This window comes from Boleophthalmus pectinirostris, unplaced genomic scaffold (assembly GCF_026225935.1).
Source record: "Boleophthalmus pectinirostris isolate CB_2022bp ecotype Guang Dong unplaced genomic scaffold, ASM2622593v1 HiC_scaffold_8, whole genome shotgun sequence".
NCBI lineage: Eukaryota > Metazoa > Chordata > Actinopteri > Gobiiformes > Gobiidae > Boleophthalmus > Boleophthalmus pectinirostris.
The window spans coordinates 13,797,695-14,027,698 of NW_026571515.1; the positions used below are offsets into that span (position 1 = coordinate 13,797,695).

At 39.6% G+C, this 230,004-nt stretch overlaps 6 protein-coding genes and 1 long non-coding RNA gene across 7 annotated transcripts; 2 read left to right on the top strand and 5 right to left on the bottom strand.

Moving 5' to 3' along the window:
- The first annotated feature begins 64,095 nt into the window (after nt 1–64,095).
- LOC129412272 (uncharacterized) lies at nt 64,096–65,379 on the top strand. The gene is made up of 3 exons (XR_008633642.1): nt 64,096–64,149; nt 64,949–65,097; nt 65,295–65,379. It is a non-coding gene; the product is annotated as an uncharacterized LOC129412272 (long non-coding RNA).
- A 37,668-nt stretch (nt 65,380–103,047) lies between these two features.
- On the bottom strand, nt 103,048–114,822 carry LOC110174710 (microtubule-associated protein RP/EB family member 1-like). Its single transcript, XM_055165803.1, has 7 exons — nt 114,645–114,822; nt 111,968–112,098; nt 110,849–110,994; nt 110,278–110,476; nt 109,310–109,413; nt 107,897–108,046; nt 103,048–105,395 (listed from the first exon to the last, which is right to left on the bottom strand). Exons 2-7 carry the CDS (start codon nt 112,086–112,088, stop codon nt 105,336–105,338), a joined length of 780 nt encoding a protein of 259 aa, XP_055021778.1. The 5' UTR covers nt 112,089–112,098; nt 114,645–114,822; the 3' UTR covers nt 103,048–105,335.
- A 1,090-nt stretch (nt 114,823–115,912) lies between these two features.
- Nucleotides 115,913–124,839, bottom strand: LOC110174736 (microtubule-associated protein RP/EB family member 1-like). The gene is made up of 7 exons (XM_055165888.1): nt 124,719–124,839; nt 123,675–123,820; nt 122,584–122,722; nt 122,188–122,285; nt 120,562–120,711; nt 117,767–117,819; nt 115,913–116,030 (listed from the first exon to the last, which is right to left on the bottom strand). Exons 1-7 carry the CDS (start codon nt 124,837–124,839, stop codon nt 115,913–115,915), a joined length of 825 nt encoding a protein of 274 aa, XP_055021863.1.
- Nucleotides 124,840–132,490: 7,651 nt separating this feature from the next.
- Nucleotides 132,491–160,044, bottom strand: LOC110174735 (DNA (cytosine-5)-methyltransferase 3B-like). Its single transcript, XM_055166356.1, has 24 exons — nt 159,888–160,044; nt 158,705–158,832; nt 155,965–157,797; nt 154,864–155,031; nt 153,122–153,217; nt 151,352–151,547; nt 149,831–149,881; nt 149,607–149,734; nt 149,009–149,146; nt 147,987–148,094; nt 147,768–147,903; nt 145,778–146,116; nt 144,216–144,260; nt 144,062–144,141; nt 143,320–143,432; nt 142,332–142,509; nt 141,177–141,261; nt 139,243–139,388; nt 137,771–137,861; nt 136,216–136,364; nt 135,494–135,579; nt 135,239–135,308; nt 134,997–135,118; nt 132,491–133,549 (listed from the first exon to the last, which is right to left on the bottom strand). The coding sequence occupies exons 3-24, from the start codon at nt 157,234–157,236 to the stop codon at nt 133,315–133,317; spliced, it is 4,032 nt and encodes a 1,343-aa protein (XP_055022331.1). The 5' UTR covers nt 157,237–157,797; nt 158,705–158,832; nt 159,888–160,044; the 3' UTR covers nt 132,491–133,314.
- A 5,838-nt stretch (nt 160,045–165,882) lies between these two features.
- selenok (selenoprotein K) lies at nt 165,883–170,745 on the top strand. Its single transcript, XM_020940843.2, has 5 exons — nt 165,883–165,959; nt 167,095–167,185; nt 168,021–168,095; nt 168,811–168,906; nt 169,542–170,745. Exons 1-4 carry the CDS (start codon nt 165,941–165,943, stop codon nt 168,899–168,901), a joined length of 276 nt encoding a protein of 91 aa, XP_020796502.1. The 5' UTR covers nt 165,883–165,940; the 3' UTR covers nt 168,902–168,906; nt 169,542–170,745.
- Nucleotides 170,746–171,204: 459 nt separating this feature from the next.
- On the bottom strand, nt 171,205–198,512 carry actr8 (actin related protein 8). Its single transcript, XM_055165786.1, has 13 exons — nt 198,239–198,512; nt 195,615–195,785; nt 194,946–195,056; nt 192,362–192,466; nt 190,101–190,274; nt 187,979–188,072; nt 184,667–184,799; nt 183,802–183,955; nt 183,174–183,269; nt 181,937–182,077; nt 179,490–179,793; nt 176,678–176,841; nt 171,205–171,897 (listed from the first exon to the last, which is right to left on the bottom strand). The coding sequence occupies exons 1-13, from the start codon at nt 198,371–198,373 to the stop codon at nt 171,754–171,756; spliced, it is 1,926 nt and encodes a 641-aa protein (XP_055021761.1). The 5' UTR covers nt 198,374–198,512; the 3' UTR covers nt 171,205–171,753.
- Nucleotides 198,513–199,263: 751 nt separating this feature from the next.
- LOC110174707 (uncharacterized) lies at nt 199,264–229,070 on the bottom strand. Its single transcript, XM_020940808.2, has 12 exons — nt 228,940–229,070; nt 228,780–228,854; nt 226,274–226,298; nt 226,071–226,187; nt 224,573–224,688; nt 223,906–224,041; nt 213,978–213,998; nt 213,860–213,889; nt 213,676–213,789; nt 211,434–211,705; nt 200,938–201,274; nt 199,264–199,894 (listed from the first exon to the last, which is right to left on the bottom strand). The coding sequence occupies exons 1-12, from the start codon at nt 229,054–229,056 to the stop codon at nt 199,830–199,832; spliced, it is 1,425 nt and encodes a 474-aa protein (XP_020796467.2). The 5' UTR covers nt 229,057–229,070; the 3' UTR covers nt 199,264–199,829.
- Between the last annotated feature and the right edge of the window lie 934 nt (nt 229,071–230,004).

Below are 230,004 nucleotides of genomic sequence, written 5' to 3' on the forward strand. Positions count from 1 at the left end.
TCACTGCATTCTTCACTACACTGAATGGAGTAGCCCACATAGTTTTGTGTGTGGCTTGGAGTTTTGTCCTTGGTGGACCAGTTTCTGTCTTTGTAGGTGTGTTTGTAGTTTTGAAATAGGCTGAGATTTCATGTTGTCTGAAAATCTTTTGTCATTTTTCATAAACACAAGTCCTGTAAGGAATAGTTACACCCTTTCTCCTCCGTTCTGATTCTCTGTTGTTCTGTTTTTTTGCTCTCTTTGTGCTGTTGAATGTCCAGGAGAAAGGATCTTACTATTCCTTACATGAAATCCCAGTCTATTTCAAACCTACAGACACTTTAAGACAGAAACTGGTCCACCCAGAGGACAGAACCCAGAGCCACAAACAAAGCAATGTTTTCTACTCCATTCAGTCTAGTGAAGACTCCAGTGAGCGTAACGTTGGAGAAAGAAAACAGCCACTTCATAAGAGAATGTACCAGAGACTCCAGTCTGCCCTTCAGCTCCATTTAAAACCATCACTTCTTTGAGGACATTGAGGTACAGAAAATAAATGATTCAAGAGGGAAGTCAAAGAGGCTATTTTTATTAGGAAAGACAATTCGTCTTTGAAGAAAAATGGAGGGCTGAGACATCATCTCTCTCCTATTTACAACAACATCCTCACACCTAAATGGGTGAAAACACCCATGAGGTGCCTGGATGATGATTCATCTGCTGATTGCAGATATAATGCTAATATAATAAAACTCTGGCACAGTTCACACTTAGTGCAGTTCAATAGACCTAACCAGTAAACAGAAACTAAACAAGTAGATGTGTCCGTTTCAGAATAGTTTCACCTATTATACATTTATTCAATTAAAGGTGTTAGTGATGTTAAAAACCTTGCCTCTCCAAGGATCTGACCCATAACTTGGCCTGGTGATATTACAAACTTCTCTCCATGTAGCTCTACTTCTCTATATATCTTTATAATCTCCAGTGCTTCCAATATTTACTTGCCTTTATTTAATAAGTGGCATGACCATTGCTGACTTCCTTCGAGTCAAGACACACACCATCCATGGGCCACAGACTGGATATCAATACAGTGACTCTTTGGAATGAAGTTAAATTTATCTGAGGTTTGACTGTGCCATCTTCTCTTTAGTTGCATTTATTTTCGTGAATATAAATTGGTCAAATTCATTAATTGTTCATATTTGAGGTTATGGTTTCTACTAGGGGTGTCAAATTATCGCGTTAATTGCGATTAATTAATTACGGTCATATTTGGCGCGTTATATTTTTTAATCGCGTTAATCTCATTTTTAATCTCTAACTTTACTGTTTCTGTACGCGTGTTGCCTTATTATAAATCTGTTTTTATGTGTTGTTGGGACAAATAACACATCGCTTCCGCAAACAATTGTGATTTTCTTTCTCGTTCTCGCCGCATCTGCGATAAACCTGCACACGTCTGAAAACATCACGACACAAACACAGAACAGACTCACCTTCACCTTCAACACTGTCAGAACACTCATATTCCACTGAGTCGTGTCCTTCAGTCCCACAGAAGCTGAACCGCATCAGCGACACAAGAGCATTTTTATTTTTATTTTTCTCGCTTAGTTTATGCAAATTAGCCATGCGGTTTTTAAGTTTCGTTTCTGTGAGACTTGCGCAAATCAGCATTAAACACATTATAATTTCAAACGAGCTGATGTGGCTCTAGAGTGTTCATGGTTCATATGTAATAATAATAATGTAATAATGAATTTAAATGAAAATACCTCAAGTTGAAGGCTTTTCTCAGCATTTTTTAGGTGAGATTAAAAAGAGATTAATTAGATTAATGAATTACAGATCATAATTAATTAATCTCTCAATTTTTTTAATCGCCTGACAGCACTAGTTTCTACACACCACTGATTTAAAGCAATAGTATGTAACTTGAAAGTGGCTCATCTTTGGCATGATTCCATGTAAATAGAAAGTTACAACCATACTCAGGAACATTTCAGGACTCATATTTTTCTATGTATTTTAATGTAATAAAAAAAATCTATAATGGAATTTAAAAAACATGTTTTGTTTTAGATACTGTTGGTAGTGTAATTTTACTGTTGAAATTAAATGAAGTCTTACCTCTAAAGCACGCAAAAGGGAAACTGTTCATACAGTTAGAATCCATCCACACACCATTAATAATTAATACACAGTGATTGTTGATTGATCCGTAGTTGTTGGGTTCACCAGATTTCCAGATCTGGTATCCTCCAGGGTTGGTGGTCCCAGTAGCAGACCATCTCCAGGAGTTAGAATCATTAGCCATAAACTCTCTCCATGAAACAGGGCCATCGAACAGTCCAAGCCAGACTTCCAAGGTGTAAGTTGGGGGTATCTCCAGTTTTGTCAAATCCTCCCTTGATTCAATAGTGACCAGATCTGTGTAGTGTTGTCTACAATATCTCTGAGCTTTATACCAGTTCAGCCTCATGTTGATAAAAGTGTATTCCATAAAAACCTCATGGAAGCTAAAGACCATCCTAAATGCTGAAGATTATAAAAATGTGAATAAAGTCATACACTGGAAATGTCAAAATATATGTTGTTTCTCACCATAGCACAACAAAAACATGAAGAAATGAAACTGCATTTTTACACTTAAACCTGTGAGAACCTGCAAAGAGACAGTACTCATCATAATTCAGGCACTTTTTGTTTCAAATTATTTCAGTATTCACAATAAGGCCAGAATAAAATGAAAATGATACTGAAAACAGCCTCTTAGATCCACAGTTGAGTTCAAACTTGTCCGTGTGACTTACACAGATTTGTTATAGTCACAAGATATTCAAATTCACTGTAAACAAAATAGTTGCTGTGGATGTGTTAAATCCCCGTGTCATTTGTTCATTTGTTTTTCAATATGAAACCAAATTAAGAACTATTTTCTTCATTATTTGTTTCCGAAATCAAAATAAAAAAATGGTTTTCGATTTTGTGTTTAAATGAATAATGGAAAAAATGGATAATGGACGTTTCCCTTTTCCGTGACTTAAACTGCACTTGTCTTAAAGAAATATTTATATGACAAGTGTATCTGTAGCTATAGCTCACACTTAAATGTACTGATGACAGGACAGGAGCAGTTTCCAGTTCTGCATCTGATACATGTATGGAGTAAGAAACCTTTCATAGAATAGAAATCTGTGCATGTTTGGCTGGAGTTGAGCATGAAATAAATATTTGTAAATTCTCAAATGAGTTCAGTTGTACATAAAATGTTTTGTGTGTATTTTATCCATCAGAATATGAATTGAAAAGTTACGACATCAAGAATTACAATCACAAAATAAAAATTTACGAATACGAAAGCAGAGACGTGACGTTACTGTCAAAAATACGTCATCACTTCACAGGCATTATTCATCGAGCAGAAGAAACATCCATCGAGATGCCAGACTTTTGGCGCTGCATACGGACTAAACCAGGACTAACTCAGGTCTGAACCAGGACTAAAACAAAACTAAAACAGGACTAAACCAGGACTAAAACAAAACTAAAACAGGACTAAACCAGGACTGATCCCAGGACTGAACCAGGAGGTCTAAACCAGGACTGAACTAAGAGTAAGGTGTAGACGTGCATCCCACATAAGCCAAACCACAGGGACATCTGATCAAATAAATAACAAATGAGGTGTTACATGTGATGACACCACGTATTTTAAGTGTTTTTCCACCATGAGGGTGTTTGTATGTATTGCACTTAGTCATATAACCACATTGGACACAATTAGCACATATATAATTCCCTTCTGGAATGTCATCCAGGAAGGTGTGTAAACTAACCTCGGTGGTTCCTTATAGATAGACTTAAGTGCAGGGTCTGAACTAATCACATGCCAATGTTTTTTCAAAATGTTTTGTAATTCAAAACCGATCGATGAGTATGTTTTTTTTATGTTTACAGTAGTCTATATATATTTTTTACAGTACCATCTATCATACTGTCATATTACAGTAGTTTACTGCACCATTTAATTATTTCCCTGATTCGTTTGCCAATTACAGTAGGCTACTGTAACTGTACCGTATGATACAGTTCATATTACAGTAAAGTACAGTGAATCCTTTATAGTGTAATGTACAGACCTAACTTCAACTGCCATTATGAGTAGTTTCACGTTTTTACTGTAGAGTGATATTATTTGGATGTATGTAACTGTGATTGAGTCTGAAGAACACAACCACTGCTGACACATCAGAAACGTTCATCCTGGAAAGTGGCACCAAACAAGGGTGCCCTCTGTCTCATCTTTTGTTTGGTTTGATCATCAGGCCACTGGCTGAATCCATCATCAGTCCTTAAGCAAGGCTTGTCACCAGCATTGACTAGTATGTATGTACTAGTATGAATGTGGGATGTGTGTGAGTGTTGCTGGTGGTCAGAGGGGCCAATAGCCTCGCTTCCATCAATCCACCCCAGGGCAGCTGCGGCTACAACAGAAGGTTACCACCACGGAGTGTGGAGGTAATAAATAATGCACTGTAAAGTGTCTTTGAGGGTCCAGAAAGCACTATATAAATCTGAAGCATAATTTTAATTATTGGTTCATAAAGATGTCTGGTTACTCTATGAACCTTTTTCCAGTGGTCGTCTTTTGTCATTTCAACATCTAACTGAACACTACAAAATAAACAGATGTTTTTCACACTTTTACAGATTGCAAAAGCGACTGGCTGGTCAGGCCAGCCAACAAATACTCATAACAACACTGCACTTAGTGCTCAGATCGGCCAGAGTTTAAAAGAGGCACAAACTGCAGGTTGATTAACAACAGATTTTATCAGGTTACAAATTTCCTTAACACTCCTAGGCTAATAAAACTTTTTGCGTCATCAAATGTCCCTGAATATCCATTCAAAACTCTAAATTTTAGTAATCTAATTTGATTTGCATTTTAATTTCCTACCCTGGCCAAGATTAGTTCTCACGTTACCTTGCAGTTAAGCAATGGTTCAAACCAGCATTGTGGTTTGGGTGTAGGCAAAGGAAAGGCGTTAGGGCTTAATTTGATCCGGCGTTTTCCAAATCATGTTCCGGTTTTCAGAATTTACAGCCGCCACAGATCAAGTAAATGTAGGTGTTTTGGTCAAGTGATCAGTGAGTGAAGGAGACAAAAGGAAGCAGATTCACAAGTGGAGACCCTCCTCTCCATAATAAGTCATCTCTTTGCTGTTTTATACTACACACCTTTTTGATAAAACTGACTGACACTGTGGTTTACTCCCTTATGTGGACAGAAGACTGGTCTGCGGGCACCTCACAGTTTTCCTCTGTACTGGTCCTGACAAAGTCAGACATGGGGGCGGGGCTAGACCATGTAGCCAATATTGTTAATTTTATTTATATTACAATCATGGAATAAAAGTGTTTACTATCAAAAACCTCTGTGGAGTGATTTTATTATTTTAAGTGTAGGCTACTTACTTCTTCTACTTACACCAAAATGAACACTATTCACTTAAATGTGAGCCAAGACACCAGAGAGAGTGAGGAAGTCTGAACAGACAACACAGTGACTAACTCTAGAGGAGCTGTAAAACTACATGGATACATAATACAATACATAAACAAATAGTCACAAAACAGAGCCTCTAAACAGAGGAAATGGTTTGGTATTTGTTCAGAACTGGGAAGTAGGAGCGAGAGTGACTTTGCTATCATTCCTTTAGACTTGCAAATTTCATTCACTAATCAAAAAACATGGATGTGCTTCTCAAATAGACCTAAGGAACAATGAGGTATTTTACATAATGGTTGGCCGCCCTCAGTGATGCTGGACAATTACAGAGGTTTTACCACATGGAGCTGGAGATTGATTTTCTCTCAGACAAACTTTCATCGTAGCCACGACTGATGGTGTGAACCATCACAAAGTTCCTCACGTCGTGAAGTGTGGCAGCCAACAATCTTATAAGATGAAAAAATCACCAGGCAGTGTGATTGTATCATTACATTAGACCAGGGGTGTCAAACATACGGCCCGAGGGCCGGATCTGGCCCTCCAAGACTTTTAATCTGGCCCTCGACTGATTTTCTAATAAAATATTTTAATTATATTTTCTATTAAAATATTGGTAATTTTCTGCGGTGCTTAGCAGAGCAGCATCTCCAGTGTCTCTGTACGTGGCCCCTCCCACCAGAGCAGCACAAATGAAGACTTGTCTCTTTCCAAACGCTCTTAAAGGACGATCGTTTTGACTGTTTGACCCTCATCAGCAAAATGTGAAAAATGAGAAAAGTGGATGCCGAGTGCAGGATTTTCAAAAACAAAAAAAAAAGACTTATTTGCATACAAATTATTGATAAAACATTGTGAAATTGAAATTGCATTTTTCTTAAAGTTTTGGGTTGTTCATAATATTATAATATTTTGTAAATGAAAGAGTTCATCAATTAAAAAAGATTTCTGTAACAGATTTGCGTTTCTCTGCACAAATATTTGAACTTATTGCTATTTTTGGGGTTTATATGCCATGAGTTTTCTGATCCGGCCCCTTTGGGATCAAAGTAGGTTGGATACGGCTCCCGGACCAAAATGAGTTTGACACTGCATTAGACCTTTGACCGTAGTCACAATATTAGGTCCGGTATTTATGAATTTTCCTTTTGGATGTAATCAATTTAGGCATATTGGATGTAGCTCCTATATGAGAGACATTCAGTGGCTCAGAGGCACAGGCAAAGACAAAGGCACAGGATACACATGCACAAAACTACAAATTAAACACAGATTTACATCAGGGATTTGTTTAGAGACTGAATGGCTCATACAGAAGACACTGTTTTTGAATCTAACTGGATTTCACAGACCAGTGGCACCTCCCAGAGACCATGAATGTTATCAGGTGTGTTCCCAGGTGACACTTGTTGAATGGTGCATGTGTGATACAGTGTCTAAGAAGGTTATGCATATGACTATATGAATATGTCTGTATATGACAAATCACTACATTTGTAGTTACAGCAGAGAGTGGCAAAACTTCTTCTAATTGTATTAGTTAATATTTTAATTATCCGATATACTCTTCATGAACACAAAACTTCTTAAAGATTGGAACATTCTAAAAGTTTAGAACCATCCTCTAACTTTCCTTCTTTCTTAGGTGGAACCTTCCATTTGAGATTCAAATTAGTGAGTCCCTTGTCCTGTAGAATTCTTTCAAGCTATAAACATAAATTAATATAAATAAAACAATTCAACTTATGACCATTTGTCAAAAAGCAAGAGTTTTTGTTTTATTTACCTGTATTATTGTCTGCGCAGAATAGTTTGAATCTGAAAGGTCGACATCCGACTGAAGTTTCAGACTGAATTGGTAGTTCTTTAAAGCTGTAATTGAAAGGGAAAAAAAAGATTCAGGCCAAAATGAAAATGAAATGAAATGGTGTCCAGAATTACTAAGTGAATCAAATATGTTTATTTACGTCACCTTTTCCACAGACAAACAGATGTTTCTCTGAACAGAGCACGTCATCCCACTTATGAGCATCATTCTCCAAAACACAGTGCTGCTGTCTTTGATAATTATTAGGTTGACCAGTGAGCCAGTTTGTGAATTGGCTCTTGCTGCCATCAGACCACCTCCAGGGCTTTCTGTACAGACCAAAAAAGGTCCATATGTTTGGTGCAAGAACAGACGCTGCTGCAGAGTTTTCAGTGTCATCTTCGATCATGGCCAGGTCTGTGTGGTGCTGTCTGCAGTAGCTCTGAGCGTCCTTCCAGGTCATAGTGGTAGAAGAATAGAAGTACTCTTTGGGGCCAGCTGATGAACCTGTGAAAACATAAATGGCAAAACAAAATAATAGCAGAAAAAGATGAACTGATTTAGCCTACGTTTTATATGAAACTGTACACATAGCGCGTAGGGCACCAAGTGCTTGCAGGGGCACCATGTGAATCCTTGGGTGCAGCACACGCACTGGGTCGTTCGTCATGGGCGTACCATATAATTTATCTTATTTTTTCAAGATCCAATTGAGGCTGCTTAGGACTTCTGCCATGAATTTGTTAGAAGTCATGTTTGTTTTGAACATGCATTTCTCTGACTGTCTAATCAGTCTGTCAATCACAGATCGATCAAGCACCTGTCTAAACTTTTACATAAGGCATCAACACATATCTAACTGCACATATACTGTATCTACAGCTGCTTCTGCAATGCTGGCCTCTGTATCATCTCACATTTAAACAGCTCACACTGAACAGTTTTATACTTCTTATATGCTCATTTTTGATTTAATTAAATACTCTTTAAATCTATACAAAAGTTGGCAAGCGAGAGACGATGCTTTGCATTGCAATAACAATCCATGGTGTGGTTCTATCCAGCAAATGGCACTGGCCTTAGCTATGTAGATTTCACAAATTATTCAATATTTTATGCAAAATACCTATACCATCTGGAACAACTAATGTTATATATAAAAATGTGTGTCTTTTGAACCGCAGCTGCCTGTGTATGGGCTGTGGGGTTAAGGATGTCATGTTTTACGCTCAGCTGGAAAAGATCAGTTATACAACCAAAGGCTCAGTTCAAAAGTTTTACAAAATTCAGAATCCTTTTTCTTTCTTACTTTGAAACCATGGAAGTGAAATTGCATAAAATATTGCAAAGAAGTGCATTTCATGTTTCTATTAACAGATTTTTTATTTTAATTTTTTTCATTTTTTTGAACATTATTTAAGAAATATCTTTTGAATAAATATTTGTTTCAGTATTTGTTGTCAAACAAATATTGAAACAAATATATAGTGTCACCTTTCGGTTCCTTTGCTTGAAACGTACATGTGAATATTCCAATAAATACTCTGCACTGGTTTACTGGTTTAACTACAGCGCAGGAGCTCACAATGCGCTCTGCACGAACAAACAGCAGGTATGTTTTAAATTAACATAGTTCTAACTTGATTTAAGGGTAGATTTTTTTTTGCATTATATTAGCCATTAATCTACATTTTCAAAAATACAGGCACAAAAAAAAAGAACCACTCAGGAATCGGTAATGAAAAGCAGTTATCGTTAAGATACTGGTATTGAAAAAAATCTAAGGGCAACCAGTAAAACTGAGCTGCTAGAAAAGTTATTTAAGTACTACCCACTCCTGCCAGTGACATGAGTATTCACTCACTCACTGAAAAACATATACCCTGTGTGAAGTAATTCAATTTAACTACTTCCTCTCCATTATGGTAAATATTTAAAAGTGCCCTACATATTGGGATATTGAATCTCCAAATTTAGTTTATTTTTGTTGTAATGTACTGTTCAGAAGTCTAAAAGATCAATTTAAAATGTCTTACCTGTGAAACAAACAAATGGACTCAGATTCTCACAAGGAGTATCACCCCAGAATCCATTATATCACACCACAAAAGTTTGTTCCTTCATTGTAGTCCGGCTCACCACGGCTCCATTTCTGGTATCCTCCAGGGCTGGTCTTCCCAGTGGAAGACCATCTCCAGGAGTTTGAGTCATTACCCATCACACCTTTCCATGACGCAGGGTCATCGAACAGTCCAATCCAGGCAGACCCAGTGAATGAACTGGGTCTTTGAAAACTGTTGATGTCGTCCATGTTTCTGAATGTGGCCAGGTCAGTGTAGTGCTCTCTGCAGTACTGCTGAGCCTCAAACCAGGTCATCAGCAAGTTAATGGCATGGTACTCGTACATCACATGGTGGAAGGACGAGGCCGTTTTTAAACCTGCGAACACATAAGAAAAAAGATGACTACATTTGTAAAGACATCTATTTTGTAGGAAACCTTTTCCCTTACCACAGAGCAGGAATATGAGAATCAAGGTGTCCATTTCAGTCTCCAGACAAAAGAAGGAAATTAAATAATAAATCAGAAACTGCAGATCAGAATCTCAAATATGTTTAAGGTGTCCTCTTAAGTGAATCTGTCTGAAGTAAAAACCTGTGAGTACTACTGAAACGTAGTTCAAATATATTTAAAACACAAAATTTGACTAGTCAAATGTTATTGGTGCATTTAAAACTGATTTACACATGATGTTATGAAAAGTCATCAACTCTTTTTAATGCTGTTACATTGTGAAGCTTGCTGGTTTATTCTTGCGGTTGAATCTTTTTGCATTATGCCCACCTGGTCAGCAGGTCAACTCGTTGAACATTCATATACTGTGCAGACTATGAATATAAATGTATAAAAAAAGAGTATAAAATGTCCAGTAGGTGGCGCCTCTTAGCTATAAAATTCTCTTACATGTCTTCTGGCCTGTGCACTTTGATTTCCGTTTCTTTTGTGCTGCTGCAGGTAGCTTTCATTATACCTTCATTATATTTCTTCTGTCCACTAATGTTCATGTTATTACACAGTTAAACTGTGTTTTGGCGAGTGGATGCTCTTGAAAGCTGAGAGCAAATGTGTCATAGTCCAGCTGTGGGTCACCTGAAAGATCCTACCTGTAAACAGAGCAACAGTTTGATTTTGTCCATTAAGATAATTAAACCTATTATTTAGGCAAGGCAAGGCAAGGCAAGTTTATTTGTATAGCACAATTCGTACACAAAGTAATTCAAAGTGCTTTACAGAATAAGAAATACATTAAAATCATAATAAAAACTAATCAAAACATAAATAATCATGAAGATTAAAATTTAAAAAAGAGAGACATAAATTGGAGAGAAGAGTGCGGAATGAAAACCTTTTAGGCACTATCTTGGCTCTCCCTGATTCTTTGTCACTGAGCATCTCTGTACTGACTGACTGGATATAATGTAGAATTTGCAATTAGCAACGACGACACCAAATGTCTGCAATTGTACAATAACAACCTGGGATATGGTAAAATAGATGTGTAATTAACTGTTTCATTTTAAACACTAAATAAAGAGTTAATCCAATCTTAAATAAATCTTGTTATTTGTAATCTGCCTCCACTTCCTGATTGTACTTGCCTGGATGCCTTAACTTTGGGCAGTGTGAAAACAGCCTAAATCATCCATCCATTTTCTTCCGCATATCCAGGGCCGGATCACAGTCTAAGCAGGGACTCCCAGACTTCCTTCACCCCAGACACATCCTCCAGCTCCTCCGGGGGAACCCCGAGTCGTTCCCAGGTCAGCCAAGAGACATAGGCTGTGTCCCAATTCAAAGGGCTGTAGCCTCCGAAGGCTGTGAAGGCTGGGTCCTTCGTCGGCCGCGAAGGCTGCAGCCCTTGAACTGGCCTCCGCGGACCGCCAAGCCATTGCGGAAATGGGACAGGTGTAGCCCTCGGAGCCGCTCCCCAGCAACCGAGGGACGCTGCTAGCGCTAATGCTAATGCTAACACACTCCGCGCAGATTACGCACACGGATCAGTAAAAAGAATACGCACAGGTGATCAAACTGTCGGATTTTGTGACCAAATTATTTTAATAATTCGCATCCAAATCTTATGGCCAAAAACAAAAATGTATGTTTAACTTTTGCAAAACGAAACGGCTATATTTAAGGGATACATCTTAAATAGACTAAATTATCTTAAAGTTTAAAAAAACTGTGATGAGATATGCATTACTAAATATCATTATTAAGGATTTTTATATTGACCAGGGATTACATTTATACAGTCAGTTTGTAAAGAAAGAAAGACATCTCTCCTGAGAAAAGCTGGTTTATTAAACAATCCAAGGAACTTCTGGAAATACTTTATCATAATATGAATAGTCAAACATTAAACCCATTACACACACTCTGCATTAACAGGTTAGTACAAACAGCTGTATGTCAGTAAATCTCATTGTGTTCCCTCTTTGCTGAAGCAAGTAACAATCAAAAATTAACATTCTTATAGTACATGTAATTAGTTACTATCAAAAGAGACACCAAATAAACGGCACATTTCACCATAAATCAAATGTCAGTACAGACTGAAAAACATTCAGAAAAACTTATGAGCAGATGTTTTCATTTCTGTCTCACACACTTGTTCAGATCATATGAGACTCTGGACCTTCTCCTCAGAGACTCTGGACATGGACAGTGGAGACATGGACAGTGGAGACATGGACATTGGAGACATGGACAGTGGAGACATGGACAGTGGAGACATGGACAGTGGAGACATGGACATTGGAGACATGGACATTGGAGACATGGACATTGGAGACATGGACAGTGGAGACATGGACAGTGGAGACATGGACAGTGGACTTGGACCACTCAGTCTGATGTATCTCTTGTCTTCTGGAGGAGGAAGAGCAGAATGGGCGTTGCGTCTGATTGATTCAAAGTTTTGTCCTGCAGATTGAAAACCTGTAATGACACGCACATTAAGAACACTACAAAACTATTAGAGGAAAATAAGTTTCACAGAGCATGCAGCCCCAAAGAACACCTGGACTCCCCCCGCACTATTTACATTTATTATTACTTATTTATACGCAAGGGAGTGAGAAAAACAATTCTTTATGTTTTTCGTATGAAGAATTGACAATAAACGTTTTTTAACGTTGAACTTAAACTTTGATGTACATTCAGATTCAAAGGCAGTTTATATCTGAAACAGCTAAATGAATAGAGGAATCCCACACATTTGAGAAATGCATATTTTCACAATTTAAATCATAATTTCAACATGAGCATGATTCATTTGCAGCTCTTATTATTAGTAGAATTTTCAATGTAACATGCCACATACCTAATCGTTGGCAGGAGTCTGGGTCAGCACCTCCAGCTCAGTGTTGGCTTTACTTTGGCATCTGCATTTGACCCATTTTATGAATCACAAGCATCTTGTCAGCCAACAGTTCTGTGGCCCCTGCAGTGTGCCGTGTCCTCATACAGGAGGCTGCAGATGAGAAAAGAAAATTCATGTAAAACAGATTTCTCATTGTTATAACATTAGATGTGACAGACCTAACAGACACAGTCAGGTCGTATCTACACCAGTGTCTGCACAAATCTGTTAAATGAGCCTCATGTCCATCATAAATCTGACCTGTCCAGGCAGGATTATTTACTTTTCACTTTACAAACGTAAAACGCATATAATGTATTCCCTGAATGAAATGCACACGTTGGAGGCTTATATTATGTGATTTACTAGTAAATATGAGCTTTGATAGAGTCAAACTGAGTCTTTTCAGTTGAATATATGAAATAATGTGTGTTTTCATCTTAACTCCGAGCTACACTGACCAACTGTTTACATGTTTACACTGTCCGTGAAAATGTGGAGTTTTCTCCTCGTAGCTTCTTTAAATCACTCTGTGGGCTTCTTTTCCCCTAACAGTAAAAATATGATGAGTGTTTGATGGAAATGTGTCCAAATATGAAAGTTTGAGCGGACTTTTCATCGCATTAGCTGCACATCACTAGGCAAACTTTAGCTCAAAACTCCACGGTTCACGCAGTTAAAACAAACTTATTTGACAGTTTTGTGGGAGTTATGGTCGTATTTTACATTTACAGTCGTGTTAGTAATAATTTCCTAAAGTTAAAAATGTTACTCACATGTTTTTCTCCAGACGGGCTTTTTGCTTCGTGTTTTCGCTCCGTGTTTTCGAACATCTGACTGCCGACGCGCGGTGCATGTAGGGATACTGAAGGCTGCGAAGGATACTCGGATGTGACCTCCATTCGCGGCCCCATCTCCATGGAAACGAGGCCGGTTTTAGGGCTGCATTTAAAGGCTGCATGACATAAAAATGAAATGGGACAGGCCTTGTTTCACCGAAAGTGACGAATGCAGCCTTAAAACCAGCCTTCGGAGGCTGCAGCCCTCGAATTCGGACACAGCCATCGTCCCTCCAGCGTGTCCTGGGTCTTCCCCAGGGCCTCCTCCCAGTGGGACATGCCCAGAACACCTCCCGAGGGAGGCACCCAGGAGACATCTGGATGCCTGAGCCACCTCAACTGGCTCCTCTCGACGTGGAGGAGCAGCGGCTCTACTCCGAGCTCCTCCCGTGTGACTTAGCTACTCACCCAATCTCTCAGGGAGCGCCCAGCCACCCTGTGGAGGAAACTCATTTCGAGCGCTTGTATCCGCAATCCTTATCCTTTTGGTCATTACCCAGAGCTCATGACCATAGGTGAGAGTAGGAACAAAGACTGACCTGTAAATCACCACAACGGTTTGATACAGCAACCGTATCACTGCAGACGCTGCACCGATCCACCTGTCAATCTCACACTCTGTCCTCCCCTCACTCGTGAACAAGACCCCGAAATACTTGATCTCCTCCACTAGAGGCAGGGACTCCCCACCCACCCGGAGAGGACAAGCCACCTTTTTCCATCGAGAACCATGGCCTTGGACTTCGAAGGGCTGATCCTCATCCCAGCTGCTTCACACTCGGCTGCAAACCGCCCCAGTGCACATTGCAGGTCCTGGCTTGATAAAGTCAACAGGACAACATCGTCGGCAAACAGCAGAGATGAGATCCTGTGGTCCCCAAACTGGCCTGGCCCCTGACTGCGCCTAGAAATTCTGTCCATAAACACAATGAACAGAACCGGTGAAAAAGGGCAGCCCTGGCGGAGTCCAACATGCACCGGGAACAGGTCTGACTTACTGCCGACAATGTGAACACAGCTCCTGCTCTGGTCATACAGGGACCGGACAGCCCTTAGCAAAGGGTCCCGGACCCCATACTCCCAGAGCACGGTCCTGCCTTCTCCAGATCCACAGCACAGCACATGTGGACTACATGGCAAACTCCCATGAAACCTCGAGCACCTGATGGAGAGTGTAGAGCTGGTCCAGTGTTCCATGGCCAGGACGAAAACCGCACTCCTTCTCCTGGATCCGAGGTTCGACTATCGGCCGGATTCTCCTCTCCATAGACCTTACCAGGGAGGCTGAAGAGTGTGATTCCCCTGTAGTTGGAACACACCCTCCTGTTCCCCTTCTTATACAGAGGGACCACCACCCCAGTTTGCCAGTCCAGAGGTACTGTCCCCTACTGCCACACGATGTTGAAGAGGTGTATCAGCCAAGACCCACAACATCCAGAGACTTAAGATACTCAGGACTGATCTCATCCACCCCCGGAGCCTTTCCACCAAGGAGCTTGCCAACCACCTCAGTGACTTCAGCCAGGGTGATGGACGAGTCCGCCTCTGAGTCCCCAGCCTCAGCTTCCCCCTCGGAAGACATTACGGTGGGATTGAGGAGATCCTCAAAGTACTCCTGCCACCGTCGGACAACGTTCCCAGTCGAGGTCAACAGCTCTCCCCTCACACTGTAAACAGTGTGGTGAAGAACTGCTTCCCCTTCCTGAGGCGCCGGACGGTTTGCCAGAATCTCTTTGAGGCCGTCCGATAGTTCTCCTCTGTGGCCTCCCCAAGCTCCTCCCAGCTCCGAGTTTTTGCTATTGCGACCGCACAGGCTGCAACACACTTGGCCCGTTGGTACCCGTCAGCTGCCTCAAGAGTCCCACGAGCCAACAAGGCCCGACAGGACTCCTTCTTCAGTCTGACGGCATCCCTTACTTCCGGTGTCCACCACCTGGTTCTATGTCCCCAGCCTCCCCCGGAATCTTTGAGAAGCCCTCCCGGAGGTGCGAGTTGAAAGTCCCTCTGACAGAGGGCTCCGCCAGTCATTACCAACAGACCTTCAAGACACACTTGGGCCTGCGAGGTCTTTCCAGCTTCCTCCTCCGCCAGCAGATCCAACTCACAACCAGGTGGTGATCAGCTGACAACTCTGCCTCTCACCTGAGTGGGGGAGTGAACAATATTTGTAGCCTAAACCAGGCTATGAATATTTATAGACATGATTGCTTTCAGCTGCCACATTCATCAAGTTCACATCTGGTCACGACTGAAACAGGCAGGTACATACCACTCAGGAAACTCACCTGCCCTTAATTTTTTATTAATTTTTTTTTAATTAAACTTGTTTGTTTGTTTGTTTGTTTGTTTTAAAGCCCAGAGAATAAAAGGTGCAGACGGTTCAGAGACGGTCTAAAAGTCTGGAGAAGTTTTGCATAACGAGACATCATGAACAACACAATTGTGCTGAATAGTTTGATGTATAAACTTAAATAAGCATACATTCAGGAAGTGACAGTCAGCAGTGAGTTCATCTGAAGAACAATCTTTTATTAATGACAACAGTACAAGTTTGTGCATTTGTTTCATAAACAGCAAGAAAATGCTCACATCCTCTGTCAGAGAATACACATCAACAAAATTAATGAAACAGGTTACATGAGGGATTTATTTACAGTCTGTATGGCCATAGGGAAGAAACTATTTTGTATCTGACTGACTCGGACGTCTCCCAGAGCACATGGAAGTCTTAAAAATTACACCTTAGTAACATTTTGAAGGTTTAGAAACATCCTTTTTCACCACAGCTGTTTTCTGAGGTGGACTCTTCCATCTGATGTTCAAATCTGTTAGTCCTTTGTGCTTAAGTGCTGCGAAAAGCTATAAAAACAAATGAAATAAAAATAATGAAAGAAAATATTGATATTAAATAACAACATTTTGTCAAAAAAGCAATAGAAAACAAGAACAATCAGAGAGAGCAACCTGGTCCCCATGATGCATCGGTGGGGTCAGTTCATCACCACAGAAGCAGCTTATGAGGAGCCCAGCCCATATTACATGATCATTATACCCACAATGCAATGTGTGTATCTGTACAGGCCCGTGAACATTTGTGTGATATTGTCTGTGTTTACTAGCGTGTAACGAAAATGTTATTTTTCATGAGTTCCATATATGTTAGTTCTGTGATTGTAGATCAGTGTGTTGTGTACTACCAGAAAAAGAAAAAATGGAAATTATTTTTGTTCCAATTAGAATTTTAACAGCATACACTGAAAGAGAAAGGAACTGTTATAATTTCCATTTCTAATTGATATAATCAAAACTGAATATTGAGAAGAAAGACTTTATTCTGAGATTTTGAGACCACTCCCGTTGCTCTAGCTCGATCCTACGCGGAGTTATGACCAAAAACTCCAGGATCATGGGGGACCCCTCGCACCCGTCCCACCGCCTGTTTGTTCCTCTGCCCTCTGAGAAGCGACTGAGGAGCATTAAAGCCAGAACATCTCGGCTGAAGTTCAGCTTTTTTCCTGAGGCTGTGAGACTTCTGAACAGTGCACATTGACATCCTGCTTGGGCTGCCTCTCTATCCTGCCATATTTTATGTTGTACTTGTCTATTGGAACTACTAAATGTTGTTGTTTTGATGTATTTACTTTTTAATATTCCTTATTTATTATTGTTTTTATCTCACTCTAGATCACTGAGCCTCGGGGAGCACATTTCGTTCTCATGTCTGTTTCTCTCGCATGCTTGAATGACAAATAAAGAACCTTGAACCTTGAACCTTGAAAAACACATATTTGACCTTGGTTACCTTGACCTTCAAGTAATCTTGACCGATTTCAACCTGTAACATCCACTGTGCCCCGGTTATGTGTGTGCCAACTTGTGTGATGATTGCATGACTATTTTAGCCCACAGATGGTTCCGAAATTGTTGAAATTGCCGATCTTTTATGATGGCGTGACCTTTCATTTGACCCGTGTGACCTCAAATGACCTTGGATTGTCACCAAACTTTTTTTTTTGCAGGATTGGGCACAGGCACTTGACCCACGTGCCAAATTTGGTGACAATTGGTCCATAAATGGCAGAATTAATGGCGGACACACAGATACACAGAGTGAATACAAAACCTGGTCAACCCTTCGGGGACCTGGTAATAAAAGCGTCTTTAGTTTACCTTTGTTGTTGTCTGCGTAGAAAAGGTTGGATCTGAAAGGTCTACCTCCGACTCAAGTTTTAGACTCAATTGGTGTGTCTCAGTCTTAAAAGCTGTAATTAGAAGAAAAAAACAGTTCAGAGTGATATGAAAGTTGGATAAATGTTCAAAACCAAATATATTAAGTCACCTTTTGCGCAGACAAATGGACGCATGTCTGAACAGGCAATGTCATTCCACAAATGATTGTCATCCTCCAAAACACAGTGTTGATCGAGATTGTTTGGTTGTTTAGGGCCCCAGTTTGTGAATCGGCTCTCGCTTCCGTCGGACCACCTCCAGGGCTTTCTGTACAAACCAAACCAGGCCCACTGGTTTGGTACAAGAACAGACGCCGCTGCAGAGTTTTCTGTCTCATCTTCGATCATGGCCAGGTCTGTGTGGTGCTGTCTGCAGTAGCTCTGAGCGTCCTCCCAGGTCATAGTGGTAGAAATATAGATGTACTGTTTGGGACCTAGAGTAGAATCTGTGAAAACATGGATCGAGGTGAAGCAATAGCAGAAAAAGACCAAGAAGTTTAGATGGGAAGCCAGTCAGTCCTTCTTTGTTTCTGAAGTAATTTCTCCAAATGCTTTTTTTTTTTTTTTAATCAAACTGTTTATTCGTAGCATGAACAAAATCCATAATGTCTTCCACCTCAGTTTAGGTCTTCATGAATGTATTCACCACAAGTCTGCAGTGTGTTTTCTTAACTCTTAAGATTGTTTTGATAAAGACGTATGCATTTCTCTAACCTACCAATCTGTCAATCATCGTGACTACAGGACAGTGGACCCAGCTCCTGATAATAAGCCTCTATAATGTGTTGAAAAGCTCGTTGTTGTGGCTGGCCAGGCCACCACTTTTGCAATGTAAAAGAACACCAGACAGAAATGCAAATTACGCCATTGCAGCAATAGTCATACATTTCTACTCTAAGCAATTACAGAAACGCCAAAGGTTAACCTTGTCTAAATGCATATGTCCACATTGGTGTTAAAATACACTACTGGTCAAAAGTTTTAGAACATCCTAATTTTTCCAGTTATTTACTGCAGTTTAAGTTGTGGAAGTCCAGTGAAGAGCTTAAAATGGTACAAAGGTAAAAACTGAACAGCCAGAGGTTAAAAAAGATAAGAGAACAAAACACCAGTCCAAGCTCTGCCAAAACTACCTCAGGAAAAAACAACAAGATGGCAAAGCTTAAAAACATGGAGTGTTCAGCACAGTGTCCAGATTTAAACCCCATCGAGCTGGTTTGGGATGAACTGGACAGAGTGAAGCAACCTACAAGTGCCACACATTTATGGAAACTTCTGCGATAGACTTGGGAAGAACTTTCTGAACAATATTTGATTTCTTTTGTAAAAAAAAAAAAAAAAAAAAAAAGAGCCATGAGTGTGTTCAGCTGTTATATCTGCCAAAGGTGGACACTTTCATGAACCAAAAGTTTAGAATACATTTTGGTCATCAGTAAACAGTAAAAAACTGGAAAAAGTGTGGTGTTCTAAAACTTTTGACCAGTAGAGTATATCAAGACTATTTAAAAAAAAACATGTGGGCCTCTTATAGATGTGGATTCCAAGAAAAAAATTAAGAAATTCAATAAAACTATATATTGTGATGTTGGTAAATTAAAATGAGCCTGTGTAAATTAGAGTAATGAAAAAAGAGATGATGGAATGGGTGTTTCTCCAGATTCTTTTTACTTTTCTTGCAATTTACTGCAGAGTCTGAAAATATCAATCTAAAATGTCTCACCTGTGAAACAAACAAATGGAAAGCGATCCCCACAAACAACATCACCCCAAAGTCCATTATATAACGCTCCACAATCTTCTCCCCCTCGATAGTAGTCCGGCTGACCAGTTTTCCAGTTCTGGTATCCTCCAGGGCTGGTGGTCCCAGTGGAAGACCATCTCCAGGAGTTTGAGTCATTACCCATCACACCTTTCCATGAAGCAGGGTCATCGAACAGTCCGATCCAGGCAAGCCCAGTGAAAGAACTGGGCCTTTGAAAACTTTTGATCTCATCCATGTTTCTGAATGTGGCCAGGTCAGTGTAGTGCTCTCTGCAGTACTGTTGAGCCTCAAACCAGGACATCGGCAAGTCAATGAGATGATACTCATAGATCACATCGTGGAAGGACAATACCATATTTAAACCTAAGAGCACATAAAAAATGATGGGAAAAGATCACTACATTCATTTGTAGGAAACCTTTCTCCCTTACCATTGAGCAGGAGTATGAGAACTGAGGTGTCCATGTCAGTCTCCTGGTAAAAAAAAAAAAAACTGAAATGAAATAATAATGATCAGAAACTGCAGATCAGAAACTCAAATATGTTTAAGCTCTCCTGTCAAGCAAGTCATCTGTCCTGAGCAAATAATACCTGTAATGTAGTCCGGATACATTCAAAACTCTACATTTGACTAATCAAATTTGATTGGTGACTTTGAAACTGATTTCCACATGACGTGCATGTTGTTTAATATCTTTGCATTGTGACCAACCACAGGTCAACTGTTTGAGCCTCCATGTTCTCCAAAATATGAATAATTTCCACTGTGCACATGATGAGCCTGTCTGTAGGAGAAGACAGGAGAGTAAGTATATTAAAGTTTTAAATATTGGCTCTGTCTGTTTGGTATGAATTCCAAAATTATAATAATATAAAAATACAATTATCAATGCTGCAAATACAGTTTTGTGAACTGGTGCAGAGGGATGGAGCATGGGACAGGGTGGTCATTCCAGGGTGTAATTGTGTAATAAGATCTTCCTTTTTGTGATTCTTTATGTTCAGAAGCAGTCATTTCTGTACTTCTGTGTTTCAGGTGGAATTGAAAGGGTTGTGTTTGAGGCCATTGATAGTTATTACTAATGTTAGACAATGTCATTATTAAACACTAGACAGAAAGCTGAAGTCTTAGTTTCACTTAGACACCAGGATCATCTAAGTGGGCCATGTACAGGCTGAGGAAGCCTCAGTTTTGCACCGTAGAGCCAAAGGTGCCTTTTCCTCCTTAAGATGAACCAGTCAACAGTGGACGGTGGGACTCTGAATAACATAGATGGACACTTTGCACATAGTCATTCATATGGGATAGCTCTCTCAATTGCATCCACAAATGTGGCGTCGTGCAAGGTGTTTCCGGCGTCACTGATTAGTAATATTATCGGGGCTTTCTGTGGGTAGCTGTAAGCGGCGCCTGTAAGTAGCTGGAGTTATAATGTTTTCTGATAGTGATTGCTGTTAATTTAGTCCTAATTTTGTTTAGTCTGGTTTATATTAACCGGGTTAAAGTTGTTGTACGGAGTGGGCGGTGGCTGCTCTGATGGCGCTCCAAGCTTTCAAGTTTTCCAAGTTTTCCATTTACAGTTTTCAAAACAAAAAGCTATCTCCCTGGAAAAGATATATCTCTGGATTTTTCATTTTATTTTATTGGAGCATAGGTTCCAGGAGAGAGAAGAGTCAGCGATGAGTGCTACATGTTTAGAATCTGCTATTGATACATTTCAAATCCAAATCCACTTTATTTATATATCACATTCAAAGTGCTGCACAAAGGCAATAAAAAGAAACAATAAAACATATAGTCATAAAAAATGTGATCATCCTAATCCTAAAAAAATAAAACCAATAAAAATCTAAACCATACAATAGCAATAAATAAGGAAAATAAATAAAAGACACAGCAGAAACGTTCTCATAAACACAAACACAAAACTACATGTTAAAAACAGATTTACATCAAGGCATGAAAACGGGTCAGGGGTGATAAATGTGAGAAGGGTGCACGGGGGGCGACGTGGCCTCTGGTGTGTGTGGTGGGGGCTCTGTTCCCGCGTTGCTGTTTTGTTGTTGTTGTTGTTTTTTTTCTTGATGTGCATGCTCTGGTCAGGCAGCACGAGCTAAGGGAACTGCTTGCCCTTCGTGTTAATATCAGAGTCATTCTATATAAAGTCCCTGCCCTCGGCGTCCATATTGGAGACGCCTTCGGGTTAATAAGACCAGGCCCGATCTAAATGAACACCAATTCACCAGTAAATGCACTCTCCAATAACTGACAGCCATGAAAACCGCATGGTTGAAGTCACAACAAAAGCTTAATTATAATGGCTTGAAAGGTTGGCTGCTTTGTATAAAAATTAAGCTTTAAAAGGCACTTTTAAAGCTTGACTGGTACATACATTTTGGCATATGATTGTTTTTTGGCACCGAAACAGGCAGGATATTTGCTGATTCTCTCCATATTGCTGTGTCACTGTACATTTCAATGAACGATTTCTCAAGTGCTCTTTCTCCTCGTATTAGAAAGCCCGACTTTCTTAGGTGGAACCTTCCATTTGAGATTCAAATCGGTGAGTCCCTTGTCCTGTAGAATTGCTGCAAGCTATAAACATAAATTAATATAAACAAAATAATTCAACTTTTAACCATTTATCAAAAAGCAAGACAAAATATTTATTTACCTTTATTATTGTCTGCACAGAATAGGTTGGATCTGAAAGGTCGACATTCGACTTAAGTTTCAGACTGAAGTGGTGTGTCTTAGTCTTTGGAATGTAGTGTTCTGAAAGTTAAAATATATTTCTGTTATTGAATTCATTAGTTAATTCATAAGACAAAATTCATATTTAATTTAGATCGCTAAAAATTATTTCATTTGATATAAATACTAGGGTCACAATATTATTGCTTGGCAGATATTATGGGTTGATATGGGCACTTATGAGACATGCACGACTATAGTCCATGTGGGCATGTTAGACTCTCTATATTATGTTCATTTAATCCGATTTACAGACAGATGAATGTCCTAATCTGTGGCGCCGCATCAACGTTTACCAGATGAGTAATTTGTCTGTGTGTTGCTGTATTGCAAATGAACACACCCTTAGACTCACGTGCTCTTTTTTACACCAGTGTGCAATGCTGAGGCACTGCTTTAAACGCTCTTGTGTCTGATCCACGATACTGACTATAAATAAAAGTAAATTTCAGAGCAGGTTAGACCAGCCACAAAACTGCTGTCAACATGCTGGATTAGATTCTTTTTACGAACAATAGTTTTAAAAAGACACTTATTCATGAAGACTTGTGATCTGAGAGGTGCCTGTGTGGTGAGTGTTGAAAATGTGTTTTGAAGCTACATTTTATTCTTTGTCATTGGTTAGCGCTCAGCTGCTGTAGCTCCCACACGTAAACACATAAACAGCCTGTTTTCTTACACTGGCCTAATGTAAAGTGACTATATTGTCTGTACATGTTACTGGACACGTATTGATGTGTAAATGAGCTGTGAATAGAGGTGTAAATGGTCTGTATTTACGCATATGAGGAATTTCAGCAAAGCACATGCATTTACGATAACTTTACTTAGGCTACTTTGTTTACAGGCTAGAATGTCATGCAAAAATGCAATTAAGCCAACCTCCTGTGTTTAAATTTGACTGCAAAGAGGCAAAATAACAGTAAATTTAGTCTAAATAAACCTAATTTAAACTCTAATAGAGTAAAATCTAAGTTTTAGAATCACTTGAAGATTTACAGTAAGTTTTTGCATAATTAAATATATTGGCTGTTATCAGCTATCAGCCCTAATAAATACACATTTCATTGATAATATTTTTATTTTAGCATTTCATTATACTTATGTAATAACGGGGTCATGGTACTTTAAGAACGTGAGACACAAGGGCGTATGGGAAAAGGGCGCTGATTTGTTATTGCATGTGAAGAGGCAGAAAATGAAAAATGCTTGATCTAAATAAACCAAAATCTAAAATTAAAAGTTGGCCAAAGTTAAAATGAACATGAGTCTTGACGTTCTTTTGGGGGTGCAATAAAAGCTGTAACTGAACAGGGAAAAAATTATTCAAGCCAAAAGGAATGTTGGATAAGTGTCTAGAATTAATACTTTCTTAATTAAATGTATTTATTTATATCACCTTTTGCACAAACGAATGGATGGTTCTCTGAACAGGGCCAATCATTCCACCTGTGAGCATAATTCTCCAAAACACAGTGTTGTTTTCTGTTACTATTGTTGGGTTGAGTAATGAGCCAGTTTGTGAATCGGCTCTCGGTGCCATCGGACCACCTCCAGGGCTTTCTGTACAGACCAAACCAGGCCCACTGGTTTGGTTCAAGAACAGACGCCGCTGCAGAGTTTTCCTTCTCATCTTCAATCATGGCCAGGTCTGTGTGGTGCTGTCTGCAGTAGCTCTGAGCGTCCTCCCAGGTCTTAGCGGTAGAAATAAATGTGTACTGTTTGGAGCCAATTGATGAACCTGTGAAAACATGGTTCAAGACAATTTGATCAATTTAGCTGTTAAGCAAGCCCATCCTAGTCAGGCTGGCACCACCTAATGCCTCCACTCAATTTCATTTCTTTCCAGTGACTAGGTCAGGAATCGGAATACACTAGATGGTTCGTAAAAACCCCAGAAGTGCAAGTCCGGGCACCAGCCAATCAGTGAAGAGTCATATATTCTGTTTTGGGAACAATTCGAGATCGAGGATTTAAAGAAGGATATTAAACTCTACAGGATGAAATCCTCTGCTTTAAAACAACATGCCATTTGGCCTGACATTGTTTGTGCTAACAATTAAATTTAGGTTCTCTACCTACCACTCATGTCACATATGCCACAAGCATGGTATAATTTCTTTGCACATTGCAAAAATGACTTGAGTAAATGAAACTACTACTCCCCACCTCTGCCAGTGACATGAGCATTCACTCACTTATTGAAAAATCTACTGCAATTTACTGCACAGTCTGAAAATATCAATCTAAAATGTCTCACCTGTGAAACAAATAAATGGAAGGAGAGTCTCAGAAGCCTCATCAGCCCAAAGTCCATTATATAATGCTCCACAAGACTCTTTTCCGTTATAGTTGTCTGGCTGATCAGTTTTCCAGTTCTGGTATCCTCCAGGGCTGGTGGTCCCAGTGGAAGACCATCTCCAGGAGTTTGAGTCATTACTCATCACACCTTTCCATGAAGCAGGGTCGTCGAACAGTCCGATCCAGACAAAGTCAGTGAAAGAACTGGGTCTTTGAAAACTTTTGATGTCTTCCATATTTCTAAATGTGGCCAGGTCAGTGTAGTGCTCTCTGCAGTACTGTTGAGCCTCAGACCAGGTCATCGTCACGTTAATGGCATGGTACTCAAAGATCACATCATGGTCTACATGGAAGGACAATGCCATATTTAAACCTAAGAGCACATACAGAATGAAGCAAAAGATCACTACATTTGTAAAGACATCTATGTTGTAGGAAACCTTTTCCCCTTACCACAGAGCAGGAATATGAGAATCAAGGTGTCCATTTCAGTCTCCTGGAAAACAAAGAAATGAAATAATAATCAGATACTGCAGATCAGAAAGTCAAATCTGTTTAAGCTCTCCTTTGTGCTTTAAGCTCTCTTAAGTGAATCTGTTTCCTGTAAATCCTGTGGTTACTGCCCAGAACATAGAAGTGACATATTCAAAATGGTAAATTTGACTAATCAAATTTAATTGGTGACTTTGAAACTGATTTAAACATGAGGTTCTGAAAGTCATAAACCTCCTCCCTGGCCAACAAGTCAACTGTCTGAACATTTGAACATTCATATACTAGTACTGGAGACTCTGAGCCTGTTTGTAGGTGAAGCAGCAGGAGTTTTGCAGTATAAAATTATGACTGGGCACTCCACGGCCGTCTCGGTGTGTCAAAGCATGATCCTGTTAGATCTCAAAAGCTAAGCAGGGCTGGGCCTGGTTAGTACTTGGATGGGAGACCACTGGGAAAATCAGGTGCCACAGGGGGGTGTGAGTTGCTAAAACTGTTGTTGTGTCCTTAGGCAAGACACTTCTCTCACATTGCTTAGTGTGAAAGTGCTGTGGTGGTGGTCAGAGGATAGTGCAGATTGGCAGCTGTACTTCTGTCAGTCTGCCCCAGGGCAGCTATGGCTACAGTAGTAGCTTACCACCAACGAGTGTGGAGTGAATTAATAATGATCTGTGACGCCACAGGTGTGTGAAAAGTGTTACAGAAAAAAAAAAAATTACTTACATTAAGGGCTATGAACCAGGAGCTTTTTGATCCAATTCCAAGCATGTGTAGTTTTACTATGGACTGCATTCATATCACTCATGCTCCGCTCCAGAGTGCGAGTGGAGCTGCTCTGAGGCCTCCTGTTCAAGCACTCTCTCACAGTAACATTTACTGCGCTCCAGAGTGCAGCTGTTGGGTTCACATTGGCCTCATTTCGTATGATTCACACTAAACGGCAACTCCGACACCTCACTCACTCTGTCAGATGAGTGGCATGATCGCAGCCGACCAGTGCTTGGAACTGGGTAAAAAAGCGTTCTGATCAGATATATTTATATAAATGGGCAATGCAGACCTGCTGTTTGACACATTTGTCTGATGAGGCAGTTTGGGTCATCTTCAGCAAGATACATTTCCTTCTAACTCTGTCACAGGTGAGTCTGTCTGGGCAGGTGAGCCTGGGTCTGTCTCTGTGTCGTTCAAAAAGCTTTTTCTGATACAAGTATGCATATGCGTACATGTTAATGGAGCTCTGCTTGCGATGTTGTACATGTTACATGTATTTTTTTCTTTTTAAAACACATTCAGGTGTGTATGATTCGTGCCCTGTTCATTCTGGAGCATCATTTGTGTAGTTCTGTTGCGCAGCTATAAAACTGTAATCATAACATGTCTGCACACAGGACCATGTTCCTTTCTCTCATCTCACTGTTTTCATTTGGTGTTAACTGTATCATGTCTTAAGTCGTCCTCTTTGTGCAGGTAACACATGCAAATACAAAAGTCCTGTGCCCTCGTTTGTTAATCAGAACTACAGAACTTGCTTTAGGTGAGGCTGTGATGGGACACGACCCACCTGCACTCGCTTTACTTCTCTTTGAGTTATCCAAGCGGGTTGAGACATGCATCACTAATAGGCATGCACTCTGGGAGTCAGCAATGAGTTTATCAGATTTTGAATCTTTTATTAATGACTGCACAAGTTGGTGGAGTTGTTTCCTATACAGCAGAAAAATGCTCACATCCTCTGTGTCAGTTACAGCACAAAAGAGGAAAAAATGCATACAAACAAAACAAGAGGTAAATGAAACTGAGACAACAGTTTTGTATCTGACTGACAGGGACGTATCCCAGAACACATGGATGTGAACCTGTGGCAGGTAGGTTGTGCACAGTCGAGGTGAAACTTCTTGCTTGCTGTGTGATACAGTACGTATGTAGCGGTAATACAGTGTCTTGTGAGCTTAGACATATGACGTGACTAATTTCGATTTACAGCAGATATGTACATGCACACAAACAGAACATTTGGAACCCTGGAGATCTTTTGTAATTGTAACACATTAGTTGTAACATTTTGAAGGTTTAGAAACGTCCTTTTCTACCACAGCTGTTTTCAGAGGTGGACCTTTCCATCTAATGTTGAAATCAGTTAGTCCCTTGTCCTTTAAAACTGTGACAAGCTATAAAAACAAATGAGATAAAAATCTATTAAAATAATTGATCAAAAATAACCATTTGTCAAAACAGAATAGAAAATAAAAGTGTCTTTAGTTTACCTTTGTTGTTGTCTGCGTAGAAAAGGTTGGATCTGAAAGGTCTACCTCCGACTCAAGTTTTAGACTGAACTGGTGTGTCTCAGTCTTAAAAGCTGTAATTTGAAAAAAACAAAAAAACTATTCAGAGCGATATAAAAGTTGGAAAAATGTTCAAAACCAAATATCTTAAGTCACCTTTTGCACAGACAAATAGATGATTCTCTGAACAGGGCAGTTCATTCCACAAATGATTGTTATCCTCCAAAACACAGTGTTGCTGCCCTGCATAATTGTTGGGTTGACCAGGGAGCCAGTTTGTGAATCAGCTCTCGCTGCCATCGGACCACCTTCAGGGCTTTCTGTACAAACCAAACCAGGCCCATTGGTCTGGTGCAAGAACAGATGCCGCTGCAGAGTTTCCTGTCTCATCTTTGAGTAGAATCTGTGAAAACATGGATCGAGGTGAAGCAGAAGTTTAGATGGGAAGCCAGTCAGCCCTTCTTTGTTTCTGTATGATTGTAGGAGTAATTTCAACAAGTAATTTCTCCAAATGCTTTTTTTTGTTTGTTGTTGTAATAATTACTGCTTTTTTTGTAGCATGTATTTAAATGACATAATTCAGAACAAAATCTATAATATTGTCCACCTCAGTTTAGTTCTTCATCCATGTATTCGCCAGAAGTCTGCAATGTGTTTTCCTAACTCCTAAAACTTGTTTTGGCAAAGACGTATGCATTTCTCTAATCAACCAATCTGTTAATCATCGTGACTACAGGACAGTGGACCCAACTCCTGATTACAGGCCTTTGTAAAATGTTGAAAACCTTGTTGTTGTGGCTGGCCACACTATCACTTTTGCAGTGTGAAAGAACACAAGACGTAATTGGAGATTACCCCTTTGCCGCAATGGTCATACATTTCTACTTTAATCAATAACAAATACTGAAGATCACATATTGTGCTTGAACCCACTATAGTTAAAATCTTTGACACAAGTGGATCATTATGTTATAATTTCCACATTTTCACTTGTAATAGTCTGCAGACTACCGCTTTAGAAAAATGCGGTGACAGGAGCTGATGTCAACATAAATGTCATCTCAACAGAGTCAGTGTTATGGATCTGTTGGGGCGGTGTTTATATAGTTCACACTACACACACCACAGTGAGCCGCCCTCTGCAGACAAGGCCTCTGGGGTTGTATCTAAATAAAACATAAACGTTCTCTGTATGAAGTGGAGATGTGGATTTACATACTCCTCACACTAAAGGAAAGCAGCGAGAGGTTTGCATGTGCGACACACAGCCTGTTTCTCGAGTCTCCATAAGAATCAACGTAAACAGACCGTGTGAGTCCAGCAGAGCAATTACCGTAGCACTCAAATGAACTGATACGCCCGCTTTGCCTCATATGTACCTCTGGGATGATTTAATAAAATGATATGTGCTCAAAAGAAACACAGAAACTGCATTTAAAACCAAATATTTGGTTTATTAAGGCTGGGCTGCACGTCCACATGTTGGCATATCGCCACCAATAGATCCTTAAGGACAGCTGCACGTCACACTAGTGAACAGATGATTTTTGTACATTTGTACCAAAATGACCACATGACGCTGACGAATCCTGCACTTTGATTGAGAAAATAAAATTGCAGAGCAAAGATAGTACAGAGCAGTGGGCGAGTACTGGTGGCGGTGAAAACGGGTTTGACGTTACATTTACATCTGTATCTAAGTGCATGTTCCATGTGGTTTTAAAATGAGTCAAAATGGAAAAAGATATTGGAATGGGTGTATCTCCATATTCTATTTACTTTTCTTGCAATTATACTCCACAGTCTGAAAATATCAATCTAAAATGTCTCACCTGTGAAACAAACAAATGGAAGGCGAGCCCCACAAGCACCATCACCCCAAAGTCCATTATATAACACTCCACAATCTTCCACTGCTTGGCTGTAGTCCGGCTGACCAGTTTTCCAGTTCTGGTATTCTCCAGGGCTGATGGTCCCAGTGGAAGACCATCTCCAGGAGTTTGAGTCGTCACCCATCACACCTTTCCATGAAGCAGGGTCATCGAACAGTCCAATAAAAGCAAGTCCAGTGAAAGAACTGGGCCTTTGAAAACTGTTGATGTCATCCATGTTTTTGAATGTGGTCAGGTCAGTGTAGTGCTCAGACCAGGTCATCAGCAAGTCAATGACATGGTACTCGTAGATCACATCGTGGAAGGACAATACCATATTTAAACCTAAGAGCACATACAAAATTAAGGAAAAAAGATCACTACATTTGTTTGTAGGAATCCTTTCTCCCTTACCATAGAGCAGGAATATGAGAATTGAGGTGTCCATTTCAGTCTCCCAATAAAACACAGAAATGAAATAATAATGATCAGAAACTGCAGATCAGAAACTCAAATATGTTTAAGCTCTCCTGTCAAGCAAGTCATCTGTCCTGAGCAAGTAAAACATGTGGTTAATAACCTGAAATGTAGTCCAGATACATTCAAATCTCTACATTTGCTTAATCAAATTTGATTGATGTCATCTACCCTTTTTAATGCTGTAGTGTACACTCAGACAAGAAAATATGATGTGGTATACAGCTAAATTTGCTGGTAGTTCTTGCTGTTTAATTTCTTTGCATTGTGGTCACCCAGGCCAACCACAGGTCAAATGTCTGAGTTCTCCAAAGTATAAATAATTTACACTGTGCAGATGATGAGCCTGTTTGTAGGAGAATTCATTCATCATTGCATTGATATAGCACCTTTCAAGACACCTAAACACTTTACACTCTGCACTCAGTGGTGGCAAGCTACTATTGCAGCCACAGCTGCCTAGGGGCAGACTGACAGAAGCAAAGCTGCCAATTTGCACCATCGGCCCCTTCAGTCACCACCAACACTCACACAGACTCCACGTTCTTACTAGGCAATGACTTGCCTAAGAACAGAATGACAGTTTTTGCCACTGGCGCCCCCCTGTGGCCCCTGGAATTCCCAGTCGCCTCCCATCTAAGTCCTACCAGGCCTGGCCTGCTCAAATTCTGAGACCTGACGAGGTCAGGCTTTGACAAGCCAGAAAGAAGAAAATAGAAGAGAAAGTATGTGAAAGTTTGAAACATTAGCTGTATTTATTTGTTATAGATTCCAAAATTATAAAAAATATAAAAAATATATTGATGCTGCAAAAACATTTTTGTTACCTTTTCCAGACATCTCAGATCTGTGGAGTGCAGACGTTTTGTGAGCTGGTGCAGAGAAATAAATTAAAACAAATCAAATCAAATTTATTTGTATAGCACATTTAAAACAGTGAAAACTTACCAAAGGGCTGAACAACATTTACAGTTGAATAAAACTTACAATAAGCAAAACAAACAGAATTATAATAAATAAATTCATAAAAATACCAAAGTGCAATGCCAGTCTCTTCCTAACTCTGTACAAATGTACAAAGAAAAGGTGCATTTTGAGCAAGGATTTAAAGAGCTCTAGTGACTGTGCAGTTCTAATGTGGCTAACATGGCAAATGTGGCTAATATGGCAAATAATATGACAAAGTGTTCCACAGCCATGGACCGACCACAGAGAAGGCCCTAACTCCTCCCTGTAGGCGGTTGAGCTGAGCCTGGTCAATGCAGCATACAAAGAGTTACAGTAATAAACAAATGCATGAATGGCCTTTTCAAAATGCAGACATGGAATGTACGATTTGATTTTGCTTAAAACCCTTAACTGATAAAAACTTGATTTAAGAACAAAGCTTTGCTTTTCAAATTTAAAATTACAATAAAAAAATAACATCAAGATTTGTAGAAAGTCTTTACATAGGAGCTAAGAGGACCTATAGCACTGTCACAGTTCATCCGCAGATCAGAAGGACCAAAAACACAGATTTCTGCCTTCTGCTTATTTAAACTTAGAAAGTCTGACTGCATCCATTCCCAAACCTTCACCAGCAATCCACCAGTGGTTGTTCAGAGCAGCTGGTCTGATGTGGCAGGTAGATTTGCACATCATCAGCATAGCAATGATAAGTAATATTCTGCCTCTCAAAGACTAATCCCAAAGGAAACATATAAAAGCCAAATAAAACAGGGCCTAATATACTTCCTTGGGACACACCACACCACAGAAGTGAACTGCCCTGACTGAACAGAGAAGGTCCTGTCTGGACTGGAACCATTTCAGTGTGGTGCCCCTGATGCCCACTTGTTCTAGACAAGCTTAGAGGATGACATGGTCCATGGTTCAAAAGCTGCAGTTAAATACAAAAGCACTAATGCAGAAGCTTGGCCATCATGAGAGATTAAAAGCAAATCATTAGAAACCTTTAAAAGGGTTGTTTCTGTGCTGTGCTTGGAGTTAAAACCTGACTTTAGCTTCTCATTGATACTGTGCTCATCGAGGTGTGACTGCAACTAGTTTAAAACAACTTTCTCTAAAATTTTGAAATAAAGGAAATTTGACATCAGAGAGAGATCAAGGTTGCTTTTCTTTAGAACGGGCTGCACCACTGCTTCCTTATGAGCATTTGGGACATGGCCTGACATTAAAGATGAATTTACAAGTTCAACTACCCTGGACCAAAATGAATTAAAAATCTCTTTAAAAAGACGAGATGGATTGGGGATCATTATAGAGGTCAATACAATTAGGCACAAGAACAGAGAACAGCCTTATTGAGAATATTTTGTCAATGAAAAATGACAGAAAATCATTACACAGTTTAGATGAAGAGGAGAGTCACAGGGGTTCTATCAGATAGCTCAACATATTGAACGAAACCTGTGGTTTGTGACTATTAGCTGAAACAATATCAGACAAAAACTGATTTGTCCATTGGACTGCTCTTTGTTCAGTCTGCAGACTGTCTTTTAGAATGTCCAAAGAGATTTGCAAATTATTTTTTTTCCAACATCTTTCTGCGCATCTGCATCGCCTCAGAGCACGAGTTGATTCATTGAGCCAAGGTTCTGTCATTTTACTGTAGACAGGAAACAGTTGCAGTCTCTGCGATCGAAGATTTTAAGTCTCAAGATTCATCTTGTCCCACCAATCTTCTCTTATCGACTCTACACAATTCACATAGGTCACCACTTTTGGCTTCAAAATGCTGAAAGGTGAGAGATTTTTATGCCTGAGCTTTAAAATCACATACGAAGACACACATTTGGGTCACGACACGCCAGGGAGAACTAAATTGTAGTCTAAATCAGGCGAATTCTCCTGTAGTGTGTAATTGTGGTTATATTTCACTTTAAGAACATTTATGAAGTGCTATAGTGCTAAAGATGGTATATTGCAGTTTAAATATTAGAGAGATATGTTACAGTCTAGTATCAAATATAATGAACTTCACTACCTAATATGTGGGTAACGGCTTACACATGATCATAAACATGTAAACAAAAGCAGGGAAATTATGAACACAGATATTTGCTGAAAACTGAGGGAGGATATTGTGCTTAACTGTGAATTTCTTTTAGTGCAAACATTTGTAGAAAAAATATAAGACAACTGAGCTGACTGATGGTTGCCCAAAGCTTATGCTGTTATCACAGACACTGGATAAAAACAGGGCATTTGTGTTGTTTCTGCAATCTACAAGCTCTTGACACGCTACATTTTGTAAGGAACAGAAACTACCCTGCAGCATTTGAAAGCAGAATCATTGCAAATCTAAAGATCTTTGTAAGAACTTAGAACAAACATGTCAGATGACAATGAATGCTTGAATCATGAAAATGTGTCTAGGTGTCGACTTTCTGAGGTGGAACTGTCCAGTTGACATTGAAATCGGTGAGTCCCTTGCCTTGGTCCCGTAGTATTGAGGCAATCTGAAAGAAAAGAACACAAAAAATAATTTCATAAACTAGATACAGTGCTGTGGTTGAAGCCCTTGTGTGTAACTGTGCATAGGGATAATATCCAGTGTCAGGGTCAGGGACTTTAAACAGCTAAATCTAGCATGATTCATCAGCTGGTTTCACTTCGTGGAAACCGTCTGACCTCACAGCATTAGGATTTGTTCGCTCGACGGTAGGCGGGTACTTTTTTTTATTTAACCAATCGCCGCTATTTGGTCATGATGTATGTAATGCGCCAAATCCCGTAGGAAGAAGGGCAATAACGTCTTTCCCCTTGATAAAATTCACCAAACATTCTCTTTGTTCTGGCTTTAAATTATCGATCTCTGGAATCATTGCCAACACAGAATGTCTGTCTTCATCTACATCCATCTTGAAGCTTTGTTTACTGTTGTGCTGTTCCACAAAAGGGACCCAGACAGACGCTTGAGTTTGACGTCATGGCTTCACAGCTCTTCGCTGATTGGCCGGTGCGTGGTCTACATCTTCCGTCTAGTGTATTCTGATTCCTGAACTAGTCACTGTAGAGAAATGAAATTGAGCGAAGGCACTAGGTAGTGAGACTGAAAAAAGTATGAAACAGAAACAAAAGTAGATAGCAGTTAAATTGTTAATTAGAGCCTTGCACTCCCGCAGGACCCGACGCAAAACAATGCGGCTCGGGACACATTTTGAAAGCTCATTGTGGGTGCAGGTGGGAGCAGGACTGTGCAATGCGGGAGCGGTGATAAACTGCAGTCTCACAAACTAAATATGAGTGTAAAGTAAAATATACACTATTAATGAATGCCTGTCATACATCATTTGTGCTGGATATTTATTTGACATTGATAAAAACATTTTAAACCTAAAGCTTAAACTTGCAGACGTGGTCTAATCTCGTGCACATTTTAGACAATTCCTTTCTGATTCTCTGTGTTTGGTAGAGTTTAAGAAAGCGAACATCTCCAATCTGCAGGACTTGTGGCGGGAGCGGGAAAGAAAATTACAATTCTTTATGGTAGGGCTGGGTATCACTTACCATCCACCCGCCCGCCGGTGGGCGATTTTCCAATAAAAAATGTTCACTCTGTATATTCACCTTCATTATTGTTTTCACTACTGGCATGCCATACATCGTTTGAAAGCTTAATTTATCAATAAAACAACCATATCATTCATTTTATGCCGTACAACGAGCCCAAAACGCTATAACTTAAAAATTCACATCATAAACAAAGAATAAGATACGCATTTCTTACATTTGAGCCGGTTCTGTCGGTCCAAAACGCGTTCAATCCATGAAAAGTTGTACTAAATAAGTCCGTAATAATCCACAGAAAAAGAATATCAAGTTGTTTTTCCAAAAAATAATTCCATGTGGGGAAATAATCCAGAAAACCGTCGTCCATATGAGTGGATGAATCCGTGAATGAAAATATTATGTCTCTTCTTCGCCTCTTCTCCTGCTCTGGCTTTTTTTTCCCTTGGCGCTCTTGGGTACGCTTGTTTTCCTCACACTCTTAGCTTCAAAATGAGACCCTCCCCGCTGTTGTCGGTGGCGGGGTTTAGGTGGGGCAAGCCGCTGAAGAAGCTAACGCACTCACGTACTTCCTGGCTTTACGCACGCGTTATCAGTTTGTTTACGGGAAATCTCTTCAGTCATTGGATCTTCCAGAAAGTGATTGACATATTGTTTTAGCCTATCACCAGAGCTTTCAAACGGTGGGTGGGACATCCAGATTGTATTGGAAACGGACCCTGTGTTTATACGCGCAGCCGAGAGGGACCATGAGTGAGACACAGAGAGCAGTGTGGGAGTGCAGAACTGCCAGTTGGAAGACAATTTTGGCTACTTTTAGTTTTTTTTCTTGAGAAAACATGCCTAAAGCTCAGAAGAATTAGTATTATAATAATAACAATTATTATTATTATTATTATTATTTTGGCACAAATTTGGCAATCTTGTGCCGAATTGTCATTTTGTTTACACAAAGGCTCACAGCATCAAAACCCTTTGTCCTAGAGATCTGAAATTCTACACAGTTGTTGCCAACAACTTGAACAATGAGTGTAGTGAGTCACAAATGCCTAGCATGAAGTATGCCCAAGCTAAGGCCTTTATTTTTTTCAATTGTTTTTTCGAAGCAAAAAAATACAATTTTTAATTGACTGTACTGTAGGTTAGGCAGCACTCACAGTCTTCATGTACATATCTACAGAAACTAGAAGGCCTAAGCTTTAAAATGGTGCCTCAGACAAGCATGTGGGTTCTAAGGTTTTCTTTTAATAAGCTATGGCATTTGGGTATGTCTTAACATTGCGCACACACCAAAATGAGGCGGGTGGTAACAGGTTAAGAAGTTGACGATATGATACATACCTCGATACACAGGCCACAATACAATACATGTCTCGATACAGTGCACCAACTGCTGCTTATTTGTAAATTCTGCAGAGTAAAGTGTACAATAGAGGGAGCTAGTTTCATTTAAATGTGCGCCGTGTAACTTTTCTGGTGGAAGGTCCGTCAAATGCTTCTTTCCGTGGAACTCCTATTGCTTTATTTGGAATGTTTCACAGTATGGCATTAAAACCTTTCTATCTTCATGGAGACCAAACCAGACCAAGTTACAGGTCAGATCTGTGGAGAGGAGACCCCGCTCACACTCAGAATGCGTGTTTTTTCAGCTATAAATTCAATAAATGTAGGTAGAGCTGTTTAATGTCATACTGTGGAACAGTCCAGGCAAAGTGATGACATATCCATAGAAACAAGAAGGTGACGGACCGTCCACCAGATTATTAATGTTATTTTAATGAATAGTTAAAAAATATAAGAGTTAAAGATGTGAAAAGTATTAGCAACCCTGCAAACATAAATTTAACCTGTTACCATCCACCTACAGTATTTTGGCGTGTGCACAATAGCACTACATACCCAAGTGCCATAGCTTATTAAAAGAAAACCTTAGAACCCACATACTTGTGTGAGGCACCATTTTAAAGCTTAGGCCTTCTAGTTTCTGTAGATATGCATATGAAGACTGTGAGTGCTGCCTAACCTACAGTACAGTCAATTAAAAATTGTATTTTTTTTGCTTCGAAAAAACAATTGAAAAAAATAAAGGCCTTAGCTTGGGCATACTTCATGCTAGGCATTTGTGACTCACTACACTCATTGTTCAAGTTGTTGGCAACAACTGTGTAGAATTTCAGATCTCTAGGACAAAGGGTTTTGATGCTGTGAGCCTTTGTGTAAACAAAATGACAATTCGGCACAAGATTGCCAAATTTGTGCCAAAATAATAATAATAATATAATAATAATAATAATTGTTATTATTATAATACTAATTCTTCTGAGCTTTAGGCATGTTTTCTCAAGAAAAAAACCTAAAAGTAGCCAAAATTGTCCTCCAAGTGGCAGATCTGCCCAATATGGCCCCTCCCGAACCGCTTCTTGTGTCCCTCTCTGTGGCGCCTGTAAACACCGTGCCTGTTTCAAAGACTACTGCATGTCCCACCCACCGTTTGAAAGCTCTGGTAATAGGCTAAAACAATATGTCAATCACTTTCTGGAAGATCCAATGACTGAAGAGATTTCCTGTAAACAAACTGATGACGCGTGCGTAAAGTCAGGAAGTATATGGGTGCGTTAGCTTCTTCAGCGGCTTGTCCCAGCTAAACCATGGCACCGACAACAGCGGGGAGGGTCTCATTTTGAAGCTAAGAGTGTGAGGAAAACAAGCGTACCCAAGAGCGCCAAGAGAAATGGAACTCAGAGAGGGGAAAGGCTCGGAAAGGCAACATGTCTTTTCATTCACGCTTTCATCCATTCATACGGACGACGATTTTCTGGATTATTTACCCACATGGAATTATTTTATGGAAAAAACAACTTGATATTCTTTTTCTGTGGATTATTATGGACTTATTGAGTACAACTTTTCATGGATTGAACGTGTTTTGGACCGACAGAACCGGCTCAAAGATAAGAAACGCGTATCTTATTCTTTGATTATTATGTGAATTTTTAAGTTATCGTGTTTTGGGCTCGTTGTACGGCATAAAATGAATGATATGGTTGTTTTATTGAGAAATTAAGCTTTCAAACGATGTATGGCATGCCAGTAGTGAAAACAATAATGAAGGTGAATATACAGAGTGAAAATTTTTTAATGGAAAATCGCCCGCCGGCGGGCGGGTGGATGGTAAGTGGTTTTTAAATTAAACAAAGGCGAACAATGAAAAGTAATGTACCTTTTTTGTTATCTGCAGAGAATAGGTTGGATCTGAAAGGTCTACGTCCGACTGAAGTTTTAGTTTAATTCGGGTCTTGGTCGTAAAAACTGTAATTGACAGAAAAAGGTTTAGACTTAGAGCAAAGTTGGATATGTTAAACACAAAATGTACATTTAAGTCACCTTTTGCGCAGACAAACACATGCTTGTCTGAACAGGGCATATCATTCCACGTATGAGCGTCACTCTCCAAAACACAGTGTTGCTGTTCTAGAATATTGTTGGGTTGACCATTGAGCCAGTTTGTGAATCGGTTCTTGTTGCCATCAGACCACCTCCAGGGCTTTCTGTACAGACCAAACCAGGCCTTTTGGTCTGGTTCAAGAACAGACGCCACTGCAGAGTTTTTTGTCTCATCTTCGATCGTGGCCAGGTCTGTGTGGTGCTGTCTGCAGAAGCTCTGAGCGTCCTCCCAGGTCATAGTGGTAGAAATAAATGTGTACTCTTTGGGACCATTTGATGAACCTGTGAAAATTAAAAGGTCCTATATTACTCAAAATGGATTTTTGTGAGCCTAACGCTCCCTGTCAGTGATCCATGTTAGAATGTTGGTACCTCCTCAAAAACAGACCAGTCTAAACAGCTGTGTTTTGAGTTTGAACTTTTTAAATCAGGTTGTATGTATTTATGTATTTATTATTATTTTATTTTTTTTATTTTTTTTTATTCATTCATATTTACTTATTTTTGAGTGATTGCACTGAAATATACTGTTTTCAATATAAAAACTAGATTAAAACTTGACATAATTTTGCACCCCACAGCTCATGTCTCACGACCCTGCAGAGGTCCAGAGTCTCACTTCGCAAACCACTGCTCAGAACAATCCAGTAAGTCAAGCTGGGCCTTGACTTATCTCAAAGAATCAAGATCCTGCATACTGCAAGTAAATGCATTATGATTTAAGGTCTTTAAAATGTGGTTAAAAACATTGTTAAAAATAGAGACATGGACATTGTCAATTGTTGCTGATAAGATGATTATTGCTGATTTGTTCAGATGGAAAGCAACTCTTTAGATATATATAGGTAAAGGTAGATAAATATGATGGTGGTGTATTAACTGTACTTGTACTGTGTATGAGAGGAAATAAATGAATGAGTGTCACTCAAAATTCCTATTGCTTTTTGACACACTGAATGACTATTTAAAATTTCTCACCTGTGAAACAAACAAATGGAAGGAGCCTGTCACAAACAACATCACTCCAAAGTCCGTTCTGTAACATTCCACAAGACTCTTTTCCGTTATAGTTGTCTGGCTGACCAGTTTTCCAGTTCTGGTATCCTCCAGGGCTGGTGTTCCCAGTGGAAGACCATCTCCAGGAGTTTGAGTCATTACCCATCACACCTTTCCATGACGCAGGGTCATCGAACAGTCCAATCCAGGCAACCCCAGTGAATGAACTGGGTCTTTGAAAACTGTTGATGTCGTCCATGTTTCTGAATGTGGCCAGGTCAGTGTAGTGCTCTCTGCAGTACTGCTGAGCCTCAGACCAGGACATCAGCAAGTTTATGGCATGGTACTCGTACATCACATTGTCGAAGGATAATGCCGTATTTAAACCTAAGAACACATAAGACAGAGAGTTAAAAAGAAGAAAAAACTTACACACTTATTCTACATAAGATACATTTCTCACCACAGAGTAGAAATATGTGAATCAGGTTATCCATCTATTTCTCCTGGGAAAATATAATATTCTTGAGAGAAAATCAGAAAATGAAATGGTTCATTGCTCATAGTCTGTTGATCTGTCTCGCATCTGTGAAATCCCAGAAACCTTAAACAACAGAGGCACAATGAAAAAACGCCGCACATTTGACTAATCAAATCCCTGTCAGTGATCCTACTGTGCAAACTGGGGTATTGGTTGTCAACACCTGTTTGTGCTCTTTTTTTTAATATTTGCATTTTAGGTTTTACCTGTTATAGGCTGGTTGAGGTTAAAGAGTAGTGAATTCAAGAGCGACTTGTTTGGGCCAGTGTGAATCCAACAACTCTTCTCTTCTAATGTTAATGTTATGATGATTACTTATGTTTTGATTTGTTTGTATTGTGATTTTAATGCCTTTCTCATTCTGTAAACTATTTTGAATTGCTAAAATGGTGCTATAGAAATGATCTTGCCTTCTGGACCTGAGTGAACACAGTAGAAGCACCTTGGATCACACACTTTAAAGGGCCAATAATTCACTATTTTCTGAGGCATATTGTAATGTTGTTTCCACCTCAAAAACAAACCTGGAGTTGTGTTTTTTTCATTCACGCATGGTAAGACACAAACCGTGCATATTTAGGCTGAGCCCTCAAATTGTTCCAACTTCTGATGTTATGTGGAAATACAGGAAGTGCTCCACCTTCACTGGAATCATTTCAATGAAAATGAATGAATGAAAAAAACACAACTCCAAGTCTGTTTATGAGGAGACAACAACTTTATAGCACGTTTAAAAGCTCACAAGAGTCAGTTTTGTGTATTGTAAAATCTTTAATGTGTAAATGTGCGGTGCATTGCTGATCTGCGTCTGATGAGCCAGTTTGGATCATCTTATAATCAGCGACACTCCTGCCTCCGTTTGCGCAGGTGAGCCTGGGTCAGTCGCTCCCTGTGTGTCATTCAAAAAGTCTTTTCTCCTTCTCAACCAGTACACATAATCCCCATGTGTTTAGCCGCCGGTGAAAGAAAACTGCTGAGAAGAAGTCCCAACGGCATCGGATTGGTCAATTGCGAGGACAAATTTCCCTATGAGGACAATAAAATACCTTTCTTATGCAACACTCATTTGTTTATTTATTTAGTACTAGTAATAAATCACTGGAACATATCACCCCTGTTCAGTCCAAGCTTATTCAAATATTCTGTATTTGAATGGCTGCATTAACAATTCAAAACAGTTGTATGAAATTCAAGGGTTTCTAACTACACAAATCAGAATATACAAAGCTGGGTGCCTAAAGCTGAGTGCCGATATGAGGACAGTGCAGACAGGAAGCAGTCAGTCACCTTACTTGGCTGGTTGAGTCGTTTTGCATAGGTCTGTTTAAGATCACTGATGCCCAAAACAACACTGCACTGCCAAAACCTCAACAGCTAAATGGAGCATCTACAAGTGAGTTAACGAGGTGGCTCGGGCGTCTGTTGCGGATGCCTCCCTCGAGAGGTGTTCCGGGCGTGTCCCACTGGGAGGAGGCCCCCGGGGAAGACCCAGGACACGCTGGAGGGACCATGTCTCTCGGCTGGCCTGGGAACGCCTCGGGGTTACCCTGAAGGAGCTGGAGGACGTGTCTGGGGTGAAGGAAGTCTGGGAGTCCCTGCTTAGACTGCTGCCCCCGCGACCCGGCCCCGGATAAGCGGCAGAAAATGGATGGATGGAAACTGCTGGGCTTCACATGAAATCACATGTTTTTTATGCCACATTGAGTCTTCTTCAGGGCACAATTTAATTTATTATTATTATTTAGTTTTATTTATTTATTTAATTCATTATTATTTTATTTATTCAAGTTTTTTTTTTTTTTTTTTTTTGGTAAATGGACAGGTGGTCATGTTTTGGTTTTTGTTTTTTGTTTTCAATAAAGTAGCAAAATGATTTTCACAGTTGGTTGTTCTGCAAAGCCCTGGACGTGATCTGATGGCAGCACCAGCAGTTTTACCTGAACTGGATTCTCGGGCAACCCAACAACACTGGAGCCCAGTATTGTGTTTCTGAAAATAATGCTCATGAATGGAATGATTATCCATGTTCCAATGAGAATCCACTTATCTGTCGCAGAGGTGAAAAATATCTCTATATACACTAAGAGGCATTAAAAACGCAACTGTCAAATTTTTCGATATTATTTCTCAATTTAATAATGAATTTGGTGTTACAAATTTGAATGATATTGAACATGAAAGGGCAAAACCAACAGTAGAAAAGATAATCGAAAAAACAAAAGAAAAATTCAGCCACAGATAACAAATGTCAATATCTTGTGTGTCCGCCATTTGCATCCAATGCACTCGTCGTGGCATAGAAGTGATAAGCACGTTGATTTCGGACATCGGAATCGCGTCCCACTCTTCCAAGAGAGCAGTACGAAGATCTGCGACAGCTGCTGGAAGTGGGATACGACGGCGCACACAGCGATCCAGATTGTCCCAGAGGTGTTCTATCGGATTCATACCCGGAGAATAAGGCGGCCAGTCCATAACCTGCACATTGTTTTCAGCCAGACACTCCTGACGGATGCGTGCAATATGTGGACACATCTGAGCATACCAATGGCCTGCTCTCTCTCGTTTGCTGCTAAGCGTGGCATGATGACCGTGTGTGACATCTTTCATTTTTCTTCCGGGTTTTAAAAGCCTTCACCAGCTGAGCTCAAATCATCGAAAGAACTCATCGAAAGTTTTCAAACAATGTCCTTACGACTCACACACTGAAAAGTAGGGACTGGCACCTTCTGGCACGTTATTTTGTTCTTTGGGCTGAAAGGTGTGGCTCCATTGTTTCAAAACCCACGACTGTTCATAAACAAAACAGTTTTCGTGTACAAAGTTTTTTATTCAAAATAATTTGGCATTTAACTTTGTCGCGTTTTTAATGCCTCTTAGTGTACTTGCACATGCATTCAGTCTGATGCATCTAATGTTTCACTCCTACTGAAGCTGTTAATGGGAAAAGACGATCCATGACGATGAAACTCCAGAGTGAGACAGACCTGTCACATCCCGCTCTTCTTAGTCAACTCCTAGAAGAGAATTCAACACATTTCAGTTACAGCGATACCTTGACTCTAGTGAAGATATGCACATCTGATTCTGCTTTTAGATCGAAGAGGAACTGCTGAAGATGAGATTATCTGACCTGAAGTTGAGACAACACATGGTGAACATCCACTGCTAGTCAATTTGCAGTAATTATTTTCTATTATCTTGATATTGTCATGTATTTGATGTCTTCTGTAGATGTATAAGATGAAGAAAGCTGTAAACATAAAGAGAAGATGAACACTGAATGAGTGTGTGTTCTAATTTTTCACACGTTTATCATTTTATAGTAGCATTTACTTCCAACAAAAACAATTCACCTTCTTTTGAGTTTTTAGCACATACCTTAGTGAAAGTCTGGATTTCTCTGTCATTTCAAATATTTGCTCCTCCCTCCACTTCCTGTTTCCTATTTATTTATCTCTTCACTTATAAAACGTATTTAAGGGACACAATAATTTGATTTTAATGTATTAGGATAATGGATCAGGTCCTGTGTTGTTTTTAAGTTTGTAAGAAAGGATGAGGTTGGGCTGGTTTGCTAATTTGTTTATGCAAATCACAGTGTCAACGAAGGAATGACGTACTGTACAACTTAGTACATTTCTTCTTAGAATTAGGGGTATTTCTTTATGAAGTCAGCTAATGGTGCACAGTGTAACTTTTCTGGAGAGGGTCTGCAACCTGTTTGTCTCCATAGAGATGTTAATGCTTTGGTGTAAATTGTCCATAATGTGGGTTTAAACTAATCTGTGTACTTCACTGCTCAAAAATATCTTTAAAAAAAAACATTCTTTCTTACTGTGAGTGGGGTCGCCTCTCCTCAAATCTGACCTGTAATTTGGTTTGTGAGTCTCCATGGCGATTCATAGGTTTATGGTTTGACTGTGGAACATTCTAAGCACATTTACATGGAGACAAGCAGGTGAATGACCCTCCACTACACAAGTTATCACCTTTAAACTTATGGAATATTGTATTTGTGTTCATAGAATAACCGTTTAGCACAAGTTAAGCAGAGTGCTGTAATATCATAAGTCCCTGTGATGGTTAAATATCATATTTTCGTGGTGTTTGAAGCATCAGTTGTATCCCACTGAAAACCAGTCATGAAAAATGCTTCTCTTTTTTACTTTTTTGGGCAACACTGTATGTGATAATAAAATAAAAATTAAAAAAATTGTGTCTGTGCTCTGTATTCCCACAAGGGGCAAGGGGAACTCTATCACAAAAGTTAATTAGTTTTGCTTTAGATTGTGGATATGTGTTTAAAATATTAGTGCATATATTGTTGAGTATAAAGAAGTAGTTTCATATTAGCATGGTGGCTGTTACAGCACCCGGCCTCGCCCTCACCGTTTGTTTCACCGCTTGTGCCGTCCGAATTTGCATGTGCTGTGTGGCACCTGCAGCTGATTGGTGCCATCACCTCAACCAATAAAAGTCCCATGTGCCTGTTCCTCCTGACAGATGGATTTCAGTGTCAGCTCACCGCCCTCTGCATTAGATGTGTTTCTTGTTTCTACGTGTGTAATTTGTGTTTGAGGGACACTAAAGTCATTAGGGACTTAACTTTGTATTGCCAGTTCAGCTCGGCCTTTGGGCATTTGTATTTTCTTTGATTTAGCCTTATCCATTTAAAATATTGTTTAGTTGTATTGAGAATTCTGATTTATTAATTTTATGTAAAACCTTCACCTCACCCTAACCCTTCATTTACTTTATAAAAGCCTCTTACTTTACATCACATCTTGTTTGTGTTACTTTCCTTTGTCTCAAGCACTCAAGCACTGGTTTGTAACACAACTAACAATTCAAAGCTATAAAAGAGAAACTGTTGGATCACTCGGGTCTGCTGCTTGTGAAGGGCTTATGATTGTCAATGTGTTTATTCTAATCCTCTTAGTGTTCTTACGAACAGTTGTTGTCACAATTAAACCATCGGAACATATTACCCTTGCAATCCAAGCACATGCAAATGTATTTGAATATGCACATTAGCATTTTAAACCAGCTGTCTGAGCGAAAGGAGTTCAAAGGCTCAAAGGTATGGTCTTGAAAGGAGCAAACGGCCCTTTGTAAATTTCACTAAGAATCTCATTGTAAGACAGAGCTCTTCAAATATTTTGGTGAATTATCAATAAATAACGTTTCCATGTAATATTCAAATACATATAATCTCAATTATAAAATATAAATACAAAATAAATCACTTGTGCAGACTTATAAAATGTATAACAAATAAAAAGATTGTGCAGTGTGCAATTTGCCTTAATCTAAACTAAATGTGTCCGTAAACCAGGTTTCACTGTGGCGTCGTGCTACCACACAGTGATCTACACGTATCACTTCATTAATGTGCCTATGACCTGGACTGATGCTCAGCAGTACTGCAGACAACAGCACTACACTGACCTGGCCACCATCCATGACTCAGAGGACCTGGACAAACTAATCAGACCCAGCACCTACACTGGAGCAGCCTAGATCAGACTGTTCGATGGCCCTTCTTCATGGAAAAGAGTCCTGGCTAATGACTCCAACTCGTGGAGATGGTCTGCTACAGGTGTCACCAGCACTAGTCAGTACCAGAACTGGTACGGCACTGATGAACCCGACTACATCGGTGGAACTGAAGAGTGTTTGCACATTTATGCTGGGTGGTGGATAGATTCGCCTTGTTTAAATCTCCTTCCATTTGTTTGTTTCACAGGTGAGACTTTTCTTGCCTGTTCATGACCGGGTAATTTTTCAAGCAGAAACTTGACGAAAAGAAATAAATGGACTTGGGACTTTTTAGTCTACACTGACCCTATTATGACCCTGACCCTACCCCGAATATTATTACACTCATGATGCAGACAAAAAACAGACAGTGGCAGGAGAAGATAATAAATTGATCCAATATGCCTTATTAAGCTGCGTTCAGACCGTGGTGTCGAAAAATGCATTGGATGTCTCTATTTGGAGCCTTTGTACTTGAGTTCAGATGCCCCCAATGTCGTGGAAAAACACCTCACGTGTGTCCTGGGCATCAGTTGCACTCTGCAAGTGCCTTGTTTTCCCGGTCTCTTTGTGAATGATGACAGAACAGGCTGAGAGAGCTTCTTTAGTGCATTTATTACATAATAAGAAATACCAGATTTGCACCACGCTAAAGCCTGAAGACACACCAAAGAAACACAGGACGCTCTACATCCACATAGACTTTGCTGTAAACTCGACACCCTGACACAGTGGTCTTTTACCTGTGGTCCTGAGACCACAGTTTTTCCATCGCGTTCACATGGCATGCCCTCCATATGGGAGTTTCAAGGGTTTTTCTGAGCAAATACACATGTTTTTTTAATGCAAACAAACATGTAAATAAGTGATGTGGTGTTCATACTTTGATGTTGGGTCAGTGAATTAGTCGCAACTCCTGTTTATGAAGTCTGTCAGAGAACATGCAAATCTGGCTTAGAAGTGTTTTAGTATCTTCTCAAAATGTAAATTACAAACATTTTATAAGAAAACAGTGATTGTTGTTGTGTTTTAGGTTTAACTGAACCAGGTTTTAAGAACTACACTTTTGTTTCCACCTCCATGACCTGGGAGGACGCTCAGAGCTACTGCAGACACCACCACACAGACCTGGCCATGATCGAAGTTGAGACTGAAAACTCTGCAGTGACCTCCATCATATCAAGTCATAGAACTTGGTTTGGCATGTACAGAAAGCCCTGGAGGTGGTCTGATGGCACCACCAGCAATTTTACACACTGGTCCGTCGGTCGACCCACCAACACTGGACTAAATCGGCACTGTGTTTATGAAAATATGTATCACGAATGGGCCGATTATCCATGTACCTACCAGTTTCCATTTTTCTGTCACAGAGGTGAGGATTTATCTGTATAATGCACATAATTTATTCTGATGAATCTAATGTTTCACTCCTACTGAAGCTGTTAATGAGAAAAGACAACTCATGAAGATGAAACTCCAGAGTGAGGCAGACCTGTCACATCCTGATGTTTGGAGTCAACTGCTAGACAAGGTAATTCAACACATTTCAGATAGAGAGATAGACACATCTGATTCTGCTTTTAGATCGAAGAGAAACTGCTGAAGACAGGATTATCTGACCTGAAGGTTAAGTGGAAGAATCCACCGGAATGAATGTTTATGAAATTGTGCAGCTTGTTTGAATTAATGAGGATATTTGATTATTTATCTTGTAATAGTTTTAATCTGACTATTGAGGAAAAGCTCAGATTGGAGTTTGTTTTTGTTTTTTTATTTCTTATTTATGTGTGGTACTGATTAGTCTATGAAGCACTACCAGTGGTGCACTGACTATTGCAAAACTAGTGAACAGAATGTATTTAACGTTTCTGCTCAGCGTAGTTCCACCCTTTTGTGCATAAAAATGTAGTTTAAAATATCATTCATAAAAAAATTGGTATATTCAAGATATAATCATTTGAAATCAATGGCTGCCAATCCCTTCTCATAAGATTTTACCTTTAGACTTCCTTCCACATTCTCAGTGCAGTTTAACAGGAGGACTGGTCAGGTAAAGTCTGTAGATCTGTGTCAGGGCAGTTTCAAGAGAGGAAGAGGCAAAAGTGTCTTTCCTCTGTGTCCTGCAGCATCACAGCAGCCTCCAGGGGGAGCAAGGTTACTTTGCGCTGATGTTTCAATTGCTGATGAATTGGTTCATTTTCTTCAAGGACACTGCTCAAAAATTTTAAAGGAACACATCAGATCTTAAAGTGAAAAAAAAAAAATCTGATGGATATCTATACAAATATGGACAGGGTAATGTCTTAGGAACAAAAGGATGCACTTCTTTTAATGGGAATGAAGAACAGGAGCACTAGAGCGGCAACAATGAGACAAACCCTAAATCAGGACTGGTTTTACATGTGGAAGTCATTTAAAGTTTCTCCCTCCTGGTCTTATTTGGCTGCTTTTTCATTAGTGCTGCTTTGGCTAGAGTGATTATCACTACTGGGAAGATGAGGCCATTTCTTAACCCTACAGAAAAACTGCACAGATTGTCCAACTTCTCCAGGATGATACATCCGGTTTCCCAGCACAATGTTCAGAACATGGAGATTTCAGGAGACAGGCAGTTACTCTAGGAGAGCTGTAGACGGTCCTCAACCCTTCAGCAGGACCTCATATCTGCTCCTTTGTGCAAAGAGGAACAGGTTGAACACTGCCCATGTCCTACAGAATGATCTCCAGCAGGCCACTGATATGTCTCTGCTCAAACAATCACAGACTTCTTGAGGGCGGCTTGAGTGGGCTCTGTGCTCACCGCCCAGCACCGTGGAGCTTCGTTGGCATTTGCTAGTCAACACCAGAATTGGTAAGTCCACCACTGGTGCCCTGTGCACCAGTGGATAGATGAGAGCAGGTTCACCCTGACCACCTGTGATAGACGTGAAAGTGTCTGGAGAAGATGAGAACACTGTGCTGCCTGCAACATGGTTCAGCATGAGTGGGTCAGTGATGGTCTGGGGAGGCAGATCCATGGCCTCTGCTGGCTAGAAAACATCAGTCTGACTGAGACTAGGTATCAGGATTAAATCCATTGTCAGACTCTACACTGGTGCAGTAGGCCCTGGGCTCCTCCTGATGTGGCAAGAGTCTGCAGGCAGTATCTGGAGGATAAAGGGATTGATACAAATGAATGCCCTTCACCTGACTTAAACCCAGTAGAACATCTTTGGGACATTATGTTTCAATTCATCAGATGCTGCCAGGTTGCTCCTCTGACTCCACAGGAGCTCAGTGATGTCCTTACACTGATCTGGACAAAAACCAACAGTCCCTTATTTGTGACCTTTGAACTGCACATGCTGCACTTCTTACTTAAATTTGGTTTAAATCCTATAATATTATGTTAAAAACTGTGGCTGTGTCTGAATGTCCACACCGCCTCTGCTTAGGGCTCTATTTATGGATCATGACATGCTCAAAAAAAAAAAGAAATGTTTCTAAAAGCACTGACTGTGTGAGCAGGGCAGCCACAAAAGCAGAAACCTTTCTGTTGCAATGGGAATGTAAGAAAGAAGAAAGAGCCTTTTCTGATTGATTATGTGGAGAACTCAAGTCTACACGCCAGTCTGGCATTAATTTAACATGCAAAATTGACTTTGTTGAGATTTTAACCATGTCATAACGTTCCCTCATTAAAAACATTCCTGGAGTTGTATTTTGCTTCAGTCAAGCTCATTATAGAGACTGTTTATAAGATGTTCATAACATGTTAGAGGTTTATAACATGTTGTTTTATGGTTCAGAAACCACAAAATGTTCCAGCATCCAGTAATTAACACAACATTGCCCATAACCACATTTCAACTGTCAACTGTGTTGACATGGCTCTATTAACTCTGTTTATAATATCTTGTTATTCATTTGTTATTGTCTGAGTCATTGTAATGCATCTGCATATTATTCACACAGTCAAAGCTATTTCCAAGGTTACAGTCTGACTCTACTTGATTGATTTGATTTGATTTGAATGTCTGTGAGGTGGTGCTCAGAGCAGCAAACCTACATCGACCATTTGATTTTGATGCCGACTGAAATCATCACTTAGAGTTAGAGGTAAGATCTTAAGACCGAGCCCAAGCCCGACCCGACCTCGGGTCGGGTCTAAAATGTCAATCATTACTTCGTGGGTCGGGCTCGGGCTTCATATATATGATAAAATGTATGCTACGATGTGTGGATACTAAACTAAGGAATACTTGTTATAAAATAAATAATATGGATAAAACAGAGAAGTAATGTAATGTAATTGCTATTAACTACTAAACAGGATCCGCAGAGCCAGAGCTCTGCGCACGTGAACGCCCCCTCTTAATTTAATAATCTTCCCCTCCGCAAGTCTGCATCTATTTTGACCTGGTGTCCCCAATATGGAGGAGCAAGAAGTTAAACTAAAGGCAGGAGAACTGAAAAGACAAACACGCACCGGTAAGAGTGAGGTGTGGAAAAGCTTCAAATTGATTGTTGAAAATGCTACAGAAACTTGCGTTGGCTTCGCTGACTTCTTCTTATACGAGAGCAAAAAGACTTCGACGCTGAGCACTGCTCCTCCTCCCGAGTCTCACAAATAAAATATGACATTTCGTTTGCTTCGGGCTCGGGCCTGCATAAGTTAATTGGTCAGGTAATACCCGCGGGCCGGGTCGGGTCGGGCTGGATTTTTTAGGCAATCTATTAGTTCTTTGAATTTGTGATATGACTACAAGTCCTACTTTATGGTCAAATACTATAGTAAGAGAAAACTTTATTCTAAATCTTACTTCTTCTTACTTCTTACTTATCTGTATACAGGTATACAACAATATTTGTTAAAAATCTATATTATGTGTGTTAATGCTAATGTATCTATATATAATATTTACTCAAGTTCATGATTATGTGATATTCAGATTGTATACTGACTAATGTAGTGTAATAAAAGTTATGTATTAAATATATGTATACTCATTTCGCACAGCCCTGAAAATACAGTTCACCTTCGTTCTAGGACACTTCAATAGTGACCGTGTCCTGGGGCCACCAGCACCAGTCAGTACCACAGCTGGGCATTGGGTGAACCACATCAGTTCAGTTGAAGAATGTTTGTTCATGAAGTCTGGGCTGTGGATAGACGGCAACTGTGTAGTTCGACTTCCATTTGTTTATTTCAAAGATGAGTCTTTTTTTGTTTATTAGACCCTTCGCAACCTTTAGGATCTTACACTGTGACTGGCTTGTAATTGAAATATGCATATGGCTGCAGCCCGGCGTTGTGTCTGGGAAAGTAATGCTCATGAATGGGTAGATGATCCATGTGGTTGCAAGTTTTGATTTTTCTGTCACAGAGGTGAGGATTTATCTGTGTAATGGAACATAAATTTATTCTGATGCACAATGTTTCGCTCCTACTGAAGCTGTTAATGAGAAAAGATAACTCATGACGATGAAGCTCCAGAGTGAGGCAGACCTGTCACATCTATCACAGGCTATCTATGAAGTATTAGCAATGGACCAGTGACTATTGTAAAAGTAGAGAACAGAGTGCATTTAACTCAACTCGCCACAATCCAGCTGTCCCCTTCTGTTTATTCCCTCAAAATATTTCCTCTGGAAGATCATCTGCCATATTTGCTGCCACATATGGTGAAAAAACCTGCAGCATCTCAAATGTCCACAGCCAGGTCCTCAACAGGCTCCTTAGCTAGACTCTTGCACGGTCTCCATGGATACATTAAAATTAACCGTTTCATTTCACACAATCCAGCAGAGCCGTACTTGTGTCCTTTGAACTGCACATGCTGTAATTCTTAGTTGGTTAAAATCCCATGATATGATGTTAAAAACTGAGCAAAAAAAAAAAGTTCCAAAAACACTGAGTGTGTGAGCCAAGTAGTCAAAAAATGCTGCACATATCGATCTGGCATAAACGTAAAATGCAAAATGAACTGTTAAGAGTTTTTGCTTCAGTCAATCTAATTTCAAAAAACATTTATAAACTCATAGAAACAACTCAGTTTGAATTTCCACCAAACTGAACTGCCCTGATACAGCCAGGTGTTTCTGAATATGAACCTCTGTCTGCAGGGGTGGAGTTTAAAGTGTGGACATGTGTAAGACCAATCACACTGGTCCTTATAGTACATCCTCCTCCTCCCTCACGCTCCCCTTTAGCCCTCCAGGTACTTCACAGTTTAGCAGTAACGTTAGAATGTCATTGTAGTGCATCTCTATATCCATACAGTAATGGATTAAGAATAAGTCATTGTGTGCTTTTATTCATTTCTTTGTTTTTATCCATGAGGCAAAATAAAAATATCACTTAACCACTAGCCCTTCAAAACAACCTCAGTAAGCTTTTTTTTTTTTTTTTTTCACATCAGTTGATCTCTGATGTTTCTGACGTATATGCCTGTCAAAGTCAATGGCAAGGTTATGATTTGACTCTATTTGTGTCTATTTGAATATCTGAGATTCTCAGAGCAAGAAACCTACATCAAACTCAGTTTGATGTTGATGCTGATGAAATAATCACCTAGAGTATCTTCTGAAGAACATCCTCATAAATAATTTTGTCCTTTGATTTTTGATAGGCATCTGATATGATTGTGATTTTCCTGCTCTACGGTAAGATTTTCATAATATTTTTAGTATCTTCTAGTCAATATCCATAGGCTATTGGAATTATAACAGTGTTTTGTAAACCAGGTTTCACTGTGGCTTCATGCTACCACACAGTGACCTACACGTATCACTTCATTGATGTGGCTATGTCCTGGACTGATGCTCAGCAGTACTGCAGAGAACACTACACTGACCTGGCCACCATCCATAACTCAGAGGACCTGGACAAACTAATCAGACCCAGCACATACACTGGAGCAGCCTGGATCGGACTGTTCGACGACAGAGCTTCATGGAAAAGAGTCCTGGCTAATGACTCCAACTCGTGGAGATGGTCTGCTACAGGCGCCACCAGCACCAGTCAGTACCAGAACTGGTACGGCACTGATGAACCCAACTACATCGGTGGAATTGAAGAATGTATGTTCATTAATTCTGGGCTGTGGTTAGATGGCCACTGTGCAGCTCGTCTTCCATTTGTTTGTTTCACAGGTGAGACTTTTCTTGTACATTAGACCCTACACAACCTTTAGGATCTTACACTGTGACTGGTTTGTAATTGAAATATGCATATATTAATTATATTTTTGAGCAGAAAGTAAATGTTTTACATATAAAAATTAACAGCATTATATCTCTTAAGTCTTTGTATCTGAGCCCTGAAGCTGGGTCCAATATATACTTCGAGGTGTTTGAATGTCCAGTGAGTGAAAAAGTTAGTTCAGGGGTGTCAAACTCAAATTCACAGAGGCCAAAATTAAAAACTGGGATTAAGTCATGGACCAAACTAAATATAATCTGCATGTTTTCTCTTCTTTCAAAATATGTAATGTTAAACCTTTTCTTATTAAAATAAATGTTTAATAATAGTTTTGCTTAAACATTAAATCCAGAACAAACATCATATAAAATAATAAAAAAAAATTAAATAAATAATGTATTCTATATCTGTAGCAGGGGAGCAGCTCTAATACATATTTGATATGATCTCGCAGGCCAAAAATAAATATATCTCGGGCTAAATTTGGCCCCTGGGCCTGAGTTTGACATGTCTGAGTTATTGCATTAAAAATTTCCCACAATGAACCTTGAAAGGTAGTCAGTATTGATGGACACTAGACTAAATAGACCACAATGCATTGTGAGAGTCAAGAAAAACAACAGCATACAGCGACAAGTGTTTAACTGGATACAACATGACTGAATGAAAGCAGATAGAAGCTCTGGTTTATGGCTCTGTTGATCCACGATTATGAATAAAACACTCTTAAATAAACCATTATGGTTTTAGCAGTGCTGATGTCAGCTGCTTTAGCTCCCACTGTTAAAAGATCAATCATTATTTATGACAAAAATCAAGCTTTACTGTTTAGTGGACATTTTTTCACCCAGACAGCAATCATGTGACCTGAAACAAGTGAGCTGCATGTCCAAATCACTCTGTGAATGTCTAGATGTGTATAATGAGTGCAGGACTATATAGTGAATGAGGGGTTAGGGACTCGGGAGAACATTCAGACACAGCCTTTGTGTTGGGCCAGTGACACTTTAACACACTTTTGAGAACTATACTATTTGCTCCTTGGGTTTTATCAAATTCATAATTCAAATTCAAATTATAAAAGTTTATTGTCAATTCTTCATACAAACATATGAAGAATCGAAATTGTGATTGTCACTCCCAAACGTTTAAATAAATGGAGGGGAGATGCAGAAGTCTCTCACTGATAATAAATTGATCAATATGCCCCATCAGTCAGTTTCAAACAGCAGCTCTGCATAACCTCATCATACAAATATATGTGGCGTAAGAACTTTCCCTACAGGATGTGTAGAGCTGCCTGAGGTCTGGCACTTTCACACCACACTCACCTGCTCCAGAGCGAGCAAACATGAGGAGAAGCATCATGTATGTACTTGACGTTAGTGAACTAGTCACAACTCTCATTTAAAGTCTCTCATTTAAGTTTGTCTAAGGGCCTGTTTACACGAGAACTCTTGCGGGTAAAAATGACAAAATATTTTATCGAAAGCGCCTTTCGTTTAAACTGTGACTGTGTTTTTGGGGCTTAAAAACGCAAAAATTTGAAACCATACTCCAGAGTGGAAAAGTTGAATACGCTCCGCTGTAGCGTTTCCATTTACACTGCCCAAGATGCAAAACTCTGGTCAGATCTGCTCACGTCGTGTACGCATTTACGTCACATACATCACCATGAAGGGTCACCACCGAGCCGTCTGGCATGCATACCCAATCGAATTTCACACCCTTTTGCATCACCGTATGCACTCAGATTTCATCCCGAAAACACTTGTCTAAACGCAGAATAAAAAGTGAAGATGCGATGCCACTTTTGCGTCTTCTGTTCAGACCGTCATCATATAAACATAGCCTGAGAACATGCAAATCTGGCTTAAAAGTATTTTAGTATCTTTAACACAGAATATTGAACCATGAGGCCCATTGTATTTTTATTTATTTTATTTTTTTTAGGCTTAACAAAACCGGGGTTTAAGAACTACACTTTTGTTTCCACATACATGAGCTGGAAGGACGCTCAGAGCTACTGCAGACAGCACCACACAGACCTGGCCATGATTGAAGATGAGACTGAAAACGCTGCAGTGACCTCCATCATAGCAGGTTATAGTTCTTGGTTTGGCATGTACAGAAAGCCCTGGAGGTGGTCCGATGGCAGCACCAGCAATTTTACAAACTGGTATGTCAATCGGCCCAACAACTTCGGACTAGACCAGCAATGTGTTTATGAAAATAGGAATCATGAATGGAATGATTATCCATGTTCCACCACGAATCCATTTTTCTGCCACAGAGGTGAGTTAAATTTATTTTTATATTTGCACACGATGCATCTAATGTTTCACTCGTACTGAAGCTCTTACAGGGAAAAGACGATTCATGACGATGAGATTCCAGAGTGAGGCAGACCTGTCACATCCTGATGTTTGGAGTCAACTTCTAGACAAGGTAATTCAACACATTTTAGATACAGAGATAGACTGATTCTAGTTGAAGATATGCACATCTGATTCTGCTTTTAGATCGAAGAGGAACTGCTGAAGATGGGATTATCCGACCTGAAGGTTAAGTGGAAGAATTCACCAAAATGAATGTATGCCGGCTTGTTCACAAACACGAGAGACACAAGTTTGTTTTTTTACTTGATGGTATCACAGTTCACACCATAGAACTAAAAACACACAATAGACCATGAGATTTAGCTCACATTATAAACACAAAGCAAATTAATACATAAATATACATACCACTTTGGCTTGCAAGTAAACAAATCAGCGTACGAAACTTTTAATATTAACTTTTGCGATTGGTATCAGTCGGTGTTGTCGGGTCCGACTTCACGTTAATGTAAAATTTAACCGGAATAGGCGAGATTCAGCTGACGTCATTGTTATTAAAAGCCCGCGTTGCATGCTGGGAAATATTTTGGTCAGAGGCAAGAAACACGGTAGCGGTCAAACACAGTGTGTAACCTCGCGTATTTATCCCCGATAATGGTAAATTCCTGCTGCATTATCGGATGCACAAATAGAAGCACGGAAGAAGGAAAATGTCTTTTTTGTATTCCGAGTGAAAAGAACCACTAATGGCGAATTAAATGGCTTCCAAACATCCACAGAGCAAACGTAGAAGATCCTAGCAAACTCCAACAAGTTCAACAACACATCAAGACTCTTGGAGGCTTTCATCTGTTCTGCTGTGAATGGCCCAGGAGTTTCCACCAAGTCATTGTGGATATCGCCAAATTGAATATTTGTCCAGGTAGTTGGTGATTCCGACCAGAAATGTGGTTTTGTCCACCTTTTGTAGGGGTTGAAAAGGGTGATTTGGCTCCATCGATGCTTATGACCAATTTCTGGTCAAATCGTCTTCGGTCCTCTGCCGTTATAGTGGATAAATAACCAGGATCAATACCCTTTACGTGCTTTCTCGCTCCGTCCGTCATGCTGAATTAGTGTTTCTTGCCGCCGACCAAAATAATTCCCAGCATGCAACACGCGCTTTTGTCAACAATGAAACTCGCCTATAGGAAGTTTTTTTGTTTTGTTTTGTTTTTTACCTTTACCTTCACTAAATTAAACTAAAAATTAATAATATTGCACAAAATAAAATTATATTGCTCATAAATAACAATAACAACAAATCTAAATACACTTGTTCCACCAATGGGCACAACAAATTAACTGCCACATATTGTCAACTGTTACAGAATGTTTATGGATTTGTGTCACATCACTTTGTTTTAAATGAATCAGGATATTTTCTTATTTGTCTTGTAACATTTTTAAGATAATTTAGTCTGGAAAAGCTCCAATTAGAGTTTTTTTTTTTTTCTTCTTATTTTTGGCACTGATTATCTTATGAAGTACTAGCAATGGATCAGTGACTATTGTTAAAACAAAAACAGATTGGACAAAAGTGAGTGAAGACATTTTGCCCCTCATCTAAGCGGCTTCCTCAGTTCTGGGCAGATTGCTGTTGGGATACTGCCTTATATATGTCTGAAGGGAGGAGCTACACTGAAACTAAAGCAATATTTGTTAGTAATGTTTTGATTATATAAACACTCAACTTAACAATGACCATTTGGGCTAACTCACCAGGAGCCCTGGAGCCAACAAACATTGTTCTGGGGGTCATTTTTGGTCTCTGGGCCATAGTTTGGACACCTGTTAACTGATTGTTTTCCCATAACAGTTCCTCATCTTTGATTATGAACATGTTGTTGTAAACATCATTTAAAAGTAAAAATGTGTTCAAACTACAATAATCTAATTTCATCTTTTCCATCAGTGGTAACACAGAGCCCACCTGTCTTTGGCTATGTTCAAACTGCAGCCTGAAGTGACCCAAATCCGATTTTCTGGCCCCTATGTGACCTGTATCTGATCTTTTAGGCTACGTTCAGACAGCAGGGCTTAACGCTCAGTTCCGATTTTTTTGTGAAATCCGATGTTTTTGCGAGGTTGTTCACATTTCCAATTAAATGTGACTTGTATGTGATCCCGTGTGAACGTTAAACGGCCCGAAAGTGTCCCGCATGTGCACTGGAGACATGACGACATCAACCGCAGCGAGCGTGCTCTGTGTTTACAGAAGTTGTCCAAACATGGATGCGAGCATTGAGCACCTGGAGATTTTAAAGTTCCTCTCGTACCGGAGCCAGAACATGAACAACTTACTTGTTTTAAGGAGGAGATTGAGAAGGACGAGGACGAGGTTTTTGGCCGTGGTGTTTTGTGGGGCAGCAGCAGCGACGTCCGTTGAAAGGAACGTGCGGATGTGGAGACGTAGCCAAGAGTGGTGAGTGGTGATGTGCTTCACTTCAGTGACACGGAGTTCATTAACAATTTTCGCCTACTTCAGCGCAGAATAGTGACATTTGTGGCTTGTTGATAACGTGTAGGTCGAATGAATGCGCTTTGGCCGTTCACACTGAAGTCGCATATCAAAAGATCGGATATGTATCGGTTTCAGGGCCACATATCCAAGTGGCCTGGGTCGCATTTGAAAAAATCTGATCTGTGTCATTCAGACTGTCATTAAAAGATCGGATACAGGTCACATAGAGGCCAAAAAATCGGATTTGGGTCACTTCAGGCTGCAGTCTGAACGCAGCCTTAGTGACAGCTTGAACGACACAGATCTGATTTTTTTCAAATGTGACCCAGGCCACTTGGATATGTGCTCCTAAAACCGATACATATCCGATCTTTTGACCTACAACTTTAGTCTGAACGGTCAGGTCACATTCATCCCACCTACACGTCACAAATGTACAAAAACGTTCTTCTCGTCATATGGAAATTGTGTTTGAGCTCAATATCAGTGAAGCAGTGAAGCACACGGCAATCCCACCACTCTACGACTCCGCACCTACATGTTCCTTTTTATGAACGTTTCTGCCACTGCCCCACAAAACTCCACGGCCAAAAACTTCGTCCTTCAACTTTTCAATCTTCTCCTTAAAACAAATAAGCTGTACACGCTCTGGCTCTGGTACGACAGCAACTTTAAAATCTCCAGGTGCTCAATGCTGTGTCCATGTTTAGGCGACTTCCGTAAACACTGAGCACGCTCTCTGGTGTGACGTTGTCATGTCCTCCAATGCACATGTGGGACACTTTTGGGGCGTTTAAAGTTCACACTGGAGATCACATACACGTCACATTTGATTGGAAATGTGAACAACCTCGCAAAAAAATCAGATTTTACAAAAAAAATCCAAATTGAGCATTAAGCCCTGCAGTCTGAACGTAGGCTTTTTTTTTCTCATTTAAGGATGTTTAAGACCCTCATTTACAAAAGAACCCGCCACATGTAGTTCTGCAGTACTTATAACCTGAAACTGCTCTATCTCTGTTTTACTGTTAGTCTTGTTCTGGATTGTTCTAACCTTCTGTTTGTAACACATGGTGTTTTCTGTAAATTTAATAAAATGATGCTATTTGCAGTTGTTGTTAGTGTATATACCTGCCCAGCTGACGGCCCTGTCCCCATAGACTGTAAATACAAATGGACAAAGAAAATCCTTTAGCCAATGTGTCCTAAACAGGAAGTGAGCATGGGCGCGCTTCTGGCTCCATCAACTTCCAATTGATTTTACATTGAAAAATGATCACCACTCTCTTTATAACTGCTGCTGTGAGCCTCGTCATTTTTCTTCTTGTGAGTGAGTTCACCTCTCTACAGATCTGACATGTAACTAGGCTCTAGGGAAGGAGTCCCCAATTCCCGGGCCAGGAACCAGTACCAGGCCATGGGTCGTTTGGTACTGATCCGCAAGAGCGCAAACTCTCCCTCCCATACACCGCGTGGACCGTGCCTCATGGGCTGCATCTCTAAACCAGAACTAAAACCAGAACTAAACCAGAACTAAAACCAGAACTAAAACCAGAACTAAACCAGAACCAAACCAAAACTAAAACCAGGACTAAACTAGGACTAAATCAGGATTTAGGGTATTTTGCCAATATAGAGAATGTAATACATGAAGATCAGAGCAAGTACCAATGTGTGAACGTGTCGCTCCATAGTGAGTCAACCCTCTGTTCCCCGGGCTCAGATGACCTGGAGCGTGGAGTGATGTTAGGTAACTCGGCCTGAGAAGCGCTTTCCCCAGGAAGAACCAAGTGCGTGGAGGACGGGCCGCTCAGAATAAGATATAACGAACCAAACTGGATTCACGCTTCTGTCCAGATGCTTTGCACCACCTCAGAACCAGTCACAGTCCTCGAGTACAGAGGACCGGAGCAGCCCATCTGGACCTGTAGTCCACAGCACATTCTCACTTTCCCTGCATGGATCCAGTGTGAAGAGAACGGCATGGCCCCTCGGACCCAGTCCACTGTGCACTGGTCTTGCTCGCCCCCGTCTGGAACCAGGACATGGAGGATGGAGCCTCTGGACCATCTGACAAACGCGCTCAGGGGACGGCACAAGACCAAGGACCAGACCCCCAGGTCCGTCTTGAGGGGCTGCATGCTACGGTGAGTGCTCCCAGGGAACATCAGTACCTTTCACAATTGTACCGATCCGCAAAATACTGTTGGACATAAAACCAGTCCGTGGTGCAAAAAAATGTTGGGGACCACTGCTAGGACATCACTCGCTGTCTCCATACACTGGAAAAAAAACAATATCACAATATCTAGATAAGTTAAAAAGACTTAAATTAAGGACATTTAACTTTATTTGATTAGATCCAACTTGACAAGTAAAATGATCTACCAGTGGAATAAGTGTGTTCGTCTTAATTCAAGGAACATTAGATTTTGTTTCTTATTTTAAGTGCAAAAAGTTGTTGTTTTTCTTATTTTAAGTGTTGCAAGATGTATTTTTATATTTTAAGTACAAAAGGTCTAGTTCCATTTTCACATTTTACTTGTGACATGAAATTTACTCAAATCAAATCAAACTTTCTTAATTCAAGTCATCTTAACTGTGTTAATTGTTGTGTAATGTATTATCCTCAAATGACCGGACAGTGGGGAAACACCAAGGTCTGTGTTATTTCAGATGAGCAAACATTCAAATATTCTTGGATGCTTGATTTCCAATCCAAATGACCTGCAGCCTGACTTTCAAATAGACCTGCATAAAAAGGGGAATTTTTATATCAGCACAGACCAACAAACTATATCCTGTAGATTTACATTTTGACGTATTATTATTGCCATACTGCACACACAACTTTGCATTTGAGAGATCCAAATTTCCACTTTTACACCCCAAGAAACAATTTAAACCACTGCTTCTCAATAATTTTTTGTCACGCCTCCCAGACCAGGACTGAGACTGGGACTGAGACCGGTTTAGTCCTGGTTTAGTCCTGGTTCAGTCACGAATCGCATACCCCCACTTAGAAAATCCCCACTACACCACTGGTAATTAATAACAGTAATACATAGTAGCTACAGATGCAGTTTGCTGCTTTGGCTGGTTCCCTTTTGACTCTCAAATCAACGGGTCTGAATCCGATGATGTTGTCGTTCGCTGCTAAAGGCCCTGGTGACACCAACTCAAAATCTGACTGGCTGAAGCAACAGTTTCATGCACATTCATTTTGTGTTTGAGGGCCTGCAAGAACAGATTGTGAAGGCCTCAGGGACACTTCTTTGACTCTGACTCTGCCTGGCAACATATGATGGCTGAAATGGGATTGGTTAAATGCTTTAATATGAAAATACATGTCTGGAAGCAGCACAAGCATTGGAAAACCTCTGAAAGGAAGTGGACAGATCATTTGGAATTATTTAATAATAATATAATTAACATCAGTCTGTGATTCAGATATTTTTTTAGGCCAACAGAGAAGGCCTTGCAGACCCTGACTGCACACAGACACAGTCCAAGAAAGAGGCAGCACAGAGGCGTAAAGGCAGATACAGCCTGAAATCATCTGCAGACAGGTGAAAGGAAAAAATATGTTTTTTCAATTATGTTTTTCAATGAAATATTTCTCAAAGTCAAAGTAACGGCGAAGACCAAAATGAAACATCCCCCACACCCAGGTAAATTAAATAAATAAAGTGCAGGACTGGTGTCAGCAGAACCACGTCCTCATCAACATAGAGAAGACCAAGGAGACTGCACTCTCCTGCCCCCTCACCACTGAACATCCTGGGAAAGAACACTGAGCGAGTGGAAATACCTGGGTGTTTATCTTGTCCAGTGCAGTTTGTTGATGAACAGACACAGATGCTCTGAACAGAAAGGACGAGCTCCACCTCCTGAGCACCGTCTACAGTTCTGGTGCTGTTATCCTCCTGTATTCAACTGCACTGTATTCAAAACAATATTTACTTCAGAGGTTATATCTGTGTGATCAGCCCAAAGTTGATCCAGTAGTTGGGTTATAGCACCACCTACTGGCCAATGCTGGAGTTCAGATGACACCACAACATCATATTGGTCAACAATATTTACAGTTGGTAAATTGCTGTTAAAATTCATTTTTGTGTAATACACTAAGCTACAGCACCAACTGTGGCAAAAAGTGTTTCTATGATTAACTGAGGCAGGTTAATAAACACACACACAGTTTATTTGTACAGAGTTTTAAAATGAAGAGTTCTTTTTATTATGATTATTAATCCACTCCATGATGATAGCTCATTTCTTTATGTTGTTGTTACACTTTCATTTGCTCACACAAAAGGACTTTCCGCAGTCTCACTGCAGGAGGTCGAGTTGGACTCACCTGAATCACAGACAGGAGAACATCCATCCTGTGTGCTAACAGCCTCTCTACAGTGCAGTGCTGACAAACTACTGGGAGTGAGAATCCGAACAGAGGCCAGCGCTTCTGAAACCTGCTCACTACTGCAACCTGGTGGTGTAATCACTATTTCAGTTTTGCATTATTTTTTCTTCTTATAAATTCTTGATGCATTTCTATATTTTTATTTTTACTTGTACATGGAGCAGGAACAGAAGCAACTTGGATAATTAAGTAGATGTAACTTGCCCAACAGTGATCATAAACATGCAAACTAAAGTAGGAAAATGATGAACACAGATATTTGCAGAAAACTGAGGGAGGATATTGTGCTTAACTGTGATTTTTTTTTAGTGCAAACATTTGTTTAAAAAAAAAAAAGAGACAATTGAGTTGGCTGATGGTTGCACAAAGCTTATGCTGTTATCACAGACGCTGGATATAAACAGGACATTTATGTTGTTTTTGCAATCTACAAGCTCTTGACACGCTACATCTTCTTAGGAATGCAAACTACCCTGCAGCATTTGAAAGCAGAATCATTGCAAATCTAAAGATCTTTGTAAGAACTTAGAACAAACATTTGAGATGACAATAATTCCTCAAATCACTAAAATGTGTCTAGGGCTACGTTCAGACTGCAGGGCTTAATGTTTAATAATTTTTTTGTGAAATCCGATGTTTTTTGCGAGGTTGTTCACATTTCCAACATTTCCATTTTAAATGCACCTTGTATGTGATCTCCAGTGTGAACAGTAAACGTGTTCCGCATGTGCAATGGAGGACACGATGACGTCAACCACAGCGAGCGTGCTCTGTGTTTACAGAAGTTGTCCAAACATGGATGCGAGCATTGAGCACCTGGAGATTTTAAAGTTCCTCTCGTACCGGAGCCAGAACATGAACAACTTATTTGTTTTAAAGAGGAGATTGAGAAGGAGAAGGACGAGGTTTTTGGCCGTGGTGTTTTGTGGGACAGTGGCAGCAACGTCTGTTGAAAGGAACGTGCGAAGACGTAGCCAAGAGTGGTGAGTGGTGATGTGCTTCGCTTCAGAGACACGGAGTTCATTAACAATTTTTACCTACTTCAGTGCAGAATAGTGATGTTTGTGTCGTGTTGATAACGTGTAGGTCTAATGAATGCATTTTGGCTGTTCAGTCTGAAGTCGCATGTCAACAGATCGGATATATATCGGACATCATATATCGGATACATATTAGGACCACATATCGAAGTGGCCTGGGTCGCATTTGAAAAAATCTGATCTGTGTTGTTCAGACTGTCATTAAAAGATCAGATACAGGTCACATAGGGGCCAAAAAATTGGATTTGGGTCACTTCAGGCTGCAGTCTAGGTGTCAACTTTCTGAGGTGGAACTGTCCATTTGACACTGAAATCGGTGAGTCCCTTGCCTTTGTCCCGCAGTATTAAGGCAATCTGAAAGAAAAGAGTACAACAAAATAATTTCATGAACTGGATACAGTGCAATGGCTGAAGCTCTTGAGTGTAACTGTGCATAGTGATAATATCCAGTGTCACTGTCGGGGACTTGAACCAGCTAAACCACCAACACAAAAAAATGTTACAGCCTTTAAAAATAGTGAAACAGAAAGAACGAGTAGATAGGAGTTAAATTAAAAGTGTATGTAAAAGGCACCGACTGCTGGTTAGTGTGCAAAACCAGCCATATGCTAAACAAAGGCGAACAATGAAAAGTAACATACCTTTTTTGTTATCTGCTTAGAATAGGTTGGATCTGAAAGGTCTACATCCGACTGAAGTTTTAGTTTAATTAGTTTAGTCTTGGTCTTAAAAGCTGTAATTGACAGAAAAAGGTTCAGCAAAGTTGAATAGAAGTTAAACACAAAATGTACATTTGATTCACCATATGCACAGACAAATGGCTGCATCGATGAACAGGATGCGTCATTCCATCTGTGAGTGTCATCCTCCCAAACGCAGTGCTGATCTCTTAGATAATTATTAGGTTGATTAGGGAGCCAGTTTGTGAATCGGTTCTTGTTGCCATCAGACCACCTCCAGGGCTTTCTGTACAGACCAAACCAGGCCCATTGGTCTGGTACAAGAACAGACACCACTGCAGAGTTTTCCGTCTCATCTTCGATCATGGCCAGGTCTGTGTGGTGCTGTCTGCAGTAGCTCTGAGCGTCCTCCCAGGTCATAGTGGTAGAAATAAATGTGTACTGTTTGGGGCCACTTGATGAACCTGTGAAAATTAAACGGTCCTATATTACACAAAATGGATTTTTGTGAGCTTTAAGCCATGTTGAAATGTTGTTACCTCCTCAAAAACAGACCTGGACTTTTGTTTTGTTTTATGCATATCTTTGAGTAATCCAGCATTATTAAGCTGTGTTCAGACGTCTCTATTTGGATGCCTTTGCATTGGAGTTCAGATGCCTCTGATGCGCAATTTGGACGCCGTGGACAAAAGGGAGAAAAATACTTGACACGTGTCCATTGCCCTGGAAACAAATTCCCGATCCCAATCTTTTCCGGAAACGATGGCAGACCAGGCTGAGAGTACGGTGGCCGACGGGGGCCAAACGCACTGCAATAGCTCAATGCGTCTCATTTAGAGTAAACAACTTCAAGTACAGAAACGATGCAAATTCACAGGGTCAAACACAAGTTTAAACGAGGTACAAACAAAAAAGTGGTGCAAATGAAAAAGAAAACGCGCTGCAAGAAACAAAGACCATCATCATCAAATGCACTGCAAATAGAGAAACAACGCAAAGCGCGAAACGGTGAAAACCAAGAAAACACCTGCAAAAGAAAAACGCTGCATAAAGAGTCGCCACAACGGAAGTGCTCCAAACCTGCTCAGTGTAACAGCTCAATGGAGAGACACACCGGCTGGACAGAGAGAAAGGATCTGCCTTTGAGTGAGACAGAAAACAGCTGACTGACGATAAACTACAGCGGGGACTAATGATTGTTACGGTAATGTGGCTTTTATTTGATTATATTCACCTACTGTGTTACGGTCATAACCCACAAAACTGTCAAATAAGTTTGTTTTTAACTGTGTGAACCTCGGAGCTTTGAGCTAAAACTTTACCTACTAATTTGGAGCTAAAGCGATGAAAAGTCCACTCAAACTTTCATATTTGAACAGAAAGTGTCGTTGTCCTGGAAATAAGTGCCATTTCTGGATCTTTGCCTGGAACGATGGACCAGGCTGAGAGAAACTTTAGTGCAACGGTTTTCAATAGTTGAGGCTCGCCTCCCTGGGAAGCACCAAAGAGCCACTGGGAAGGCGCGACACATGCAGATTAAGGTTCGGACTAGACCAGGACTGATCCCAGGACCGAACTAGGACTAAACCAGAACTGAATCAGGACTGAGTGTGGGTGACCGCGGGCGAAAGGACTGGCGCAGAGGTCTGTGCCCCATGGCGCTAAAGTAGCTGTCGCCTGATCGTGCCTTTGCGGACACCTCCGTGGTCTCGCGGTTTCTCTCTCTCGCTCTCAAATCCAAGATTAGTTCTGGTCTAGTCCTGGGCTAGTCCGGGCCTTCACAGTCAATAATTAGTGAAATATTTTTGGCAAATAATAATATCAGAGGTAGTTGACATATTCTGAAGGGATCCTTGATTGGTGACTGTAAGATGTTTTTTTGACTATTACTTAAACACAATACATCCAAGCAAGTACAGTAGTAAACTACTACTAACAGAGAAAACTGTAAAGAGAAAACTGTTTAGAAATGTTTTATATTAATTTTCTTTTCTCATTTGCAGACTCCTGTATGAGGACACAACACACTGCTGGGGCCACAGAACTGTTGGCTGATGAGACACTCATGATTCATGAAATGGGTCAAATGCAGATGACAAAGTAAGGCCACACTGCACTGGAGGTGCTGAACCAGACTCCTGCCACAGATTAGGTATGGTGCATGTTGCATTGAAAACTCCAGTATTAATAAGGGCTGCAAATGAATCATGCTCATGTTGAGATCATGATTTAAAGAGTAAAAATACTTATATTAATATTTAGCTGTTTCAATTTAGATATTTTCCATTTTCCTGTAATCATTTTGTAGTTTTTGTAATGTGTGTGTCATTACTGGTTTTCACTTTGGAGGACCTGACTTTGAACCTATCAGACATAAGGCCCATTCTGCTCTTCCTCCTCCAGAAGACAAGAGATACATCAGACTGAGTGGCCCAAGTACAATGGTTCATGTCTTCACTGTCCATGTCCACACAGGAGGTCTTCCAGACTGCAGCACATCTGTAGGGCCTCTGGTTGCATCAGGCCTCCCTCCTGCTGTCTCTAATGTGTGTTATTAGTGATGTGTCCTTAAAGTTTAGGTTTAACTTCTAATTTCTTGCAGAAGTAAAACAGTAAAATGGTGGTTTCTTTTCATCTTAGCTGAGGAGCACCTAAACAACTTCATCACTGAGGCAGTGTACCATGATAAATGTGGCCTTATATGATATTACCAAGTGTGTGAGACTAAACTGAAAACATATCATTTACTCATAAGTTTATCTGAATGTTTTTCGTCTATACTGACATTTGTTTCATGGTGAAATGTGTCTTTATTTGGTGTCTCTTTTGGTAGTAACTGATTACGTGCACTATAAGAATTTACTATTGTACTGCAGTTATGCAGTGATATTGGAGGTTTCTAGGACTGTATACCTGTACTGGGACACTTCATCCAGAACAGTACTCCGATTAGAGAGTAGAAACAAACACAGGAATGTATTTTTTTGAGCTTTAATGTCTTGTCTTCAATCTTTTCAGCTGATTGATTGATTTTGTCTGGTTCTCTCTATCATAGACACAGACTTTGATTGGTTAAGGGAAATGACCTGAAGCCAGAGCAGTCTAGTAGTCTAGTCTGCAGTAACAGTGTCACTTTGCAAAGATAATTTGTCCATTTTGAACTGTCACCTGGTTCTGTAAAAAGGTAACAATTTGAGAGTACACTGACATACAGTTGTTTGTACAAACCTATTACTGCACTGTGTGTGTAATGGGTTTAATGTCTGACTATTCAAATTATGACAAACTATTTCCAGAAGTTCCTATGATTGTTTAATAAATCATCTTTTCTCAAAGGAGAGATGTCTTTTTTTAAATAAACTGACGTAAATGCATTCCCGGTATAAATGTAATCCCTTATCAATAGAAACATACTTCATAATGCATATCCCATCACAGTTTTTGAAACTTTAAGGTCATTTAGTCTATTTTAGATGTATCCCAGAAATAAAACCGTTTTGTTTTTGCAAAAGTTAAACATAAGTTTTCGCTTTCAGCCATAAGATTTGGATGAGAATTATTAGAATAACTTGGTCTCCTACAGTTTGAGTACCCATGCGATTTTTGTACGTAATTTGTGTGGTGCCTGTTGTTAGCATTAGTGTTAGCATCTAATAAAATAACTACACCTGTCTCATTTCGGCACGGCCTTTGCGGTCCGCGGACACTGCTACTGAGCGCCCACTGCAGGTTTGGACCACTTCCGTTGTGGCGACTCTTTATGCAGCGTTTTTCTTTTGCAGGTGTTTTCTTGGTTTTCATTGTTTCGCACTTTGCATCGTTTCTCTATTTGCAGCGCATTTGATGATGATGCATTTGTCTTTGTTTCTTGCAGCGCGTTTTTTTTATTTGCACCACTTTTTTTGTTTGTACCTCGTTTAAACTTGTTTTTGACCCTGTGAATTTGCATCGTTTCTGTACTTGAAGTTGTTTACTCTAAATGAGACGCATTGAGCTGTTGCAGTGCATTTGTGCATTTAAGTGTTTGGTTCACCAAAACATGGAGAAGGGCCGTTTATTCCACTCATTATTGTCCACAATATTATACATTTGAAACTCGTGTACGAGCGCGGCCACGTTACTGGTGTAGTGCAGGGTCTCCAGCAGTCCACACCGCGACCACAGACTTCTATAAAACACAGTCTGTGACCAACACAGAGAACAAAATAATGACCCAACCTGAGAGAAAACGCATCCCTTGGACGCAGCAGGAGCCAGGCTTTGATTTAATGAACGCAACTTTAACACTTTTACTTTAGTCTTTACGCACTGAGCAGCAGAGTGACCCAAGTCTGCACACAACACGAAGTCTACGGTCCGAACCTGACCCGAACCCAAAATCTTCCCTACATTTTTGTGTTATGGGGAACTCTTGCACATGAGAGCTGCTCTCTAACAGTATGAAGAACAGAATAATGCCCGTGCCCGTCCCGACCCAGACCTACACTCACAGGTTCAGCAGTTTGGATGTTTCGTGTGGACTTTAATTATCACCGCTTGCACGTATGTACGTGTAATATATATATATATATATATATATATATATATATATATATATATATATATATATATATATATATATATATATATATATATATATATATATATATGTACAGGGCCAGTCCACACATACATCATAGGCAGACTTAAAAATATAGCGATAAAACTCTTGAAACTGCAAGAAAACACATCAGCTTTACTGCAAAGATGTGCTGCCTAAATATTATGAAATATTATTAAATGAACAGATGAGTCGTTGTTGTCACATTTAGTTTTGTATTTATCTATTAAACCTTGTTGTCTTTGACGTCTTTGTCGTGACTGCGTGGTGCTGCGTGGAGCATCCCCCTCCCTCTGTCCCGTGTGTCTCGGTCAAACCCACTGATTATCGGCTCATGTTTAGGGAAATCTCATTCACGAGTCACTTTACATGCTCTTTTATGGTGAGGTGGAGGTGTGGAGAGGGCGTGACGTGACGTGGGTTTACGTGCGCAAATTGTAGTTGCAGGTGGGATTTATAAAGCAAAGATTGCGTGGTTTGGTGCGTGTGGTGGGTTTTCTAAATATGGAGTTTGCGTGGCGCACACCTCTCATGGCTACTAGGCGTACGCACTAAGTTACGACAACTCCTACGCAGTTTTTTATAAATGAGGCCCCCAGTCTAGTCCTGGTCTAGTCCTTGTCTAGTCCTGGTCCGGTCCTGGTGTAGTCCTGGCGATCGGTTCGGTGATTGCGGCGTATATTTATACTCTGCTAATGTTTGTGGCTCCCGCCCTGGTTCTCGGGTCTTTCTCCTTCTTCTGGATAATAATGTTGCTGCGTCTCTGGATACTCGTCTCTGATTGGTTGAAAAATTCCGCATTTTCAACTTTTGACGCTCACGACATTCTGACTCGACGCTTTAGACTCGCACCACGCTGGCGCCACCAAGATCCGCTGCAAAAACACAGAACGCCCAAGACGAGTGTCTATATAGACTTTGCATATAAACTGGACGCCTTGATGCCGCAGTCTGAATGGACCTTTAGTCTGTCTACAGTCCATCTCCAAATCCTCTGCTCCACCTTGTGATGTCACGAAGCGGTTGTTTTCAAATTAAAACCTACTTTTATGTTTTTGTTCAGTTGACTGGTAATTCCAGAGCTGAAATTGTCCAAGCGATTCTAGTGAAGGTGTAATTGAGTTGAGACAAGAATGTATTTGAACGCCTTTTCTACCTTTAAGGCACTCAAAGCATTTACATCACTCACCCATTAACACACACATTCACACAGCAGTGTTCGCAGATACTGGAGGCAAGAGGAGTTAAGTGCTCAAGAACACAAAGGCAATACTAATTTAAGGAACTACAATCACAGCGTCAACCTGTGGATCAGTTGATGTGATCACAATACTGATGATGTTTTTTGTCACGAGGGAGATCTGAACTGAACTGAACTTCGGATCAGAGGACAAACACGACCGATGGAGCTATTGCTGCAAATTTTCACTTAAAGTCAACAATTCTGTACTTTAAAATGCAGTATGTCCATATTGGCAGAGGTGACATTGTGAAAAATATACATTTGTTTTCCAACGATTTTAGGCTACCATGTGATGTTAAATTTGTGATATCTTTGGTCCATGTCTCACAAGTTTGTTGCAAGGCCACAGTGGATGACAATAGAAATTTTTCAGTTTATCTAATCCCTAGCCAGGTTGGTGCCACCTAGTGCCTCCGCTCAATTTCTTTTCTCTCCAGCAACTAGGCGAGGAATTGTAATACACTAGACGGTTTGCAAGAACACCAGAAGTTGTAGATCGCACACCAGCCAATCAGAGAAGAGCTGTGAAGCCATGACGTCAAACTCAAGCGTCTGTCTGGGTCCCTTTTGTGGAACAGCACAACAGTAAACAAAGCGTTGAGATGGATGTAGACGAAGACAGACGTTCTGTGTTGACAACAATTCCTGAGATTGAGGATTTAAAGGCGAAACAAAGAGAATGTTTGGTGAATTTTATCATGGCGATAGATGTTATTGACCTTCTTCCTATGGGATTTGGTGCATTACATACGTCACGACCAAATAGTAGTGATTGGTTAAATAAAAAACAAAAACCCAGCTATCATCAAGCAAACAAATCAGAATGCTGCGAGGTCGGACGGTTTCCACAAAGTGAAACCGGCTGATGAATCAGGCTATCTAATCCCTGGTTAGAATCATGCAACTGAATCGGAACCCTAACTGCAGAATAAAATTGATTTCTGTATTAATTTCAACCTGAATGACTTTTTAAATCAGGTTAATTTAAATAGTTTTTTGAGTGATTGTACTAAAATATACAGTTTTCAATATAAAGTCCATTGTCTCACAACTCTTCAGGGGGCAAACTGCTCAAAACAGTGGAATAAGTCAAGCTGGGCTTGACTTATGTATGTATATGTATAGGTAGGTATATAGGCAGATATATATGATGGTGGTGTATTAACTGTACTTATAAATATGTAAGTAAATAAATTAATGAGTGTTATTCAAAATTCCAATTGCTTTTTGGCACACTGAATGATGTAAATTGTCTCACCTGTGAAACAAACAGATGGCCAGAGACTCTCACAAGGACCATCACCCCAAAGTCCATTATACATCACGCCACAAAAGTTTGTCCCTTCATTGTGGTCCGGCTCACCAGCTTTCCAGTTCTGGTATCCTCCAGGGCTGGTGTTCCCAGTGGAAGACCATCTCCAGGAGTTAGAGTCATTACCCATCACACCTTTCCATGAGGCAGGGTCATCGACAGTCCAATCCAGGCATCCCCAGTGAATGAACTGGGTCTTTGAAAACGGTTGATGTCGTCCATGTTTCTGAATGTGGCCAGGTCAGTGTAGTGCTCTCTGCAGTACTGTTGAGCCTCAGACCAGGTCATCGGCAAGTTTATGGCATGGTACTCGTAGATCACATTGTGGAAGGATAATGCTGTTTTTAAACCTAAGAACACATAAGACAGAGAGTTAAAAAGAAGAAAAAAACTTAACACTTATTCTATGTAGGAGACATTTCTCACCACAGAGCAGGAATATGTGAATCAGGTTATCCATCTATTTCTCCAGGGAAAATATAATATTCTTGAGAGAAAATCAGAAAATGAAATGGTTCATTGCCCGTAGTCTGTTGATCTGTCTCGCATCTGTGAAATCCCAGAGACCTCAGACAAAAGAGGCACATTTAAAAAACACCGTATATTTGACTAATCAAATCACATCATGCAAACTGGGGTATTGGTTGTTTACACCTTGTAGCCGCACATAGTTTGGCCGTTGCCAGCCAACGTAGGGGCGTAGGACTGGCAGGTACGTCCCCCTCTCTGCTGTCATTTCTGTATTACCAAATTACTCTTAGTATTTATACGCAGGGCACAGGGGTATTGGTAAGTTGCTGCTCAATACAGAAGAGTTTGTGATTGTGATTTTAATGTCTTTCTCATTCTGTAAAGCACTTGGAATTACTTTGTACAAATGGTGCTATAGAAATGATCTTGTCTTCTGGACATGAGTGAAAGCAATAGAAGCACCTTGGATCACAGACTTTAAAGGGCCCATAATACACTATTTTCTGATGAATATTGTAATGTTGTTTCCACCTCAAAAACAGACCTGAAGTTGTGTTTTGTTTCATTCACACATGGTAACACACAAACCGTGCATATTTAGGCTGGTAATACAGGTAGTGCTCCACTGTGTTTTTAAGATCAATACACTTTCACTAGAATAATTTGAATAATTTAATCTCTGGAATAGCTCATCTCTACTGAACAAAAGGTAAAAGGAGCTGTTAACATGAAGCAAATCCTTTAGCCAACGTGTCCTAAACAGGAAGTGAGCATGGGCGCGCTTCTGGCTCCATCAACTTCCAATTGATTTTACATTGAAAAATGATCACCACTCTCTTTATAACTGCTGCTGTGAGCCTCGTCATTTTTCTTCTTGTGAGTGAGTTCACCTCTCTACAGATCTGACATGTAACTAGGCTCTAGGGAAGGAGTCCCCAATTCCCGGCCAGGAACCAGTACCAGGCCATGGGTCGTTTGGTACTGATCCGCAAGAGCGCAAACTCTCCCTCCCATACACCGCGTGTGGACCGTGCCTCATGGGCTGCATCTCTAAACCAGAACTAAAACCAGAACTAAACCAGAACTAAAACCAGAAATAAAACCAGAACTAAACCAGAACCAAACCAAAACTAAAACCAGGACTAAACTAGGACTAAATCAGGATTTAGGGTATTTTTGCCAATATAGAGAATGTAATACATGAAGATCAGAGCAAGTACCAATGTGTGAACGTGTCGCTCCATAGTGAGTCAACCCTCTGTTCCCCGGGCTCAGATGACCTGGAGCGTGGAGTGATGTTAGGTAACTCGGCCTGAGAAGCGCTTTCCCCAGGAAGAACCAAGTGCGTGGAGGACGGGCCGCTCAGAATAAGATATAACGAACCAAACTGGATTCACGCTTCTGTCCAGATGCTTTGCACCACCTCAGAACCAGTCACAGTCCTCGAGTACAGAGGACCGGAGCAGCCCATCTGGACCTGTAGTCCACAGCACATTCTCACTTTCCCTGCATGGATCCAGTGTGAAGAGAACGGCATGGCCCCTCGGACCCAGTCCACTGTGCACTGGTCTTGCTCGCCCCCGTCTGGAACCAGGACATGGAGGATGGAGCCTCTGGACCATCTGACAAACGCGCTCAGGGGACGGCACAAGACCAAGGACCAGACCCCCAGGTCCGTCTTGAGGGGCTGCATGCTACGGTGAGTGCTCCCAGGGAACATCAGTACCTTTCACAATTGTACCGATCCGCAAAATACTGTTGGACATAAAACCAGTCCGTGGTGCAAAAAAATGTTGGGGACCACTGCTAGGACATCACTCGCTGTCTCCATACACTGGAAAAAAAACAAATATCACAATATCTAGATAAGTTAAAAAGACTTAAATTAAGGACATTTAACTTTATTTGATTAGATCCAACTTGACAAGTAAAATGATCTACCAGTGGAATAAGTGTGTTCGTCTTAATTCAAGGAACATTAGATTTTGTTTCTTATTTTAAGTGCAAAAAGTTGTTGTTTTTCTTATTTTAAGTGTTGCAAGATGTATTTTTATATTTTAAGTACAAAAGGTCTAGTTCCATTTTCACATTTTACTTGTGACGTGAAATTTACTCAAATCAAATCAAACTTTCTTAATTCAAGTCATCTTAACTGTGTTAATTGTTGTGTAATGTATTATCCTCAAATGACCGGACAGTGGGGAAACACCAAGGTCTGTGTTATTTCAGATGAGCAAACATTCAAATATTCTTGGATGCTTGATTTCCAATCCAAATGACCTGCAGCCTGACTTTCAAATAGACCTGCATAAAAAAGGGGAATTTTTATATCAGCACAGACCAACAAACTATATCCTGTAGATTTACATTTTGACGTATTATTATTGCCATACTGCACACACAACTTTGCATTTGAGAGATCCAAATTTCCACTTTTACACCCCAAGAAACAATTTAAACCACTGCTTCTCAATAATTTTTTGTCACGCCTCCCAGACCAGGACTGAGACTGGGACTGAGACCGGTTTAGTCCTGGTTTAGTCCTGGTTCAGTCACGAATCGCATACCCCCACTTAGAAAATCCCCACTACACCACTGGTAATTAATAACAGTAATACATAGTAGCTACAGATGCAGTTTGCTGCTTTGGCTGGTTCCCTTTTGACTCTCAAATCAACGGGTCTGAATCCGATGATGTTGTCGTTCGCTGCTAAAGGCCCTGGTGACACCAACTCAAAATCTGACTGGCTGAAGCAACAGTTTCATGCACATTCATTTTGTGTTTGAGGGCCTGCAAGAACAGATTGTGAAGGCCTCAGGGACACTTCTTTGACTCTGACTCTGCCTGGCAACATATGATGGCTGAAATGGGATTGGTTAAATGCTTTAATATGAAAATACATGTCTGGAAGCAGCACAAGCATTGGAAAACCTCTGAAAGGAAGTGGACAGATCATTTGGAATTATTTAATAATAATATAATTAACATCAGTCTGTGATTCAGATATTTTTTTAGGCCAACAGAGAAGGCCTTGCAGACCCTGACTGCACACAGACACAGTCCAAGAAAGAGGCAGCACAGAGGCGTAAAGGCAGATACAGCCTGAAATCATCTGCAGACAGGTGAAAGGAAAAAATATGTTTTTCAATTATGTTTTTCAATGAAATATTTCTCAAAGTCAAAGTAACGGCGAAGACCAAAATGAAACATCCCCCACACCCAGGTAAATTAAATAAATAAAGTGCAGGACTGGTGTCAGCAGAACCACGTCCTCATCAACATAGAGAAGACCAAGGAGACTGCACTCTCCTGCCCCCTCACCACTGAACATCCTGGGAAAGAACACTGAGCGAGTGGAAATACCTGGGTGTTTATCTTGTCCAGTGCAGTTTGTTGATGAACAGACACAGATGCTCTGAACAGCTCCACCTCCTGAGCACCGTCTACAGTTCTGGTGCTGTTATCCTCCTGTATTCAACTGCACTGTATTCAAAACAATATTTACTTCAGAGGTTATATCTGTGTGATCAGCCCAAAGTTGATCCAGTAGTTGGGTTATAGCACCACCTACTGGCCAGTGCTTGATTTCAGATGACACCACAACATCATATTGGTCAACAATATTTACAGTTGGTAAATTGCTGTTAAAATTCATTTTTGTGTAATACACTAAGCTACAGCACCAACTGTGGCAAAAAGTGTTTCTATGATTAACTGAGGCAGGTTAATAAACACACACAGTTTATTTGTACAGAGTTTTATAATGAAGAGTTCTTTTTATTATGATTATTAATCCACTCCATGATGATAGCTCATTTCTTTATGTTGTTGTTACACTTTCATTTGCTCACACAAAAGGACTTTCCGCAGTCTCACTGCAGGAGGTCGAGTTGGACTCACCTGAATCACAGACAGGAGAACATCCATCCTGTGTGCTAACAGCCTCTCTACAGTGCAGTGCTGACAAACTACTGGGAGTGAGAATCCGAACAGAGGCCAGCGCTTCTGAAACCTGCTCACTACTGCAACCTGGTGGTGTAATCACTATTTCAGCTTTGCATTATTTTTTCTTCTTATAAATTCTTGATGTATTTCTATATTTTTATTTTTACTTGTACATGGAGCAGGAACAGAAGCAACTTGGATAATTAAGTAGATGTAACTTGCCCAACAGTGATCATAAACATGCAAACTAAAGTAGGAAAATGATGAACACAGATATTTGCAGAAAACTGAGGGAGGATATTGTGCTTAACTGTGATTTTTTTTAGTGCAAACATTTGTTTAAAAAAAAAAAAAAGAGACAATTGAGTTGGCTGATGGTTGCACAAAGCTTATGCTGTTATCACAGACGCTGGATATAAACAGGACATTTATGTTGTTTTTGCAATCTACAAGCTCTTGACACGCTACATCTTCTTAGGAATGCAAACTACCCTGCAGCATTTGAAAGCAGCATCATTGCAAATCTAAAGATCTTTGTAAGAACTTAGAACAAACATTTGAGATGACAAAAATTCCTCAAATCACTAAAATGTGTCTAGGGCTACGTTCAGACTGCAGGGCTTAATGTTTAATAATTTTTTTGTGAAATCCGATGTTTTTTGCGAGGTTGTTCACATTTCCAACATTTCCATTTTAAATGCACCTTGTATGTGATCTCCAGTGTGAACAGTAAACGTGTTCCGCATGTGCAATGGAGGACACGATGACGTCAACCACAGCGAGCGTGCTCTGTGTTTACAGAAGTTGTCCAAACATGGATGCGAGCATTGAGCACCTGGAGATTTTAAAGTTCCTCTCGTACCGGAGCCAGAACATGAACAACTTACTTGTTTTAAGGAGGAGATTGAGAAGGAGAAGGACAAGGTTTTTGGCCGTGGTGTTTTGTGGGGCAGCAGCAGCGACGTCCGTTGAAAGGAACGTGTGGATGTGGAGACGTAGCCAAGAGTGGTGAGTGGTGATGTGCTTCACTTCAGTGACATGGAGTTCATTAACAATTTTCGCCTACTTCAGCGCAGAATAGTGACATTTGTGGCTTGTTGATAACGTGTAGGTCGAATGAATGCGCTTTGGCCGTTCACACTGAAGTCGCATATCAAAAGATCGGATATGTATCGGTTTCAGGGCCACATATCCAAGTGGCCTGGGTCGCATTTGAAAAAATCTGATCTGTGTTGTTCAGACTGTCATTAAAAGATCGGATACAGGTCACATAAAGGCCAAAAAATCGAATTTGGGTCACTTCAGGCTGCAGTCTGAACGCAGCCTTAGTGACAGCTTGAACGACACAGATCTGATTTTTTTCAAATGTGACCCAGGCCACTTGGATATGTGCTCCTAAAACCGATACATATCCGATCTTTTGACCTACAACTTTAGTCTGAACGGCCAGGTCACATTCATCCCACCTACACGTCACAAATGTACAAAAACGTTCTTCTCGTCATATGGAAATTGTGTTTGAGCTCAATATCAGTGAAGCAGTGAAGCACACGGCAATCCCACCACTCTACGACTCCGCACCTACATGTTCCTTTTTATGAACGTTTCTGCCACTGCCCCACGAAACTCCACGGCCAAAAACTTCGTCCTTCAACTTTTCAATCTTCTCTTTAAAATCTCCAGTGTGAACAGTAAACGTGTTCCGCATGTGCAATGGAGGACACGATGACGTCAACCACAGCGAGCGTGCTCTGTGTTTACAGAAGTTGTCCAAACATGGACACGAGCATTGAGCAACTGGTGATTTTAAAGTTCCTCTCGTACCGGAGCCAGAACATGAACAACTTATTTGTTTTAAAGAGGAGATTGAGAAGGAGAAGGACAAGGTTTTTGGCCGTGGTGTTTTGTGGGACAGTGGCAGCAACGTCTGTTGAAAGGAACGTGCGAAGACGTAGCCAAGAGTGGTGAGTGGTGATGTGCTTCCCTTCAGAGACACGGAGTTCATTAACAATTTTTACCTACTTCAGTGCAGAATAGTGATGTTTGTGTCGTGTTGATAACGTGTAGGTCTAATGAATGCATTTTGGCTGTTCAGTCTGAAGTCGCATGTCAACAGATCGGATATATATCGGACATCATATATCGGATACATATTAGGACCACATATCGAAGTGGCCTGGGTCACATTTGAAAAAATCTGATCTGTGTTGTTCAGACTGTCATTAAAAGATCAGATACAGGTCACATAGGGGCCAAAAAATTGGATTTGGGTCACTTCAGGCTGCAGTCTAGGTGTCAACTTTCTGAGGTGGAACTGTTAATTTGACACTGAAATCGGTGAGTCCCTTGCCTTTGTCCCACAGTATTAAGGCAATCTGAAAGAAAAGAGTACAACAAAATAATTTCATGAACTGGATACAGTGCAATGGCTGAAGCTCTTGAGTGTAACTGTGCATAGTGATAATATCCAGTGTCACTGTCGGGGACTTGAACCAGCTAAACCACCAACACAAAAAAATGTTACAGCCTTTAAAAATAGTGAAACAGAAAGAACGAGTAGATAGGAGTTAAATTAAAAGTGTATGTAAGAGGCACCGACTGCTGGTTAGTGTGCAAAACCAGCCATATGCTAAACAAAGGCGAACAATGAAAAGTAACATACCTTTTTTGTTATCTGCTTAGAATAGGTTGGATCTGAAAGGTCTACATCCGACTGAAGTTTTAGTTTAATTAGTTTAGTCTTGGTCTTAAAAGCTGTAATTGACAGAAAAAGGTTCAGCAAAGTTGAATAGAAGTTAAACACAAAATGTACATTTGATTCACCATATGCACAGACAAATGGCTGTGTCAATGAACAGGATGCGTCATTCCATCTGTGAGTGTCATCCTCCCAAACGCAGTGCTGATCTCTTAGATAATTATTAGGATTATTAGGGAGCCAGTTTGTGAATCGGTTCTCCTTGCCATCAGACCACCTCCAGGGCTTTCTGTACAGACCAAACCAGGCCCATTGGTCTGGTACAAGAACAGACACCACTGCAGAGTTTTCCGTCTCATCTTCGATCGTGGCCAGGTCTGTGTGGTGCTGTCTGCAGTAGCTCTGAGCGTCCTCCCAGGTCATAGTGGTAGAAATAAATGTGTACTGTTCGGGGCCACTTGATGAACCTGTGAAAATTAAACGGTCCTATATTACACAAAATTGATTTTTGTGAACTTTAAGGCATGTTAAAATGTTATCTCCTCAAAAACAGACCTGGACTTTTGTTTTGTTCCAGGCACGTTTGAGTAATCCAGCATTATTAAACTGCGTTCAGACCGCAGCGTCAAAAAACACTGGACACCTCTATTTGGACACCTTTGCATTGGAGTTCAGATGCCTCTGATGCACAGCTCCGTGGATGAACGGGAGAAAAAATACTTGTTGCACGTCCATTGCCCTGGAAACAAGTGCTCGGTCCTGGTCTTTTCCCAAAATGATGTCAGACCAGACTGTGTATTTATAAAACCATGAGTGGAAGCCATCAGCTTGGCGACTGCAGCATATATATATATTTATACTGCGCTAATGACACTCTGACACTGATTTAGTCTTGCTTTAGTCCTGCTTTAGTCCTGGTCTAGTCCCGGTTTAGTCCTGGTCCGGTCCTGGTGTAGTCCTGGCGATCAGTTCAGTGATTGCAGCGTATATGTTTATACTCTGCTAATGTTTGTGGCTCCCGCCCTGGTTCTCGGGTCTTTCTCCTTCTTCTGGATAATAATGTTGCTGCGTCTCTGAATACTCGTCCCTGATTGATTGAAAAGTTTCACATTTTCAGCTTCTGACGGCGATGCACTGGACATTCTGACATCGACACCAGATTTGCACACGAAAATACGCCACAAAAATGCAGGACGCCCCAGAAGCACGTCCACATAAACTTTGCATATAAACTGGACGCCTTGATGTCGCGGTCTGAACGGGTCTTTAGTCTGTCTCCAGTCACTCTCCAAATCCACTACTCCACCCTGTGATGGCATGAAGCGGTTGTTTTCAAATTAAAACCTACTTTTATGTTTTTGTTCAGGCAATTCCAGGGCTGAAATTATCCAAGCGATTCTAGTGAAGGTGTATGAAGTAGAGCTCTTCCTGTATTACCACATGACATCACAAGGTGGGACACAGTATCTTTGAGTTGAGAGAAGAATGCATTTTAAATACGCAGGATTTGTGTGAATGAAACAAAACACAACTCCTTTTCTACCTTTAAGGCACTCAAAGCATTTACATCACTCACCCATTAACACACACATTCACACAGCAGTGTTCGCCGACACTGGAGGCAAGAGGAGTTAAGTGCTCAAGAACACAAAGGCAATACTAATTTAAGGAACTACAATCACAGCGTCAACCTGTGGATCAGTTGATGTGATCACAATACTGATGATGTTTTTTGTCACGAGCGAGATCTGAACTGAACTGAACTTCGGATCAGAGGACAAACACGACCAACAGAGCTACTGCTGCAAATTTTCATTACATTTTCTTTACAAAGCAGATGAAAAGCAACTCTTTAGATATATATAGGTATAGATATGTATAGGTATAAGTAGGTATATAGGCAGATATATATGGTGGTGGTGTATTAACTTTACTTATAAATATGTAAGTAAATAAATGAATGAGTGTTATTCAAAATTCCAGTTGATTTTTGGAACACTGAATGATGTAAAATGTCTCACCTGTGAAACAAACAAATGGACGGAGACTCTCACAAGGACCATCACCCCAAAGTCCATTATATATCACGCCACAAAAGTTTGTCCCTTCATTGTGGTCCGGCTCACCAGTTTTCCAGTTCTGGTATCCTCCAGGGCTGGTGTTCCCAGTGGAAGACCATCTCCAGGAGTTTGAGTCATTACCCATCACACCTTTCCATGAAGCAGGATCATCGAACAGTCCAATCCAGGCATCCCCAGTGAATGAACTGGGTCTTTGAAAACTGTTGATGTCGTTCCATGTTTCTGAATGTGGCCAGGTCAGTGTAGTGCTCTCTGCAGTACTGCTGAGCCTCAGACCAGGTCATTGGCAAGTTTATGGCATGGTACTCGTAGATCACATCGTGGAAGGATAATGCTGTTTTTAAACCTAAGAACACATAAGACAGAGAGTTAAAAAGAAGAAAAAACTTAACACTTATTCTATGTAGGAGACATTTCTCACCACAGAGCAGGAATATGTGAATCAGGTTATCCATCTATTTCTCCTGGGAAAATATAATATTCTTGAAGAAAATCAGAAAATGAAATGGTTCATTGCTCGTAGTCTGTTGATCTGTCTCACATCTGTGAAATCCCAGAAACCTCAGACAAAAGAGGCACATTTAAAAAACACCGTATATTTGACTAATCAAATCACATCATGCAAACTGGGGTATTGGTTGTTTACACCTTGTAGCTGCACATAGTTTGGCCGTTGCCAGCCAACGTAGGGGCGTAGGACTGGCAGGTACGTCCCCCTCTCTGCTGTCATTTCTGTATTACCAAATTACTCTTAGTATTTATACGCAGGGCACAGGGGTATTGGTAAGTTGCTGCTCAATACAGAAGAGTTTGTGATTGTGATTTTAATGTCTTTCTCATTCTGTAAAGCACTTGGAATTACTTTGTACAAATGGTGCTATAGAAATGATCTTGTCTTCTGGACATGAGTGAAAGCAATAGAAGCACCTTGGATCACAGACTTTAAAGGGCCCATAATACACTATTTTCTGATGAATATTGTAATGTTGTTTCCACCTCAAAAACAGACCTGAAGTTGTGTTTTGTTTCATTCACACATGGTAACACACAAACCGTGCATATTTAGGCTGGTAATACAGGTAGGTACACTGTGTTTTTAAGATCAATACACTTTCACTAGAATAATTTGAATAATTTAATCTCTGGAATAGCTCATCTCTACTGAACAAAAGGTAAAAGGAGCTGTTAACATGAAAATAACAAAAGCCTCGGGCCTCTTCTATGAGGACAGTGAGGTACAGATTTTAGCCAAAGAAAAGACTTGGTTAATGAAGCTATTTTTGTTAAGAAAGAGAATCGCTCCATAAACAGAAATGAAGGACTCAAACATGATCTTTCTATTTACAACTCCATCCTAAACCTAAATCAACAATAAACACATAATCCTCATGGTGTGTTCAGCTATCGGTGAAACACAAATTTCCCTATAGGGACAATAAAGTACCTTTCTTTCTTTCTTTTTTATGTAACACTTTTATTTATATATTTATTTTTTATTTATTAATTTGTTTATTAAGTTCTTAGTACTACTAAGAGGTCACTGTAACAACACTCATGTTCAGTCCAAGCTCATTCAAACATGTTGTATTAGAATGGCTGTATTAGCAATTCAAAACAGTTGTAAGGCAAGGCAAGTTTATTTGTATAGCACAATTCGTACACAAAGAAATTCAAAGTGCTTTAAAGAATAAGAAATACATTAAAATCATTATAAAAACAAATCAAAACATAAATAATCATGAAGATTAAAATTAAAAAAGAGAGACATAAATTGGAGAGAAGAGTGCGGAATGAAAACCTTTCAGTTATATGCACAGTTAAACAGAAATGTTTTGAGCCTGGATTTAAACAGCGTCACAGAAGAGTCTGTCTCACATGTTCAGGAAGACTGTTCCAGGTTTTAGCTGCATGAACCTGAAACGCTGACTCCCCTTGTTTAGTCCTGACTCTGGGCACCAGCAGGAGGCCAGTCCCTGAGGTCCTCAGAGTGCGAGATGGTTCATATGACACTAACATGTCACAGATGAACTTTGGTGCTCGGCCAGCCTTCCGGCACTCCCTTTTCTGTGCTCTGACTGAGTCATCATTCCTCCACGGAGCTTTTTGCCTATCTTTAACCACTTTAACCTTTATCGGGGCGATGGCATCCAGAACATTCAAAACACTCAAAGTCACAGAGTTCAACACATCATCAACATTAGAACATGAGGCAATTTCAAAATTTATCATTTCCGTGAACAGTGCACCTGTGTTATCATTTATGTGTCTCCTTCGAACAACTGTAGGAGCAGCCGGTGGTTTGGGAATAACAGACAGGTCAAAGAAGACACAGACATGATCAGACAGAGCAACATCAACCACATTGACATTTGAAATATTTACACCCTTTGTAATGAGCAGGTCCAGAGTGTGTCCTCTGTTGTGAGTGGGCTCACTGACATGCTGAGTCAGACCAAAAGTTTCAAGGACAACACTAAGCTCTTTGGCATTTTTGTCACACACATTATCCACATGTACATTAAAATCACCTGTAATGACTAAACCATCAAAGTCTGTGCATACAACTGAAAGCATCTCAGTAAAATCATCAATAAAACTTTGACAGTGCTGAGGAGGTTTGTATATGACTATGTAGAGTATGGATGGTGATTGTTTTAGCTCCATTTTGAAGGAAACATACTCAAATGATGAAAACACCCCAAATGACAACCTGTGTGTAACCAAATGATCTCTAAAAAATGCACACACTCCTCCACCCTTTTTATTTGCTCATGTTTCAGATTCAAATTTGAAGTTGGGAGGGGTTGATTCCACTAGCACTGCATGACCTGTGTTTTTGTCAAGCCATGTTTCAGTTAAAAACATAAAGTCAAGATTAAAAGAAGAAATAAAATCATGAATTAGAAATGATTTGTTACATAAAGATCTGACATTGAGCACAGCAAGTTTCTGATTAGTTTCAGTAGGACTGGATGTTATCTTCTTACAGGGAATGTGAACTAAATTTCTCTGATTAGACAGTCTAACTGTCCTTCTTTTAATCTGTCTACGTGTTGTAACTGGAGCTATAGCTCCATCGCAGGGCCCCAGCCTGATATTACCTTTATCATGACTGTATGTCCTGGGACAGCAGAGGCCCTGTGCGTCCTAGCTCTTGGTGATAACAGCTCTGGGGAAAGGCGGGGGAGGGCGAGCAGGGGAGAGTTTGGGTGAGTGACCAGGTGAGGGACCAGGTGAGGGACCAGGTGAGGGCCGAGGAGGTGGCCGAGGAGGTGGAATAGAGGGAGGTTTGGGTGAGGGACCAGGTAAGGACCGAGGAGGTGGAGTAGGGGGAGGTTTGGGTGAGGGGAGAGCTGAGAGAGTCTCTGGTGGTGAAATAGGCACAGTTTTGTATGAAGTTCACAGTGTTCTAACTACACAAATCAGAATATACAAAGCTGAGTCCCTAATCAAAGTTTCTACCAAAGTTCTCTTAAATCTTTCAAATGTCTGTATCTGAGCCCTGAAGCTCGGTGCATGGTCCATTATTTACTTCGAGGTGTCCGAATGTCCAGTGAGTGAAAAAGTCAATGCGTTAAAAAATTCCCACAATGAACCTTGAAAAATAGTGGGCATTGATGGTCAATGGTCAATATAGACCACAATTCATTGTGAGAGTCAGGAAAACAACGGTGTACAGCGACAAGTGTTTAACTGGACACAATACAACTTAAAGAAAGCAGGTAGAAGCTCTGGTTTATGGCTCTGTTGATCCACGATTATGAACAAAACACTCTTAAATAAACCATTATGGTTTTAGCAGTGCTAGTATCGGCAGCTTTAGCTCCCACTGTTAAAAGATCAATCATTATGTATGACAAAAATCAAGTTTTACTGTTTAGTGGACATTTTTTCATCCGGATAGAAATCACATGACCTGAAAGAAGTGAGCTTCGTGCCCGAATCACTCTGTGAATGAGTGTACGATATAGTGCACAAAAGAGTGCAGGACTATGTAGTGGATGAGGGGTTAGGGCAGGGATGGGCAAACTACGGCCCTGGGGCCATATGCGGCCCTTTAAACCTTTTAATCCAGCCCGCCGAACTTGAATAAATAATAATAATAAACCTTGTTAATGTTTTATTTTTCCTGCATTTCCGGCGTTTCCCAGTAGACGGCGCACTATATATACATTGAGGTGCGGCGGCTTCTGTTGGCCGCAATGCTTTATGGGAAAGTATTGACAGGAATCATTTTCAGGCGGTGTATTCGGACCATGATTGAGGTAGAAGTGTTCAAGATATAAGACTGCACTAATTCTAATCCAAATGTGTACAAAGCAAACATCAGTGTTACATTATATCATCCTGACAAACACAATTACAGAGTAAAAATTCTGCAACTAGTCCATGTGATGGTCTCATGTGTATAATGTATTATCTTCTGATATGTGAAGTAGTTAGACAGGTGTGAACACCTGTGATATATGTTACCTGAAGGGCTGTGTGAGTTAGTGCCATGGATCTATTAAAATAACTGGTTACAGTATTGCTGCTTGAAGCTGCCTCCAGTTGACATAGTGTACTCTGGAACTTCAGCAGAAAAAATCCCATGGGCCGAGACAAGATTTTTCTCATAGAGACAATGTGATCACAAACTGCTCGTGTTCGTCGACAGGGACCTACAGCTTTCAAAAATATCGGATTTGTTGGCGATTTTTACCTATTTTTAGATCATAAACTTTTTCTCACTCAAAATCCTTCAGTTGTCTTAAAAAAAACACTTTATATTCGTCAGCTCCTGCTGCGCTCTAGCTCCTGTCGCTCTGATTGGTCAAAACGATCACGTGATACACGAGCCCGCGCTCCGTGTGTGTGGTCGCGTGCATTCGCGTGTGCCCGTGGGAGAAAAGAGCACTACTGCGCATGCTCGGCCGGCCCACATCCACCAGAAGTACCTAGCTATGCTAGGCTAATCTGGGATCATGCGCCATTGAGCTCAGCACATTGACTTGAATGGGCGACCATTTTGGAACCTGGGGGCTTGGCTAGTGCCCGGTGACCTTATGCAGCCATTCAAATTGACCCACAGAACTTGACCAAATTATAATAAATAAACCTTACTGCTGTTTTATCTTTCTTGCATTTCCGGTGTTTCCCGGTAGATGGCGCACTATATATACATTGAGGTGTGGCGTCTTTTGTTGGCCGCAATGCTTTATGGGAAAGTATTGACAGGAGTCATTTCGGGCGGTGTATTCGGACCATGAATGAGGTAGAAGTGTTCAAGACATAAGGCTGCACTGTTTCCACTTTAAATCTGTGTAAATCAAAGCTATAAAATTCATATATACTGTATTAGAAAGTCTTAAGAGTTTGGTTAGTCTGTGCGTTAACATGGTCTATGTGTTGTCTATGCACTTTATCTAAGTGCTCGGGACACATGTTTGCCTTTGGTGTGCAGTGGGGCAGACCTCATTTCACTTTTCATGAGTTCTGGAACTTACATGTCTAAAAGTTGCAGCGCGTAGTGCGGAATACGTCCTACATGAGAGTAATTACGAGTGCAATGGAGCCGGGCTCTGAACACATCATGTTCCGTCTTCTGTCCGGCCCTTCAGTCAAATTTTAGAACCCTATGTGGCCCCCGAGCCAAAAAGTTTGCCCACCCCTGGGTTAGGGACTAGGGTGGACATTCAGATTTTTGAGAACTAAACTATTTGCTCCTTGGGCTTTATGTGTGAAACATTCCTTCAGACACATTTCCTACAAAGAGTATTGGCATTCACTTGACTTTAAACACACATACATTTAGCTGTTTTAGATTATCATTACACTCATAATGCAAACAAAAAGCAGACAGTGGCAGGAGAAGTCTTTCGCTGATAATAAATTGATCAATATGCCTTGTCAGTCAAACGTTTCAGACAGCAGCTCTGCATAATCTATTCATACAAATATACATACCATAAGAACTTTCACTACAGAAGGCGTAGGGCGGTCTGAGGTCTGCCACTTTCACACCACACTCACCTGCTCCAGAGTGAACATGAGACGGCATGATGTAAGTACTGAGGTTGGATTAATGAACTAGTCCCAACTCTCTTTTAAAGTTCATTTAAGTTTGTCTGAGACCATGCAAATCTGGCTTAGAAGTATTTTAGTATCTTCAAGAGAAAACACTGATGCATGAGGCCCATTATATTCTTTTAGGTGTAACTGAACCGGGTCTTAAGAACTACATTTTTGTTTCCACATACATGAGCTGGGAGGACGCTCAGAGCTACTGCAGACAGACAGCACCACACAGACCTGGCCATGATTGAAGACGAGACTGAAAACTCTGCAGTGGTATGTAAATATTATCCTCAAATGACCAGACAGTGAGGAAATGCCAAGGTAGGAACGAGCAAACAAATATACTCAGATACTTGATTTCCATTCCAAATGACCTGTAGCCTGCCTTTCAAATAGACCAGCATAAAAAGGAGAATTTTTATATCAACACAGACCAACAAACTATATCCTGTAGATTTCCATTTTGACGTATTATTATTGTCATGTTACACGCACTGCTTTACATTTGAGAGATCCAAATTTCCACTTTTACATCCCAAGAAACAATGTAAACCAGGGCTTCTCAATTATTTTCTGTCACTTTGTCACTGTACAAGTGAAAAGATAAAGTTTTGGGCAGTCTTTGCTTTATATCAGAGAAGCTGTGGACAGAGTCAGCACAGGAGGAGTAAAGGCAGATACAGCACAAAATCATCTGCATACAGGTGAAAGGAAAACATGTTTTTCAGTTATGGACCCCAAACACCCACACGTAATAGTAATAATAATAATAATAATAGTACATAAGACTTGTATAATGCTTTTCAAGATACTCAAAGATGCTTTACATTCCTATTCCAGACTTTAGAAATGTATCAGACTAAAGCAAAAAACTCTTCATTGTAAACCCAACTCATAATTTTATCATAAGGAAAGCAAAACACATCAGGGTTAGAAGGCTGTACAAGAGGAAATGAAATATTTCTCAAAGTCAAAGTAACGGCGAAGACCAAAATGAAACATCCACCACATGCAGGTAAATTAAATAAATAAAGTGCAGGACTGGTGTCAGCAGAACCACATCCTCATCAATGTGGAGAAGCCCAAGGAGACTGCACTCTCCTGCCCCCTCACCACTGAACATCCAGGGAAAGAACACTGAGCGAGTGGAAATACCTGGGTGTTTATCATGTCCAGTGCAGTTTGTTGATGAACAGACACAGATACTCTGAACAGAAAGGAAGAAAACAGCTCTATTTCCTGAGCACCGTCTACAGTTCTGGTGCTGTTATCCTCCTGTATTCAACTGCACTGTATTCAAAACAATATTTACTTCAGAAGTTATATCTGTGTGATCAGCCCAAAGCTGATCCAGTAGTTGGGTTATAGCACCACCTACTGGCCAGTGCTTGATTTCAGATGACATCACAACATCATGGGTCAACAATATTTACAGTTGGTTGATTGGTAAAAATATATGTTGTTAAAATAAATTTTTGTGTAACAAAGTAACAGCACCAACTGTGGCAAAACAAGGGCAAAAAAGTGTTTCTATGATTAACTGAGACAGGTTAATAAACACACAATTTATTTGTACAGAGTTTTATAATGAAGAGTTCTTTTTATTATGATTATTAATCCACTCCATGATGATAGCTCATTTCTTTATGTTGTTGTTACACTTGCAGTTGCGCAAACAAAAGGACTTTCCACAGTCTCACTGCAGGAGGTCGAGCTGGACTCATCTGGAATCACAGACAGGAGAACATCCATCCTGTGTGCTAACAGCCTCTCTACAGTGCAGTGCTGACAAACTACTGGGAGTGACCCTGCATTCGCTTTTCCTTCTGAATCGGTTTCCCGAGGAAGTTGCTTAGTGACACGTGTGACATGCCCCTTTTCCTGGGACTCGGACCTCAGCGATGAAAAAATAGACCAAGCAAGGGTTCCGAGTCAGAATCCAAGATGGCTACGCCCACTGTGACATGTAAATATGAAGTGTTTTCATTGTGTTTGACACTTTGAGGTTTAAATGACAATTTCAGTCACTCGTATCACTGCAATACCTCATCACGTCCGTATCACTGCCTGTGAGTCTGGTAGTCGGTGTTGTGGTGAGGCCAATATTGAACATATACTTGATTTAACGGGTGTTAACGTCCCTAAGGCTGTAACGGAAGGGAAATCATAACATAACATTAAGTGCAAATTTCAAAACTTAACTCAATTAAAGTGTCAGCATTTTCATAAAATGAAGGAATAGTCATAATCAAACGCGAAATATAATAATATGCTTCAAACTCGAACGTGACATCAAATCCGAGGTCTACGTGGGCGTTGGAAGGATAATCGAAAGTAAAGTTAGTATCCAAACAGAGGTCAGCGTTTCTGAAATCTGCTCACTACTGAAACCTGGTGATGTAATCACTATTTCAGCTTTGCACTATTTTTCTTCTTACAGCTTCTTATTGTATTTCTATATTTTTATTTTTACTTGTACATGGAGCAGGAGCTGAGAAATTTTGAATACTTAAGTAGATGAGTCTCTTTTCACATTTTGTTTTGATGTTAGCTGTGATATTTCAAGTCTCTTGTGTCACTTTTATGCAGTACATTTCTGATGCATTAATCTCTTCTGTAGGTAACTCACTCCTTCTGACCGGACTGTGCATTAGTCACAAACCTTTTGACCCAAGCAGTTGTTCTTAACACAGTTTTTAGTTTACTGTACTTCTCAAGTATTCAGATTGGTTCAGCTTGTTCAGTGCTGGTGAGTTGTAAAACAGTCTGACACTCAGACTCAGATTTGCCTAATATGTGGGTAACAGCTTACACATGATCATAAGCAGTGTTGGGAGTAACGTGTTATGAAAGTAACAAATTAATGTAATGCATCACTTTTTACTGTAACACAGTAATGTGGCATTACAGGGACATTTTTTAAAAATATTTTACTCGGTATAAATGTGAGTAACGCGTGTAACAATGCTTTTTTAACCTGGACTGAAGTGGTGGGTTTTTCGTTTTTCTTCATGCAAATTCGCTAATATCACTGCGATATCAGCAGCGGTGAAACGCCATCGTTACGGTTCCGAATGTCAGGACGAGCCCGGAGGTGTGACCATGTAGACCATCAGGTGACCGCGGGCGAAAGGATCGATGCAGAGCTCCATGCTCCATGGGGCTAAACGCAGCTGATGTCCATCACTCTTTGTGGACGCCCTACTCCACGAGCTCAGGGTTCTCTCAGGAGTGGTCCTAGATTCCAAGTCCTAGTCCAAGATTAGTCCTTGTTTGGTCCTGGTTTAGTCCTGGTATAGACCTGGTTTAGACTTGGTTTAGACCTGGTTTAGTCCTGGTTCAGTCCTGGTTTAGTCCTAGTTCAGTCCTCAGTGCAGTCCTGGTTTAGATCTGATTCAGTCCTCCTGGTTTAGTCCTGGTTTAGTACCGGTAAATTTTAAATGCAGTAATATTGTAATGTAACAAATTACTTTGAAATGAGAGTAACAAGTCATAAATAAGGCATTGCAGTTTTAAAGTAACTTGCCCAACAGTGATCATAAACATGCAAACTAAAGTAGGAAAATTATGAACACAGATATTTGCTGAAAACTGAGGGAGGATATTGTGCTTAACTGTGATTTTATTTTAGTGCAAACATTTGTTGAAAGAATATAAGACAATTGAGCTGGCTGATGGTTGCACAAAGCTTATGCTGTTATCACAGACGCTGGATATAAACAGGACATTTGTGTTGTTTCTGCAATCTACAAGCTGTTCACACGCTACATCTTGTAAGGAATGCAAACTACCCTGCAGCATTTGAAAGCAGCATCATTGCAAATCTAAAGATCTTTGTAAGAACTTAGAACAAACATTTGAGATGACAATAATTCCTCAAATCACTAAAATGTGTCTAGGTGTCGACTTTCTGAGGTGGAACTGTCCAGTTGACATTGAAATCGGTGAATCCCTTTCCTGTGTCCCGTAGTATTAAGGCAATCTGAAAGAAAAGAATACAACAAAATAATTTCATAAACTGGATACAGTGCAGTGACTGAAGCTCTTGAGTGTAACTGTGCATAGTGATAATATCCAGTGTCAGGGTCGGGGACTTGAACCAGCTAAACCACTAACACAAAAAATTGTTACAGCCTTTAAAACAGTGAAACAGAACAACAGGTACTGTATTTTTCGGACTATAAGTCGCACTTTTTTCATGGTTTGGTTGTTTCCTGCCACTCATACTCCGGTGCAACTTATATATTAAAATTTTCAGACTGATAGCCGCAAGAGGCTCTAGTCTAGAAAAAGTCATTGTCCTGCAGCAAGCTGTGAAATATGCAGTAGAAAATAGTAATTGAGCAGCAGAAAGAAAGTTTGGAGTGAGCAAGAAACTTTTGAGGGACTGGCAGAAAGCGGGGATGGAAAACACAGCTTCACAGCAACCGGGAGGATGCACCATGAAACTTTCCTGGAAGTCATTGGATGACAAAGCCTGGACTTCAGTAACAACCAAAGTTGCGCAGAGTTGCTCAGAAGTGACACGGAGGATGAAGAATTCAATGGATTCAATGGATTTAGTGATTTTGAGTGACATGGAGAGTTTGGTAAACTTATGTTTTGTTGTTTTTGCTATAGTTATCTTAGTAATTGTTAATATGTTCAGCCTGTTGTTTTCTGTTCTATTGTTTTTACTAGAACTTGCCTTTCAAGATAAAATGTTGGTTCCTGGTCTCTTGATTTTATAAAATAAATTGCCCCCAAAAAGTGCAACTGATAATCTTATAAGTGACTTATATATGTTTTTTTCTTCTTCATTACACATTTTTTGGCTGGTGCGACTTATACTCTGGAGCGACTTAGTCCGAAAAATATGGTAAATAGGAGTTAAACTGTGAATTAAATGTGTATGTAAGAGGCACCAACTGCTGGTTACTTGTAAATACTGCAGAGTGAAGTGTGCATAATCAGCCATATGCTAAATGTAAATCTAAACAAAGGCGAACAATGAAAAATAATATACCTTTTCAGTTATCTGCATAGAATAGGTTGGATCTGAAAGGTCTACGTCCGACTGAAGTTTTAGTTTAATTAGATTAGTCTTGGTCTTAAAAGCTGTAATTGACAGAAAAAAGGTTTAGCAGAAAGTTGAACAGAAGTCAAACACAAAATGTACATTTGATTCACCATATGCACAGACAAATGGCTGCATCGATGAACAGGATGCGTCATTCCATTTGTGAGTGTCATCCTCCCAAACGCAGTGCTGCTGATTTAGATAATTATCAGGTCTACGAGGGAGCCAGTTTGTGAATCGGTTCTTGTTGCCATCAGACCACCTCCAGGGCTTTCTGTACAGACCAAACCAGGCCCATTGGTCTGGTACAAGAACAGACGCCACTGCAGAGTTTTCCGTCTCATCTTCGATCGTGGCCAGGTCTGTGTGGTGCTGTCTGCAGTAGCTCTGAGCGTCCTCCCAGGTCATAGTGGTAGAAATAAATGTGTACTGTTTGGGGCCACTTGATGAACCTGTGAAAATTAAACGGTCCTATATTACACAAAATGGATTTTTGTGAACTTTAAGCCATGTTAAAATGTTGTTATCTCCTCAAAAACAGACCTGGACTTTTGTTTTGTTCCAGGCACGTTTGAGTAATCCAGCATTATTAAACTGCGTTCAGACCGCAGCGTCAAAAAACACTGGACACCTCTATTTGGACACCTTTGCATTGGAGTTCAGATGCCTCTGATGCACAGCTCCGTGGATGAACGGGAGAAAAATACTTGTTGCACGTCCATTGCCCTGGAAACAAGTGCTCGGTCCTGGTCTTTTCCCAAAATGATGTCAGACCAGACTGTGTATTTATAAAACCATGAGTGGAAGCCATCAGCTTGGCGACTGCAGCATATATATATATTTATACTGCGCTAATGACACTCTGACACTGGTTTAGTCTTGCTTTAGTCCTGCTTTAGTCCTGGTCTAGTCCCGGTTTAGTCCTGGTCTAGTCCTGGTTTAGTCCTGGTCCGGTCCTGGTGTAGTCCTGGCGATCAGTTCAGTGATTGCGGTGTATATGTTTATACTCTGCTAATGTTTGTGGCTCCCGCCCTGGTTCTCGGGTCTTTCTCCTTCTTCTGGATAATAATGTTGCTGCGTCTCTGAATACTCGTCCCTGTTTGATTGAAAAGTTTCACATTTTCAGCTTCTGACGGCGATGCACTGGACATTCTGACATCGACACCAGATTTGCACACGAAAATACGCCACAAAAACGCAGGACGCCCCAGAAGCACGTCCACATAAACTTTGCATATAAACTGGACGCCTTGATGTCGCGGTCTGAACGGGTCTTTAGTCTGTCTCCAGTCAATCTCCAAATCCACTACTCCACCCTGTGATGGCATGAAGCGGTTGTTTTCAAATTAAAACCTACTTTTATGTTTTTGTTCAGGCAATTCCAGGGCTGAAATTATCCAAGCGATTCTAGTGAAGGTGTATGAAGTAGAGTTCTTCCTGTATTACCACATGACATCACAAGGTGGGACACAGTATCTTTGAGTTGAGAGAAGAATGCATTTTAAATACGCAGGATTTGTGTGAATGAAACAAAACACAACTCCTTTTCTACCTTTAAGGCACTCAAAGCATTTACATCACTCACCCATTAACACACACATTCACACAGCAGTGTTCGCAGACACTGGAGGCAAGAGGAGTTAAGTGCTCAAGAACACAAAGGCAATACTAATTTAAGGAACTACAATCACAGCGTCAACCTGTGGATCAGTTGATGTGATCACAATACTGATGATGTTTTTTGTCACGAGCGAGATCTGAACTGAACTGAACTTCAGATCAGAGGACAAACACGACCAACAGAGCTACTGCTGCAAATTTTCATTACATTTTCATTACAAAGCAGATGAAAAGCAACTCTTTAGATATATATAGGTATAGATATGTATAGGTATAAGTAGGTATATAGGCAGATATATATGGTGGTGGTGTATTAACTTTACTTATAAATATGTAAGTAAATAAATGAATGAGTGTTATTCAAAATTCCAGTTGATTTTTGGCACACTGAATGATGTAAAATGTCTCACCTGTGAAACAAACAAATGGACGGAGACTCTCACAAGGACCATCACCCCAAAGTCCATTATATATCACGCCACAAAAGTTTGTTCCTTCATTGTGGTCCGGCTCACCATCTTTCCAGTTCTGGTATCCTCCAGGGCTGGTGTTCCCAGTGGAAGACCATCTCCAGGAGTTTGAGTCATTACCCATCACACCTTTCCATGAAGCAGGATCATCGAACAGTCCAATCCAGACAAACCCACTGAAAGAACTGGGTCTTTGAAAACTGTTGATGTCGTCCATGTTTCTGAATGTGGCCAGGTCAGTGTAGTGCTCTCTGCAGTACTGCTGAGCCTCAGACCAGGTCATTGGCAAGTTTATGGCATGGTACTCGTACATCACATCGTGGAAGGATAATGCTGTTTTTAAACCTAAGAACACATAAGACAGAGAGTTAAAAAGAAGAAAAAACTTAACACTTATTCTATGTAGGAGACATTTCTCACCACAGAGCAGGAATATGTGAATCAGGTTATCCATCTATTTCTCCAGGGAAAATATAATATTCTTGAAGAAAATCAGAAAATGAAATGGTTCATTGCTCGTAGTCTGTTGATCTGTCTCGCATCTGTGAAATCCCAGAGACCTCAGACAAAAGAGGCACATTCAAAAAAATGTATTAAATTAATTTGACTAATCAAATCACATCATGCAAACTGGGGTATTGGTTGTCTACGTTTTAAGTTACCTTAAGATTTATTATTTGTGTGTGTGTGTATGTGTGTGCGTGTGTGTGTGTGTGTGTGTGTGTGTGGTGTGTGTGTGTATGTGTGTGCGTGTGTGTGTGGTTCGTGGTTACTGCCCGCACCGGGTGCCTGCCCTAGGCATATGTTATCATTTTGTTGACTGTATCTGGTTTTAATCATGGTCTGAACACATACGTATATATTTTTGTAATAAATATTGTAATTTTTTTTTTTTTTTATGTCTCAGTTCCTCATTTTGTCCACCATCTGCAGTTCTAACCTGTGTTTTTAAGTAGTCCCTTAGGGTTACAACCTGTTTGTGTTCTTTGTTTAATATTTGCCTTTTAGGTTTTACCTGTTATAGGTTGGTTGAGGTTAAAAAGTATTGAATTCAAGAGCGACGTGTTTGGGCCAGTGTGAACCCAACAGCAGCACTCTTCTCTTCTAATGTTAATGTTATGATGATTACTTATGTTTTGATTTGTGTGTATTGTGATTTTAATGTCTTTCTCATGCTGTAAAGCGCTTGGAATTACTTTGTACAAATGGTGCTATAGAAATGATCTTGTCTTCTGGACATGAGTGAACGCAGTAGAAGCACCTTGGATCACAGACTTTAAAGGGCCCATAATACACTATTTTCTGATGAATATTGTAATGTTGTTTCCACCTCAAAAACAGACCTGAAGTTGTGTTTTGTTTCATTCACACATGGTAACACACAAACCGTGCATATTTAGGCTGGTAATACAGGTAGGTACACTGTGTTTTTAAACTCCAAACACTTTCACTAGAATAATTTGAATAATTTAATCTCTGGAATAGCTCATCTCTACTGAACAAAAGGTAAAAGGAGCTGTTAACATGAAAATAACAAAAGCCTCGGGCCACTTCTACGAGGACAGTGTGGTACAGATCTTAGCCAGAAAAAAGAACTGGTTTGAGAGAAGAGTTTAAAAAAAAAACTACTTTTGTTAAGAAAAACAATACTTCCTTAAACAGAAATGAAGGACTTAGACATCATCTTTCTATTTACAATCTATTTACTATTTACTATTTATTTACTAATCTATTTCCATCCTCAAACCTAAATCAACAATAAACCAACTACAATAACAATTGGGAATCCATGTATCATTCTTTCATTCATTTTTCAAAATAAGACTAAAAATAAGAAAACAAAAGAAACAACTATTTTCTTCATTATTTGTCTCCAAAACCAAAATGAAAAAACAGATAACAATTTGTTTTTGTTTTTTTTTTTTTTTTGTTTTTTTTTTTCAGTTTTTGATTTTGTGTTTAAATGAATAATGGAAAAAACAGATAACGGCCGTTTCCCGTTTCCGTGACTTAAACTGCGAACTGAACCAGGACTAAACCAGGTCTAAAACAGGACTAAAACAGGATTAAACCAGGTCTAAAACAGGACTGAAACCAGTTTAAACCAGGACTAAACCAGTCTCAGTCCTGGTCTTAGTCCTGGTCTCACACTACATTACTGCCTGGTAATGTAGTCAAGATGTGACAATATCTGTTGACGGTATCACAATTAGCCAAGTTGTTCAAACTAAGTTTTTAGGGGTGATTGTTGATCAAAAACGAACCTGGAAATATCATACCCAACATGTTTGTAGAAAAATTATGAAATCCATTGGTATTTTGAGTGAAGTTGGCTCCTGTATAAATGCTTCATGCATGATGACTTTATATTATGGTAAATGGTAAATGGTCACATTTTTCTATCGCGCTTTTCCACCTTCAAGGCACTCAAAGCACTTTAAGCACTCAAAGTGCTTTTATAGTTTAATCTTTCCTTAGATCATTTATTGTAACATGGTTTGGGGTTCTACATGTAGGACATATCTCATCAAGATTTTATTAATACAAAAGACATTTTTAATGTCTTTTGCCTCCTTGAACCGTCACCTTATCGTGGTGGAGGGGTTTGAGTGCCCGAATGATCCCGGGAGCTATGTTGTCGGGGGCTTCATGCCCCTGGTAGGGTCACCCAAGGCAAACAGGTCCGGGGGGACGGGTCAGACGAAGAACGGTTCAGAAGCCCCTTATGATGAGTGCAACACAGAGGCCAGTTACGTCGCCCGGATTGGCGTCACCAAGGCCTCACCCTGGAGCCAGGCCTGGGGTGGGTGCTCGTCAGCGAGCGCCTGGTGGCCGGGCCTTCCCCCACGGGGCCCGGCCGGGCTTAGCCCGAAGGAGCGACGTGGGGCCGTCCTCACGTGGGCCCACCACCCGCGGGAGGAGCCATATGGGGCCGGTGCAGAGAGATCTGGGCGGCAGTCGACGGCGGGGGCCTCAACGACCGGATCTTCCGGACATGGAGACTAGCTCTGGGGACATGGAATGTCACCTCGCTGGGGGGGAAGGAGCCTGAGCTTGTGCGGGAGGTTGAGCGTTACCGACTAGATATAGTCGGCCTCACCTCCACGCACAGTTTGGGCTCTGGAACCCAACTCCTTGAGAGGGGCTGGACTCTCCATTTCTCTGGCGTTGGCCGCGGGGAGCGGCGGCGGGCTGGTGTGGGCCTGCTCATTGCCCCACAGCTCAGCCGCTGTGTGTTTGGAGTTCACCCCGGTGAACGAGAGGGTCGTGTCCCTGCGCCTTCGGGTCGGGGACAGGTCTCTCACTGTGGTGTCGGCCTACGGGCCGAACAGCAGTGCTGAGTACCCGGCCTTCTTGGAGTCCTTGGGAGGGGTACTAGACAGTGCACCGACCGGGGACTCCGTTGTTCTCCTAGGGGACTTCAACGCCCACGTGGGCAACGACAGTGACACTTGGAGAGGGGTGATTGGGAGGAACGGCCTCCCCGATCTGAACCCGAGCGGTGTTCTGTTATTGGACTTCTGTGCTAGTCACGGTTTGTCCATAACAAACACCATGTTCGAGCACAAGGGTGTCCATAAGTGCACGTGGCACCAGGACACCCTAGGCCGGAGGTCGATGATCGACTTTGTAGTCGTGTCATCTGATCTCCGGCCGCGTGTCTTGGACACTCGGGTGAAGAGAGGGGCTGAGCTGTCAACTGATCACCACCTGGTTGTGAGTTGGGTTCGCTGGCGGAGGAGGAAGCCGGAAAGACCTGGTAGGCCCAAGCGTGTAGTGAGGGTCTGTTGGGAACGTCTGGCGGAGCCCTCTGTCAGAGGGACTTTCAACTCGCACCTCCGGGAGGACTTCTCCCGGATTCCGGGGGAGGCTGGAGATATGGAGTCCGAGTGGGCTTCATTCTCGGCCTCTATTGTCGATGCGGCTGCTCGGAGCTGTGGGCGTAAGGTCTGTGGTGCCTGTCGCGGCGGCAATCCCCGAACCCGGTGGTGGACACCGGAAGTAAGGGATGCCGTCAAGCTGAAGAAGGAGTCCTATCGGGCCTTGCTGGCTCGGGGGACTCCTGAAGCAGCTGACGGGTACCGGCGGGCCAAGCGTGCTGCAGCCCGTGCTGTTGCGGAGGCAAAAACTCGGAGCTGGGAGGAGTTCGGGGAGGCCATGGAGAAGGACTATCGTACGGCCTCAAAGAGATTCTGGCAAACCGTCCGGCGCCTCAGGAGGGGGAAGAAGTTCTTCGCCAACACTGTTTACAGTGCGGGGGGAGAGCTGCTGACCTCGACTGGGGACGTTGTCCGGCGGTGGAAGGAATACTTTGAGGATCTCCTCAATCCCACCATCACGTCTTCCGAGGAGGAGGCCGAGGCTGGGGACTCGGAGGCGGACTCATCCATCACCCTGGCTGAAGTCACTGAGGTGGTTGGAAAGCTCCTTGGTGGCAAGGCTCCGGGATTGGATGAGATCCGTCCTGAGTACCTTAAGTCTCTGGATGTTGTGGGGCTGTCTTGGCTGACACGCCTCTTCAACATCGCGTGGCGGTCGGGGACAGTACCTCTGGACTGGCAAACCGGGGTGGTGGTCCCTCTGTATAAGAAGGGGGACCGGAGGGTGTGTTCCAACTATAGGGGGATCACACTCCTCAGCCTTCCCGGTAAGGTCTATGCCAGGGTACTGGAGAGGAGAATCCGGCCGATAGTCGAACCTCAGGATCCAGGAGGAGCAGTGTGGTTTTCGTCCTGGCCGTGGAACACTGGACCAGCTCTACACTCTCCATAGGGTGCTCGAGGGTTCATGGGAGTTTGCCCAACCAGTCCACATGTGTTTTTGTGGATCTGGAGAAGGCATTTGACTGTGTCCCTCGTGGTGTCCTGTGGGGGGTGCTCTGGGAGTATGGGGTCCGGGGCCCTTTGCTAAGGGCTGTCCGGTCCCTGTATGACCGGAGCAGGAGCTGTGTTCGCATTGCCGGCAGTAAGTCAGACCTGTTCCCGGTGCATGTTGGACTCCGCCAGGGCTGCCCTTTGTCACCGGTTCTGTTCATTGTATTTATGGACAGAATTTCTAGGCAGTAAAGAAATCAAAAGCCTAGTCTCTCTGATGTGTGAAGAATCCCTCAGTCATCCAGGTAGAATCCATGGCGAGTAGAAAATTCAGTTTGTCGACTGGACAAAAGTTAGTTTGGTTGAAGATGTTTTGCAGCTCATCCAAGCTGCTTCTTCAGTTCTCGTCAGAATGTTGGTGGACACTTCCTTATATCTGCAGGGAGGAGCTAACTACACTGAAACTAATACACACACACTTGTTTACAGTTTCTGTTTGTTAGTTATGTCTATTGACCTGTACAGGGTGTGGGGTCTAATTAGCATAACAATTCATGGCCATAATTATGGCGTTTGCAAACAAATTTTTCGAGCCATTTTCTGCTGTTAGGACATCCAACAACCACACAATTACGATGTCCGAATCCCAAAACTAAAATATGACAATATCTGAACCAGAAACAAAAGCGATATGGTTCAAAAGACTAGAAAAGATCAACTTTGTCAATAGACTCATCCCACTGTAAAATCAAACATGACGGTTTGATGCTCAGTTTTTCAGAAAATCCTTCCCAGTATGCATTGCGGAATGACCAGAAGTCCGAGATTCTTGATGTGTCTATGTAACTGGTTCAGGAAGTTGTTCGTGGATTTGGCGTGTGATTCAAAACATAAGGGCCAAAGAAACGCAACAGATTCCCCCTCAGATTTTATGGTTTTGGGTTATTACGAGTTTGGTACATTCTATTTGAGATTCTTTTTTTGCGATGGAGCCAGCAAGAAAAATAATATTTTCTCCTGTTTGGGACCATTTTGAGCTGATATCTCCTAATAAAGTATATAGTAATAATGACGTCATTAAATAAACAATATTACTAAATACCTAAATTTGACAACACAGTGTTTCCCCTGGTTTAATATATTTCTTGTAAAAAAAAATTTTAAAATCAGGTGAAGTGTCTACTTTTTCTTTTAACCCGACCATTAAATCATGAACACAGACTCCATGTTAATAAATTCACAATTTATGTTGAAATCACAGACATTCAAATATTTAATCGTTCATTTGTTCAGTATAAATCTTTCCATCAGAACCACGATGATCATGTTGATTGTTCTATTATTAATCTGCCTGTTATACATTTTTTGGCCACTTGATGGCGCAGTGGAGCAAATGAAGCACCTTGAAGCTTCGGCTCACGAGTCGAGCAAATAGATGGAAGGCTTCAGTGTTTCATGGGGCTTCATCTCGACATCACTATTCATAACCAGTACAATATCCGTTCAATATATGTTCATTTGTGTCTCTGTTACTGTTAGAGTGGTTCATGGATGGACTGGGCTCCCTGATGGTGACCACCTGTAGTGACATGTACGTCGGACACCAGCGAAACACAAACACAAAACTGTATAAAAAGTTTTGGAATCCGGAAAAAACATCTGAGGCCTTCAAATTTCAACTACAGTACTTTAAAAACCATCTCAAGTGTGTAATGTACGGGTGAACAATGTGTTTTTAAATGTACTTAAAGTGTAAAAAATAAAAATATTTTGCGCATATTCTGAGATCTTCAAATGTAGTGATTTTTATAAAGATTTGTGCTGAATTTTGTTTTAATTGCAGTTTTTTTATTTGTATATTTTTGTGTGTATTTTTGAACGTCTTTTTTATTTGTGTCTCTATTTTTTAGTGATACTTTCTATTGATTTATGATGCAAGCGTTTTTATTACAACTGTGAAAACGTAAACGCCTCATATTACGTGAAATTGATTCTTCTGAGTTTTTAGCCGTGTTATAATGTTGTTACCTCATAAAAAACTTACCTGGAGTTGTGTTTTGTTTCATTCACACATGTTTGACTAATCCTGCATTATTAGTCTGTCTGCATCTCTAAATCTCAAAATGCAGTTTCATCTTATGATGTCATGAAGTGGTAGTTTTCAGGTTAACAGTGTGTCTTTTAGCTTTTGTTTTGTGTAGATTGGCAATTCCAGAACTGAAATCATCCAAATTATTCTAGTGAGGGTGTATGGAGTTTAAAAACACAGTGGAACACTTCCTGTATTACCTCAGTTCAGCCAGTGAGATAAAACCCCTCCAGATTTTTTTTAGAAGTTGTAGTAGACATATAGAGCTACATTTTTTTCTACTGGTGTCACTGAAGTCGGGCGTGTCCCTTATTGTCAATTTCAAGGTCAAAATACAAGTCAAAAGGTCATTCATCTCAAAAGTACTCAAATGCAAAAATGTGACTTTTTTATTTGGGTTCCTTATGATTTCTCCTTTCCAGGGACACCATCATTTTTGATATCGGACCAGTAGTTGATGAGTAAATGCAATTTGAAATTCAGCGACCACACAAAAAAGTGAAAAAATGAAATTGCAGTATCTCGGAAACCGTTGCTCCAATCATGCAAAAATTTGAGATCTTGGTTTTCTTCGCTATGATTTACCCATACACCAATTTTCTTTGCAGTTGGACAATGTGAGGTTTCAAATTGCATTTTTTGGAGGTGAATTGAGGTGATGACTGATCAAAAGTTTGAGAGAAAACTATTGAAAGTGAGCTCAATATTTTGTGTGTTTAAAAAAATGACAATGAATCACACAAAAGTGAAAACAAAGACAGTAACAGCTTACTGAGATGAATTAGGAGCTGCTTCTCACATACACAGACAGTAAAAAATCAATAAAGGGTTGCCACTCTTTCTGAAATGATTAACAAATATCTATATATACACCAGTACACTGAGAGTTAAGTAAATACGCTGTGTCCCCACAGAATAAACAATAGTCTTTATAATTCCTGGTAAAGCTCAGGTGACACGTTCCCAGGCTCAGAGCCTCATGTCCTGTTCTCGTGTCCTGTTCCTGCAGGAGGCAGTTGGAGGTTTGGCTGAAGCCAGACGAGAATTTAAGGACAAACGACTGTAAACAGCTGCATGTTTCACAGAAAAACACTTATTTTACACACAGGGCAAGACAAGTTTATTTGTATAGCACAATTCATACACAAAGTAATTCAAAGTGCTTTACACAATAAGAAATACATAAAAAATCACAATACAAGAAAATCAAAACATAAATAATCATCATAAAATAACAAATGAGAAAGACATTAAATGAGAGAGAAGAGTGCGGAATGAAAACCTTTCAGTCACATGGAGCTAAATAGAACCATCTTGAGCCTGGATTTAAACAGTCAAACTAGAGTCTGTCTCACATGTTCAGGAAGACTGTTCCAGGTTTTAGCTGCATGAACCTGAAACTCTGACTCCTTGTGTTTGGTCCTGACTCTGGGCACCAGCAGGAGGCCGGTCCCTGAGCTCCTCAGAGTGCAGATGGTTCGTGTGGCACTAACATGTCACAGATGGACTTTGGTGCTCAGCCGTGGAGAGACTTGTACAACCAGAGCCACTTTAAAGTCTCTGAGCCACAGACCTGAGCACAGGACGTATGTGCTCGTACTTATTAGTTCGATTAAGGACCCAATCTGCAGCGTTCTGGATGTTCTGCAGCGTCTCACAGCTCGTCTGGAGAGGCCAGTGAGCAGACAATTACAGTCTAATCTGCTGGGGACAAACGCATGGATAAGTCTCTTCAAATCTGCTTTAGACAGTAAACCTTTGATTTTTGCGATGTTTTTTAGATGGTAAAAAGCTGCAGATGTTATTGATTTGATGTGGCTGTTAAAGTTCAAGTCTGAGCCCGTTGTTAAGGCCCAGTTATAGTTCTGCTTCGACTCATCACACTCTGCCGCCATCATTTTTGATTTATGGATCTGCGTCGAGGTCTATTCACTGCCACAACACTAGGAGGTGGTCAGAGGGGCTGATGGCGCAGATTGGCAGCATTGCTTCTGTTCATCTGACCTAGGGCAGCTGTGGCTACGATAGTAGGTTACCACCACTGGGTATGGAGTGAATAAATAATGCTCTGAAAAGAGTTGTTGAGTGTTCAGAAAAGCATTATATTAAACTTATACATTAGTATTATTGAGTTTTAGAGATGTAGACCAGTGTTTCCCAAAGATTGGGTCGCAAGAGATTTTTTTGGGGGTCGCCTTGTCATGATCTTATGTAGGTTTGCAATATACAGTTATGACACATGAGACATAATTATTGTATTGACTATTTTGGTCCAGTGTTGCTGGTTCAATTGAATGTTGAAAAGAAAATGAATTTGGGTTACATTTAATGTCCAAATAGGCGACTTATGGATCCTTTTATTGCTGGTTCAATTACTTTTCCTCACAGTTTAAAACTTGAGTAATACTAATTACTAATTATGATCACTCAGTCAACAACAAAATATCCTCATTAATGTTCAATAATGGTCAAATCCACCTTTATTTTCTGATGTACATATAATGTCTATTGACTTGGGTTGTGAAGGTTTGTGACTTTAAAATATTGGTCCCCAGGAAAAAAGTTTGGGAAACACTGATGTAGACAGAGTAATAATAACTAAATAATAATTATTATTTATCAGTTCCATTAATTTCCGGTTTATAGTACATTTAACTTGACCTGACTTAAGTGCTTCACATGGCCGGTAACAATAATAAAGGCAATATATGACAATACAAAGGAATAATGAATTATATAATAGGTTGACAAACGTGTTAACAAAAGAAGCAACATTACTGCAGGTGCTTGGACTTTGGCGCCATCTGCTGGACAATTATAGTACTAATGGGTTTTGTTCCACATGTGAAAAGTTTAATAAAGCAGCGTCCTAAAAGTGGCGCTTAAATCGACGAAAGTTTAAGGTATGCAACAAGATTTTGACAAAATCTACAGCGGAGGATTGTTTTATATTATATTCCAAATCTTATTAAAGTTTTGGCTCAGAAAATGCGGTGAAATTACAATCTTTAGGCATATTCAGGTCACTCAGACTCTAAAGATACTAAAAATATACAGAGGGGATTTCGGTATTTAATATGACAACAAAAAGAAGCTAGAAATTTAAACCTGGTCTTTTCAAATTTGTTTTGAATGTCCCAAAAAGTGTCAATTTTGGCCAATTTTAAACATAAAAACATAAGCATGAAACATTAGACGATCAAAAAGTTGTAATACATTTTTTTCCTTACATTTTGTGAGTGAATTACAAGTTTCAAACTCATGTCTCAAAATTTAAGATATTTTTCTATCGCCTACTGTGTCTGTGTCTCAGTTTTACTCTATTTTCTGTTGTTTCCTTGTCACAAACAGACCTGGAGTTGCGTTTGGTTTCATTTACACATATTTAAAACACAAACCCTGCACATTTAGACTGAGTTCTTTCTACCACCTTGTGATGTCATGTGGTAATACAGCAAGTAAATTTTACGTAATATAAGAGCTTTCAGGGTTTAAAGTGTTATGATGAAGTTATGATGTAAATAATTAACTGAAAAAATGTAGAATTGTAATGTTTTCTTTTTCTAAGTTAACTAAAGCCACCTGCAATTTTATATCAAATGTGTAAATTTTGGTAATACATATTTAAAAAGAAAATGACACTTGTCCAAATACTTGTTTATTTTAACATATTTTAAAGTTACAATACAAACATTTGCCCAAAATATCAAAGTATATAGAATAAAAAGAGAAAACAGGTTATGAATAAGGCCATTGCAGAAGAGCTGTGTACACCTGAACATATTTTACTGCTAAAAGTCCATAACATTTTTTAATAGAGAAACTTTCAAATTGTTCAAAAGGCAGTAAACAGCTGAGAATGGGACATCAGTATTAGGTTTGAACAAGGCAAAGATCACAGTGTACCGCAGAGCTCGGTTCATTGGCGAGTATTAAGGACCACTGGTGTAGACAGTGCAAACGCCTTAAAAGAAGAATCACCCACCTCAGACTAAAGCTTTCATTTTCAATTTCACTTAAGTGCGAGTTTGACGAAAATCAGGCAGTGAATACACTGCTAAAAAACGACAACTACCATCAGTGTGTGAATCAGACTTGTAACTACCAGTATGTAAATATTCTGTTCTGTTGAGGTCTGCTAACTGTTTGTCTCCACGGAGGTGTAATTTCTTTAGAATGTTCCACAGTATGGCATTAAACTAGGGATGAACCGATCCAGCTTTTTCTGTTCCGTCAACGATGACGATATTTCATTTAGACGCAAACTGTTTATGGTAAACAAAACTAAAAAGATCCAAATGTTGTTTTGTTGTTTTTGCTTTAACAGGAGCAAACAGGTGAACAAACGTTACACCAATTTTATCTTTTGTTTTATTTGTTTTGTTAAGTTCTAACTTTTTGTAAGTTTTAACTTGCACAGTTTTAAATGGACAAAGTACATCAGGTTGCAACCTCTAGTCCTCCGGTCTTGTGGTCAGGGCCTCTTGATGGTCCCAAAAACCCGATTTAAAACTCGGGGGGACGTGTGCTTTCAGGTTGTGGCCCTAAAATTATGTAACCTCCTGCCCCCTGGCCCTCTGTGACGCCGTCTGTAGCTCTCCACCCCGTTATAAGTAGCTCACTAAAGGATTTCTGAATTGCATATTATACTGAATAACTCAAATTTTATTAATTATTACCACTGCACTAATAAATGGATAACGGTTTAATGTTTTAAAGGCATCTAACTGTACAACATCTAATGCTTTCCCTCTTATATCCACTTAATTTCTAGCAATCACTAAAAATTTGCAGCTCTCCGGCATTTTCGTTTTCTAAAATTAACTCAAAGCATGTAAAAGGTTGGAGATCCTTGCTATAGACTCTTTTAAAAAGCTGCTCAAGACACTTGCTTTTTAGTCAAGTTGTGTAATTCCTCCGTTCTTGTAAATGTTGTTTTGGTTTGTTACATTGCACTGTAAAGCACTGTGTGATTTATTTACTTTTTTATTTGTGAAAGATACTATATAATTATTAAAGGCTTGCTTTTGTAACTACAGTTTTGTAAAAATACAAGTTTAATGTTATGAGACGTTTTTGGCCAGTCAACCGTTGTATTACACCAATTTATACACCAGAATCCACCAAAATGTTCAATATCAGGCCCGATATCTGATACCAGTTTTGCATCGGTGCATCCCCACTTTAAACCCATCCATTTTGCATTTATTCATTGCTTTTTATTGCAAAAAACAGTATTTGATTCTTACCATGAGCAGCCTCGCCGCTCTACAGTCCCAACTTATACCCTTGACCTGCTAGATAAGATTAATGACACACTGTGGAACATTCTAGTCACTCTCCATGGAGACGGTGGTAGGTCCTCCCTCAGACAGAAAAGTATATGGAAATCAAATACTGAGGTACAGTTTTTCGCATTCAAAAATGGCATAAACGCAGCTTGAATATGAATGAAATTGTTGCCAAGTCTTAAATAATTAAAACCGATTCCAACTGACTGCTGGTATAAAATTACACGAACCAGATTTCATCAGGGAATGAATGGGATGCCAGCAGCTGCAGCTTTTCCAAAACATGAACTTCTGCTGAGAAACAATTTGACTTTTTTTTTTCTTTTTTTTTCTCTTGGGACAAATCCAGTCAGTCACACACGCACACGCACACACACAGAATTAAACGCATTACCACACCGGAGTCCGCCACCCCGTCCACAGTGTTTGCGATTGAAAAAAAATAATAATCAAAAACAGACTTGTATTGTACGATTGTAAAAGGAGAATGTAACTCCAAATGAAGGCAGGTGAGTGAAGTATGTCAGGCGGACGTTTTGGGGCCGCTAGTCGGGAGTGGATTTTTGAATTGCGTTGGGACAGTCTTTACTTAAGAGAACTTGAGGTGAGAGTAAAAAAACTGATACCGGGTTTTTACAATTAAAACTCCTCCGGCTCTGGCTCTTCCTGATCGTCGGCTCCAGGTATGACGAAACCCTCCTGGACACAGAAAGATAAACATTAATATATTTATAATGTAGCATTGCAAATCAGAAGTTGTTACTTTTACAGTTTTTCATGTTTTTAAGACAGTTTGGCCTTTGACACTTTGAAATGTTGGCATTATTTATTTTGATCTTATACTGTTTATCGTTTTGTCATTTTAGTCGTGTGTTTTAATATTAGCACTCTGAAATTGGCTGTGTGTTAAATAAAGTTGCACATTTAAATTATACTGGCTGGACAGATATAGCATTACCATATTTTTCAGACTATAAGTCACACTTTTCATGGTTTGGGTGCTTCCTGTGACTTATACTCTGGTGCGACTTATATATTAAAATATATTAAAAATCACACTGACAGCCACGAGAGGGCGCTCTAGTCTTGTGTGTCAGTTAGAGATGCGCGGATGGGCTATTTTTTCATCCGCAACCGCGACACAAAACTCATCATCCGCCCGCTGTCCATTTTGCACCGAAGGTTTTCAAAACCGCACCCGCCCGCCATCCGCCGATTGATTTTAGATTTTAGAACAATCATACAGCAAACAAACTAAGCAGCCTCGATAAAAATTCAAACTCTATAGCTCATTCATTCCAAAATTCGCTCAGCGTGTATGTTCGCATTCTTAATTGTCCGTAACAACCCCAAACTTACCTGGTTTTCTTGCGCAGCTAATTAATTGACAACGTTTTCCGACTAGACTATTTTTGAAGCTTCTTGCCTTCGTGTTGGATGTTGTTACATTCTGAACATTCTGCCATTGCCCGATTATATTTCAAAGTCATCGCCTCACTCCATCGGTCTTTCTTTAAGTTTTAAATACCCCGAGTGGCAGTCTACGCTATAATGTCTGCGTGTTTTAAAATATATCTGATATCGAAACAACAAAAAAAAGCATAACTAAATAAATATGTCCCTATAGCCACTTATGTGTTGGCAAACAGCTGAAATAAATTAGAAATAATAAAATAAACTGCATATAATATGTGCCTCGTAAACCTTAGGCATCAATAACCCGACACAACCTGAACCTTCAGAACATAAAAACGAGGTCAAATAGGCTAATTAAGGATATGACGTACACTTCATACTACAAGCATAGACAATGAGACTCGTCTTTTCAGATGTAGGTAACAATACTAACAAGAACTTTTTTTTTTTTTTTTTTAGTAGTTAAACCGCCACCCGCCCGAATTTAATTAAAATATAATTTTTCGTCACCTCATCCGCCCGACCCGCGGATTAACCGCGGATACCGCGGTTGCAACCGCAATCCGCGCATCTCTAGTGTCAGTATCTGCTGCTAATGTTCCTCCTGTACCACTGTCACTTGGCTCTACTGCGCATGTCTCCTGAAAGAGAGAAACAGCCTCTGTCCTGTCTGCATCATTCCAGTCGATCGCACCATTTCTTCTGTACCACTGAAAATTTAACACTTACCATTTTTTGCGGGCTATTAGACACGCTCTTAAGCCTCTAACCCTATCAAATAACGGCCGCGCACCACAATCCAGAGCACCCTATACACAAATCCACTCGGGTGTCCCAGCACAACTTCAGTAAACTACAAAGCTGCACCACCCACAGAACACGCAAACACACATGGAGCACAGCGACCGCACAGCGAAAAACACCCACAGCCACACTCATCACTCCACGCCGACGAGGAACGGAACAGAAGAACGAACTGAAAAAGCGAGTGCAATGTGCCACTTCTAGACACAACTGAGTCACCACGAACACGCCGACAATCCAGCGGTCCCAGACAGCACCCTCCCTACACTCCACAACTGAACAAAGCCCAGAGTCACCATGAACACGCCATACAAAGTCCCACCAACCCATCCAACAGTTGTGTTTCCTTTAAAGTCCGGTGCGGTTTATTTGTGAAAAAAGTTAGAAAATAGACCATATAATGACAGTGCTTCTTATAATCCAGAGCGCCCTATAGTGCAGAAAATACAGTAAATAACTTCAGTGACAACCGAAACCATCCTGTCAGGATTCAGAAAGGCCGGAATAATTCTAAGTGGAACTGATGCTGAGTCTGACGACAGCTACACAGAAGAGGAAGCGGGGCTCCGTTTACCTCTGGAGGTCGCAGAGCTGTGTTTCTATTCTAGCTTTTTGGAACTGTAAGATGTAACTCACAAACACGTGACCCTTTTTTGTCCAATCCAAATGTGAACATTTGGGAAAAAAATTTCACAAGATCATTTTTCTGTGTGCATAATATTGTGGCACAAGATCGTGTTACATCCTAATTATTTATTTCAAATTATGTCAAAATCTCATCTTGCCTCGTTCTCACAGACCCAGTCTCACGGTGCATCTCGTCTTGTGAAAATTGTGTCTCGTCCCATCCCTGTGCTCTTGTATGATCAGTTTAGATTCTCCAAAAAGAAGTTTACTCTTTGTTTTGAACACTGCTCCACACACACTTTCTATTGTATGTCCACGTGTGAATCTAGGCTATTGTTTAACAGTGCACTTACGTCTGTGGCGTAGAGGATTTCGACGATCTGCCTCAGCGTGGGGTCGTCCTCTCCCTGCTCCTGACACAGCATCTCGATGCTCCTCAGTTTATTAAAGTAAAAGTCTCTCTCCTTCTCCATGTCGGCGATGGTTGCTTTGAGTTCACTCACCTAGAAAAGGAAAAAGTATCGTCACAGCCTGTTTCATGAGGACAGGAGATGGTTCAGACTAAACATAAACCACGAGTCAAAATCCTGGTCGTGGACTTTCAGTTCCACAAGTGAGTGACCAGGGTCACGTCTCATTTTTCTTTTCTCGCTTCCTTCTCCTTGATTCCTCTCCTCAATTCTGCAGGAAATGGATGAGGAAGTTCTGCCCACAGAGGAGACACAGCGAGGAAAGAGGATATAAACTCCTCACTGAGAACAACAAAGTTTGATTCTTTCATCTGGTGTTTGCTCCTGAAGTTTCCCTCAGGTTTACGCCTTCATTCCTTAGTTACCTTAATATGACACATTTGATTGACATCTGAAAAATGGAGGATCAAGGAGAGGAATCAAGAAGAAGGAAGTGAGGAAATAACTGACCCTAACCCAATGTGATTCGAGTTTCAAATAAAAAACAAAAAGAACTACCTTTCATTTATTCAGTTACAGGTGGTTTTATAGCTCAAAAATGCCCAGAAAAACAGGCATTCTGACTGCGAGTGGGGTCTCCTCTCCACAGATCTGACCTGTAACTTGGTCTGGTTTGGTCTCCATGAAGACAGAAAGGTTTAAACATTCAAGACAAAGGAATAACCCTCCACTGGAAAATTTACTAAAATTTTAAAGAGGGGGCAGTTTACTTCTATGGATAAACCGTTGACACGTAACATGTTTTAGATCATTATGCTACCATTTATTCTTTTCAAAATACTATATTCACCAAAAACAACATATCCGGCAGATTTTTCTTGAGTCCAGGAGCATCAACATTTGAAATAAGACTGAAATACGACCAGATAAAATACAAGAATCCTGTGCATTTCGGAACATGTTTGTAGATGCCTAAACTATACGATTTTTCTGTAAGATGGCACAGTATTTTGTTGGGCATACAGAGTAGGACGACACAAGGGTAAAAAGAGCAAGAAAAATAATAAATTATTAATAATCATAATAAAAATGAATTAATAAATGAATGAAAAAAAAAAATCAGTGAATAACAAAATAAAAATGTAATCTGAATAACATTAAATCTATTCAAATAAAAAAAAGCTTTGTTCTGATTACACACTATTAAAATAAAATATATTTAAAAAATAAAAAATTAAATAAACTGAATGAATAAATAGAAAATATATATAGGAAAAACAATAACAACAACAATGATTTTTTTTTCTGATGGCAATTAGATGTGTGATTTTTCTCTCCCAGTTTCCATGTACTGACCTGATTCAGTAATTCCTGCTGTTCTTGTGATTCTGCCGTTGGTTTTTTGGACCCGGGGGAAACCATTTTGGGGGCTACTTTGGCAACAGGCGGTCTGGGAGCACCTAAGACATGAAACCAACATTAACCTTCCAAATGGAGAAATCCCAGAGCCACGGTTAAGATAAAACAATCCTTTACTGTCTCCCAGGGGTGAAATTTGTCTTGGGACAGAGATTAAAACACAAAGACAACACAGCAACAAAAACTCAAACAGACCTCCACCGTAGAACATAAATAAGAGTGATACACCAACAGGAGCTTTAAGTCACTTTACAGGTAAGCCCTTAACAGTTTTTTATTCTAATAATAATTACACATTCCCTTGACCTCAGAGGAACCACTGAGAGCATCTTTTCCAGCTGCATCACTGTGTGAGGTAGAAACTGCACTGACCACGAAGAGCTACCAGCGCCACCCGCCTCACCCGCAAAACCATCACAATTGTGAGTGATGCAGTTCACCCCGCACACAATCTGTTCAGTCTCCTGCTTTCCGGGAGGAAGTACAGGAGCCTCCGTTCCAGTTCCACACCGTATGACTTTGGCACTAGAGCCACATAAGAAACCGCCTTGTTCTCTGCACTACACCATCTTACTGTTGCTAATACTTGATCTGACTTGAACTGCACTGTACTGTACACTAGTGTTTAGCTTTATTTATTTATGGTTACTGTAGTGGTTAGAGATGATGTTATTTGTTGTGTCTGTGCACATAAATGTTTGTCCTGTCTTGTCTACACCTAGGACAGAGAGCAATGTAATTTCAAACCTTCTGTATGTCTGGTACATGTGAAGAAATTGGCACTAAAGCTAACTTTGACCTTTGACCTATGTTTTGTATTGACTGCACATTCCCTGAGCCTGTATGCAATAGGATGTCACTTGCCTGTAATTTAAACAGCTGAACAGAAAAGCAGAAGAGCGTACCTTGACTGAGGGCCTTTTTGACGGGCTTGTTCTGTGTGGGTGCGGGGGTCGGGACGGAGACAGAGTCCTGGCCTTGGCGCGCAGCGATGGCGTCGTATTCGCTTCCACTGTAGTTGGCGTCGAAGAACTTCTTGAACCACTGCACAAACTCAAAGTTGTCCTGGAACTTGCCCTTCACCAGTTTGTCCACCGGGATGTTCTGAGGGAAGAGACGAAGAAAGGGACAGGACTTCGAATCATTTAAATGAAGAGTAAAAAGTAAAAAGAAAAAAAAAATTACACGTCAAAATATACAAATCGTCCCATTAGTATTAAAGTTCTTCCCCACGGGCACACTTCACTTTATTTTCACGTGACCAAAAATTCTTACGTGCTATTGGGAAATACAATACAAATCATGACTCTATAGAACACATACAAATAGTAACAAAATGAGAGCACAACTCAACAGTTCTGTCATTTTTATCAAAACTGTGTCATTTTATAGTTATAATGTTCTATCTGCCTGAACCAATCAGACTGTGTGCACAATTATCAGCTAAGTGGATATTGTGATCATAGTGCTGTTTACCTTGTCTACCCCGCACTTTTTAAAGGCAACCTGCAAAAGTTTGAAGTTGTGGATGTACTCGTGCTCCAGTTTGGCGGCGAATTTGACTTTTTTCAAAGGCAAACAGTTCTCGAACAGCATGTCCATGAATTGGCAATAGGCAGCACCTAAGATCAGACAAGACAAGTTAGCAGAGGTCTGGAAATACTTAAAAACATAGATCTACTTATGATTACCCTGGTGACACAATGCACACATCAGCAAAGACTGTCAAAAATAGTTTAAAGTTCGCAAAAAATACAAAATGGATTTACACAACACATTTTCAGGAGCCTGTGATCAAAACGAGCTTTCATAGTCCAGTTTAGGAGTTTGATTTTAACAAAAGAGGTGCAAATTTTATATGTGAAAAACAAGTCAACTAAAGTTCGAAAGCTTCAGACGGATGCTGACGCTGAGTGGTAAGTCATATAGAGGCATGTTTTAGCACATTTCTGATGGATTTCAAAATGACGGCACTTTCCTGTCCCCTGTTCACAAACGATCACGTCACTGGTTTTGTCCAGATCACAATGAATATCACACAGCCCTGCAACATTTCTCATGGGCTCAGTTCATTTTACTGAGCAGAGTGGAACATACCACAGACGTTCTTTTCTAGGATTGGTCCCATATTGTATTTTTGAACTGATACCGTTACCAATATTTGTCCTGCTGCGGTGGCTGATAACTGATATTTGCCCATATCAATAAGAACCACAGACTGGAATAGGAATTGATTTAAGGAAAAAATTGCAAAATAAATAAAAAAATAAAAAAACACCAGAACCAGGTAGAGTGGGTTAATACAAACATTTTAAGACCAAAATAATGAGGCTCACAGCAGCAGTTACAGAGAGAGGGACGACAAATGTTCAATGTTCAATGCCAAAACTAATCACACAGATACAGTATCTTTGCTCTCAGCGCCAAGTCACTCCCCCTTCAGAGCGCTATCACAACACAATCAGGATGCATCCCGCTAATCAAACTACTGCACACTGAATCAGGTTTGTCACATTGCATGAAAAACCTCTTCAGGCATGTTTTTGATGAGGGAACCTTATAACATGTTAGAAAGCTTAAAATAAGAGTAGTTACCTGTGCACAGCTGTTCTATCTTGGTTAAGTTCATCTGCAGAGATGTGTTGATCCACTCCAGCATGTCATGGCGGCTCAGGTTTTCACTGGTCACAGAGGTGGAGTAAACGTTCACAGCCATTATCGGTCCCCTGTGAATACAAAAGAAAAACCGGTTTAACATGGACACCCGACTAAAGTAAATATGTAAAGTTTTGTTTGAGCAGAAATAACTTCTGGGAGCTGCATTAATACCTTATAGTTACAGAACCACACACTTTGACAAAACTCTACGAACATGAGTGGGTCTGGAAACATCCTATCGCCGAGGCGGGCAAATTAACTCAAATGGCCCGCACATGTCTAAACAAATATGGCAATTTACATGTAAAAAAGTGAGGGGAAAAAAAAAACAGCACAGATTTCAGCAGAATCAAAAATCAAAGCTCCAAACTCTTATTCATGTCAGGTTAAAGAAGTTAGTAATTTTTTGTTCTGAATTAAATGAGAAATGAGATGCTTTAAATAGTTTTAATTTAATAGATTGTAATACATCGGACCATAAAGAGTTGACTTGGCTGGTACTACAACAGGTGAGCTTTTGAAAATTACTCAGCTTTACAAAAAATAATACTCTTTTACCCTTTTCAGACATAAAATATCCAACCCTTTTATTACCACACCTCTAGGCCTAAAGATAAAAAGTGGTGACGCGATAATTACTGTTAGGTTTGGTACATCTGATAATATTTAGCGTGAAATTGTTACAATCCCTTCACGTGTTCATTATTCATCAGGAGCCAGACAGCTGTGATGAGGTCACGCTGAGCAGACCCAGAGTGAGACACAGTCTTGCCCGTATCTCCAAGTGTTTGACACAATCACATTCTAGCTCAAACTGAACGTCATTGTTGAGCAGAGCAGTAAGAGCAGCAAGGGTGAAAAGTAACTAATTACAAATACTCAGGTTACTATAAGAGTATTTTGGGGTGAATTCTACTTTTGGTGGATTTTTAAGCCTGTACTTGTACAATAGTGTATAATTAACATGTACTTGTAAATTATAGAAGTTACCGAGTGCTGTAAATGTCTCAATATATTGTGTTTTAATAAACCCAAGTCCTAATTGTTCTAACATGTTAAAAAGTAACTAGTAAAGAAGAAATTCTCATACGTCCTGTCAATCATCAGATCATTGTTGCACTTTCTTCTTATAACCTCTTGTATATTAGCTGAGATTTTATTTTTTAGTACTTATTTTTCCATTTTATTTTGACTTGTAGATATACATTTATATAATTATATCTTATTTGACACTGGTCTCTTACCATCTTTTTCCTACTTATTTAGAATTTATTATTACCATTTATATTTTTAATCTCTGTTATTATATTATATTATATTATATTCAGTGTTGGGGCGTAACAGATTACATGTACCGGAGTTATGTAATCAGAGTACAAATTATGAGTAACTGTTTTCAGTTACAGTTACTGTTTCAATCAGTGGTAATTGGATTACAGTTACTTTGTTGAAATAAATGGATTAAACGGCGGTATTTTCCTGTTTTCACATTTTGGGCTATACCAGGACTAAAACCAGGACTAAAACCAGGATTTAACAGGACTAAATCATGCTGTGCACCTCCTCCTCTATCAATAATATTTTTAATTTGGATCAGTGAAGTCTGGGCTTTTCATTTCTTTTTATCAGACAAAACATCTTATGTGAAGATTTCCTCGTCTTTGCTTCTCTACAGCAAATCAAGTAATCCAAAGTATTCAGATTACGTTACTCACTTTAAGTAATTTAAAGGATTCCATTACAAACTACATTTTGGTATATGTAATCTGTAATCTGTGCGGGAATATATTTTAAAAGTAACCTTCCCAACACTGATTATACTGTGATGAGTGAGCTCCTGTGTCCAATAAATTTTAAGTCTAAGTGTACTTTTTACTAGTACACAATCAGCAGCATAAGTACTTGCAACTGAGTACAATTCTAGAAAAGTAACTGCACTTATACTTGAGAATTTAAATACTCTTTCCACAATAGGACGAAAATTATCATCCATTTTAAACAATGATTAATTATTAAAGATATTTAGAGCTTTAATGGGCCTGTTTTAAGATGTTAGAGAATTGCATCAAGTAAAAACGTTAGAAAGTAACTCAAAACAACGGATATTAGAAAATGTCTTGTTAAAGGAAGTATGGTTTGATTTTCCTGCTAAATGCGCAGCCGCAACATTGAACCACAAGGCCCAAAGTAAACACGATTTAGGCCATTTAAAACTCTCTTCAAACAGATCACCATTCGTTTATGTAGAGTCTGAAATCCCAAATGAGTCACTCCCGTAGCCTCTTTGTAATCCGTTAGTCTCCCGGGGAATGTGGACTCTCCCCGCCCTGGACTACAAAACACTCGGCTAGCTCCAGTTAGCACGTTAGCTCCCGTGGCCTCAAACTTTTTAAACCACGTAGAATTAACACAGATCGGAGTTTAAAAGGCTCAAACGATGCTTTTAATCACGAGGCCTAACTTGAACCCTTGTTTTATTCATGATCGCTGTAATTTCTGACGATACTAAACTTTTACGTGAGCTAAAACGAGCGGCTAACATGACCGGGCGAGCTAACCGCCACTTCCCATGCCGGTACAGAAGTAGGTTAGAGCTTTTTCTTCTAAAACTTACCTGAAATGTGTTGGATGGCGCGACTTGCTGTTAGTCTAGGTGTCGTGTTTTAAAGGGTTTTCGATTACAGTGCAAAAGGCAACTAAACGCTGTCGGTAATTTTGAAACTTCTGCTTTTTGGCGTCTTCTTCTTTTTTGGCACTTCACGATCGGTCACCGGCAGCGGAAGGAGCGACGCGCTGACGTCAAAAAATAAAGGGGTAGCGTCAAGACGTGATGTCAGGCAAAAAAGAAAAATATTATTATTATTATTTTACAATTCATTGTTGTTTAGTTATGTTATATTTGCTGTATTATATATTTATTTGTTATGTTCATCTGATGATGATGTTATGTACATCTGATACATAACTTTATATTTATTTATTTACAGTGCTCCATCCTCCCTTGAACTCCTCCACTTGGCAGAACTCTCCACCCACCTTCCGAGGGAAAGCTGCCTGAAGGAGCTAAGCCATAAGGCAAAGCTCTCAATTTACCAGTCAATCTACGTTCCTCCCCTCACCTATGGTCATGAGCTTTGGTTAATGCCCAAAAGGACAAGATCACAGATACAAGCGGTCGAAATGAATTTCCTTCACAGGGTGGCTGGGCGCTCCCTTAGAAATAGGGTGAGGAGCTCAGTCACATGAGAGGAGCTCGGAGTAGAGCCGTTGCTCCTTCACTTCGAGAGGAGCCAACTGAAGTGGCTCGGGCATCTACCTCCTGGGTGCCTCCCTTGGGAGGTGTTCTGGACATGTTGCTTCAGAAGGAGGCCCCAGGGGGGCTATATCCTCCATGTATATTATACCTATTTCCTTCATGTTCATACTGCCATATTTATTTGTTTATATTCACTACAATCTACACTGTAATATATTGTATATTGTCTATATTGTACATACTCCACATTCTGTACACTTGCTGCTTCTTGCATTTCTGGTTAGATGCTAAACCACATTGCATTACCTTGTATTTATACATGTGTAATCACAATAAAGTTGAAACTAATCTAATCTAATGTTCTATTTAGCTGATTAAAACTTATAATATAAACTGATGACTGTTGTTGAATGAAACAGACAAGTAGAGACTAGATAAATTCCACTTTTCAATCCCAAAGCCTCAAACCAAACCATAAAAACTCAACATTCAATAGCAAGTCTAGACATGTCCCATAAAATAGAATTTAAAAATCTGGTTGACTGAAACCAGTAAGCAGTGTCGCTCTCCAACTGTCCGGACCCATCCCCACAGACCTCCACCAGGATGCACCTCCACGAATATGCTCATATTTTGGTGGAGTAGCAGATAAGGGGCACACACCAGGCTTTGCCCAGGACCTTCTGCCTCTGCTGCTGGTTCATGGTCCTTACGTTGCTGTAGTGTTTGTGGAAGCCAAAGATCCTGGTGACAAACAGGAAGGAGATGCAGTCAGGATCAGAGTTTGGCCTGAGATTTTTGTCAAAATATTTTTGTCAAAATATTGACAAAAATGAAAAAAAATGAAAAGGCTCTGCTTTTCCTTATATTTGGCAATGAGATACGTTTTTGTATGTGATTATACTGTCTTATTTTCATTAATTATTTCAATCATGCTATAGTGGTTCAGTGGTTAAAGCAGTGGTGCCCCAACCAGAAGGTCAGAGTGTTGGTCGGAGGGGCCGATGGAGCAGACTGGCAGCATCGCTTCTGTCGGTCTGCCCCTGAGCAGCTGTGGCTACTGTAGTAACTTACCATCAATACAAGTGGAGTGAATGAATAATAAGAACAGTGAAGCACTTTGCAAGCCTTTGACAAGCCTGTAACAGTGATCTTTGAGTTTATTCCCTGACAGCATATACTCATAAGGAAGCTGCAGGGGGAGCTCTTTTACTGAAAGTTACTTCGTTCTAGCCTGGCTCACACAGATTCTGTTTTACATGCGTATCTCTGAATGGAGCTCTGAACTTTAATCTGGAACAGTTCTCACAGAAAGTGATTGCTCATGTTGATTGGACGATGTGTCACAACAGCTGAAAAATCAAACTTAAGTTAAATCCAGTGGAGAGAAAAGCACAGACATCTTACTTGCCCAGTGCACAAAGAGCTCACCTTCTGCACGTGTGTTTGTGTTTGTTTGGTGCTGGATAAATCCACAGTGCTGAATCTAACAAGATGGATTCTCAAGTTTGTGAACTTGAGAGAATCCATCTTGCTGGCAAGGTTAACTTAGCTCTGCTGTAACCACAGAAATGTAGAAATATCTTCTTACATGATTTTTCTTTTATTTGAGTTTTTAACCAGCTCTTTTTTGTCACATTTTAATCAGTTGTAATCATAGACAATATATTTGATATTCTAGGTTTTCATACCTTCTACTTCTACTTCATACTACATTTTTTTTCCCCATACATCTCCCACCTCTAGTCCAAGACAAAAACATTTTACTGTAACTTTCACCTGACATGTCATGATTACTATATCAAATAAACAGAAATAAACAGAACCCCCTCATTAGTTTATCTACCTATATTTGCACACACACAAAAAAAAACTAAATTTGAGAATTAACAATATTATAACGCAATTAATGAATTATACGTTTTTATTGTTTGACACAACTCAAAACCAGCTTTATTATGGGTCAGGTTGAGACATTAATTGTTTGAAAATGTTTTATTTACTGGCCTTGTGTGTCAAAATTTGCATTTTTCTCAAAGAATTATTTATTCTGACAAAGTCTGATGGGGCCAATTGGCACATGGGTGGTACACGGGCATCAGATTGGCTCAGGACACCTGGAATTTTTCTCACTATAAACAGTGTAAAATGTAAATATTTAATTTTATCTGCACCAAATTTTGCATAAGAGATGATCTCATGTTGTACAAGTCCCAGAAGGTACATGTAAAGTTTAAAAGGCAATTTTCAGTTTTAATTTTATATTTTTTGTCTGGCAGAATTAAAGAGTTGTGTTTGGGTCTAGCATTATAAAGTCATTATTTAACACTAGACAGAAAGCACTAAGACACCAAGATCATCCATGTGGGCCATGTACAAGCTGAGAAAACTCTCAGTTTATATGAACTTTTCCTTTCCCGAGGATTTAACCAAACAAGGACTTAGGGCTTAACAGGTAAAGCTGTTTTAAGAATTAAAACTTCTCCGGCTCTGGCTCTTCCTGCCCGTCGGCTCCAGGTATGATAAAGCCCTCCTGGACACAGATAGACAAACATGAATGTGGTTATAATATGTAGCACTGCAAATCAGGAAATATACTTTAACATACTAGTTTAGACAGTTTGGCCTTTGATACACATTGAGAGGTTGACATTATTATACTGTTTTTAATAGTTGTGTTGTTTAAATCACTGATTGTACACATTTAAATGACTGTCAGTTTAATATGAAAGAGGTTTTACTTGAGAATATGTGTCCAGTTTGGGCACCTGAATGTTGGTATTCCAGGTTTTACTGTAAATATTGTAGTTGTAGGGATAGGACAAGATCTCGTTCCACAAGACAAGATCTCGAGAGACAAAATTGCCACAAGTCTGTGCACACATGAGAGAAATTATCTTGTGAGATTTTTTCCACCTGAATTTACTTTTGGCTTGAACAGAAAGAGAGTTGAAAGCTGGCACGATTTAAGAAGCTGTAGTTCAAGAAAGCAGTATAGAGCAGTAGTTTTTACTTTGTTTACAGGCTAGAACAGGGTGTCCAGATGTCCCTATTTACCCTGGACAGTCCCATTTTTGAGTCCTGTGTCCCCTGTCCCAGCAGATTTATCCAAAACCAGTGATTTGTCCCAGTTTGATAGAAGAAATGTCCCTTGTGTCCCTATTTTTGACAAATTTGATGCCAGATTTGATATCTAATAGTAAAGAGAAACATAAATTGCCATTTGTTTAGATAAAATACAGAAAAGCTGCTTAAAAATGACCAAAACACAAAGCAAAAGTGACTATGTTGACTCACATGGGCCAAGTGCATGACAATTTCCTTTTATTATGCACTTGTTTCACAATTTTATTACCAACCACCACAAACCAGGGATGTGCCAGTTTTTATTTTGAAAATCTGGTCATCCTCTGCTAGAATGTCAGGCAAAAATCCCATTAGGCCGACCTACTGTCTTAAAATATGACCATAAAGAGGCAAAATAACAGTAAATTTAGCCTAAACAAACCCCATCTTAAAATCTAATAGAGTCACACCTAAGAATCAGTTGAAGATTTACAGTGAATTTTAACATCACTAAATATATCAGCTGTTATATCGGTATCATATCGGCTCCAAAACTAATCCATATCGGTTGGGTCTTAGTCCTCAGTATGCATCAATAATGTAGAAAGTAGGATATAAAAAGAAAAAACATTCTATTTAGTTTACTTTAAGTTTCATTTAGTGGTCCAAACATTGAACTAAACTTCTTCTGCTTTTAAAAACGTGTATTAGTCATGCATTGTGAAACTGAGACATGATTTTCCAGCACACGCTCAGTCTGCAGAGCGAAGCATGGACCTCTACAGTGTCGTTACTGAACAGGAATTTAACAGGGCTCTAGCAGCTGTTAACAGTCTGCGGCGGCTTCTACCACGTTCAGACACGGGACAGAGAAGGTCAAAGGCACAGAGAAGGTCAACTGCTCAGGACGGAGAAGGTCAAAGGTTCAGGACAGTGAAGGTCAAACGCTCAAGATAGAGAAGGTTAAAGGCGCAGGACAGAGAAGGTCAAATTTTCAGAACAGGAAGGTCAAACTGTCCGGTCAGAGAAGGTCAAACTCTCAGGTCAGAGAAGGTCAAACTCTCAGGTCAGAGAAGGTCAAACTCTCAGATCAGAGAAGGTCAAAAGGCTCAGGTGAGTGAAGGTTAAAGGCTCAGGACAGACAAGGTCAAATGCTCAGGACAGAGAAAGTCAAACACTCAAAACAGAGAAGGTCAAAGGCACAGAGAACGTCAAACGCTCAGGACAGACAAGGTCAAACACTCAGGTCAGAGAAGGTTGAACTCTCAGGACAGAGAAGGTTAAACTCTCAAGACAGTGAAGGCCAAACATTCAGGACAGAGAAAATCAAACGCTCAGGTAAGAGAAGGTCAAAAGCTCAGGACGGAGAAAGTCACACCCATTGAATCACTCTATAAACAAGCTCTAAAAACACTTGACAAAAAACACTACAGATACCACCATTGTCACATTTTGCAGAAATACAAATTAATGACCTGGGACAATCTTATTAAATTTAAAAATATCTGTCTAATGTACAAGATTAAACATGACTCGGCTCCCCCTTCGCTGAACGACTTTGTTAATTTTAAATCTACTCTGAGGACAGAGTGACCAGAGGAGCAGTGAGGGAAGACTGCATTATTCCTCATAGAAAAGCTGTATTTGGTCTGTTTTCTCTTTCATCAGAGCGTCCCATCAGTGGAACTCTGTGCCTGAAGTCGTCAGAACATCTCCCTCATTCTCTGCTTTTAAAAAGAATGCTAAAAAGTGGCTTTTAAAAACGCAAATGTGTAAACACTAAAACTCTTATTGTATTTTTGCAATCTTATTGTACATTTGTGTAATTTTTGATGTGTAACTTTTAAGTGTATTTTGTTTTAGGATGATGCCTTTTTGACATCTGGCAAAGGGACGACCGATGCAAATTAGCTCTTATCAGCGAACTCTGGCACATTTACATTGTTTTGATGTTGATTAATGTGCATTGTCCCTTTTCAAATAAATAAATACATAAAATAATAAATAAATAGAGAGAGGGGTGACAATTTCTCAATGTAAAGTGAATTGGAAACAGTGGATTGAGCCAGAAGTGCCTCAATGCTCACTTCCGGTTTAGAGCATGGCGGTTAGCGGTTTAACAAAGTCCATTTACACAGTCTATTTTACCGTCCACCACTGAACCTGTCCATGAGTGAACCTGTAGCCAAGTGTTTATCAGTGCACTTACCTCTGTTTTGTAGAGGACATCGATGATGTTCGTCAGCACGGGGTCGTCCTCCCCGTGCTCCTTACACAGAGTCTCGATGGTTTTCAGTTTATTAAAGTAAAAATTTATCTCCATCTCCAAGAAGGGGATGTCGGCTTTGAACTGACTAATCTAGAAAAGGAAAAAGTATTGTCATAGTCTGTTTCATGAGGATGAGAGATGGTTCAGACTAAACATAAACTACGAGTCAGTGAGTGAATGAACAATGAACTGTAAAGAGTTTTTGTGACATACGTCTGTGAAAAGCACTTTATAAAGTAAAAACTTACTTACTTTCTTATAAAAATAATAATAATATTGCGGCGTACGTAACCTAAAGCTTATCCCATGGGCCGTGGCAGGCTAAGACACGGGGTAAAACACTGTGGACACATAACTCAGAACAAATACAAAACTAGATGCAGTGGCGGAGTTAGCAATTTGTAATGCACCATTTTTTTGTTTTGTTTAGTTTTTTTAATATACTTAGTGTCTGGTTTTCCCCATTATTCTTGACGCATTCACATCTCTATTTATTTGAATTATAGCAGATTGGAAACTTGTCTTAGGCCCTATCCACACTAGTACATATTCAAGTCGTTTTTCGTTGTTATAGTTATAGTTTTCGTTATAGTGTTCGTCCACAATAATCCGATGGAAAACGGCTCTAGAGACGGAACGATCTGGTGCCGCCAGCTCCCACGAATTCATCTGAGTAGGGATCGGACCCGGCACTGTGTGGATGCCTGAAAACACTGATACGCTGACGTCACTGTGACTTCCGCCTTCCTGATTTGCTGGGTTCATGACTGGGTTCAGTCATGTGACGCTATTGTTGGTGGATTGTCGGTGTGTTCGCAGTGACTCAGTTGTTCAGTTGTGTCTAGAAGTGGCACATTGGACTCGCTTTTTTGGTTTGTTCCTCCGTTCCGTTCCTCGTCGGCGTGGAGTGATGAGTGTGGCTGTGGGTGTTTTTCGCTGTGTGTCGCTGTCTGCTCCGTGTGTGTTTCCGTGCGCTGTGGGTGGTGCAACTTTGTAGTTGACTGAAGTCGTGCTGGGACACCAGAGTGGATTCGTGCATAGGGCGCTCTGGATTGTGGGGCGCGCAGTCGTGTTTTGATGGGGTTGGAGGGTTAAGAGCACGCCCTATGGTGCGGAAAATACGGTAAACTACTCTCATTTAATGTCATATTAAGAGAAAATGAAATTGCTCTGAGGCCTCGGCCATTAGTGGCACTGAGGGCAATTGGTTGGGGGCCCCTCTAGGTTTAGGGGCCCTAAGCAGCCACCTACTTTTGCCCAATGGTATCGCCGCCTCTGTGTAGATGATAACTGCTTAAGATGGTAGGCATACGCATGCGAGCATGCACTTTAAAGCTGCTGTGATCCATAGTCATGCATCTATTCCTTCTTTGTGCAAATCTTTCCTGTTAAAATACGGGCAACATACAGGCCACACAACACCCACAGAACTAAAGTGCTTGCACATAAGTCACGCAAGAGAAACAATAGAAAACCCACATATGGCTCCTACAAATACTAACAATGTTTTTTTTTCTAATTGTAATTAGATGTGCGATTTTTCTCTCCCAGTTTCCATGTACTGACCTCAGCCAGTAATTCCTGCTGTTCTTGTGATTCTGCCGTTGGTTTTCTGGACCCCGGCTTTTTGGAGGCTCCTTTGGCAACAGGCAGTTTGGGAGCACCTAAGACATGAAACCAAGATTAACCTTCCAAATGAAGAAATCCCCAAAATAATCCTTTATTGTCTCCCAAGGGTGAAATTTGTCTTGGAACAGGGATGAAATACAAAGACAAGACAAGAAAGCAACAGAAACCCAAACAGACATCCACCGTAGAACATAAATGAATAAGAGTGATACACCATCAGGAGCTTTAAGTCACTCTACAGGCAAGCCCTTCACAGTTTTATATTCTATTAGGTGCCTGCATTGTCACTTGCCGATAATTTAGACAGCTGGACAGAAAAGCAGAATAGTGTACCTAGATTCTGGCCTCGGCGTGCAGCAACGGCGTCGTATTCTTGTCCACCGTAGTTGGCATCGAAGAACTTCTTGAACCATTGCACAAACTCAAAGTTGTCCTGGAACTTGCCCTTCACCAGTTTGTCCACCGGGATGTTCTGAGGGAAGAAATGAAGAAAGGGACAGGACTTCGAATCATTTAAATGCAGACTATAAAGTCAAAAGAAAACAAATTACATGTCAAAATATACAAATCGTCTCATTAGAATTAAAGTTCTGACATCTTTTATCAAAACTGAGTCATTCACGTATTTTTGTTCCTGGATGCCTACTGTACACTCTATCAACATTTTATGGAGTTATATGGTTCTATTTGCTTGAAATAGATTTTATAGAAATACATTTAAAGTGACCAATCACAGTCAACTGCTTTGGAATCATATACTGTATGCACAATTATTAGGCAAGTGTTTTTTATTTATATAGTGGTTTTCACAGACGTATGTCATAAAGACACTTATGGTTCATTATTCACTCCATAATTGATGGTTGTAAGTTGCTATTGTAGCCACAGCTGCCCTGGGGCACACAGATGGAGACACGGCTGCCAATCTGCACCATCGGCCTCTCCGACCAGCACCATCATTCCCGCTCACACCATTTTCATACAAGGCAATGTGAAGTGCCTTGCCTAAGGAAATAACAACTGTTTTTGCGACTGGTGCCCCACTGTGGCCACTTTTTCCCAGTGGTCTCCCATCCAAGTACTAACCAGACCCATCCCTGCTGAGTTTCTGAGATCTGATGAGATCAGGCTTTGACAAAGTGGTATGGCCTGTTATTAGATGTTTGAGAATGCTTAGAAGAATTGCATCAAGTAAAAGTTACAAACTAACTCAAAACAACAGATGCAACAAAAAAAAAGTCCTGTTAAAGTATGGTTTTGTCAATTCAATGTCAACCACAAGGCCCAAATTAAACACAATTAAAACACTCTTCAATCATAAAAAAAACAAGAAGGTGCTGGACCCCCAAAGGAAAAGTTACATTTGTGCATCTTTAAGTCTCTGGGCAGTATTAGAGTTAGGGTTAGAGGTTAGGGTTGTTTACCTTGTCTATCCCGCACTTTTTAAAGGCAGCTTGCAAAAGCTTGAAGTTCTGGATGCTCTCGTGCTCCAGTTTGGTGGTGAAGTTGACTTTTTTCAAAGCTATACAGTTCTCGAACAGCATGTCCACGAATTGGCAATAGACAGCACCTAAGATCAGACAAGACAAGTCAGCAGAGGCCTGGAAATACATAAGCAAAGGTAGGCCAATTAAAAATATTGAAATATATTCTGCACTTCCTCTGTTCTTTTTCTAATAACTGTCCCTTTTTATATTTTTTGAATAACGATACCATTACCAATATTTGTCTTATAACTGATATTTGCCCATATCAGTAAGAACCACAGACTGTAGGAAGAAGTGGACTAAGGGAGTTTGACGTCACCATAACGTTCAGCTTCAGTCAAATGAAGCTCACCAAGGCTGGCAGTTATATGAGCAAATTTGGAGTCGAGTTTCATATTTGGAATAGGAATTGATTTATGGACACATAGCAAAATAAAAAACACCAGGACTATGTAGAGCAGGTGAATATGAATATTTTAAGACCAAAATAATGAGGCTAATAGCAGCAGTTACAGAGAGAGGAGCGACAAATGTTCAATGTCAAATCAATTGGAGCCAGAAGCCCGCCCATGCTCATTTCCTATTTGGAACAAGAAGGCGAGCTCCATGTCCATATCTATGAGTAGAATGCAGAGTTCCAGCTTCTTCAGTTCTGGTATTGATTCAGACACTACGGGCTTTAAGTATCTGCTGACACCAAATATCAACAGATATCAGTGCAGAGACTGAAATCTGAATTTATTTCCTTTTACCAAAAACATCATAAGACAAAGCTAATCACACAGATACAGATGTCTTTGCTCTCAGCGCCAAGTCACTCCACCTTCAGACACAACACAATCAGCATGCATCCCACTAATGAAACTACTGCACACTGAATCTGGTTTGTCACGTTGCATAAAAACGTGCAAGGATGAAATGTAAAACCTCTTCAGGCATGTTTTTGATGAGGGAAAATTTATTTTTTTTAAAGTGAGCTACCTGTGCACAGCTGTTCTATATTGGTTAAGTTCATTTGCAGAGACATGTTGATCCACTCCAGCATGTCATGGCGGCTCAGGTTTTCAGTGGTCACGGAGGTGGAGAACACGTTCACAGCCATTTTCAGTCCCCTGTGAATACAAAAGAGAAACTGGTTTAACACAGACTAAAGTAAATATGTAAAGGCAAAGGAGAAAGTCAGCTTGGACAAAAGTTTATTTGTCGAAAATGTTTTGCAGCTCATCCAAGCTGCTTCTTCAGTTTTGGTCAGAATCCGACGCTGATGGGCACTTCCTTATATGTGCCTGAAGGGAGGGAGGAGCTAACTGCACTGAAACTGCTCTGAAACTAACACACTACTTGTTTACAGTATCTACGTCTCAGTCTGCATCTCAGTCTGTATCTACGTGACGGGACATATTAGCATTTTCAGTGCTATTTCCACTACTGGAATAATAGGACGAAAATTATTATCCATTTTAAAAAATCATTAATTATTAAAGATATTTAGAGCATCAGTAAGTAAGTAAGTTTTTTTTTATTTATATAGCTCCTTTCACAGACATGCCCCAGCTGTCCTGGGGCAGACTAACAGAAGCGTGGCTGCCAATCTGCGCCATTGGCTCCTCCGACCACCATCATCACTTTCATACTATCAATGTGGGTGAAGTGTCTTGCCTGAGGACACAAAGACATTTTTCCCCTTGATTTTCCCAGTGGTCTCCCATCCAAGTACTAACCAGGCCCGGCCCTGCTGAGCCTCTGAGATGTGACAGGATCAGGCTTTGACAACCCAGTATGACCACACAAGCTATTAGATATGTGGGAATACTTAGACCTTGCATCAAGTAAAGTTAGAAACTTACTCAAAACAACATTACCATCAAAAAATGGCCTGTTAAAGGAAGTATGGTTTTGTCAATTCAGTGATTTTACTGCTAAACGTGCAGCCGCAATAGTGAACCACAAATCTCAAAGTAAACACGATTTAGGCCATTTAAAAACACTCTTCAAACAGATCACCTTTCATTTATATAAGGTCAAAATCCCTACTGAGTCAGTCCGTTAGTATAGGGTGACCAGAATTTCAAAATAAACTGGGACATCCCTGTTTTTTTGGTGGCTGGTAATAATAAAATTGTGAAACAAGTGTGTAATTAATGAAAATTGTTACACAGAAACCATGCATGATGAACACATGAGCCAGTATTTTCTTTGTGTTTTCGTCATTTTTAATCAGATTGTTTGTGTTTTAGCTAAACAAATTACAATTTGGCAGGGATCAAATTGGTCAAAAACAGGGACATCTGGGACATTTCTTGTATAAAACTAGGACAAATCACTGGTTTTGGATAAATCCGCTGGGACAGGGGACACAGGGCTCAAAACTGGGACTGTCACTACGGCCGCTACACCAGGTAAATAGGGACGTCTGGTCACCCTATTACACAACACCCTACTACACTATATATTTATTTATATTTTATTACGTATTTTTCTATTTTATTTTGATTTGTAAGTATATATTTATATAATTATGTCTTATTTGACACCTGCATCTTGCTATTTTTCCTGCTTATTTAATAATTAATTTTTGATTACCATTTATATTTTTTACTCTTTGTTACTATATTATTATATTGTGATGTGTGAGCTACTGTGTCCAAATAATTTCCCTTGTGGATCAAAAGTTTGTGGGCTCTCCCCGGCCTTAACTCCAAACACTCGGTTAGCTCAAGTTAGCACGTTAGCTTCTGTGACCTCAAACTTTTTAAACCACATAAAATTAAGATAGTTTGGAGTTTATTCGGTTCATATTATGCCTTTAATCAAGAGGCCTAACTGGAGCCCCCTGTTTTATTCATGATTGCTGTAATATTTGACTATACAAAACTTAGAAGTGTGCTAAAACGAGCAGCTAGTATATGGTATGGTATATATTTATTTATTATTATTATTATTATTATTTTTTTTTTTTTTTTATTACATTTATTTTCATAACACAGTGTGAAAATATTATATTCATGTCATATACAAAAAAAAAAAAAAAAAAAAAAAAAAAAAAAAAAAAAAAAGAATCACTCCAGGTTACACGTTCTGGAGTACGGTAATGTTGTCTCCTGTCAACGTGATCCTCCCCAGTTGCTTTCTGTCTGCATCTTCCTATCCGCATATTCTTCTATTTATACAACCAAACCTGGATTCGCGAGATTTTGCAGGTTCAGGAAAATTAGGTTAATGAGCTGTACCGTAAGCATCTGCACCTTCTGTCCTTGTCCTCTGTACGCCATCCTCAAAAATAAATACCAGTTGTTAAAATATGAAAAAAAAAAAGTGCACGTTGATTCAGTGCTTTTCAACGAAGCCCTCACGTTGTTTATGACCGGGCCGCAGGTGTACTAAACTTTTTGGACTCACCTGAACTGGGTTGGAGCGCGCGACTTACGGTTCCCCTCGGTTAATCGCCGGTGTTTTGGATCGTCTGCGTGGATCTTGTCTGTCCATGAGTTTAAAGGCCGGTAAAGGCGGATCCACATCTGCATGGGGGGGGACTATGAGTAGCCCTGTAGGCCCAAAGACACTGGAATTCTCTCCCATCCCCACTGAAACTATCTCTTCATACTGAAAAAGACTTTTACATATACATTTACGTGTGTCAAAATACACAGGAATATATGAGACGCAAAACTGCCGGTGTTCTATCGAAATGAGCTTGCAGCAGCTTAAATCGACAGTGACGCCAATTAGACTGAGAATATGTTTTAAAAAACATTTTCAGAAAAAGTCCTGAGGGCAGATTTGGGGAAAATACCGCAAACATGCTATTTTCTATCATTTGAGCATGCTGATTCCAAATATTTTGTTTGCCAAGCTAAGTTTTAAGACTGACATAATATCATAGCCAGGAAAATCAAATAAATAAATAAGATTAAATAAAGTTCCCTTTATTTGAATGGAAAATTTACAATCAAGTGCCATATTAATATGTATATTAATATGCAAATTAGAAGGCTTAGGTCTCAAGTCTTTGACCTCAAGTCCGAGTCAAGTCCCATGTCAAATACAGGCAAGTCCAAGTCGAGTCTTGAGTCACTGGTCCATAAGTCCAAGTCAAGTCCAAGTTGTCTGCTTTGAGCTTCAAGTCATTTTAAGTTTTTAAACCAAAGTACCAAATATAGCTTCAATTTCTGCAATTTATATGAATTTTAAGATAAATTGTACTTAAAAGCCATGGTATATTTATAGATAAGTATTTATATGAGTATATCAAAGTTGTAGATATTAATTTAGTAATTTTTTTTTCTTTTTAAATGTCTTGACAAGGTCTTAGAGTGAATCATTACAGTCACAATAGAAAGAATTCAGAGTTAAAAGTGCTTCTCAAATCACAGGCTCCAAGTCTGAGTCAAGTCCCAAGTCGCTGACCTTCAAGTCCAAGTCGAGTTCCAAGTCTTAGTCCATTTTATCAAGTCAAGTCTCAAATCCTAAAAATAGTGACTCAAGTCTGACTCGAGTCCAAGTCACAATTTGCAAGTCCCCACCTCTGCTTAGCGCTCAAAATCCAGCATGGTAAACAAAATCAGAATCAGCATCCTCAAATTATATATATAAAAAATTATTTATTAACTTTTCCTCAAATTTGCCCTCAGGACTTCTCTTCTGTGAAAATAATCCTGGTCTATATCAATTCACATTGCCCTGTCAAAATAAGAGACCTTACGTTTTTCAGTTTACAGTTGCAGAGATCCAATAAAACCACCCCAGTTTTACAACATATTTCTTCGAATTAGAGACGACCAACATGTCCCTAATAATTTTCATTAGTTTACTCTACAAGCAAATTAAATACAGTTTCTAATCAGTTTTTACCTTAGTTTGCTATGAAATGTTACTAAAAGCTCATTTCAATAATTTTACTCTTATTAGCACTTCAAAGATGGTCCATTTAATCCCCAAAACATTTCCATAGAGAAATTGGCTTGGTTTAAAATGTCTTTACAAACATTTAATTGTCAATGTTTAGCATATAATTGCGTAAATAGCACAGACGGGATGAGACAATTCCTATGAGATGAGACATGTCATGAGATTCAGTCCACGAGAACAAGACTTTTAATAACATTTTTAATAAATAAAATGTGCTATTCATGTCTGATCAGGATTGGGAAGACTTCTGCAAGATACAATGGAAAACTTCTAACTCAATAATATGGAGAGAGTTTTGTTGGAAGAATTTGGTTAGGTTCTTTAAAACACCGCTCCAGGAAAGACACTACACCAAATCTTCAAACTGTTGGAGGCAATGCGGTGAACTGGAGACAAATCATTGCCATATATTTTGGACGTGTCATATTGTTCCATTTTGGAAAGAAATTCACAAATCATTAGAAACTGTGTTCTGTACTGACATGCCGTTTCAACTTGAAACAATGTACTTGGGTTTCCTGATGGGTGAAAATGTGACGTATAAAGCTAAATACCTGTTCCAGATTTTGAGTGCGGCTGCTAGGAAAGCTATAACCAGGAAATGGCTTAATCCACAAGTACCAACACTGGATGAATGGTTTGAGATTGTTTATGATATTTTTAAGATGGAGAGAATTACTTTTAGCATAAGACTGCAACAAGGCAAATTTGAAAGCAAATGGAAATGGTGGCTTGAATGTATAAATACTGTGAGACCGGACTTTGTTTGACCCATTACTTTGTTTTTGCATCAAAGGCACACCCGCAGGCTGTATTGTATTTGTCTTCTTCATACAACTTTAAAAAAAAAAAGAAAGAATTACAAAAAAAAAAAAAAAAAAAAAAATTGCTATTCAGTTCACAGTTTAGGCTTCACTATTTTTCCTTTATTTAATTTTACAGTTTTGTTGTCATTGTAGCTATTCTTTTTGGCATTACAGCTTCTCAAAAGGAGTTACTTAGCAAAGTTAATCCCTTTTTTTATCCAAGGTGAATGTAAAAATATAAGGAAAAAATATCACAAGATAATTTTCCTCGTGTGCACAATCTTTTGGCAGCTTTGTCTTGCAAGATCTTGCGGTGATATTTCGTCCCATCTGTAAGTACAAATAAAAACCTGTGAATTTGTTGCCCTGTGTCTGGTTCAGATTAGACACAATCCTACTAAAACATGACTTCAACTAAAATTATTTGTCTCACAGAGTGAATGTAAATGCTTTCTTATCAAAATTAACACTGATGTAAACTATCTGAGATCTCCAATGAGCTCCAGGACACATGCAAATACAGATTTTCTTTTTATTTCACATTATTTTGTTCAAGAACACTTCAGTTCTCACACGTATCTATGCACAATTATGAACTGAAATGCTGGCTCGTGTGCAAGAGTGTCTGTGCATTACTCAGTATTAGCAATGAATACAGTATTACAGAGAAAACAAAGCCATACAAATAAAAATAAAAAAAAGAAATATGACGAAGAGGTAAGAAAGTTTTTGTCCTGTTACAAATCGTAGCACCATTTTAAAAAACGAAATTAAAAAAGCACAATTGTTTAAAAATCAGTGCACATTTTAACTCAACTCCAGAGGTTTTGGTCTTGGGTTTTTCAAAGTTAAAGTGGCACAGCAGCTCACGACAAAAACAACTATTTACAAACCAATAAAAACACAGTAAAACTGAGTAAAAATGTGACGGATGTAACTTTCCTTTTTACATCTTATTGAAAAAATTGATATGATGAAAAATTTATAATAATAACAATAATTAAAGCTCAAAGTAGAGTTACGTCAGAGTGGACATGATTCAAAATTACTTAATGTTACTGATGTTTAAAGGTCTTATATTACCTCTAATTCAGATTTAAAAAAAAAAAAAAATCATAAAAAACTCAAGATCAGGTATTTCACATTTAAAAATTAAAAAAAATGTATGAGTGGAAAAAGAAACCAAAGTTAACTGGTTTTACTCTGCACTCTTTTCTGTTCCAGTGCTAATTTTGTGACGATTATTTACATTTTGATTTGTTTGTGTTGTGATTTTAATGTCTTTCTTATTCTGTAAAGCACTTTGAATTACTTTATGTACAAACTGTGCTAAACAAATTAATACAAACCTAAAACTTATAATACAAGACCTTTAAACACTTTTGAAATTAAAAAATCACATTAAATACTGTTGTAAATATGTATGACATGATTTGGCACAGATTGGTTGGTAGTTGGTAGCAGCATATAAATAAAAAAAAAAAAAAAACTACACAAAAGATGCAGTTTTTTTCCATTGACAATACAAAGTGTCTTTAGTGGCTCCACTGAAAGGCGTTGGGAGTGGAGCAGAAGTCTCTTGGGCCGTGACTGCAGGCGAGACAAAGTGTCCAGTGTGCGTCAAGCAGCAGCAAAACCCGACCTCTCCACATTCCTGCAGTAAACTCTTATGTTTTGGATACAAAGCTGTAATAGACTCAGTTATGTAAGCTCATTTGTTCCATCAGATTTACAATTTAAATACTGCTGAATTATTTTTATTCAGAATTTTTGTTGCTGAAATTTTAAGTATGCCGTTTCAAATTTAACATACCAATTTCACCTTTTAAATATTTAGCACAAATATTTTCAAGCCTTCGAATTCAACAGTTAAAAGTGTAAAATTCACAGCAAAGATCCAGGATGCCACGGCAGAAGCATCGATCATGGCTGGCTCGAGGACAAAGGCTGTTTCCTATACATGCATCACGAATTTTGGACTTCCGGCCATTGCGCAATTCATACTGGGAAGGATTTTCCGAAAAAGTGAGCATCAAACTGCCATGTTTGTTTTCCCAGTGGGATGTGTCTCTCTCTTTTCAAGTTTTTTGAACCATATCACTTTTGTTTCGGGTTCTGATATTGTCATATTTTAGTTTTGGGATTCAGACATCGTTAATTGTGTGGTTGTTGGATCCTAACAGCGGGAAACTGCTCGAGAAATTTGTTTGCGAACTCCATAACTGCAAAAGGGAATCAGATGTGTGTGACTGCAAACCTCTGTTCAAACTGTTTCCCTTCACAACGGAATTGAAAAATAGTGAAAGGTGTAGGCAATGGGCAGGATTGATCCACAGGAAGGACAAAAAAGGAAACCTCTGACTGCCTAAATCATCCCGAGTTTACAGAGAACATTTTGTATGTGGAGCACCATCAAAGCAAAATCCCGATCCCTCGCTCCACCTTGGTTACGAATTTAAAAAGTCAACGCCAAAGTGAAAGGCACCAAGAAACACCTTCCACTGCAAAGAGACCAAGACGTGATGTTGCTGTAAAACCACAAGAACAAGAAAGTGCAGCTCAGTCTGTTTGTCTTCTGCACCTCTCCATTAACAAACAGGATTTTGCTTTGATGGTGCTCCACATACAAAATGTTTGCCGCAAACTCTGAATAATTTCTTAGTCAGCCAAAGGTTTCCTTTTTGGTCCTTCGTGAGGATCAATCCTGCCCATCGCCTTCGCCTTTCACTATTTTTCAATTCCATTGGAAGGGAAACAGTTTGAAGGTTGCAGTCACACACATCTAACTCTCTTTTGCAGTTATGGAGTTTGCAAACTTCCAAAGCCCGTTTCTCGAGCTGTTTTCCGCTGTTAGGACGTCCAACAACCACATAATTACGATGTCTGAATCCTAAAACTAAAATATGACAATATCAGAGCCAGAAACAAAAGCGATATGAAAATTTTACAGCCTGAATGTTGACTTGGATGACTTGTAAATCTATATTTAAAAGGTGATTTTTTTTTTTTAATATATATGTATATTGGATTTTAAGCATTTCGCAAAGGTATACTTTCAATTTCAGCAACTAAAATTCAGAATAAAAATAATTCAAGTTGAAAAATTAAAAGCGAGAAATTCAGCGGTATTTAAATTTCAAAATCTGATGGAACAAATTATCTTCCACACTGTGCTCAGCAGCGCTCTGGCTTCCTCAAAGCTCAATGCCCACTTTTATTTAAATGCAAAACATAAAATAAACATCCTATTCAAATGTAAGGTAAAGATAACTCAAATGTTTTCATACGTAGAGGGCTTCTGTTTGTGGCAGTTTAATATTTTTATGCCTTAAAATTAGAATTAGTCTTTGCACTGAGACACAAACATCTAAAACGATGAAGTGTCTGTGTAGTTTTTAACATGTTCTCAATCAGATTCACCCTCAAGTCACCGGCGTCCACTGCCTAATCTTTTAGTATTTACCGGTTATAAGGAGTGACACTTAGTGAAATTGATAAGGAAGATAAAAATTTACATTTGTGGGATGTATAAACCCTGCTAACCTTGTAGATTAAACCTCAATAAGCATGTTCATAAACGCATGAGATTCCTGTATTAATTCACATCTTTAAATGAGATTAATCAGCCTTTTTCCTATTTATCTGAACATGGTTTTAGCAGCATTGTCTACAGCACTGTCCAGCTTTTGAGAGTTAATTAACCTGAAGCTGAAGTGATCTAAAACAGACTAAAAATGTAAACAAAGTTTTAAAAATACAGTATATTGTGTATCCTGTCAAAATAGAGAAAAGCATAGAGTTAAATCTGACTTTAGACCTTCTATAATTGAGTAATAATAAAAGAATTGCATTGTTTGGTGTCGTCATCTAAGCTGGAGGATCTCCGGAGTGGCTGGGGATGCCGGGGAGGAGGAGGAGCTGGAGGTAGAAGCGCTGGACGTGGCCAACGGGGGGAGCTCTTCACAGGCGAAGTAGTCTTTGAGCGGGGCGAAGAGGTGGCGGATGACGGGCACGCTCCAGGCTTTGCCCAGGACCTTCTGCCTCTGCTGCCGGTTCATGTTCCTCACGTCGGTGTAGTGTTTGGGGAAGCCGAAGATCCTGGTGACACACAGGAAGGAGATGCAGTCAGGAACAGGTAGAGGTAAAGGTAAAAAGTTTAATTTGAGATGTGGGGTGGCCATTACTGACAAAAATTAAAAGAGAGCCTATTTTTTATAAACTGGGTGCACTGGGGCATCTACTTCAGGTTAATAAGACCAGGCCCTGTCTAAATGAATGGGAATTCACCAGTATATGCACTAGTGTTGTAGTCAAGACTGCACCAATCGAGACCAAGACCTGTCCGAGACCACGACAAGACAAGACCAAGACTTTTAAAGGTCAAGACCGAGACAAGACCGAGACAACAGACCATCGAGACCAAATCATTTTCTACATTTATTTGTATTTTACATTTTTATTTTGGCACTTAAATTGTGTTTTTATAAATCTATCTCCATATTTTATCTGTTAAATGTTAATTTAGGCATAAAATAAGCCAAGCAAACTGTATGGCACAACGACATTCTGTGCCCTTTTTTTGGACCCTCACCTACAGTTTGAGAACCCTTCTTTAAAAGAACTCCCACTGGCACTTTACAGAAATTTAGCCAGGCTGGTGCCATGTAGAGCCTCCGCTCAATTTAATTTCTCTCCAGCGACTAGGTCAGAAATCAGAATACACTAGACGGTTTGCAAGAACACTGGAAGTGAGTCTGGGCACCAGCCAATCAGCAAAGAGACAGACATTCAGTGTTGTCAACGATTCCCGAAATCGAGGATTTAAAGCTGGAACAAAGAGAATGTTTGGTGAATTTTATCAAGGGGAAAGATGTTATTGCCCTTTTTCCTACGGGATTTGGGAAAAGCTTAATATACCAGTTAGGCCCCTTAGTGGCGCATTACATACGTCACGACCAAACAGGTTAAATTTAAAAAGTACCCTCCTACTGTCGAGCGAACGAATCCTAATGCTGCGAGGTCAGACAGTTTCTACAAAGTGAAACCAGCTGATGAATCAGGCTACCAGAAAGCTGCTTCAAAGTGAAAAAATTGGTAGCATTTTTAAACCTGTTTTTTTCAAATTCCAAACTGGAGTTACATTCTTTTACTGGTTTTACAATGGTATTTAGCCTCTGCACATTTACCAAAACAAAGGCACATTGTGGCAAACACAAATGTATTTGGCATTTTATTAGGCAAACTTCAGCCCACATATCTCTGTAGGTCTGCTCTGTGCTGTAGACCTCCTGTGCTGACACTGTACCATAAATTTTGATTAGTTTTTGCTTTAGGTTTTGTCTTACTCTTTTAATAGGTGTGAATTAAGGACCAAGCCGATGTGCACAATACGAGAGAGAGAGGGATGTGCTGAGACAATGAGGCAGATGGACAAGTAGGATGTTTTAAAAGGTTTAATCTGCCCTGTGATACACGCTGGTACTCACTGGGAGCCTGTGTGTTTGTAATGTGTCGCGCAATGTTCCCTGATCTTTCTCCCACTTACTTTTCTATCTCTGTTATCCACAGTGTGTCCTCGGTGCCATTCTGGAGAACAGGGAGCAGCGACACGTTTTTACCCTGCTTCAGAGAGTTGGAATTGGTGGTGATGGTTCTCACTTTAGTAACCTGAGGAAAAACAAATACATCAAATTCCAGGTAAAAAAGAAAAGATGAAATATTCCACAGTACTTCCAAAGCTTGGGATTCAGAAAACTATTATTGTTAGGGATGAAAAATGTCACTGACCCTTGCAACTCGTCCAATTTCCAAACAGTCCTGTAGGTTCAGTTTGTCCGACTGAGAGGCTGTAATTGGCCTAAATAAAGACAAAGAATATTACCAAAAATATAAAAATAAAGAAGTATCTCAAGTAAACAAGACAAAAGCCAAGAATCCCTACGTATCCTGTGGCCACTTTACTCAGTGCACCTTTAAATACTACATGTTAACTTCAATGAGTAATTACTTTATAAAACAATGGAGCTTTTTGACATGGATTACCTGCTCATTCCAGGGATGTTGCCCCAGAAGTAGCGCGATCTGTTGGCAGGGCTGACTCTGACAGCGTCCACCAGCACAGGGTTACACTACAAAAAAACAACAACAGAAAGCAAGAAAAACAGGAACATAAATATGCAGGAATGAAAATGGGTCAGGGGTGAAAAACTTGAGAAGGGTGCAGGTTGTTTTTTGGAGTTTTTTGTAAACTGGGTGCACTGGGACATCTATTTCGGGTAATAATAAGACCAGGCCCTGTCTAAAAGATTTTCATACTGAACATGGCTTTGACTGAGAAAAGTAAAAGTAAGTAAAAGAGAAAAGTAAAATTTGTTTTCAAACCACAATGAAAAAAAAAACTAAACAAAATGTAAGATATAAACTAAGCATAAAAGATATAAAGCAGGAGTAATTAAGATTTTGTTCGGCTTATGTACAAATATACAATAACAAAATTAAAAATCGACTTTACCCGCTCTCATTTACTCTCTAGAATTTTTATGTGGAGTGATTATGTTTGAGTCATCCTTAATCACTTTCAGTCATTTTCAAGACAATATTGCTAATCCTGTTTTCACCGAACCCAGCACACGCCCACTGCTCTTTACTGACTTCACTCGCCAATAGCTTTTTCTTAATCGCTCAAACGCAGTACATATATATAAAAAAATCCTTCTTTCACGATTTGAAAATCAGGTTCCCAGATTAAACATGGTGGGACAAACCTCTAAAAACCTGCAGATGTTGAGCCGGTCGTGCACGTTCATGAAGACCACGTTCTCAAAGAGCCAGAAGAACGGCCTGGAGTCCTCCTCTTTGGGCTTCAGTAACTGCAGGATCCGGTAATACTCAAAGAACAGCCTCCCGGTGCCCTCTGCAGGACAAAACAGGCATTACAGCACATACAGGTCAGCTATGATAAGATCTTGAGCTGTAGCAGAACAAAAAAAAGAACACGGCCACTTCATAATATACAAGAAAGTATGATTTAATATTGAAAATCAAATCCTATTTTCTAAAGCAGTCCTTCTCAAATAGTGGGCCATGAAAAAATATTTAACAGGGATGAAATAAAAGGCGGAGAAAGACGAAGATAATGAAACAAACAACAGTCTCCTGAAAGCTAAGACGAGGAAATATGACGAAGTGTATTCAGCACTTGCGTTCACTGTGAATACGATGGCAAACGAGGAAAGACCAGTGTGTTTACTGTGTCTAAAAATGTTGGCAGCAGACAGCATGAAGACAAATAAATTACGGCGTCGCTTAAAGACATTACATCCCAATCACACTGATGAGTCACTTGAGTTTTTTCAGTGAAAACAAGCTGAATATTGCCAACAATCATCCCGTTTTGTGAATATAAATGATACTGTTTATATTTGTGGAAGAGCGTACTGAGAGAAAATAATTTAGAAGCACTGGTCTAAAGAAAGTGTTTTTTATTATCGTCATGGTAAAAGAATCAGTATTGAATTTTGAGTCTGTTTCGCATTATTTAAAGCTACATTCAGACTGCAGGGCTTAATGCTCAATTCAGATTTTTTGTGAGGTCGTTGACATTTCCAATTAAATGCGACTTGTATGTGATCTCCAGTGTGAACTTTAAACGCCCCAAAAGTGTCCCGCATGTGAATTGGAGGACACAGCGACGTCACATACAGTGAGCATGCTCAGTGTTAACGGAAGTCGCCTAAACGCTGGGCTTGTCTCTCAAAATACGGTCCAGTTCTTTGTAAAATGGACAGGTTACACATCCACGGTTGATTCGTTTGTTTGAGTCTTTAGCCTCCTTGTATTTGCCTCGCAGGATCTTTATTTTTCATTGACCTTGGAGCCAAAACAGTCTGTGGCCGCGCTCTGACATTTCTTTGCCAATCATTTCAAAAACTGCCCGGTTCCGATAAGATTCCTCCAGTTTGTCCTGAATACAGCAATCCCCACAAATATTAATAAACTCTCTAACTTTGCTTTCCCTCCATTGACAAGACTCCGAGTCTGACGTGTAGGTGGGATGAATGTGACCTGACCGTTCAGACTGAAGTCGCATGTCAAAAGATCGGATATGTATCGGTTTTAGGAGCACATATCCAAGTGGTGTGGGTCGCATTTGAAAAAAAAAAAACCTGATCTGTGTCATTCAGACTGTCATTAAAAGATCAGATACAGGAGCACAGGGGTGAAAAAATCTGATTTGGGTCACTTCAGGCTGCAGTCTGAACGTAGCCTAAATAGAGTTCGACATTTTAGTCTCATAACAACATTAGTTTAGATACTTACCATACAAGCCTTTTCTCAGCGGGTTGACAATGGACAGGTCATTGCACGGACTTCCACCAATGAGAAGGTCAAAAGGCCCCCACTGATCCAGCTACACGAGCAAAAACAGACAAGACTTTAGTTATAATAAAGTATAGAGAAAAAAAGCAACCATGGAACAAAATCATTTCAAAACAAGAATACTGTTTTTGGTACAAGTACAATATTAAAAAGGTAATTCTGGAGAATCTGAAGTCATCTTAAGTCATCTAAATTAGCTCCATTTTGCCACTGTTTGATGTTGTCTCTGTAGTCTTGGTTTAGACCTTGTTTAGTCCAGAATTTGTAAATATAAATCTTTAAGTAAATCTTTAGTAATCTTGCTTGAGGCTAATCATAACTATAACAAGTTTGTGTATTTACATGTAGAAAAATCAGATAAAACCCATGATTCACAAATTTAATGTTTTCATATAAATACATTGTTTCCTAGTACTTTCAGCATAAAGTACTGTATTTTTCGGACTTTAAGTCGCACTTTTTTCATGGTTTGGGTGTTTCCTGTGATTTATACTCTGGTGCGACTTAAATTAATTAATTTAATGAATTTAAATTTTCAGACTGACAGCCGTGAGAGGCTCTAGGCTTGTGTGTCAGTTTTCTGCGCATGTCTCCAGCAGAAAAAGCCATTCTCCTGCTGCAAGTAGTGAAATATGCAGCAAAAACGGTGATCGAGCAGCAGAAAAAAGGAGTGAGCAAGAAACTTGTGAGGGACAACTTTCCTGGAAGTCACGGGATGGATTTACAAAACCCAGACTTCAGTGACAAATAAAGTTGCGCGGAGTTGCTTAGAAGTGACACAGAGGATGAAGAATTCAATGGATTCAATGGATTTAGTGATTTGGAGTGAGATGGAGAATTTGGTAAACTTGTTCTGTTGTTTATGCTCTAGTTATCTGAAGAACTGTTAATATGTTACGTTAACATATTAATGCTTTTTCAGCCTGTTGTTACTATAACTTGACTTTCAATATGAAATGTCGGTTCCTGGGAAAATAAATTTCCTCCAGAAAATGCGACTTATAGTCCGGTGCGACTTATGTGTTTTTTTCTTCATCATTACACATTTTTTTGGCCGGTGCGACTTATACTCCGAAAAATACAGTAGTATTTTTTGCATGAGCTCCTCCTGTAGGTCGAGTCTTGTGAGTGTAGTTTGGGTCAGAGCTTTTACCACGCCCCCTTTTTAGTCGGCAAATCAATTGGCAGACACGTCTTTAATCTACCAAGAATTCCTTTAGTCTTTACAGCCTTTATTGCGCCTTGATTGCAGGAGAATATTTATTACTCAAACCTGCATGAATCACTCTAAATACAACTTTGAGAGGAGAAATGAGAAGGGGAAACAACTAAAACATGCTAAAAATCTCTGAAAAAATGTATTTTGCTGAATATGTCCCCTTTAGATTCATTAGTGTTTTAGTTTTACTTACATGTTCCTGAGTGATAAACCTGGCATCTCCCACATGGATGATCTTGGCTTCGTGGTTCACGGTGGACACAGCGATGGAGTCGTCGCAGACCTCTGACGCCACGTACTTCTCCACTTTGAAGCCCAGATCTTTGAGCACTAAGTAGCCTAAAGATGCGCAAGAAGCAACATGGAGACTGCAAATACAACTCAAACTCACAATTGGAAAATCTATAAAAAGTGGAAAATCTAGGGCAAATTATAAAAAGAAAATGTCCATGAAAATTTTTTTTACAGCACCAGCATGCATGTGAAAAAACTACAACATCATGACCAGGTGAATGTCTTAATTAATACCATCTGTAAGCACTGCTCTGTCTGAAGCTCTGTTACTCAAACTAGACTTTATTCAGACCTTTAATTTAACGCAATCTGAGCAGCAGCACAAATCATATCACTTGTCGTATTTTCACCCAAGTCAGTTCTTTATAAGCCTCAGACAGAGCAGCGCCCACATTGAGCAGTAAACACAATAGTAAAAAAGCTCAAACAAAAGTCTCAGTTCAGCTCAACAGGTCAGTCACCAGATCCAGTGTCAGGGCAGTTTGAGGAGAGTAAGAACCCTCAGGACAAAAGTACCTCTCCCCTGTGTTCTCTGTATCCTGCAGCATTGTCATAGTTATAATAGTCCTGATTGAGATCTGGTGTTGACAGGAACGCTAAAACTTTTTTGGTACATGGCAGGAGACGTTACAGAGCCATTGGACGAAATAGAGTATCAGCCAGAAAGTGACCATGAAATAATCACACCAGCATGCAGGTGACAGAATCAGCTGTTAAACCAAGTGAAACACATGTGTAAGAACAGTTCCCATCCACCTTGATACATTCATATCAAAATAAATATGGCAGCTTATGTGGAATTAAGATAGGGAAAAATAAACATGGGACTGGGGACTCAATAAATCGCAGTAGAAAGTAGAAATACACCTTAAATGTAAATTTGATTGCACAATCATAATAATAATTGGTTCTGGCCCAAGGCGCGATCCAGCGAGTGGGGACCAGACTGATATCTTCACGTTAAAAATAAAGAGATTAGGGATGTACCGATGCTTTTTCAGGTCCAGTATCGATACTGTTTCTTTAAGTATTCACCGATACCAGATATGAACCCATAACAGTGTTTAGACTGAGAATGGCCCTTTTCCCCCAAAAAAACACAGTTAACTTTTGGTATGTAATTATAATTTTTCCTGCAAGTAACTACTGAGCAGCTTTGTATAAAGGTTCAATCACTATGAGATTGAGCCCCTAAACCAGGGGTCTCCAACCTTTTTCCTCCGGTGAGTTACCGTTACAAAACAGAAATGCCAGAGAGCTACTTATTTTAGCTGCCAGAAGAAATTGAGATGATTATAAGAAAGGGCAAGTCTTTGGGTGCAGACAGATGCCACTAAAACATAAACCACTGTCCATTTATTAGTGCACAAAGTTGGGCTACAAAATGATACATTTACATGGTAATATGCATGTAATTAAACAATTTTTGTTATTCAGCACAGTGGTATGATTCTGAAATCCCTCGGTGAGCTACTTGGGTGGAGAGCTACTGGTAGCTCTCAAGCTACAGGTTGGAGATCCCTGCTCTTATTACATGAACCTAATGGCCCAACCAGGACATCTGCTGAACCGATATCATGGGTCCAAGCATGCAAAATTTCCTGGATTGGTGCCAACATCAGATACCAATGCATCCCTAAGAGAGAGATCATTCTGGATTTTCTGTGCATAAGATGAATGGGAAAAGTAGAAAGTACATAAGCGTCATCAAGTGGCCATTAGTGCAATTAAAGGTAGTGGGGGTTATTTGGTGGTCCATTTATTAAAAACCATACATTTGTGTTAGTTCATGCAGGTTAGATTTGGACATGCGCTTGGCCAGTAGGAGCACACCTGTGGCTATTCCATCAAACAGGGACAGGACTCGGATGGGGCGGCGCAGGCTGGCGGGGATGGACGGGTAAACTCTGTGAGGCTCCTGTGTAAAGCAGCACATGTGTTTGAGAACTTCAGCAATAAAAATATTTTGTTTCTGTCATTTATTAACCACTCTGAAGAGAGTATTTATAAACAAGACAACAAAGTGCAGAAATAAGCGCAAATACATTGGGAACTGTGTTTAAAATGGACCAATGAAACTTATTTTAAATATCTTAATAACTGAATGATTTAACTGTTTCACCCTGTGTTAAAAAAAATTTGGTTTAGCATCGAGTCAGGTTATGTTTAACCTGTTTTCACAGCACTCAAGCTCAAAGCTCATCAGTTGTCTCAATTGTGAAATGTTAATGTTTTGTGATATTTCATTTGACACAAGATTAACTATATGAAAGATAAAATAGTGGATATATATAATATTAACGTCATTCATATGTATAGAAATTCAACTACAATTAAAGAAAGTTGTACCAAAAGTACATTTCGTGTTAGATAACATTTTTAGCAAGTCATCTTATGGCTCAACAGCGACTACTTAGTTCTTGAAGGAAAATTTTAATATTCATTTAAAAAAGAAACAAAAATTGTGTTAACTAATGACCACAAGATCCATTATTTTAGTCATAATCGGCTTCTGAAACTTGATTGAACACAAAGTTATTAAAACTTATTTTTAGATATTAAATGTGTTTTTGGACTGTATAGACATGATTTAGCCGGTTAACCCCCATTATCTTATCTTTAATATTTATTTTAATATAATTTCATGTATGTATTATTTTATTACTTTTCTATTACTTGATTATTTACAGATTTTTTTTTAAGTCTATGGGAAAAATGAATGGGAAATTTACTTCAAATTTGTCTTTGATTGCACCCAGTCTATTCATATCATTGGACCAAAACAAATGGAACTGGAACAAATTATTTACCAAAAATGTAAAAAAAAAAATCTAATTAATAAAAAATAAAACATTTTTATGTCAAAATATTGTATATAATAAAGTATGAAAAAGAAAACTATATGTTTCATGTCTTTCAAAACATAGCCCATGCTATTAAAAACACTGTCCTCAGGTTAAAGGTCTTGTAGAGAGTTGAATGTCTTACAAACTCCATGGCACTGTTGTTGGCGAAGAGCTCCTGCACGCGGATGCTCCAGTCGGGTCGAAGGGAGCCGTGGGTCTCGTGGGGCTGGCACAGGTAACAAATCCAAGGGTCCAGGTCCTTAAGGAAGTCGAAGGTGCCCTCTCCCACCAGGATGTTCAGACAGTCTGCGCAGAACGACCTGGGCACCACAACAAAGGACTGAACGTTTACGATGGAAATGGAGAGACTTTCAAATGTGATGGAACAGTTTGTCACTATATTATTAGTATATTATTAACTTTAAAGGTCCTCTATTACACAAAATTGATTCTTTTGAGCTTTACGTCATGTTGTTGAATATTGTTACCTCTTCAAAAACACACCTGGAGTTGTGCCGTTTCATTCACACACATTTGAGTAATACTATTATACTATAATATTATAAGTCTATCTACATCTCCCAAGCTAAAAAATGCTCTGGTCTACCTTGTGATGTCATAAAGTAATAGTTTTAAATTTTTCATTTCATTTAGCTTAATTTGAAACGATCATAAACGATAAACTTCTGTGCCTTCTTTATCATTATTATTAGTTTGTACAACCAAAATACAGTACAATACATTAAAAAAAGAAAGAACCTGGGTAAAAATAATATTTAGTATTCTTAGTATGTAATTTATTTTGCTATATGTAAATATTTGTAAAGTTTCGTAATCAATGTCCATAAGCAGCCGCATCATTTTTTTAATTGTTGAAACTATGTAATGAACAGGGGTGAGTTAATATAATTTTTTTTCTTCTTCCCACTCCTCTTTGAGAAACGTGCTTTTCTGACTGACAGACTGAGTTTAAGTGCCTTCAGGACTGAGACAAGACTGAGTCCAAGCACAGTCAAGTTTTAGACGAGACCAAAACCGCCAAAAAAAAAAAAAAACGGTCTCGAGTACTACAACTCAACTTAAAGCCCACAAGAGTCTATTTTATGTAATCTAGGGCCTTTAAAACAAACCTGCAGCAGCTGTCATTGCCGCACAGAATGACCTCCATGCCGTAGCAGCAGATGGTGCAGTAGGACTGGTACCCGTCCTCATCGTACCGGTACAGGGTTTCTGTGAAGTTATTCTGAAAATCACACCCAAAAATCAGTTAGACACATCACAAAACCTACTCTTTAAAGTACATATGACATGTTTTCATCTTTTTCTAATTATTGGTTTGGTCTGATAGTACCTGTGGTCAATATTTACCATAGTTTTATATTAGTTAAGTGACAGTTTGTTGTGGAAAAAACAAAAAGTACAAAAATACGAAAAGTAGAGCTGAGTTCGAAAACAGAATTCCTCTACTTGTGTCACTAATACAAGCAACTTAAACCTTCAATTATTTTTATTTGTCTAATGGAGAACTACACAGCAATTTAGACATTATGCCTGCTACAGAAGTAAAATTATATAAAATAAAAAATAAATAAAAATAGCCACAGTGACTAAAACAAAGCCAGAAGAAGCTACTTGGTTAGAAGTGAATCACTGGCTGCAAAAGTTGAGTAAGTCCAGTTGTTTTGATCCAATTTTGTGAGCATTTCTAATTCCTGGACATCTGAAGAACCGCTTAAATTAATAGAAAAGTTAAAAATTGAAAAAACAACACTTGATTCTTAGTAAAGTCTTGAATATAATGATGTTGACTGTGTTTTATTTAGTCAGATGAGTACCGATAGTCTAACCTGTCACAATTCTATGCTCCCTTACCTTACACTCCAAGCACAGGCTGCCTTTGAACAGAGGGTGGAACACGCTTACGTCCTCAGTGCCACAACACACACAGAACTCTGCAAAAAAACAAAAAAAGACATTAGGACATTTTTACGAAAAAATAAGCAGGTAACCAGTCCTCGATACTCACTGTCAATGTCCAAGTCAAACTCCATAATTCTGCGTATGATCCTCTCTGAAACAAAAATTCTCACAATGGGAACTGTGCAATGAATGGAACTATATAATGAGTGGAGTGTGCAATATTTTAGTGTCTGGCCCCCTGTGACCCCAGCCCTTGGGACAACGGATGGAAATTAGCCTTAGGCTACAATCCGGTGTGTTTACATTCATGTTGTCATGTTTGTTCATTAACATGCTCTGTCCCAATCAAATAAATAAATAAATAAATAAAAAACAAGTTAAATGCATGCAGCAAACAGGAGACCTCCAAAATATAAACAATACACTGTGCATCGCATCAAGGAGCTCGGAGAATGGCTCGCGATGGACTGTGGAAAGTTTACAGCCATGGAGGATAAATATAAAACACTTTATGACATCAAACAGCAACGTTACAAGAACAGCTTCTGAGGGAAAAGGTGCGTGGAGCAGACAAGCAAAGTTAAATAGTGAGTACAGTATTTTCTGGTCTATAAGGCACACTTAAAATCCTTTAATTTTTCTCAAAAATCGACAGTGCCCTTTATAATCCGGTACGCCATATGTATTAATTCTGGTTCTGCTTACTGACCCTGAACTGATTTTATGTGGTACACGACGCTCAAAAATCTGTCAAAACTACAGAGCCTTGCAGAGTAAAGCCCAATTTACGGTCCTTAGTCTGACAGCAGGTGACCGCATCAGCGCACAAGGAGAAAGCTGTTTTTTCAGCGCTTAGAGTTTATGCAAATTAGTTATGTGGCTTTAAGTTTAGTGTCAGTAAAACGTAAACAAAAGAGCGCTAAGCTGCATTAAACACATTATTAATGTATATTTAAGTCCTCCTCGTAGGAAATAAAGAAACAAACTTAAATGATTCACCCACATTCACATTCATAATACACATTCACCAAGACAGGGAGGTAACGCTGGGCGAATTACGCCACAATCTGCCGATGGATCGTGGACGCCTGGGCTAAAGGATCAGTCTCAAGTGTCGCCCGTTTGTTTCACTTAATGTGCCTTATAATCCAGGGCACCTTATAATCCGAAAAATACAGTATCTTAATTAATACAGCACAGCAGATACAGCTTGTTGTCGCTGCAAAGCATCGACTTTATCAACTTTGTTTTGTGATTTAAAACATAATTCATCCAATCAACAAAGAATACATAAGCGATGTAAAAATTTAGTGTTTAAACATGAGAATACACAGAGGCTGGCATCACAGGAGCAGCTCTGTTGTCTCTGGTGTAAATTGAAGCTTTTAAAGGGAAACAGGTTTGCAGATCTGCCGATGTTACGTGCTGCTGACGCTCTTGATGTAAATTCCAGGTTAGGCAGAAACATAAACAGCAGCTCCTCAAGTTAACATTTCAAGAAATTGTTATTCAAGAAGATACAGAGGTATTTGATCGGTGATTTGGTCCGAGTACTCACCAATATGATACCTAAAAACGTTCTGTATCAGAGCTTTTGTTGATGCCGGTATCAGTATCGGAACAACCCTAGTTGACATAGGCATACATTTGATATTTGCACTGTCTCACCTCTCTCTTTCTGGTCAGGTTGTTTGTACACATTCTGCGGGGCGCCCTTGTTCGACTGGTCCACTCTGCTGTAGGGTCTCTTCATAAAGTTCTTCTTACACGGCACATAGTCTGGGGACATGTCTGTATCTTCAAACGTGTCTCTCAAACATAAACTGCTTTTCCTCCTCGGGCCCTTCCCTTTCCACACAGGTTTAGTCTTTTTCTTTTCTGTGTTTTTCTGTAACATCTCCAGTGGCAGTTTGTACAGAGACACGGAAAGCCTGGGCAGGTCTTCAGGGGTGATAGTTTTGCCTTTGGATGAGTTTGAGGGTTCGACAGGGCGGTTCTTCTCTTTTGCTGCATAAAAAATTTTTTAAACACAATTAGAAATACAAACACAATACAAATGTACATCACAATCACAGATCACTTGGAAGTACTGTCACCATAATTAGAAAACTATATCGACTTATTGTTCATGTATCTTAAATGGAATGATCATTTTTGGGGGTCAGTATTTATTGTAGTACTTTTTCTTTATACCAGTGAGAAAGTTTTTGTTACTTTTCCTGTAGTACGATTATATTTGAATGTTAAAAGATTGAATAAATCACTTTTATGGCTCATTACAGATACAAACTAACGACTCAAGTGTTTGATTCTTCTATTTATTTATTTATTCATTGCAGTTTTTTAACTATATTGTACCTTCAGAATTATTTTTGGGGATAATTCTTGTTTAGGTGCAGTGCTCCAGTAGCATTAGTTTCAATCTTATCATTTAATTTTTACATGTTCTTAAGCAATATATCGTACTACAAAATTTGTTATGGTGACTGTTTGGCAGTAGCGTTCACAAAGTCAGGTTTGAACTGAAGGTTTGCTGTGAAAAAAAATTCCACATGATAATATTTTAGTTTTTCTATTTCTACATAACACACCTTACATCTTTTATATAGAAATTAAATTATTAGGGGTGGGGCATTAAAGCGTAAATTACGATTGAATTAATTACAGAGTAAATAATGCATTAAAAATATTTTTAATATGCATTTTATCACATTTTGTCAAACAGCACACAAGGTTTGTCAGTGCACCATGTTGTGGTACGCTAATTATACTGACACACACAGTTCCGACAACAACGATGAAAGCGCTCTGGGTCTGCTGGACGGTAAATTTCTATTTAAAAAAGTACCCCGTGGAAGTACTGACAAAGGCGGCATTTATTGCAAACTGTGCAGAAAAGAGTTTTCATATCACAAAAGCACTTCAACCCTGCAATACCATTTAAATGAAAACATGTGACAGTGAGCACAGAAACAGCTGGAGCTGTGGGTGGGAGCAGTTCTGGTCTGAGTACAAACAAGCGGTGTCAGCAGCCCAAACTCAAACAAATCAGAGGCTTCAGGGAGAAAATTTAGTAAATGAGTAAGCGGGGTATCCCCAGGTTTGATTACCCTAAATTTAAGACTTTTTAAAAACCTTTTTACCAATTCTAATAATGACCAATCAACTACAGTACTATATCTAGAATCTAAGAGCCACTGTGGATTAAACTCACACTTCCCCATGATCCATCCAACTTCTTTCTCCACTCTACTGATTGTTTACTCATTACCACCAGTGTCAGAAACCAAAGTACAGAGTACATACTCCAAATTAGACATTCATTCCCATTACGTGATTTCATGTTGGTGGCTTTTTTTCCTTTGCACTGCAGCCCGGTTGTGTATGCAAAGAAATAGGCAAATGAAATTTAAAGACTTGAAATTTAAGACTTGGACAACATAATTTAAAACTTTTTAAGGTCTTAATTTAGGAACATGATATTTAAGATCTTTTTAAGACTTTTAAGACCCGGCGGCTACTCTGGTAAAGCAAATATTGTTTTGCGATTAATTGCGATTAATTAATTACAAAGCCTGTAATTAATTAGATTTTTTTAAAATCTAATCTCACCCCTATAAATTATGAAATGAAAATGTATTTTTAAAATAAAATATACCTAATAAAGCAGGTGCAAATCCTGTGGGTCCCGTTGGTTTGAACCCACCAAAAGCCCAGTCCAGCATCTCCACCAGGATCTCCTCTTTGTTGTCAAACGAGGCTGAAAACTGCTTCTGACAGCGGGCACTCGCCTCCTAAATGAAGTAAATATTTTCACTTATAACTAAAAAAACACAGTCAAATTAATTTTTTTTTATTATAAAATGAAAAAACAAACCCTTAGTGCCAAAAACACAGCATCTTTGTAGGTGGCGACAGTGGCAAAGGTGTTTTGAGAGAAGAATCTGGAGAAGTCAGCGAATGGACGCAGATACTCGATGCAGACCTACAGCACAACAGTTTTTGAACATTAAACACAAACAGGACGACAGACAGAGATTCAACAAGTGTAGACCTCAATGCTGATGGATATTCAAGATCTGTTACAATCAGTGACACAATAAAAAAAGTAACATCTATGATCAATCTTATCTTTGAATAAGGACGGAAAGACAAGCGCAGAGTCAAAGTAATAGAAGAATTGCTCCACTGTGAACAGGACTGTCTCTCCCTGATTCCCGTTCATTTACTCACTTTTACAAAGGTGAAAACAGCAGCACCTAATCACAGTAATTACAAAAATGTTACCACACAGAGCTTGAAACCAAATATTATTGTTTATTGTCCCATCCCTACACACAATCTGACATTGTTTAACATGATAAAAAGAGCAGACAATAATCGTTGATGTGCAGAAAATAGCTTAACTCACCCTTCTGATGCGATTTGGACACGTCAGAAGGGCGATCCAACGAGCATGCACTGAACGACCGGAATTATTTTTGAGAAGAATAAACGTTTACATGATCGAGGAATAAAGTAATTTGGCTTTAAAATCGGAATAAACCACCCACTTACTTCAGAATTAAGTAAAATTCCTAAATAATCATTTTCATTAGGAATTAAGTGTTTACATGGTCTTTTTATTCAGAATTAAAGCTCTAATGTAAACATAGCAAATCATACAAGGCAAAAAAAAGCAGACACCAGGCTTAAAATTTGAATACCGTATTTTCCGCACTATAGGGGCTCTGGATTATAAGGCGCACTGTCGCTTTTTGATAAAATTAAAGGCTTTTAAGTGTGCCTATAGTGCAGAAAATACGGTAATAAATATGCCAATTACCACTCACCCAGCGATTGAAATACAGTCACCAAACTAAAGTGTTACTCAAATATATGAACGGAGTCAAAAGTCACCTCTGAGGTCATGCTGTGCCCGTACCACACCACCTTCTTCATGTCCGGCTCCTGGTTGTTTTCTAAAGTGGGTACTGTGACGGCCGGCCAGCAGAGGGCGTCCTCCAGGCTGATCAGAACCAGCTCACCCTGCTGCCTCTGCGCCACAAATGAAAACTCTCTTAACATCTCACCAATCAAACCAGGATTTTAGATTCTAGGGCTGTTACTAACAATATTTTTACTAGTCGACTTGAAAATACCAAATAACCAATAAAAGAGAGATAGAAATATGGAGAGTAAAAGCTTCTAAACAGAGAATATCTACAAATAAAGTATATTATTGAAAGAAATTGCGAGTTGTTTATTCTTCTTCTGACATTTTGATTTAATAAAGCTGCTGTGTATGTTGTATAAAGGTCTTGAGTTTGAGAGTTTGCCTAATTTAGAGCTCATTTTATCCACACTTTGTCCTCTTTTGGATCATTTCTTGTTTAGAACTTGTTTTAGAAATCATTCAGTCCACTTTCAGACCTGGTTTAGCCATAGATTAGACCTGGAAAAGTCCAGTTATAGACGTGATTTAGCTCTAAATAAGGTAAAAATAAACACATCTTACTTGTTCAGGCTTTGCTTTGGCTGGTTTCAGTTTGGCTGGTTTGTGTTTGGTCTTTTTCTGTTCACCCTCCAGCACATAGATGGACTCACTGACAGGCTTCTCAGGCTCTGGTTCCGTGTCATCTGAATCTGTAAGTTAAATGTAGTTTAAGTAGAAATTATAGTATTAATATGGAAAAGGAACACAGACTGTATAATAATATAGAATAAGTCTAAAGTTTGTACCTTCATGTGCTTTAATTGTTTCTTTGCAGCCGTCAGTCACGTCGACCACATCTGGAATAAGACAAGAGAGATTACTCAGTATCAGTATTAGTCTTTTTTTTTTTTCCCTTTTGCAGGGGTAAAGCTAACAATTTTATTCAGTTTTTGCCTCATGTGAAAGCTCAAACTCCCTCCAGAATTCACTCACTGAGCTGCAGAGGCTGCACTAGCACTGATTCATGACTGGCTGCTGGTTTAGGTAATGACCATTCAAATCAAAGAGAGGCATTTTAGGTTTAAAGTACTGCATATTTTTCGGACTATAAGTCACATTTTTTTTTCATGGTTTGGGTGTTTCCTGTGACTTATACTCCGGTGCGACTTATATATTAAAATTTTCATACTGACACCCACAAGAGGGCGCTTTAGGCTTGTGTGCCCCTATCTGCCACTCCTATTACTTCTGTAGCATGTCTCCAAGCATAAGGAGCCTCTATTCTGTTTGTATCATGTCAGTCGATCGCACCATTACTTCTGTACCACTGAAATTAAAACATTTAAACAAACTTATTAAGACAACTGAGAAGACTGAACTGCCCCCAAAAAGAAAATCATATTTTGCAGATTACAAGCAGCAAGTAGTGAAATATTCAGTAGAAAACGGTAATTGAGCAGCAGAAACAAAGTTTGAAGTGAGCGAGAAACTTGTGACACCGGGAGAATGCACCATGCAACTTTCCTGGAAATCACTGGATGGATGGACAAAGTCTGGACTTCAGTGACACCAAAACCATCCTGTCGGGATTCAGAAAGGCCGGAATAATTCTAACTGGAACTGAGTCTGACGACAGCTACACAGAAGAGGAAGAAGCGGTGCTCTGTTTACCTCTGGAGGTCACCAAGTTGCTCAGAAGTGACACCGAGGATGAAGAATTGAATGGATTTAGTGATTTGGAGTGAGATGGAGTTTGGTAAACTTGTTCTGTTCTGTTGTTTATGTTATAGTTATCTGAAGAACTGTTCATATGTGACGTTATCAGTCTGTTGTTCTCTCTTCTATTGTTTTTACTAGAATTTGACTTTTAAGATGAAATGTCGGTTCCTAGTCTCTGATTTTATGAAATAAATTTCCCCCAAGAAGTGCAACTTATAGTCCGGTGCAACTTGTATGCTTTTTTCTTCTTCATTGCGCATTTTTTTGGATGAAGTGACTTATAGTCCGAAAAAATACAGTAACTGGATATTAGAGTTGAAACTGGCAACCCAAATGAGTGAGTCATGTGAGGCTCATTCTGGTTTCTGGTTGGATAATCATGTTGAGAATCAAACACCAAAACAAACATGGTCCTTGTATCCAGTGCTTTTGTAATGAAGAATAAATCAGTTTTACAATTGTTACTAGTAAAAGTTATATTTGATTTGATTTGAAAATGTTTACTTCATATCTGTGGACAAATTAGGTCACTCTTATGGAATTTAAAATCATAATCTAACACACAGTTCCTTCACTTAACAAAAGAAGACCAAGGGCATTTATTTGACCTGATGAGTTGTCAGTGTAGTCCGAGTCCTCTGAGTCCCTCTCCAGTTGGCGTGTGGGATGGGGTCTGGGTCGGTCTTCATCAGAGGAGGAGGAGGAGAAGGAGGAGTCCTTCTCTCTCTCCGCTCTGTGCGAATGTCGATACCTCCTCTTCACACCTTTCCTTTGGTCTGGGGAAAGAACGCTTCTGCCTGAGGACTGGAAACACACATTCACTGATCAGAGACAATGTTAAACAGAAGAAGTAAATGCTAAATTGTGTTTGTCCTGGTCTAGTCCTGTTGTTTAGTCCCACATTTTAGTCACAATTTCGCTGAGGTTTTATGCAAATGTGAATGCAGCCTTGGAGATCACATTTTCACTGTTAATATATGTAGTGGGGGGCACCTCGGGGTGTCGCTGTTGTGGCACAGGCCAATGGAATTTAAAGGGCCCATCTCATGCAAAATCAACTTTTCAGAGATTTCTACCTTCTAAGAGTGATGTGTGGGCCTTGTATATGTCGCCGAAATGGTTTTTAGGTTGATTTGGCGTTTTTTAACAAATTGCAGCGTATTTCTAAAACCCTCCCAAGTGACAACGAACTAAAGATGCTATACAACGATGATGCGGCAGCTACACTATGACAAGTTTGACGCAGCAGAAGGCGCTTCGCACCCGCCCCCCTCAGTGTATTGTTTTACACTGCAGTCTACACAATATAATAAGTTGATGTCGACGCGGTGCTTGCATTTCCTGCACCTCAAAGTCCTCATCCGATTCCGGGTCCAACACATGCGGCTGAACGCGCTGTATCACCATGATGAATAAAAGTTTATTCCTACCACTATCAGCGTGCACGCCTGTCTCCCCCTCCCTCCCTGAGATGGGTGGAGGAAGGGCGGCTCACTCAGAGCCTACGTCAGGTTTGGAGGGTGGAGCCTGTGCTTTCTCAGGACGGGCGGGGGGATGAGCAATAGTCGGTCTTTCACAGTTCTTGGTCTGTGACTGTCTCCAACAAATCAGTAAGATTTCATAACTATTGTGTAATGGATGTTCCAAAACCCAAATTGTGCTTGTATATGTGCAGAAGATACAATGTGAAAAGAGTTATTTTGCATGAGATGGGCCCTTTAAGGAGAAGTTGGCTGTGTGACCTGTAAGCCTTTTAAATTGTTTATGTGTGTGAATGTTTTATGTTAGGGCCATGCTGTTTTTAACGGCTGATCTGTGTGACCGTGAAGTATGCGGGTCTCACGACACACAAATAGCTCATATTTTAAATTTTTTTATAAAAAATTTATCAAATCTGTCTAAGTGTTTTGTTTTTTTTGTAATTTTGTGTTTACAGTTGCGGTTACTGCTGTCTGCTGTCCTTTAGTTTGTTTTCCAATTTGAGTTCACCCAGTTTGTCTGCCTCAGAAGAGATGGTGTTGCGGGTGTAAAGGGGACAAACTGGTTTATTTCTTTTTATTTGTTTGTTTTTTGGCCACTTCCCCCCAAAAATACTGATGCTCATCTATAAGAAAAGCTTCATTGGAACCTGCCCATTTGTGGTGATGTTTGTTGTGGCTGTCTCTACCCGATCTATGTCTATCCATATTTGTGCCTCTCAGTAAACTCACTGGAAAACCAACTATTTTAAACTTCATCCCCCAGCTCAATATTTTTATTACTCCAACTATAACAACACATGCATAAATAAAATCCTGTTGTTTACAACTGCACACTATTGATAGGTAAAAATCACACTGGATTTAAAATTTGCCTCTAGTGGGAAGTGGGAAACTCACCTGAAAAATGTGCTTCAGTTGTAGAGAGCGCGGAAAAGCCAGGAGAGTGAGGACCAGCTTAAATAAAATAGGAAACCGTGCCAAACTGTCCAGCACCTGCAAAACATAAACCAGACAGTTAAAACCTCATTATTACGATCAGACAGACGGGCACAGACGACACACATAAGAGTCCGGCTCGGCAATTAAACTGAAAAACAAGAGCTCTGCAGTGGTCCAAAGTTATTCCTCACTTACCTTAGGCATTCCTTAAGCATTTCATAACTTTTAGAGGCCTGAGGGGAGTTTTGCAGTCATGGAAACTAACACTGTAACACCTACCATGCTAACAAACACTTCCTGAACATTGGACAATACAGTGGTCGCTCGTTTATTGCGGGGGTTACGTTCTAAAAATAACCCGTGATAGGTGAAATCCATGAAGTAGTCAACTTTATATTTTACAATTTTTCTATCTGTTTTAAGGCTGTAAAACCCCTCAGTACACACTTTGTACACTTTTCTCACACAGGACAGTTACAACCCTTTTTGCATCCTTCTTAAAACTTATTTCTGCTGTCGTCCTTTTGTTATTTTCCTCCTTCTTTATGTAACGAACAGAAGATTCATTTATTCCGAAATAGAGCCCTGCAGCGCAGAGTCCTGCACAGGTCCATATTTGGAGACTCGCACAGAGATTATATCAAATTGTTGCACTGCATATGCCATGGACTGAACCAAGACTAACCCAGGACTAACCCAGGACTGATTCCAGGACTGAAGAGGAGAACAAAATCAGGACAAAACCAGGACAAAACCAGGACTCAACCAGGACTCAACCAGGACTCAACCAGGACTCAACCAGGACTCAACCAGGACTCAACCAGGACTCAACCAGGACTCAACCAGGACTCAACCAGGACTCACTGCTGGGACGGGCTTGAGGGTGACCGCAGGAGAAAGGACCGGCTCAGAGCTCCACAACTCATGGAGCTAATCGCGGCCATCGCTCGATCGCGCTTTAAGCTCTTAAATCCAAGATTAGTCCTGATTTAGACTTGGTTTAGACCTGATGTAATCCTGGTGTAGTCCTGGTTTAGTCTGTGTGTAATCACTACCCGCCCGTAATCAGGACGCAGGGGGAGGGACACAATGCGTGCTCATACACTGTAAAAAAATAAATTTTAAAAAAAGGCATGCAAAATTGCGCAAAAAAAATCTGCGAAACAGTGAGACCGCGAAAGGTGAACCGTGATACAGCGAGGGACGACTGTAAAACGTTTTCTCATAGTACACAGCAGACTTTGGACTTCATGAGCTGAACTGGGGCAAGACAGATTTTGCACAGGAGAAATCATGTACAGGGCTGTTAATCAAATTGAGATTAAGATTGAGATTCAGTCATTTCTAATGGTCAATGAGCAACTTGTTTTTTTTTGGTTTTTTTTACTGGAGCACTACAGCAATGTTCCCCCTAAATTTTTCATGTTTCTGAGCAAACACACTAACTCCCTGAGCACTACTTGGAGCCCCTTTCACCTTAGATTGGTCTACAACCTCTCAGTTAAGGCATTTTTATCTTTTCAGTGGCTTAAATTAAAAGGTATCTTGTTTATGTTCATGAAATCAATACTAAAAGAAAAAAGTAAAACTGAATAGAACTTGGAGATTGTTGTTGTTGTTCAATATGACAAAAGAAAGTGTGATTTTTTTTGTTTTGTTTGTTGCGCCCAGTCCTCTACGAGCGTGTGGTGCAGCTTCACCTTGAGCCACTTGGCGCCGGCTGTGCTGCCCTCAAACCCGCGGACGTCATTGATCCTCTGGATGTAGTTGACGTATTCAGACGCCAGAGGAGAGTTGGAGGTTTTACTTTTACACAAACCCAACTGAGAACCCAACTCTGCCAACTGCACATGGGAGACATCCTCCGACTGGACAAAAAAAAAAAGATTAGATGTGTTATTATTCTGTGAATGTGAAAATAAGCATTGTAAAAACTAAAACTGACAATTTTAGAAGCAAAAGTAAATGGTAATATTACAAAATAAAATTAATCTACATAATCAATGCCACATTCAAAGCAAAGCAATAATATGGCACTATACACTACTGGTCAAAAGTTTTATAACACCACACTTTTTCCAGTTTTTTACCATTTACTGTTGACCAAAACTTATTCTAAACTTTTGATTCATGCATTCTTTCTACAATAGAAATCAAATATTCTTCAGAAAGTTCTTCCCAAGTCTGTTGCAGAAGTTTCCATAAATGTGTGGCACTTGTAGGTTGCTTCACTCTTCTGTCCAGTTCATCCCAAACCAGCTCGATGGGGTTTAAGTCTGGACACTGTGCTGGATACTCCATGTTTTCAAGTTTTACCATCTTGTTCTTTTTTCCTGAGGTAGTTACCTTAGACTTGTGTTTAGCATCTTTTATCTTTTTTTAACCTCTATCTGTTCAGTTTTTACCTTTGTACCATTTCAAGCTCTTCATTGGACTTGCACGACTTGAATTGCAATAAATAACTGGAAAAATTAGGGCGTTCTGAAACTTTTGACCGATTGTGTACACTGTATGTGGAGATATTTTTTTTCCAAATGTTCTATAAATTGCCTTAAAAATTAGCAATCAATGGAGACAAACAAGTGGGCAATAAATCCTCTGTGAGTGGGAATTTTTTCCAATACTGCAAAACTTATCATGACACAAGCAGGTGATGGACCTTCTTCCAGAAAACTTGCCTAGTGCATCGTCGATTTTGTAAAGCTACAATCATACTAAAAAAAAATATTGGATTTTGTATTGGTCATGGTTGCAATAAAATTATGGGTAAATTACGCTTAAGTATGTTTTAAACCACTTACCTTGAGACTCATTGGACTCTTCAGCAGAGTCCCGATGTTCCTCATGGACAGAGGACTCAGCTGTCCGGGGAGATTCTCAACCAAAATCTTGAGCACTGTTTGGTAGAAGCCCTGAGCCTGCTGTAGGAACTCAGTCCTCTCTTCTTCCACCATAACGACGAAGGACAGAGACCCCAAGTACCTCCTGGCTCTCAAACCCACATTTATACTCGCCAGGGGGAGCAGATCCTTCTCACTCTGGAGCATTCCCAGATCCTTCTTCCTGACAAACTCCTCCGTGGCGGTCGGCGTAAAAATACTGGACGCGCAGACGTTGACCAGCAGCGCCGTCATCTGCAGCTCCACCACCATATCGCGCGCCATGTTGTCCTGCACATCCCGAAAACTTCGGAAGGTTCCCAAAGCTTGAGCGAGGAACGTAAAATCCAACCTAACTTTCGGTTCTTCCATTTGATCGCAAATCCTCTGCTGACGGCTTAACCCGACGTCTAACCTCAGCTCTTTGAAATACTCCTCCACTTTGAGCCAGTTTGAGGACATATTTTGGATAACCATGATGATTTCTGTGTACTGGATTGAAATCGGTAGAGTGACGCTGTACTCTGTGCCTCCTAAACACTCAGGTAACTCAAAGAAGTGAATGTCATTAATGAGGTCGATCACGTGGCTGTAATATTCCAAAAGCCCCGTCTGGCAAGCCCTCCCGACCGTACAGGCAAGCCCGCCCAGAGACACCAAATGCGGGTTGAGTGCCTTTAGCTTCGACACAATAATTCCGTTGACTTCCGGATCGCGAATGTTGCAGTAAAACACCTTGAGATTGTACAAAGGGAGCTCGGCAGTCTTGAGCAAGTCTACCAACAGATCCGCCGCGGAGCTGGCGGTGTGTTTGGTGATCACTGGCTTGCGTTTAGTTTCACTGCTGGGTTGATTGATGCGCAGCGTGTTCAGCCTTCTCACTACGCTTACTCCGGAGCAGCAGTCGAAGTAGCCGATCATAACCGCGCAGGTGGTGTTATCCAGCTCCAACGCCATGTCCGCATACAGACAATACGGCGTTTTGGAGCAGATTTCTTTCAAAGTCCGGGCATATGCGATTTGTGACTCATTTTGCGTTCCTGTAGTTTTTCTCGCCGTTTTTTTGCTGGCCTTTGTAGTTCCAGTGGATGTAGGCGGCTTCGGATGAGCATTTTCAGCGCTTGATTTAGTCTCCTGTGGCTTATCTTCAGAATCCGAGATCAAAATGACGTCGCTTCCGGCCATAGCGGACATTTCAACTTGAGTTTTCTGTCTTGAATATATAAAGTATTTGGGTACTGCTTGAGGTACAGTTAGTAGAGACGGCGAAAATGTCAGTGCTCAGAAGGATACTGCATTCTGAAATCGTGATTTGTGCACTTTACGGATTTGCACATGGTTGCTCAATATGACTAATTATTATTGCCATTTCTGACACATTTATACTGGGAGGCGTTATACTAATTCTTTCAACTTTTCACACACATTTGGATAACTGTTGTTAAGATTCTTCGTCCATGATTTAAGCAGCACTGTCAGTAAAGAGGTATTGCTCTCTTGTGCATTCTCACTAGCAGGGAGAAACTGAATGTGATTTGGTTTATTTCTGAACTGTCTTTTGTTAGGAAAAACTGGGCTGATTCTTGATTATCAGGGAATTTCAAAGGTTTAAGCCTGTCTTGATATAAACTTGGTTCGGCTTTTTTCATAACCTCCTGTGTCGTATCTTCATTGGTTAAATCCACATTTGTCCCAGCATCTTTTGGTCAACTTCTGGTTCCACTGGACTCAGCTCAGCATTCTTAGAGGAGGGATCTATAATAAAAATAAACATGTGGTAATTGGTACATGTAACAGTCTTATGAACACACACACTGTTGTCTGTCAAATAACTTTTTTCTGGTTTCTTGCAGGCCTATTTATGTTGGTCAAAGCTAAAACCTTCAGAAGAAGATAAACACTATGAGACACTAGAAAATGTAATTATGAAATAGGGTTGTGAAAAAATCTAATTCAGTTACTACACAATATTTAAAACTAGTATTGAATCTAGATACTAATAAAAATCATATAAAAATACTTTTCTTGAACAGTTTTTGCAATATTAAAGAAATAAAATAACATTTAATTGTTATACAGTTTTTATTATCAAAATTTTCCACCTTTTCCTCAATGTCAAAATTTTGTTTAACTATTTGTATTATTAACTAGTAGTTAATAATAAGAAAACAATTGACTAGCCAAGTATTGTTTCTATATACAGAGATTTTTTAAAATACAATAGTTCCAAAAATGTTTTCAAAAAAAGGTGAAAATGACCAATTCTTTTTAAATTTGTTTTGATTAAATAATATTGCTATTGCTATTTGTCCAGTTAACAATTGCAATCATTTAAAAAGTCAACAAATATTTCAATTGTTGATTATTCCAGTTAACAGCTGCAATCTAATGCTCTTTTTAACCAATTCATTACAGTGAAGAGTTGTAAATGCACTTGCATCCGACAGTGGAGGTAATTTAATAACATCTTCTCTCGTAGCTTTTCTCATAAAAAAAAACTAAACCACTGCAGAAGCTTCAAGAGCTTTACTTCCTCCTTCTTTATTATTTAATTAACAAGAATAAACTAGAGGGAGAATGCACAGTTTAGATACTAAGGTCAAACACAACACCCAAATCAACACAACTAAATTATTATTTTACTCATTTGAACAACACCAACTTCATCAAAAGCCTTCTGCAGTAAATCGTAGTTGTGTCTTCAGTCTTTGTCTCCACAGTGAAGTTTGGCTGCTGACAGTCCCGTTACGGAAGGAAACAAGATGTGCGTCGACTGGCAGAAGGCTGCACCTGAAACGAAACAGATTCATACATTCATAAATTTTTCAAGGGGAAATACGTCACTTATTGCCTTTACTGGTCAAAAAAGGACTGATGGAAGATTAATTAAAGTTACTTATATATACTTACGATAGTATATTACGCAAAATTGACTCTTGTCAGATTTAAGCAATGTTTTAGTGTTGTTACCTCCTCAAAAACAGATCTGGAGTTGTGTTTTGTTTCATTCACACGTGTTATGAATAAAACTGCGTTATTAAACCTTCTGTTGCACCTTCTGATATCATGTAGTGCTTATAAATTTTGTCCAGTAGAAAAAGCCAGTTCCACAACTATCAATCCAAATGATTGTAGTGAAAGTGTATGGACTTTAAAAACACACTGGAGCACTTCTTGTTTTACCACATGACATCACAAGGTGGAACCAGTAGTTTTTAGTTTGAGAGAAGAAATCAGCCTAAATATACAGGGTCTGTGTGATGAAAAACATGTGTGAATGAAACAAAACAAAACCCCAGGTATGTTTTTGACGAGGAAACATTATAATATAGATCAGAAAATATTGTAATATGGACCATTTCAATAAACAACCAATACAACATAATATAATACTGAGCTTCATTTATTATTAATAATATAGTAGTCTGTCAAAAATGGAAACATAAAAATAATTATAACATAAAATGCAGACGAGTTGCTTTAAAATTAAAAATACATGGGCATTTTACTCATACAACTTAAAAGTACAGACTGTAACATTCTGGAGATGGTACTGCGGCGTTAAATTGCATACCAACATTCAAGAGGACCAAAAGATGACATGTGCAGATTCATAAACAGTGCGTGGGTTGGAATAGCTGGTCATTTAACTTTTGCCAGCTGCTCTACGTGCGTAAAACCTCTTTGTGCGTAAACATGCATTCACAGCAGCTCATTCTTTAGATATGGAACGATTTTAAGCACGGATTCTGTCAGTGTCAAGAGAATATCCATCTTTCATCACTACTGGACCAACAAACCGACTCTGGCTGCTGTTATTTTCTTTTTTATGCAGGAAAACTAACCTGTCAGCGTGCGTCCTCTCCAAAAACTATCCAACGACTTCTAGCACAACATCGCTGCACTTTGGGGCGCATTTCCAGAATTTCTTACATGTCAATCAACTTCACTGACAACAGATAAACAATAAAATCACACCACTGGGATCAGTCTTTTAGCATGTAGCAGCAGCTCAGCACGCTGCTTTTCTGTTTATATTCCTCCCGCGCCAACTCCGGGGTGCATTCAAGTCTACGGGAGAGCAACTCAATAACCTGTTTAAATGTATTATTTTGCTGCTAAAATTTAAAAGTAAGGCACAGAATGAGTGAACTACACGATAGCAACTAATTCTGAAGAAATTATAAAGATGATATGTTTAAAAAGTCCAAATAAATATAATGCGTGATCGTTTTGCAGGTGAAATACAAACGTATCTTCGGAGTGAACATAATGACGTAAAAACACATTAACCAATAGGATTGCAGCAGCTAAAAGTGTGGACCAATCAGAAACAAACAATACAAGAACGTACAGAAGTTTTAACAACATGATAAATTAGTAAATTGAAAAATAATTTAGTAGTAATAGTAAATTACGTGATAGGAATGGAACAGAGTGAAGGCGCCGTTTGGATGTTGCTGTTTGTTAAAAGCAGTAACCAAAGACGAGTCACGCCAACGCCACTAAAACAAAAGACTGAAAAACAACGAAAACAAAGAAAGATCTCCATTTCCAAACGCGGCACAGTTTGGCAGCTCTCACTGAACACAACCGCAATGGAAACCGTGAGATCATTGAAGGAACAAACTCTGATCAGACACAGAAAGAGTGCTCTGTAAACTTTACAACTCCACAAACAAACAGCGTACTTTCAACTACAAGTGAGTGGGAATAGTGTGGAACTTTGTTTGTTTGCAGACAAGTTGCAGCGGCAAACAAAGACACATTTACATTTTACAACTCCGATCAACTAGATCTGCTTTTTTCAGGAGGCCAAAGATGGCGGAGTTCATGAAAACCAACATGAATGAGTGAGTGTGAAAAGCGCACACGTTTTGAGTTGTGCATCTCTTCACTGCGTTGGTTTGGTTATTAATAAGCGTAAAAATAACCAACCAAGCCCGAGATTAGAAGTATTTTTTATTTACTTCATACCAAAACATTAGCGCTCGTGCCACAATCGAAGTCCGTAAACCTCTGCGATCGTGTTATAAACGTGTTATAACGCAGTAACTACAGAACTGTCTTGTTTATCGCTGTAATAACGCGTCAGAAATCCACAAACACTCAATGAAACCCCCGCATGGACATAAACACAGACATGTTTCTCTTACCCGTGTGTTGTTCCGTGGTGTGCGCTCTCCTCGTGCCCCTCTCCCTTGCGCATGTGGCGTGCTCCCAGCGCAAGAGTACACGCCCCTCCCACCGGCGCCACGAGCCTGCTCCCCGCGACCGCCGCCATTTTGTGCGTTTTGGACTTTAGTTTATAATCTTCTTCATTCGTGTTTTTTAATGATTATGCGGTTTATTGTTAGATTATCCAGATTGATCTCATCGTAAATTAACCCAAATTTAGTCAAAGTACACGCAAAAGCAAAATGCGCAGGCCCATCCGGGTGCACCTAAAACCGGTACCGTTTACCTGGTACCGCTGCTCCTCAGTTTATATGGGCAAAATTCAACAACAAAAATTCAAATTTGAGGTAAATGTTTATTCTGTGACACAAGGGAAGAAGACTTGGAACATCTTTTCTTCTCATGTAGTTTAGTACAACAATATTGGTCTGATTTTCATTCATTGCTTCGTCCAAGGGAATAAAATTTGCCTTTCTAACCATAAAAGAAATCAAATTTGGTGCATTAAGAGAATCAGTCAATCAATCAATCAAACTTTATTTCTATAGCACCTTCCAACAAACAAAGCCGACCAAAGTGCTGTACAACATTAAAACAAGATTTTAAAAAAACAAAACAAAACAATAAACATCATACAAATAGGTCAACAAAGCACAGAAGATAAAAGGAAGGAATTTGGAATTAATAATTTATTGATTTTAGGTATTTTTATTCACAAATGTCGTTTTTTTGTTTGTTTGTGTTTTTTAAGATAAAACCAAATGTAACGCACTTTAGAAATGACCTCAGATTTTTTGTTGACTCATTGAACCTGATTGAAAAAAGGGAAGCCGGTTTCTTGTATCTTTTCTGAACGATGTCGATTTGTTCCATTGATTAGAAGCTTTAGAATTGCCCCCTTAGTTTGTTCATGAATTTTTTTGTTTGTTTGTTTGTTTGTTTTCTTCACAATTGTGGTTTGATTTTTTATTTATTTTTTGCTGTGTTTAGGTGTGATCTTTGTGTGGTGCCTTTTTGTTTGTATCTGAAGTTTAAACTACAAAAAAAAAAATTTTTTAAAAACTATAACGGATATGGCCCGGATCCACTTCATATACTGTGTCTAGTGAAATTTAACTATAGTTCTACCCTAGATCCTGTTCATGCCCCCAAAAGGTTTTCAGCCTTTCCAGAGCCAACTCAACATCCAGGAGGAAATATACCAGAACAAGATGAACAGTGCAAATCGTCCTACACCAAAATCACTGCAGCTCCATGTTAAACAAACTTGGTTTAAATTCTTGAAGAACACGTTACTATTCAGACTTGCAATAACTAAATTCACTCTAATAATGGTAAAAACTATTCATACTTAAATAACAATTAAAGATTTGCAACTGCACCTTTATTTAAAACAAAAAAAAGTTATGTAAATCAACCTAAATGATACAATATAAAATAAGTCAATCAAAGTTCTGCAAATATCCTTAAAAACACAGATTCAGGTGTAATTCATTTTTATTATGTATAATAATGGCAAACCTAATTAAAACATTCTAATAATTAATATATTAACCTTTAAATATATTTATAAGCATATTAGAGTCCAATATGCAATTAACATTATATTTCAAGGTTATAATAACAGTAGTAAGGTTATTTGCATTTTACAATTCTAAGTTAATCATCCCAAAACACCTTTCACAGTTAAATGAGACAGAAACTCGACATATATTTGACATTTGTATCTGTTAACTACAATGAGTGAAGGAAACAAGACACATGAAAAACTATTTACATGAATTTACTGTATTTTTTTTATTTTTCATATGGACAAGAATATTTGAAATAGAAGAAGGATCAACAAATATATTTACAGTGTCTTAATTATTTGACAGTGACATGTGGTTCTCCTCCAGCTGTTGCAGACCACAAGATGGCGGTAGTGTATTTGTGTCATTTCCTCCAAGAAGAAGTAGGAGCCAAAATGGTGGCCAGTGGTGAGTCTTGTCTTCTTTTCCTTCCATTTAGCACGAAATACAAGTGTTTTATGGCATTTATTCCACACACAGTACTCCTCTTTTTGAATGCATTAATAATAGTTGTTTGTGCTCGTGTTTTTGGAAGATCTGACTGTATTTATCCACCAAAAATAGCTTTACACCATCTCTAATATGAATAATTCTGATCTCAAAATGCAAAATGATGCTTTGTAATAGCAGAGGATTGTTATTGTAAATCTACGTTTAAAAAAATTTAAACAATTCAACCATTTATAATAAGTATAACCTTCTCTGTACCATATATTCACTCTCTTATCCCATTTTGAAAATCAGGTGGCATCACAAGGCCAAATTACTGGTCAGATCTGTGGAGAAGCAAGCCTACAAGTAAAAACCGTATGCAGTAAAATCACACACCGCCGGAAAGATTAATGCCATATGGTGAAATATTCCAGCCAGTAAAACATACATCTCCATGGTCACACTGTGCATTTTTACATTAAAAAAATACACAATTGGTGTTAAATTGTTCCTAAATTTAATTACTATACAGTAGGGCATGAATATTGAAAATCAGATACTAAAACTAGTATCGAAACTGTATACTCATTTGAGCAGATATCGATACTAAAAATTTTAATTCAATTTCTATTGTTTGTTAGTGTTTTTTATCATCATCGTGGTTTTAGAATCAGTATTTAAGGTGCACTATGTAACTTTTTGGTTGGGGAATATTCCACAGTGTGACATTAAACAGATCTACCTTACATTTATTCAATTACAGGTGGTTTTACAGCTCAAAAATACCTAAATAGAAAAGCTTTCAAAGCATTCCTCTCCACAGATTGGACCTGTAACTTGGTCTGGTTTGGTTTGGAATGATAATAAAAAGGTTTAATGCCATATAAAGCAATAAAATCTCCATGGAGAAAAGCATCTGATGGACCCTCCACCAGAAAAGTTACACAATGAACCTTTAATTATCAACTCTATTCCTTAATATCAAAATCGATTTTGAAATTTTAGTATCATGTCAACACTTGAATACAGTATTTATACGGAATAGCTATAATTACTTCAGTGCAATGATGTTTTTCTTCTTTTTTTTTTGTTAGTACATATTTATTGTCATTTCAGTAAAAATGTTCAGTGTCCATTTCAGTTTAGTGACTTATATCTGTTTTACTTACGTTTTGTCTTTGTAGAATCGTTTCAAACCATCTCATCCTTCTCCTACATAAACCTTAAAGAAGAGGACGCTTAAAAAGAGGCACCGTGATCATGACAGAGGAGGAAGAACCTAGTCCGGTCTCTTCCATCGGCGAACTGAGTGAGTTTGAAAAGGGACAGATCGTGGGGGCCTATCTGGGAGGCCTGTCCATAAAAGACGTGTCCGAGATGTGTAACGTGTCTCTCCGCACGGTTTCGGAGATTCTCGACGTGTATAAACTGTATTTAGAACTAACGCCAGGGCTCAAGAGGAAGACTGGGAAGGCTGTAGGGATGAAGATGAGGAAAAGACTAAAGGAGGCACGAAATGGACAGACGGAGGAGAAGAGACGGGTGAATGAGGAGGTGGACGAAGGGACAGACGCGACAAAAACTGGACAGCCCGGGAGTGACACACAAGAGCCCACAGAGGATGGACAGGAAACGTGAAAAACAAAAATTTATATCATTAGGACGGATAATAACTTTTTACTTAATGGTGTCTGTAATTTGTGGGCTTTGCGATCGATCTTGTTGATATCATTGTCTGTAGACAGCAAGTTATATTGAAGATCTTATTATATTTAAAGTCCTTTTTGGGACAGTTGTCATCAGTTGTGCAAATGTAATGTTCATTATTTGCTTGTGTGTCTCCTAAATTGATCTTGTTTTCAAATAAAATGATTGGTATTATATTTGGTGTGGTAAATTGGTTTGTGTTTATTTGACCGTAATCCTAATTCTTAATCCTTTTGAGAATCTAAAAAATAAAAGGATAAAGTGAATCTATCCTCTAGAACAGGGGTCTCGAACCTGTAGCTTGGGAGCTCCCAGTAGCTCTCCACCCTCTTCCAAGTAGCTCGCCAAGGGATTTCTGAATTATACATATTGTGTTGAATAACTACAATCTGATTATTTACCATTGTAGTTCTGCACTAATGACTGGATAATGGTTTATGTTTTAACTGTACCCCATGACCCCAACACCATGACTCTTATACTTTCTCGGTTCTTAATTTCTCAAGTAGTTCTCTGGTATTTTTGTTTTGTGAGGTAGCTCAGCATAGGAAAAAGGTTGGAGACCCCTGCTCTAGACTTACTGGATCTCCTCCAGTAAATCTGGACGACTTACTGGAGAAGTTCCAGAGCCTGAAAGCTCTTGTGAGAGAAAAAGACAAACTTATTATATATATACTCATTACTTGAACAGCGAGTACTCCAGAAAAGAGGATGTTCTGATATCAGGCCTAGACACTAGAAACTAAAGCTATGACATTCCTGTTCTGCGCTAATGTGATTATTATATAGATTATAGATTATAACACAAATATTAAACATTTACAAAAAAAAAAGTACTAATAATATGCATATTTCTGGTAAAATAAATTACGCAAATAACAATGAAATAAATTAGTAAATAAAATAATAATAATAATTTAAAAAAAAACATGATTACGTGATGGCGTAAAATGACGTATTCAAAACACAACTGTCCGTGCGTGCTGCGTCATTCGTAAACACAGCTGAAGATGGTGTACGTGTCCAACGGTGAGTGCTTTCTCTTGTTTCCTTGTATATTCTTTAACATTTAGCTCGATTAATGTTTTCACTGTTTGCTTTCAACCAGTATTCACAGTTTGTCGTTTCGGATCATGAGACAGTTCCGTTAAGAGGACAAACCGAGCCGGAGCTGACCATGCTAACAGTGAGCGGTTAGCATGTAGGCTAATGGCTGTTTGTGTTTGGTAGCAGAGAAACAGGAAGCGCAGGTTCAGGGTTTTCTCTCAGCGGCTGCAGCTCTGGATTTATTATTTTCACTTACACGGGGTTGGTAGTGATGGTAGATGAGGCCTCAGGGTGTAACACTTTTCCAGCACTGTGTTGATACTATATAGGTGCGTTTTGTAGCGCCATCTGGTGGTTAAAAAACGAACTGCTTCCTACACAGCGTAAAGCTCGTTCATTCAAACACGAGATTTGTAGAGATGTAACGATATCCAAATGTCTCGATACGATATTATCACGATATGCATCTCACGGTACGATATTTATTACGATATTTTAGAGAAGCTGATGTAATTGTAGATATGACACTTTTTTTTTTGCTTCTAAAACACCCTGACAAGATTTTGGAAGACATTGTACAAAGGTATTCACAGATATACAACTTTCATATGTCAATGTACAGTAGCTTTTTTGTTTATGCTTTTAGAGATAGTGGATAGGTAGAATTCTAATTGCTTAATTAAAACAGTAAAAAAAAAAAAAAAAAGAGGTATAAGAGAATTTGAGAAGACTGCTGCTACTACTGTTGGCACTACTGCTGCTATCAGAAGATACTTAGATGTGTGATTTAAACTGACAATTTTTGTTGCGTTTTTACCTGCCTGGACATTAAATCAAAGGAAACGAATCCTTTAACTTTGGTAACATGGTAATATAAAAGAAAATACTGCGATTTAATGCTGAAAAACACATTCTGTTATCTAAAGAAGTTTTTTTTTTTTTTATTATCATCATGGGATTGGAATTCTTATTATGTATAGAGTTTATTCCTTTATTATAAAAATGCCCCTAACTCAAAGAAAGACAAGAATATTTATTTATCTGAACTGACTTGAAATACTAATAAAAAAGGTCGTACATGAGTTGGTAATAACTGTCTCTGTCCTTCTGATCGTAGGTCAGGTGTTGGACAGCAGGACCCAGTCGCCATGGAGACTGTCTCTGCTGTCAGACCTGTTCTGGGGAGCAGTGGATTTCATCACCCTTTTGTAAGTACAACAGACTGTGTTTGATTCTGAGTATTATTGATTATTAAAACCCACAAACTGTCAATGGGACGCTTCCGGCTCCAAATGAATTTACATTGATAAATTGTTGCCCCTCTCTCTGTAACTGCTGCAGTGAGCCTCGTCATTTTGGTCTTAAAGTGTTCGTTTTAACCCACTCTACGTAATCCTAGCATTTTTATTTCGCTATTTTGTCTGTTAATAAATTCTTAATATGGAACTGGCTCCAAATTCGCTCGCATAACCTCTAGCCTCGTGAGCTTCGTTTGACCGGAGCCGAGCGCCGTGGGTGACGTCAAACTCCCTCAATCCACTTCTTTATACAGTTTATGGTCACACTCCATCAGGTTTTCAAATGTTTGCACGTCTGACGAAGAAGTGGCTGATCTCTAAACAAGTCTGTACACATTAGGGATCAGTGTGATTTTAATGATCAGGAGAATGCAGAGTGTGTGTGTGTGTGTGTGTGCAAATGTTGGGGCATGATACCAGGTGGAAGAGGCATGTTTGGTGTATGTTGTTTGCAGAATAGTATTTCAACACTGTAACCCTAAGTAATAACTGTTTTGAATGTATTTTTGGTCAATTTGTCTATATACACTGAATCTGTATTTTAGTATTTCTACCAGCCAGCTCAGGGACAACGGGTGTAAAGGAGCCTTCATGCTTTACCCTGGCACCAGCATGTCTCCTATGACTTCTGTTTTGGTTCATGTGTTGTTTTGCACTGTCCCTGTACAAATAAAAAACAGACCAAACCATACCAGTCCACTTCTGTTTCATTTGTGTTAAATCCATGTGTTGTTTCTGTCTCCAGTTTTAAGACGATCATCAACCCAGACATGTCCAAACACGGGAGCAGCGCCACGTCCAGATTCAGTGATGGCAGAGGGTGAGAAGTCCAAACTACAGAGCTGAATGTCTTGATACTGCGCAGTGATATCACACTGTGGGGGTTCCGCATGTGTGTTTATGGTGCAATCTTGAGTGGCTTTTGCACTCAAGAAAAAAATACATTTATTTTTGATTTAAACACATTTTCAGGAACCTGTGATCAAATTGAACTTTCATGTTCTTGTTTGATTTTTAACCAAAATTTTATATGTGAGGGACTTAACAGCACAAATCAGATCACCTGTCACAGTTTCAACGAAGCCAGACCAGAATATAAAGCTCAGATTACACTCTGACCTGAATAATAGGCAGATCGGACAGAGCAGTGCCTACAATTTGCATCACACCCCCAGGAAATGTTGATGATGTCAGCTGCAAAGTATCAATAGATTCTGTTAATGTTATAAAATTTAATTATGTAATAATTTTCAGAATACCTGTTTTCAATTTCCATATTTAGAGAGTCTCATGTAATATGTTATGATTTCTAACCAGGAAGTAAAATTTAAACCAAAAAAAAGTACGAAACTGAGAATTTCTTAGCAAAATATTTAATTCTGTTCTAAAATGAGCTTTATGACTGGTCCTAGACTCTAGTCCTGGTCCTAGAATCTAATATGATTAACGAGTCTCTTTGAATGACTTTGTTATTCATATTCAGTTCTTGAGTGAACGTTCACAGACTCAACCATGTTGTTTTATTCCCCCTGCAGCCCCCCGGGGCCCCCTGGTGGCAGGAGAAGGATGGGCAGAATAACCCACGGAGGAGGTCCCAATGCTCCACCGATGGGAGGAGGAGGATGAGGAAGGTACAACAGACTAAACCAGTGTCCTGTAGATGTAGAGATGTATAGATATGTTATTTGGGAGGGCATATTTTCATTTTTGGAGGGACTTTTTGTTTGCTGCTTTTTGTTGACGAAAGTAAAGTGGATTATTGAATACAACTGAAATTAAAATATTAGTATTTGCACATGAAGACCCACATACATTATCACTATCACAGTCATATCACAGCAGTCGCTGTCTGCTCCGTGTGTGTTTGCGTGTTCTGTGGGTGGTGCAGCTTTGTAGTTTACTGAAGTTGTGCTGGGACACCCAAGTGGATTTGTGTATAAGGCACTTTGGCTTGCGGGGCACGCGGCCATTTTTTGATGGGGTTAGAGGCTTAAAAGAGCATGTTTAATAGTCCGTAAAATACGGTACATTTCTGGAGAAGCTGTAGTTCCAAAGAACAGCAGCCCAATGACCGCAAAGACATTCAATAAAGTCAGTTAAAAATGGTTTGAACTTGTGAACTGAACTTCAGAATAACTGTCTTGCTTCATTCTTGTGGCCCCATGTCTCGTTACAGCTGTAAATCAAACCCCCACTCACATTCCCACTGTTTTTGTATCATGTTTGAAGTACTGCCTCAGTACTGACCATCTGCCCTTGTCTGTAGGTAAACGCCTGCACCGCGAGTGTAGGCGCTGGGTCCAGTCTCAGTCCAGAGACGACCCCCTCTCTCCAGCTGCCTGTGTCCTGCAGTTTATGAAGCCGACCCGGGAACTCCTGCAGCCAGGGTCTGAGTCGGTCGATCAGCAGCTACACCCCTCCTCCTCCTTCTCCTCCAGCCTCCTCCACATCTTGTTTCTCTTTGCTCGCTTCCTTCTCCTTGATTCCTCTAATCAATCAAATCTGTCATATTAAGAAAACCACAGACTGAAGCAGTAAATCTGAGGGAGGCTTCATGAGGCAAACATCAGATAAAATAATCACACTTTATTGGTCTAAAGTGAGGAGTTTATATCCTCTCTCCTCCTTCCTCCTCCTCACCCATTTCCTCCAGATTCAAGGAGAAAGAAGCGAGGAAAGAGAAATGAGATGCAACTATTCTCCTCCTTTTCCTTTCTTACTGATATAGTTTGTAAAAATGTGTAAACAAAAACATTCTTAACGGTGCGTTGTGTAACTTTTGTGGTGAAGGTCTCAGTCGAATGCTTCCCTTCATGGAGATGTTACTGCTTTGTCTGGAATATTTCACAGTATGGCATTAAACCAGAACAAGCCAGAGCAAGTTACAGGTCAGATCTGTGGAGAGGCGACCTGCTCACAGTCAGAATTCCTGTTTTTCAAGGCATTTTTGAGCTGTAAAACCAGCTGTAATTGAATAAATGTAAAGTAGAAATGTTTAATGTCATACTGTGGAAGATTCCAGGCAGAACAATTACATGCAGGTGAGGAATCCTCCACCAGAAAAGTTACACAATGCACCTTTAAGACCGGAATGGAGGCAGCCAGAGATTATTACAAAATATGAAACAGCAAGGAGAGTTTGGCCAATGAAATGTACATGAGTGATTTAATACATTTGTGGTAAAGTATGTATGTTTTGTGAAGCTCAAATAAGAGGTTTGAAAATATTTATTCCACTTTTAGAAGCAAACTAATTGATATTTCTACTCTGAAAATTCTAAACTGTACACTTCATCCCTGAAAATTTAGAGCTGATGTCAGTCTTTGTACTCAGCTTCGTTCAGCCTCTAATCGCCTCCAATCCGGACTTTTCTGATGAGAGCATTTTAAAGAGTCTATAGAGAACTTGATTTTACGACGGTTGTAGTTATTATTTTATCTCGCTTCAATAAAAGTTTGCGTTGTTAAAATGTGTGGTGATTTCTTTTGGGAGTGAAGAATATGGAGTAAGAAAGCTTGACTTCATAACTTTTCAGTTCGTATTCTGATGGATAAGATGTACACAATATATTTTATGTACGACTGGACTCATTCGAGAGTTTCCAAATATTTATTTTATGCGGAACTACAGCCAAATATGCACAGATTTCTATTCTATGCGCACAAATATTTCTGAAAGTTTTCTTACTCCATAGAAGAATGCCTGTTTTTCTTGGTATTTTTGAGCGATAAAACCACCTGTAATTGAGTAAATGTAAGGTAGAGCTGTTTAATGTCATCCAGTGGAACATTCCAGAGTAGTAACATAACCATAGAAACAAGCAGGACCCCAAAGCTTAAAAAAGTGACATAGCCCACCTTTAATTGCCTTTTTTTTTTTACCCTGAATACTCCATGGAAAATCAAACACTATAACACATGACCACACACACTTTCTAAAGATATTTATTATTCTAAAAATGGTTTAATTCATACATTTGTACACAATGGGTGCATCTAATTTCTCATTCTTCGCTTCCTTCTCCTTGAGCCTCCATTTTTTTTGTTGTCAATCAAATGTTCCGGATTAAGTGGTGTCCCAAAGTTCAGAGGGGAGAAGGGAAGGAAAATACAGAGGAAACCAGAGGGAGGGTGCAAGAGGCAGAAGTCAGATAAAATAATTGTCTCAGTGCTCTACTCTGCTCCTCTCTCTTCTCCTCTTCTCCTCTGCTCCTCTCACTTCTCCTCTTCCTTCTCATCTGCTTCTCTCCATTCTCCTCTGCTCCTCTTCTCGTCTCTCTTCTCCTTTGCTCCTGTTTTTCTCCTATGCTCCTCTTTCTCCTCCTCTGCTCCTCTCCTCTTTCTTTTCCTCTGCTCCTCTCTCTCCTCCTCACCCATTTCCTGCAGAATCGAGGAATCAAGGAGAAGGAAGCGAGGAGAGAGAAATGAGACGCGCCCTTACATATTTACACAAAGCGTCTCAGTCCAGCGGCTTCACTTCACCAGACGAAAGCCGCCCTCTCGCGCAGCATTCGGAGCCCAAAGCGTCTCCACTCGGCCTGGTGGATCCACATCTCCTGAGTCGTGTCCAGACAGGCGAGCACTGCCCCACCCTTCCACGAGATCAGTCTGGGGTCCATGTCCTGCCGCACAATCACACGCAACAACAGGGTCACTCATAATAGACCTTTTTCACAATGGCTGGAAGTGCCCCGCTGTAGATTTACGGAACATCCAGTTACAACAATCTATAAATAATAAAAGAAAAAGAAAACTGACACAATCTATTCAAACCTCAGTGCATCAGGGACACAGTAGCAAATTTACTTTCCATTTAAAAGCTTTATGGCAGAAGGAATAAAAGATTTAGTATAGGCGAGTTTCAGCTGACGTCATTGTTATTAAAAGCCCGCGTTGCATGCTGGGAAATATTTTGGTCGGAGGCAAGAAACACGATAGCGGTCAAGCACAGTGCGTAACCTCGCGTATTTATCCCCGATAATGGTAAATTTCTGCTGCATTATTGGATGCACAAATAGAAGCACGGAAGAAGGAAAATGTCTTTTTCTTATTCTGAGTGAAAAGAACCGCCAATGGCGAATTAAATGGCTTTCAAACATTAGCAGAGCAAACGTAGAAGATCCTAGCAAACCGTGGACTCCAACAAGTTCAACAACACATCGAGACTCTTGGAGGCTTTCATCTTTTCTGCTGTGAATGGCTCAGGAGTTTCCACCAAGTCATTGTGGATATCGCCAAAGTGAAAATTTGGCCAGGTAGTTGGCCATTCCGACCAGAAATTTGGTTTGGTCCAGGCTTTGTAGGGGTTGAAAAGGGTGATTTGGCGTCCATCGATGCTTATGACCAATTTCTGGTCGAATTGTCTTCGGTCCTCTGCCGTTAGAGTGGATAAATAACTGGGATCAATACCCTTTACGTGCTTTCCCGCTCCATCCGTCATGTTGAATTAGTGTTTCTTGCCGCCAACCAAAATAATTGCCAGCATGCAACGGGCGCTTTTGTCAACAATGAAACTCACCTATAGCAGTTGGTCTTTTGTTGTGGGGTGACATATTGTCTCCCGGAGGGCATTTGCACAAACTGTGAGCGCAGGAACATGGTTAGACCGGCTCAGTCAGTGGCCTTAGTCTTTTGGAGGACCCGATGTCTCCACACAGACGCCAAATCCTCTGTCTGAACACCAATGATTTTGCCGTATACTTTTACTATCTGGTTCAGACTGTTCTTAGCTTTCACAGATAACCCATAAAACTAACAAATAAAAGAAAAGGTCAGCAAACTTTCGATAAAGGAATGATAAAAATTACTTAAAATGTTGGACGACGCATTAAAAGAGCTGAGCTTCCGCATCAAGTGAACCCGCTGCTGTCCTCGTTTCGTTTGATTATTTGCTGTGTTCTTATCAAACCATAGGGAGGAATCAAACACAGTTCCCAAGTACTGATAAGAGTTCACCATTTGTACTACTTCCCCATGGATAAAGCTGGCTATTGGGCTGTGAATCTTTTTCCCGAAGTCCACAACAATTTCTTTAGTTTTAGCTACATTTAGGGCCAGGTGGTTATAATCGCACCATTCAATGAAAGCAGGTAGAGCTATAGAGTGTAAATGTCTGGCGTATTCTCCACCAACTTCATAAATCTGCCCCATCACCAAATCTTCAACCAACAAGGTCCACAAAGGATAAACATTCCAACATGAAGAATTTATCCACAACTATCAAGAGAAGAAAGATGAAAACGTCTTGCATTAGTGAACTACTAAGCATGAACGTTATGCTCATGAATAAAACAAAAGGAACTTTTTTCACTCAGACTGATTCTACAATTAAATTTAAAAATCGATTTCATGATGTCGATATTAGCATAGACAGAGAGATTTGTGCATCTCTAGGACAGTATAGCCATAACTTCTGTGTGACTCTTGAACTGGTCATATCAACACTAAAATATTTTAAACAAGATCCATCTTGGCTGCTCCATATCTGTGTGAAGTATGAAGGGCGTGGAAGAGAATGCTGCCATGTCATTTGAGCGAAAGGACCTTTGGGAAATTCACACAGTTCTAAATGTCTGGCAGTCACCGCTTCAGTCCAAAAGTCACAGATGTTTCTGGAAGACTTAAACCTTCTGTGCAGATTGCAGTGAAGTAAAAGTAAAAAGCAGCCACTTTAAAATCTACTTACGTAAAGTACAGATACCTAAATATGTATTCTTTTTTGTATTTATTTATTTATTTATTTTGCACGTATAAAATGAAAAAAAAAAAACACTAGATAAAAAAAGTAGGTGCCAGAAGAGTCAAAAAACTCAAAAGTAGGGCGCGACCGATATATTGTTTGGCTGATATGTGCTCTTGGAAACATATCGGCGATCGGCCTAAATCTTGCTGATATGGGCCGATATTTCACGTGGGCATGTTATACCTCGCTATAAAGTTTAGACTCTCTACATTATGTTCATTTAATCCAATTTACAGACAGATAAATGTCCTAATATGTGGCTCCGCATCAGTATTTATCTGCAGAGTAATTTGTCCGTGTGTGTCCGTACTGTCCCTGAACACACCCCAGAGTCACGTCACTCACATACTCTTGTTTACACCTGCAGCCACAGATCCATATGCAACACTAAGATTTTCCGGTGTATAAGTCGCAGGACCACCCAAACCATGAAAAAAAGTGCGACTTACAGTCCAAAAAATACGGTATATTCTTTTTACAGATAATCGGTTTGAGTCTGGATTAAAAGGACATTTATTAGTGCAGACTTGTGATCTGAGAGGAGCCTGTTTGAGCGGTGAGTGTTGGAAATATGTCGACTTTGAAGATAGTTTTGATTATTTCTCATTGGTTAGCGATTAACTGCTGTAGCTCCCACAGATAAACATAAACAGGCTGTTTTCTCTTCTATTGACCCACTGTAAAATGACTTTATTGGCCGTATATTTGTTACGCATTTACAGCTAAAGGCTAATAGCAGTAGTTTATTTTCTCTCTTTACTGGCTAGAATGTGATGCAAAAATGTCATTAGTCCAACCTACTGTCTGTAAATATGACGTAAAGAGGCAGAATAACAATAAATGTTGCCCAAATAAACCCAATTTAAAATCCACTAGAGCCACACCTAAATTTTTTAAACAATTCAAGATTTACAGTGAATTTTTACATCACTAAATATACCGGTGATTATATCGGCAGCTCCATCTCCCATTTTATCGGTATCATATCTGCTGCAACAAAATCCATATCGGTCGGGTCTTACTCAAAAGGGCTGATATTAAAGCCTCTAACTTATGAATACATAAAAAATTTAACATTATTACTATGCATAAAAAATGTATTTGTTACATTTATTTATTTATTACATTTATTTTGTTTAATTTTGCCAAATTTGTGTCGGTGTGGGTGGTTGGGGGGGCTTTTTTTTTTTTTTTTTGTATTTGTTGTGGTGTCGTGGGTTTTTGTCTTCGTTTTATGCTAAATATTGTAATTATTAAATGTTGATTGTTGTTTTATTTTCTAAATGTTATATTCTGTTGCCTTAATAAAAAAATAAATAAAAAATTCTAAACTGGTACACGCCTGGGTTTGGATAGTTGGTATAAATAAAATTGTGAAAAGAGGAAAAAAAAAAAAAAGAAAAAAAAAAGAAAAATCTAAACTGGTACATGCCTGGGTTTGGATGGTTGGTATAAATAAAATTGTGAAAAAAATAAATAAATTCTAAACTGGTACACGCCTGGGTTTGGATGGTTGGTATAAATAAAATTGTGGAAAAAAAAAAAAAAAAATTAAACTGGTATACGCCTGGGGTTGGATGGTTGGTATAAATAAAATTGTGGAAAAAAAATAAAAAATTAAACTGGTATACGCCTGGGGTTGGATGGTTGGTATAAATAAAAATTGTGGAAAAAAAAAAAAAAAAAAAACTGGTATAGGGTTTGGATGGTTGGTAAAATAAAATTGTGAAAAGAAAAAAAAAGAAAGAAGAAAAAAAAATAAATAAAATTTAAAAAAAAATCTAAACTGGTACACACCTGGGGTTGGATGGTTGGTATAAATAAAATTGTGAAAAAGAAAAAAAAAAAAAAAAATAGAAAAAAAAGAAAAATCTAAACTGGTACACGCCTGGGTTTGGATGGTTGGTATAAATAAAATTGTGGAAAGAGAAAAAAAAAAAAAAAAAAAAAAAAAAAAAAGAAAAATCTAAACTGGTACACGCCTGGGTTTGGATGGTTGGTATAAATAAAATTGTGGAAAAAAAAAATTAAAAATTAAACTGGTATACGCCTGGGGTTGGATGGTTGGTATAAATAAAATTGTGGAAAAAAAAAAAAAAATTAAACTGGTATACGCCTGGGGTTGGATGGTTGGTATAAATAAAATTGTGAAAAGAGAAAAAAAAAAGAAGAAAAAATAAATAAATAAAATTTAAAAAAAATCTAAACTGGTACACACCTGGGGTTGGATGGTTGGTATGAATAAAATTGTGAAAAGAAAAAAAAAAGAAGAAAAAATAAATAAATATAATTTAAAAAAAATCTAAACTGGTACACGCCTGGATTTGGATGGTTGGTATAAATAAAATTGTGAAAAAAAAAAAAAAATTCTAAACTGGTACACGCCTGGGGTTGGATGGTTGGTATAAATAAAATTGTAAAAAGAGAAAAAAAAAAAAAGAGAAGAAAAAATAAATAAATAAAATTTAAAAAAAATCTAAACTGGTACACACCTGGGGTTGGATGGTTGGTATAAATACATTTGTGAAAAGAGAAAAAAAAAGAAGAATAAAAAAATAAATAAATAAATTACTACACTACTTTTACTTCATTACGTTCCACCACTGCAATCTACCATATTTTATTTTAGTCCCTTTAGCCTTTAGTGTGCGTGTGTTTACCTTGGGTCTGGTGATGACGTCCACAGAGTCGAGCAGGCGTCTGAAGGAGGGGGGCATTTTGTTGATGATCCGGTGCAGAAGAAACTCCTGAGCTCCTCTGAACATCAGGCCTCCTCCCACCACCAGGATGGAGCTGTACATCTTACGCTTGGTCTCGTCCGACGCTGTAAACAAACATCACACGTTAACACATTATATTTATTATTGTTGTTTGTTTTAATGATGTATCGTCCTCAAAAACATACATGGTGTTGTGTTTTCATTCACGGATGTTTGAGTAACACTTTATTATTAGTCTGTCTAAAACTCCGAAGCTCAAAATGCTCTATTAGTGTTCAAGTTCACAGCTACCAGGCCTGAAATCATCCAAATGATTTCTGTGAAGGTGTATGGAGTCTAAAAACACCGTGGAGCACTTCCTTGAGAGAAGAACGCAGCTTAAATATGCAGAGTTTGTGTGTGACTAAAACCAGGACTAAACCCAGAACTAAACCAGGATTAAACCAGGACTAAACCAGGACTAAATCAAGTCTAATCCAGGTCTAAACAGGTCTAAAACAAGAACTAAAACCAGGACTAAAAACAGAAATAAAACCAGGATTAAACCAGGACTAAAACCAGGGCTAAACCAGGACTAAATCAGGACTAAAACCAGGACTAAAACCAGGAGTAAAACCAGGACTAAAACCAGGACTAAAGCCAGGACTAAAACCAGGACTAAAACCAGGACTAAACCAAGTCTACACCAGGACTAAAACCAGGTCTAACCAGGTCTAATACCAGGACTAAAACCAGGACTAAACCAGGACTAAACCAAGTCTAAACCAGGTCTAAACCAGGTTTAAACCAGGTCTAAACAATATGACACTAAGAGTAGGTGGACATAATTTAAAGCAGCAGTGATTTCATATAAAAATCATTTCTCTATCAATAATATTTTTAATCTGGTTAAGGAAATACTGGACTTTTTCTTGTCTTTTAGCAGATAAAACATCTTAGTCTTTGTTTCTCTACAGTAAAACAAAAGTCTGTTCATGGAGACTTGGGCTCAACAGACAATTTGAAGAGAACATGAATTTTCAGGATGTGGTTGTTACATTCATGTAGTTTTAAAAAGCATGACAATATCAAATAATACAAAGTATTCAGATTACATTACTCACTTTAAGTAATTTAATGGATTACATTGCAAACTACATTTTGGGGTATGTAATCTGTAATCTGTAGGGGAATACATTTTAAAAATAACCTTCCTAACACTGAATATGGGCCCTTTAGCGATTCAAATGAGTAAGAAAGGTTCCTGGGAAAGACCAATGACCGAAATAGGATGTTTTATAACCTTTTGTCTTATTATTCTTGAGAATTCAGAAAATATTCCAGTTCATTTTCCAGGAATTGTGCAGCCCTTTGTAACCCAAGATGAGTGGAATAAGCCAAACATGCCTACAGCCAAAAACTGGAAGCTGTGAGAGGAGGAGGAGTGACGGAGTAATTAGATTAGTTTAGTATTTTCTGAACATTTTCTGAACAGAGCAGTAGATGCTGTAGGTGTTGGTGTTTAGGTAGTGATGATTCAGATCAAAGAGACATATTTTAAGTTTAAAGATTCAATATTACACAAAATGGATTATTGTGAGATTTAAGACGTGTTATAATGATCAAAAACAAACCTGGAGTTGCGTTTTGTTTCATTCACACATGTTTTGCATGACCCTCCATTATTAGTCCATCTGTTTCTTCAGCAGAGATTCACAATTCCAGGGTACAAATTATCTAAAATATTCTAGTGAAAGTGACTCCGCTTGATTTAATTTCTCTCCAGCAACTAGGTCAGGAATCGGAATACACTAGACGGTTTGCAAGGACCCTGGAAGTTGATCTGTGAAGCCATGACGTCAAACTCAAGCGCCTGTCTGGGTCCCTTTTGTGGAACAGCACAACAGTAAACAAATCGGTCGAGATGGATGTAGATGAAGACAGACATTCTGCGTTGGCAACGATTCCCGAGATCGAGGATTTAAAGTTGGAACAAAGAGAATGTTTGGTGAATTTTATCAAGGGGAAAGACGTTATTGTTCTTCTTCCTACGGGATGTGGCGCATTACATACGTCACAACCAAATAGCAGCGATTTGTTAAATAAAAAAGTACCCGCTTACCGTGAAGCGAACAAATCCTAATGCTGAATCAGGCTAAACCAAGATAGGGATGTGCAAAAATATAGAAATATCGATATATTGTGTCATTTAATGTGATGATACAGTATCAATATCATGGGCTGCTATATCTATATATATCGCCAAGAGTATTTTTAGGTGTATTTAACTAAATTATTTTGTTACAGCTACAGTTTTGTTGTTTGTTTAGAGGAAGAAAACTCATTTATGCAACACATTTGAAGTTTTCACTGTTTTGATGATTAAAATGTTTGTGTTTTATATTAATTTTGCACAAGTAGTGGTTTAACAAAGACTTTTAGTATCGCAGACATGAGTTAGGCTTTATTTTTTATTGAATCGTATCGAATAGATTTGAAATATCGTATTGAATGGTATCAAATCAAAAGTTCACTGTATTGAGGTATGTATCATATCGGCAAATCCTTAATGATACCCAGCCCTAGACCAGAGTGTTTTCCATTTGAGAGAAGAACTCAGCCTATGAAAGTGTGAATGAAATAAAACACAACTCCAGGTCTGTTTGTGATGAGGAAACAACATTATAAATCTGGGCCCTTTAAACCAACTAGACTTGAAACTCATGTGAGGTTTATTCTGTGCTCTAATTGGACAAAGATCTTGCGCCCTCACCGCAGCAATCGATGCTGTGCAGAATGGCCTTGTCCAGCCCCAGGGCCTTGCTCTCGAACTGGTTGATGATGGCCGTCTTCCTGGAGAGGTGAGCGGACAGGGGCTCCTCCATGTCCGCGCTCCCCAGCAGACCCTCTCCCTGCGCGGGGCCCATTTCCAGTTCGCCCTGGGCCCCTGAAGCCCCCCCCGCTCCACAGGCCCTGGGCAGCTCTGACAGGTCAGCGCTGCCCCCCGGAGCGCTCATGTCCCCCTCTGCTCCCACAGGCCGAGAGAGGGACTTACGGTCTGCTGCTGATTTGGAGGACTGTGAAAAATATCAGAAAAAATTAGACATGAATTATCTGATATAAAAACAAGGAAAAGTGTGTTTAAAAGGCCCAAATTACGGCATTTTCTATGTTATAATCAGTGTTGGGGAGTAACAGATTACATGTACCGGAGTTACGTAATCAGAGTACAAATTATGAGTAACTGTATTCTGTTACAGTTACTGTTTCAGTGAGTGGTAATTGGATTACTGTTACTTTGTTGAAATAAATGGATTACATGGCATTATTTTCCTGTGTTTACATTTTGGGCTATATCCCCCTTTTTCTTTTTTTTTTTTCTGGAATTCCACTCATTGCCGGACACTAAACTTGGACTAAAACCAGGTCTAAACCAGGACTAAAACCAGGCCTAAACCAGGTCTAAACCAGGACTAAACCAGGTCTAAACCAGGTCTAAACCAGGACTAAAACCAGGTCTAAACCAGGTCTAAACCAGGTCTAAACCAGGTCTAAACCAGGACTAAAACCAGGTCTAAACCAGGTCTAAACCAGGATTAAACCAGGACTAAAACCAGATCTAAACCAGGACTAAAACCAGGTCTAAACCAGGTCTAAAACAGGATTTAACAGGACTAAACCATGCAGCGCAGACCGTGTCTCCTCCTCTTCTATCAGTAATATTTTTTAATACGGTTAAGGAAAGTCTGGGCTTTTTATTGTCTTTAATCAGACCAAAATATCCTCGTCTTTGCTTCTCTACAGCAAATCAGGTGATCCAAAGTATTCAGATTACGTTACTCACCTTAAGTACCTTAACGGATTCCGTTACAAACTACATTTTGGTGTGTGTAATCTGTAATCTGTAGGGGAATACATTTTAAAAGTAACCTTCCCAACACTGGTTATGATGTTGTTTCATCAAAAACAAACCTGGAGCACTGTTCTTCCGTTCTTCTCTCAAACTGAAAATGCCCTGTTTCACCCTGTGATGTCATGAAGTAATACAAGAAGTGCTCCACTGTGTTTTTAAACTCCATACACCTTCACTAGAATCATATGAATAATTTTAGCTCTGGAATTGTTAATGTCTACTGAACAAGCAAAAGTGAACCATTAACTTCAAAACTACCTCTTCATGACATCACAAGGTGGAACAGAGCATTTTGAGATTTGGAGATGTAGACAGACTAATAGTAAAGGGTTACACAAACAGGTATGGTTTTTGATGAGGTATCGACATTCAGGGATGAACTGGGACCAAAATAAGCCCTGGACTTTTCCCCCACAATACTTCTGATTGTTTATTAACACAAACACCTACTTCATTTTTTTTAAGTGACTTTGTTTCTTTAACCTTTTCCCATCAACCTTTCCCCTTACATTTTCTGTTCAACATCTTTGACGTGTGTTGAAATGGAGGGTGTGCCTGCTTTTAGCTGCTCCAGTTGACGTAGTGACACTCTCTGGAACTACAGCTGAAAAAAATTCCCTTGGCTGAGAAACTATTTTTCTCATACAGTGAAATGTAATCACAAATTGCTAGTGTTCTGCTGACAGGACACCTACAACTTTCAAAAATATCGGATTTTGTGGGGATTTTTACCTATTTTTAATTCATAAACTTTTTCTCAGCTCAAAATCCTTCAGTCGTCTTGAAAAACGTGTTTTAATCGTTTGCTCCGGTTCCACTCTAGCTCTTCTTGCTCTGATTGGTCATGTGATACACGAGACTGCGCTCCGTGTGTGCGCTCGTGTGCATTTGTGTGTGCCCACGGGAGAAAAGACACTACTGCGCATGCTCAATCGTCCCGCACCCACCGGAAGTACCTCGCCGGGCTAAAGGTGAGGAATCTGGAGTCATGTCCCATTGAGCTCGGCCCCTTGAAACCAACGAGTGACCCACTCTTCTTTGTCGCCTTTTAAGCCTGTGCACTTTATGCTTGTCAAATGGGCAAATTATCGTATTAGCGCCCTCCGGTCTTAGTACCAGTGGACCGGACTGCAGTTCTGGACTTTTCCAGAACGCACAGATTGTCAGTCCACCCCTGACGACATTCTCACATGGCTAAAAGCTCACAAGAGTCAATTTTGCGTAATATAGGACCTTTAAAGCTACAAGACTCAGTTGCATAAAAACTCAGCTGAGTGGACAGGAGGTCACGAGGGGGCGGGGCTTACCTGGTCCTGTTTGCTCTGAGTGGACAGGAGGTAGTGCTCGTCATAGGGATCCTCGGCGTCTCCCTGGGAACGGTACTGCAGTGATGTCATCTTCTGCCCCACGATCCCAAAGGTGCTGGGGTAGAACAGACCCATGGGTGCCTGGAAAACCACACACACATTTAGGATTAACATAATAATCCATTGCTATAATTTGGGTTTAATTTGGGTTATAATTTGGGTTTAAAAATCTTTATGCCATGTTATAATGCTGTTACCTCCTCAAAAACAGACTTGATGAAGAGCTCTGTTTCTATATCAAAACTTCAAAACTGCATTCTGTAGCTTTTGACTTTCTTTTTATACTATTATGGGCCACGTGTACATGATGTTTTTTAATTCCAAATGAATTGGTCTGAATTAAATAGTTCGGAATTAAAATATTCTCCTTTGAGTTTACATGGAAATAATTATTCTGAATTGAGATTGACTTGGAAAACTCGTTAAATTGTCTTTATTTAATTCCGCTCAACGTCTGGGGGTGAGGAAGGTTCTGATTGGACAGAGACACAAACGTATTTAAAGAAAACACACACTTCAGCTGCTACCGGCTTTTTTGTCATCTTAGTTTCTTGTTACGCCACGGACATGAACATAAAACAAACTTTTTCCCAGTGGTTCTGATGATAATTGCATAGCAGCTGGAGAATTCATCACACTTTACGTCTGTCAACTGAGGAGAAGAAGGGAAGAGTGTCGGAGAAGGGAGGAAGAAGACAAACTGAGTCAACGGCTGCTCTACCTCAGCCCACTCCCGCATCCCGCTCACAAATCCAAAGAGTCAGAAGGGCGACCTAGTGAGCACGCGCTGAACGACCAGAATTATTTTTAAGAAGAATAAACGTTTACATGATCGAGATACAAAATTTACTTTAAATTTATGGAATTAAACTTACTTCAGAATTAAGTTTAATTCTGAATAATCATTTTCATTTGGAATTAAGTGATCTGATATGATCTTTTTAAAGCGGAATTTATTTTTATTCAGAATTTAATCATTTTTATTCGAAATTAAAGCTCTCATGTAAACGTGGCAAATGCGGATTTATGTGAAATGTCTTTGAGTGTCATGAAAAGTGCTAATTTAATAATATAATATAAATTAATAGGAAGAGAGTGCCAACGACAATAGACCCCTACTGTCTTTAATTATTACACAGCAACACCATAAAATCTGTAAAAATCAATGCTTCAGCACCTGGAGCTTCTCGTCTCCGAGGCGAATCTGGTAGAGCAGAGCTGGACCGTCTGGAAACCGCGTCTGAAACTCGTGATCCATCAGACCACAGATGTCCTGCACCGAGAGGAGGCCCAACAAAAATAGAAATAAGAATTGAATCGTGACAAAACAGAATGATCCCAGCCCTAGTGAACAGTGTAACAGTGTATAATAGTATTAGTATTACTGGGTTTCACAACATCACAACTTTCTATAGGTCAATAATATTTAATACAGATTGGGGGCAGCTAATTTTTTATTTTTTGTAACACAGTGAGTTCTTGGGTCTCACCAATGTAAATGATCAGGTTCAACATTTGTGAAATTACTTTTTAGATATTTATCAAGAAAGTACAATGTTATCAATAGGGAATACTAAAATAAATATTGGTAAAATTGCTGATTTGTGTTGTAATACAGTGAGTTCTTGGGTGTATTCACTATTAGAAATGATCAGATTCAGCATTTGTGAATTCAGCTTTTGGATATTTAATGACAAAGTACAGTGTAATCAATAGGGGAAACCAGCTCTCGCCCCCGTTCTGAGAGTACAACATCATCACATCTGAGAATCTGAACTCCACCAATAAAAGAGTTTGCGTGTGACCTGGTCCAGGTGGCAGAAGGTCTCCTTGAGCTGGTACAGGAGCACACAGTCCAGTCTGTTGCTCAGGTCACAGTCTCTGTAAGGGAAGCCCGCTCTCTGCAGCAGCCACAGCAGAGTCCTGGTCACATCAGAGCCTCCATAGCCCAGACACAACCTGAAACACGAGCCGGCGTATCCACAGAGGGTCATTTATATAATTATACCTTATTTGACATCAGTCTCTTGCTCTTTCTGCTACTTATTTAGAATTTATTACAGTATGATGTAAAGTAGGTCAAAAACAACTCACCCTTATGTACAGATAACCCCTTTTCTAGCTGAGATATATTTTTATTACTTTATTTCTATATTTTATTTTATTTTAACTTGTACATATATATTAATATAATCATCTCTTTGTTATTAGAATATATTGTGATATCTGGGCTACTGCGTCCAAGTAATTTCCCTTGTGGATTAATGAAGTCGAGGGTTTCAAAATTTTCCATGACTTTTTCATGATCTAAAGTGAATTTTCCATGACTTTACGACACCTACATGTTAGGACTGATCATACTTTTAGGGCTAAATATGAAAGGTTAAACCTTTCCGCTCAGCTTATGGTTTCGTATTATAGTTTTTTAACGTTCAAAATACATTTATTGTGTGCATTTAATGTCGTCTCTTTTAAACAAAAGACCGTGGGAACCCTGGAAAAGTATGGTATGTTTTTGATGAGGAAAAAACAGTATAACATAGATCAGAAAATAGTGTAATATGGGCACTATAATCCAAAGGAGGTCAAAAACATGATCAGATTTGTCTCTAAATTAAACAAAAACTAAAATATTTATTTTATAATAGATGTAGTGGTTTTGATTGGCACCTGGAGTTGCGGTGAGACACTCCATCCTCCACACAGCACAGACTGGTCTTCTGGTCGCCCACATCCACCACACAGGCACTGCTCAGCCCCGAACCGAACGTGGCGCACACAGACTCCTGATGCACAATGATCCCTGCAGAGGAAAGACTCTGTTATTTAAAGTGCTGATGTATGTAACAGATAATACTCCCTACAACTGTACAAGAACTCACTCTCCTTTAACTTTTTTTTTTTAACTCTTTTAAATCACTTCTTAGAAGTTAAATTTTTATTGGTTGGACTTCTTTAACTGGATTTAGCTTGATTTTATTCCTTATTTCTTTTTATTTATTTATTATAAATATTTTAATAGTTTGCATAGTTTATTATTTTTGCCTTCTGTTTGTGATTTTATGTTTTTTGCGACTTGTACAGCACTTTGTAAATCTTGTTTTTAAAAGATTTTTAAAAGATGATTATTATTAGTAGTAGTAGTACTTGAAGTAGTAGTAGTAGTAGTAGTAGTAGCAATAGTAGTATCAGTATTAGTTGTAATAGTTTTAGTAGTAGTAGTACTAGTGGTATTAGTAGTAGTAGTACTAGTAGTAGTAGCAATAGTAGTATTAGTATTAGTATTAGTTGTAATAGTATTAGTATTAGTAGTATTAGTAGTAGTTGAAATAGTAGTCGTAGTAGTAGTGGTCGTCATCGTCGTCGTAGTAGTAGTAGTAATAGTAGTAGTAGTAGCAATAGTAGTATTAGTATTAGTAGTAATAGTATTAGTATTAGTAGTACTTGTAGTACTAGTAGTATTAGTAGTTGAAGTAGTAGTCATAGTAGTAGTAGTAGTAGTAGTAGTAGTAGAAGTGGTAGTAATAGTAGTAGTAGTAGTAAGAGTAGTAGTAGTAGTAGTATTAGTATAGTATTAGTATTAGTATTAGTAGTAGTAGTTGTAGCAGTAGTAGTAGCAGTAGTAGTAGCAGTAGTAGTAGTAGTAGTAGTAGTAGCAGTAGTAGTATTAGTAGTAGTAGTAGTAGTAGTATAGTAGTAGTAGTAGTAGCAGTAGTAGTAGTAGTAGTAGTAGTAGTAGTAGTAATAGTAGCAGTAGTAGTAGTAGTAGTAGTAAGTAGTAGTAATAGTAGCAGTAGTAGTAGTACTAGTAGTATTAGTAGTAGTAATAGTAGCAGTAGTAGTAGTATTAGTAGTATTAGTAGTATTAACCTGATGAGGATACAACACAGATCATAAAATGGTGTATTATCGTGTATTATGATCTCTTTGTGTGAACAGAAGTTTATCATGTGTTCATTTGGAGCAGGATGTTTTTTGTGTGTGTTTCTTTTTATCTCTCGTGTTTTGATGCCGCTCACAGTTTGGCACAGAGTTTTACAAATCGCAGGCACACACAGAGCGGCGGTTGGTGTGAGATCGACTCTTTAAACCACTGATCTGAACACGTGATAAGAGAGATGGAAAACTCACAAGAAGCGGAGGCCTTATCAAACTGTGGTTCTGCTGTGTCTCAGCTCAGGATGCAATTATACAGTTTTTCCCACGATATTTTTTCTGCTAATGAGCATAATATTATCATTTACACCTGTTTAAGACCTGTTTTAGTCCTGTTTTAGTCTTGTTTTAGTCCTGTTTTAGTCCTGTTTTAGAACTGGTTTAGTCTTGGTTTAGTCTTGGTTTAGTCCTGGTTTAGTCCTGGTTTGGTCCTGGTTTGGTCCTGGTTAAGTCCTGGTTTAGTCCTGTTTAAGACATGTTTTAGACCTGATTTAGTCCTGGTTTAATCTTGGTTTAGACCTGGTTTATTCCTGGTTTAGACCTGGTTAAGTCCTGGGTTTTGTTCTGGTTTAGCACTGGTTTAGTCCTGGTTTAGTCCTGTTTTAGACCTGGTTTAGACCTGGTTTAGACCTGGTTTGGACCTGGTTTTCATTCTTGTTTAGCACTGGTTTAGTCCTGGTTTCGGCCTGGTTTCGACCTGGTTTCGACCTGGTTTTCGTTCTGGTTTAGACCTGGTTTAGACCTGGTTTCGTCCTGGTTTCGTCTTGGTTTCTTCCTGGTTTAGACCTGGTTTTCATTCTGGTTTAGACCTGGTTTAGACCTGGTTTGGACATGGTTTCATCCTGGTTTTTGTTCTGGCTTAGACCTGGTTTAGACCTGGTTTAGACCTGGTTTAGACCTGGTTTAGACCTAGTTTAGACCTGGTTTGGACATGGTTTCGTCCTGGTTTTTGTTCTGGCTTAGACCTGGTTTAGTCCTGGTTTCGACCTGGTTTCATCCTGGTTTCGACCTGGTATAGTCCTGGTATAGTCCTGGTTTAAATTGTTTCTATTTTGGACCAAAATAAATTACAACACAGTGCGCATGGAGGGAACACGAGTATCGAATCATGACACCAGTACTGAACGATTCAATATTATATCGAATGTCGTTACATTCCTGCTGATCTTGGTTTAGACCTGGTTTCATCCTGGTTTAGTCCTGGTATAGTCCTGGTATAGTCCTGGTTTAAATTGTTTCTATTTTGGACCAAAATAAATTACAACACAGTGCGCATGGAGGGAACACGAGTATCGAATCATGACACCAGTACTGAACGATTCAATATATATCGAATGTCGTTACATTCCTGCTGATCTTGGTTTAGACCTGGTTTATTCCTGGTTTAGACCTGGTTAAGTCCTGGGTTTTGTTCTGGTTTAGCACTGGTTTAGTCCTGGTTTAGTCCTGTTTTAGACTGGTTTAGACTGGTTTAGACCTGGTTTGGACCTGGTTTTCATTCTTGTTTAGCACTGGTTTAGTCCTGGTTTCGGCCTGGTTTCGACCTGGTTTCGACCTGGTTTTCGTTCTGGTTTAGACCTGGTTTAGACCTGGTTTCGTCCTGGTTTCGTCTTGGTTTCTTCCTGGTTTAGACCTGGTTTTCATTCTGGTTTAGACCTGGTTTAGACCTGGTTTGGACATGGTTTCATCCTGGTTTTTGTTCTGGCTTAGACCTGGTTTAGACCTGGTTTAGACCTGGTTTAGACCTGGTTTAGACCTGGTTTAGACCTAGTTTAGACCTGGTTTGGACATGGTTTCGTCCTGGTTTTTGTTCTGGCTTAGACCTGGTTTAGTCCTGGTTTCGACCTGGTTTCATCCTGGTTTCGACCTGGTATAGTCCTGGTATAGTCCTGGTTTAAATTGTTTCTATTTTGGACCAAAATAAATTACAACACAGTGCGCATGGAGGGAACACGAGTATCGAATCATGACACCAGTACTGAACGATTCAATATTATATCGAATGTCGTTACATTCCTGCTGAGCACACAGTGTAAAAGTTCATACCTGAGAAGCCCATGTGGAGAAGCAGCAAGTTCACCAACTCCTTTATGTGCTGACGGTTGTAGATGTCCGGAACCAGCAGGATACATCTGTAATACTGACACACACATACAAACAAACACAAACACACACAGACACACACAGATACACACAGACACACACAGACACACACAGACACACACAGACACACACAGACACACACACACGACTGCGTTTAGATCAGGGCTGCACAATACGTTACAAAAATATCAATAGTCACAACTTTTTTCATAGCCTGATTCATCAGTCAGTTTCACTTTGTGGAAATTAGGATTCATTCACTCGACGGTAGGTGGGTACTTTTTTTTATTTAACCAATCGCTGCTATTTGGTCGTGATGTATGAAATGCATCAAATCCTGTAGGAAGAAGGACAATAGCATCTTTTCCCCTTGATAATATTCACAAAACATTCTCTTTGTTCTGGCTTTAAATCCTCGATCTCAGGAATCGTTGCCAACACAGAATGTATATCTTCGTCTACATCCATCTCGACGCTTTGTTTACTGTTGTGCTGTTCCACAGAAGGGACCCAGACAGACGCTTGAGTTTAACGTCATGGCTTCACAGCTCTTCGCTGATTGGCCGGTGCACTGTCCGCAACTTCCGGGGTTCGTGCAAACCGTCTAGTGTGGAGAGAAATGAAATTGAGAGGAGGTGCCAGCCTGGCTACTTTATTCACTGAGCCATACAGAAACATTTGTAGAGGAGGACCACAGACCAATGGTTAGTACCAGGGACGCACTGATCTGATATTGAGTGTTAGAATTCGTTCGCTCGACAGTAGGTGGGTACTTTTTTTCATTTAACCAATCGCTGCTATTTGGTCATGACGTATGTAATGCTCTGCTAAAGGGGCTAACTGGTATGTTAAGCTTTTCCCAAATCCCGTAGGAAGAAGGGCAATAACGATCTCGGGAATCATTGCCAACACAGAATACATGGCTCTTCGCTGATTGGCTGGTGCCTGAACCCTGATTCCAGGGTTCTTGCAAACCGTCTAGTGTATTCTGATTCCTGACGTAGTCGCTGGAGAGAAATGAAATTGAGCGGAGGTACTATGTGGCACCAGCCTGACTAGTTCACTACTGATATTCCTGTTAAATAAATAACCTAAACTGTATCCCCAGCTCCGTATTTTTACCACCACGGCTATAACACTATTACAAGATGTCCTGAGCCAACATTGTCCAGTAAATTGAATAGGGCCTAGGAGAGATCACAACATTACTCAAACATGCATGGAAGTTCGATGAGGGAATGTTATTACTACTGTTGGGCAAGTTATTTCAAAACTGTAATGTGTTATTTATGACTTGTTACTGCCATTTCAGAGTAATTTGCTACATTTCAATATTACTGTATTTAAAATGTAAAACATTACACGACTATTGCAGCACTTTTAAGTTACTCCCAACAAAATAACTGAAGATGCTGAACTGTTGTGCCGTATATGGACTGAATCGAGGACTGAACCAGGAGGACTGAACCAGGACTAAACCAGAATTAAACCAGAACTGAACCAAGTCTAAACCAGGACTAAACCAGGTCTAAACCAGGTCTAAACCATGTCTAAACCAAGACTAAACCAGGACCAAACCAGGACTCTAATCTAGCACCACCCTGAGAGAACCCCCAAGCGCAATCAGGCGTCAGCTGCGTTTAGCCCCGTTCTGTGCCGGTCCTTTTGCCCGCAGTTACCCAACGGTCTACGTGGGCACATCTCCGGCATTTCACCGCTGCTGATATCGCGGTGATTTTAGCGAATTTGTATGAAGAAAAAAAAAAAACAACCACTTCAATCCAGGTTAAAAATGCATTGTGATGTGATGTAAGGCCTTACATTACTGCATTACAGCAAAAAGCAACGTATTACAGTAATTTGTTACTTTTATAACGCGTTACTCCCAACACTGGTTATTACACGGCCGAACGCTTTAAAAAGTCAATTTTCAAAATACTCTTTCTTTAAACACCAGTGTACAAAGCCCAGGAGCAAGACAAAACCAGACACATTTCTGTTTTGAAAATCTGAATCCATAAACCCTTTGAGATTTTGACTTTAAATCCTAAAGTTTGTTGGGTACCTTTAGGTCTTTGAGAGGTATGTCCAGGTGTTTGTGGATGGCGTGGCTCCAGATGGTCTGTAGATCGGCCAGCACAGCAGACAGTGACCCCCCTGGACCTGAATGGACGTTGAGCTGCCCTCTGCGGATGGGCCAGTGCACACTGTAACAGTCGGACGGGTTCACATACAGAGCCTGAAGAGAAAAACACACTCTGCGACTGGAGCTGTTTTGTGTGACTTCAGAATACACAAGGACGGTGATAATGTAGAAATGGTTGTTTTGTAGGGAATTACAAAATTAAATGGTCAAAATGAAAAAAAAAAGGTTCTGAAAGTTATGTAAAAAGAAATATTGATTAATTTATCTTTTAGAAACACATTTGATCTTGTAACTAAAACTCATTTGGTTTGGAAAGACCCTTCAGTGTACACACCTCTGTTTCGTTTTGCGTGCTAATCTAGTCAGGAAGTGAGAAGTGCACGTGAATATGGATGCAAATCAGATTAAGCACACCCAAATGTATCTCCTCGGGTCATCTCAGTGTATATAAACTTAATGCTTTGTATCAGGGTCTGACTTGGGAGGGACATCCTGCTGATTGTTCTGTTGGACTATATTCGTTTTCGCTTCAGTATTCATTCAGGAGTCTTTTTCCACAACATTTGAAGTAAATATAGGTCAACAGAAGGGGTCTTTGTTCAGAGGAGGATGTAGCAGATGACAATTTGGTTTGTCACAGGTGTGTGAAGCAGTGACAGTTTAATAAACCACTGATGTGAAGACGCAATAACAGACAGGAAAAGTTTCACAGGAAGCTTGTATCAGTGTTTAATAACTGCTGATGCGAGGCAAAAACCTCCCCTGTCAGATGGATTCTCTGATATCTGTGAACTCATAAACTGACAAGAATCCTTCTCGATGCCCGCTGTACGGTTAATAGGGCGGGTGACAAATCAAAGCGCCGAAATCAGCCTATTTTAATAAAGACGTTTGAGTTTGTGAAAAACGTGTCAAGAGAAGATGTCTGTGCTGTGTTTTTTCTGCTTCTTTCGCTGTTGTGACGCTTCGGCCAAGTTTTCTGAATGCTTTTAGTGAGAGTCATCTCAGAATGATAAATGTGAAGAGGTCCATTCAGAGTGACACCAATATGAATCTGGTGTGGGCAGGTTAGATTTTGGGTTAGAGAGGGTCCGGACGCTGTAGACTGAATAAGACCAGGGATGTCAAGTTTATTTGGTTAGTCAGGTCACAAAACAACTGTAAAAAAATAATAATCATTTGAATTTTAAATAAGATAAGTAAATAATGTAAGTAATTTAAATAAAGTTAAGTTAAGTTAAGTAAGTAAAGAAAAGAAGAAAGAAAAGTAATGTAAAGTAAGTAAGTAAATTATGGTAAGTAATGTAAAGTAAAAAAAGTAAAGTATGTAAGAAATGTAAAGTAAGTAAGTAAAGTGAAGTAAGTAAAGTAAAGTAGTAAGTAAAGTATGCTAAGTAAAGCAAAGTAAGTAAGTAAATTAAAGTAAATTAAGTAAAGTAAATAATAAGTAAGTAAATAATAAATCAAAACTCAAAATAATTTGACTTAAAGGCGGTGTACCTGAATATGTGAAAAACTGTGAAAAACAGAACTTGTTCATTTTAAACAGTTGCAGTGAATCGGTCTTATATCTTACTCACTTTGCGCATTTAGAGCATCCTAATTATTCACCTTGATGACTTTAGGACAGGGGTGTCAAACCCTGGTCTAGGGGCCGTATCCAACCTACTTTGATCCCAAAGGGGCCAGAAAAAAATAATGGCATATAAACCCCAAAAATAGCAATAAGTTCAAATATTTGTGCAGAGAAACGCAAATCTATTACAGAAATCTTTTTTTTAATTATGAACTCTTTATTTTACTAAATATTAGAATATTATGAACAACCTGAAACTTCAAGAAAAATGCAATTTCAACACAATGTTTTAACATTAACTTGCATGCAAATAGGAATAAGTCTTTCTTGGAAAACCCTGCACTCGGCGTCCACTTTAGAGGCGCTGGAGACGCTGCTATGATAAGCACCGCAGAAAATTACCAATATTTTAACAGAAAATATAATTAAAATATTTTAGTAGAAAATCAGCAGAGGACCAGATTAAAGGTCTTAGAGGGCCGGATCTGGCCCCCGGGCCGTATGTTTGACACCCCTGCTTTAGGAGCTGTACTGGAGACATATTTTGCTCAAATACACGGGTAAAATCAGGCACAGGCTGTTTAAAATCACAGAGTGTCATTACCTCCTCCCCCACCAGGTACTGGGGCTGATGACTCGTGTTGGTCCACTTGACCCTGGAGCTGCTGTCCAACACGGCAGGGCGCACCTGACAGTTGTAGGCCCGCGCCTGTCATCAACACACACAACAACACAAAAGACAGAAGTTGCTGTTATGTATTTACTGTTAATGTGAGTCAATTAGAGTCAATCTGTTTACTGTTTAAGGGCCCATGTTTCACTATTTACTGATTCATGTTATAATATTGTTTCCTCATCACAAACAGACCTGGACCTGTGTTTTTTTATTTCATTCACATGTTTAAAGCACAAATCCTGCATATTTAGGCATTTTGACCCTTCACAATATTTTCTGTTTCTTATGTGGCCCCAAGGAAAAAATAATTGTCCATCTCTGATGTAGATGTTATCGTTTTTACCTTTGAATGTTCTACAGTATGGCATTTAATGTAACTATCCACAAGACAAGGCCAAGTTACAGGTCATATCTGTGGAGAAGTGGGCCCACTCACAGTAATAATCCATGTTTTTGTGTTAATTCAATTCAATTCAATTCAATCTTTATTAAGAACACATGATATCTGGTTCATAGTATAAAAAAAAAAAAAAAACAATAGTAAGAATAAAAAGTTAAATACAGTGCATGTTATAACGTATACAGACAAGAGCGCCAGTGTCTCCACAGCTTAGAGGTGAATCTGACAGAGCTCCTCACAGGACACACTAGAGCTTCAATGATTTGATTACTCAGATTCACAGCTCTACACATAAATTGAATAAATTGACAGCAACATCTCACATCACTGGCGCTGAACCTTTTTCAGTAATATTCTCAAAGAGTCGTTATAATGTAAACTCTGCAAACAATGTGTATATATACATAGTTGGCAACAGCACATAATTGGTGAGCATGCACAATCAGATATTTAAAAAGCTGCTGCAGACCTGCACTGTAAGGACACACAGCAGTACTAGGTCATCTGCATACATTAAATGATTATACAGATAATCACCAGCAAAACATCCAATTTTACATTCATTCAGCTGCACAGACAGGTCATCAACATAGATATTAAACAGAAGGGGAGACAGGATTCCACCCTGGCGAACTCCATTACTGACCCTAAAAGAGTCAGAAGTAGAATCACCCCATTTCACCTGCATGGACTGACAGGTATACCAGAAGATAAGTATTCTAATGAGGTACCCCTGGAACACCTCGGTTTGTTAATTTGCTGAATAGTTTCCCATGATTAATCCGATCAAATGCTTTAGAAGCATCTAAAAAACACATGAATATAGTGGACCCCTGGGAATTATATTTATCCAACATCTCCTTCAGTGCAAAGATACATGTGTCAGTGCCATGACCATGCTTAAAGCCAAACTGATTAGCTGTAGTGTACAGGTATGGCTCAAGTCTGGTTAACAGAATCCTCTCTAGCACCTTTGACAATGAGCTAGCCAGTGCTATTGGCCGATAATTGTTAATGTCACTAAGTTTACTCATTTTATTTTTGACAACAGGAACCAAAACAATAGACAGGAGAGACTCTGGCAAGAGACCATGGACCAGGAACCCAGTAAAGCAGATGGCTAGGAGTGGATACAGCTTAGCACTAGCAAACTTCAGGTGTTCAGATGTCACCTGGTCTATCCCACTGGATTTGTTATTCTTTAGTCTAGAGACAGCATGAAATACCTCTTGAGGAGTAACTATAACCCCTGCGTGGTTTTCTACAGCCTCAATCACATTAACATTGCTTTTAACACAGTTGAACAAGTCATAGTAAAAATTCCTCCATAGCTGACAGATATCCTTAGAGCCACTCACACCATTAACATTAGATGGGAGAGAAGTTCTACATCTGTTTAACATTTTGATCTCTTTCCAGAAGTCACTGTATCCATTGTTTTGCAATTTTGATGCAAGAGAGTTGGCCCTTAAGGTGTTTTCATTCCTCCTAATATACCTAAGAGCATACTTAAACTGAGAATTAGCCCGTTTTTTCCCTTCAAAGACAGGTCCATATCTAGGCCTTCCAGCAGCAACCCAAGCCTTGAAAGCCCGCCGTGCTTCAGCGTGAGGCTCTTCAACAAACCTGTTCCACCCAGGTTTACCACTATGACCATTACCCCTCCTTTTACATAGAGCCCGGCCAGACATAATAAGAGCATTCACAACAGTGTCATATAGGAGGCCCAGATGAGCACCATGTTCAGAATTGGTGCAGTTAACATTGCGGCACAATATGGCATCTCTAGGAAGCACAGTATCCTTGAGACTGTTAGTTTTTGAGAAATAAAAACTCTTTTAATTGAATAAATGCAAGATATGCCAGAAACGAATTATTTAAAATATTTTTTTGTATCCAGCTTTTCTTTTTAGCCATGGGTCGAATAATATTTGTGTCTGAAAAAAATAATAAATGAATAAATATATTAGTTTAATGCCAATCTGTGGAACATCCCAGGCAAAGCAATAACAGCAGATCCTCCACGAGAAAAGGTACACAGTGCACTTTTAAATAAACAAACAAATCTCAACACACTACCATGGATGTACTTCATTGTGTCAAAGTTCAGACCTGTTCCGCAGACACAGGCGTCCTCCTCACTCCGTTGGACATCTTCTTGGACCAAATGGCCTGGTCCACCATTTTGAGTCCATTCAGTCTCTGCTCAGTGCTCTCAGGCTTCTACAAACACAAACATAAAAAACTTAGACAATCTTTATTGATCCACAAGGGAAGCCAGCTTATGAGGAGCCCAGCCCATATTACATGATCGTTATATCCACAATGCAATGTGTGTATCTGTACAGGCCCATGAACATTTGTGTGATATTGGTCACACATGAGAATGTCTGTGTTTACTTTTTCTGAGATTTTGAGACCACTCCCATTGCTCTAACTCGATCCTTCACAGAGTTATGACCAAAAACGCATATTTGACCTTGGTTACCTTGACCTGTTTCAACCTGTAACATCCAGTGTACCCCGGTTATGTGTGTGCCAAAATACGGTAGTAGATACTAGAGCTGTGTCTCATTTCTCTTTCCTCGCTTCTTTCTCAAACTCTATTGGTCTCAGTGAGGAGTTTATATCCTCTCTCCTCCCTGTGTCTCCTCTGTGGGCGGGAATTCCTCACCCAGAACCTTCCTGCAGAATCGAGGAGAGGACTCAAGAAGAAGGAAGCGAGAAAAGAGAAATGAGACACAGCTTGGGTGAGGTGTGGACAAAGGAGTGGGGACTTACGTTGAGCCCGTCTCTGAGCAGCCAGTTGTCCTCGTAGCGCTCCTGCTCGCTGTGCTTGTGTCTGCGCGCGATCACATGGGGCAGGGTTGAGGGGAGGGTGTCTGTGGCTCGACCGATCCGCAGTGTCCTGGAGCCCGGGTGGATCACGATCACAAAGTTGCTCTGGATTTGCTAAAAGGCACAAGGGAAAAGTTATAATGCTGTTACCTCACCAAAATACAGCTGGAGTTGTTTGAGTAATCCTTTATTAATAGGCTGTCTACACCTACAGCTCAAAATTCTCTGTTCCACCTTGAGATGTCATGAAGTATTAGTAGTTTTCAAGTAAACAGCTACCTTTTACCTTTTTGGTTAGAAGAGATTGGCAATTTGGTTTAGTTTAGTTTATTTATCAGGGACAATTCACATAAAAACATTGACCTACAAAAAGAGGTAATAAGTTTTTACCAGGTTATAAAGTCATTCCACCTCAAATCTTCAAATGCCCCCCCTTGATCACCTCAAATATGACTGAAAAAAATTCTAGGAGGTTCACAAACTTTCCAACAGGAAAAGTCCCAAATTTTAGCTCCCAACTCCTTATAGTTTTGTCATTAAAAATATTTTGTCAACTCTGCCCTGACCTGTTTTGAGCAGAGTTTTCAGAGGAGCCACTTTCAGTTTGCTGTATCAAAAAAACTATTTAAGGTTGGTGCTTCAAATTTTCAAGGGTTAAAATTTGGCAAATGTACTTGTAGAATATGTACTTTTACACATGTGCTTTTGATTTATCACAGATTTCTAGGGGCTTAAATTTGCGCTCTGTCTACACCTTCAAAGCTCAAAGTTTCGGATGTGCAACAGCATTTTTTTTTCAAGTTTTTCCTTCAATTTTTGGACTACTAACAAGCTGCATAGCCTACATGTGTCTTATTTTACACCTATGTCAATATGTGTATGTTTTTTAATAAATAAAGTTGAGATTTTACTGATTTGTGTTTATGGAACTGTTTGGTTAAAATATACATAGATTAGACTCATTTTAAGATAATAATATTTAAGATTTAAGATAACATTTCAATATTTCCTCCCAGTTTGGCCAATTTGTAGGTTTTAAATTATACTTCCTGGTAGAAAATCAGGACATGACGCTCTGGAGTCCCATTACTGTTACCTCCAAGCCTCTATGTTCCACCTGGTGATGTCATGAAATAGTAGTAGTAGTTTTCAAGTTAACAGCTACCTTTCACCTTTTTGAACAGAAGAAATTGGTAATTCCAGGGCTGAAATGATCCAAATGATTCTAGTGAAGGTGTGTGGAGTTTAAAAACACAGTGGAGAGTGTTGTTTTCAGTTTGAGAGAAGAACTCTAAATGTAAATATGCAGGGTTTGTGTGTTAAACATGTGTGAGGAAAGAAAATTACAACATAAATCAGAAAATAGCACAATATAGGCCCTTTAATCTTGTAACTGCACAGTGTGAGGAATCAAATGTATGAATTCAACAAGTACAAATAAAACAAATAAAACTGTGTACTTGGCCCATTCATAACTAACATATGAGTCAGTATAGTCACATTTTCATTGTGTTTTGGAAATTTAAAGGCAGCTTTCCTGTATTTTACCTAATAAAATGTTAATGTATACCTCTCATTGCAGTTGGCAGGGATCAAATTCGTCAAAAATAGGGACACCAGCAGTGTTGGGGAGTAAGTAGCGTTATGTAATCAGAGTACAAATTATGAGAAACTGTATTCAGTTACAGTTACTGTTTCAATGAGTGGTAATTGAATTACAGTTACTTTGTTGAAATAAATGGATTACACAGCTGTATTTATCTGTTTTCACATTTTGGGCTGTAATCCTTTTTTTTTTTCGGTAATTCCGCTCATTGCCGGACACTAAACCAGGTCTAAACCAGGACTAAAGCCAGGACTAGGACTAAAACCAGGACTAAAAACCAGGTCTAAACCAGGTCTAAAACCAGGTAAAACCAGGACTAAACCAGGACTAAAACCAGGTCTAAACCAGGACTAAAGCAGGACTAAACCAGGACTAAACCAGTAAAACCAGGTCTAAAACCAGGACTAAAAGGACCAGGTCTAAACCAGGACTAAACCAGGACTAAACCAGGACTAAAACCAGGTAAACCTAAACCAGTAAACCAGGACTAAATAAACCAGGACTAAACCAGGACTGGACTAAACCATGCTGCGTGGACCATGTCTCCTCCTCTTCTATCAATAATATTTTTAATCTAGTTAAGTAAAGTCTGGACTTTTCTTTGTCTTTTAGCAAACAAAACTTATGTGAAGATTTCCTGGTCTTTGCTTCTCTACAGCAAATCAAGTAATCCAAAGTATTCAGATTACATTACTCACTTTAAGTAATTTAATGGATTACGTTACAGACTACATTTTGGAGTATGTAATCTGTAATCTGTAGGGGAATACATTTTAAAAGTAACACTCCCAAAACTGGACACCTGGGACATTTCTTGTATAAAACTGGGACAAATCACTGGTTTTGTATAAATCTGCTGGGACAGGGGACACAGGACTCAAAACAGGGACGTCTGGACACCCTCAGCCTGTATGAAATCAAAGCCCCAGGACGAGCAGACTTCCCCGGGAGTCTTACTGACCTCCTGCGGGAGATCGGGCACCGCGGCCGGGGCGATGGGTCTCTTCACTCCCCGCTGCTGCTCCTTCTCTTTCTCCTTGTCTCGCTCCTTTTCTTTCTCTTTGCCGTTTTCTTGGTCCTTTTCCGCCTGAGTCATGGTTTATTTCTTGATATTTTTTTTTTTGCAAATACCGTCACTAAAATCACTGGAAATGTAGTTTAAACAGCCTCAACACGAGACGATTCATTCATGCTGTGGGAGCCATGCTAACGCTTCATAACAACAACAACTTCCGCGTTTGTTCACGTGACTCAGAGCGACGGTTTCTATTGGCTAAAAAGGGTCAACACTAAAACGCTTTTATTTTATTTATTTTATTTATTTATTTTATTTCAGTTCACTTCACTTCACCTTACTTTACTTTATTTAAATTTATTTAAATTTAATTTCATTTTACTTTACTTTACTTTACTTTACTTTACTTTATTTTATTTAGTTTTTTTTTTGTCTAAATTTGTTTTTGTTTATGTATTTTCTTTTGTTTTATTTTATTTTATTTATTTTTCATTTATTTAAATTTTTTTTAGTTTTTTATTTTATTTTATTTATTTTTCATTTGTTTAAATTTGTTTTTGTTTATTCTATTTTATTTTGTTTAATTTCATTTTGTTTAGTTTAATTCTGTTTTATTTTATTTAGTTTTACTTTATTTTGTTTTATTTTATTATTTTATGTTGTATGTTATTTTATGTTTTATGTTATTAATTTTATTTTGATGAGGGAACAATGTAATATAACATGTAATAACTTCGCTTTGCACGACACCCCATTTCAGTAAATTGACAAGAATTATTTTTTCAAAAGCGCTTTTCTTAACAACAGCAACTTGAACTTGAACTAAACATTTTTACTTTTGTTTACAATAAAAATATAAGATATCAAAAACACATAATAGGCAAAGAACCAAAATATTCCAAAAGCATAGAGTGTAAAGTGGTTGCCGACACACACAGATAAAAAAGATAAGAATAGTAAAATAGTGGCCCTTTTGAGAAATGCCTATAATCCAACTTTATTTCTAATACACTTTAAAAACAAAGCATCGGATTAAAGTGCAGTACACAGCAATAATTACAAAAGACGATAAAAAACAAACAGAAAGCAAAAAATATAAACACATAAAAACACATTGAACACTGTAAACGTCTGTAGAAGAGCTGAATTTTAAAAGCCGATTTAAAAAATAGAAGGTACATTCCACAGTTTTGGACATGCAACAGTGTTTTTTCCTTCCATTTTGGGACCACTAAGAAGCTACATGTGTTTTATTTTACACATATATCAATATAAGTATGTTTTATTAATTAATAAAGTTGAGGTTTTCATCATATCCAGAATCATGTGATAACCGGGTTAAGACTCGTGTGCATGTTAACGCTGAATTACATGAGCCCTTGCCCTCATATCTGAACTTCATGAAATTGTAGAACATATTTTATACAGTTTATTGATGCTTTACAGTGACATGATGCTGGGTGTATGTGTGTATCTTTATGGAGGAATGTTCATCAGTTTAAAAGTGGAAAAAAAAATCCAAAAGTGCACAAAATGATCACCCGCTCAAGTGCCCACGTCCCCACGAACGAATGTGAGGTCCCGAAGTGAGATCAGCCCACTCTGACAAGAAAAAATTGAAAGATATTTACATAAAAACATTTTTAAAAAGTTTGACCACATCACAAATGGTCATCAGTTACCATGGTGACACAAAGCACACAGCAAAAATATAATGTGTCCAGACATCCCTTTTTACACGGGACAGTCACAGTTTTGAGCCCTGTCCAAGCAGATTTATCTAAAACCAGTGATATGTCACAGTTTTACACATGAAATGTAACTATTTTTGACCAATCTGATCTCTGCCAACTGTAAAGAGAGGCATACATTCTAGCATACATTCTACATTCTAATAACCAAAATATCGTGATATCGTATCATCAAAGTTCTCAAAATAATATTGTGGACCATCAAAATATATTGAACAAACTGTGAAAATTTCAAATGTGTTGCATAAATGAATTTCCTTCCTCTGAACAAGCAACAAAACTGTAGCTGTAACAAAATTATTTAGTAAAATAAACCAAAAAGCACCCACGCACTTCTCCCAACGTGAGAGATAAAAAAAATAACAAATATAAAATAGCTACAACTTAAATGTCAAACTGGAACTACCGGTCCTGTTTTAGTCCTGGTTAAGTCTTGTTTTAGACCTGGTTTAGTCCTGTTTTAGTCCTGATTCAGCCCTGGTTTAGTCCTGTTTTAGTCCTGGTTTAGTAGTCCTGGTTCAGTCCTGGTTTAGTCTTGGTTTAGTCCTGTTTTAGACCTGGTTTAGTCCTGTTTTAGTCCTGGTTTAGTCTTGGTTTAATCCTTTTTTAGACTTGGTTCAGTCTTGTTTTAGTCCTGGTTCAGTCCTGATTCAGCCCTGTTTTAGATCTGGTTTAGTCCTGGTTTAGTCCTGGTTTAGTCCTGGTTCAGTCCTAGTTTAGTTCTGTTTTAGTCCTGGTTTAGTCCTGATTCAGCCCTGTTTTAGATCTGGTTTAGTCCTGGTTTAGACCTGGTTTACATCACACGCCCAGGGAGCTGCATAGAATCAATTATCAGAAAATGGACTTAAATGCGTTACACGTTTTGAAAGTTTCCCACAGCGTCCTGATCTTTACCCGCGTGCCGTTCGTTTAAATCCTGTACAGCGGCAGCGAGCTTCTCCGCGCTCCGTCCGCTGCAGAAGTTTCCGCGCAGCAGGACGTTGGCCACCGTTACGCCGCCGTTCCCTTCGTTTTGGTGGAGACGTCTGCACAGCTTGTTCAGATCCTTCGTCAGACAAAACGCTTGACAGGCCTTCAGCTCCGGGGCCACAGCGGCGCTCTCCCCGAAACGCACAACCCAGAACTTGGCCAGCTTCGAACTGTCCTTCGCCTGACCCGCCACTAGGTTCAGGGCCAGGGGGTACAGGTCCTGGGCTGCTGCGGGGATGCTGGCTCCGGGGATGGACCGAGGCTGGGGAGACACACAGACAGAAGAATTGTGACTTTTTAAAGGAACTGTAGGTAAAGTGTGCTCTTAGTTTTTGAAAAAGTGCTACAATCACAACTGAACTGTTGTTACCAGTGCTGTAAAGGTGCATTGTGTAACTTTTCTGGTGGAGAATCTGTCAAATGCTTTTGTCCACGGAGTTATTGTTGGTCTGGAATGTTTCACAGTATGACATTAAACCTTTCTATCTTCATGAAGACCAAACAAAGTTACAGGTCAGATCTGTGGAGAAGTGACCCTGCTCACAGACCTGGTTCAGCCCTGGTTTAGGCCTGTTTTAGTCCTGGTTTAGACCTGGTTTAATCCTGTCTTAGTCCTGGTTTAGACCTGTTTTAGACCTGGTTTAGTCCTGTTTTACTCCTGGTTTAGACCTGTTTTAGTCTTGTTTTAGTCCTGATTTAGTCCTGTTTTACTCCTGGTTTAGACCTGTTTTAGACCTGGTTTAGTCCTCTTTTACTCCTGGTTTAGACCTGTTTTAGTCTTGTTTTAATCCTGATTTAGTTCTGTTTTACTCCTGGTTTAGTCTTGTTTTAGTCCTGGTTTAGACCTGTTTTAGTCCTGTTTTAGTCCTGGTTAAGTCTTGTCTTAGTCCTGGTTTAGACCTGTTTTAGTCCTGTTTTAGTCCTGGTTAAGTCTTGTTTTAGACCTGGTTTAGTCCTGTTTTAGTCCTGGTTCAGTTCTGATTCAGCCCTGGTTTAGTCCTGTTTTAGTCCTGTTTTAGTCCTGGTTTAGTCTTGGTTCGGTCCTGGTTTAGTCCTGTTTTAGTCCTGGTTCAGTCCTGGTTTAGTCCTGGTTCAGTGGAGAAGTGACCCTGCTCTCAGTCAGAATCCCTGTTTTTCTTATTGCTATAAAATCACCTGTAATTTAATAAATGTAAAGTAGAGCTGTTTAATGCCACACTGTGGAACATTCCAGGCACAGCAATGACATATCCATAAAAACAAACAGGAGGCAGACCCAACCAAAACTTTACTTAGTGCACGTTTACAGGATTAAAATTCCATAAATGTGACCTAACAGCAGATACAAAGCAGCCTGCACTTTCGTAGTTTCTACAATCATAACTAAACCTGTCAGATGTTGAGAACGCTGCCAACTAATGGAACTCAGTTTTCCATTAAAATGTTTGTTCTTGTTCCTGGATTTAAAAATGATTTTCATATTTCGTATTGAACTTGTATACTCCCTCATTTATTTTCTTCATTTCAATAATGTACAACATTTCATGTGAAGTGAACTCCTCCTCAAACCTTGTGTAAATCTTTGCAAAAGCTGGAAATAATCTGTTTACATACAGGTCATATGCCTCTGGTCTTAATAGGCCGTGTAACTTCAGAACACGTGTGATGGAATTTTATACTGTGGAAAGAAGAAGTCTTTGTGTAAATGAATGTGATTTCTACCTGAGACCAGACCAGTCGTCAGAATGTGTAAAGGCTCAGCAGACAAACTGTCCCCACTCAGGAAGCCCTTTGTTGTCTTAGCTGTCCTCAAATGTATAGTTGATTAGCACAAGGCTGTGAAACAGGTCACTCTGCTTTGATATGTATGCAGTGTTGGGGAGTAACAGATTACATGTACCAGAGTTATGTTATCAGAGTACAAATTATGAGTAACTGTATTCAGTTACAGTTACTGTTTAAGTGAGTGGTAATTAGATTACAGTTACTTAATAAATAATAAATGGATTACACAGCGGTATTTTCCTGTTTTCACATTTTGGGTTATATCCCTTTTTTTTCTCGGTAATTCCACTCATTGCCGGACACTAAACCAGGTCTAAAACCAGGTCTAAACCAGGACTAAACCAAGACTAAACCACGACTAAACCAGATCTAAACCAGGTCTAAAACCAGGTCTAAAACCAGGTCTAAACCAGGACTAAATCAGGACTAAACCAGAACTAAACCAGGTCTAAATCAGGTCTAAACCAAGGTCCAAACCAGGCCTAAACCCAGGTCCAAACCAGGACTAAACCAGGTCTAAACCAGATCTAAACCAGGTCTAAACTAGGACTAAACCAGGACTAAACCCAGGTCTAAACCAGGACTAAATCAGGTCTAAACCAGGTCCAAACCAGGGCTAAATCAGGATTCAACCAGGACTAAACCAGGGGATGCCCAGAGAGGAGTGACATACTGCTGGGGAGGAGAGGGGAGGAGAGGCTTAGGCCCTGTCCATATCTGCAGTAACAAGAATAAACCTTGGTCTGTATTCCAAAAACTGGAATCATCAAGAGATATATAATTTTTTCCACAACATGAGTACAGACTAATACTGCATCGAACCAGACACTGTGGGACTCAGGAACACTCCCTGCAGTTGATCTGGAGATGACTTTCTAAACTGTAAACTGTGAATCTTTTTCTTTGTACGCAACAAATCTTTAAAAGAGGTTTTCGTGTCTCCGTCCTGCCTCTCCCCAGTACGATAATAAATGAGCCCAGATTTTTTTGTGAAATCCGATGTTTTTGCGAGGTTGTTCACACTTCCAATTAAATGCTACTTGTATGTGATCTCCAGTGTGAACATTAAACGGCCCAAAAGTGTCCCGCATGTGCACTGGAGACACGACGACGTCAACCGTAGCGAGCGTGCTCTGTGTTTACGGAAGTTGTCCAAACATGGACACGAGCATTGAGCACCTGGAGATTTTAAAGTTCCTCTCGTACCGGAGCCAGAACATGAACAACCTACTTGTTTTAAGGAGGAGATTGAGAAGGAGAAGGATGAGGTTTTTGGCCGTGGTGTTTTGTGGGACAGTCCGTTGAAAGGAACGTGTGGATGTGGAGATGTAGCCAAGAGTGGTGAGTGGTGATGTGCTTCGCTTCAGTGACATGGAGTTCATTAACAATTTTCACCAACTTCAGCGCAGAATAGTGACGTTTGTGGCTTGTTGATAACGTGTAGGTCGGATGAATGTCCTTTGGCCGTTCAGACTGAAGTCACATGTCAAAACATCGGATATGTATCGGTTTTAGGACCACATATCTGGGTCGCATTTTAAAAAATCAGATCTGTGTCGTTCAGACTGTCATTAAAAGATCAGATACAGGTCACATAGGCTGCGTTCAGACTGCAGCCTGAAGTGACCAAAATCCAATTTTTTGGCTTCTATGTGACCTGTATCTGATCTTTTAATGACAGTCTGAACGACACAGATCCAATTTTTTCAAATGTGACCCAGGCCACTTGGATATGTGGTCCTGAAACCGATACATATCCGATCTTTTGACATGTGACTTCAGTGTGAACAGCCAAAGCGCATTCATCTGACCTACACGTTATCAACAAGCCACAGACGTCACTATTCTGCGCTAAAGTAGGCGAAAATTGTTAACGAACTCCATGTCACTAAAGCGAAGCACATCTCCACTCACCACTCTTGGCTACGTCTCCGCATCCACAAGTTCCTTTCAACGGACATCGCTGCCGCTGTCCCACAAAACACCACAGCCAAAAACCTCGTCCTTCTCCTTCTCAATCTCCTCCTTAAAACAAGTAAATTGTTCATGTTCTGGCTCCAGTACGAGAGGAACTTTAAAATCGCCAGGTTCTTAATGCTCGCCTCCATGTTTGGACAACTTCCGTAAACACAGCGCACGCTCACTGCAGTTGACATCATCGTGTCCTCTAGTGCGCATGTGGGACACTTTCGGGCCTTTTACTGTTCACACTGGAGATCACATACAAGTTGCATTTAATTGGAAATGTGAACAACCTCGCAAAAACATCGGATTTTAGAAAAAAATCAGAATTGAGCGTTAAGCCCTGCTGTCTGAACGTAGCCATAGAAGCCAAAAAATCGGATTTGGGTCACTGATAGAGCCCTATCTGTCATGTGCTCATGTGTCTCTGGACTGGGTGAACTGAAGGCATGATGAGTTAAAAAGGAATCCCAAGGAGTTAACTTTGACTTATCAACATCAAAACCAACCTGGAGGAGAGAGACCAGATAGAGGGTTCCACATCACTGCTTTAAATGGGAGGAGAAATGTTCATGAATGTAGATAGTCAGGAAATTGAATCTTATCTCAGGGATTTGGGAGCTGCTTGGGGGGTAACTGCTGACTGTGTGACATAAGCTTCTTTTACCTTCTGTGGCCTCTGACTGTGCACTTTTTAAATGTTTTAGAAAACGTCAGTGTTTTGGCTGACGGGGGCGGTCTGCGGTTTGGAGCAGAGTTCAGATTGGAGGAAAAACAGTGGTTATATTATTGTGTTAAATGGGAAAAATACTGTTTTTTAAAAGTGCACTGTGTAACCTTTTGGTTGGTGGTCTGTCACCTGCCTGCTTCTTGGTCAGGTTTGGTCTTGTTGAAGATAAAAACACATTCCGTACAAACCAGACAAAGCAATAACATCTGCATGAAGAAAAAGGGTTTAAATTTTGATCGCAATTTTCAATGTGTGTGTCAAACGATCTCCAAACTCATATAATCGAGTTCAAATTGAGTCAATTTAAAGTAAAATATAGAGATTGTAGAATAGCTGTATATAGAGTTTATTTTGGATGCATTTATGTTTTTTCATGCCTTATTTCATTTTAAAAGTATATTTTATAAATTTTAAGTTTTATACATTACAAAACTGCTCTAAGGTTCATATTTGTAGCCTATATTTATTTAAGTTTTTTAAGTTTTGCGTAAATTATCAATAACAAATAGGGGTGTAACGATACCCAAGTCTCACGATACGATATTACTACAGTATGAACCTCACCTTTCACTATTTTTCAATTCTGTTGGGGAGGGAAACAGTTTGAACGGAGGTTTGCAGTCACACACATCTGATTCCCTTTTAGCATTTATGAAGTTCGCAAACAAATTTCGTTTTCCGGTGTTAGGACATCCAACAACCACACAATTACAATATCCGAATCCCAAAACTAAAATATGACAATATCAGAACCAGAAACAAAAGCGATATGGTTCAAAAGACTAGAAAAGATCGGCTTTGTCAATAGATACATCCCACTGGGAAATCAAACATGGAGGTTTGATGCTCACTTTTTCCAAAAATCCTTCCCAGTATGCATTGCACAGTGACCGAAGTCCGAAATTCTTGATACATCTATTGATCACAGGCTCCTTTAAATGTGCTGTTTGATTCCATTTAGAATTTTTTTCAGACTTGAGTTTTCAGACAAACTTAAAACTTATTTTGATAGGGTGACTAAATTTTCTAAATAAAAAAACTGGGACACCCTTGGTTTATGGCGGTTGGTAATAATCAAAACTGTGAAACAAGTGCATAATTAATAAAAATAGTTTTGCATTCGGCCCATTCACGACCAACATAAGCCAGTACAGTCACACTTTCTTTGTGTTTTGGTCGTTTTTAAGCAGTTTTTCTGTCTTTTACTGAAACAAATTACAATTTATTAGGGATGTAATGATATCCAATTGTCACGATACGATATTGTCACGGTATGAATCTCACGGTACGATATTTATTGCGATATCATGGGAAAGCTCACGAAATGGTGAGGCTCAAGATGTAGTAATATCCAAATCTCTCTTTACGATATTTTCACGATATACATCTCACGGTACGATATTTGTTGAGATATTTTGTGGAGGCAAACAAAACTGTTAATATGTTACTTTTTCCCTCTTAAAATGCCTTGACAAGACTTAATCCAAAGACTTAAAAGTGCTTAGAACTGTTATTTCTTCATGTAGTCTGGACTAAAATGGAGCAAAGGATCATGGTCTATGTAGTTCCCTCTGTCTTTTTTACTTATTGCTGCACCATAACTCTTAATTTAAGAAAAGAGACTTGTAATTCGATATATTGTGATGGTCCACGATATTATTGTGAGAACTTTGACGATATGAAATGCTGAATAAATGCATAGTGTAATAAAAAAAAATCGTTTGAATAATTGTGATTTCAATATTGACCAAAATAATCGTGATAATGATGCAGTATATCATTTTCAGTGTTGGGGAGTAACAGATTACATCTACTGGAGTTATGTTATCAGAGTACAAATTATGAGTAACTGTATTCAGCTACAGTTACTGTTTTAATGAGTGATAATTGGATTACAGTTACTTTGTTGAAATAAATGGATTACACTGTGGTATTTTCCTGTTTTTACGTTTCGAGCTATATCCTTTTTTTTTTTTTTTTTTTTTGGTAATTACACTCATTGCCGGATACTAAACCAGAACCAAACCAGGTCCAAACCAGGACTAAACCAGGATTCAACCAGGACTAAACCAGGTACAAACCAAGTCCAAACCAGGTCTAAATCAGGACTAAACCAGGTCCAAACCAGGTCCAAAACAGGTCTAAATCAGGACTAAACCAGGTACGACCCAGGTCCAAACCAGGACTAAATCAGGATTCAACCAGGACTAAACCAGGTCCGAACCAGGTCTAAATCAGGACTAAACCAGGTCTCAAACAGGATTTAACAGGAGTAAATCATGCTGCGTGGACCGTGTCTCCTCGTCTTCTATCAATAATATTTTTAATATGGTTAAGTAAAGACTGGACTTTTTCATTTTCTTTTAGCAGACAAAACTTCTTATGTTACTATATTCTAGTCTTTGCTTCTCTACAGCAAATCAAGTAATCGAAAGTATTCAGATTACGTTACTCACTTTAAGTAATTTAATGGATTACGTTACAAACTACATTTTGGGGTATGTAATCTGTAATCTGTAGGGGAATACATTTTAAAAGTAACCTTCCCAACACTAATCGTTTTGTATCATGCTTTTGTATATTTATGGAGAATTGTTGTGTGGGAGCGTGGATGACATCCAAAAGCTCTTTCAGCAAAGTCGATTTTTGCTAACACCAACTCTTTAAGGCAATTTAGATTTTATACATGTCAAAATGTGGAATGTATTCAAATTTATATCTGTATTTTTCCAGGCAAAACATTAAGAACAAGGTTTCATTGCGAGTATTTATTCAACCACACCACAAACCGTTCCTGCCAACATCTAACCACCACGAACCCGCATGAACTCCTTTCTGAAGAAAATGTTTCACATGACACAGCAGTGAAATGGAACACTGAGACACTGAGGCTATCAAGAGAACAAAATGATCTGGCACATGACCGACACCATGCAGCCAGAATATTTTAGGTATCGACTGGCAATACACGCATCAAGAATCTCGGACTTCCGGTCATTGCGCAGTGCATACTGGAAAGGATTTTCCAAAAAAGTGAGCATCAAACCACCATGTTTGCTTTCCCAGTGGGATGCGTCTATTGACAAAGCCGATCTTTTCTAGTTTTTTTAACCATATCGCTTTTGTTTCTGGTTCTGATATTGTCATATTTTAGTTTTGGGATTTGGACATCGTAATTGTGTGGTTGTTGGATCCTAACAGCGGAAAACAGCTCGAGAAATTTGTTTGTGAACTCCATAAATGCAAAAGGGAATCAGATCTGTGTGACTGCAAACCTCTGTTCAAACTGTTTCCCTTTCCCAACGGAATTGAAAAATAGTGAAAGGCGAAGGTGATGGGTAGGATTGATCCACGGGAAGGACGAAAAAGGTAATCTTTGACTGCCTAAATTAACCCCGAGTTTGCCGCGAACATTTTGTATGTGGAGCACCATCAAATCAAAATGCTCGCTCAATCTCAGTTACGAATTTAAAAAGTCAACGCCAAAGCAAAAGGCACCAGCTGTTCACCAAGAAACACCTTCCACTGCAAAGCGACCAAGACGTGATGTTGCTGTAAAACCACAAGAACAAGAAAGTGCGAGCTCAGTCTGTTTGTCTTCTGCACCCCTCGCTTAACAAACGGGATCCCGCTTATTTATTTCAGATGAGCTAAAGAGGCTGCTGTATCTTTATGTTGGAGCTATACTGCCTGTCACACAGCAGACTCTTCCCAGGTACTGTATTTTTCGGACAAGAAGTCGCACTTTTTTTCATGGTTTGGGTGTTTCCTGCGACTTATACTCCGGTGCGACTTATATATTAAAATTTTCACACTGACAGCCGAGAAAGGACGCGAGAGGCTTGAGTGCCAGTATCTGCTACTACTTCTGTACCACTGTCACTTGGCTCTACTGCGCTTGTCTCCTGCAGAAAAAGCCGCTGTCCTGCTGCAATTGGTGAAATATTCAGCCAAAAACAGTAATCTAGCAGCAAAAATAAAGTTTAGAGTGAGTGAAAAACTTGTGAGGGACTGGTGGAAGGCGGGGATGGAGAACACAGCTTCACAGAAACCAGGAGGATGCACCATGCAACTTTCCTGAAAGTCTGGAAGGCTGGAATAATTCTAACTGGAACTGATGCTGAGTCGGACGACAGCGACACAACAGAGGAATCGGCGTTCTGTTTACCTCCGGAGATCACGGAGTTGCTCAGAAGTGACACCGAGGATAAAGAATTCAATGGATTTAGTGATTTGGAGTGAGATGGAGAGTTTGGTAAACTTGTTCTGTTCTGTTGTTTACGCTATAATTTGCCTTTCAAAATGAAATGTCGGTTCCTGGTCTCTGATTTTATAAAATAAATTCCCCCCAAAAAGTGCAACTTATATATATTTTTTGTCTTCATTACGCATTTTTTGGCTGATGTGACTCAAACTCCAGAGTGACTCAGGGTCCAAAAAATACATTAGTTCCTGACACTGAACTCACCAACCGACTGTGATAAAAAAAAAACTGAAGTAAATGTGATCAGCAGTAAAATGAAGACTGCTTACGTACGTGCTGTTTGGAATCATCTGGAATTTGGTGCCTTATTTGTTCTTAATTGCATGTACTCAGTGCGCTCGGAGTTGTGTGTCAGTGGGGAACTGATGAAAACTGAGGTCTGGTTGGAATTGTTGATGAGAGGAAGATAATGGAAAGCCACAATGACACGGAGATGAAGAAAACTGGGACATTTTCAAATTTTTCCTAGATTTTGTCAGACTTACTATCTCAGAGCCCATCAGAAGTTGTTTCCAAACATCGTGGTTTGTGACGGAAGCATGAATAAAGCCTACGGGGCTCAACAGAGGGTTCATAGATTTTCCAATTAAAAAATATAATAAAAAGCTTATTCGGGGCTAATCAGCTACATATTAACTGTTAACTAAACAAGATCTATAATTTTCTTTAAAATCTGTTACTGAAACTTTATAAATCACTGAGTTATTAAAATATTTCACAGGATCTTGCGTTTTAAACTGCCTTTTTGGACACATAGCTACTCAGCCTTCGAAATGCCTTTGAACTTTAGTCTATGAATGAAAAATTGACTTTTAGAACCAGAGCGAGCGGTCACTCAGGAGTTTCATTTCCTGTTCTCTGTCAGGGGGGAAAGGCACTGAGGAGCCGCAGCGTGGAGGTCGTCCGAACACAATTTATGGATCTCTGGGAGCCACAGCGGACACAGCGTTTCTGAACTCCTTTATGAATGTTATGTTGTTGTGTTGGAGAATTAGTGACGTAGGTCTGTGGGCAGTGATGGAGTGAGCAATTTAGGGGCCCTAGGTGAACTTGAGTTTGGGGCAGTTGCTATAACGCACTGCTGTTTTTTTGTTTCTTCTTTAAAATATATTTATTGTCTGTTGCACATCTCTATTTATTTGAATTACGGTGGATTGGAAACTTGTCTTATTAGTTTGGTCGCCTACTACATAACCAGAACTGAACGTAGTTTTTATTTTGCTACTATAATTATATTTTTGTTTACATCCATTACATATGATTATTATTGTTATTTTTCTTAGGATTATTTTTTATATTGAGAGAAAATTAAATTGCTCTGAGTCCTCAGCCATTAGTGGCACTAAGGGCGATTGGTTGGGGGTCCCTCCAGGTTTAGGGGCCCTAAGCAGCTGCCTACTTTTACCTAATGGTAGCGCCGCTTCTGCCTGTGGGCGGAACCTTGTACAGGCTTGTACAGCTAACCATAAGAAGGGTTCACAGAGGTCCCAGGAGAGATCACTAGATTATTCAAACATACATGGATGACTCTAAAACATCTGCAGGTGTTTTTGATGAGAGAACAAGCTTCAAAATGTGGACTACCTCCTCTTTTAGACAGTATCAGGTACAGTGCCTTTCCATGTAGCTTCAGTTTTTATCACGTATATTCTCTAAAAAGACCCTCCCCCTCTCCTCGTCTTCTGCCCCTGGAGGCCTCACCTGTGGAGCCACGATGAGCACGGTGCGCGCCGCCTGGACCTGCTCCAGGAGCCAGCGCATGGGGCCCAGACTGGCCACGCTCCCCTGCTGCCACATGTCCACGGCCACGATGCAGCCTCCGTACTGCTGCAGGAACTCCACCAGAGCGCCCACCGCCCGCTGGAACTGCGTGCTGCCCGCCGGGTACACCACCAGCACGGGCACGAGCGGAACCATCGCCCCCGGGCCCATCTTCTTATATTCCACGGCGAGGCGGGCACCACACGCTTTGTCTGAGGAGACATGAAAATGAAGTAGGAATAATCAGTTTTATGGCTGAAGATCTGCCACCTGTCTGCTTTACCTGGAATGTTCCACAGTATGGCATTAAATGTATCTATCTCAATGCACACACAGGTGATGCCACGATTATCACGTTTCAGGTAAGATCTGTGGAGTGAGGACACTGCTCACTGGAACTACTGAAAATATCCATAAATGAACAATTTTAAGATTTTTAAGACCAGATTTTTTCTATGTATTTGAACAAAATTTCGCCAGTACAGATAATTATATAAGCAGCTCTCTCGAGGACTGCATCTAATTATGGTAGTTTACTGTCTGATAGTCAGGAAGTGCGTGTTAGCATGCTAGATGTTGTTAGCTGTACAGTCAAGGTGAAACTCTGCACTAGCCTCTAGAGTTGGGAAACAAACGTATAAACGCTTCATGTTGAATAATTCAGAGCTCTGAATGCAACGAAGGTAAGTGAGGAAAAGCTTTGGACAACTGCAAAAATTTATTCTGTTTTTTTACATTTCTAAGACACTAAAAATTAGGGACAGCGTCAGTGTTGGGCATGTTATTTTGAAAAAGTAAATTGTTATAGTTACTTCTCCCAAAAAGTAACTGAGTTTGAGAACGATTGCTGTGGGTTCTATGTTCCACACTCACACCTGCACAACCGAAGTGAGCCATGGCCAATGACGTCATCACGCGCTGTTTGTTTACATGTCGTACAGCAGAGAGAACACTTTAGCAGAGAAATAAGTCCAGCGGCAGAAATATCGACTAAATAGTGAGGCAGATATTAAACCTATATGTGCTCCCCCGTGAGTTTATGGATATAATAACAGCGGGGAGGAGTGAGGACAGCCGAAGAACTTCTGTCTCTGTCACAGTCATTATTGAACGTAAGAGTAGATTTTCCGCATGTTTGGCGGAGTTTATTCATAACATCAGTGCACCTGACAGGGCTTGTATAGTGAAGTTGTGCATGTGTGTGTACATGAGCAGCCGTGCCGTGTCCGTGTGAGCCAAGTCAGATGACAGCTTCGATGAGGAGCTTCAGTAACGCGCACTAACCACGTGTTTGTAACCATAACGGTGTTGTAACAATAGAAAAAGTAATTAGTTAGATTACCGTATTTTCCGGGCTATTAGACACGCTCTTACGCCTCCAACCCCATCAAAAAATGACTGCGCGCCCCACAATCCAGAGCGTCCTATACATGAATCCACTCGGGTGTCCCAGCACGACTTCAGTAAACTACAAAGCTGCACCACCCGCAGTGCACGCAAACACATACGGAGCAGACAGTGGCCGCGCAGAGAAAAACACCTGCAGCCACACTCATCACTCCACGCCGACGAGGAACGGAACGGAGGAACAAACCGAAAAAGCGAGTGCAATGTGCCACTTCTAGACACAACTGAACAACTGAGTCACTGCGAACACGCCGACAATCCAGCAGTCCCAGACAGCACCCTCCCTACACGCCACAACTGAACAAAGCCCAGAGTCACTGTGAACGCACCAAACCAAGTCCTACTGACCCATCCAACTGTTGTGTTTAGTTTAAAATCCGGTGCGGTTTATTTGTGAAAAACGTTCAAAAACAGACTATTTAATGACAGTGCGCCTTATAATCCAGAGCACCTAATAGCCCGTAAATTAAGGTAATTGTAACTGAAAAAATTAACGCCTTAATATTAGATTATATTTCAACGCCGTTATTCCCATCACTGGACAGCACTGTGGAACATTCTAGGCAAAGCAATCAATATCTCCAAAGAAACGTGTCCATGCTCACATCCTATTTGGAACTGGTGGGTTAGCTATGTCCATTTATATAAACAGGTTAAGGTTTTACTATGTGGAAATATGTGCCTTTTGTGTCGTTTTGTAAATGAAGCACAACAAGAAGGGCAAAAAACTTAAAAATCTGAGTTGAAATGAGTTCCTTTTGTGAGATGTACTTACATGTGACACATCCAAAGAGTAGGAGCACTACACAGAGTGCCAAGCCTCCACAGATGAACAACCAACCGCCAATGGGAGCAGACGAAGACTCCGTAGGGATGAGAACAGACGGGACTGCAACACAAGAGCAGAAGGTCAGCTGGGTCTCAAATGCTTCTGTATTATTGAATAGATGGTTCAGTACCTGGGGTGGTAAGTGTAGACAGGACAGGTACTTTGTAAAAAATATAAAAACATTCAGTTATAAAAAGTGAATAGATACATAAGCTTTAAAAATTGTAGTTATCTTGGAAGGAAATTACCTTCAGGACCATGTGTGGGATCTGAAAAAGAAAACATTTCGAAATGTAATTAAAGAAGGGTATTCATATTTCATTTTAAATAACAAACGGTTTTCATGGGTCCAACTCCGCTCCAAAACATACAGCAGACCGTGTTAATTTATGAAGGGAGGCTGCGGTCACTCTGGATCGTTTCAAAGAAGAAAACCTGATGTTAACTGGTATGAGTTAATACATGATGACAAATGAAGCCACACAATGAAGTCAAATCCAGGAAATCCCAGCCTCCGTGTCAGAGGGACTGATGACAAGTTTTTCTGAAGTAGTGACTTTTGTTTTCACAGCTGAAGTTAATTAACTTGGTAATTTCTTTGCTTATTTTTGGATCAACATCTAAGGCCAATACACTGCCATGGTCTTTTAAATTTTATATACTGTATTTTCTGCACTATATGATGCACTTAAAAGCCTTTAATTTCATCCACAAACAGCGCGCCTTATAATCCAGAGCACCTTATATATGAATTTATTTGAGTGTCTTACATACTGTGATTCCTTTTAATATCAAAATGCACCTGTCAAGAGACACGCCTACAACGCCCACTTTAAACTCAAGGCTATTATAAAGTTAAAGTGCGAGCTGCAAGGGAGCAGTGGATGAGAGAAGGTGAACACATATTCACCAAGACGGAGACAGCACAGAGCGACGCCACGACAGCTACTTTTGAGATTACTGGCAAAATCCGGTCCCCCCTCTCTGTATAAGAAGGGGGACCGTAGAGTGTGTTCCAACTGCAGGGGAATCACATTCCTCAGCCTTCCCAGTAAGGTCTATGCCAGGGTACTGGAGAGGACAATCCGGCCGATAGTCGATCCTCTCATCCAGAAGGAGCAGTGTGGTTTTCGTTCTGGTCGTGGAACACTGGACCAGCTCTACACTCTCCATCGGGTGCTTGAGGTTCATGGGAGTTTGCCCAACCAGTCCACATGTGCTTTGTGGATCTGAAGAAGGCATTCGACCGTGTCCCTCGTGGTGTCCTGTGGGGGGGGGGGCCCAGACCCCATACTCCCAGAGTATGGGGTCTGAGGCTCTTTGCTAAGGGCTGTCCGGTCCCTGTATGACCGGAGCAGGAGCTGTGTTCTCATTGCCGGCAGTAAGTCAGACCTGTTCCTGGTGCATGTTGGACTCCGATAATATTTGTAATTGACATAACAAGTGATTGCTTGTAGTTTTTTAAAAAGATGGTGTCCAAGCCGAATGCATCTTTGGCTCTTGAATTTTTGAGACTGCAAATGATCCTGTCCACAGTAGATTCAGATATTTCAGTAAATGTAAGAATTGGGGTCATGATGACAAGAGGCTTTGCCTGCTGGGTCACATAGACTACGTTCAGACTGCAGGGCTTAACGCTCAATTCGGCTTTTTTTGTGAAATCCGACATTTTTGCCAGGTCGTTCACATTTCCAATTAAATGCGAGTTGTATGTGATCTCCAGTGTGAACATTAAATGGCCCAAATGTATCTCGCATGTGCACTGGAGGACACAATGACGTCAACCGCAGCGAGCGTGCTCTGTGTTTATGGAAGTTGTCCGAACATCGATGCGAGCATTGAGCACCTGGAGATTTTAAAGTTCCTCTCGTACCGGAGCCAGAACATGAACCTGTTTTAAGGAGGAGATTGAGAAGGAGAAGGACGAGGTTTTTGGCCGTGGCGTTTTGTGGGACAGTGGCAGCAACGTCCGTTGAAAGGAACGTGCGGAGACGTAGAGTGGTGAATGGCGATGTGCTTCGCTTCAGTGACACGGAGTTCATTAACAATTTTCACCTACTTCAGCGCAGAATAGTGACGTTTGTGGCTTGTTGATAACATGTAGGTCGGATGAATGCGCTTTGGCCGTTCAGACTGAAGTTGCATGTCAAAAGATCGGATATGTATCGGTTTTAGGACCACATATCCAAGTGGCCTGGGTCGCATTTGAAAAAATGGGATCTGTGTCGTTCAGACTGTCATTAAAAGATCGGATACAGGTCACATAGAGGCAAAAAAATCGGATTTGGATCACTTCAGGCTGCAGTCTGAATGTAGCCATATTTATGAGGATTCATTTTATAACTGAACAACTACAGTGCTCTTCTCGGTGAAGGCTGTATCAAGTGGTGAAGTTTCTTGACTGCACCACATGTGCATATCAAACATTGAATTTAAAATATTTGTTTGAACATTGTTTAATGTTTAAAGGTAATACTCTGTGTGTCCTAAATAATGGGAAACAGATGTGTGCTTTTAGGGACATTTCTTTGCAGATAAGGCTAAGGAGAGAACCCAGGCTGGCGTTACCTAAATAAGACTTTGTGATTTACAGAGTGGGGTTTGTCACTTCCTTCAAAGAAGAAATGCAAAGACGTTTCAAGGACGATTCAAGGCATGAACCTGCTCAACATATTATTTGCATATTCATGCTGTTGTTTTATATCTCTGGGTTGAGGGAAACGTAGGCGTTCAGATCGCCTGATGTAAGTCCTGTGCAGATGTAGGCCGTCAGCAATTTGACCCAGAGCTCTGTATTAGAATTGTATTGGAAGGGGAATACATTTTTTGTGATTTAAATTGATTGATGCTAGTAATTTTTGAGACAACACACCTAACATCGGTCAATCCAAAATATGAATAAACCTCAAACCTGAATATTTACATAATACAAATGAAGTTTTGTCTTTCTTAGGAGAAAATCTATGTGTGCAGAATTATTGGGCAACTATTAATGTGCAGAATCATTACACAACTAAATGAAACATGAACATTTTCCATTCTCACTTGTTTATTTTCATCTGTCAGAACAGTAAACAACTCAAAATTCACAAATAAACATTTTTGACATTAAAATAATAATAATAAAAAAATATAGCCACTCCATTTAACAGTTTATAATCATTCAGTTTACAATCATATATTTATCAATATAACACATTACACACAAAAGTTTTCCTCTGTTTCCTCATTCAAATATTAACACTAACTCGAGTGTTTTTCAGATACAGGTTAGGAGGTTAGAGTTAGTGTTAGGAGGCAGGAGTTAGTGTTAAAAGTTAGTGTTAGGAGGCAGGAGTTAGTGTTAGGAGTTAGGAGTTAGTGTTAATTTAGCGTTCATGGCAACTCTAGTGCGTCTGCAGGGTATTGACTACCCCAAATTTAAGACTTTTTTAAGACCTTTTTAAGACCACTTAAATGAAAATTAAGACCAACATCGCACCCATTATGCGGGCGAAAAACACCAGATCCAATTCAAATAATGACCAACCAGTTACTGTAATTTCCGGACTATAAACCGCTACTTTTTTCTCACAGTTTGAACCGGCTTATACAACAATTCAGCGAATATATGGACGGATTCTTTGTTTGGCACATTGTTCATTTATATATTTGGTCTATGGTTTGGCAAAACAGCAGATACACGCGGGCTGATTGCAGAAAATGGCGCTGTCTGTGTTACACTAGCATACGATTTTGTCAGCGCTCTCAAATAGTTTATCGCCGTGTGATAAAATAAGTTATGATGCTAAATGAACATTAGTGAATGGGATACGTCTTAATGACCCGTATGTGTTAAATCAGGTAGGTGCGTAAATGACAAGAAGAAACGTCTCAGACTTCAGTAGCCAGACATCCACTCATACCTGATCGATACACCTATCCCCGCCCCCTGAAATCTGCTGAAATCCTCCAAGACACTGACATGATACAGACAGGACAGAGGCTCTTTCTGCAGGAGACATGCACAGTAGAGCGAAAGGGGATGATGCGCCGAGGAAGATTCTAGTTTGATTGTGTTTTGAACAGTTATTTTGCGCTTCATACATACATTGTCCTTATGGAAAACACATGAAGAAATGTAGATGATGCCGTGTAGTGACTATTTGTCAAATAAAAGTAACAAATAAAAGCGGTGAGCAAACTCAGAACTAAACATAACTCAAATAATCACCTATGGGCACCATGGGCATGTGGTTTACGCAGTACAAATCAGTGTCCATGACCAAAGCTGAGTTCCAAGATTTATTTCCAGTTTTGGCAAGCAACGAGGGGTACATGTTAAAGGCCTACTCCTGCTGCCTCTCCATTCGACTAGTAAAAAAACATAGGCCTACCCAGGTGCACTCTGGTCTACGTGTCCTACCTTCCTTTATCCCCTAGGTGATCCAGATTAAACCAAAATCAAAAAAGGTGCTAATGTAAATAATAACAACTTAGGCTATGTTCAGACAGCAGGGCTTAATGCTCAATTCCGATTTTTTTGTGAAATCCAACGTTTTTGCCAGGTCATTCACATTTCCAATTAAAAGCGACTTGTATGCGATCCCCTGTATGAACGTTAAACGGCCCGAAAGTGTTCCGCATGTGCACTGGAGGACACGATGACGTCAACCGCAGCGAGCGTGCTCTGTGTTTACAGAAGTTGTCCAAACATGGACGCGAGCATTGAGTACCTGGAGATTTTAAAATTCCTCTCATAATGGAGCCAGAACATGAACAACTTACTTGTTTTAAGGAGGAAATTGAGAAGGAGAAGAACGAGGTTTTTGGCCGTGTTTTTGTTGGACAGCGGCAGCGACGTCCGTTGAAAGGAATGTGTGGATGTGGAGACGTAGCCAAGAGTGGTGAGTGGTGATGTGCTTCACTTCAGTGACACAGAGTTCATTAACAATTTTCGCCTACTTCAGCGCAGAATAGTGACGTTTGTGGCTTGTTGATAACGTGTAGGTCGAATGAATGCGCTTTGGCCGTTCAGACTGAAGTCGCATGTCAAAAGATCGGATATGTATCGGTTTCAGGAGCACATATCAAAGTGGCCTGGGTCGCATTTGAAAAAATCGGATCTGTGTCGTTCAGACTGTCATTAAAAGATCAACAAAATAATCAACAAAATAAGCAAATAGCTCACACATGCAGATTTAAGTTAACGGTGATTGATGTGGCTGTGGAAGAAGGAAACAGAGCTGCTGCACGTGAGCTCAACATCAGAGAGTCGACGGTGAGACGTTGGCGATGGCAGCATGACAAACTGACTCAACTCAAAAAGACGACAAAAGCTTTCAGAGGCGATAAAAGCAGACGGCCCCAACTTGAAAACGTTTTTGAAGACGTGGACGTGGACGTGCGGCTTATATTCAGGTTCGGCCTACATATGTACAATTTTAAAATTTAGTTAAAATTTAGTTGATGTGGGTTATATTCAGGTCCGCTCAATAGCCGGGAAATTACAGTACTATATCTAGAATCAAAGAGCCACTGTGGATTAAACTTACACTTCCCCATGATCCATCCAACGTCTTCCTCCACTCGACTGATTGTTTACTCATTGCCGCCGCCGCCAGAAACCCAAGTAATGTTTGCGCATACTCCAAATTTGACATTCATTTACGTTACATGATTTCACGTTGTTTTTTTCCCTCCCCTCATTTAACATTGCACTGCAGTCCAGTTGAGTGTACAAAAAATTAGGCTAATGAAATTTCAGACTTTTGTGAAAAAAATAAGACTTGGACAGCATAATTTAAGAACTTTTTAAGGTCTTAATTAAGGAACATGAAATTTAAGAGCTTTCTAAGACCCCACGGCTACCCTGGTGGAATGAACGTCTGCATGCCCTGTTGGCTCTGATCTTCCTTTTCCTTTTCTTTCCCCTGACCTCTGTCATGTTATTGTACAAACGCAGGGAAACTTTCAGGGTCTTGACCTCATCTTGAAGGCTCTTGATCTTCTCCTCCAGGTTGCTAATCGTCCCATCTTTGTCTTTCAGAGTTACCTCTAGTTTCTCGTTCTTCTTTGTCTCCTCTAAGTATTTCTGCGCCTGTGTTTTTGCCTCTTGAACTGACGCTTCGCAAGCCTCCTTCAGAGGTTGAACCTCATTTTCTTCTTTGAGGCTCTGGTCCTCCAGCGCTTCCACAGCCGCTTCATCTGCCACATCTGTCAGAATAGTAAACAACTCAAAATTTACAAATAAACATTTCAGACATTTAAAAAGAAAAATCTGTGACCAATATAGCCACTCTTCTTCTCAAAAATGGTCATTCAAGGAGTTTGCCAGTTTCTTGATCTGTTGACGATCAGCTTTTTGAGCAGCAGCAACCACAGCGCTCCAGACACTTTTCAGAGAGGTGTAGTTTTCCTTCACTGGAAATCTTCCTTTTAAGAAGGGCCAATAGGGTTTATGTCAGGTGAGGAAGGAGGGCATGTCATTATTTTATCAACTTTAAAGGGACAGTCCGGAATTTTGGACATAGGCATCCCATGAATAGTCGCATGTTGAGGGACAATTTTCAGCAACAGAGGTAAGATAGGTGCGAGGTGATATCAGTCCGCCGCTGCTGAGCTTTCTATCAGGAAGTACAACTCACTGCTGCTGCTCAGACATAAATCCTTCAAATGGAAGGTCTGGTTTTACTTCTAAAATTATTCTGTCAACACAGACATCACATCGATAGTCTGGCATAATAATAGATTTGCTTCGGGTGTTTTATGGAGTGCGTTAGGGTTGGGCGGCAACAGTATCACTTTTATTACCGTCATTAAAAAAATCTACAGCTACGTAAAAAAGCGGCAGGACCTAATAAAATATTATAATTTATTGATACCTAAATGTGTTTACTCAGCACAAATGAATGTGTGATTGTATTTTCAATTTAATGCTATCATGATTTAAAACTAATAGTGTCTATGATGTTTCTTTTAGCTGTGTGGGGAGACGACGTTGGATTAGTTTTGTTCCGTTGTCATGTGACGCTCATAAGGGAGACCAAGACAAGACAGCAAGTCCGGCCGCAAGCGAGTTGGTCCCACCAGCCAAAAAAATACTAGTACTTCTGCAATTTGTCAGCAATTTGGCATCAGGTGTGCATTTGTTTATTTTTTACAGAAACAAACTTAAAACCACATGGCTCATTTGCATAAACTATAAAGCGTTGATAAAAACAGCTCTCTCCTTGTGCACTAATGTGGTTCAACTTCTGTTGGACTAAAAGGCACGACTCAGTGGAATATGAGTGTTCTTTCTGTGACAGCGGATGTGCTGCTGATGGTGAGTCTGTTCTGTGTGTGTGTGTTGGAGATGGTTCATGTGAAACTTTTCAGAGATTATAAGTCTGCAGGTCATACACACAGACTGTACAATGGTGCAGCTTCGTAGCTTACCAAAGTTGTACTAAAACATTTTGGTAATATGGTAATACCGTATACCCTGGTAAAATCCTGAGAAGATTTAATGGTATCAAAATTTGGATATCGCCCAACCCTAGAGTGGGTAAGATTGTTTTTAGTGACAGGATAACTATGACCATTGACATGCACTAGTCTAGCACCAGCGACCTCTGCAAATACAAGGACTGGATGGAATATTTTAAAAAATGTCTTCACATGTCTCCAACACTCTGGCTCCCTAGGAAATGAGGTCATATGTCCAAAATTCTGTCTCTTTAAGCCCTTTACAGACAGACAGAATACTTCGATGCTGTTGTTCTTCATAAAAGTCATGGTCCTCTTGAAAGATGCAGACTTTTTCCTGTACCCCTGCTTGAAGAAAGTGTCTTCTAAAAACTGGCAGTAGGTTTTGGAGTTCATTTTGAGTTAAGGTCCAACAAAGGTCCAACAAGCTCATCTTTGATAGTACCAGCCCATACCAGTACCCCACCTGCACCTTGTTGGCGTCTGAGTTGAAGTGGAGCTCTGTGGCCGTTACTGATCCAGACAAGGGCCCATCCATCTGGTCCGCCAAGAGTCACTTTCATCTCATCACTCCATTAAAGCTTTGAAAAATTTCTCTTCAGATATTTCTTGGTCCAGTCTTGACGTTTCAGCTTATGTTTCTTGTTCAGTGGTTCTCGGGTTTCAGCGTTCCTCACCTTGGCCATGTCTCTGAGCACTGAACACCTTGTACTTCTGGACACTCCAGGTTGCGTTTCTGGAATATGACAGCACTTGAAGACAAAGGGTTCCTGGTAGCTTCATGTCTGACTCTTCTCAAATCTCTTGTAGTTAATTTGCGTCTTTTTTTTCTCAGCACGTTTCTTGCGACACTGTTGACTACTATTTGCAACAAAACGTTTGATGGTTCTGTGATCACGCCCCAATATCTTTGCAATTTCAAGAGCATTTTTTACAGACATTTTACATTTTTTGACTTCTCAGAGACAGTTAAATCTCTTTTTTTCTGGCCCATTTTGATTGAGGAAAAGAAGCTGCCTAATAATTCTGCACACCTTGATAAAGAATTTTGATCTCCTCGTTAGACAAATACAAATCGCCATTTATGCTTAAATCCAATAAGAATTCAAGTTTATAGAGCTTGGAGAATATGCATAAAAATCATGATATCCTCAAAATACGCACATGAAAAATAATTGTGCACACAGTGAAGTTCAAAAGTCAGACCTACTATTACTGCGCTCTCTCTCTGTGTGTCTCTCTGTTTTTGTGTGTGTCTCTCTGTGTGTACGTGTTTGTCTCTGTGTGCGTGTTTCTCTGTGTCTGTGAGTATCTCTCAGTGTGTTTCTCTCTGTCTCTCTCGCTGTGTGTCTCTGTGTGTGTGTGTCTCGCTCTCTCTCTGTCTGTCTCACTGTCTGTGTCTGTTTGTGTGTGTCTGTCTCTGTGTCTCTCTACGTGTGTCTCTCTCTCTCTGTGTGTGTCTCTCTCTGTGTCTCTCCCTCTTTGTCTCTCTCTCTGTCTCTGTGTCTCTCTGTCTTTGTGTGTGTCTCTCTCTGTTTCTCTGTCTCTCTCTGTCTCTCTCTCGGTGTGTCTCTCTCTTTCTGTGTGTGTGTCTCTCTTTGTGCCTCTCTTTCAGTTTCACTCTCTGTCTCTGCGTCTCTCTGTTTATGTCTCTCTGTCTCTCTCTTTCTGTGTGTGTCTCTCTCTCTCTGTCTGTGTCTCTCTCTCTGTGTCTCTGTCTCTTTCTCTGTGTGTCTCTCTCTCTTTCTGTCTCTCCGTGTTTCTCTCTCTGTCTCTCTCTCTATGTTTCTCTCTCTGTCTCTTTCTGTGTGTGTGTCTCTCTCTCTGTTTATGTGTCTCTGTCTCTGTGTCTCTCTCTGTGTGTCTCTTTCTCTGTGTGCCTCATTCTTTCTCTCTGTCTCTCTCTCTGTGTTTCTCTCTGTGTGTCTCTCTCTTTCTGTGTGTGTGTCTTTCTCTTTCTGTGTGTCTCTGTTTGTGAGTCTCTCTATCTGTGTCTCTCTGTGTCTCTCCATGTCTCTTTCTGTCTCTCTCTCTCTCTCTCTCTGTGTCTCTCTCTCTCTCTGTCTCTCTCTTTCAGTGTGTGTGTCTGATAGAATAATTGTATATATTATCCTATATTTGCTATATTTGCTATGTACCATTCTTTGTGTATTTGAATAATCTTTTGTGCTTGGAAACTGTATGCAGTCATGTGTGAGCAACGGCGATTCGGCTCTCGGAGCCTGGGAGCAGACACTCTCAAGGCGCTCGGAGCATGAGAGCAGACGACTTTCAAGGCTGCACGGAGAAAGCTGTGTCTGAAAGCTAAACGAAACATATGCACCTGCTGTTGATAACATATATTTGTCATATTTGTATGTCTGGTGTTTCTGCTGTTTTCACCCCTTCTCCTGAGAGCGGAGACACCCATTGTAACTAGGGACCCTCCTAAGACAATAAAAAGAGGAGACGCAGAGAGTGCATCAGAACGGGTCGAGATTGTAACGGTGAATGCACTCTCTGTCCGCCCTCCTCATGAGAAAACGATTCTAATCTCTTGTCTTTCTTCTTGTTTTACAATGTTTAGGTGGGTTTAAACCTGACAGTGTCTCTCTCTGCCTCTGTGTCTCTGTGTCCCTGACTGTTTCCCAATTGCCAGGATCCTCGGCTCATCCCCAGTCCTAACCAGGCCCAGCTCTGCTTCTCTTCAGGCTTTGACCAGCCAACAGTCTGTGTGGTTATACGTACCTGGTCTTCTCGGCGGATACACCGTCACATATCTGTACGGTATGTCGTGGTCCACCGGTTGCTGAGGAATGTTTTTGGCTTGGACGATGAAGGGCTGAGGAGCGTAGAATGCGTAAACAGAGTGGTGGAACCAAATCTGAAAGGACAGAGCTTTATCACTCGCTATTCAAAACCAGGCCAATGGTCCACTAAAGAAACCCTGGGTCGACTTAAAGGTGCACTATGTAACTTTTTGGTTGGGCTTAAAAACACTTAGAAAAACAGAGATTCTGACTGTGAGCGTCTCCACAGATCTGACCGGTAACTTGGTTTGCTCACCATGACAATAGAAAGGTTTATTATCGTGCAGTGAACTAACGTCTCTATAAAGAAAAGCATTTGACAGACCCTCCACCAGAAAAGTTACATAATGCACCTTTAGAACATGTCCAGCCGATGGGTTAGTTCGCTAGAGAGAAGAGTGAGGGGGAGGAGGGGCAGAGGACACAGAATGGAGGACACAGAAACATGGAGACAATGCTATTAAATTTCCACTTCAAATATCTCACAAGATTTCAAGAAAACGGGAATTCATGCAAAAACAACTATTTAGGCAGAACAGTACAAGGGAACTGTGTATTTAAAAAAAAAAAAAAACAGTTTATTACTATGCAGATATTTGTCTTACTGGTTCTTCCTGATCATTTGGGAGCTTGAGTTCTTTCAAAGGTGGATCATATTCACATTTCAACATAACGTTTCCTGTGACGAGGATGATGATGCCTTTGACGTATTTGAGAGTACCTGTGAGAAGAAAGAGGTCCCTTAATCACGAGAAATAAAACCAGATTTGAAACATGTCTATAAGTATTTAAAGGGCCCATATTATGCTATTTTCTGATCTATGTTATAGGGCCTTATCTCGCCACCGCAAGTGCAAACTTAACAAGGGAGTGTGTCCAGGTTGGGCTGTAATTGGCCGGAGGGGGCTGGAGTGGGACAGTACAGGTACTGAACCAGTCTGTGATCACTGTGTCTATGTATATATATATATATATATATATATATATATGTATATGTGTGTATATATATATATATATATATATATATATATATATATATATATATATATATATATATATATATATATATATATATATATATATATATATATAGATATATATATATATATATATATAGATATAGATATATATAGATATATAGATATATATAGATATAGATATATAGATATATAGATATATAGATAGATATAGATATAGATAGATAGATATAGATATAGATAGATAGATATAGATATATAGATAGATAGATATAGATATATAGAGATATAGATATAGATATAGATATAGATATAGATATAGATAGATATACATAGGTACAAAAACAACTCCAGAACCCCAAAAGGTAAGTACATAGAGGTGCAGCTTTTGTACAGATCGTGATCAAACCAAACTGTAGAGCAGCGCTGAGCTGATACAGGGAGCAGACACGAGGCTGTGCTCTGCTGTGGGAGGGCATCATAAATTTTAAAATAAACAAAAGCTTTTTATGTCATGAATATCTTACACATAATGTTTTCCAGTGAACTCATTTAATATTTATTTTTACAATTCTGTTAATTCACTGAAAGTGTCGCATGACACCCTCAGTCTGCTCCACCTGATATTCAGGCACTAAACCTCTGGTTTAGAACTCCACGCCCCACGCCTGCACTCGCACAAAGACCAGAGGCAAGATATGGGGACGGGGCGGCAGTAGCTCAGTTGGTAGAGCATTTGCCCACTGATCTGAAGGTTGGCGGTTCAATTCCAGCTCTCGACATAAACATCACAGGTTGAGCGGTTAGATCCACTGACCCACAGGTTGGCTGGTGTGATTCCAGCTCCCACAGATGAATGCTGTCATTGTGTCCTTGGGCAAGACACTTAACCCACCTTGCCCACCTTGCCCACAGTGTCTGCGTACACTGGTGTGTGAATGTGTGTGTGAATGGGTGAGTGGTTCCTTGTTGTAAAGCGCCTTGAGGACCTTGAAGGTGGAAAAGCGCTATAGAAAAATGTGACCATTTACCATATGACCCCTAATGTTATTTTGATGAGGAGTTGTGTTTTGTTTCATTGACACACAAACCCTTTATAATAAAATGTATTACAGTCATCTCTTACTGTCTACTGCAATGGCCCAGCTGATATTAAACAGATAGTGCCCTTGGTCCAGTGTTGCTGTGGCCTTCAGGTCGACCAGCAGAGACGGGGCGTAGGTGTCACTCTCTGGGATTTCGCCTGAAACAAGAGTCTGGTGTCAGTGTGGGGCAGGATTACAACAACCATCATCATAAGCATGAATGAAAAAGTACTGCAAAACCTACCAGAATAATCATCACAGATCAAACTCTGAAACACAGAAAACAAATGTTAATGTTAGTGTTTGTCTTAAAGGGCCCATGTTACACTATTTTCAGATCTATGATATAATGTTTCTTCGTCACAAACAGACCTGGAGTTTGTTTTGTTTCATTCACATATTTAACTCACAAATCCTGCATGTTTAGGCTGAGTTCTTCTCTCAAACATAAAACACTCTGTATCACCTTGTGATGTCATGTGGTAATACAAGATTCACTAGGATTCACAATTTGGACAAGTTCAGCCCTGCAATTGCCAATCTCTACTGAAAAAAAAGTGTAAAAGGAGCTTGAAAACTACCACTTCTTGACATCAGAAGGTAGAACAGGGCATTTTGAGCTTTGAGGATGTAGACAGATTGAAAATAACGTGTTACTCAAACATCTGTGAATGAAACAAAACACAACTCCAGGTTTGTTTTTGAGGAGGTAACAACATTATAACATGGCTTACAGTTTTTCTCAGTTGCTCTGGCACTTTTATTGACATGTGCAAAACAGCTCACACAAATTCCTAAAACTAAATTTAATCTCAACAAAATGCAGTTTTTTATTCTAAACTGGTCAATCATTCTCCAAAAGCAAGTTCTACCATCAAAACCATCTCACACTGTTTCATTCATTTGACACTGAGGCTCAGAAGGTTCAGTTCTTCTCTCAGTGACTATATAGTTGTTGTACTTCTTTGTCTAAAACCTGTTTGTATTGCATTATGTAAAAATATAAAAGTACATTACCAATTGCAAAGTAGATTTTACCGTATTTAATCCAAAATATTTATGCTGAAGAAAACTGAAAGGTGTTGGAATAGCATATATATCATATTAATTTTGTACTGTAATATATAATGTGTTCTTGAAAATTAAACAATAACTGTATGTATCTTAAAATCTGTACGTAGTCTGTACATGTCTCTTGCCTCATGTGTGAAATCCTTTCCTCGCAGATTTCTGGGGCTCACACATTTTAATTTGCCGTTCTGTTTGAGTTTCTATATTGAAAGTGACAGAGTTTTGACCAAAGTCCATTACCACAAGAGATCAGACCTCCAGTGTTGAAAAAACAAAGTGACTTCACTGATAACATGTGTTTGTGAATGAAAGCTGTGTCCAGTGTTCAGAGAAAGAGCCTAAGAACTGTATGAACTCATGAAAAATGTTTCAAATGATGTGAGCACCTGTTCCCTGCTCAGAGGTTTGAAACAAAAAGTCAAACTAAATCAACTTTCAAAAAATGTGCTAAAACAATTAAAAAAACTGTAAAGCAAAGAGTTAGTTTTGTGTAATATACAATTTTTTAATGTGCAATAGGATATTTTGTTTGCCTGGAAATCCAGAAAGATACAGTATCTCTGTATTTATTATACAGATCAGCCGCGGGTACAGCAATGAGTCTGGGTTTTTCCTGGAAACTATTTTGTTATAACTTTCCAAGAAATTGTAATAATTTAGTAAATACATATTTAAATATTTAAAGACACCGATCAGATGAGAGTATTTCTATTCACAGCCCAGAGAGGTTAAGGGCCCCTTCTTAAAAATACCACCCAAAAGTTCATGTTTTAATCACATTTAAAATTGTATTTTTATTTTTTTTTATAGTGACACTGAGTAACTTTTACAAGAGTGTGAGCAATAAAATACAGCTTACAGAGATTGGTCAGAATGGTGCTTTTGTCTCTCTAATTCAAACCAGATGCTTTACAGTCCCAGTTTTGTGCCCTGTGTCTCCTGTCCCAATGGATTTATCCAAAACCACTGATTTGTCTCAGTTTTATTGAAGAAATGACCCTGGTGTCCTTATTTTTGTCAAATTTGATCCCTGCCAACAGTAAAGAGAGGCATAAATTGTCATTTGTTTAGGTAAAATACAGAAAATCTGCCTTAAAAAACCCAGAGAAAGTGTGACTATACTGGTTCATATGTTAGTCATGAGTGGGCAGAGTGCAGAATAATTTTCCTTAATTACACGGTCATTTCACACTTTTATTATTACCAACCACCACAAACTGGGGGTGTCCCAGTTTCTGATAATGAAAATCTGATTTTGAAACCCTATGCATGTGATTACTTTGATGATTTTTCTATAAACAATTAATGTACATCCCCAAGACAGAAAATGCAGTCCTCATGAACGTCATTCATTTCATTTTTTAATATTATTAATAATGGTGAATGTGACAACTCACCATGTCACCACAGACCTAACCTCGTGTTTCTATAAATGACTATGTATAAGACCGTAGTTCATTTGGTATACTATAAATACTATACATACTATATTTCCGTCATGTATATTACAGAGACAAGAGGAAAAAGTGTGACATCCTGCCTCGGACTCCCCCTACAATTTCTGTTTACTCCGCCTCCGCTAATTATGATAAAATGCATAAAATTAACTTCTCTAAAGTACTTTATTTTATTTTTTTCTTGAAATGTATTTAATTTATAACAAATAAAATCAGACTTACTATTTCGTTCACAGACACTCCAGATGCGAGTGATCCACACAGCAAAATCACCAAAACACCCCACATCATCTCCATCTTACAAAAAAGGGAAAAAACCTGCAGTCAGCGATGAAATCCGTCTAAAGAAACACGTGCGAGCACTGAGTGAGACTAAATATACCCGTTCAGTGCCCTCCTGCTCAGCTCTCCAGTCAGTGCAGCGCATCCTCCCGGGGTCCGGTTTAAGGTTCTCCAGATCGGCGCTCTCTGCCAAACCCCGCCCGGCCGCTCTGCTCATGATCCGGCCACACCACGCTCACTCCGCCCCCCAACCCTCCGGGACGGGAATTCACATCCAATCGCGGCTCAAATAACTCACTTTTAACAAGGAGCTGTGTTCAAGTTGAAATTCCACTGGCAGGACAGATCACGCGTTTATTTGTTAAGTGATGTACTTCATAAATCTGAATGTGTTTCCCAATTCTGAAACACTTCGGACCATAAACAGATCCACATTTTACCAAAGATGCACCTGTGGATCCTTTACCACCTCGGAGCGCTGCAAATGACCCACAGTGCACCGCATTTCCTAACTTTATTTAAAATAAATAAATAAAATGCATTTTAATCAAATAAAACAAATTCTTCAATAAAATTATTTTTTTTCAATTTATCCAGTTTGATACAGATCTATTATTAGATTGAATACAGAAAACGCTTTTGTTTACATCCGGCTTTTCCGCACGTGCGCAGTGGCTGGTAGGCAAAATTCAGTGGGGCCGCTCACTTGTGTTGACAGTTGTGTTGCGTGAGATGACTCGTCTTATTTTGAAGTAGATTTTCCATTTAAATGTTTTGACATGACTTCAAGTCACTGGATGTTGAGGATCAAAAACGTTACTTTGAAAAGTTTAAACTCACCGGTAACTGTTGACGATGTCGATGTTGTACTGTTGTATGACAATTGTTGATGTTGTACACGATAACTGTTGACAATGTTGTACTGTTGTATGATGATGTTGTACTGTTGTATGACGATGTTGTACTGTTGTATGACGATGTTGTACTGTTGTATGACGATGTCAGTGTTGTACTGTTGTATAACGATGTCAGTGTTGTACTGCTGTATGACGATGTCGATGTACTGTTGTATGACGATGTCGATGTACTGTTGTATGACGAGGTCGATGTTGTACTGTTGTATGTCGATGTTGTATTGTTGTATGTCGATGTTGTACTGTTGTAT

Excerpts from the sequence above, each read along its gene's own strand:
- LOC110174707 (XM_020940808.2), bottom strand. The coding sequence starts at position 229,056 with ATGAGCAGAGCGGCCGGGCGGGGTTTGGCAGAGAGCGCCGATCTGGAG. Across the intron at positions 213,999-223,905 it reads GTATCCGCCGAGAAGACCAG|ATCCCACACATGGTCCTGAA; the intron begins GTACGTATAACC and ends TTTCTTTTTCAG. Across the intron at positions 201,275-211,433 it reads TGCTCATCGTGGCTCCACAG|CCTCGGTCCATCCCCGGAGC; the intron begins GTGAGGCCTCCA and ends GTGTCTCCCCAG.
- LOC110174735 (XM_055166356.1), bottom strand. The coding sequence starts at position 157,236 with ATGTCCGCTATGGCCGGAAGCGACGTCATTTTGATCTCGGATTCTGAA. Across the intron at positions 146,117-147,767 it reads ATTTGCACCTGCTTTATTAG|CAAAAGAGAAGAACCGCCCT; the intron begins GTATATTTTATT and ends TTTTTTATGCAG. Across the intron at positions 139,389-141,176 it reads GTTTGATGGAATAGCCACAG|GCTACTTAGTGCTCAAAGAT; the intron begins GTGTGCTCCTAC and ends GCGCATCTTTAG.
- actr8 (XM_055165786.1), bottom strand. The coding sequence starts at position 198,373 with ATGACTCAGGCGGAAAAGGACCAAGAAAACGGCAAAGAGAAAGAAAAG. Across the intron at positions 195,786-198,238 it reads TGCCCGATCTCCCGCAGGAG|CAAATCCAGAGCAACTTTGT; the intron begins GTCAGTAAGACT and ends TGTGCCTTTTAG. Across the intron at positions 183,270-183,801 it reads CCTTCTGCCACCTGGACCAG|GACATCTGTGGTCTGATGGA; the intron begins GTCACACGCAAA and ends CTCTCGGTGCAG.
- selenok (XM_020940843.2), top strand. Across the intron at positions 167,186-168,020 it reads GTGGATTTCATCACCCTTTT|TTTTAAGACGATCATCAACC; the intron begins GTAAGTACAACA and ends TTCTGTCTCCAG. Across the intron at positions 168,096-168,810 it reads AGATTCAGTGATGGCAGAGG|CCCCCCGGGGCCCCCTGGTG; the intron begins GTGAGAAGTCCA and ends TTCCCCCTGCAG.
- LOC110174710 (XM_055165803.1), bottom strand. The coding sequence starts at position 112,088 with ATGGCTGTGAACGTTTACTCCACCTCTGTGACCAGTGAAAACCTGAGC. Across the intron at positions 108,047-109,309 it reads AGCAGGAATTACTGAATCAG|GTGAGTGAACTCAAAGCAAC; the intron begins GTCAGTACATGG and ends TTCCTTTTCTAG. Across the intron at positions 105,396-107,896 it reads AAATCCTCTACGCCACAGAC|GAGGGTTTCGTCATACCTGG; the intron begins GTAAGTGCACTG and ends TTCTGTGTCCAG.
- LOC110174736 (XM_055165888.1), bottom strand. The coding sequence starts at position 124,839 with ATGGCTGTGAACGTGTTCTCCACCTCCGTGACCACTGAAAACCTGAGC. Across the intron at positions 122,723-123,674 it reads AAAAGTGCGGGATAGACAAG|AACATCCCGGTGGACAAACT; the intron begins GTAAACAACCCT and ends TTCTTCCCTCAG. Across the intron at positions 117,820-120,561 it reads ATGTCCTCTACAAAACAGAG|GAGGGCTTTATCATACCTGG; the intron begins GTAAGTGCACTG and ends ATCTGTGTCCAG.